The 282849-nt window shown below is 49.4% G+C and overlaps 24 protein-coding genes, 1 long non-coding RNA gene and 3 pseudogenes across 31 annotated transcripts in view; 14 read left to right on the plus strand and 14 right to left on the minus strand.

Moving 5' to 3' along the window:
• Window positions 1–1119: 1119 nt before the first annotated feature.
• Window positions 1120–2091, plus strand: LOC120389095 (olfactory receptor 51I1-like). Its single transcript, XM_039511328.1, has one exon. The coding sequence runs from the start codon at window positions 1120–1122 to the stop codon at window positions 2089–2091; it is 972 nt and encodes a 323-aa protein (XP_039367262.1).
• A 13155-nt stretch (window positions 2092–15246) lies between these two features.
• Window positions 15247–16190, plus strand: LOC120386140 (annotated as a pseudogene).
• Window positions 16191–18985: 2795 nt separating this feature from the next.
• On the plus strand, window positions 18986–19993 carry LOC120381170 (ubiquilin-1-like). Its single transcript, XM_039499333.1, has one exon. It carries the CDS (start codon window positions 18988–18990, stop codon window positions 19498–19500), a length of 513 nt encoding a protein of 170 aa, XP_039355267.1. The 5' UTR covers window positions 18986–18987; the 3' UTR covers window positions 19501–19993.
• Window positions 19994–23736: 3743 nt separating this feature from the next.
• Window positions 23737–24681, plus strand: LOC120386157 (olfactory receptor 51I1-like). The gene has a single exon (XM_039505107.1). It carries the CDS (start codon window positions 23737–23739, stop codon window positions 24679–24681), a length of 945 nt encoding a protein of 314 aa, XP_039361041.1.
• Window positions 24682–33394: 8713 nt separating this feature from the next.
• Window positions 33395–40212, plus strand: LOC120373328 (olfactory receptor 51I1-like). Its single transcript, XM_039491610.1, has 2 exons — window positions 33395–33411; window positions 39291–40212. The coding sequence occupies exons 1-2, from the start codon at window positions 33395–33397 to the stop codon at window positions 40210–40212; spliced, it is 939 nt and encodes a 312-aa protein (XP_039347544.1).
• Window positions 33677–35525, plus strand: LOC120373321 (ubiquilin-1-like). The gene has a single exon (XM_039491600.1). The coding sequence runs from the start codon at window positions 33805–33807 to the stop codon at window positions 35410–35412; it is 1608 nt and encodes a 535-aa protein (XP_039347534.1). The 5' UTR covers window positions 33677–33804; the 3' UTR covers window positions 35413–35525.
• Window positions 40213–43007: 2795 nt separating the features above from the next.
• On the plus strand, window positions 43008–44015 carry LOC120373332 (ubiquilin-1-like). The gene has a single exon (XM_039491623.1). The coding sequence runs from the start codon at window positions 43010–43012 to the stop codon at window positions 43520–43522; it is 513 nt and encodes a 170-aa protein (XP_039347557.1). The 5' UTR covers window positions 43008–43009; the 3' UTR covers window positions 43523–44015.
• Window positions 44016–47776: 3761 nt separating this feature from the next.
• LOC120387157 (olfactory receptor 51I1-like) lies at window positions 47777–48721 on the plus strand. Its single transcript, XM_039507440.1, has one exon. It carries the CDS (start codon window positions 47777–47779, stop codon window positions 48719–48721), a length of 945 nt encoding a protein of 314 aa, XP_039363374.1.
• Window positions 48722–57788: 9067 nt separating this feature from the next.
• Window positions 57789–59442, plus strand: LOC120389165 (ubiquilin-1-like). The gene has a single exon (XM_039511498.1). The coding sequence runs from the start codon at window positions 57835–57837 to the stop codon at window positions 59440–59442; it is 1608 nt and encodes a 535-aa protein (XP_039367432.1). The 5' UTR covers window positions 57789–57834.
• Window positions 59443–63296: 3854 nt separating this feature from the next.
• On the plus strand, window positions 63297–64241 carry LOC120374652 (olfactory receptor 51I1-like). The gene has a single exon (XM_039494665.1). The coding sequence runs from the start codon at window positions 63297–63299 to the stop codon at window positions 64239–64241; it is 945 nt and encodes a 314-aa protein (XP_039350599.1).
• Window positions 64242–73353: 9112 nt separating this feature from the next.
• Window positions 73354–74298, plus strand: LOC120384391 (olfactory receptor 51I1-like). The gene has a single exon (XM_039503057.1). It carries the CDS (start codon window positions 73354–73356, stop codon window positions 74296–74298), a length of 945 nt encoding a protein of 314 aa, XP_039358991.1.
• Window positions 74299–82592: 8294 nt separating this feature from the next.
• On the plus strand, window positions 82593–83537 carry LOC120387229 (olfactory receptor 51I1-like). Its single transcript, XM_039507626.1, has one exon. The coding sequence runs from the start codon at window positions 82593–82595 to the stop codon at window positions 83535–83537; it is 945 nt and encodes a 314-aa protein (XP_039363560.1).
• Window positions 83538–87518: 3981 nt separating this feature from the next.
• On the plus strand, window positions 87519–89607 carry LOC120375577 (ubiquilin-1-like). The gene has a single exon (XM_039496281.1). It carries the CDS (start codon window positions 87686–87688, stop codon window positions 89336–89338), a length of 1653 nt encoding a protein of 550 aa, XP_039352215.1. The 5' UTR covers window positions 87519–87685; the 3' UTR covers window positions 89339–89607.
• Window positions 89608–97069: 7462 nt separating this feature from the next.
• On the minus strand, window positions 97070–99216 carry LOC120373372 (ubiquilin-2-like). Its single transcript, XM_039491744.1, has one exon. It carries the CDS (start codon window positions 99196–99198, stop codon window positions 97135–97137), a length of 2064 nt encoding a protein of 687 aa, XP_039347678.1. The 5' UTR covers window positions 99199–99216; the 3' UTR covers window positions 97070–97134.
• Window positions 99217–102632: 3416 nt separating this feature from the next.
• Window positions 102633–104614, minus strand: LOC120395775 (annotated as a pseudogene).
• Window positions 104615–108911: 4297 nt separating this feature from the next.
• LOC120395776 (olfactory receptor 52B2-like) lies at window positions 108912–117860 on the minus strand. Of its 4 annotated transcripts, none has more exons than XM_039520467.1 (2): window positions 117795–117860; window positions 108912–109971 (listed from the first exon to the last, which is right to left on the minus strand). In XM_039520467.1, exon 2 carries the CDS (start codon window positions 109932–109934, stop codon window positions 108969–108971), a length of 966 nt encoding a protein of 321 aa, XP_039376401.1. In that variant the 5' UTR covers window positions 109935–109971; window positions 117795–117860; the 3' UTR covers window positions 108912–108968. The 4 variants fall into 4 exon arrangements, with proteins under 4 accessions (XP_039376401.1, XP_039376399.1, XP_039376398.1 ...); XM_039520465.1 differs by having other exon boundaries at window positions 117785–117836; XM_039520464.1 differs by lacking the exon at window positions 117795–117860 and adding an exon at window positions 114475–114557.
• Window positions 117861–124490: 6630 nt separating this feature from the next.
• On the minus strand, window positions 124491–158832 carry LOC120395874 (olfactory receptor 52B2-like). Of its 3 annotated transcripts, XM_039520621.1 has the most exons (3): window positions 158779–158832; window positions 158429–158494; window positions 124491–125463 (listed from the first exon to the last, which is right to left on the minus strand). In XM_039520621.1, the coding sequence occupies exon 3, from the start codon at window positions 125424–125426 to the stop codon at window positions 124491–124493; it is 936 nt and encodes a 311-aa protein (XP_039376555.1). In that variant the 5' UTR covers window positions 125427–125463; window positions 158429–158494; window positions 158779–158832. The 3 variants fall into 3 exon arrangements, with proteins under 3 accessions (XP_039376555.1, XP_039376556.1, XP_039376557.1); XM_039520622.1 differs by lacking the exon at window positions 158779–158832 and having other exon boundaries at window positions 158429–158548; XM_039520623.1 differs by lacking the exons at window positions 158429–158494; window positions 158779–158832 and adding an exon at window positions 127551–127580 and having other exon boundaries at window positions 124491–125411.
• Window positions 139001–140005, minus strand: LOC120389268 (annotated as a pseudogene).
• LOC120395876 lies at window positions 152348–156373 on the plus strand. Its single transcript, XR_005592869.1, has 3 exons — window positions 152348–152503; window positions 155348–155851; window positions 156081–156373. It is a non-coding gene; the product is annotated as an uncharacterized LOC120395876 (long non-coding RNA).
• LOC120395873 (olfactory receptor 52B2-like) lies at window positions 156287–158838 on the minus strand. Of its 2 annotated transcripts, none has more exons than XM_039520620.1 (3): window positions 158779–158838; window positions 158429–158494; window positions 156287–157322 (listed from the first exon to the last, which is right to left on the minus strand). In XM_039520620.1, exon 3 carries the CDS (start codon window positions 157289–157291, stop codon window positions 156326–156328), a length of 966 nt encoding a protein of 321 aa, XP_039376554.1. In that variant the 5' UTR covers window positions 157292–157322; window positions 158429–158494; window positions 158779–158838; the 3' UTR covers window positions 156287–156325. The 2 variants fall into 2 exon arrangements, with proteins under 2 accessions (XP_039376554.1, XP_039376553.1); XM_039520619.1 differs by having other exon boundaries at window positions 156287–157328; window positions 158779–158827.
• A 14666-nt stretch (window positions 158839–173504) lies between these two features.
• LOC120385253 (olfactory receptor 52B2-like) lies at window positions 173505–174440 on the minus strand. The gene has a single exon (XM_039504343.1). The coding sequence runs from the start codon at window positions 174438–174440 to the stop codon at window positions 173505–173507; it is 936 nt and encodes a 311-aa protein (XP_039360277.1).
• Window positions 174441–190295: 15855 nt separating this feature from the next.
• On the minus strand, window positions 190296–191322 carry LOC120389337 (olfactory receptor 52B2-like). The gene has a single exon (XM_039511845.1). The coding sequence runs from the start codon at window positions 191259–191261 to the stop codon at window positions 190296–190298; it is 966 nt and encodes a 321-aa protein (XP_039367779.1). The 5' UTR covers window positions 191262–191322.
• An 11615-nt stretch (window positions 191323–202937) lies between these two features.
• Window positions 202938–203903, minus strand: LOC120389412 (olfactory receptor 52B2-like). The gene has a single exon (XM_039511978.1). It carries the CDS (start codon window positions 203901–203903, stop codon window positions 202938–202940), a length of 966 nt encoding a protein of 321 aa, XP_039367912.1.
• An 8980-nt stretch (window positions 203904–212883) lies between these two features.
• On the minus strand, window positions 212884–221792 carry LOC120389893 (olfactory receptor 52B2-like). Its single transcript, XM_039512068.1, has 2 exons — window positions 220881–221792; window positions 212884–212922 (listed from the first exon to the last, which is right to left on the minus strand). Exons 1-2 carry the CDS (start codon window positions 221790–221792, stop codon window positions 212884–212886), a joined length of 951 nt encoding a protein of 316 aa, XP_039368002.1.
• Window positions 221793–233254: 11462 nt separating this feature from the next.
• Window positions 233255–234220, minus strand: LOC120390122 (olfactory receptor 52B2-like). The gene has a single exon (XM_039512439.1). It carries the CDS (start codon window positions 234218–234220, stop codon window positions 233255–233257), a length of 966 nt encoding a protein of 321 aa, XP_039368373.1.
• Window positions 234221–245130: 10910 nt separating this feature from the next.
• On the minus strand, window positions 245131–246093 carry LOC120390311 (olfactory receptor 52B2-like). Its single transcript, XM_039512891.1, has one exon. The coding sequence runs from the start codon at window positions 246091–246093 to the stop codon at window positions 245131–245133; it is 963 nt and encodes a 320-aa protein (XP_039368825.1).
• Window positions 246094–260409: 14316 nt separating this feature from the next.
• Window positions 260410–261375, minus strand: LOC120390406 (olfactory receptor 52B2-like). The gene has a single exon (XM_039513062.1). The coding sequence runs from the start codon at window positions 261373–261375 to the stop codon at window positions 260410–260412; it is 966 nt and encodes a 321-aa protein (XP_039368996.1).
• Window positions 261376–278708: 17333 nt separating this feature from the next.
• LOC120390613 (olfactory receptor 52B2-like) overlaps window positions 278709–282849 on the minus strand; it is a 5034-nt gene continuing 893 nt past the window's right edge. Inside the window, exons 1-2 of the mRNA XM_039513353.1 lie at window positions 282831–282849; window positions 278709–278789 (exon numbers count right to left, since the gene is read on the minus strand). The exon at window positions 282831–282849 is cut by the window's right edge and continues 893 nt beyond it. Coding sequence (XP_039369287.1) covers window positions 278709–278789; window positions 282831–282849 — 100 coding nt within the window. The remainder of the gene's footprint in view (window positions 278790–282830) is intronic.

Raw genomic sequence — 282849 nt, forward strand, 5'->3', positions numbered from 1 at the left:
AGGCTCCAGCGGGATGGAAGCTAGCACGGGCTGGGCTCCATGAGAAGGGGAATCGCCCCTCTGGCTTGCAGCACAGACGTAGCCTTAGGGACAAATCCTGCCCAGGTTTAGAGGCTGCCCCGCCCTAGTGAGCTCCACAGCATTGCACAGCCGCTGTGTAGAGGAGGACGGGGGCCAGCCTGCAACCTGTGAGTTCTCGTAGCTGGGGCCTGTCCCTTTAATCATTTGCCAAGCGCTGATGTGCACCTGCGGCTGCGGAATCATTAACATTCATGGGCAAGAATAAATCTGTCCTTTCCCCGCCTTCAAAGAGGCTAAGAGGGCTGGCGAGCATATGGCGTAATGCAGAGAACAGTTCAACGCGGGCCCCGATTCTGCTTTTAGCGACATCCCTGTCCGAGGCGGGAAGACCCACCGCCCAGCTGGGAGGCAGGGCGCAGACACACTGAGGGGACATGGGGCTTGCCACACTTCGCACTGTGCCAGAGTAAGAGCCGGCGGGCAGGTCTCCAGCCTTCCCACTGCTGTATGGGGGAGGGCGGCAGAGGAGTGACGGGTGGTGGAGAGGAGCCAGGTGCATCACTCCAGGCTGGCAGAGCTTCTGAGATTAAAGGCCAGAAGGGACCACTCTGATCAACTGCATCGCACAGGCCAGAGGCCTGCCCTGAATTCATTCCTGTGTGAACTAGAGCCGTCTCAGCTGCCAGTGCTGGGGAATTCACAGCTGCCCTTGCGAAGGGCTCATTTCCCTTGCTGTTAACAACGTGCACCTTACTTCTACGCTGAATGTGACTAGCGGGGGGGCAAATCCATCAACCTCCTCCCTGAGGAACGTTGCTGAGCTGTGGGAGCAGAATCTCTTGGATCCCTCTAACGAGCTCGGGCTGGAAATGAATTCTTGGAGCCTGGCTCTTCAGGCTTGATTCAGAACAACTCCTCACTGATTTCACTGGGGAGAGCAGCCCCAGGCTTGCAGGACAGAGCCCTTGTGCTTTGGGATTCTGCAAGTCAATGCTGAACTGCAGGTCCCTTCCCGGTCACCTGGTCTCGAGGTAACTCTCAGGTTCATTTTGCATTTACACAGGGGGTTGGAGCTGACCAGAACAGCGACTGCTCATCATGGTGGATTTCAATAGCACCAGCTTCCATCCTGCCACATTCCAACTGACCGGGTTCCCAGGCCAGGAAGCTGCTCGCCACTGGATCTCGATCCCTTTCTGTGTGGTCTACATCACCGCCATGGTAGGGAATTGCACTGTTCTCTGCGTTATCTGGGCAGACCGGCGTCTCCACCAGCCCATGTATTTGTTCCTTTGCATGTTGTCAGTCAACGACCTCGGTATGTGTCTGTCGACCCTGCCCACGGTGCTCAGCATCTTCTGCTTCGATGTCACAGACGTCGCGTTCGACGCCTGCCTGGCCCAGATGTTTTTCATTCACTCCTTTTCCTTCATGGAGTCGGGGATTTTACCGGCCATGTCATTCGATCGCTTTGTCGCCATCTGTGACCCGCTGCGCTACGCGGCCATCTTGCCCAACCCCAGGATTGTGAGGATCGGGCTGGCCCTTGTGATTAAAAGTACCAGCATGCTCCTCCCTTTCCCCTTTCTGATTAAACGGCTGCCGATCTGCAAAGGCAATGTCCTCTCCCACGCGTACTGCTTGCACTCAGACATGATGAGACTGGCGTGTGCGGACACAACCGTTAATAACATCTATGGATTGTTTGCCATTCTCTTCACTTATGGTTTAGACTCAGTGTTCATCATCCTATCTTATGTTAAGATTCTAAGGACAGTTTTTAATATTGCATCCCATGAACAGCGCCTCACGGCCCTAAACACCTGTGCCTCGCACATCTGTGCTGTCCTACTCTTTTATGTCCCAATAATTGCAGTCTCCGTTATGCACAGGTTTGGAGGAAATGCCCCTCGAGTTGTGCATATTCTTATGTCCTATGCCTACCTCTTTGTCCCCCCTGTGTTAAACCCAATTGTTTACAGCGTGAAGACAAAGGAGATTCGCAAGGGGATCTCCCGAATATTCGCCAGAGACCTACTGTCAGATATGGTTTTGTTGGACAAGTTTTGAATAGCTTGCTGACTGAACGTCGTATCTTCTCAGAGGACATTCAAACCTCTCCAATGATAAAATATTAGAACAATTCAAACTGTGCATAGGCAGTTGCCTGCAAAAGATTCTGTTATCTCCTCTTATGTCAGGGGTTCTCAAAGTAGGGGTTGGGACCCCTCAGATGGTCATGGGGCTATTACAGGGGGGTCGCAAGCTGTCAGCCTCCACCCCAAACCCCGCTTTGCTTCCAGCATTTATAATGGTGTTAAATTATAGATTAAAAACATGTTTTTAATCTATAAAGGGGGGCTGCACGCAGAGGCTTGCTGTGTGAAAGGGGTCACCAGTACAAAACATAAGAACATAAGAACGGCCGTTCGGGGTCAGACCAAAGGTCCATCTAGCCCAGTATCCTGTCTGCCAACAGTGGCCAATGCCAGGTGCCCCAGAGGGAGTGAACCTAACAGGTAATGACCAAGTGATCTCTCTCCTGCCATCCATCTCCATACTCTGACGAACAGAGGCTAGGGACACCATTCTTACCCATCCTGGCTAACAGCCATTAATGGACTTAACCTCCATGATAAGAAAACAAGCAAAACAAAAGTTTGAGAACAACAGTCTGATGTTTTTAAATTACAGTCTCAGATGTTAAAGGCAATCAAAGTCAATCAGTCTTTTGAGGCAGGGACTGTGGCTTCCAGCGGGGGTGAGCAGTGCCCGGCACCTGAATAGAAAATAAAAAACAGGTAGAAGGAAACACACCTCTCAAATCTATAACTGTCTGGTGTAAATCGAGCCAAGTTCTGGCACAGGGGCCGCCTGTCTGTCCTGTTTGCGATGGGGCCCAGCACTATCTCAAAGCAGTAGATTAACAATAGTTGTCACTGGGAGGAGGCCACACACTTTTTTGCATATGCAAATTGAACAACTTGCACGCACCAGGGGCTCCAGGTGTCCTTCTGTCGCACCCCACAAGCTCACTATGTGCCACCCTGTAGACGGGCAGGACTCACCCCTGCGGCGCCTCCTGCTGGTGACTCTGGGAACTAGCTCTGTCCAGCGCTGGAGCGCCCTCTGCAGGCCGGTGATCCGCCTGTCTTCAGGCCCCCGTGTCCCTCCCTGGACCCGGTGCCCTTTCACATGGGGTGCTGCCCCCTGGCAGTACCCCCTTTCTCTCAGGGTCTCCCCTTCTCAGGGACCCCCCCACTCTCTATCCCCACCTTGCCTCAGTATATGGCTACTGCCAGTCATTGTCTAGCCCCACACTCTGGGGCAGACTGCAGCATCAGCCTACTCATCACAGGCAAAGGGGTTTGGACCTGCTGCCTTGGCCTACCCCTGGGCTGCCCTCTGCAACCCACAGTACCTGTTGGCCCTTCACTAGGCCGCAGCCCGGGGCTTTCTAGGCTGGAGCTCCCCAGCTCCTCTGCCTTTCCCCAGCCCTGCTTCACTCAGGTATCCAGTCTCAAGCTCCCTGCAGCCAGGCCCTTCTCTCTCTGAAGGCAGAGAGAGACTGTCTGGGCTTCTGGCTTCCCTGGCCTTCTTATAAGGCCCTGTTCAGTTTGGGGCGTTGCCCCAGCTGCAGCCACTTCCCTAATCAGCCCAGCTTTTAGAGCCACCGCTCTCAAGCCCTGCCAGGCCACTTTTTAAACCCCACAGGGCAGGAGCAGAGGTTCACCCTGCTACACACCCCCTATTTAAGGGAACTCATGCAAATCCCCGACCCCCACATTCTCAGTTCTCTTCTCTCTGTCTCTCAGAGAAGTCTTCCAAAGGGGCGACATTTGAAAGTGCTTTGGACGGCCCGAGCTGAGACGGGGGGCAGTTGTTATGCTGGGAGCTGTGTTTTGCTACCATCAAACACTGCTTTAATCTAGAGTCAATTCCTGAGGTGGCTGAAGCTGCTGGTTCTACTAACCAGATGCCAAGGACTCCTCCTTGTGTTCCCCTTTTCTCCTTTCCTGCTTTGCTAATTGCCACCAACATCCACAGGGCTGCACCTGCTGATGGTGTGACGGTGCTGTTCTGGCAGTACCCAACTGAGAGTGCCAAATCAGGACCAATTGCTCAAACAGGGCAGTCACAGCCCTAGGCTGGGGGTTTTCCACCTCTAAGGCAAACCAAACCAGCCAGACAAAAAGGACTTTGGTCTCACCCCACTGGCTAACCACAAGTCACACAAGCAATTTCCTTAGACACTCCAGTCTCCCAGTATCACCACCAGTGCACTCGTCCTGGGGATGACTGGTTATGAAAACCAACACCCCAATAAAAGAAAAAGGTTCTCTCGATCCCAAAGGACCAAGCCCCAGACCCAGGTCAATATACACATCAGATCTTACCCACAAATCACGCTGTTGCCAATCCTTTAGAAACTAAAATCTAAAGGTTTATTTACAAAGGGAAAAAGGTAGAGAAGAGAGGTAGAATTGGTTAAATGGAATCAATTACATACAGTAATGGCAAAGTTCTTAGTTCAGGCTTGCAGCAGTGCTGGAGTAAACTGCAGGTTCAAATTGAGTCTCTGGAATACATCCCCCACTGGGATGGGTCGTTCAGTCCCTTGTGTAAAGCTTCAGTTTGTAGCAAAGTCCCTCCAGAGGTCAGAAGCAGGATTGAAGACAAAATGGAGATGATGCATCAGCCTTATATAGACTTTTCCAGGTGTAAGAATCTCTTTGTCCTCACTGTGGAAAATTACAGCAAAAATGGAGTCTGCAGTCACAAGGCGTGTCTGCCTTCTCTCCATGGGTCAATTGTGTAGCTGATGGTCTTTAATGGGCCATCAAGCCAGCTATGCAGGGCTGACATCAGCTTGTCTGGGACACTTCCCAGAGGCAGAGCATAATACAAAATACAGACAGTACAGAGCGAATACTTATAACTTCAACTACAAAATGATACACAGACATACAGACAGCATAATCATCACCAGCAACCCAGAACCTGGTCTTAGACACCTTATATGACCCCCTTTACTTAGGATTTGGTGCCACTACAGGACCTTGGTTGCAACCCATGTTCTATATGGTTCCCATTTATATCAATAACGTCACACCCCCAACGCAAAATTGATGCAGGAAGGGATGATAAAACATCGCTGACTGCATCCCAAGAGCCCCCTTTCCTTGGGTCTGTCTCACTACAGCTAGTGTTGGGCTAGAGGCCGTACCAGTGTATAACCGAAATGGTTTATCAAAGTCATGTTCAATAACATGAATGAATCTCTTTACAAACTTAAGGTATAACTTGGTTAGCTTTTGCAGCATGGTTCCTGTATGTTTCATGTGATCTTGCCAAGAGCTAAAGAAAACAGCTACTTTATTCATACCAGCTTTGGCCAATGTTTTGAACCCAATTAACATTAAACCAATGTAGATATTGATGTTGTTCATAGTACAGGACTCTTGGCATTTAGCCATGAAAGCAATATGGTAGTGTGCCTCAGTTTCCCCTTTCATACAGCACATCAGGTCTGGAATGTATTTTCCCCTGTGAAAAGTTCCAACACTGTTTACAGGCATTAACTGTGAAACATCAGTATAGCAAGGCCCTTTAACATAAAGTGTGTTTTCATGTATTCCTTTCAACATGTTCCAGGGATTTTCCAAAAGATTAGGCCCATTGTACATTGTTACAGTTCTTGGCAATAGCAACACATTAGTTACAAAATTTAGCATTAGCAATAACAACAAATTGATTGCAAGTGTCCATCTACAAACATGTTTGTCATGCCACACCCTTGGCTCAATACCATTGGAGTTTGGGCCTTTTAGGGTTAGCCTGTGGCTTCCCTTTGCAAAATTCAGTTCTCTCTTTCCTTCTTGTCCTTCAGGATTAAACCCTGAATTCTCTTGCTTAACAGAATTCACTGGCTGATGGGGTGGGCCCTCTGTGCTAACAGCTATTAGCAAGTCTTTCTTCTCCCTGCCAGCCAAGTAATTCGCATCAACACAGACACTAGCTTTTAACTCTTCAGCTGCTATGGATTTCAAGGCTGGACTTCGTCTTACAGAGACATCACACCAATTCAAAGGGTCTGAGGGTGAGAGCTGGCTTGCTCTCCCCTGCCTCCTCAAGCATTCAGCCATAAAACTGTTCTGCTTTGAAACACCAGTAACTGAATCTGTCCTCAGATCCTGAAGCACAGACTGCTCACTTACAGATTTAGTATGGAGACATTCCTGTCCCAACACCATTGTCTCCCCAACAAGCTGGCCACACACAGCCAGGTGGTTATAGGGCTGCTCAACTTCCTTAACAGCTTCTACTCCACCTGAGACCTTTTCAAAGCTGCCCACACTGGATCTCTCAAAAGGAAAGTCAGTGGATCCATTCACAACAGAAAATTTCTGGCTGTTAGGAACTGAAACTTTCTTGATTAAATCACTTTTACACCCTTCAGTTGCAGTAAACTGCTTGCACAGGCTACCATGAGGATTCCTTTCCCTAGGAGCTTCTCTAAGCAGCAATTCACCCCTCTCAGAAATTCTGCCCTTCCCCTCTTCACCTAGGGCTTGCTCTAAAGGAACACTTCCTTGAGCAACCACAGACGCTTTCTGGGTCTCACTTACATTTAGAATCACTTCAGGCCCAACAGGCGGATTTCTACACAATCCCCTTTTAGGCACACCTACAGACTTTCTAGATAACAGGTCAGAAGCAGTCTCCTTCCCTTGGCCATGAACAAGTTCAGGAATCTTTTCCTTCTTGCTACAAGTTGTCAAACTGTCAGTAGGTAACACAATTAAATCACCTTCCTGCTCTCCTTGTGCCCTGGCTAGGGTATCACCCTGATCAGACAGAGTTGCTACACCCTTTTCCAACCACACGTTAGCAACTGGCAAACTACAAACACCAGAATTGTCTGTTCTCTGGGATTTTGCTAAGACACTAACTGGATGCAACCGAGTTACAGTGCCATTCTCCCCAGCAGACACAAACTTAGGACCATTCCCTTCCTGGGATTTAGCTGTATTTGCAACCAACTCCGAGACAACTAAATCGCCCTCAACCATCACAGGCTGAAAGGCCCCTTCTGTTTGCTCCACAGACACAGAAGAGCCGGAGACACATTCTCCTTCACCAGACACCCAGCTTGGGATCTCATTTCCCTTGTCCCAGCACACGGGGCTGTTCACAGACAACTGCTTGGAGACTGAGATAGCTTCCTTCATAGGCAAGTCAATACCCCTGACAGAGACAGGCACATTCCCTTCACTGTCACATTTCTCCACACAGGAAACAGGTAAGGGATATGGACACTCCTCTTCCACTATCCCTGTCTTCCCAAACTGCTGATTAGACAAAGCCATTAGCTCACAAGGCTGCCTAGGCTCCTCCAAACTTTCCCTACCAGGCACATGGCCACTCCCAACGGATAAGCTGCTGCTCTTTTCACTACACTGAGCTACTTTTAGCAAATCACAGTTACCCATTTCAGGTTTACTTCTACAAGCTGCACTAGCCACCAATCCATTACCCATTACAAATTTACCCTCTCCTTCCTCAGTTAGGGATTTAACCTGAGAAACATTTTCCTCCCCAATGAGATCTTTCTGCTCTTGATCTAACTCCAGATTTCCTTCTGAGACATCAGACAGACATTCAGAAACTTCATTCCCAGACACACTGCTTATTTGCACAGACCAACAGCTATTTCCCACCAGGTTAGAATCCCCCTCTCCATAGCCATAGCAAAACGGGTTAAACACAGAGAACTGCCCAGAGTAATACCACATATCAACACAGTTATAAACTGGATTTTCCAGAGGATACAGTCTCTGCCGTTCTTCCATTGCTTTTTTGACTTGGAGCTGGAGTCTAGCAGTTTTTTGTTGCATCTTGTGAGTCTCCTGTTGTATTTTGTGAGTCTCCTCCTCAGCAGCCAGCAGCTCCAGACGTCCCTTACGAGCTTTTTCTTCTCTCTTAGCAGCCTCTTTTGCTCTCTCAGCTGCCTCTCTCTTTCTCTCAGCTGCCTCTCTCTTTCTCTCGGCCGCCTCTTTCTCCAGCTGGGCCAAGACTTGCTTCTCTTCCATTCGAATTTCTGCCAGTTTTTGCTCATATTCAAACCGCAGGCTGTCTCTCAAGGCTCGCCGTTTCCTTGCTTTTCCTGATGCTTTCTGTCTCATGGTCACTGACCTTTAACCAACCAAACTCTCAATCCCAAAGTTAAAATTTGGATAGCGTGGGGTTCTGACCCAAAGCTTAATTGACCTGGTTCTGTGGATCCAAGCACGACTACGCCACTGTGACGGTGCTGTTCTGGCGGGACCCAACTGAGAGTGCCAAATCAGGACCAATTGCTCAAACAGGGCAGTCACAGACCTAGGCTGGGGTTTTTCCACCTCTAAGGCAAACCAAACCAGCCAGACAAAAAGGACTTTGGTCTCACCCCACTGGCTAACCACAAGTCACACAAGCAATTTCCTTAGACACTCCAGTCTCCCAGTATCCCCACCAGTGCACTCATCCTGGGGATGAATGGTTATGAAAACCAACACCCCAATAAAAGAAAAAGGTTCTCTCGATCCCAAAGGACCAAGCCCCAGACCCAGGTCAACATACACATCAGATCTTACCCACAAATCACGCTGTTGCCAATCCTTTAGAATCTAAAATCTAAAGGTTTATTTACAAAGGGAAAAAGGTAGAGAAGAGAGGTAGAATTGGTTAAATGGAATCAATTACATACAGTGATGGCAAAGTTCTTAGTTCAGGCTTGCAGCAGTGATGGAGTAAACTGCAGGTTCAAATTGAGTCTCTGGAATACATCCCCCACTGGGATGGGTCGTTCAGTCCCTTGTGTAAAGCTTCAGTTTGTAGCAAAGTCCCTCCAGAGGTCAGAAGCAGGATTGAAGACAAAATGGAGATGGTGCATCAGCCTTATATAGACTTTTCCAGGTGTAAGAATCCCTTTGTCCTCACTGTGGAAAATTACAGCCAAAATGGAGTCTGCAGTCACAAGGACAAGTCTCTGCATACTTCGCTGAGTCACAAGGCATGTCTGCCTTCTCTCCATGGGTCAATTGTGTAGCTGATGGTCCTTAATGGGCCATCAAGCCAGCTATGCAGGGCTAACATCAGCTTGTCTGGGACACTTCCCAGAGGCAGAGCATAATACAAAATACAGACAGTACAGAGCCAATACTTATAACTTCAACTACAAAATGATACACAGACATACAGACAGCATAATCATCACCAGCAACTCAGAACCTGGTCTTAGACACCTTATATGACCCCCTTTACTTAGGATTTGGTGCCACTACAGGACCTTGGTTGCAACCCATGTTCTATATGGTTCCCATTTATATCAATAATGTCACAGATGGCTAGAACATTCCCTGAAATTTGGGAATTGATCGGCTGCAGCATTCAAATGTCATCGCGTTACAGACAGACAAATAAACAGAGACCTGGCATTGGTTTGCATTTGTGATCGCACTTCACTTGGCTATGTATATTCAAGAACAGATAAACAGCTTTGAGGAATGAGAAGATGGACAGAAATACTTTGCAATACAACGGGCCCATGACATAAATTGTATTTGTCATCCCTACTCTCCACGGAGTCCATTTCTGTTCCTTCAGTGTCCCGAGCCTCTGTTTGCCAGAAGCTGAGAATGGACGACAGGGGATGGATCACTTGGTGATTCCCTGTTCTGTTCATTGCCTGGGGGGCACCTGGCTCTGGCCACTGTCTGAAGACAGGAGACTGGGCTGGATGGAACTGGTCTGATTCAGTATGGCTGGTCCTATGCAGTCACTGTTAAAGTTGCCATTGCTGGGACTGAGGAACTGGCAAGAGCAGTGGGAAAGCGAGGACAGCGCTGCAGAGTGGTGATGCAGTTTGCATGGGAAAGGCTATTCACTAGAGCGGTTGGGACATTGCTCATGGGACCATTTCCCGTCTGAAAATGCCATTTCCAGAACCAAAACGGACCACAGGACGGTGTCCATTTTGATGACATTTCCAACGGAGACGTATCAAAATGAGTCATTTCGACTTTCTTGTTTCATTTAATGTCAAGCTTTTTTGTTTAAATGAGGTAAAAACATTCCAGGTTGACATTCCTGGGTTTATTAATGCAAAGGGGACGTTTCACCTGCTCTGGGCGAGAGCCTCCTCCCCTCCAGATGGCGCACAATTTGAGTGAGTTACATGCTTCATCTGGTTAGACCAGTGGACCGGGGCTCTCAGGCGGAACAGAGAATCCTCTTCCTAGTGGCCTGGCTGGTGAGTCTGGCTCACGTGCTCAGGGTCGAAAAGGTCACCGGATTTGGGAAAGGGAAGGGATTTCCCTCTGGTCAAACTGGACAGAACTTGCTAGTTTTTTACCTTCTTCTGCAGCCTGGGATGTGGGTCACCTGCTGGGATCACCGGGGCATGTCTCACCTGATCAATCCCCTACCACTGCAGGGGCCTCCGGCATTGGGGGCCCCTCGGTCCTTCCTGTTCTCTGTCTGCCGGCTGAAATGCTTTGCTCTAAATAATGTTTGGCGGCTCAGTAGAGAGGTACCTGGGTGAGGTTCTCTGGCCTGTGCCATGCAGAAGTTCAGGTCTACATCTATGAAACTATGAAAACTATCCTCAGGGACTTACATTTATTTACTCAAATTAATATATAGTGTCTCGGAGTTAAGAAAACCCAGCCCATCCCCAAAGAGCACCCCCCGTTCCGATTCGCATTGACCTGCTGTCAGTGGAAGCTACGCCTGAGCAAGGACTGCAGAATCCAGACCCAAGCGACTAGCTGATAAGGTCAGAACATTCATCGTGCACTTCATGCTGAGTAAACCCCGGTTCGCTGGAATCCTGCATCCCCACCAAGAAGTAGCGCGGGAGCTCCAAGCCCTCCTCCAGCTGCTGCACAGCCCAGACATGCCATTAGTGATGGCAAACCCGAGAGCCACCAAGGCTCTGTTTCAGATTCAGCAGGGTTTCCAGACCCTGGGGCTGGAAGTGCTCAGGTTCGCCCGAGGCAGCGCTCCTGGCTCAGGGGCAGCGGGAAGCCTGGCAGATGGCGGATCAGTAACCGGGACTGGTTCTGAGCCACGTGAGAATGCAAGCCCAGCCCCAGGATCGGCCGAGTCGGGGTGCCAGCCCTGTAACGTTGAGCAAATCACCCAGGGTCTTGCTCAAGCAAGCCCCCCGCTTCCCCAGACTCCAGAAACCCAATTCCAGCAGCAGCTGGAGCAGCTCTACGTAATGGGTTTCCTGAAGCATGAAGCCAACGCACAAACTCTGAGAGCAGCTGGAGGACATGTCAACACTGCGATTGACAAAGTTCTGGGGTAGTGGGGTCCCCCAGGGGTCTGTATTGGGAACACTAGTATTCAACAGATTCATAAATGATCTGGGAAGAAGGGGAAAACAGTGATATGGCAAAGTTTGAAGATGATACAAAATTACTCAAGATGGTTCAGTCCAAAGCTGACTATGAAGACTTACAAAGGGATTTCTCAAAACTGGGTGACTGGGCAACACAATGGCAGATGAAATTCATTGTTTATAAACATCCCCTCCATGTGCAGCGGCAGTCAAAAAAGCGAACAGAATGTTGGGAACCATCAGGAAAGAGATAAATATCAGACAGAAAATATCATATTGCCTCTCTATAGATCCTGGCACACTCACACCTTGAATGCTGCCTGCAGTTCTGGTCGCCTCATCTCAAAAAAGATATATAAGAATTGTAAAAGGCACAAAGAAGGGCAACAAAACTGATGAGGGGTATGGAACAGCTTCCGTATGAGGAGAGACTAACAAGACTGGGACTTTTCAGCCTAGAAAAGAGACGACTGGGGGGGGGGGGGATATGATCGAGGTCTATAAAATCATGACTGGTGTGGGGAAAGTAAATACAGAAGTGATATTTACTCCTTCTCCTAACACAGAGACCAGGGTCACCCAATTCAATTAATAGGCAGCAGGTTTAAAAAAAGCATAAGGAAGTCCTTCTTCCACAGTGTACAACCTGTGGAACTCATTGCCAGGGGATGTTGTGAAGGCCAAAGCTAGAAGAGGGCTCTAAAAACCATTAGATACATTCATGGAGGTTAGGTCCATCAATGGCTATTAGCCAGGATGGGCAGGGATGCAAAACCATGCCCTGAGTGTCCCAAGCCCCTGCTTGCCAGAAGCTGGGAGTGGACGACAGGAGATGGATCAATTGCTCATTGCCCTGTTCTGTTCATTCCCTCTGAAGCACCTGGCCCTGGCCACTGTCACAAGTCCGGATTCTGGGCTAGATGGAATCGGTCTGACTCAGTGTGGCTGTTCTTATTGTCTATCCGAGGGGGAGCCGTGATAGTCTGTAGCCACGAAAACAATGAGGAGTCCGGGGGCACCTTCAAGACTAACAGATTTGAATCTCCTAAATCTGTTAGTCTTTAAGGTGCCCCCGGACTCCTCGTTATTCTTATTTTCTGCTGTTCTCATGTGGGATAATGGATACAAGCAGCAAAAGTCACAGGGCTCTTGCTACTCTATACGGCTCCTTTCCCTGATTAGCCCATGTTCAGACATCAGCCTCCACTTGAGTTCCCAGGGGACTGTGTGACCCCCAAGGAGCTGCTGCAAGGATACAGTATAAATACTCTCCCGTGCCTGGCAGTCTGGGGCGTATACTCCAGGCAGGCTGGGTCCAGAGGCTTTTTTCCTCCATGGTGAAGATTTTCGTCATGTCCACCCTGGTGAGTCAGCTGCAGTTGAGAGAAGGGGGTTGATTACTTGACAACCTCTTTTTTGAGTTTTATGGGGAGAAATGAGTCCAATAAAGCTTAAAAAATGTTTATAATTAGGACACTTTTTTAAAATTGATTTCACCATTTAGCAGGAGATAATTTAGGTACCTAACTGTCATCTCTGCTTTTGAAATTTTGCCTCTTACTTGTTAGTCGGCTCTGGACGATTTTCCTCCTGGACAGATGAGATCAAACGCACCACAGTCAGCAAAGCCCCTCGTCGCGCTGAGACAGAACGTCAGGCAGCTGGGGAAGGGGCAGGGTGGATATTTTAGAGGATTTTAAAGCCTGAGATCTCCTCAGCTCTGCGTGAGAGTTCATTGTCCCTGGGCTCTATCATAAGAGGAGGGATTTGCCCCATTGCCTCTGGCCAATGTTCCTCTTCCTCTGGGGGTGGGGGACGTGCAGGAGCTGGGTGGCTCTGCGATGCACCGGGACATTGCAGGAATGTCAAATCTCATCAAGATCTTCTCACTAATCCCTCGCTAAACCCCAGCCTGGCACCTCTGCCATCTGGCCTGACTTGGTTTCCTCAGTCCTTAACGAGAACATTTCAGCATATTTCACGCACAGACACACATGCACACAGACAGACACTCACACACAGACACACTCACACGCAATATCTCTCTCTCACACGTACACACACACAGAAAGACACATATACACTCACCACAGAGACACACAGACACACAGACAGATACATTCACACAAACACACAGACAGACAGACACACACAGAGACACACACACTCACATGGAGACACACATACTCACACACACACACACTCACACAGACAGGCACACAAACAATCTCACACCCAGAAACACAAACACAAATGCGCACACACACACACACACATACACTCACAGAGACAGACACTCACACAGACACACGCACACACGATGTCTCTCTTTCTCACATACACACACATAGAAAGACACATACACTCACCACAAAGACAGACACATTGACACAAACAGACACACACAGAGAGACACACGCAGACACACACACACAGACACATACACTCAAACACAGACACACACATTTCTCTCTCTCTCACACACACACACACACACACAGACAAAGACACACATACACTCACCACAGAGGCAGACAGACACAGACACACAGAGATACATTCACACAAACACACAGACAGACAGTCACACACTCACACACAAACACACTCACACAGACATGCACACACACAATCTCACACCCAGACACACACACACGGTTGCAGGTCGGTTTTTCCTCGGCACAGCTCAGCCCCGCCTGTGCCGCCCGCCCCAGGCTCCAGCGGGATGGAAGCTAGCACGGGCTGGGCTCCATGAGAAGGGGAATCGCCCCCCTGGCTTGCAGCAGAGACGTAGCCTTAGGGACAAATCCTGCCCAGGTTTAGAGGCTGCCCCGCCCTACTGAGCTCCACAGCATTGCACAGCCGCTGTGTAGGGCAGGACGGGGGCCAGCCTGCAGCCTGTGAGTTCTCGTAGCTGGGGCCTGTCCCTTTAATCATTTGCCAAGCGCTGATGTGCACCTGCAGCTGCAGAATCATATTAACATTCATGGGCAAGAATAAATCTGTCCTTTCCCCGCCTTCAAAGAGGCTAAGAGGGCTGGCGAGCGTATGGCGTAATGCAGAGCACAGTTAAACGCAGGCCCCGATTCTGCTTTTAGCGACATCCCTGTCCGAGGCGGGAAGACCCACCGTCCAGCTGGGAGGCAGGGCGCAGACGCACTGAGGGGACATGGGGCTTGCCACACTTCGCACTGTGCCAGAGTCAGAGCCGGCGGGCAGGTCTCCAGCCTTCCCGCTGCTGTATGGGGGAGGGCGGCAGGGGAGTGACGGGTGGTGGAGAGGAGCCAGGTGCATCACTCCAGGCTGGCAGAGCTTCAGAGATTAAAGGCCAGAAGGGACCACTCTGATCAACTGCATCGCACAGGCCAGAGGCCTGCCCTGAATTCATTCCTGTGTGAACTAGAGCCGTCTCAGCTGCCAGTGCTGGGGCATTCACAGCTGCCCTTGCGAAGGGCTCATTTCCCTTGCTGTTAACAACGTGCACCTTACTTCTACTCGGAATGTGACTAGCGGGGGGGGGGCAAATCCATCAACCTCCTCCCTGAGGAACGTTGCTGAGCTGTGGGAGCAGAATCTCTAGGTTCCCTCTAACGAGCTCGGGCTGGAAATGAATTCTTGGAGCCTGGCTCTTCAGGCTTGATTCAGAATAACTCCACATTGATTTCACTGGGGAGAACAGCCCCAGGCTTGCAGGACTGGGCCCTTGTGCATTGGGATTCTGCAAGTCAATGCTGAACTGCATGTCCCTTCCCGGTCACCTGGTCTCGAGGTAACTCTCAGGTTCATTTTGCATTTACACAGGGGGTTGGAGCTGACCAGAACAGCGACTGCTCATCATGGTGGATTTCAATAGCACCAGCTTCCATCCTGCCACATTCCAACTGACCGGGTTCCCAGGCCAGGAAGCTGCTCGCCACTGGATCTCGATCCCTTTCTGGGTGGTCTACATCACCGCCATGGTAGGGAATTGCACTGTTCTCTGCATTATCTGGGCAGACCGGCGTCTCCACCAGCCCATGTATTTGTTCCTTTGCATGTTGTCGCTCAATGACCTCGGTATGTCTCTGTCGACCCTGCCCACGGTGCTCAGCATCTTCTGCTTCGATGTCACAGACGTCGCGTTCGACGCCTGCCTGGCCCAGATGTTTTTCATTCACTCCTTTTCCTTCATGGAGTCGGGATTTTACTGGCCATGTCATTCGATCGCTTTGTCGCCATCTGCGACCCGCTGCGCTACGCGGCCATCTTGACCAACCCCAGGACTGTGAGGATCGGGCTGGCCCTTGTGATTAAAAGTACCAGCATGCTCCTCCCTTTCCCCTTTCTGATTAAACGGCTGCCGATCTGCAAAGGCAATGTCCTCTCCCACGCATACTGCTTGCACCCAGACATGATGAGACTGGCGTGTGCGGACACAACCGTCAATAACATCTACGGATTGTTTGCCATTCTCTTCACTTATGGCTTAGACTCAGTGTTCATCATCCTATCTTATGTTAAGATTCTAAGGACTGTTTTTAATATTGCATCCCATGAACAGCGCCTCACGGCCCTAAACACCTGCGCCTCGCACATCTGCGCTGTCCTACTCTTTTATGTCCCAATAATTGCAGTCTCCGTTATGCACAGGTTTGGAGGAAATGCCCCTCGAGTTGTCCATATTCTTATGTCCTATGCCTACCTCTTTGTCCCCCCTGTGTTAAACCCAATTGTTTACAGCGTGAAGACAAAGGAGATTCGCAAGGGGATCTCCCGAATATTCGCCAGAGACCTACTCTGAATGGGAGTTGTGTTGGATATGGTTTTGTTGGACAAGTTTTGAATAGCTTGTTGACTGAACATCGTATCTTCTCAAAGGACATTCAAACCTCTCCAACGATAAAATACTAGAACAATTCAAACTGTATATAGGCAGATGCCTGCAAAGATTCTGTTATCTCCTCTTATGTGAGGATCCTCAAAGTAGGGGTTGGGACCCCTCAGATGGTCATGGGGCTATTACAGGGGGGTCGCAAGCTGTCAGCCTCCACCCCAAACCCCAGTTTGCCTCCAGCATTTATAATGGTTTTAAATATGTAAAAAACATGTTTTTAATATATAAAGGGGGGCTGCACGCAGAGGCTTGCTGTGTGAAAGGGGTCACCAGTACTAAACATAAGAACGGCCGTTCGGGGTCAGACCAAAGGTCCATCTAGCCCAGTGTCCTGTCTACCGACAGTGGCCAATGCCAAGTGCCCCAGAGGGAGTGAACCTAACAGGCAATGATCAAGTGATCTCTCTCCTGCCATCCATCTCCCCCCTCTGACAAACAAATCGAGTCTAGGGACACCATTCCTTACCCAGCCTGGCTAACAGCCATTAATGGACTTAACCACCATGATAAGAAAACAAACAAAACAAAAGTTTGAGAACAACAGTATGATGTTTTTAAATTACAGTCTCAGATGTTAAAGTCAATCAAAGTCAATCAGTCTTTTGAGGCAGGGACTGTGGCTTCCAGCGGGGTTGAGCATTTCCCGGAAGTTCCTGGGTGTGACCTGAATACAAAATGTAAAACAGGGAGAAGGAAACACACCTCTCAGATCTATAAATTTCTGGTGTAAATCGAGCCAAGTTCTGCAGCAGGTGCCGCCTGTCTGTCCTGTTTGCAATGGGGGCCAGCACTATCTCAAATCAGTAGATTAACAGTAGTTGTCACTGGGAGGAGGCCACACACTTTTTTGCATATGCAAATCGAACAACTTGCACATACCTGGGGCTCCAGGTGTCCTTCTGTTGCACCCCACAAGCTCAATATGTGCCACCCCCTATTTAAGGGAACTCATGCAAATCCCCGACCCCCACATTCTCAGTTCTCTTCTCTCAGTCTCTCAGAGAAGTCTTCCAAAGGGGCGACATTTGAAAGTGCTTTGGACGGCCCGAGCTGAGACAGGGGGCAGTTGTTATGCTGGGAGGTGTGTATTGCTCCCATCAAACACTGCTTTGGTCTAGAGTCAATTCCTGAGGTGGCTGAAGCAGCTGGTTCTACTAACCAGAAGCCAAGGACTCCTCCTTGTGTTCCCCTATTCCCCTTTCCCGCTTTGCTGATTGCCACCAACATCCACAGGGCTGCACCCGCTGATGGCTAGAACATTCCCTGAAATTTGGGAATTGATCGGTTGCAGCATTCAAATGTCATCGCGTTACAGACAGACAAATAAACAGAGACCTGGCATTGGTTTGCATCTGTGACCACACTTCGCTTGGCTATGTATATTCAAGGACAGATAAACAGCTTTGAGGAATGAGAAGATGGACAGAAATACTTTGCAATACAACGGGCCCATGACATAAATTGTATTTGTCGTCCCTACTCTCCACGGTGTCCATTTCTGTTCCTTCAGTGTCCCGAGCCTCTGTTTGCCAGAAGCTGGGAATGGGCCACAGGGGATGGATCACTTGGTGATTCCCTGTTCTGTTCATTCCCTGGGGGGCACCTGGCATTGTCCACTGTTGGAAGACAGGAGACTGGGCTGGATGGAACTGGTCTGATTCAGTATGGCTGGGCCTATGCAGTCACTGTTGAAGTTGCTATTGCTGGGACTGAGGAACTGGCAAGTGCAGTGGGAAGGTGAGGACAGCGCTGCCGAGTGGTGATGCAGTTTGCTGGGGAAAGGCTATTCACTAGAGCGGGTGGGACATTGCTCATGGGACCGTTTCCCGTCTGAAAATGCCATTTCCAGAAATAAAAACGGTCCACAGGACGGTGTCCATTTTGATGATATTTCCAACGGAGACGTGTCAAAATGAATCATTTCGACTTTCTTGTTTCATTTAATGTCAAGCTTTTTTGTTTAAATGAGGTAAAAACATTCCAGGTTGACATTCCTGGGTTTATTAATGCAAAGGGGACGTTTCACCTGCTCGAGGCGAGAGCCTCCTCCCCTCCTGTTGGCGCACAATTTGGGCGAGTTACGTGCTTCATCTGGTTAGACCAGTGCACCGGGGCTCTCAGGCGGAACAGAGAATCCTCTTCCTAGTGGCCTGGCTGGTGGGTCTGGTTCATGTGCTCAGGGTCGAAAAGGTCACCGGATTTGGGAAAGGGAAGGGATTTCCCCCTGGTGAAACTGGACAGAACTTGCTAGTTTTTTACCTTCTTCTGCAGCCTGGGATGTGGGTCACCTGCTGGGATCACCGGGGCATGTCTCACCTGATTTATCCCCTGCCGCTGCAGGGGCCTCCGGCATTGGGGGCCCCTCGGTCCTTCCTGTTCTCTGCCTGCCGCCTGAAATGCTTTGCTCTAAATAAAGTTTGGCGGCTCAGTAGAGAGGTACCTGGGTGAGGTTCTCTGGCCTGTGCCATGCAGAAGTTCAGGTCTACATCTATGAAACTATGAAACATCCTCAGGGACTTACATTTATTTACTCAAATTAATATATAGTGTCTCGGAGTTAAGAAAACCCAGCCCATCCCCAAAGAGCACCCCCCGTTCCGATTCGCATTGACCTGCTGTCAGTGGAAGCTATTGCAGAGCAAGGACTGCAGAATCCAGACCCAAGCAAATAGCTGATAAGGTCAGAACATTCATTGTGCACTTCATGCTGAGTAACCCCCGGTTCGTTGGCATCCTGCATCCCCACCAAGAAGTAGCGCGGGAGCTCCAAGCCCTCCTCCAGCTGCTGCACAGCCCAGACATGCCGTTAGTGATGGCAAACCCGAGAGCCACCAAGGCTCTGTTCCAGATTCAGCAGGGTTTCCAGACCCTGGGGCTGGAAGTGCTGAGGTTCGCCCGAGGCAGCGCTCCTGGCTCAGGGGCAGCGGGACGCCCGGCAGATGGCGGATCAGTAACCGGGACTGGTTCTGAGCCATGTGAGAATGCAAGCCCAGCCCCAGGATCAGCCGAGTCGGGGTGCCAGCCCTGTAACGTTGAGCAAATCACCCAGGGTCTTGCTCAAGCAAGGCCCCCGCGTCCCCAGACTCCAGAAACCCAATTCCAGCAGCAGCTGGAGCAGCTCTACGTAATGGGTTTCCTGAAGCATGAAGCCAACGCACAAGCTCTGAGAGCAGCTGGAGGACATGTCAACACTGCGATTGACAAAGTTCTGGGGTAGTGGGGTCCCCCAGGGGTCTGTATTGGGAGCACTAGTATTCAACAGATTCATAAATGATCTGGGAAGAAGGGTAAAATAGTGATATGGCAAAGTTTGAAGATGATACAAAATTACTCAAGATAGTTAAGTCCAAAGCTGACTATGAAGACTTACAAAGGGATTTCTCAAAACTGGGTGACTGGGCAACACAATGGCAGATGAAATTCATTGTTGATAAACATCCCCTCAATGTGCGGCGACAGTCAAAAAAGAGAACAGAATGTTGGGAACCATCAGGAAAGGGATAAATATCAGACAGAAAATATCATATTGCCTCTCTATAGATCCTGGCACACTCACACCTTGAATGCTGCCTGCAGTTCCGGTCGCCTCCTCTCAAAAAAGATATATAAGAATTGTAAAAGGTACAAAGAAGGGCAACAAAACTGATGAGGGGTATGAAACAGCTTCCGTATTAGGAGAGACTAAAAGGACTGGGACTTTTCAGCCTAGAAAAGAGAGGAGTAAGGGGGATATGACAGAGGTCTATAAAATCATGACTGGTGTGGGGAAAGTAAATACGGAAGTGTTATTTACTCCTTCTCATAACACACAGAACAGGGTGACCCAATTCAATTAATAGGCAGCAGGTTTAAAAAAAGCATAAGGAAGTACTTCTTCCACAATGTACAACCTGTGGAACTCATTGCCAGGGGATGTTGTGAAGGCCAAAGCTATAAGAGGGCTCTAAAAACCATTAGATACATTCATGGAGGATAAGTCCGTCAATGGCTATTAGCCAGGATGGGCAGGGACGCAAAACCATGCTCTGAGTGTCCCAAGCCCCTGCTTGCCAGAAGCTGGGAGTGGACGACAGGAGATGGATCAATTGCTCATTGCCCTGTTCTGTTCTTTCCCTCTGAAGCACCTGGGCTCTGGCCACTGTCACAAGTGAGGATTCTGGGCTAGATGTGTTAGCAGAGTCAGGATGAGATCTACCCTGACATCTGGTGGTACATTATGAGGAGTGGGCAAAGGAATTTTAGGAATGTGCATTTGCATTGGTAAACCCACTCCACTTAGCATAACACACAGCAGCATGGGATGGTTATTGTCACACTGTGGAATCCCCAATTTCTTTGTTATTGGGGCAGGAAGGAAAAAAAGGGGCTGTTACCTTAATTATGTGAATGAGGAACTATGAGACTGCTTTATGACAGAAATGACTCAACCTACATTAAATAGTACTTGCTAGACAAGGGACAGGGGTTCCAAAACCCAGTGAAGGGAGAGAGGCTGGGGACTGGTGTGTGGGCCCCTTTTGAGGGCCTGGAACACCAATTGCACTTCCTCCTCTCTCCACTGTTAAAGAGCAGATCTAATTTTGAATCCTTTAGGAGTCCATCTAGAGGTTGCTGACCTGAATTCACGTTGGGCCAAGGTGGCACTGGGGCTCCTCTACTACAAGTTGAAGCCACTAAGCGCTGAAATCACTAAAAGAGCTAAGCTTACTAAGCTGAGATCACTGAGTGCTGGGTTAAGTAGTGGGAGAGCCTGAAGATCTATCACCAAGCAGCTGGCAGAGCGGAGCAGTCTGCAGCACATTGGCGCAGCCCGTGGAACAGTGAGCAGTGTGGAGCGGTTCGTGTGGACGGCTGATGCGGTTCACGGGTTGGCTGGAGGAGCGGCACAGCTGGTGGAGTGGAGCCAGTCATGGTGAAGGCTACAGCAGAACTCCACGGAGAAGCGGGGCAGTCGGCCCTGGCCCACGTTAGGTGTCCCTAGCACCCTGTGTGTGCCCCCCCCCATTTCCACCCAGGCTGGGGGGGTAAAACTCTGCAGATAAACTTTTGAACTCTGGGGTGGCACTGACCGGAGACAGAGACTCTTGGGTTGTTGGACTTTGGGGTTATTGGACTTAAGACCCTAAGGAAAGGACAGTGCCCAATGTACTTGGAGGTGGGTTTTTGCTTATGGTTTGTGTATAGTCCTGTTTGTGGTGTCTCTCCAACGTGATGCTGCATTGTTTCCCTCCTTTATTAAAAGGATTTTGCTACACTCGGACTCTGTGCTTGCGAGTGGGGAAGTATTGCCTCCTAGAGGCGCCCGGGGGGGTGGTAGGTAATTGTCCCAGGTCACTGGGTGGGGGCTCGAGCCGGTTTTGCATTGTGTTATTGAAACAGAACCCCTGGATACTGAACCCGGCCTTTGTTGCTGCCAACTCAGAGGGGCAGAAGGGTTACAGATGGAATCGGTCTGACTCAGTGTGGCTGTTCTTATTGTCTATCCGAGGGGGAGTCGTGATAGTCTGTAGCCACAAAAACAACGAGGAGTATGGGGGCACCTTCAAGAGTAACAGATTTGAATCTGCTAAATCTGTTAGTCTTTAAGGTGCCCCCGGACTCCTCGTTATTCTTATTTTCTGCTGTTCTCATGTAGGATAATGGATACAAGCAGCAAAATTCACAGGGTCTTGCTATTCTATACAGCTCCTTTCCCTGATTAGCCCATGTTCAGACATCAGCCTCCGCTTGAGTTCCCACGGGACTGTGTGACCCCCAAGGAGCTGCTGCAAGGATACAGTATAAATATTCTTCCGTGCCTGGCAGTCTGGGGCGTATACTCCAGGCAGGCTGGGTCCAGAGGCTTTTTTCCTCCATAGTGAAGATTTTCGTCACATCCACCCTGGTGAGTCAGCTGCAGTTGAGAGAAGGGGGTTTATTACCTGACACCCTCTATTTTGAGTTTTATGGGGAGAAATGAGTCCAATAAAGCTTAAAAAAAGTTTATAATCAGGACACATTTAAAATTGATTTCACCATTAAGCAGGAGATAATTTAGGTACCTAACTATCATTGACACAAACAGACACACACATTTCTCTCTCTCTCTCTCACACACACACACACACAGACAGAGAAAGACACACATACACTCACCACAGAGGCGGACAGATACAGACACACAGAGATACATTCACACAAATACACAGACAGACAGTCACACACAGACACACTCACACAGACATGCACACACACAATCTCACACCCAGATACACACACACGGTTGCAGGTCGGTTTTTCCTCGGCACAGCTCAGACCCGCCTGTGCCGCCCACCCCAGGCTCCAGCGGGATGGAAGCTAGCACGGGCTGGGCTCCATGAGAAGGGGAATCGCCCCCCTGGCTTGCAGCAGAGACGTAGCCTTAGGGACAAATCCTGCCCAGGTTTAGAGGCTGCCCCGCCCTACTGAGCTCCACAGCATAGCACAGCCGCTGTGTAGGGCAGGACGGGGGCCAGCCTGCAGCCTGTGAGTTCTCGTAGCTGGGGTCTGTCCCTTTAATCCTTTGCCAAGCGCTGATGTGCACCTGCGGCTGCGGAATCATATTAACATTCATGAGCAAGAATAAATCTGTCCTTTCCCCGCCTTCAAAGAGGCTAAGAGGGCCGGCGAGCGTATGGCGTAATGCAGAGCACAGTTAAACGCAGGTCCCGATTCTGCTTTTAGCAGCATCCCTGTCCGAGGCGGGAAGACCCACCGCCCAGCTGGGAGGCTGGGCGCAGACGCACTGAGGGGACATGGGGCTTGCCACACTTCGCACTGTGCCAGAGTCAGAGCCGGCGGGCAGGTCTCCAGCCTTCCCGCTGCTGTATGGGGGAGGGCGGCAGGGGAGTGACGGGTGGTGGAGAGGAGCCAGGTGCATCACTCCAGGCTGGCAGAGCTTCAGAGATTAAAGGCCAGAAGGGACCACTCTGATCAACTGCATCGCACAGGCCAGAGGCCTGCCCTGAATTCATTCCTGTGTGAACTAGAGCCGTCTCAGCTGCCAGTGCTGGGGAATTCACAGCTGCCCTTGCGAAGGGCTCATTTCCCTTGCTGTTAACAATGTGCACCTTACTTCTACTCTGAATGTGACTAGCCGGGGGGGCAAATCCATCAACTTCCTCCCCGAGGAACATTCTTGAGCTGTGGACAGCAGGACTGTGGGAGCAGAATCTCTTGGTTCCCTCTAATGAGCTTGGTCTGGAAATGAATTCTTGGAGCCTGGCTCTTCAGGCTTGATTCAGAATAACTCCACATTGATTTCACTGGGGAGAACAGCCCCAGGCTTGCAGGACTGGGCCCTTGTGCATTGGGATTCTGCAAGTCAATGCTGAACTGCAGGTCCCTTCCCGGTCACCTGGTCTCGAGGTAACTCTCAGGTTCATTTTGCATTTACACAGGGGGTTGGAGCTGACCAGAACAGCGACTGCTCATCATGGTGGATTTCAATAGCACCAGCTTCCATCCTGCCACATTCCAACTGACCGGGTTCCCAGGCCAGGAAGCTGCTCGCCACTGGATCTCGATCCCTTTCTGGGTGGTCTACATCACCGCCATGGTAGGGAATTGCACTGTTCTCTGCATTATCTGGGCAGACCGGCGTCTCCACCAGCCCATGTATTTGTTCCTTTGCATGTTGTCAGTCAATGACCTCGGTATGTCTCTGTCAACCCTGCCCACGGTGCTCAGCATCTTCTGCTTCGATGTCACAGACGTCGCGTTCGACGCCTGCCTGGCCCAGATGTTTTTCATTCACTCCTTTTCCTTCATGGAGTCGGGGATTTTACTGGCCATGTCATTCGATCGCTTTGTCGCCATCTGTGACCCGCTGCGCTATGCGGCCATCTTGACCAACCCCAGGATTGTGAGGATCGGGCTGGCCCTTGTGATTAAAAGTACCAGCATGACCTTCCCTTTCCCCTTTCTGATTAAACGGCTGCCGATCTGCAAAGGCAATGTCCTCTCCCACGCGTACTGCTTGCACCCAGACATGATGAGACTGGCGTGTGCGGACACAACCGTCAATAACATCTATGGATTGTTTGCCATTCTCTTCACTTATGGCTTAGACTCAGTGTTCATCATCCTATCTTATGTCAAGATTCTAAGGACAGTTTTTAATATTGCATCCCATGAACAGCGCCTCACGGCCCTAAACACCTGTGCCTCGCACATCTGTGCTGTCCTACTCTTTTATATCCCAATAATTGCAATCTCTGTTATCCACAGGTTTGGGGGAAATGCCCCTCGTCTTGTGCATATTCTTACGTCCTATGCCTACCTCTTTGTCCCCCCTGTGTTAAACCCATTTGTTTACAGCATGAAGACAAAGGAGATTCGCAAGGGGATCTCCCGAATATTCGCCAGAGACCTACTCTGAATGGGAGTTGTGTCGGATATGGTTTAGTTGGACAAGTTTTGAATAGCTTGCTGACTGAACATCGTATCTTCTCAGAGGACATTCAAACCTCTCCAACGATAAAATACTAGAACAATTCAAACTGTGCATAGGCAGTTGCCTGCAAAAGATTCTGTTATCTCCTCTTGTGTCAGGGGTTCTCAAACTGGGGGTTGGGACCCCTCAGATGGTCATGGGGCTATTACAGGGGGGTCGCAAGCTGTCAGCCTCCACCCCAAACCCCAGTTTGCCTCCAGCATTTATAATGGTTTTAAATATGTAAAAAACACATTTTTAATATATAAAGGGGGGCTGCACGCAGAGGCTTGCTGTGTGAAAGGGGTCACCAGTACTAAACATAAGAACGGCCGTTCGGGGTCAGACCAAAGGTCCATCTAGCCCAGTGTCCTGTCTACTGACAGTGGCCAATGCCAAGTGCCCCAGAGGGAGTGAACCTAACAGGCAATGATCAAGTGATTTCTCTCCTGCCATCCATCTCCATCCTCTGACGAACAGAGTCTAGGGACACCATTCCTTACCCAGCCTGGCTAACAGCAATTAATGGACTTAACCACCATGATAAGAAAACAAACAAAACAAAAGTTTGAGAACAACAGTCTGATGTTTTTAAATTACAGTCTCAGATGTTAAAGTCAATCAAAGTCAATCAGTCTTTTGGGGCAGGGACTGTGGCTTCCACTGGGGTTGAGCATTGCCCGGAACTTCCTGGGTGTGACCTGAATACAAAATGTAAAACAGGGAGAAGGAAACACACCTCTCAGATCTATAAATTTCTGGTGTAAATCGAGCCAAGTTCTGCAGCAGGTGCCGCCTGTCTGTCCTGTTTGTGATGGGGGCCAGCACTATCTCAAAGCAGTAGATTAACAGTAGTTGTCACTGGGAGGAGGCCACACACTTTTTTGCATATGCAAATCGAGCAACTTGCACGCACCAGGAACTCCAGGTGTCCTTCTGTTGCACCCTAGAAGCTCACTATGTGCCACCCCCTATTTAAGGGAATTCATGCAAATCCCCTGACCCAACTCCCCCCATCACACCACTCCCCTCCCCCCTGCATTCTCAGATCTCTTCTCTCTGTCTCTCAGAGAAGTCTTCCAAAGGGGCGACATTTGAAAGTGCTTTGGACGGCCCGAGCTGAGACGGGGGGCAGTTGTTATGCTGGGAGGTGTGTATTGCTCCCATCAAACACTGCTTTGAGTCAATTCCTGAGGTGGCTGAAGCTGCTGGTTCTACTAACCAGATGCCAAGGACTCCTCCTTGTGTTCCCCTTTTCCCCTTTCCTGCTTTGCTGATTGTCACCAACATCCACAGGGCTGCACCCGCTGATGACTAGAACATTCCCTGAAATTTGGGAATTGATCGGCTGCAGCATTCAAACGTCATCGCGTTACAGACAGACAAATAAACAGAGACCTGGCATTGGTTTGCATTTGTGATCGCACTTCACTTGGCTATGTATATTCAATAACAGATAAACAGCTTTGAGGAATGAGAAGATGGACAGAAATACTTTGCAATACAACGGGCCCATGACATAAATTGTATTTGTCGTCCCTCTTCTCCACGGTGTCCATTTCTGTTCCTTCAGTGTCCCGAGCCTCTGTTTGCCAGAAGCTGGGAATGGGCCACAGGGGATGGATCACTTGGTGATTCCCTGTTCTGTTCATTGCCTGGGGGGCACCTGGCTCTGGCCACTGTCTGAAGACAGGAGACTGGGCTGGATGGAACTGGTCTGATTCAGTATGGCTGGTCCTATGCAGGCACTGTTAAAGTTGCCATTGCTGGGACTGAGGAACTGGCAAGAGCAGTGGGAAGGCGAGGACAGCGCTGCCGAGTGGTGATGCAGTTTGCAGGAAAGGCTATCCACTAGAGCGGGTGGGACATTGCTTATGGGACCGTTTCCCGTCTGAAAATGCCATTTCCAGAACCAAAACGGTCCACAGGACGGTGTCCATTTTGATGACATTTCCAATAGAGATGTGTCAAAATGAATCATTTCGACTTTCTTGTTTCTTTTAATGTCAAGCTTTTTTGTTTAAATGAGGTAAAAACACTCCAGGTTGAGTTTCATTTTTTTTCCATTTCATTTGGACTGTTCTGTTCTATGAATATATCATATGATTTAGTCATTCTAATACTTTACAGCAGGGGTCGGCAGCCTTTCAGCAGCGGTGTGCCGAGTCTTCATGTACACACTCTAATTAAAGGCTTTGCATGCCGGTAATACATGTTAACATTTTTTAGAAGGTCTCTCTATAAGTCTATAATATATAACCGAACTACTGTTATATGTAAAGTGAACAAGGTTTTCAGAATGTTTCAGAAGCTTCATTTAAAATTAAATTAAAATGCAGATCTTATTAGTTTAGTGTGATCCTTGCCCTTGCCTTTCCTTGCTGAGTTTTCCAGTGTCTGGCGGCGTGTATTTAGATACTTTAAGCTGCACACAGGCTTCTGAGTGATCAGCTGATATCCGGCTGGCAGGAGGTCAGCGGCTGGAACCCCAGATCGGCAGCTGAGGTGAATGGAGCTGGCGGCTGGTAGGGCTGAGCAGCGCCGGAGGCCTGGTCCCTGTCTGGCAGGGGGCCTGCGCTGGAACTCCATCCGGAAGCAAGGGGAGTGGGTCCGGCAGCAGGACCCCGGCTGGCAAGGGGCCAGCAGCCAGAACCCGAGAGCAGCGGTGGGCTGGGTGGCTCAGCCTGCCACTGCTCTGGGGTTTCCACCACCGGCTCCTTGCCAGCTGGGGTCTCAGCCCGCCGCCAGCCTGGGGTTCCTTCACCCAGGCCAGCAGAGGGTGCTGAGTGGGACCGGTGGTGGGACCGCAGCTGGCAGGAGCCGGTGATGGAAACCCCAGAGCGGCGGCGGGCTGAGCGGCTCAGCCCACCCCGCGTACCATCAAAAAATCGGCTTGCGTGCCAAAGGGGGCACACGTGCCCTAGGTTGCTGACCTCTGCTTTACATTATAGGAATGAGACAATGGGGTATTTCTGAATCACAGATTTACGGCATGTCCACGGTGTGAAAAATGCCTGTGCCCGTCTCACAGAAGCAGCGCTCAGTAGTGACTGGTTACTGTTGGGGGACAGCGATGGAGCTTTTACGCTTCCTAAACATACCGGTGCAGCTCATTCTCTTTATCAAGTCCTGAGAGTTCAGTTGTTGCTCCCATAAATTCTCATGAGCGGTTTTTTGTAAATATGTTGTTAATAATTTAAAGAGGGAAGGAAGCTAATTATGTCCCGTAGGAACATCCAGCTGACATCACAGAGGGACGTGGCAGAAACATCCTGCTCTGACATCACAGAGGGACCAGGAAGGGCCAATGAGGTTTTTGGGAAGCCGGGAAGCAGCGGCTGGCGGGATGGAGGCAGCCAAATCCTGGGCCATCAGCAGAGGCTGCAGACCATATACCCCTGCCCATGGGCAGAACCCTGACTCCACGTCTCCCAGGCACAGGGAGATGATGCCAGGGCAGACTTGTGATGGGCTGTGGGCAGAGTCTTCCACTGGGGCTGAACTGCATGGAAACATTCATCCCAAAAGTGACAAACAGCTGGGCCTGGAGTGGCCAGAAAAACTCCCCATCCCCGGGGATGTGTGTGGGGGGGTGGAATGAAGGGACGTAGCCACCCCATCCACGCCCTCTCAGCCATCCCCACAGCACAGAACTACTCTGGGTTCTTGAGGGGGGCATTTTTTCAGACCCTCCCTTCCCCCCATGTCTGCCCCACTGGGGTGTCTGCAGTCCCGAGACCTCAGCATTCTCCACTGGCCTGCAAAGAGAAAGCGGAGAGACTGGTGTCCAGGGAGCCTGGCTTCTGGGGGAGAAGCGCTCACCTGCAGCATCGCCACAGGGCCCCACAGGAAGGCGTACGCCGGTGGGACAGCCTGCAGGGCCTGGGGGTGTGTTCACAGACCAGGTTCCAGCCCTGGGGTCAGCGCCCGCCTCGGCAGGCTGGGTCACGTCTGCCATCTTAACCTTTCCAATCTCCAACGAGGAACCAGACACGGGCCTCTGTGCAGCCCCTTAGCGACCAGGCCTTGGCCCAGGGCAGTGCGGGATTAGACACGAGGTGTAACCACAGCGGGCGGAGAGAGCATCATGATTGTCTGAGTCAGGGCACAACCCCAGAGGCTGCAGCGTGGCCTAGAGGACAGTGCACTGGACTGGGCTTCAGGAGACCTGGATACTAGTCCCAACTCTGCCACCCTCCCGTGCCTCAGTTTCCCCATCTATAAAATGGGTCTATGAGTCTGACCTCCTTAGTAGCACACTTTGAGCTCTCTTGATGAAAGGTGCTATGGAAGAATGAGGGTTTGTCGGTGTTCAGGGCTTGCAGCCTTTGACATACAGAAATCCTGCTTATTATCTGGTTATGAAATAAATCAAACCCAAAGCTAGGCAAGGATGGCCAGAGGACAGAGACTGAAATCTGGCCTCTACAGCTGCCCTCTCTTAGGGAGGCCTCTGCGTCTCTCACAGGCCCCACCCTGGAACAGACTGAGAAGGGGGTGCTGGGGGTGCTCCCGGTCTTGCCACCAACCCCCACCCTCTTCTCCAGCCCTCTGAGGAGCATCACCGCATCTAACTCTTCACCCCTCTCTGCCTCCATGTCACCATCCTCTGCCGTCCGCCCAGGCCTTCCCCATCGGCCTCCTTCCTGCTCCCGTTCCCAGCTCGCTCCCGCCCTCTCCTCGCATCCGTGGCTCCACGCTCCCATTCGTCACGATGGCCGCTCACCCCACCCCACTCTGTCTGATCTGGAGGCGGAGGGAATGGGTTTGAGGCCAGGAAAGGGGCTGCAGAGGGGTGGGAGGTGGTGGCAGGGATGCATGTGGGCGATGGAGGCTGGGGATGGAGGGAGGCCAGGCCTCATTCCAACACTCCCCTGTGAGCTGTGTGCCATCCGTACAATCGCTGGCCTGGCTAAATCCAGCGCCTTCCCCCGACTCCCGGCTCCACACCTAACAAGCCCCGAAGGGAGCGAGAGAGATAATCCCTGCTGAATCCTCCGTGCTAGCAGCAGGGTTGGGGACTCTGCCTCCCAGTGCACTGGCAGGCTGCAAATACTGAATGAAGAAATGGATTGTGACCCGCTGTGGGGCTGGGGCTAGTGAGAGATAAATATTCCCCTACCCGGGTTTATTAATGCAAAGGGGACGTTTCACCTGCTCTGGGCGAGAGCCTCCTCCCCTCCTGATGGCGCACAATTTGAGTGAGTTACATGCTTCATCTGGTTAGACCAGTGGACCGGGGCTCTCAGGCGGAACAGAGAATCCTCTTCCTAGTGGCCTGGCTGGTGGGTCTGGCTCATGTGCTCAGGGTCCAAAAGGTCACCGGATTTGGGAAAGGGAAGGAATTTCCCCCTGGTCAAACTGGAACGGACCTTGCTAGTTTTTTACCTTCTTCTTCAGCCTGGGATGTGGGTCACCTGCTGGGATCACCGGGGCGTCTCACCTGATCTATCCCCTGCCACTGCAGGGGCCTCAGGCATTGGGGGCTCCTCGGTCCTTCCTGTTCTCTGCCTGCCGGCTGAAATGCTTTGCTCTAACTAAAGTTTTGGGGCTCAGTAGAGAAGTACCTCGGTGAGGTTCTCTGGCTACCGGTGTGGTGCTCTGCCCTTTTCAGTGTTGATATCACTCGGCTGCGTGCGTGTGTTCCCTCTGTGTGCTGCCTCAGCTCTGCGCAGATAGCTGACACAGCAGACCCAAAGAGAACCCCCAATGACCACAGAGTAGTGTAAGGTACGAAGGCACATCGGCCAGGTTTATTGCCGTATGGACACAATTATAGTTCCTCCTAGATCGTTACTCTACAGGGCATACTACGAGAAAGTGCCTCTTGGCAATGGACTCGGCTCAGTCAGTGGAGGGACTTTCCACTGCCCCCTCGGCCGGACAAAGACACCGCCCCAGGGGTACATTCTTATACACAGGTACAAACAACTTACACATCACTCCTGACGTATTGACGTGCAACCCTTCTACGTACCAAGGTTCAGCCCCTCTATGTAGTAAGGTGCCGCCTCTCACCTTGTACATGTTAGTTTGAACAAAACAACTCTATCCATCATATTCCCCTTTTGCCCTGTCATTGGGATGGGTCAGACTGTTCCTTGTTATCTGTGGGGAGTGTACGAGTGTGCGAATGTTCTGATCTCTGGTGTCCAGCACCTTTTAGGTATGTCTCTGTTTGCAGCATCAGCCCTTTTCTTGCCAGCTTCTGTGAGCAGGGCCTGCCTCTGGCTCACAGCTTAACTTTGCTTTATGTTAGCAAAGTCCTGACCATTACTTTAGTTCAGGCCTTAGGCCTTATACCAGGCCTCTGATACCAAGGTTTATATCTCAGTGTTGCCAGCACAGAGTGCCCGAGGCAGCAACAGTGGTTCGTTGCCCGGTGTGCTTCGCTCCAATAAACACACCAAGGTGGAGAAGCAGACAAAGTTTATTTGAGATCTCAAAGCGGTGCTCGGAGACACAGACACGTCTCAAATCAAGCACAGAGCTACAAGCCCCTTTTCTCTTTTTTATACATAACTTTAACTAAGCCTCTTCTATCCCCCCCCCACTCCCCCTCTCGCCCCACCTTTCATTCCCATGCAGCAGATACACTTTGCAATAGCAATTACATTAAGCAGTTAAGTCATACTTGGCAAAAACCAATTTAGCTTGTTAGTAACTCTTCTGTGAACTGTTATCTTTGACCTGTTATTTTGCCCCTTAGCCAGGAGCAAGCAGGCCTCATTATAGCAGGCCTCATTATTACCTTCTGGTGCGGGTGTTGCAACTGATAACCATTCTCTGTTGCTGGCCTGTTAGGTCGATTAAAGTTCAAACATGGGAGCGCTTTTGTCAGACATGGAGTGACTTTAGTTCATTCAGGCCTACTACAGAAAGGCTTCATTGACACTGTGGTTTTCCACCCTCCTGAGTTACCTAGAGTCATGCCTAATGACACCAACATCAGGGCTTCCTTTTACTACACCATGCAGGACGTCTACACTCTATGAAACTGTGAAACATCCTCAGGAACTTATGTTTATTTACTTGACTTAATATAAGCTGTCTCGGGGTTGGGAAAACCCAGCCCATCCCCAAAGAGCAACCCCCATTCTGATTTGCATTGACCTGCTGTCAGTAGAAGCTATGCCTGAGCAAGGACTGCAGAATCCAGACCCAAGCGACTAGCTGATAAGGTCAGAACATGCTGGGAATGGCTTCTTGCCATTTGTAGCAGAGAGAGAACTCATGGGTGGCTGGAGCCAGCTCGCTGAGATTTACTGCGCTGCCGAGACTCTGGTTTGAAAAGTTATTAACATTTTAAATAGCAGCATCAGCATGGTCATCGGGAGCGGCCTGGCTAATTTCAGCTGGGCTGTGTGGGGAAGCAGGAGGATCCAGCCTGCAGGGAGACGTGTCTAGGTGGATGGGAGACCCCATGGAAATGCTGATCTATTAGAGCAATTAGCCAGACAGCCGCCTTCAGCTGCGGGTCAGTGGGTGAAACCGAGAGCAGCAGTCGGTCCCCGGCCCATAGAGAAGCTGCCGGGTTTGACTGTGAACAGAGCTCATGACACAGCAGCTGCTCACTGATGGCTAAAGGCCTGCGAGAGGGCGACTCCTCAGGCTGTGCCATTGGCCCCAGTTCTGCAGCCAGTCACGCACACGGCTCCCTTCACACACCCGCGTTACCAGCCTTTAGGCTCGACTGACTCTTCCCTCTGGCACTTTGGTGCTGGTCCAATACCAGGGATTGACGGATTCCAGCAATGGTGGGGAGGGGAACACATGGGACAACAGATTTTTTTAACAGTCCCCTTGGTGACAGAAATGCAGCCAGAGGGACAATAGGAACCTGCAGGGCTGCATTGCCTCCAGGGCGCGTCACATCAGGGGCACCAATCTCCTCAGCCTTCCAGGGGGGCTTCGCTGTGAGGACAGGCCCCTCTGGGAGGCGGAGGGAAGGATAAAGGGCTGGAGCTCCTCTGATGGTTAGAAACCTTCCTCTAATTTCAAGCCTAAACTTGCTGATGGCCGGTTTCTATCCGTTTGTTCTTGTGTCCACATTGGCACTGACCTTAAAGAACTCCTCTCCCTCCCTCTGATGTATTTCCAGAGAGCAATCGTACAACCTTTTGTATTTTGCATGGCAGCAATCTGGTGCCGTTCCAGTGTAAGTGGAGCTCATCCCTCCTGTATAGACCACTCCTTCTCCAAAAGGTTCCCCAGTTCCTAATAACCCTAAATCCCACCTCCCTGCACCACCGTCTCATCCACGCATTGAGACCCTGCAGCTCTGCCTGTCTGACTGGCCCTGCCCGTGGCACTGGAAGCATTTCAGCGACTGCTGCCATGGAGGTCCTGGACTTCAATCTCTTACCTAGTCGCCTACATCTGGCCTCCAGGACCTGTCTCCTTCCTTCCCTATGTCACTGGTACCTACATATACCACGACCCCTGGCTCATCCCCAGCACTACCTGTGAGGTTATCTAGATATCTCGTGAGATCATCCACCTTTGAACCCAGCAGAAAGTTCACCATGTGGTTCTCCCAGCCATCACAAGCCCAACTATCTATATTTCTAATAATGAAATCCCCGATTACTATTGCCTGTCTCGTCCTAATAACTGGGGTCCCTGCCCTGGAGGGGTGTCGTCAGTCTGAGAGGAGACCATGACATCATCAGGAAGGTGGGTCTCCACTATGGGATCATCCCCCTTTGTTGCAGCTCAATGCTTCCTGCCCCAAGATTTGCCTTCTCCTTAACTGCACAGGGGCATTTGCTTCCCAGCTCGCATTACCTGTGTATGATAGCGACTTTGGGGATGGTCCTTGGGCACCAGCTGGGGACTACTTGCCCCATGGGGAACAAGCCAGGTGTCCATGTGGTTTCTTGCTTACAGTGACATCAGCAGGGAGGTCACAGTGCACCCGGGCAGCCCCAGGAGGTCAGGAAGCTGCGAGCAGAGGAGCAGCATGGGGCGGTGCACAGCTGGCATGAGCGCTCTGGATTTGGACATTCCCAGCCCCTCTAAGTCTCTGGTCTCGCTGCTTTCCCAGAAGGGACCAGCGTCGTGTTAGCCATGGCTGGGAAGGGACAGGGTCCTGGCGGCAACCCTGCAGAGCCCCAGATCATCAAAGTGACAGTCAAGAGCCTCGAGGAAAGGGAAGAGTTTGCAGTGTGGGAGAACAGCACCATCGCCGACTTTCGAGGCGAAATCGCCAAGCGCTTCCACGCTCCCACCAACCTGCTCCTCTTGATCTTTGCTGGGAAAGTTTTGAACGACCGAAATACTCTCAGCCAGGCCCGGATCCATGACGGATTCACCATCCACCTTGTCATCAGGCTGAAAACGAGAGCAGAGGACCAGGAAGATCAGCAAACTAACGCCAGCACACATGCTGCCACCCTTCCAGCTGGCTCAGCTGGTCTGGCAGATCTCAGCATGCTACCTGGGAATGCACCCAGCATTTTAGCTTTCCTAAATGAGCTCCAGCAGCTGCTGGTGGTCAACCCTGAAATGATCCTACAGAGTCTGGAAAATCCCTTTGTCCAGAGCATGCTGTCAAATGCCAACCTGATAAAAGGGCTCTTAAGGGAACACCCCCTGCTCCAGCTGCTTGAGCAGCAGAATCCAGAGGTCAGCCACATCTGGAACAACCCAGCCCTCCTGCGAGAAATGATCGAGTTTGTTAGGAACCCAGGGATGATGCAGGAAATACTGAGAAACCGGAGCCAGACTCTGCTGCTGGGTGGAGACAAAGTCTTGTGGCAAATGCTCCCTGATACTCCAAAGCCAACTCTGAATGGACCACAGGCGCAGTGTGGGAGTGACCCACCCCAGAACAAGCTGCCCCCAGCAGGGGTCAGCCAACCGTCCCACCCTTTGCCGAATCCTTGGGCCTCTCAGTTTGGTCCACAGAGTTGCATCCCCCATCACAACCATGGCACTGACATTGGGGGTATTCATGTCAGCAACAGCCCAAACTGCAGCACGGGGCAGAGCCCCTGGGTGCCGCCTGGAGTCGCAGCTGGGATGTGTAACATGACGGAAGTGCAGAACGCCTCGCAAGAGATAGCCAGGAATGCCCTGCCTTTCCGGAGCATCCTGTCTGCCCCCTACATGAGGAATATAATGCAGGCCCTGAGCCAGAACCCCAGTCTCATCGTGCACTTCATGCTGAGTAACCCCCGGTTCATTGGCATCCTGCATCCCCACCAAGAAGTAGCGCGGGAGCTCCAAGCCCTCCTCCAGCTGCTGCACAGCCCAGACATGCCGTTAGTGATGGCAAACCCGAGAGCCACCAAGGCTCTGTTCCAGATTCAGCAGGGTTTCCAGACCCTGGGGCTGGAAGTGCTCAGGTTCGCCCGAGGCAGCGCTCCTGGCTCAGGGGCAGCGGGAAGCCTGGCAGATGGCGGATCAGTAACCGGGACTGGTTCTGAGCCACGTGAGAATGCAAGCCCAGCCCCAGGATCGGCCGAGTCGGGGTGCCAGCCCTGTAACGTTGAGCAAATCACCCAGGGTCTTGCTCAAGCAAGCCCCCCGCTTCCCCAGACTCCAGAAACCCAATTCCAGCAGCAGCTGGAGCAGCTCTACGTAATGGGTTTCCTGAAGCATGAAGCCAACGCACAAACTCTGAGAGCAGCTGGAGGACATGTCAACACTGCGATTGACAAAGTTCTGGGGTAGTGGGGTCCCCCAGGGGTCTGTATTGGGAACACTAGTATTCAACAGATTCATAAATGATCTGGGAAGAAGGGGAAAACAGTGATATGGCAAAGTTTGAAGATGATACAAAATTACTCAAGATGGTTCAGTCCAAAGCTGACTATGAAGACTTACAAAGGGATTTCTCAAAACTGGGTGACTGGGCAACACAATGGCAGATGAAATTCATTGTTTATAAACATCCCCTCCATGTGCAGCGGCAGTCAAAAAAGCGAACAGAATGTTGGGAACCATCAGGAAAGAGATAAATATCAGACAGAAAATATCATATTGCCTCTCTATAGATCCTGGCACACTCACACCTTGAATGCTGCCTGCAGTTCTGGTCGCCTCATCTCAAAAAAGATATATAAGAATTGTAAAAGGCACAAAGAAGGGCAACAAAACTGATGAGGGGTATGGAACAGCTTCCGTATGAGGAGAGACTAACAAGACTGGGACTTTTCAGCCTAGAAAAGAGACGACTGGGGGGGCGGGGATATGATCGAGGTCTATAAAATCATGACTGGTGTGGGGAAAGTAAATACAGAAGTGATATTTACTCCTTCTCCTAACACAGAGACCAGGGTCACCCAATTCAATTAATAGGCAGCAGGTTTAAAAAAAGCATAAGGAAGTCCTTCTTCCACAGTGTACAACCTGTGGAACTCATTGCCAGGGGATGTTGTGAAGGCCAAAGCTAGAAGAGGGCTCTAAAAACCATTAGATACATTCATGGAGGTTAGGTCCATCAATGGCTATTAGCCAGGATGGGCAGGGATGCAAAACCATGCCCTGAGTGTCCCAAGCCCCTGCTTGCCAGAAGCTGGGAGTGGACGACAGGAGATGGATCAATTGCTCATTGCCCTGTTCTGTTCATTCCCTCTGAAGCACCTGGCCCTGGCCACTGTCACAAGTCCGGATTCTGGGCTAGATGGAATCGGTCTGACTCAGTGTGGCTGTTCTTATTGTCTATCCGAGGGGGAGCCGTGATAGTCTGTAGCCACGAAAACAATGAGGAGTCCGGGGGCACCTTCAAGACTAACAGATTTGAATCTCCTAAATCTGTTAGTCTTTAAGGTGCCCCCGGACTCCTCGTTATTCTTATTTTCTGCTGTTCTCATGTGGGATAATGGATACAAGCAGCATAAGTCACAGGGCTCTTGCTACTCTATACGGCTCCTTTCCCTGATTAGCCCATGTTCAGACATCAGCCTCCGCTTGAGTTCCCACGGGACTGTGTGACCCCCCAAGGAGCTGCTGCAAGGATACAGTATAAATACTCTCCCGTGCCTGGCAGTCTGGGGCGTATACTCCAGGCAGGCTGGGTCCAGAGGCTTTTTTCCTCCATGGTGAAGATTTTCGTCATGTCCACCCTGGTGAGTCAGCTGCAGTTGAGAGAAGGGGGTTGATTACTTGACAACCTCTTTTTTGAGTTTTATGGGGAGAAATGAGTCCAATAAAGCTTAAAAAAAGTTTATAATTAGGACACTTTTTAAAAATTGATTTCACCATTTAGCAGGAGATAATTTAGGTACCTAACTCTCATCTCTGCTTTTGAAATTTTGCCTCTTACTTGTTAGTCGGCTCTGCACGATTTTCCTCCTGGACAGATGAGATCAAACGCAGCACAGTCAGCAAAGCCCCTCGTCGCGCTGAGACAGAACAGCAGGCAGCTGGGGAAGGGGCAGGGTGGATTTTTTAGAGGAGTTTAAAGCCTGAGATCTCCTCAGCTCTGCGTGAGAGTTCATTGTCCCTGGGCTCTATCATAAGAGGAGGGATTTGCCCCATTGCCTCTGGCCAATGTTCCTCTTCCTCTGGGGGTGGGGGACGTGCAGGAGCTGGGTGGCTCTGCGATGCACCGGGACATTGCAGGAATGTCAAATCTCATCAAGATCTTCTCACTAATCCCTCGCTAAACCCCAGCCTGGCACCTCTGCCATCTGGCCTGACTTGGTTTCCTCAGTCCTTAACGAGAACATTTCAGCATATTTCACGCACAGACACACATGCAAACAGACAGACACTCACACACAGACACACTCACACGCAATATCTCTCTCACACGTACACACACACAGAAAGACACATATACACTCACCACAGAGACACACAGACACACAGACAGATACATTCACACAAACACACAGACAGACAGACACACACAGAGACACACACACTCACATGGAGACACACATACTCACACACACACACACTCACACAGACAGGCACACAAACAATCTCACACCCAGAAACACAAACACAAATGCGCACACACACACACACACATACACTCACAGAGACAGACACTCACACAGACACACGCACACACGATGTCTCTCTTTCTCACATACACACACATAGAAAGACACATACACTCACCACAAAGACAGACACATTGACACAAACAGACACACACAGAGAGACACACGCAGACACACACACACAGACACATACACTCAAACACAGACACACACATTTCTCTCTCTCTCACACACACACACACACACACAGACAAAGACACACATACACTCACCACAGAGGCAGACAGACACAGACACACAGAGATACATTCACACAAACACACAGACAGACAGTCACACACTCACACACAAACACACTCACACAGACATGCACACACACAATCTCACACCCAGACACACACACACGGTTGCAGGTCGGTTTTTCCTCGGCACAGCTCAGCCCCGCCTGTGCCGCCCGCCCCAGGCTCCAGCGGGATGGAAGCTAGCACGGGCTGGGCTCCATGAGAAGGAATCGCCCCTGGCTTGCAGCAGAGACGTAGCCTTAGGGACAAATCCTGCCCAGGTTTAGAGGCTGCCCCGCCCTACTGAGCTCCACAGCATTGCACAGCCGCTGTGTAGGGCAGGACGGGGGCCAGCCTGCAGCCTGTGAGTTCTCGTAGCTGGGGCCTGTCCCTTTAATCATTTGCCAAGCGCTGATGTGCACCTGCAGCTGCAGAATCATATTAACATTCATGGGCAAGAATAAATCTGTCCTTTCCCCGCCTTCAAAGAGGCTAAGAGGGCTGGCGAGCGTATGGCGTAATGCAGAGCACAGTTAAACGCAGGCCCCGATTCTGCTTTTAGCGACATCCCTGTCCGAGGCGGGAAGACCCACCGTCCAGCTGGGAGGCAGGGCGCAGACGCACTGAGGGGACATGGGGCTTGCCACACTTCGCACTGTGCCAGAGTCAGAGCCGGCGGGCAGGTCTCCAGCCTTCCCGCTGCTGTATGGGGGAGGGCGGCAGGGGAGTGACGGGTGGTGGAGAGGAGCCAGGTGCATCACTCCAGGCTGGCAGAGCTTCAGAGATTAAAGGCCAGAAGGGACCACTCTGATCAACTGCATCGCACAGGCCAGAGGCCTGCCCTGAATTCATTCCTGTGTGAACTAGAGCCGTCTCAGCTGCCAGTGCTGGGGCAGTCACAGCTGCCCTTGCGAAGGGCTCATTTCCTGCTGTTAACAACGTGCACCTTACTTCTACTCGGAATGTGACTAGCGGGGGCAAATCCATCAACCTCCTCCTGAGGAACGTTGCTGAGCTGTGGGAGCAGAATCTCTAGGTTCCCTCTAACGAGCTCGGGCTGGAAATGAATTCTTGGAGCCTGGCTCTTCAGGCTTGATTCAGAATAACTCCACATTGATTTCACTGGGGAGAACAGCCCCAGGCTTGCAGGACTGGGCCCTTGTGCATTGGGATTCTGCAAGTCAATGCTGAACTGCATGTCCCTTCCCGGTCACCTGGTCTCGAGGTAACTCTCAGGTTCATTTTGCATTTACACAGGGGGTTGGAGCTGACCAGAACAGCGACTGCTCATCATGGTGGATTTCAATAGCACCAGCTTCCATCCTGCCACATTCCAACTGACCGGGTTCCCAGGCCAGGAAGCTGCTCGCCACTGGATCTCGATCCCTTTCTGGGTGGTCTACATCACCGCCATGGTAGGGAATTGCACTGTTCTCTGCATTATCTGGGCAGACCGGCGTCTCCACCAGCCCATGTATTTGTTCCTTTGCATGTTGTCGCTCAATGACCTCGGTATGTCTCTGTCGACCCTGCCCACGGTGCTCAGCATCTTCTGCTTCGATGTCACAGACGTCGCGTTCGACGCCTGCCTGGCCCAGATGTTTTTCATTCACTCCTTTTCCTTCATGGAGTCGGGGATTTTACTGGCCATGTCATTCGATCGCTTTGTCGCCATCTGCGACCCGCTGCGCTACGCGGCCATCTTGACCAACCCCAGGACTGTGAGGATCGGGCTGGCCCTTGTGATTAAAAGTACCAGCATGCTCCTCCCTTTCCCCTTTCTGATTAAACGGCTGCCGATCTGCAAAGGCAATGTCCTCTCCCACGCATACTGCTTGCACCCAGACATGATGAGACTGGCGTGTGCGGACACAACCGTCAATAACATCTACGGATTGTTTGCCATTCTCTTCACTTATGGCTTAGACTCAGTGTTCATCATCCTATCTTATGTTAAGATTCTAAGGACTGTTTTTAATATTGCATCCCATGAACAGCGCCTCACGGCCCTAAACACCTGCGCCTCGCACATCTGCGCTGTCCTACTCTTTTATGTCCCAATAATTGCAGTCTCCGTTATGCACAGGTTTGGAGGAAATGCCCCTCGAGTTGTCCATATTCTTATGTCCTATGCCTACCTCTTTGTCCCCCCTGTGTTAAACCCAATTGTTTACAGCGTGAAGACAAAGGAGATTCGCAAGGGGATCTCCCGAATATTCGCCAGAGACCTACTCTGAATGGGAGTTGTGTTGGATATGGTTTTGTTGGACAAGTTTTGAATAGCTTGTTGACTGAACATCGTATCTTCTCAAAGGACATTCAAACCTCTCCAACGATAAAATACTAGAACAATTCAAACTGTATATAGGCAGATGCCTGCAAAAGATTCTGTTATCTCCTCTTATGTGAGGGATCCTCAAAGTAGGGGTTGGGACCCCTCAGATGGTCATGGGGCTATTACAGGGGGGTCGCAAGCTGTCAGCCTCCACCCCAAACCCCAGTTTGCCTCCAGCATTTATAATGGTTTTAAATATGTAAAAAACATGTTTTTAATATATAAAGGGGGGCTGCACGCAGAGGCTTGCTGTGTGAAAGGGGTCACCAGTACTAAACATAAGAACGGCCGTTCGGGGTCAGACCAAAGGTCCATCTAGCCCAGTGTCCTGTCTACCGACAGTGGCCAATGCCAAGTGCCCCAGAGGGAGTGAACCTAACAGGCAATGATCAAGTGATCTCTCTCCTGCCATCCATCTCCCCCCTCTGACAAACAAATCGAGTCTAGGGACACCATTCCTTACCCAGCCTGGCTAACAGCCATTAATGGACTTAACCACCATGATAAGAAAACAAACAAAACAAAAGTTTGAGAACAACAGTATGATGTTTTTAAATTACAGTCTCAGATGTTAAAGTCAATCAAAGTCAATCAGTCTTTTGAGGCAGGGACTGTGGCTTCCAGCGGGGTTGAGCATTTCCCGGAAGTTCCTGGGTGTGACCTGAATACAAAATGTAAAACAGGGAGAAGGAAACACACCTCTCAGATCTATAAATTTCTGGTGTAAATCGAGCCAAGTTCTGCAGCAGGTGCCGCCTGTCTGTCCTGTTTGCAATGGGGGCCAGCACTATCTCAAATCAGTAGATTAACAGTAGTTGTCACTGGGAGGAGGCCACACACTTTTTTGCATATGCAAATCGAACAACTTGCACATACCTGGGGCTCCAGGTGTCCTTCTGTTGCACCCCACAAGCTCAATATGTGCCACCCCCTATTTAAGGGAACTCATGCAAATCCCCGACCCCCACATTCTCAGTTCTCTTCTCTCAGTCTCTCAGAGAAGTCTTCCAAAGGGGCGACATTTGAAAGTGCTTTGGACGGCCCGAGCTGAGACAGGGGGCAGTTGTTATGCTGGGAGGTGTGTATTGCTCCCATCAAACACTGCTTTGGTCTAGAGTCAATTCCTGAGGTGGCTGAAGCAGCTGGTTCTACTAACCAGAAGCCAAGGACTCCTCCTTGTGTTCCCCTATTCCCCTTTCCCGCTTTGCTGATTGCCACCAACATCCACAGGGCTGCACCCGCTGATGGCTAGAACATTCCCTGAAATTTGGGAATTGATCGGTTGCAGCATTCAAATGTCATCGCGTTACAGACAGACAAATAAACAGAGACCTGGCATTGGTTTGCATCTGTGACCACACTTCGCTTGGCTATGTATATTCAAGGACAGATAAACAGCTTTGAGGAATGAGAAGATGGACAGAAATACTTTGCAATACAACGGGCCCATGACATAAATTGTATTTGTCGTCCCTACTCTCCACGGTGTCCATTTCTGTTCCTTCAGTGTCCCGAGCCTCTGTTTGCCAGAAGCTGGGAATGGGCCACAGGGGATGGATCACTTGGTGATTCCTGTTCTGTTCATTCCCTGGGGGGCACCTGGCATTGTCCACTGTTGGAAGACAGGAGACTGGGCTGGATGGAACTGGTCTGATTCAGTATGGCTGGGCCTATGCAGTCACTGTTGAAGTTGCTATTGCTGGGACTGAGGAACTGGCAAGTGCAGTGGGAAGGTGAGGACAGCGCTGCCGAGTGGTGATGCAGTTTGCTGGGGAAAGGCTATTCACTAGAGCGGGTGGGACATTGCTCATGGGACCGTTTCCCGTCTGAAAATGCCATTTCCAGAAATAAAAACGGTCCACAGGACGGTGTCCATTTTGATGATATTTCCAACGGAGACGTGTCAAAATGAATCATTTCGACTTTCTTGTTTCATTTAATGTCAAGCTTTTTTGTTTAAATGAGGTAAAAACATTCCAGGTTGACATTCCTGGGTTTATTAATGCAAAGGGGACGTTTCACCTGCTCGAGGCGAGAGCCTCCTCCCCTCCTGTTGGCGCACAATTTGGGCGAGTTACGTGCTTCATCTGGTTAGACCAGTGCACCGGGGCTCTCAGGCGGAACAGAGAATCCTCTTCCTAGTGGCCTGGCTGGTGGGTCTGGTTCATGTGCTCAGGGTCGAAAAGGTCACCGGATTTGGGAAAGGGAAGGGATTTCCCCCTGGTGAAACTGGACAGAACTTGCTAGTTTTTTACCTTCTTCTGCAGCCTGGGATGTGGGTCACCTGCTGGGATCACCGGGGCATGTCTCACCTGATTTATCCCCTGCCGCTGCAGGGGCCTCCGGCATTGGGGGCCCTCGGTCCTTCCTGTTCTCTGCCTGCCGCCTGAAATGCTTTGCTCTAAATAAAGTTTGGCGGCTCAGTAGAGAGGTACCTGGGTGAGGTTCTCTGGCCTGTGCCATGCAGAAGTTCAGGTCTACATCTATGAAACTATGAAACATCCTCAGGGACTTACATTTATTTACTCAAATTAATATATAGTGTCTCGGAGTTAAGAAAACCCAGCCCATCCCCAAAGAGCACCCCCCGTTCCGATTCGCATTGACCTGCTGTCAGTGGAAGCTATTGCAGAGCAAGGACTGCAGAATCCAGACCCAAGCAAATAGCTGATAAGGTCAGAACATTCATTGTGCACTTCATGCTGAGTAACCCCCGGTTCGTTGGCATCCTGCATCCCCACCAAGAAGTAGCGCGGGAGCTCCAAGCCCTCCTCCAGCTGCTGCACAGCCCAGACATGCCGTTAGTGATGGCAAACCCGAGAGCCACCAAGGCTCTGTTCCAGATTCAGCAGGGTTTCCAGACCCTGGGGCTGGAAGTGCTGAGGTTCGCCCGAGGCAGCGCTCCTGGCTCAGGGGCAGCGGGACGCCCGGCAGATGGCGGATCAGTAACCGGGACTGGTTCTGAGCCATGTGAGAATGCAAGCCCAGCCCCAGGATCAGCCGAGTCGGGGTGCCAGCCCTGTAACGTTGAGCAAATCACCCAGGGTCTTGCTCAAGCAAGGCCCCCGCGTCCCCAGACTCCAGAAACCCAATTCCAGCAGCAGCTGGAGCAGCTCTACGTAATGGGTTTCCTGAAGCATGAAGCCAACGCACAAGCTCTGAGAGCAGCTGGAGGACATGTCAACACTGCGATTGACAAAGTTCTGGGGTAGTGGGGTCCCCCAGGGGTCTGTATTGGGAGCACTAGTATTCAACAGATTCATAAATGATCTGGGAAGAAGGGTAAAATAGTGATATGGCAAAGTTTGAAGATGATACAAAATTACTCAAGATAGTTAAGTCCAAAGCTGACTATGAAGACTTACAAAGGGATTTCTCAAAACTGGGTGACTGGGCAACACAATGGCAGATGAAATTCATTGTTGATAAACATCCCCTCAATGTGCGGCGACAGTCAAAAAAGAGAACAGAATGTTGGGAACCATCAGGAAAGGGATAAATATCAGACAGAAAATATCATATTGCCTCTCTATAGATCCTGGCACACTCACACCTTGAATGCTGCCTGCAGTTCCGGTCGCCTCCTCTCAAAAAAGATATATAAGAATTGTAAAAGGTACAAAGAAGGGCAACAAAACTGATGAGGGGTATGAAACAGCTTCCGTATTAGGAGAGACTAAAAGGACTGGGACTTTTCAGCCTAGAAAAGAGAGGAGTAAGGGGGATATGACAGAGGTCTATAAAATCATGACTGGTGTGGGGAAAGTAAATACGGAAGTGTTATTTACTCCTTCTCATAACACACAGAACAGGGTGACCCAATTCAATTAATAGGCAGCAGGTTTAAAAAAAGCATAAGGAAGTACTTCTTCCACAATGTACAACCTGTGGAACTCATTGCCAGGGGATGTTGTGAAGGCCAAAGCTATAAGAGGGCTCTAAAAACCATTAGATACATTCATGGAGGATAAGTCCGTCAATGGCTATTAGCCAGGATGGGCAGGGACGCAAAACCATGCTCTGAGTGTCCCAAGCCCCTGCTTGCCAGAAGCTGGGAGTGGACGACAGGAGATGGATCAATTGCTCATTGCCCTGTTCTGTTCATTCCCTCTGAAGCACCTGGGCTCTGGCCACTGTGACAAGTGAGGATTCTGGGCTAGATGTGTTAGCAGAGTCAGGATGAGATCTACCCTGACATCTGGTGGTACATTATGAGGAGTGGGCAAAGGAATTTTAGGAATGTGCATTTGCATTGGTAAACCCACTCCACTTAGCATAACACACAGCAGCATGGGATGGTTATTGTCACACTGTGGAATCCCCAATTTCTTTGTTATTGGGGCAGGAAGGAAAAAAAGGGGCTGTTACCTTAATTATGTGAATGAGGAACTATGAGACTGCTTTATGACAGAAATGACTCAACCTACATTAAATAGTACTTGCTAGACAAGGGACAGGGGTTCCAAAACCCAGTGAAGGGAGAGAGGCTGGGGACTGGTGTGTGTGGGCCCCTTTTGAGGGCCTGGAACACCAATTGCACTTCCTCCTCTCTCCACTGTTAAAGAGCAGATCTAATTTTGAATCCTTTAGGAGTCCATCTAGAGGTTGCTGACCTGAATTCACGTTGGGCCAAGGTGGCACTGGGGCTCCTCTACTACAAGTTGAAGCCACTAAGCGCTGAAATCACTAAAAGAGCTAAGCTTACTAAGCTGAGATCACTGAGTGCTGGGTTAAGTAGTGGGAGAGCCTGAAGATCTATCACCAAGCAGCTGGCAGAGCGGAGCAGTCTGCAGCACATTGGCGCAGCCCGTGGAACAGTGAGCAGTGTGGAGCGGTTCGCGTGGACGGCTGATGCGGTTCACGGGTTGGCTGGAGGAGCGGCACAGCTGGTGGAGTGGAGCCAGTCGTGGTGAAGGCTGCAGCAGAACTCCACGGAGAAGCGGGGCAGTCGGCCCTGGCCCACGTAAGGTGTCCCTAGCACCCTGTGTGTGCGACCCCCCCCCATTTCCACCCAGGCTGGGGGGGTAAAACTCTGCAGATAAACTTTTGAACTCTGGGGTGGCACTGACCGGAGACTGAGACTCTTGGGTTGTTGGACTTTGGGGTGATTGGACTTAAGACCCTAAGGGGGAAAGGACAGTGCCCAATGTACTTGGAGGTGGGTTTTTTGCTTATGGTTTGTGTATAGTCCTGTTTGTGGTGTCTCTCCAACGTGATGCTGCATTGTTTCCCTCCTTTATTAAAAGGATTTTGCTACACTCGGACTCTGTGCTTGCGAGTGGGGAAGTATTGCCTCCTAGAGGCGCCCGGGGGGGTGGTAGGTAATTGTCCCAGGTCACTGGGTGGGGGCTCGAGCCGGTTTTGCATTGTGTTATTGAAACAGAACCCCTGGATACTGAACCCGGCCTTTGTTGCTGCCAACTCAGAGGGGCAGAAGGGTTACAGATGGAATCGGTCTGACTCAGTGTGGCTGTTCTTATTGTCTATCCGAGGGGGAGTCGTGATAGTCTGTAGCCACAAAAACAACGAGGAGTATGGGGGCACCTTCAAGAGTAACAGATTTGAATCTGCTAAATCTGTTAGTCTTTAAGGTGCCCCCGGACTCCTCGTTATTCTTATTTTCTGCTGTTCTCATGTAGGATAATGGATACAAGCAGCAAAAGTCACAGGGTCTTGCTATTCTATACAGCTCCTTTCCCTGATTAGCCCATGTTCAGACATCAGTCTCCGCTTGAGTTCCCAGGGGACTGTGGGACCCCCAAGGAGCTGCTGCAAGGATACAGTATAAATACTCTCCCGTGCCTGGCAGTCTGGGGTGTATACTCCAGGCAGGCTGGGTCCAGAGGCTTTTTTCCTCCATAGTGAAGATTTTCGTCACATCCACCCTGGTGAGTCAGCTGCAGTTGAGAGAAGGGGGTTGATTACCTACACCCTCTATTTTGAGTTTTATGGGGAGAAATGAGTCCAATAAAGCTTAAAAAAAGTTTATAATCAGGACACATTTAAAATTGATTTCACCATTAAGCAGGAGATAATTTAGGTACCTAACTATCATTGACACAAACACACACACACAGACACACACATTTCTCTCTCTCTCTCACACACACACACACACACACAGACAGAGAAAGACACACATACACTCACCACAGAGGCGGACAGATACAGACACACAGAGATACATTCACACAAACACACAGACAGACAGTCACACACAGACACACTCACACAGACATGCACACACACAATCTCACACCCAGATACACACACACGGTTGCAGGTCGGTTTTTCCTCGGCACAGCTCAGACCCGCCTGTGCCGCCCGCCCCAGGCTCCAGCGGGATGGAAGCTAGCACGGGCTGGGCTCCATGAGAAGGGGAATCGCCCCCCTGGCTTGCAGCACAGACGTAGCCTTAGGGACAAATCCTGCCCAGGTTTAGAGGCTGCCCCGCCCTACTGAGCTCCACAGCATTGCACAGCCGCTGTGTAGGGCAGGACGGGGGCCAGCCTGCAACCTGTGAGTTCTCGTGGCTGGGGTCTGTCCCTTTAATCCTTTGCCAAGCGCTGATGTGCACCTGCGGCTGCGGAATCATTAACATTCATGAGCAAGAATAAATCTGTCCTTTCCCCGCCTTCAAAGAGCCTAAGAGGGCCGGCGAGCGTATGGCGTAATGCAGAGCACAGTTAAACGCAGGTCCCGATTCTGCTTTTAGCAGCATCCCTGTCCGAGGCGGGAAGACCCACCGCCCAGCTGGGAGGCAGGGCGCAGACGCACTGAGGGGACATGGGGCTTGCCACACTTCGCACTGTGCCAGAGTCAGAGCCGGCGGGCAGGTCTCCAGCCTTCCCGCTGCTGTATGGGGGAGGGCGGCAGGGGAGTGACGGGTGGTGGAGAGGAGCCAGGTGCATCACTCCAGGCTGGCAGAGCTTCAGAGATTAAAGGCCAGAAGGGACCACTCTGATCAACTGCATCGCACAGGCCAGAGGCCTGCCCTGAATTCATTCCTGTGTGAACTAGAGCCGTCTCAGCTGCCAGTGCTGGGGAATTCACAGCTGCCCTTGCGAAGGGCTCATTTCCCTTGCTGTTAACAATGTGCACCTTACTTCTACTCTGAATGTGACTAGCCGGGGGGGCAAATCCATCAACTTCCTCCCCGAGGAACATTCTTGAGCTGTGGACAGCAGGACTGTGGGAGCAGAATCTCTTGGTTCCCTCTAATGAGCTTGGTCTGGAAATGAATTCTTGGAGCCTGGCTCTTCAGGCTTGATTCAGAATAACTCCACATTGATTTCACTGGGGAGAACAGCCCCAGGCTTGCAGGACTGGGCCCTTGTGCATTGGGATTCTGCAAGTCAATGCTGAACTGCAGGTCCCTTCCCGGTCACCTGGTCTCGAGGTAACTCTCAGGTTCATTTTGCATTTACACAGGGGGTTGGAGCTGACCAGAACAGCGACTGCTCATCATGGTGGATTTCAATAGCACCAGCTTCCATCCTGCCACATTCCAACTGACCGGGTTCCCAGGCCAGGAAGCTGCTCGCCACTGGATCTCGATCCCTTTCTGGGTGGTCTACATCACCGCCATGGTAGGGAATTGCACTGTTCTCTGCATTATCTGGGCAGACCGGCGTCTCCACCAGCCCATGTATTTGTTCCTTTGCATGTTGTCAGTCAATGACCTCGGTATGTCTCTGTCAACCCTGCCCACGGTGCTCAGCATCTTCTGCTTCGATGTCACAGACGTCGCGTTCGACGCCTGCCTGGCCCAGATGTTTTTCATTCACTCCTTTTCCTTCATGGAGTCGGGGATTTTACTGGCCATGTCATTCGATCGCTTTGTCGCCATCTGTGACCCGCTGCGCTATGCGGCCATCTTGACCAACCCCAGGATTGTGAGGATCGGGCTGGCCCTTGTGATTAAAAGTACCAGCATGACCTTCCCTTTCCCCTTTCTGATTAAACGGCTGCCGATCTGCAAAGGCAATGTCCTCTCCCACGCGTACTGCTTGCACCCAGACATGATGAGACTGGCGTGTGCGGACACAACCGTCAATAACATCTATGGATTGTTTGCCATTCTCTTCACTTATGGCTTAGACTCAGTGTTCATCATCCTATCTTATGTCAAGATTCTAAGGACAGTTTTTAATATTGCATCCCATGAACAGCGCCTCACGGCCCTAAACACCTGTGCCTCGCACATCTGTGCTGTCCTACTCTTTTATATCCCAATAATTGCAATCTCTGTTATCCACAGGTTTGGGGGAAATGCCCCTCGTCTTGTGCATATTCTTACGTCCTATGCCTACCTCTTTGTCCCCCCTGTGTTAAACCCATTTGTTTACAGCATGAAGACAAAGGAGATTCGCAAGGGGATCTCCCGAATATTCGCCAGAGACCTACTCTGAATGGGAGTTGTGTCGGATATGGTTTAGTTGGACAAGTTTTGAATAGCTTGCTGACTGAACATCGTATCTTCTCAGAGGACATTCAAACCTCTCCAACGATAAAATACTAGAACAATTCAAACTGTGCATAGGCAGTTGCCTGCAAAAGATTCTGTTATCTCCTCTTGTGTCAGGGGTTCTCAAACTGGGGGTTGGGACCCCTCAGATGGTCATGGGGCTATTACAGGGGGGTCGCAAGCTGTCAGCCTCCACCCCAAACCCCAGTTTGCCTCCAGCATTTATAATGGTTTTAAATATGTAAAAAACACATTTTTAATATATAAAGGGGGGCTGCACGCAGAGGCTTGCTGTGTGAAAGGGGTCACCAGTACTAAACATAAGAACGGCCGTTCGGGGTCAGACCAAAGGTCCATCTAGCCCAGTGTCCTGTCTACTGACAGTGGCCAATGCCAAGTGCCCCAGAGGGAGTGAACCTAACAGGCAATGATCAAGTGATTTCTCTCCTGCCATCCATCTCCATCCTCTGACGAACAGAGTCTAGGGACACCATTCCTTACCCAGCCTGGCTAACAGCCATTAATGGACTTAACCACCATGATAAGAAAACAAACAAAACAAAAGTTTGAGAACAACAGTCTGATGTTTTTAAATTACAGTCTCAGATGTTAAAGTCAATCAAAGTCAATCAGTCTTTTGGGGCAGGGACTGTGGCTTCCACTGGGGTTGAGCATTGCCCGAACTTCCTGGGTGACCTGAATACAAAATGTAAAACAGGGAGAAGGAAACACACCTCTCAGATCTATAAATTTCTGGTGTAAATCGAGCCAAGTTCTGCAGCAGGTGCCGCCTGTCTGTCCTGTTTGTGATGGGGGCCAGCACTATCTCAAAGCAGTAGATTAACAGTAGTTGTCACTGGGAGGAGGCTGCACACTTTTTTGCATATGCAAATCGAGCAACTTGCACGCACCAGGAACTCCAGGTGTCCTTCTGTTGCACCCTAGAAGCTCACTATGTGCCACCCCCTATTTAAGGGAATTCATGCAAATCCCCTGACCCAACTCCCCCCATCACACCACTCCCCTCCCCCCTGCATTCTCAGATCTCTTCTCTCTGTCTCTCAGAGAAGTCTTCCAAAGGGGCGACATTTGAAAGTGCTTTGGACGGCCCGAGCTGAGACGGGGGGCAGTTGTTATGCTGGGAGGTGTGTATTGCTCCCATCAAACACTGCTTTGAGTCAATTCCTGAGGTGGCTGAAGCTGCTGGTTCTACTAACCAGATGCCAAGGACTCCTCCTTGTGTTCCCCTTTTCCCCTTTCCTGCTTTGCTGATTGTCACCAACATCCACAGGGCTGCACCCGCTGATGACTAGAACATTCCCTGAAATTTGGGAATTGATCGGCTGCAGCATTCAAACGTCATCGCGTTACAGACAGACAAATAAACAGAGACCTGGCATTGGTTTGCATTTGTGATCGCACTTCACTTGGCTATGTATATTCAATAACAGATAAACAGCTTTGAGGAATGAGAAGATGGACAGAAATACTTTGCAATACAACGGGCCCATGACATAAATTGTATTTGTCGTCCCTCTTCTCCACGGTGTCCATTTCTGTTCCTTCAGTGTCCCGAGCCTCTGTTTGCCAGAAGCTGGGAATGGGCCACAGGGGATGGATCACTTGGTGATTCCCTGTTCTGTTCATTGCCTGGGGGGCACCTGGCTCTGGCCACTGTCTGAAGACAGGAGACTGGGCTGGATGGAACTGGTCTGATTCAGTATGGCTGGTCCTATGCAGGCACTGTTAAAGTTGCCATTGCTGGGACTGAGGAACTGGCAAGAGCAGTGGGAAGGCGAGGACAGCGCTGCCGAGTGGTGATGCAGTTTGCAGGGGAAAGGCTATCCACTAGAGCGGGTGGGACATTGCTTATGGGACCGTTTCCCGTCTGAAAATGCCATTTCCAGAACCAAAACGGTCCACAGGACGGTGTCCATTTTGATGACATTTCCAATAGAGATGTGTCAAAATGAATCATTTCGACTTTCTTGTTTCTTTTAATGTCAAGCTTTTTTGTTTAAATGAGGTAAAAACACTCCAGGTTGAGTTTCATTTTTTTTCCATTTCATTTGGACTGTTCTGTTCTATGAATATATCATATGATTTAGTCATTCTAATACTTTACAGCAGGGGTCGGCAGCCTTTCAGCAGCGGTGTGCCGAGTCTTCATGTACACACTCTAATTAAAGGCTTTGCATGCCGGTAATACATGTTAACATTTTTTAGGTCTCTCTATAAGTCTATAATATATAACCGAACTACTGTTATATGTAAAGTGAACAAGGTTTTCAGAATGTTTCAGAAGCTTCATTTAAAATTAAATTAAAATGCAGATCTTATTAGTTTAGTGTGATCCTTGCCCTTGCCTTTCCTTGCTGAGTTTTCCAGTGTCTGGCGGCGTGTATTTAGATACTTTAAGCTGCACACAGGCTTCTGAGTTATCAGCTGATAACCGGCTGGCAGGAGGTCAGCGGCTGGAACCCCAGATCGGCAGCTGAGGTGAATGGAGCTGGCGGCTGGTAGGGCTGAGCAGCGCCGGAGGCCTGGACCTGTCTGGCAGGGGGCCTGCGCTGGAACTCCATCCGGAAGCAAGGGGAGTGGGTCCGGCAGCAGGACCCCGGCTGGCAAGGGGCCAGCAGCCAGAACCCCAGAGCAGCGGTGGGCTGGGTGGCTCAGCCTGCCACTGCTCTGGGGTTTCCACCACCGGCTCCTTGCCAGCTGGGGTCTCAGCCCGCCGCCAGCCTGGTGTTCCTTCACCCAGGCCAGCAGAGGGTGCTGAGTGGGACCGGTGGTGGGACCGCAGCTGGCAGGAGCCGGTGATGGAAACCCCAGAGCGGCGGCGGGCTGAGCGGCTCAGCCCACCCCGCGTACCATCAAAAAATCGGCTTGCGTGCCAAAGGGGGCACACGTGCCCTAGGTTGCTGACCTCTGCTTTACATTATAGGAATGAGACAATGGGGTATTTCTGAATCACAGATTTACGGCATGTCCACGCTGTGAAAAATGCCCGTGCCCGTCTCACAGAAGCAGCGCTCAGTAGTGACTGGTTACTGTTGGGGGACAGCGATGGAGCTTTTACGCTTCCTAAACATACCGGTGCAGCTCATTCTCTTTATCAAGTCCTGAGAGTTCAGTTGTTGCTCCCATAAATTCTCATGAGCGGTTTTTTGTAAATATGTTGTTAATAATTTAAAGAGGGAAGGAAGCTAATTATGTCCCGTAGGAACATCCAGCTGACATCACAGAGGGACGTGGCAGAAACATCCTGCTCTGACATCACAGAGGGACCAGGAAGGGCCAATGAGGTTTTTGGGAAGCCGGGAAGCAGCGGCTGGCGGGATGGAGGCAGCCAAATCCTGGGCCATCAGCAGAGGCTGCAGACCATATACCCCTGCCCATGGGCAGAACCCTGACTCCACGTCTCCCAGGCACAGGGAGATGATGCCAGGGCAGACTTGTGATGGGCTGTGGGCAGAGTCTTCCACTGGGGCTGAACTGCATGGAAACATTCATCCCAAAAGTGACAAACAGCTGGGCCTGGAGTGGCCAGAAAAACTCCCCATCCCCGGGGATGTGTGTGGGGGGGTGGAATGAAGGGACGTAGCCACCCCATCCACGCCCTCTCAGCCATCCCCACAGCACAGAACTACTCTGGGTTCTTGTGGGGGGCATTTTTTCAGACCCTCCCTTCCCCCCATGTCTGCCCCACTGGGGTGTCTGCAGTCCCGAGACCTCAGCATTCTCCACTGGCCTGCAAAGAGAAAGCAGAGAGACTGGTGTCCAGGGAGCCTGGCTTCTGGGGGAGAAGCGCTCACCTGCAGCATCGCCGCAGGGCCCCACAGGAAGGCGTACGCCGGTGGGACAGCCTGCAGGGCCTGGGGGTGTGTTCACAGACCAGGTTCCAGCCCTGGGGTCAGCGCCCGCCTCGGCTGGGTCACGTCTGCCATCTTAACCTTTCCAATCTCCAACGAGGAACCAGACACGGGCCTCTGTGCAGCCCCTTAGCGACCAGGCCTTGGCCCAGGGCAGTGCGGGATTAGACACGAGGTGTAACCACAGCGGGCGGAGAAAGCATCATGATTGTCTGAGTCAGGGCACAACCCCAGAGACTGCAGCGTGGCTTAGAGGACAGTGCACTGGACTGGGCTTCAGGAGACCTGGATACTAGTCCCAACTCTGCCACCCTCCCGTGCCTCAGTTTCCCCGTCTATAAAATGGGTCTATGAGTCTGACCTCCTTAGTAGCACACTTTGAGCTCTCTTGATGAAAGGTGCTATGGAAGAACGAGGGTTTGTCGGTGTTCAGGGTTTGACGCCTTTGACATACAGAAATCCTGCTTATTATCTGGTTATGAAATAAATCAAACCCAAAGCTAGGCAAGGATGGCCAGAGGACAGAGACTGAAATCTGGCCTCTACAGCTGCCCTCTCTTAGGGAGGCCTCTGCGTCTCTCACAGGCCCCACCCTGGAACAGACTGAGAAGGGGGTGCTGGGGGTGCTCCCGGTCTTGCCACCAACCCCCACCCTCTTCTCCAGCCCTCTGAGGAGCATCACCGCATCTAACTCTTCACCCCTCTCTGCCTCCATGTCACCATCCTCTGCCGTCCGCCCAGGCCTTCCCCATCGGCCTCCTTCCTGCTCCCGTTCCCAGCTCGCTCCCGCCCTCTCCTCGCATCCGTGGCTCCACGCTCCCATTCGTCACGATGGCCGCTCACCCCACCCCACTCTGTCTGATCTGGAGGGCGGAGGGAATGGGTTTGAGGCCAGGAAAGGGGGCTGCAGAGGGGTGGGAGGTGGTGGCAGGGATGCATGTGGGCGATGGAGAGGCTGGGGATGGAGGGAGGCCAGGCCTCATTCCAACACTCCCCTGTGAGCTGTGTGCCATCCGTACAATCGCTGGCCTGGCTAAATCCAGCGCCTTCCCCCGACTCCCGGCTCCACACCTAACAAGCCCCGAAGGGAGCGAGAGAGATAATCCCTGCTGAATCCTCCGTGCTAGCAGCAGGGTTGGGGACTCTGCCTCCCAGTGCACTGGCAGGCTGCAAATACTGAATGAAGAAATGGATTGTGACCCGCTGTGGGGCTGGGGCTAGTGAGAGATAAATATTCCCCTGCCCGGGTTTATTAATGCAAAGGGGACGTTTCACCTGCTCTGGGCGAGAGACTCCTCCCCTCCTGATGGCCCACAATTTGAGTGAGTTACATGCTTCATCTGGTTAGACCAGTGCACCGGGGCTCTCAGGCGGAACAGAGAATCCTCTTCCTAGTGGCCTGGCTGGTGGGTCCGGCTCATGTGCTCAGGGTCCAAAAGGTCACCGGATTTGGGAAAGGGAAGGAATTTCCCCCTGGTCAAACTGGAATGGACCTTGCTAGTTTTTTACCTTCTTCTTCAGCCTGGGATGTGGGTCACCTGCTGGGATCACCGGGGCGTCTCACCTGATCTATCCCCTGCCACTGCAGGGGCCTCAGGCATTGGGGGCTCCTCGGTCCTTCCTGTTCTCTGCCTGCCGGCTGAAATGCTTTGCTCTAACTAAAGTTTTGGGGCTCAGTAGAGAAGTACCTCGGTGAGGTTCTCTGGCTACCGGTGTGGTGCTCTGCCCTTTTCAGTGTTGATATCACTCGGCTGCGTGCGTGTGTTCCCTCTGTGTGCTGCCTCAGCTCTGCGCAGATAGCTGACACAGCAGACCCGAAGAGAACCCCCAATGACCACAGAGTAGTGTAAGGTACGAAGGCACATCGGCCAGGTTTATTGCCGTATGGACACAATTATAGTTCCTCCTAGATCGTTACTCTACAGGCCATACTACGAGAAAGTGCCTCTTGGCAATGGACTCGGCTCAGTCAGTGGAGGGACTTTCCACTGCCCCCTCGGCCGGACAAAGACACCGCCCCAGGGGTACATTCTTATACACAGGTACAAACAACTTACACATCACTCCTGACGTATTGACGTGCAACCCTTCTACGTACCAAGGTTCAGCCCCTCTATGTAGTAAGGTGCCGCCTCTCACCTTGTACATGTTAGTTTGAACAAAACAACTCTATCCATCATATTCCCCTTTTGCCCTGTCATTGGGATGGGTCAGACTGTTCCTTGTTATCTGTGGGGAGTGTACGAGTGTGCGAATGTTCTGATCTCTGGTGTCCAGCACCTTTTAGGTATGTCTCTGTTTGCAGCATCAGCCCTTTTCTTGCCAGCTTCTGTGAGCAGGGCCTGCCTCTGGCTCACAGCTTAACTTTGCTTTATGTTAGCAAAGTCCTGACCATTACTTTAGTTCAGGCCTTAGGCCTTATACCAGGCCTCTGATACCAAGGTTTATATCTCAGTGTTGCCAGCACAGAGTGCCCGAGGCAGCAACAGTGGTTCGTTGCCCGGTGTGCTTCGCTCCAATAAACACACCAAGGTGGAGAAGCAGACAGAGTTTATTTGAGATCTCAAAGCGGTGCTCGAAGACACAGACACGTCTCAAATCAAGCACCCAGCTACAAGCCCCTTTTCTCTTTTTTATACATAACTTTAACTAAGCCTCTTCTATCCCCCCCCTCCCCCTCTCTCCCCACCTTTCATTCCCATGCAGCAGATATACTTTGCAATAGCAATTACATTAAGCAGTTAAGTCATACTTGGCAAAAACCAATTTAGCTTGTTAGTAACTCTTCTGTGAACTGTTATCTTTGACCTGTTATTTTGCCCCTTAGCCAGGAGCAAGCAGGCCTCATTATAGCAGGCCTCATTATTACCTTCTGGTGCAGGTGTTGCAACCGATAACCATTCTCTGTTGCTGGCCTGTTAGGTCGATTAAAGTTCAAACATGGGAGCGCTTTTGTCAGACATGGAGTGACTTCAGTTCATTCAGGCCTACTACAGAAAGGCTTCATTGACACTGTGGTTTTCCACCCTCCTGAGTTACCTAGAGTCATGCCTAATGACACCAACATCAGGGCTTCCTTTTACTACACCATGCAGGACGTCTACACTCTATGAAACTGTGAAACATCCTCAGGAACTTATGTTTATTTACTTGACTTAATATAAGCTGTCTCGGGGTTGGGAAAACCCAGCCCATCCCCAAAGAGCAACCCCCATTCTGATTTGCATTGACCTGCTGTCAGTAGAAGCTATGCCTGAGCAAGGACTGCAGAATCCAGACCCAAGCGACTAGCTGATAAGGTCAGAACATGCTGGGAATGGCTTCTTGCCATTTGTAGCAGAGAGAGAACTCATGGGTGGCTGGAGCCAGCTCGCTGAGATTTACTGCGCTGCCGAGACTCTGGTTTGAAAAGTTATTAACATTTTAAATAGCAGCATCAGCATGGTCATCGGGAGCGGCCTGGCTAATTTCAGCTGGGCTGTGTGGGGAAGCAGGAGGATCCAGCCTGCAGGGAGACGTGTCTAGGTGGATGGGAGACCCCATGGAAATGCTGATCTATTAGAGCAATTAGCCAGACAGCCGCCTTCAGCTGCGGGTCAGTGGGTGAAACCGAGAGCAGCAGTCGGTCCCCGGCCCATAGAGAAGCTGCCGGGTTTGACTGTGAACAGAGCTCATGACACAGCAGCTGCTCACTGATGGCTAAAGGCCTGCGAGAGGGCGACTCCTCAGGCTGTGCCATTGGCCCCAGTTCTGCAGCCAGTCACGCACACGGCTCCCTTCACACACCCGCGTTACCAGCCTTTAGGCTCGACTGACTCTTCCCTCTGGCACTTTGGTGCTGGTCCAATACCAGGGATTGACGGATTCCAGCAATGGTGGGGAGGGGAACACATGGGACAACAGATTTTTTTAACAGTCCCCTTGGTGACAGAAATGCAGCCAGAGGGACACTAGGAACCTGCAGGGCTGCATTGCCTCCAGGGCGCGTCACATCAGGGGCACCAATCTCCTCAGCCTTCCAGGGGGGCTTCGCTGTGAGGACAGGCCCCTCTGGGAGGCGGAGGGAAGGATAAAGGGCTGGAGCTCCTCTGATGGTTAGAAACCTTCCTCTAATTTCAAGCCTAAACTTGCTGATGGCCGGTTTCTATCCGTTTGTTCTTGTGTCCACATTGGCACTGACCTTAAAGAACTCCTCTCCCTCCCTCTGATGTATTTCCAGAGAGCAATCGTACAACCTTTTGGATTTTGCATGGCAGCAATCTGGTGCCGTTCCAGTGTAAGTGGAGCTCATCCCTCCTGTATAGACCACTCCTTCTCCAAAAGGTTCCCCAGTTCCTAATAACCCTAAATCCCACCTCCCTGCACCACCGTCTCATCCACGCATTGAGACCCTGCAGCTCTGCCTGTCTGACTGGCCCTGCCCGTGGCACTGGAAGCATTTCAGCGACTGCTGCCATGGAGGTCCTGGACTTCAATCTCTTACCTAGTCGCCTACATCTGGCCTCCAGGACCTGTCTCCTTCCTTCCCTATGTCACTGGTACCTACATATACCACGACCCCTGGCTCATCCCCAGCACTACCTGTGAGGTTATCTAGATATCTCGTGAGATCATCCACCTTTGAACCCAGCAGAAAGTTCACCATGTGGTTCTCCCAGCCATCACAAGCCCAACTATCTATATTTCTAATAATGAAATCCCCGATTACTATTGCCTGTCTCGTCCTAATAACTGGGGTCCCTGCCCTGGAGGGGTGTCGTCAGTCTGAGAGGAGACCATGACATCATCAGGAAGGTGGGTCTCCACTATGGGATCATCCCCCTTTGTTGCAGCTCAATGCTTCCTGCCCCAAGATTTGCCTTCTCCTTAACTGCACAGGGCATTTGCTTCCCAGCTCGCATTACCTGTGTATGATAGCGACTTTGGGGATGGTCCTTGGGCACCAGCTGGGGACTACTTGCCCCATGGGGAACAAGCCAGGTGTCCATGTGGTTTCTTGCTTACAGTGACATCAGCAGGGAGGTCACAGTGCACCCGGGCAGCCCCAGGAGGTCAGGAAGCTGCGAGCAGAGGAGCAGCATGGGGCGGTGCACAGCTGGCATGAGCGCTCTGGATTTGGACATTCCCAGCCCTCTAAGTCTCTGGTCTCGCTGCTTTCCCAGAAGGGACCAGCGTCGTGTTAGCCATGGCTGGGAAGGGACAGGGTCCTGGCGGCAACCCTGCAGAGCCCCAGATCATCAAAGTGACAGTCAAGAGCCTCGAGGAAAGGGAAGAGTTTGCAGTGTGGGAGAACAGCACCATCGCCGACTTTCGAGGCGAAATCGCCAAGCGCTTCCACGCTCCCACCAACCTGCTCCTCTTGATCTTTGCTGGGAAAGTTTTGAACGACCGAAATACTCTCAGCCAGGCCCGGATCCATGACGGATTCACCATCCACCTTGTCATCAGGCTGAAAACGAGAGCAGAGGACCAGGAAGATCAGCAAACTAACGCCAGCACACATGCTGCCACCCTTCCAGCTGGCTCAGCTGGTCTGGCAGATCTCAGCATGCTACCTGGGAATGCACCCAGCATTTTAGCTTTCCTAAATGAGCTCCAGCAGCTGCTGGTGGTCAACCCTGAAATGATCCTACAGAGTCTGGAAAATCCCTTTGTCCAGAGCATGCTGTCAAATGCCAACCTGATAAAAGGGCTCTTAAGGGAACACCCCCTGCTCCAGCTGCTTGAGCAGCAGAATCCAGAGGTCAGCCACATCTGGAACAACCCAGCCCTCCTGCGAGAAATGATCGAGTTTGTTAGGAACCCAGGGATGATGCAGGAAATACTGAGAAACCGGAGCCAGACTCTGCTGCTGGGTGGAGACAAAGTCTTGTGGCAAATGCTCCCTGATACTCCAAAGCCAACTCTGAATGGACCACAGGCGCAGTGTGGGAGTGACCCACCCCAGAACAAGCTGCCCCCAGCAGGGGTCAGCCAACCGTCCCACCCTTTGCCGAATCCTTGGGCCTCTCAGTTTGGTCCACAGAGTTGCATCCCCCATCACAACCATGGCACTGACATTGGGGGTATTCATGTCAGCAACAGCCCAAACTGCAGCACGGGGCAGAGCCCCTGGGTGCCGCCTGGAGTCGCAGCTGGGATGTGTAACATGACGGAAGTGCAGAACGCCTCGCAAGAGATAGCCAGGAATGCCCTGCCTTTCCGGAGCATCCTGTCTGCCCCCTACATGAGGAATATAATGCAGGCCCTGAGCCAGAACCCCAGTCTCATCGTGCACTTCATGCTGAGTAACCCCCGGTTCATTGGCATCCTGCATCCCCACCAAGAAGTAGCGCGGGAGCTCCAAGCCCTCCTCCAGCTGCTGCACAGCCCAGACATGCCGTTAGTGATGGCAAACCCGAGAGCCACCAAGGCTCTGTTCCAGATTCAGCAGGGTTTCCAGACCCTGGGGCTGGAAGTGCTCAGGTTCGCCCGAGGCAGCGCTCCTGGCTCAGGGGCAGCGGGAAGCCTGGCAGATGGCGGATCAGTAACCGGGACTGGTTCTGAGCCACGTGAGAATGCAAGCCCAGCCCCAGGATCGGCCGAGTCGGGGTGCCAGCCCTGTAACGTTGAGCAAATCACCCAGGGTCTTGCTCAAGCAAGCCCCCCGCTTCCCCAGACTCCAGAAACCCAATTCCAGCAGCAGCTGGAGCAGCTCTACGTAATGGGTTTCCTGAAGCATGAAGCCAACACACAAACTCTGAGAGCAGCTGGAGGACATGTCAACACTGCGATTGACAAAGTTCTGGGGTAGTGGGTCCCCAGGGTCTGTATTGGGAACACTAGTATTCAACAGATTCATAAATGATCTGGGAAGAAGGGGAAAACAGTGATATGGCAAAGTTTGAAGATGATACAAAATTACTCAAGATGGTTCAGTCCAAAGCTGACTATGAAGACTTACAAAGGGATTTCTCAAAACTGGGTGACTGGGCAACACAATGGCAGATGAAATTCATTGTTTATAAACATCCTCCATGTGCAGCGGCAGTCAAAAAGCGAACAGAATGTTGGGAACAATCAGGAAAGAGATACATATCAGACAGAAAATATCATCTTGCCTCTCTATAGATCCTGGCACACTCACACCTTGAATGCTGCCTGCCGTTCTGGTCGCCTCATCTCCAAAAAGATATATAAGAATTGTAAAAGGCACAAAGAAGGGCAACAAAACTGATGAGGGGTATGGAACAGCTTCCGTAGGAGAGACTAACAAGACTGGGACTTTTCAGCCTAGAAAAGAGACGACTGGGGGGGGGGGGGATATGATGGGGGTCTAGAAAATCATCACTGTTGGGGGGAAGGTAACTAAAGAAGTGTTATTAACTCCTTCTCCTAACACAGAGACCAGGGTCACCCAATTCAATTAATAGGCAGCAGGTTTAAAAAAAGCATAAGGAAGTCCTTCTTCCACAGTGTACAACCTGTGGAACTCATTGCCAGGGGATGTTGTGAAGGCCAAAGCTAGAAGAGGGCTCTAAAAACCATTAGATACATTCATGGAGGTTAGGTCCATCAATGGCTATTAGCCAGGATGGGCAGGGATGCAAAACCATGCCCTGAGTGTCCCAAGCCCTGCTTGCCAGAAGCTGGGAGTGGACGACAGGAGATGGATCAATTGCTCATTGCCCTGTTCTGTTCATTCCCTCTGAAGCACCTGGCCCTGGCCACTGTCACAAGTCCGGATTCTGGGCTAGATGGAATCGGTCTGACTCAGTGTGGCTGTTCTTATTGTCTATCCGAGGGGGAGCCGTGATAGTCTGTAGCCACGAAAACAATGAGGAGTCCGGGGGCACCTTCAAGACTAACAGATTTGAATCTCCTAAATCTGTTAGTCTTTAAGGTGCCCCCGGACTCCTCGTTATTCTTATTTTCTGCTGTTCTCATGTGGGATAATGGATACAAGCAGCAAAAGTCACAGGGCTCTTGCTACTCTATACGGCTCCTTTCCCTGATTAGCCCATGTTCAGACATCAGCCTCCACTTGAGTTCCCAGGGGACTGTGTGACCCCCAAGGAGCTGCTGCAAGGATACAGTATAAATACTCTCCCGTGCCTGGCAGTCTGGGGCGTATACTCCAGGCAGGCTGGGTCCAGAGGCTTTTTTCCTCCATGGTGAAGATTTTCGTCATGTCCACCCTGGTGAGTCAGCTGCAGTTGAGAGAAGGGGGTTGATTACTTGACAACCTCTTTTTTGAGTTTTATGGGGAGAAATGAGTCCAATAAAGCTTAAAAAATGTTTATAATTAGGACACTTTTTTAAAATTGATTTCACCATTTAGCAGGAGATAATTTAGGTACCTAACTGTCATCTCTGCTTTTGAAATTTTGCCTCTTACTTGTTAGTCGGCTCTGGACGATTTTCCTCCTGGACAGATGAGATCAAACGCACCACAGTCAGCAAAGCCCCTCGTCGCGCTGAGACAGAACGTCAGGCAGCTGGGGAAGGGGCAGGGTGGATATTTTAGAGGATTTTAAAGCCTGAGATCTCCTCAGCTCTGCGTGAGAGTTCATTGTCCCTGGGCTCTATCATAAGAGGAGGGATTTGCCCCATTGCCTCTGGCCAATGTTCCTCTTCCTCTGGGGGTGGGGGACGTGCAGGAGCTGGGTGGCTCTGCGATGCACCGGGACATTGCAGGAATGTCAAATCTCATCAAGATCTTCTCACTAATCCCTCGCTAAACCCCAGCCTGGCACCTCTCCCTTCTGGCCTGACTTGGTTTCCTCAGTCCTTAACGAGAACATTTCAGCATATTTCACGCACAGACACACATGCACACAGACAGACACTCACACACAGACACACTCACACGCACATCTCTCTCACACGTACACACACACAGAAAGACACACATACACTCACCACAGAGACACACAGACACACAGACAGATACATTCACACAAACACACAGACAGACAGACACACACAGAGACACACACACTCACACGCAGACACACACACACAGACACACACACTCACACAGACAGGCACACAAACAATCTCACACCCAGAAACACAAACACAAATGCGCACACACACACACACACATACACTCACAGAGACAGACACTCACACAGACACACGCACACACGATGTCTCTCTTTCTCACATACACACACATAGAAAGACACATACACTCACCACAAAGACAGACACATTGACACAAACAGACACACACAGAGAGACACACGCAGACACACACACACAGACACATACACTCAAACACAGACACACACATTTCTCTCTCTCTCACACACACACACACACACACAGACAAAGACACACATACACTCACCACAGAGGCAGACAGACACAGACACACAGAGATACATTCACACAAACACACAGACAGACAGTCACACACTCACACACAAACACACTCACACAGACATGCACACACACAATCTCACACCCAGACACACACACACGGTTGCAGGTCGGTTTTTCCTCGGCACAGCTCAGCCCCGCCTGTGCCGCCCGCCCCAGGCTCCAGCGGGATGGAAGCTAGCACGGGCTGGGCTCCATGAGAAGGGGAATCGCCCCCCTGGCTTGCAGCAGAGACGTAGCCTTAGGGACAAATCCTGCCCAGGTTTAGAGGCTGCCCCGCCCTACTGAGCTCCACAGCATTGCACAGCCGCTGTGTAGGGCAGGACGGGGGCCAGCCTGCAGCCTGTGAGTTCTCGTAGCTGGGGCCTGTCCCTTTAATCATTTGCCAAGCGCTGATGTGCACCTGCAGCTGCAGAATCATATTAACATTCATGGGCAAGAATAAATCTGTCCTTTCCCCGCCTTCAAAGAGGCTAAGAGGGCTGGCGAGCGTATGGCGTAATGCAGAGCACAGTTAAACGCAGGCCCCGATTCTGCTTTTAGCGACATCCCTGTCCGAGGCGGGAAGACCCACCGTCCAGCTGGGAGGCAGGGCGCAGACGCACTGAGGGTACATGGGGCTTGCCACACTTCGCACTGTGCCAGAGTCAGAGCCGGCGGGCAGGTCTCCAGCCTTCCCGCTGCTGTATGGGGGAGGGCGGCAGGGGAGTGACGGGTGGTGGAGAGGAGCCAGGTGCATCACTCCAGGCTGGCAGAGCTTCAGAGATTAAAGGCCAGAAGGGACCACTCTGATCAACTGCATCGCACAGGCCAGAGGCCTGCCCTGAATTCATTCCTGTGTGAACTAGAGCCGTCTCAGCTGCCAGTGCTGGGGCATTCACAGCTGCCCTTGCGAAGGGCTCATTTCCCTTGCTGTTAACAACGTGCACCTTACTTCTACTCTGAATGTGACTAGCGGGGGGGGGGGCAAATCCATCAACCTCCTCCCTGAGGAACGTTGCTGAGCTGTGGGAGCAGAATCTCTTGGTTTCCTCTAATGAGCTCGGGCTGGAAATGAATTCTTGGAGCCTGGCTCTTCAGGCTTGATTCAGAACAACTCCTCATTGATTTCACGGGGGAGAGCAGCCCCAGGCTTGCAGGACAGGGCCCTTGTGCTTTGGGATTCTGCAAGTCAATGCTGAACTGCAGGTCCCTTCCCAGTCACATGGTCTCGGAGTAACTCTCAGGTTCATTTTGCATTTACACAGGGGGTGGAGCTGACCAGAACAGCGACTGCTCATCATGGTGGATTTCAATAGCACCAGCTTCCATCCTGCCACATTCCAACTGACCGGGTTCCCAGGCCAGGAAGCTGCTCGCCACTGGATCTCGATCCCTTTCTGGGTGGTCTACATCACCGCCATGGTAGGGAATTGCACTGTTCTCTGCGTTATCTGGGCAGACCGGCGTCTCCACCAGCCCATGTATTTGTTCCTTTGCATGTTGTCGCTCAATGACCTCGGTATGTCTCTGTCGACCCTGCCCACGGTGCTCAGCATCTTCTGCTTCGATGTCACAGACGTCGCGTTCGACGTCTGCCTGGCCCAGATGTTTTTCATTCACTCCTTTTCCTTCATGGAGTCGGGGATTTTACTGGCCATGTCATTCGATCGCTTTGTCGCCATCTGTGACCCGCTGCGCTATGCGGCCATCTTGACCAACCCCAGGATTGTGAGGATCGGGCTGGCCCTTGTGATTAAAAGTACCAGCATGCTCCTCCCTTTCCCCTTTCTGATTAAACGGCTGCCGATCTGCAAAGGCAATGTCCTCTCCCACGCGTACTGCTTGCACCCAGACATGATGAGACTGGCGTGTGCGGACACAACCGTCAATAACATCTACGGTTTGTTTGCCGTTCTCTTCACTTATGGCTTAGACTCGGCGTTCATCATCCTATCTTATGTTAAGATTCTAAGGACAGTTTTTAATATTGCATCCCATGAACAGCGCCTCACGGCCCTAAACACCTGCGCCTCGCACATCTGTGCTGTCCTACTCTTTTATGTCCCAATAGTTGCAGTCTCCGTTATGCACAGGTTTGGAGGAAATGCCCCTCGAGTTGTTCATATTCTTATGTCCTATGCCTACCTCTTTGTCCCCCCTGTGTTAAACCCAATTGTTTACAGCGTGAAGACAAAGGAGATTCGCAAGGGGATCTCCCGAATATTCGCCAGAGACCTACTCTGAATGGGAGTTGTGTCGTATATGGTTTCGTTGGACAAGTTTTGAATAGCTTGCTGACTGAACGTTGTATCTTCTCAGAGGACATTCAAACATCTCCAACGATAAAATACTAGAACAATTCAAACTGTGCATAGGCAGTTGCCTGCAAAAGATTCTGTTATCTCCTCTTATGTCAGGGGTTCTCAAAGTAGGGGTTGGGACCCCTCAGGGGGTCATGGGGCTATTACAGGGGGTCGTGAACTGTCAGCCTCCACCCCAAACCCCGCTTTGCCTCCAGCATTTATAATGGTGTTAAATATGTGTAAGCAGAGTCAGGATGAGATCTACCCTGACATCTGGTGGTACATTATGAGGAGTGGGCAAAGGAATTTTAGGAATGTGCATTTGCATTGGTAAACCCACTCCACTTAGCATAACACACAGCAGCATGGGAAGGTTATTTTCACACTGTGGAATCCCCAATTTCTTTGTTATTGGGGCAGGAAGGAAAAAAAGGGGCTGTTACCTTTATTATGTGAATGAGGAACTATGAGACTGCTTTATGACAGAAATGACTCAACCTACATTAAAGAGTACTTGCTAGACAAGGGACATGGGTTCCAAAACCCAGTGAAGGGAGAGAGGCAGGGGACTGGTGTGTGTACCTGATGGTATGGGCCCCTTTTGAGGGCCTGGAACACCAATTGCACTTCTTCCTCTCTCCACTGTTAAAGAGCAGAGCTAATTTTGAATCCTTTAGGAGTCCATCTGGAGGCTGCTGACCTGAATTCACATTGGGCCAAGGTGGCACTGGGGCTCCTTTACTACAAGAGCTGAAATCACTAAAAGAGCTAAGCTTACTGAGCTGAGATCACTGAGTGGGGGAGCCTGAAGATCGATCGCTAAGCAGCTGGCAGAGCGGAGCAGTCTGCAGCACGTTGGCGCAGCCCATGGAACAGTGAGCAGTGTGGAGCGGTTTGCGTGGACGGCTGATGCGGTTCACGGGTTGGCTGGAGGAGCGGCACAGCAGGTGGAGTGGAGCCAGTCGTGGTGAAGGCTACAGCAGAACTCCACGGAGAAGCGGGGCAGTCGGCCCTGGCCCACGTAAGGTGTCCCTTAGCACCCTGCGTGTGCCCCCCCCCCATTTCCACCCAGGCTGGGGGGGTAAAACTCTGCAGATAAACTTTTGAACTCTGGGGTGGCACTGACCAGAGACAGAGACTCTTGGGTTGTTGGACTTTGGGGTGATTGGACTTAAGACCCTAAGGGGGAAAGGACAGTGCCAAATGTACTTGGGGTGGGTTTTTTGCTTATGGTTTGTGTATAGTCCTGTTTGTGGTGTCTCTCCAATGTGATGCCACATTGTTTCCCTCCTTTATTAAAAGGATTGTGCTACACTTGGACTCTGTGCTTGCGAGTGGGGAAGTATTGCCTCCTAGAGGCACCCGGGGGGGTGGTAGGTAATTGTCCCAGGTCACTGGGTGGGGGATCGAGCCGGTTTTGCATTGTGTTATTGAAACGGAACCCCTGGATACTGAACCCGGCCCTTGTTGCTGCCAACTCAGAGGGGCAGAAGGGTTACATATGTAAAAAACATGTTTTTAATGTATAAAGGGGGGCTGCACGCAGAGGCTTGCTGTGTGAAAGGGGTCACCAGTACTAAACATAAGAACATAAGAACGGCCGTTCGGGGGCAGACCAAAGGTCCATCTAGCCCAGTATCCTGTCTGCCGACAGTGGCCAATGCCAGGTGCCCCTGAGGGAGTGAACCTAACAGGCAATGATCAAGTGATCTCTCTCCTGCCATCCATCTCCATCCTCTGACGAACAGAGTCTAGGGACACCATTCCTTACCCAGCCTGGCTAACAGCCATTAATGGACTTAACCTCCATGATAAGAAAACAAACAAAACAAAAGTTTGAGAACAACAGTCCGATGTTTTTAAATTACAGTCTCAGATGTTAGTCAATCAAAGTCAATCAGTCTTTTGAGGCAGGGACTGTGGCTTCCAGCGGGGGTGAGCAGTGCCCGTAACTTCCTCGGTGTGACCTGAATACAAAATGTAAAACAGGTAGAAGGAAACACACCTCTCAAATCTATAGCTTTCTGGTGTAAATCGAGCCAAGTTCTGCAACAGGGGCCGCCTGTCTGTCCTGTTTGCGATGGGGCCCAGCACTATCTCAAAGCAGTAGATTAACAATAGTTGTCACTGGGAGGAGGCCACACACTTTTTTGCATATGCAAATCGAACAACTTGCACACATCAGGGGCTCCAGGTGTCCTTCTGTCGCACCCCACAAGCTCACTATGTGCCACCCTGTAGACGGGCCGGACTCACCCCTACGGCGCCTCCTGCTGGTGACTCTGGGAATTAGCTCTGTCCAGTGCTGGAGCGCCCTCTGCAGGCCGGTGATCCGCCTGTCTTCAGGCCCCCATGTCCCTCCCTGGACCCGGTGCCCTTTCACATGGGGTGCTGCCCCCTGGCAGTACCCCCTTTCTCTCAGGATCTCCCCTTCTCAGGGAACCCCCCCACCCTCAATCCCCACCTTGCCTCAGTGTATGGCTACTGCCAGTCATTGTCTAGCCCCACACCCTGGGGCAGACTGCAGCATCAGCCTACTCATCACTGGCAAGGAGGGTTTGGACCTGCTGCCTTGGCCTACCCCTGGGCTGCCCTCTGCAACCCCCAGTACCTGTTGGCCCTTCACTAGGCCGCAGCCTGGGGCTTTCTAGGCTGGAGCTCCCCAGCTCCTCAGCCTTTTCCCAGCCCTGCTTCACTCAGGTATCCAGTCTCAAGCTCCCTGCAGCCAGGCCCTTCTCTCTCTGAAGGCAGAGAGAGACTGTCTGGGCTTCTGGCTTCCCTGGCCTTCTTATAAGGCCCTGTTAAGTTTGGAGCGTGGCCCCAGCTGCAGCCACTTCCCTAATCAGCCCAGCTTTTAGAGCCACCGCTCTCAAGCCCTGCCAGGCCACTTTTTAAACTCCGCAGGGCAGGAGCAGAGGTTCACCCTGCTACACACCCCCTATTTAAGGGAACTCATGCAAATCCCCAACCCCCACATTCTCAGTTCTCTTCTCTCAGTCTCTCAGAGAAGTCTTCCAAAGGGGCGACATTTGAAAGTGCTTTGGATGGCCCGAGCTGAGACGGGGGGCAGTTGTTATGCTGGGAGGTGTGTATTGCTCCCATCAAACACTGCTTTGGTCTAGAGTCAATTCCTGAGGTGGCTGAAGCTGCTGGTTCTACTAACCAGATGCCAAGTACTCCTCCTTGTGTTCCCCTTTTCTCCTTTCCTGCTTTGCTTATTGTCACCAACATCCACAGGGCTGCACCCGCTGATGGCTAGAACATTCCCTGAAATTTGGGAATTGATCGGCTGCAGCATTCAAACGTCATCGTGTTACAGACAGACAAATAAACAGAGACCTGGCATTGGTTTGCATGTGTGACCGCACTTCGCTTGGCTATGTATATTCAATAACAGATAAACAGCTTTGAGGAATGAGAAGATGGACAGAAATACTTTGCAATACAATGGGCCCATGACATAAATTGTATTTGTCGTCCCTACTCTCCACGGTGTCCATTTCTGTTCCTTCAGTGTCCCGAGCCTCTGTTTGCCAGAAGCTGAGAATGGACGACAGGGATGGATCACTTGGTGATTCCTGTTCTGTTCATTCCTGGGGGCACCTGGTTCTGGCCACTGTCTGAAGACAGGAGACTGGGCTGGATGGAACAGGTCTGATTCAGTATGGCTGGTCCTATGCAGTCACTGTTAAAGTTGCCGTTGCTGGGACTGAGGAACTGGCAAGAGCAGTGGGAAGGCGAGGACAGCGCTGCCGAGTGGTGATGCAGTTTGCTGGGGAAAGGCAATTCACTAGAGCGGGTGGGACATTGCTCATGGAACTTTTTCCTGTCTGAAAATGCCATTTCCAGAACCAAAACGGTCCACAGGACGGTGTCCATTTTGATGACATTTCCAATGGAGACGTATCAAAATGAATCATTTCGACTTTCTTGTTTCATTTAATGTTAAATGAGGTAAAAACATTCCAGGTTGACATTCCTGGGTTTATTAATGCAAAGGGATGTTTCACCTGCTCTGAGAGCCTCCTCCCCTCCTGATGGCGCACAATTTGAGCAAGTTATGTGCTTCATCTGGTTAGACCAGTGGACCGGGGCTCTCAGGCGGAACAGAGAATCCTCTTCCTAGTGGCCTGGCTGGTGGGTCTGGCTCACGTGCTCAGGGTCGAAAAGGTCACCGTATTTGGGAAAGGGAAGGAATTTCCCCCTGGTCAAACTGGAATGGACCTTGCTAGTTTTTTACCTTCTTCTGCAGCCTGGGATGTGGGTCACCTGCTGGGATCACCGGGGCATGTCTCACCTGATCAATCCCCTGCCACTGCAGGGGCCTCAGGCATTGGGGGCCCCTTAGTCCTTCCTGTTCTCTGCCTGCCGCCTGAAATGCTTTGCTCTAAATAAAGTTTGGCGGCTCAGTAGAGAGGTACCTGGGTGAGGTTCTCTGGCCTGTGCCATGCAGAAGTTCAGGTCTACATCTATGAAACTATGAAACATCCTCAGGGACTTACATTTATTTACTCAAATTAATATATAGTGTCTCGAAGTTAAGAAAACCCAGCCCATCCCCAAAGAGCACCCCCCGTTCCGATTCGCATTGACCTGCTGTCAGTGGAAGCTATGCCTGAGCAAGGACTGCAGAATCCAGACCCAAGCAAATAGCTGATAAGGTCAGAACATTCATCGTGCACTTCATGCTGAGTAACCCCCGGTTCGTTGGTATCCTGCATCCCCACCAAGAAGTAGCGCGGGAGCTCCAAGCCCTCCTCCAGCTGCTGCACAGCCCAGACATGCCGTTAGTGATGGCAAAGCCGAGAGCCACCAAGGCTGTGTTCCAGATTCGGCAGGGTTTCCAGACCCTGGGGCTGGAAGTGCTCAGGTTCGCCCGAGGCAGCGCTCCTGGCTCAGGGGCAGCGGGACGCCCGGCCGATGGCGGATCAGTAACCGGGACTGGTTCTGAGCCACGTGAGAATGCAAGCCCAGCCCCAGGATCGGCCGAGTCGGGGTGCCAGCCCTGTAACGTTGAGCAAATCACCCAGGGTTTTGCTCAAGCAAGCCCCCCGCTTCCCCAGACTCCAGAAACCCAATTCCAGCAGCAGCTGGAGCAGCTCAACGTAATGGGTTTCCTGAAGCATGAAGCCAACGCACAAGCTCTGAGAGCAGCTGGAGGAGATGTCAACACTGCGACTGACAAAGTTCTGGGGTAGTGGGGTCCCCCAGGGGTCTGTATTGGGAGCACTAATATTCAACAGATTCATAAATGATCTGGGAAGAAGGGGAAAACAGTGATATGGCAAAGTTTGAAGATGATACAAAATTACTCAAGATAGTTAAGTCCAAAGCTGACTATGAAGACTTACAAAGGGATTTCTCAAAACCGGGTGACTGGGCAACACAATGGCAGATGAAATTCTTTGTTGATAAACATCCCCAAAATGTGCGGTGGCAGTCAAAAAAGAGAACAGAATGTTGGGAACCATCAGGAAAGGGATAAATATCAGACAGAAAATATCATATTGCCTCTCTATAGATCCTGGCACACTCACACCTTGAATGCTGCGTGCAGTTCTGGTCGCCTCATCTCAAAAAAGATATATAAGAATTGTAAAAGGCACAAAGAAGGGCAACAAAACTGATGAGGGGTATGGAACAGCTTCCGTATGAGGAGAGACTAACAAGACTGGGACTTTTCAGCCTAGAAAAGTGACGACTGGGGGGGGGATATGATCGAGGTCTATAAAATCATGACTGGTGTGGGGAAAGTAAATACAGAAGTGATATTTACTCCTTCTCCTAACACAGAGACCAGGGTCACCCAATTCAATTAATAGGCAGCAGGTTTAAAAAAAGCATAAGGAAGTTCTTCTTCCACAATGTACAACCTGTGGAACTCATTGTCAGGGGATGTTGTGAAGGCCAAAGCTAGAAGAGGGCTCTAAAAACCATTAGATACATTCATGGAGGATAGGTCCATCAATGGCTATTATCCAGGATGGGCAGGGATGCAAAACCATGCTCTGAGTGTCCCAAGCCCCTGCTTGCCAGAAGCTGGGAGTGGACGACAGGAGATGGATCAATTGCTCATTGCCCTGTTCTGTTCATTCCCTCTGAAGCACCTGGCCCTGGCCACTGTCACAAGTCCGGATTCTGGGCTAGATGGAATCGGTCTGACTCAGTGTGGCTGTTCTTATTGTCTATCCGAGGGGGAGCTGTGTTAGTCTGTAGCCACGAAAACAACGAGGAGTCTGGGGGCACCTTAAAGACTAACAGATTTGAATCTGCTAAATCTGTTAGCCTTTAAGGTGCCCCCGGACTCCTCGTTATTCTTATTTTCTGCTGTTCTCATGTGGGATAATGGATACATGCAGCAAAAGTCACAGGGCTCTTGCTATTCTATACGGCTCCTTTCCCTGATTAGCCCATGTTCAGACATCAGCCTCCACTTGAGTTCCCAGGGGACTGTGTGACCCCCAAGGAGCTGCCGCAAGGATACAGTATAAATACTCTCCCGTGCCTGGCAGTCTGGGGCGTATACTCCAGGCAGGCTGGGTCCAGAGGCTTCTTTCCTCCATGGTGAAGATTTTCGTCATGTCCACCCTGGTGAGTCAGCTGCAGTTGAGAGAAGGGGGTTGATTACTTGACAACCTCTTTTTTGAGTTTTATGGGGAGAAATGAGTCTAATAAAGCTTAAAAAAGTCTATAATTAGGACACTTTTTTAAAATTGATTTCACCATTTAGCAGGAGATAATTTAGGTACCTAACTCTCATCTCTGCATTTGAAATTTTGCCTCTTACTTGTTAGTCGGCTCTGCATGATTTTCCTCCTGGACAGATGAGATCAAACGCAGCACAGTCAGCAAAGCCCCTCGTCGCGCTGAGACAGAACAGCAGGCAGCTCGGGAAGGGGCAGGGTGGATTTTTTAGAGTAGTTTAAAGCCTGAGATCTCCTCAGCTCTGCGTGAGAGTTCATTGTCCCAGGGCTCTATCATAAGAGGAGGGATTTGCCCCATTGCCTCTGGCCAATGTTCCTCTTCCTCCGGGGGGGACGTGCAGGAGCTGGGTGGCTCTGCGATGCACCGGGACACTGCAGCAATGTCAAATCTCATCAAGATCTTCTCACTAATCCCTCGCTAAACCCCAGCCTGGCACCTCTGCCTTCTGGCCCGACTTGGTTTCCTCAATCCTTATCGAGAACATTTCAGCATATTTCACGCACAGACACACATGCACACAGACAGACACTCACACACAGACACACTCACACGCAATATCTCTCTCTCACACGTACACACACACAGAAAGACACATATACACTCACCACAGAGACACACAGACACACAGACAGATACATTCACACAAACACACAGACAGACAGACACACACAGAGACACACACACTCACATGGACACACACACACTCACACACACACACACTCACACAGACAGGCACACAAACAATCTCACACCCAGAAACACAAACACAAATGCGCGCACACACACACACAAACACTCACAGAGACTGAGAGACACTCACACAGACACACGCACACACGATGTCTCTCTTTCTCACATACACACACATAGAAAGACATACACTCACCACAAAGACAGACACATTGACACAAACAGACACACACAGAGAGACACACGCAGACACACACACACAGACACATACACTCTTACACTGACAGACACATTTCTCTCTCTATCTAACAAACAAACAGAGACACATACAAAGACACACATACACTCTCGACAGAGGCAGACAGACACAGACACACAGAGATACATTCACACAAACACACAGACAGACAGTCACACACTCACACACAAACACACTCACACAGACATGCACACACACAATCTCACACCCAGACATACACACACGGTTCCAGGTAGTTTTTTCCTCAGCACAGCTCAGCCCCGCCTGTGCCGCCCGCCCCAGGCTCCAGCGGGATGGAAGCTAGCACGGGCTGGGCTCCATGAGAAGGGGAATCGCCCCTCTGGCTTGCAGCACAGACGTAGCCTTAGGGACAAATCCTGCCCAGGTTTAGAGGCTGCCCCGCCCTACTGAGCTCCACAGCATTGCACAGCCGCTGTGTAGAGGAGGACGGGGGCCAGCCTGCAACCTGTGAGTTCTCGTAGCTGGGGCCTGTCCCTTTAATCATTTGCCAAGCGCTGATGTGCACCTGCAGCTGCGGAATCATTAACATTCATGGGCAAGAATAAATCTGTCCTTTCCCCGCCTTCAAAGAGGCTAAGAGGGCTGGCGAGCATATGGCGTAATGCAGAGCACAGTTAAACGCGGGCCCCGATTCTGCTTTTAGCAGCATCCCTGTCCGAGGCGGGAAGACCCACCGCCCAGCTGGGAGGCTGGGCGCAGACGCACTGAGGGGTCATGGGGCTTGCCACACTTCGCACTGTGCCAGAGTCAGAGCCGGCGGGCAGGTCTCCAGCCTTCCCGCTGCTGTATGGGGGAGGGCGGTAGGGGAGTGACGGGTGGTGGAGAGGAGCCAGGTGCATCACTCCAGGCTGGCAGAGCTTCAGAGATTTAAGGACAGAAGGGACCACTCTGATCAACTGCATCGCACAGGCCAGAGGCCTGCCCTGAATTCATTCCTGTGTGAACTAGAGCCGTCTCAGCTGCCAGTGCTGGGGCATTCACAGCTGCCCTTGCGAAGGGCTCATTTCCCTTGCTGTTAACAACGTGCACCTTACTTCTACTCTGAATGTGACTAGTGGGGGGGGGTAAATCCATCAACCTCCTCCCTGAGGAACGTTGCTGAGCTGTGGGAGCAGAATCTCTTGGTTCCCTCTAATGAGCTCGGGCTGGAAATGAATTCTTGGAGCCTGGCTCTTCAGGCTTGATTCAGAACAACTCCTCATTGATTTCACTGGGGAGAGCAGCCCCAGGCTTGCAGGACTGGGCCCTTGTGCATTGGGATTCTGCAAGTCAATGCTGAACTGCAGGTCCCTTCCCGGTCACCTGGTCTCAGAGTAACTCAGGTTCATTTTGCATTTATACAGGGGGTTGGAGCTGACCAGAACAGCGACTGCTCATCATGGTGGATTTCAATAGCACCAGCTTCCATCCTGCCACATTCCAACTGACCGGGTTCCCAGGCCAGGAAGCTGCTCGCCACTGGATCTCGATCCCTTTCTGGGTGGTCTACATCACCGCCATGGTAGGGAATTGCACTGTTCTCTGCGTTATCTGGGCAGACCGGCGTCTCCACCAGCCCATGTATTTGTTCCTTTGCATGTTGTCGGTCAACGACCTCGGTATGTCTCTGTCAACCCTGCCCACGGTGCTCAGCATCTTCTGCTTCGATGTCACAGACGTCGCGTTCGACGCCTGCCTGGCCCAGATGTTTTTCATTCACTCCTTTTCCTTCATGGAGTCGGGGATTTTACTGGCCATGTCATTCGATCGCTTTGTCGCCATCTGTGACCCGCTGCGCTACGCGGCCATCTTGACCAACCCCAGGATTGTGAGGATCGGGCTGGCCCTTGTGATTAAAAGTACCAGCATGCTCCTCCCTTTCCCCTTTCTGATTAAACGGCTGCCGATCTGCAAAGGCAATGTCCTCTCCCACGCGTACTGCTTGCACCCAGACATGATGAGACTGGCGTGTGCGGACACAACCGTCAATAACATCTACGGATTGTTTGCCATTCTCTTCACTTATGGTTTAGACTCAGTGTTCATCATCCTATCTTATGTTAAGATTCTAAGGACTGTTTTTAATATTGCATCCCATGAACAGCGCCTCACGGCCCTAAACACCTGTGCCTCGCACATCTGTGCTGTCCTACTCTTTTATGTCCCAATAATTGCAGTCTCCGTTATGCACAGGTTTGGAGGAAATGCCCCTCGAGTTGTTCATATTCTTATGTCCTATGCCTACCTCTTTGTCCCCCCTGTGTTAAACCCAATTGTTTACAGCGTGAAGACAAAGGAGATTCGCAAGGGGATCTCCCGAATATTCGCCAGAGACCTACTCTGAATGGGAGTTGTGTCGGATATGGTTTTGTTGGACAAGTTTTGAATAGCTTGCTGACTGAACGTCGTATCTTCTCAGAGGACATTCAAACCTCTCCAACGATAAAATACTAGAACAATTCAAACTGTGCATAGGCAGTTGCCTGCAAAAGATTCTGTTATCTCCTCTTATGTCAGGGGTTCTCAAAGTAGGGGTTGGGACCCCTCAGGGGGTCATGGGACTATTACAGGGGGTCGTGAACTGTCAGCCTCCACCCCAAACCCCGCTTTGCCTCCAGCATTTATAATGGTGTTAAATATGTGTAAGCAGAGTCAGGATGAGATCTACCCTGACATCTGGTGGTACATTATGAGGAGTGGGCAAAGGAATTTTAGGAATGTGCATTTGCATTGGTAAACCCACTCCACTTAGCATAACACACAGCAGCATGGGATGGTTATTTTCACACTGTGGAATCCCCAATTTCTTTGTTATTGGGGCAGGAAGGAAAAAAAGGGGCTGCTACCTTAATTATGTGAATGAGGAACTATGAGACTGCTTTATGACAGAAATGACTCAACCTACATTAAAGAGTACTTGCTAGCCAAGGGACATGGGTTCCAAAACCCAGTGAAGGGAGAGAGGCAGGGGACTGGTGTGTGTACCTGATGGTATGGGCCCCTTTTGAGGGCCTGGAACACCAATTGCACTTCCTCCTCTCTCCACTGTTAAAGAGCAGAGCTAATTTTGAATCCTTTAGGAGTCCATCTGGAGGCTGCTGACCTGAATTCACATTGGGCCAAGGTGGTACTGGGGCTCCTTTACTACAAGAGCTGAAATCACTAAAAGAGCTAAGCTTACTGAGCTGAGATCACTGAGTGGGGGAGCCTGAAGATCGATCGCTAAGCAGCTGGCAGAGCGGAGCAGTCTGCAGCACGTTGGCGCAGCCCATGGAACAGTGAGCAGTGTGGAGCGGTTTGCGTGGACGGCTGATGCGGTTCACGGGTTGGCTGGAGGAGCGGCACAGCAGGTGGAGTGGAGCCAGTCGTAGTGAAGGCTACAGCAGAACTACACGGAGAAGCGGGGCAGTCGGCCCTGGCCCACGTAAGGTGTCCCTTAGCACCCTGCGTGTGCCCCCCCCCATTTCCACCCAGGCTGGGGGGGGTAAAACTCTGCAGATAAACTTTTGAACTCTGGGGTGGCACTGACCAGAGACAGAGACTCTTGGGTTGTTGGACTTTGGGGTGATTGGACTTAAGACCCTAAGGGGGAAAGGACAGTGCCAAATGTACTTGGGGTGGGTTTTTTGCTTATGGTTTGTGTATAGTCCTGTTTGTGGTGTCTCTCCAATGTGATGCCACATTGTTTCCCTCCTTTATTAAAAGGATTGTGCTACACTCGGACTCTGTGCTTGCGAGTGGGGAAGTATTGCCTCCTAGAGGCACCCGGGGGGGTGGTAGGTAATTGTCCCAGGTCACTGGGTGGGGGATCGAGCCGGTTTTGCATTGTGTTATTGAAACGGAACCCCTGGATACTGAACCCGGCCCTTGTTGCTGCCAACTCAGAGGGGCAGAAGGGTTACATATGTAAAAAACATGTTTTTAATGTATAAAGGGGGGCTGCACGCAGAGGCTTGCTGTGTGAAAGGGGTCACCAGTACTAAACATAAGAACATAAGAACGGCCGTTCGGGGGCAGACCAAAGGTCCATCTAGCCCAGTATCCTGTCTGCCGACAGTGGCCAGTGCCAGGTGCCCCAGAGGGAGTGAACCTAACAGGCAATGATCAAGCGATCTCTCTCCTGCCATCCATCTCCATCCTCTGACGAACAGAGTCTAGGGACACCATTCCTTACCCAGCCTGGCTAACAGCCATTAATGGACTTAACCTCCATGATAAGAAAACAAACAAAACAAAAGTTTGAGAACAACAGTCTGATGTTTTTAAATTACAGTCTCAGATGTTAAAGTCAATCAAAGTCAATCAGTCTTTTGAGGCAGGGACTGTGGCTTCCAGCGGGGGTGAGCAGTGCCCGTAACTTCCTCGGTGTGACCTGAATACAAAATGTAAAACAGGTAGAAGGAAACACACCTCTCAAATCTATAACTTTCTGGTGTAAATCGAGCCAAGTTCTGCAACAGGGGCCACCTGTCTGTCCTGTTTGCGATGGGGCCCAACACTATCTCAAAGCAGTAGATTAACAATAGTTGTCACTGGGAGGAGGCCACACACTTTTTTGCATATGCAAATCGAACAACTTGCACGCATCAGGGGCTCCAGGTGTCCTTCTGTCGCACCCCACAAGCTCACTATGTGCCACCCTGTAGACGGGCCGGACTCACCCCTACGGCGCCTCCTGCTGGTGACTCTGGGAATTAGCTCTGTCCAGTGCTGGAGAGCCCTCTGCAGGCCGGTGATCCGCCTGTCCTCAGGCCCCCATGTCCCTCCCTGGACCCGGTGCCCTTTTACATGGGGTGCTGCCCCCTGGCAGTACCCCCTTTCTCTCAGGATCTCCCCTTCTCAGGGAACCCCCCACCCTCAATCCCCACCTTGCCTCAGTATTTGGCTACTGCCAGTCATTGTCTAGCCCCACACTCTGGGGCAGACTGCAGCATCAGCCTACTCATCACAGGCAAAGGGGTTTGGACCTGCTGCCTTGGCCTACCCCTGGGCTGCCCTCTGCAACCCCCAGTACCTGTTGGCCCTTCACTAGGCCGCAGCCCGGGGCTTTCTAGGCTGGAGCTCCCCAGCTCCTCAGCCTTTTCCCAGCCCTGCTTCACTCAGGTATCCAGTTTCAAGCTCCCTGCAGCCAGGCCCTTCTCTCTCTGAAGGCAGAGAGAGACTGTCTGGGCTTCTGGCTTCCCTGGCCTTCTTATAAGGCCCTGTTCAGTTTGGGGCGTGGCCCCAGCTGCAGCCACTTCCCTAATCAGCCCAGCTTTTAGAGCCACTGCTCTCAAGCCCTGCCAGGCCACTTTCTAATCCCCACAGGGCAGGAGCAGAGGTTCACCCTGCTACACACCCCCTTTTTAAGGGAACTCATGCAAATCCCCAACCCCCACATTCTCAGTTCTCTTCTCTCTGTCTCTAAGAGAAGTCTTCCAAAGGGGCGACATTTGAAAGTGCTTTAGACGGCCCGAGCTGAGACAGGGGGCAGTTGTTATCCTGGGAGGTGTGTATTGCTCCCATCAAACACTGCTTTGGTCTAGAGTCAATTCCTGAGGTGGCTGAAGCTGCTGGTTCTACTAACCAGATGCCAAGGACTCCTCCTTGTGTTCCCCTTTTCTCCTTTCCTGCTTTGCTGATTGCCACCAACATCCACAGGGCTGCACCCGCTGATGGCTAGAACATTCCCTGAAATTTGGGAATTGATCGGCTGCAGCATTCAAACATCATCGCGTTATGGACAGACAAATAAACAGAGACCTGGCATTGGTTTGCATGTGTGACCGCACTTCGCTTGGCTATGTATATTCAATAACAGATAAACATCTTTGAGGAATGAGAAGATGGACAGAAATACTTTGCAATACAACGGGCCCATGACATAAATTGTATTTGTCGTCCCTACTCTCCACGGTGTCCATTTCTGTTCCTTCAGTGTCCCGAGCCTCTGTTTGCCAGAAGCTGGGAATGGACGACAGGGGATGGATCACTTGGTGATTCCCTGTTCTGTTCATTCCCTGGGGGGCACCTGGCATTGGCCACTGTCTGAAGACAGGAGACTGGGCTGGATGGAACTGGTCTGATTCAGTATGGCTGGTCCTATGCAGTCACTGTTAAAGTTGCCATTGCTGGGACTGAGGAACTGGCAAGTGCAGTGGGAAGGTGAGGACAGCGCTGCCGAGTGGTGATGCAGTTTGCATGGGAAAGGCTATCCACTAGAGCAGGTGGGACATTGCTCATGGGACCGTTTCCCGTCTGAAAATGCCATTTCCAGAACCAAAACAGTCCACAGGACGGTGTCCATTTTGATGACATTTCCAACGGAGATGTGTCAAAATGAATCATTTCGACTTTCTTGTTTCATTTAATGTCAAGCTTTTTTGTTTAAATGAGGTAAAAACATTCCAGGTTGACATTCCTGGGTTTATTAATGCAAAGGGGATGTTTCACCTGCTCTGGGCGAGAGCCTCCTCCCCTCCTGATGGCGCACAATTTGAGCAAGTTACGTGCTTCATCTGGTTAGACCAGTGGACCGGGGCTCTCAGGCGGAACAGAGAATCCTCTTCCTAGTGGCCTGGCTGGTGAGTCTGGTTCACATGCTCAGGGTCGAAAAGGTCACCGGATTTGGGAAAGGGAAGGAATTTCCCTCTGGTCAAACTGGACAGAACTTGCTAGTTTTTTACTTTCTTCTGCAGCCTGGGATGTGGGTCACCTGCTGGGATCACCGGGGCATGTCTCACCTGATCTATCCCCTGCCGCTGCAGGGGCCTCCGGCATTGGGGGCCCCTCGGTCCTTCCTGTTCTCTGCCTGCCGCCTGAAATGCTTTGCTCTAAATAATGTTTGGCGGCTCAGTAGAGAGGTACCTGGGTGAGGTTCTCTGGCCTGTGCCATGCAGAAGTTCAGGTCTACATCTATGAAACTATGAAACATCCTCAGGGACTTACATTTATTTACTCAAATTAATATATAGTGTCTCGGAGTTAAGAAAACCCAGCCCATCCCCAAAGAGCACCCCCCGTACTGATTCGCATTGACCTGCTGTCAGTGGAAGCTATGCCTGAGCAAGGACTGCAGAATCCAGACCCAAGCGAATAGCTGATAAGGTCAGAACATTCATCGTGCACTTCATGCTGAGTAACCCCCGGTTCGTTGGTATCCTGCATCCCCACCAAGAAGTAGCGCGGGAGCTCCAAGCCCTCCTCCAGCTGCTGCACAGCCCAGGCATGCCGTTAGTGATGGCAAAGCCGAGAGCCACCAAGGCTCTGTTCCAGATTCGGCAGGGTTTCCAGAACCTGGGGCTGGAAGTGCTCAGGTTCGCCCGAGGCAGCGCTCCTGGCTCAGGGGCAGCGGGAAGCCCTGCTGATGGCAGATCATTAACTGGGTCTGGTTCTGAGCCACGTGAGAATGCAAGCCCAGCCCCAGGATCGGCCAAGTCGGGGTGCCAGCCCTGTAACGTTGAGCAAATCACCCAGGGTCTTGCTCAAGCAAGCCCCCGCTTCCCCAGACTCCAGAAACCCAATTCCAGCAGCAGCTGGAGCAGCTCACCGTAATGGGTTCCCTGAAGCATGAAGCCAACGCACAAGCTCTGAGAGCAGCTGGAGGAGATGTCAACACTGTGACTGACAAAGTTCTGGGGTAGTGGGGTCCCCCAGGGGTCTGTATTGGGAGCACTAGTATTCAACAGATTCATAAATGATCTGGGAAGAAGGGGAAAACAGTGATATGGCAAAGTTTGAAGATGATACAAAATTACTCAAGATAGTTAAGTCCAAAGCTGACTATGAAGACTTACAAAGGGATTTCTCAAAACCGGGTGACTGGGCAACACAATAGCAGATGAAATTCATTGTTGATAAACATCCCCAAAATGTCAGGCGGCAGTCAAAAAAGAGAACAGAATGTTGGGAACCATCAGGAAAGGGATAAATATCAGACAGAAAATATCATATTGCCTCTCTATAGATCCTGGCACACTCACACCTTGAATGCTGCGTGCAGTTCTGGTCGCCTCATCTCAAAAAAGATATATAAGAATTGTAAAAGGTACAAAGAAGGGCAACAAAACTGATGAGGGGTATGAAACAGCTTCCGTATTAGGAGAGACTAAAAGGACTGGGACTTTTCAGCCTAGAAAAGAGAAGAGTAAGGGGGATATGATCAAGGTCTATAAAATCATGACTGGTGTGGGGAAAGTAAATATGGAAGTGTTATTTACTCCTTCTCATAACACACAGACCAGGGTCACCCAATTCAATTATTAGGCAGCAGGTTTAAAGAAAGCATAAGGAAGTTCTTCTTCCACAATGTACAACCTGTGGAACTCATTGCCAGGGGATGTTGTGAAGGCCAAAGCTAGAAGAGGGCTCTAAAAACCATTAGATACATTCATGGAGGATAAGTCCATCAATGGCTATTATCCAGGATGGGCAGGGACGCAAAACCATGCCCTGAGTGTCCCAAGCCCCTGCTTGCCAGAAGCTGGGAGTGGACGACAGGAGATGGATCAATTGCTCATTGCCCTGTTCTGTTCATTCCCTCTGAAGCACCTGGCCCTGGCTACTGTCACAAGTCCGGATTCTGGGCTAGATGGAATCGGTCTGACTCAGTGTGGCTGTTCTTATTGTCTATCCGAGGGGGGAGCTGTGTTAGTCTGTAGCCACGAAAACAATGAGGAGTCCGGGGGCACCTTCAAGACTAACAGATTTGAATCTGCTAAATCTGTTAGTCTTTAAGGTGCCCCCGGACTCCTTGTTATTCTTATTTTCTGCTGTTCTTATGTGGGATAATGGATACAAGCAGCAAAAGACACAGGGCTCTTGCTATTCTATACGGCTCCTTTCCCTGATTAGCCCATGTTCAGACATCAGCCTCCGCTTGAGTTCCCATGGGACTGTGTGACCCCCAAGGAGCTGCCGCAAGGATACAGTATAAATACTCTCCTGTGCCTGGCAGTCTGGGGTGTATACTCCAGGCAGGCTGGGTCCAGAGGCTTTTTTCCTCCATGGTGAAGATTTTCGTCACATCCACCCTGGTGAGTCAGCTGCAGTTGAGAGAAGGGGGTTGATTACTTGACAACCTCTTTTTTGAGTTTTATGGGGAGAAATAATTCCAATAAAGCTTAAAAAAAGTTTATAATCAGGACACATTTAAAATTGATTTCACCATTTAGCAGGAGATAATTTAGGTACCTAACTCTCATTGACACAAACACACACACACAGACACATGCAGACAGACAGACACATACACTCAAACACAGACACACACATTTCTCTCTCTCTCTCTCTCTCTCACACAGACACAAACAGACAGAGAAAGACACACATACACTCACCACAGAGGCAGACAGACACAGACACACAGAGATACATTCACACAAACACACAGACAAACAGTCACACACTCACACACAAACACACTCACACAGACATGCACACAAACAATCTCACACCCAGACACACACACGGTTGCAGGTCAGTTTTTCCTCGGCACAGCTCAGCCCCGCCTGTGCCGCCGGCCCTAGGCTCCAGTGCGATGGAAGCTAGTATGGGCGGGGGACCATGAGAAGGGGAATCGCCCCCCTGGCTAGCAGCACAGACGTAGCCTTAGGGACAAATCCTGCCCAGGTTTAGGGGCTGTTCCGCCCTAGTGAGCTCCACAGCATTGCACAGCCGCTGTGTAGGGCAGGACGGGGACCAGCCTGCAACCTGTGAGTTCTCGTAGCTGGGGCCTGTCCCTTTAATCATTTGCCAAGCGCTGATGTGCACCTGCGCCTGCGGAATCATTAACATTCATGAGCAAGAATAAATCTGTCCTTTCCCCGCCTTCAAAGAGGCTAAGAGGGCCGGCGAGCGTATGGCGTAATGCAGAGCACAGTTAAACGCAGGTCCCGATTCTGCTTTTAGCGGCATCCCTGTCCGAGGCGGGAAGACCCACCGCCCAGCTGGGAGGCTGGGCGCAGACGCACTGAGGGGACATGGGGCTTGCCACACTTCGCACTGTGCCAGAGTCAGAGCCGGCGGGCAGGTCTCCAGCCTTCCCGCTGCTGTATGGGGGAGGGCGGCAGGGGAGTGACGGGTGGTGGAGAGGAGCCAGGTGCATCACTCCAGGCTGGCAGAGCTTCAGAGATTTAAGGCCAGAAGGGACCACTCTGATCAACTGCATCGCACAGGCCAGAGGCCTGCCCTGAATTCATTCCTGTGTGAACTAGAGCCGTCTCAGCTGCCAGTGCTGGGGAATTCACAGCTGCCCTTGCGAAGGGCTCATTTCCCTTGCTGTTAACAATGTGCACCTTACTTCTACTCTGAATGTGACTAGCGGGGGGGCAAATCCATCAACCTCCTCCCTGAGGAACGTTGCTGAGCTGTGGACAGTGGGACAGTGGGAGCAGAATCTCTTGGTTCCCTCTAATGAGCTCGGGCAGGAAATGAATTCTTGGAACCTGGCTCTTCAGGCTTGATTCAGAACAACTCCTCATTGATTTCACTGGGGAGAGCAGCCCCAGGCTTGCAGGACAGGGCCCTTGTGCATTGGGATTCTGCAAGTCAATGCTGAACTGCAGGTCCCTTCCCAGTCACATGGTCTCGGAGTAACTCTCAGGTTCATTTTGCATTTACACAGGGGGTTGGAGCTGACCAGAACAGCGACTGCTCATCATGGTGGATTTCAATAGCACCAGCTTCCATCCTGCCACATTCCAACTGACCGGGTTCCCAGGCCAGGAAGCTGCTCGCCACTGGATCTCGATCCCTTTCTGTGTGGTCTACATCACCGCCATGGTAGGGAATTGCACTGTTCTCTGCGTTATCTGGGCAGACCGGCGTCTCCACCAGCCCATGTATTTGTTCCTTTGCATGTTGTCAGTCAACGACCTCGGTATGTCTCTGTCAACCCTTCCCACGGTGCTCAGCATCTTCTGCTTCGATGTCACAGACGTCGCGTTCGACGCCTGCCTGGCCCAGATGTTTTTCATTCACTCCTTTTCCTTCATGGAGTCGGGGATTTTACTGGCCATGTCATTCGATCGCTTTGTCGCCATCTGTGACCCGCTGCGCTACGCGGCCATCTTGCCCAACCCCAGGATTGTGAGGATCGGGCTGGCCCTTGTGATTAAAAGTACCAGCATGCTCCTTCCTTTCCCCTTTCTGATTAAACGGCTGCCGATCTGCAAAGGCAATGTCCTCTCCCACGCGTACTGCTTGCACTCAGACATGATGAGACTGGCGTGTGCGGACACAACCGTCAATAACATCTACGGATTGTTTGCCACCCTTGTCACTTATGGCTTAGACTCGGCGTTCATCATCCTATCTTATGTCAAGATTCTAAGGACAGTTTTTAATATTGCATCCCATGAACAGCGCCTCACGGCCCTAAACACCTGTGCCTCGCACATCTGTGCTGTCCTACTCTTTTATGTCCCAATAGTTGCTGTTGCTGTTATGCACAGGTTTGGGGGAAACGTCCCTCGTCTTGTGCAAATTCTTATGTCTTATGCCTGTCTCTTTATCCCCCCTGTGTTAAACCCAATTGTTTACAGTGTGAAGACAAAGGAGATTCGTAAGGGGATCTCCCGAATATTCTTCAGAGATTTAATGTGACCTGGGAGTTGTGTCGGATATGGTTTTGTTGGACAAGTTTTGAATAGCTTGTTGACTGAACGTCGTATCTTCTCAGAGGACATTCAAGCCTCTCCAATGATAAAATACTAGAACAATTGAAACTGTGTATAGGCAGTTGCCTGCAAAAGATTCCATTATCTCCTCTTATGTCTTTAAATTACAGTCTCATTTGTTAAAGGCAATAAAAGTCAATCAGTCTTTTGAGGCAGGGACTGTGGCTTCCAGTGGGGGTGAGCAGTGCCCGGCACCTGAATAGAAAATAAAAAACAGGGAGAAGGAAACACACCTCTCAAATCTATAACTTTCTGGGGTGAATCGAGCCACGTTCTGCAGCAGGTGCCGCCTGTCTGTCCTGTTTGCGATGGGGGCCAGCACTATCTCAAAGCAGTAGAAAACAGTAGTTGTAAGTGGGGGGAGGCTGCGCACTTTTTTGCATCTGCCAATTGAGCAACTTGCACACACCAGGGGCTCCAGGTGTCCTTCTGTTGCACCCCACAAGCTCACTATGTGCCACCCCCTGTTTAAGAGAATTCATGCAAATCCCCCCCACCACATTCTCAGTCTCTCAGAGAAGTCTTCCAAAGGGGCGACATTTGAAAGTGCTTTAGACGGCCCGAGCTGAGACGGGGGGCAGTTGTTATGCTGGGAGGTGTGTATTGCTCCCATGAACCACTGCTTTAATCTAGAATCAATTCCTGAGGTGGCTGAAGCTGCTGGTTCTACTAACCAGATGCCAAGGACTCCTCCTTGTGTTCCATTTTCCCCTTTCCCGCTTTGCTGATTGCCACCAACATCCACAGGGCTGCACCCGCTGATGGCTAGAACATTCCCTGAAATTTGGGAATTGATCGGCTGCAGCATTCAAACGTCATCGCGTTACAGACAGACAAATAAACAGAGACATGGCATTGGTTTGCATGTGTGACCGCACTTCGCTTGGCTATGTATATTCAAGGACAGATAAACAGCTTTGAGGAATGAGAAGATGGACAGAAATACTTTGCAATACAATGGGCCCATGATATAAATTGTATTTGTCGTCCCTACTCTCCACGGTGTCCATTTCTGTTCCTTCAGTGTCCCGAGCCTCTGTTTGCCAGAAGCTGGGAATGGACGACAGGGGATGGATCACTTGGTGATTCCCTGTTCTGTTCATTCCCTGGGGGGCACCTGGCTCTGGCCACTGTCTGAAGACAGGAGACTGGGCTGGATGGAACTGGTCTGATTCAGTATTGCTGGTCCTATGCAGTCACTGTTAAAGTTGCCATTGCTGGGACTGAGGAACTGGCAAGAGCAGTGGGAAGGTGAGGACAGCGCTGCCGAGTGGTGATGCAGTTTGCTGGGGAAAGGCTATTCACTAGAGCGGGTGGGACATTGCTCATGGGACTTTTTCCTGTCTGAAAATGCCATTTCCAGAAATAAAAACGGTCCACAGGACGGTGTCCATTTTGATGACATTTCCAACGGAGACGTGTCAAAATGAATCATTTCGACTTTCTTGTTTCATTTAATGTCAAGCTTTTTTGTTTAAATGAGGTAAAAACATTCCAGGTTGACATTCCTGGGTTTATTAATGCAAAGGGGACGTTTCACCTGCTCTGGGTGAGAGCCTGCTCCCCTCCTGATGGTGCACAATTTGAGCAAGTTACGTGCTTCATCTGGTTAGACCAGTGCACCGGGGCTCTCAGGCGGAACAGAGAATCCTCTTCCTAGTGGCCTGGCTGGTGGGTCTGGCTCATGTGCTCAGGGTCGAAAAGGTCACCGGATTTGGAATAGTGAAGGGATTTCCCACTGGTCGGACTAGCAGGGACCGTGGGGTTTTTTGTCTTCTTCTGCAGCCTGGGATGTGGGTCACCTGCTGGGATCACCGGGGCATGTCTCACCTGATCTATCCCCTGCCACTGCAGGGGCCTCAGGCATTGGGGGCCCCTCGGTCCTTCCTGTTCTCTGTCTGCCGGCTGAAATGCTTTGTTCTAACTAAAGTTTGGCTGCTCAGTAGAGCGGTACCCGAGTGAGGTTCTCTGGCCTGTGCCATGCAGAAGTTCAGGTCTACATCTATGAAACTATGAAACATCCTCAGGAACTTACGTTTATTTACTCGAATTAATATACGCTGCCTCTGGGTTAGGAAAACCCATCCCATCCCCAAAGAGCACCCCCCGTTCCGATTCGCATTGACCTGCTGTCAGTGGAAGCTATGCCTGAGCAAGGACTGCAGAATCCAGACCCAAGCGACTAGCTGATAAGGTCAGAACATGCTGGGATTAGCTTCTTGCCATTTGTAGCAGAGAGAGAACTCATGGGTGGCTGGAGCCAGCTCGCTGAGATTTACTGCCCAGCCTAGACTCTGGTTTGAAAAGTTATTAACATTTTAAATAGCAGCGTTACCATGGTCATCGGGAGCGGCCTGGCTAATTTCAGCTGGGCTGTGTGGGGAAGCAGGAGGATCCAGCCTGCAGGGAGACGTGTCTAGGTGGATGGGAGACCCCATGGAAATGCTGATCTATTAGAGCAATTAGCCAGACAGCCGCCTTCAGCTGCGGGTCAGTGGGTGTAACCGAGAGCAGCAGTCGGTCCCCGGCCCATGGAGAAGCTGCCGGGTTTGACTGTGAACAGAGCTCATGACACAGCAGCTGCTCACTGATGGCTAAAGGCCTGCGAGAGGGCGACTCCTCAGGCTGTGCCATTGGCCCCAGTTCTGCAGCCAGTCACGCACACGGCTCCCTTCACACACCCGTGTTACCAGCCTTTAGGCTCGACTGACTCTTCCCTCTGGCACTTTGGCGCTGGTCCAATACCAGGGATTGACGGATTCCAGCAGTGGGTGGGAGGGGAACACATGGGACAACAGATTTTTTTTAACAGTCCCCTTGGTGACAGAAATGCAGCCAGAGGGACACTAGGAACCTTCAGGGCTGCATTGCCTCCAGGGCGCGTCACATCAGGGGCACCAATCTCCTCAGCCTTCCAGGGGGGCTTCGCTGTGAGGACAGGCCCCTCTGGGAGGCGGAGGGAAGGGTAAAGGGCTGGAGCTCCTCTGATGGTTAGAAACCTTCCTCTAATTTCAAGCCTAAACTTGCTGATGGCCGGTTTCTATCCGTTTGTTCTTGTGTCCACATTGGCACTGAGCTTAAAGAACTCCTCTCCCTCCCTCTGATGTATTTCCAGAGAGCAATCGTACAACCTTTTGGATTTTGCATGCCAGCAATCTGGTGCCGTTCCAGTGTAAGTGGAGCTCATCCCTCCTGTGCAGACCACTCCTTCTCCAAAAGGTTCCCCAGTTCCTAATAACCCTAAATCCCACCTCCCTGCACCACCGTCTCATCCACGCATTGAGACCCTGCAGCTCTGCCTGTCTGACTGGCCCTGCCCGTGGCACTGGAAGCATTTCAGCGACTGCTGCCATGGAGGTCCTGGACTTCAATCTCTTACCTAGTCGCCTACATCTGGCCTCCAGGACCTGTCTCCTTCCTTCCCTATGTCACTGGTACCTACATATACCACGACCCCCGGCTCATCCCCAGCACTACCTGTGAGGTTATCTAGATATCTCGTGAGATCATCCACCTTTGAACCCAGCAGGCAGTTCACCATGTGGTTCTCCCAGCCATCACAAGCCCAACTATCTATATGTCTAATAATGAAATCCCCCATTACTATTGCCTGTCTCGTCCTAATAACTGGAGTCCCTGCTGCGGAGGGGTTTCATCGGTCTGAGAGGAGACCATGACATCATCAGGAAGGTGCGTCTCCACTATGGGATCATCCCCCTTTGTTGCAGCTCGATGCTTCCTGCCCCAAGATTTGCCTTCTCCTTAACTGCACAGGGGCATTTGCTTCCCAGCTCGCATTACCTGTGTATGATAGCGACTTTGGGGATGGTCCTTGCGCACCAGCTGGGGACTACTTGCCCCATGGGGAACAAGCCAGGTGTCCTTGTGGTTTCTTGCTTACAGTGACATCAGCAGGGATGTCACAGTGCACCCGGGCAGCCCCAGGAGGTTAGGAAGCTGCGAGCAGAGGAGCAGCATGGGGCGGTGCACAGCTGGCATGAGCGCTCTGGATTTGGACATTCCCAGCCCCTCTAAGTCTCTGGTCTCGCTGCTTTCCCAGAAGGGACCAGCATCATGTTAGCCATGGCTGGGAAGGGACAGGGCCCTGGCGGCAACCCTGCAGAGCCCCAGATCATCAAAGTGACAGTCAAGAGCCTCGAGGAAAGGGAGGAGTTTGCAGTGTGGGAGAACAGCACCATCGCCGACTTTCGATGCGAAATCGCCAAGCGCTTCCGCACTCCCACCAACCTGCTCCTCTTGATCTTTGCTGGGAAAGTTTTGAACGACCGAAATACTCTCAGCCAGGCTGGGATCCATGATGGATTCACCATCCACCTTGTCATCAGACCGCAAATGAGAGCAGAGGACCAGGAAGCTCAGCAAACTAACGCCAGCACACATGCTGCCACCATTCCAGCTGGCTCAGCTGGTCTGGCAGATCTCAGCATGCTACCTGGGAATGCACCCAGCATTTTAGCTTTCCTAAATGACTTCCAGCAGCTGCTGGTGGTCAACCCTGAAATGATCCTACAGAGTCTGGAAAATCCCTTTGTCCAGAGCGTGCTGACAAACGCCGACCTGATAACAGGGTTCTTAAGGGAACACCCCCTGCTCCAGCAGTTTGCGCAGCAGAATCCAGAGGTCAGCCACATCTGGAACAACCCAGCCCTCCTGCGAGAAATGATCGAGTTTGTTAGGAACCCAGGGATGATGCAGGAAATACTGAGAAACCGGAGCCAGACTCTGCTGCTGGGTGGAGACAAAGTCTTGTGGCAAATGCTCCCTGATACTCCAAAGCCGACTCTGAATGGACCACAGGCGCAGTGTGGGAGTGACCCACCCCAGAACAAGCCGCCCCCAGCAGGGGTCAGCCAACCGTCCCGCACAGAAAACAGAGACCCTTTGCCAAACCCTTGGGCATCTCAGTTTGGTCCACAGAGTTGCATCCCCCATCACAACCATGGCACTGACATTGGGGGTATTCATGTCAGCAACAGCCCAAACTGCAGCACAGGACAGAGCCCCTGGGTGCCGCCTGGAGTCGCAGCTGGGATGTGTAACACGCCAGAAGTGCAGAACGCCTGGCAAGAGATAGCCAGGAATGCCCAGCCTTTCCGGAGCATCCTGCCTGCCCCCTACATGAGGAATATAATGAAGGCCCTGAGCCAGAACCCCAGTCTCATCGTGCACTTCATGCTGAGTAACCCCCGGTTCGTTGGCATCCTGCATCCCCACCAAGAAGTAGCGCGGGAGCTCCAAGCCCTCCTCCAGCTGCTGCACAGCCCAGACATGCCGTTAGTGATGGCAAACCCGAGAGCCACCAAGGCTCTGTTCCAGATTCAGCAGGGTTTCCAGACCCTGGGGCTGGAAGTGCTCAGGTTCGCCCGAGGCAGCGCTCCTGGCTCAGGGGCAGCGGGAAGCCCGGCAGATGGCGGATCAGTAACCGGGACTGGTTCTGAGCCACATGAGAATGCAAGCCCAGCCCCAGGATCAGCCGAGTCGGGGTGCCAGCCCTGTAACGTTGAGCAAATCACCCAGGGTCTTGCTCAAGCAATCCCCCCGCTTCTCCAGACTCCAGAAACCCAATTCCAGCAGCAGCTGGAGCAGCTCAATGTAATGGGTTTCCTGAACCACGAAGCCAACATACAAGCTCTGAGAGAGGCTGGTGGAGACATCAGCGCTGCCATAGACAAACTACTGGGCTCCCAGCCATCCTGGCCACGTTAGCCGGTCTGTTTTTGCTGTTGGCTCTGAAGACTAAGCTGCTTGGGGCTCTGTCCTTTGGACTCTTGTTACTCTCTCTTGCGATAAACTAAAGCTGATCACGATTCGTCCTGAGCGGTAGTTTTCTTCAAGCAGTGGGGAATCAATGCCTCTGATTTCAAAGCAAGCTTAGGGTGCACTGTGACTATCAGTGATCATTACTCCATGAGCATGGGTCTGTCTGGCCTACAGCTCTCAAAAATTAATTTCCTATTAAAATATTAGCCTCCAGCAGTAATTGACATGCTGTCATTTGTAGCACCCATCTGTTTACTGATGGCCTAAGCTCCAGCCACACAAGGGAGGGACGGTGGTGGGCAGAGGAACACATGGAGGAGCTGATCTCTCCCTCCACTGCTTGTCTTCATGGTTGATTATCAGAGGGTCTTTTTAGGTCCCTAACTACTGGATCTCCAGGGGACGGCCCGACCCAAAAGCATCTGTTCTCTTCAGGTGGACACGAGCTCCCAACCCTTCCGTGCAATTAACCCAGCGTTGGTCGTCTCTTGCCATAACTTCAGCTTAGGGATCTGGCTGAAGATTCAGCTAAAGCAGAACTGCCAGGAAGCTCTTGCGTGACCTAAGCCGAGCACAGGATGTGAAGGATCCGGGCTGTGCCATGCCCTCCCCCGCTTTGATTCTGGGGGCTGCCCCAGACACAAAGGGAAACTCCCCCCTCAACATCCACAAACCCACTTCCTGGCTCTCCTTCAAATCCCACCTCAAAGCTCCCCTTTGCTGGGAGGCTACAAAAAAAGCCTGGCCAGTGCTTAGACTGCTGCTGTGCTGAGACCTTCGTGCTGACCAGTATTGCCTCAATGTTGTGTTTCCTCATCGGGCTGTATTCATCTCTTCTCTCTTGTCTCATACCTACCTGGTGAGCTCCTCGGGGCAGGGACTGTCTTTTTGGTGTGTGTTTGTGCAGCACCCAGCGCAGCGGGGTCCTGGTCCATGGGCTCTCAGGCACTACAATAATAAAAATAGTGAAGAATCACCATCATGGAAGGTGTTGATAGTCACGTAAGGAGGCTGTGCAGTCTAGCCGATGGGGCACTACACTTGCGTTAGGAGACCTGGTCTCCTTTCCCAGTGTGACTGGTGACTTTCTCTTGGGTCAGTCACGAATTCTCCATACTCCTTTCCGATCGGCATCCTGGGGATGGCGAGTTTGGATTGGCTCTTGCAGGACGGTTTGAGCTGTCTAGATCAGTGTTTCTCCACATTGTTGATATCAGGGTGGATGTGGTCCTGTTATCTATCCTACCTACCTAGCTGTCCTAAATCCCAATCCTCGCTAACTAGGCTCTCTAGTTAGTTCCCCATTACTGTGGCATCTGAATGCCAGATTTTTAAAGGTACTTGGTGCGTAAACATGCAGGCAGGTGCCCAAATACCTGGATGCCTCCCACGTGTCTGTGACTATGTCCTCATGCCCCCACCTTGTGAGGCAGGAGAGGTTCGCGTCTCCATGTAACAGACGGAGATCTGAGGGACAGAGAAATTAAGGCCACATTGTCCAAAAGTGACCTACAGGAGGGACCTTAAGTCCGGGCACCCAAAATTAGTGCCCAAGGTAGAAAATTTCTGCTTCAGTGACTTGCCCAAGGCCTCGGAGTAAACCTGTGGCAGAGAGGGGAACTGAGCACAGGCTTCCTGGGGCCTGAATCTGTTCCCTCTCCACAAAGAGGATGGGATGATTTAGTTGGGTTTGGTCCTGCTTTGAGCAGGGGGTTGGACTAGATGACCTCCTGAGGTCCCTTCCAACCCTGAGATTCTATGATTCTATGAAAGCCCCCGCTCCTGGGCACAGCAGCTGACACGCAGGGCTCGTCTACATGGCTCTGTGCCTGTGTGTCCACGTGTGCGTGTGTTTTGCATTGAGGTTTTTTGCATGAAAATTACTTGTGCCAGCACGCAGCGATTCTTTCAGATGAACTGGCCCCTTCGTTGTGAACTGCGACGGGGATGGAGTCAGTGCGGTGAAAGGTTCGCGCTGATTCAGGGGCAAGTAGGTTGAGCCGGCCGCATGGATGCAATTATTTCAGATGAGTGATTCCGCAAAAGGTTCTGTGCAAAAATATATCCCACAAAAAAAACCCAACCCTGTGCAGACAAGCCCCCAGTTCTGGGCCCTTGGATTTCCTCGGCCGTCTCTGCTGGTGAGACAGTTCCCCTGGCACCGGACACCCAGAGAGCTAAAGACCCAGGCTCTCAGGGTGGGTCTGGAGCAGACTCCTGCCCTTTGTGACTGGACACAGCTTGGGACTCCTAACCCACCCTCCCCAGCAGGTCACACGCTAGGCCAGCGCCTGCCGTTAGAGGCCCCTGTGGCTCCAGGGTAAGGCAGCTGGTCAATCAGTTATTCTCTGGGCCAGTCGCTGGCAGGGTCGTGTTGGATGAGAGGGTGGGTGAAATGTGCAGCTCAGAGCATGGCCCAAATGGTGAAATAAAAGTCTATAAAATAATGAATGGTTTGGAGACGGGCGCTCGGGAGCTCCTGTGCTCCCTGTCTCCTAACACAGGAACAACACGCCACTGAGTGAAACTGAAAAGGGTCCGGAGGGATCATAGCTTGTCACGGAGTCACCGGGCCGATGTGCTGGAGCTGCTCCAAATGAAGCCTGGCAGGACGCTGGGGTAACATGCCCACTGTTGCCAGGGTAAGAAGCCTACGTGGCTTTGGCCTTCCAGGGTCTGACCTCAGAGCATTCAGCAACCCCCATTGACCAGGCACTTCCCGCAGCGTGTCCGCCTGGGCAGGGCTCCTGGGGAAGCCAGAGGGCCCTGCACCCCGACGCTGCACTCAGCCGTGACTCTCAGCCAGCGTGTAAAACGGAAGGTTTATTAGTCGACAGGAACACAGCGTAGAACTGAGCTTGTTAGCACAGAAATCAGTGACTTTCAGCCAAGTCCATCTTGGGGGAATCCTGGGCCAGACACCCTGGACTCCCCCCTCTCCATGTCCCCCACAGCAGACTGCCCCGGCCCCCGCTGCCTGGCCTCCAATATGGCCGTGGCTCTTCCCCTGGACTTTGTCCTGCTTCCTGGGCAAAGTGTCACCTGGTCGCAGCCCCCTCTTGGGTTACAAAGGGCATCAGGCATCGCTTACGTGCAGGCAGCTGGGCCGACTGCCCTGCCCCCAAGGGCCTCGGCAAAAGCCACACACCCAATTCCCACCACCTAGGCATTGGTTGCAGTACACAGGGAAACTGAGGCACACACAGTATTAGTACAGGACAGTAAGACTCATAGGCAACATAACAAAGGGAAACACCCCCACTTCGTCACATAGCTAACGACAACTCAAAAGTTGGCAGGGAAATTCAACCCTGTGCTTCAGATTGTAAGTCGACTAGAGGCCAGGATTAGATCTACGGGAGGGGCAGTGCTCTGATCCCTCCCTCTGCAGCCTCTGGTGCCAGCATTTTTGTTGGGTTGAGGGGATGTGGGTTTGGGGGTGATTTTGCTAGCAAAATGCTGTGGTGTGGACTTGCCTTTGCTGCAGGCCCTTTGGCTTACCCCGCTGAGATTCTGATAGACGTGGTGGGGTTTTGTGTTTGTTTTCAATTTGTGCATGCCCCAGAGCAGGGCACAGCCAGTTACTTTGAATCTAAACGTAATCTGGATTGGCCTGATTCACACGACAGAAAACGGAGCGCGTGGGACACAGCTGCTCAGCGTGGTGCAGCCCTTCCACTGCTGGGGATCCCGGTAGCTCCTCTGACTTCACCATCTCCTCCCTGTCTGGAAGCTTTTCCAGCACTGCAGCCTGCAAAGCCCTCGGTGCCTGTATCATTTATCCTAGCGTTAAATATTAACAGGAGCAGGAGTTCACCTGACTTGTGCATGTGTCTAGTATCGCTGCACGCCGCGGGGCAAGGCTGCGTGGCATCAGGCCAGGATTGTCACACATAAAGTCCGGCTCCTGCCGAGCGCCCAGCTGTTCTCACTCACACCCCTGGGAGCGGCCGGGGGACTCAGAGGGTTTGAAAATCAGGCTTCTTATGTAGGGTCCTGACTGCAGGCACCTAGTTTTGCAACTTTTGGCCATGCTCTGCTGCGTTCCGCCCCACGCTCCCTCTGTGCAGTAACCACCACACCTGTCGGGATGAAGGCACCAGGCTGAAGTGGGTGTTATAAAGAGCTAACAGGATGTGCTGGGGAAGTCCCCACCTCACCCTAGACATGTGCAAAGAGAGAGCAGTTCAACGCCAGGAAAGCAATGAGAAGGTGCAAGGGTTTGCTATGAAAATCAAGGAAGATTAGCCAAATGCGAGGGATGTTCACATCTGCAGGGCAGGAGAAGACCTAAACTCCATTCCTCATCATGGGGCCAATAAGAACCACGTGAGCTCTTTCTTCTGCACATCTCCCAGGGAAGAAGAGTTTTTGTAAACTATGTAGCGCCTCATACAGAAGAAGCTTGGAGTGGTACTTCAGAAACGTCCAGGAAGGGAGAGTGGTGTCACCGTGCCCATTTTACAGATGGGGAAGGTGCAGCTCAGTGACTGAGTAGCAGACAACCTGAATCCTAGCCCTTCGGCGAAACTTTGATTCCAAACCCACTGAAATTGACTTCAGCTGACTTTGGATTAGAGGCAAGTGACCATCCTTCTTCCCAGAATCCCTCCCAATCTCTTCTCTGTTTCTTACCCTCACATCTGGCAATTCGGTTTAACCATGTGCAGATGAGCAAGTCTCCATTACACGTCAAATCCATCTGCCGCCGCAAGGTGCGGCAGGAGTCCAAGGAACATTTCATCCTGAGCTTTGGATGAGCACTGAGGGGCTGAAAAGGGGCCACCCAGGGCTAAGGGGTATATGAACCCCTCGTTCCATGCTGCAGCATTGAACAGTTCAGTGCAGCCAGGATTTTGTGCTGAGTTAGGGTAACCGCCACCATTACGAATCTGTCTACTTTTATTAAAGACACCGAAAAAGAGGGGGAAAGCATGGAAACCTTTGCAATGTGAAGTCTGAGGTGAGGCTTTCGTTTTAACACTCCCCCTTATTTCCTTTTCCCCAGAGAGGTTTTATAAGGAGACAAGCCCCGGTTTGACAGTCTCTTCAGGGTTTTTCAGGACAACATTTTTGGTGGCCACAGAGTGTGTGGCCACTAACTCTTGCTGGTGGCCGCTCTCACACATTTCCCTAAAATACTTGATTCGCTTTAGGACAAATAAATATGTGCATAGACACGGCCAGCTCACTGTCACTGATTTATTGCCAGCTAAGTCTGTTGTGAGAGGTGATATTACCAAACATACAAGCATCGCTTTTCACAGCAGAGTGACGCAGCCCTGGCAAGCCTGGGGACCCCCTGGATGGGGGGTCGGGGGAGACAGCGAGAGCCAGGGGCAATGGGGGTGGGTGGGGGAGGTAGTGTGGGGGGGGGCTGGAGCCCAAAGCCCTGTGCTCAGAGCCTGCTGCCCCTCTGCTCCGCCACCCCCAGGCTGAAGCCTGAACCCCATCATCCTGGGAAGGGGGAAGTCACCGGCTCAGCTGCCTGGTCCCCCAGCACTGTGCCCCACGGGGAGCAGGGCCCAACCACTGCTGGTGGCCCCAACAACCAGGCAGTGCATCCAGGAGCAACAGGGAGGGGCCGCTACTCCCCCCCCCCCAGTAACAGCCCAGGAGGCTGGGCCGCGTTTCAGAACTGCTGTGGGATGGCATTACAGGTGGTAGGAACTGTCCTTGGGGGGCCGGGTCAGAAAAGAGGCGAGTTCACAGGGGCTGGAACTGTCCTGCTGCTGCTGTTAAAGTCTGATCCCGTTTCCAAGACAAACCCGGACGAGAGGGGAGAGGAAAGATCAGCAAAGAGAGACAATGCAGCTTCTGTCTCTGCCGCTGACTCTACTGCTGGAGAAACACAGCCCCAGCCCGCGGTCTGACCGGCCGCTCTGAGACCCGGCAGCCTGGGGCCAGCGCTGGGTGCTTTGGGGCACCGCTCCTAGCCGCCTCTCTGCTCACGGGCTTCCCTCTGTTCCTCACAAGGGAGACCCCACAGCCAGAGTCCCCAGCCCTTAGCCGCACTGGTCATGTGTTGCCAGCCCAAGCAGGGACCCATGCAGGCAGCCTGGGCCCCGAGCGAACCCTCCGGTGCAGCTGTTGATGACAATGGGAATTTTAATGAGCTACAGACCAGACCCTCCAGGACAGAGATCGCTTCGCCCACCCAAGGCCGGAAGGAAACAGCAGGGAGAGGCTGGTTGGCTGCAGGGCCCGGGGGAGCGGTGGGGGGGTGGCTGGGTACCAGGGCAGAGGGAGATGGGGGAAGACGATGCCCTATGGACTCCAGGGGGGCTGCTGTGGGCCAAAGGTGGGGTCACGAGGTCCTGGGGCAGGAAGGAAAGGGGTGAGTTCATGGGTGAAGGAGGAGATTCATTGGGGAGTCGGAGGGGAGACAAGGCAGAAAGGCCAGGGAGAGAGGAAAGGGGGCTGGATAGCCTGAGCTCCTGTTCACACTATTGAGCCCACCCTGGGCGGCAGGGACCAGAGCGCAGTATGACAGGTCCCCGTCAGGCCAATCGACCGCAGTGCACCAGGCAGCCCCGAGCTGGGTCCCCACCTGGCTGCCAAGCCCGAGCCACACAGGCCAGGGCCTGGATTGGGCCTTGGACCCTGACGGGGCCACACCACAGGAGGGTCTGTGAATGATTCTCTGGGGAGGGGTCCCCACACCCAGCAGGGAAGGTCACAAGCCCCGGGCCGAGCGCAGCTCCCCTGGCCATTGCTGCTGCCATCCAGCAGAGGAGGGACCCTCAGGCAAACCCTCAACCGCCCGCCCACCCGGCCAAGGGAGCTGCCATAACCCCGGAGGTTTCTCCATTCACTGCGCTTCCCTTCTGAACTGAGTCTCAGCCAGCTCGGCCTCCCAGCTGCCTCTCAATCCAAGCCTCCCGGGGACTGGACTGAGAAATGGAGAGCCACTGTCTCCTACTGGGACTAAGGAGACCTGAGGCATTGAGGTGCGGCCGGAGCCCTGGGAGGCAGAAGTGGTGGAGCGGAAGTGGTGGTTACAAGCAGCGTATAGGGCTGGGGGGCAAAGAGACGACTAACACTGGAAGCTTGTTTGCAAACTTAACTTGACCCTGGCTTCCTAATCCTGGCTCCAAACAATTTCCATTAGTCAGGCTGCTCCTTGGGCTGTCTGAATGGCCAGCGAGGACTCGGTCTTCCAAAGCAGAACAAATGGAATGACTGCACCGTGTGTCACACGAAACCCCCAAGTCACACAGCAGTGACAGCGAATCCAGGGTTCGAAATCACACTTCTTGCCGAGCCAGGTGAAGGAAAGGTGCAATTCATGAGCTGGATTAGGTGACTTGGGAGAGTTGGGTCAAATTCCTGGCCCTGCCACAGATTTTCTGGATGTCCCAGGTCAAGTCACTTAGCATATGTCTATACGGGGATAAAAGCCCCGTGGCACAGACATAGCTGGCCCGAGTCAGCTGACTCAGGCTTGCGGGGCTTGGACTGCAGGGCTAAAAACTGCTGTGTAGACATTCAGGCTTGGGCTGGGGCCTGCACTCTGGGACCCTCCACCCTCAATTTCCCTCTGTAACATGGCAATAAAAACATCCCCCCTCCCCCCCCTCCGTGCCTGTCCTGTCTCTTTAGATCAGAAGCTCTTTGGAACAGGGGCTAACACGTGGCAGGAGGGAGCACTTTGAAAGCAAGCCGCTGCACGCTACCTTAATATGCACCAAGCTGTTTTTAGTATGTAACAAGACAGAATTACAACAGGCAAAATGAACACGTTACAATATCTTGCTTGGCTGGGACTTTGTTAGCATCTCAATGGCTGCATTGATTTCCCCTTCTGTGTCGATCAGAGCCTGTAAATTCGCTTCCCGGTCCTGGAAGCCCATTGTTCTGAGCTGCTCCATTTGTCGCTCAAATCTGATGTCTGGCCTCTGCTGATCCACGCTCCCTTGGCCTTCAGGTTCATCCTTGTCTGATGCTAGACTGACGTCCTCCTCGGAATCGCTACTGGGAACGGACCCTTCCATGCTTTCCAGCTCCAGTTCCACGTCCCGGTCCCCCAGCCCTAGGATAAAATCTGGGACCTCAGCCGAGAGCGTCTGCAAGCCCAGCTGAATCTGTAACAAAGCCTGCATGGCTCTAGGGCTGGTCAATAAGGGGGCGATTTCAGCGCTCTCCAACTCTGGAGGAACCTGGTGTGTCCTTTCGTCTTGAGGCCGAGAACGTCCATCATTGGAGAGGTGGGTATTATTCAGCAGCATCTGGGCTGGGCCGTTGGGATTGGACAACACGCTCTCCATGTTCTGCATGAACTCTGGGTTTCCTGTTAGCTGCTGAACCATACTCTGAATTCCTCCTGTGTTGGCAAACCCAGGGCCTGCTCCAGGCCCAAAATTTAGAACAATAAAGTTCTGCCCTGTGCTATGGCTGGTACGATGGCTATGGTTATTCCCAATATCACTGGCCCTGTTCGTCCGAGCGGCCCAAGGGTTTGGTAAAGGGTCTCTGTTTTCCATCCGGGCTGGCGGACTGGCCCCATCCAAGGGTGGGTTATTCTCCAATGATGCAGATGGGTTGCTCCCAAACTGAGCTTGCACGGCATTCATCATTGGTTCCTCTATCTCGCTGTACAGCTGCTGCAGGGCACTATATCCACCCGGGATGCTCTCCAGGTTGCTTAAGGCTCGGTCATGGTTCCTGATAATTTCTTGCAGCATTGCCGGGCTGCTGGAGACCTCAATCATTTCCCGGATGAAATCTGGGTTGCGGAGAATGTGATTAATCTCGGGGTTTTGCTCGGCCAGCTGCTGCATCTGCGGATTGGAGAGAAGGATCTCCTGGACCAGGTCCGTGTTGGTGAGGATGTTCTGCACCAAGGGATTCTGTGCCACCTCACTCATCAAGTCCTGTATGGAACCGTCAGCCTCTGAGGCCTCGCTCATTAAATCCGACACCTCGGTTGGGTCCAGACCCAGCACGCTCATGCCTGTCACCCCGATGAGGAAGCCCAAGAGGAACGGGTTGCTGTTGATGGTGTTCAGATCCAGGTCCGAAGTGATGATCTCAAACAAGAGGTTTTCCATGATCTGCGCCACTAACTCCCGGCTGGATGCCACCAGCTCTTCCAAGCGCCCCTGCAGCTCGGACACGTTGGAGTATCTCAGGCCCAGGTGCTGCAGAGAGGGGCCCTGCCCCCAGGCAAGCAGGTTAGAAGCACTGCTATTTGCGGACGGCATCGGTGGGGTGGCAGCATTCATCGGCTCAGCCGGGTGGTCCTGGGGCCTCTTTTGGGACCGGATGACAAGGTGGATGCTGAATCCACTGCGGACCCCATGCTGGCTCAGTGTGTCCTGATCCTTTAGGATCTTCCCAGCAAATATTAGCACCAGCAGGTCAGAGGGAGCCTTGAAGCGCTTGGCAACCTCCTCCTTAAACGCCCAGATGGTGCTGCTCTCTGCTACCTCAAACTGCTCCTTCTGCTTGAGGGTCTTCACCGTCACCTTGAGGACGCCGCCGGACTCGGCGGTGATGGCTGCCTGGTTAGCGCCGGGGGCCCGTCGGCTTTCGGACATGGTGACTGGGATCCAGGGGAAGGAGATGGGACGTGACAGAGGACAATTCCTTTTGGCTGATGTACGGCGGCGGTCGTTCTTGCCGCTATCGTTACGGGCTTCCGGGGCGGAGCGGTGGGAAGGGGGAATTGGCCTGCTCTCCCCGTGGTACTGCTGGAAGCCAAAGCCAGAGCGCACATACCAGCCAGATGTTGGCCTGCTCCTCTGTTCACTCACCACCTGGCGGGTTCCCTCATGGTCTTTCTGCTGCTGATGCCACCTGCTCATGCAGAATTTCCACCTGCCTGTCCCGGGGCACTATGACATCACTGCTGACATCACAGTAAGCAGACAAGGCATTGGTGGCTGGCACTTCCCTTGAAAACAGGCCCGGGATCACCATATCCTGGCCCATCCTTCCCTCCGTCAGCCTGTCCAGCACCCATGTACACAGTGCCCCATACCCATGGCACCTGGGGGGTACCTGAGCACAGAGGTTCTCACAACAAATGTTTTGCTGGCCTCAGAGTGCGGCCACCGACTCCTGCTGGTGGCCGCACTGACGCTTTTCCCTAAAATACTTCATGAGCTTTAGGAAAAACAAAGAAATAGCACATAGACACATCCAGATCATTGCAATTTATGTAGGGTCTTTTTTTCTTTTTCTTTTGCAGACCCAATAATACAAATATTACCGTGAAAAGTGACATCTGTATGTTTGTTAATATCACTTTTCACAGCAAGTCCTGGCAAGTTAAGACCTGGATGGAGGGGTGGGGGAGAGGCAGCGGGGGCCAGGGAGGATGGATGGGGGACCCGCCACCACCACATGGTTGGAGGGGTGGGTTGGCGCCCTGGGCCAGCACCCACTGGAGCCCAGAGTTGGCGCCCGCACTTGCGTGGTCACGGCCGGGATCGGCGCCCAGGGCCAGGATCGGCGCCCACTGCCACACAGCCGGGGGCCAGCACCCAGAGCCCGGCACTTGCTCCTGTGCGACCGGGGCCGAGGGTCGGCACCCAGGGTCAGTGCCTGGGGTCCACAACCGCTGCTGCACAGCCAGGGCTAGGAGTCAGTGTCCTGTGCCAGCACCCGCCTGAGCCTGGGGTTGGTGCCTGAGGCCGTGTGACTGGGGCTGAGATCAGCGCCCGTGGCCAGCACCTGCCGGAACCCAGAGTCGACATCCAGGAGCGGTGCCTGGGGTCAGCAGCCAGGGCTGGGGTCAGAGCGTGCAGCCGGGGGTTGACTGCCACCGGGGTTTGGGGCTGGCACTCAGGGTCTGCGCCTGCTGCTGCATGGCCAGGGCTAGGGGTCAGCATCCAGATCCAGCACCCGCTGGAGCCCGAGGCCAGTGCCGGGGAGCTGCACCCAAGGCCGGCAGCCGCTGGAGCTCAGGGTTGGCGCCTGGGGCCAGCACCCAGGGTCAGTGACTAGGGCTGGGGGTTGGCGTGCATGGATGGGGGCCAGCGGCTGCTGGTGTGATCGGGGGTCAGTGCCACGTGGCCAGAGCCACAGATCAGAGCCAGCCGCTATGCGGCCAGGGGCTGGAGCCTGACGCCCCATGGCTGGAGCCCTAGTCTGCAGCCAGGCTCTCTAAGTCCCCGCCGCCCAACCACCCCAGGGCTGATGTCCGAGCCCCATTAAGCCCCCCGCCCCCCCTCCGGTAGAGAACTCACCATGCTCCTGCAGCCACCTGGCTCCAAGGGCAGGGCAGGGCATCCAGGAGCAACAGGGAGGTCAGGGGGTGGGGGTGTCTGATGCTTTGCCGCCTGCCCTCCCCGCCCCCACCACCACGGAGGAAGCTGTCCTGGCTTCAGGGAAACCCCCGGGTGGCCGCATTTGAGAAACGGGGGGCTAACACGGAGTGTGAGCCGTGCCCATGCCGGGCTTCCCCGCGTTATCCTCCTCCTACCCGCCTTTTCGCCAGAGGCAGCCTTCTGGCCCGTTCCCAACCGAGCTGCTCCCTCTGGGGAAAGCGCATCCCCTGGAAAACATCCTCTGCCCCACTCCCGCCATCGGGCAGCAGTGGGGCTGCAATGGCTCTTGTTCTTAATTGCAGGGCACCGTCCACTCCCTGCCCCACCCCCACACCGTCTCCCTGTGTCCCACTTCTCGCCAAGGGGCAGGTCATCTTCCCCTGGGACATGCAGCTCTCCTCCTCACAGGGTCAGTAGTTAGAGGGGGTGGCCCAAGCCAGTCCGTCTTCTCAGACACCCAGCTGGCCCTCCCCTCTCTCAGCTCTCCGATGGGGAGGCCTGCTACCTCCCATGCCCCTCTGCTCCCCATGAGACAGGCCTGCTCCTCCAGTGACGAGCAGCAGGACCCCAAAACACCTTCTGTTGGTCCCACTGCTCTAGCCCCTTAGCGTTTAGAGGCACCTCCACCCCACAGTGCATGGTAGGTGATACAATCCAATAGTGATGGGACACAACGGAGGAATCCCTGGCTGGGCTCTCTGGCCTGGCCATGCAGACCATCCGACTGGTCCCTTCTGGTCTGGTGTTTCTGGGTCCCGCGGTCCCAGAACAAGAGGGAGGTCAGCTCACCTGCTCCTCCAGGAGGTAGAAGAGGTGATCTCCTCTGAGCCTACCTGCTGACGAAAGAGGACAGAGCAGACCAGCTGCTCTCCATCTGAATACCACCACCGCCCTAGGTGTGGATACAAGGGGATGTGGCTACTGGTGCAGTGGGCTGCATTAATCCAGGGTGTAACTCCACTGATCTCAGGATGAATTGGTCACCGAGAACCACTCGTTCCGCAGATTTAACCCTTCTCCGTCTGCAATTTGGCCACACACCAATCGTAACCTCCCTGGTTTTTTTCATCATTCGTGATTGTTAGACAAGGAGCATTTCTGAACATGTTTTGGCCTTTGACTTGGTTGCCAAGTGTTTAGGTGAGATAGGCAAGGTTTGCCATTTGAGCACCTAAGCCGCACGCCATGGGGTCTGTTTCCTAATTGCATGACATCAGGTTAGCGCTTCCAACACTTCACCACTGACGAATACTGATATTTACACCAGTAAAAAGCTCCTCCAAAAACATCCGTGTGAACAAATCACAAGTTCCCTAACGTGCGCTGAACAGTGAATGTAAAATCACACAAACACAGCCAGCCACTGTGGTTAGAGCTTCCCAACTACAGTCACAACTATTGGGCTGGAACCCAGGAGATCTGGTTCTATTCCAGGTCTCACACAGATGCCATGTGTAATTTTGGAGGAATCAATCTCTTTGTGCCTCAGTTTCCCCATCTACACCATGGGGATAATAACCTCAACACACACACACACACAAACTCCTGGCAGTGAGTCTCAGAGCCCAGGTCAACTGACTCCGCCCGAATGTTTCCACTGCTATTGTTAGCCACACAGCATGAGTCCTGCAAGCCTGAGTCAGTTGATTTGAGCTCAGGGACTTTTTTGCAGCCATACCCTTAGCTAACAGGGGTGGTGTGAGGAGAAATTCTTAACTGCGTGTCAGTCAATCCAATACTACACTCATCCGGGCCCACGTGGAGAGACAGAATATTTGCCCAGCTCTAAATAATATCTGCTTCACAGCGATGTAGTGACGCTCATAATTAATTAACTCATTATCTCAAACTCCCTAAAGGACAACTGCTAGGTAATAGCACGTTATCATAGGGCTGAAGCATGGAACATCTTTAGACAAAAGCTACTGACTTCCGGCCTCTGACAAGAAAATGACAGCTCCCCACAAAAAGGTGCACCGTTACTGGCTTTTCTTTATAAGACCGAAATCCAAGTGAACACGTTACAGAGATGGTGCTACGACGGGTGGGCTGGATGTTTCTGTCTTCCCACTGTTGCGCTGATATCTTCTCCAGTTGCTATGTATGTTCCCGTCGCGGTTCAAGGAGCCCACTGATCCCAGCTACTCCAGTTCTTCATGAAATTTGATTTCTGGAGCTTGTAAGTGCTGAGGATTCGTCCCAGGAAGAACTTTCAGCATCCGCAGCATGTTCAGATGTTGGTGTCCCTGCTCAGACGCTGCCGGTGCTGTGTGTGACATTTCACTGGGTGCAGGGCTCGGGCCAGCCGCACTTACAGAGCTCCCAGGATTTCCCAGTCCCCACAAACGGAGCGTAAACCACGGCAGAAGGACAGGGGCCTCTGCTGCCAACGTCTGCAGCCCCTGCTCAATCTGCAGCCAAGCCTGCATGGCTTTTGGGTTGGACATGGCCACTAACATCTCAGGGTTCTGGATCTGCTGAAAGAAATTCGGCAGCCCATGCGTCACTGGTTCTTGGTGCTGGGGGCTCTCCGCCGAGAAGGTGGCCTGTGCTGCCAGCTGAGCGTTCTGTATCAGCGACAGCATCATGCACTTGGTGTAGGATGCGCACAAGTTCACGATCAGCTGGGGGTTCTCGGTGATCTGCTGCACCAAGTTCTGAATCCCTCCTGTAGTGAACATCCCCGGTCCCAGATTTGGCACCGAAGAGCTCTGCCCAAAAGGGTTGGTGCTGCTGCTGGTAACACCGCTGTCCAGGTCCCCGCAGGTGCTGTTGGTGCAGATGCTTGTGGCACTCTGGGAGACGGAGGGAGGAGCCGACAGGTCTCTGTGATCTACGCAGGACGGCTGGCCACCCCCACCCACACCCTCCAAGGAGGGATTCCTCACCAGCATAGCAAAGGGAAGGTTTCCAAATTGCTCTTGGGCGGCGCTTAGCACTGGTTCCTGGGGCTCGGCATAGGCGCATCTCAAGGCATTGTCCCCGCCCGGGATGTTTTCCAAGTTGCTCAAGGCTCGGTCTTGACTCCTCATCTCCTGCATCATTTCTGGGTTGCGAACGATGTCCAGCATCTCCCTCATGATGTCCGCATTGTTGAGGATGCGGCTGATCTCTGGGATTTGTTGGGCCAGCTGCTGCATCTGCGGGTGGGCCATGATCAGCTGCCTCATCAGGTCAGGGTTGGAGAGCATGCTCTGGATAAACGGGTTCTCCACCTTCCGGGCCATCATCTCCGAGCTGGCCAGGAGCTGCAGTGGGCTCTGAAGTTCGGTGCTGGACACATTCACGCCCAGGCCTCGCCTGCTCAGATCAAAGGTGCTGCCATGGGCGGGGGCGATGCCGGATGGCGCTGGGGTGGGGGCAATGTTCCTGGCCACGTACACGTGTGGAAGTGGATTGTCCTGGGGTCTCTTCTGCGTCCTGATGACGAGATGGACAGTGATCCCGTCCTGGATCCCCCGCTGCCTGAGGGTGTCCTGGTCTTTCAAAATCCTCCCAACAAACACCAGCACCAGCTGGCTGGTCTGGCAGTTGAAGTGCTTGGAGATCTCCTCCTTGAACTGCTTGATGGTGCTGTTCTCTGGCACCACAAACTCCTCCTTCAGCTTGGGGGTTTTCACCGTGACTCGGATGATGCGGGGGTTGGCGGCGATGACTGGGCAGGCGATGGTGTTCTCTCCGCTGTCAGCCATGCTTAGCGAGGCTCCGGGAGGGCCGAGGAGAGCCGGAGTGCGGGGGGCTGGGTTTCCTTAACTATGGTGATATTCTTAGTATTGTTCTTGCTGCTGTGATCCCAGATCTACAGGTGAGGGAGCAGGAGAAGGGAACCGACCTCCCCCTGCCCTGCGTAATGCCAGAATCCAGGCCCAAATCATGCATACCAGCCCCCACCTCTTCACTCCCAGGGCACCGGCTCCCTCCTGCCCCTCCAGCAGTTCACCGCACTGCCTGACAGCTGGGCCGACTGTGACATCACCGATGACATCTTTGTGAGCAGCAACGGCATTGGCAGCCCCTACCTCCCTGCTCCCCGAAATGGACAGACACAAGAAAGATGCTGATCCATTGGAGCGGGCCCAGAGAAGAGCCACGGGAATGATGAAAGGATTAGAAACCCTGCCTGATAGCGATAGGCTCAAAGAGTCCAATCGGTTTGGTTTAACAAAGGGAAAATTAAGGGGTCACTTGATCACAGGGTGTAAGTACCTACGCAGGGAACAAACATTTAACAATGGGCTCTGCAGTCTAGCCGAGAAAGGTCTGACGTGACGCAATGCCTGAAAGTTGAAGCTAAACAAATTGAGACTTTTTAACAGGGAGGGTAATTAACCCTTGGAACAGTTTACAAGGGTTGTGGTGGATTCTCCATCACTGACCACTGTTCAGTCAAGACGGGATGTTTTTTCTAGCAGATCTGCTCTAGGAATTATTCTGGGGCAGTTCCCTGGCCTGTGAGATGCAGGGGCTCAGACTGGATGAGCACAATCTTCCCTTCTGGCCTTGGAATTAATGAATCTGTGAATCATGGGGATGTGAAGCCAGGGAGGGTTGGATTTTCCTCTGCCTTGGTGCGGATCAGGAATAACTCCGCTGAAAGCAAAGACAGCGGTGCATGGTCAGAATCAAAGCCCATGGCCCTGCTTCTCCTCTGCTCCACACCTGCTGTCCTTCACGGTGCAGAACGAGGGCACGGCTGTGGCATGCGTGGCCTTGTTTCTCTCTGCTTCTCTGATGTTGAGAAAGTGGATAAGGAACATTTATTTACTTATTTCCATAATACAAGAACTGGGGGTCACCAAATGAAAATAATAGGCAGCAGGTTTAAAACAAATAAAAGGAAGTTCTTCTTCATGCAGTGCACAGTCAACTTGTGGAACTCCTTACCTGAGGAGGTTGTGAAGGCTAGGACTATAACAATGTTTAAAAGGGAACTGGATAAATTCATGGTGGCTAAGTCCATAAATGGCTATTAGCCAGGATGGGTAAGAATGGTGTCCCTAGCCTCTGTTCGTCAGAGGATGGAGATGGATGGCAGGAGAGAGATCACTTGATCATTGCCTGTTAGGTTCACTCCCTCTGGGGCATCTGGCATTGGCCACTGTCGGTAGACAGATACTGGGCTAGATGGACCTTTGGTCTGACCCAGTACGGCCGTTCTTATGTTCTTATGTTCTGTCTAGCCTAGTTTGTAAGCTCCTTGGGGCAGGGATCACATCTCAATTTGCTAGTTTGGGAGATCCCTGGTACAGGCCATTGGGCCCTAATGGAAACAAGATTAAGTAATAATACTGAGCTGTTTCATCAGTGGATCTCAAAGCACCAGGACGTCAGTATCATTATTCCCATTTTACAGATGGGGAAACTGAGGCACGGGAAGGTGACCTGACTTGCTCAAGGTTCTCCAGCAGGCCGGTGGCAGAGCTTGGGGATAGAACCCAGATCTATCCCCACCCCATATTCATAGCCTGTGTGGATGTCATCTAGGGACTACATGCCATGCAGACACTTTGCCTTGGGGTTACAAGACTGGCCTAGGGTGAAAGGAAGGAACTGTTTTCTCTTGTTCTTCTGTGGTGTACAGCAGGAGTACGGGGTGGCTAACCTAGAGTCAGTATGTAATGGGGTCTGTAACTAACTCTCTGCCTCCCTCCTTCCTCCCAGAGCCAGAGGGTCCTCCCCCACACCCCAGCAGAAGCTATTGCAAAAATGGGGAAAAATAAACAGGTTTATGAACTTCCAGTTCATTGAGGTACAGACCTGGCCCTGCTCTGCCTCTGCTCCGCAGCCTGGCTCCGCACTCGCAGAGTGGGCAGCCCCTGGCTGGGACACACACACCCCTGCCGAGCCCCCCTTGACTCCACTGTGCCCCCAGAGGGGAGTCTATCTCCCCATCTCAGTGCAGTCTGCTCCCCAGTTTCCTCATTGGCAAAGTGACCTGGGTAAATTGATGGAGGGGATGGTATAATGAGATTGCCTACGGTGGCGAATGGCTCATCTGCAAGTGCTAGCAGCAAATATCTCCAATGGCCTTAAAAGGTAAACACAATGCGTTGCGAAGGGTTAACACGGCTTTTCAAAGGGAAATCTGCCTCACCAAGCTATTCAATACTTTGAGGGGGTCAACAAGCATGTGGACAAGGGAGATCCAGTAGCTACAATGCACTTGGACAATCAGCCTTTGACAAGGTCCCTCACCAAAGGCTGTTCAGCAAAGTAACCCGTCACGGGATAAGAGGGCAGGTCCTCTCCTGGGTCCGTAACTGGTTAAAAGACAGAAAACGAAGGGTGTAGTAAGAAGAGGGTCTGCAACATAAGCCCTTGTATCAGAGGCCTGGTAGGAGGCCTGAAGCCTGAACTAAAGTAGCGGTCAAAACTTTGCCAATATGAAGCAAAGTCAGGTTGTGTGCAAGAGGCAGGCCCTGCTCCCCGAATCTGGCAGGTACAGGGCGGATATTGTTCTCTCTACGTGCTGCACTGGCTCTGTCCAGAGAGTCCGTACAAGCTCTGGCTAATGTTTGGTACCCAATTAACATCAAGTCAATGTAGATATTAATGTTCTCTGTAGTGTAGGTACCTTGGCTTTTAGCCATGAAAGCAATATGATGGTGTGCCTCGGTTTCCCTTCTCAAACAGCACATTAGGTCTGGAATGTCTTGTCTGCTGTGAAATGTTCCAAGACTGGTTACATGCCCTAGCTTTAAGACAGCAGTATTACATGGCCTTTGGACATAACGTGTGTTATCATATAAGAAACAGTTTAACCATAGAGGCTTTTAGCACATACTGAGTTCTTATGTATCACTCCCAACGTGTTCAAGGGTTTTTCCAAAAGACCATGTACATTGTACATCTTTACAGTTCTGGGCATTAGCAACAAACCAGTTGCAACATTTAACATTAGCATTAACATCAAATTTACCACAACCATACATTTACCAGCATTTTTCTCATGCCACGCCTTTGCCTCAATACCGTTGGGGTTTTGGCATTTTAGGGTTAATCTGTGGCTTCCATCAGAACAGGGAGGAAGAAAAAACCTTTTCCCTGCTAGAGGGTCAAATTCTGAACTCTCTTGCTTAACAGAATCCATTGGCTGGCTAGCTGTGTCCCATTACCAATTCCAAGGCTGGACTCTGTCTCAAAGAGACCATCCATTTTGACTAGCATGTTAGACTCAAGATCCCTTTGTCCTTCCATTACCAACCTCTGCTTCCACATAGAATCAGATCTCAAGTTCACTGAGAGACTACAAGACATACCCAAAATGTCTAGAGATGAGAGTTTCTGACGTTAGCAGAAGGCTAATCCCCGGGAGGAATCAGCACCTTATCCTCAGTGGCAAAACATGCCTTTAACAGGAGGTAAAACACAGCTAATCACACACACACCCCTTCCGTTCTCTCTCTCGCTCTCCCACAGTCAGGGGGACCAGAGACCACTTGCAAATGAGACCCTCGCCCAGGCACTAGGCCACAGCACCCCTGATCTCTCTCCCACCCAGCCACTCCCCACAAAGCCATGAGTGTAGGGAAGAGAGCGAGATCAGCCTGGGGAAGCCGGGCCCATCCACATGAAATGTGCCGTAAGGCAGCCAAACACAAGGTCCGTGGGACGCAGGCCTTGGCTGCAGAATGGAGGACCAGGGCTGCCCAGAGGATTCAGGGGCCTGGGGCAATGCAATTTTGGGGGCCCCTTCCATCAAAAAGTTGCAGTATTATAGAATACTGTATTCTCATGGGGACCCCTGCGGGGCCCGGGGCCTGGGGCAAATTGCCCCACTCCTCTCCCCGGGCGGCCCTGTGGAGGACTGAGGCCGGCAGAGCTGGGACCCTGAGAATGGTTTAGGAGTTTGAGGAGGAAAGAAACAAACCCAAGGTGGCACAGCAGGTTGGTGGCAGAAACAAAACTAGAGCCCCTGTCTCCCAATGTGCAGCTTTCTGTTACCATTAAGAGTCCAGCTCAGATGTAGCTTGTCACAGAGGAGATGCACACACCGTGCTCTCTCGCAGAGTGATTTTACCTTTGTGCTTTCTTGTTTTGTTGTTTCCCTTCATCTTAGAACAAGACTCACTTGGTCTGGCTGCCTTCTGTGGCAGTGTGCAGTGTTGCTGTAGCCATGTCTGTCCCAGGATATTAGAGAGACAAAGTTGGGAGGAGATATGTTTTATTGGACCAACTTCTGGTGATGAGAGAGACCAGCTTTCCAGCTCATACATTGGAAGTACATAATTACAGAATCCCTATAGTTCAGATGAAAACCTGCCTTTAATTTCCAAGTCTCAAAGCATTTACTGTTGCCTCCTTTAGCTCAGCAGGAAGCTTCTGCTGCAGCATCGATAAAACACATTGATCACCCGTTTCAGGATCTCTTTTGTTCTCACCCCATACACGATGGGGTTTAACATGGGGGGAATGAGCACATAGAGGTTGGCCAGTAGGATGTGAATATAACCTGGGATGTTGTGCCCAAATCGATGTGCAAAAAAGGAGAAAAAGGCCGGTGTGTAGAACATCAGTATGACACAGAGGTGGGAGCCGCAGGTGCGGAGAGCCTTGAGCCGGGCGTCCTTCGATGGGAGCTGGAAAACGGCCCTGAGAATCAGTCCATAAGATACAGCAATGAGCACAGCATCCAAGCCGATTGCTAAAATAGCCACAGCTAAGCCATACCAGACATTGACTGTGATGTCGTCGCAGGCCAGCCGGGCTATGCCCATGTGCTCACAATAGGTGTGAGGCAGGAGGTTGGTTCTGCAGAACTTCAGACGCTTCACGAGAAAGATGACAGGGAAAATTATACAGAAACTTCTTGTGACAGCTGCCAGCCCCATCTTTCCGATCACAGACTTGGTTAGCATGATGGTGTATCTCAGGGGGTCGCAGATGGCAACGTATCGATCAAACGCCATGGCCAGTAGGATGGCCGACTCGGCAATAAAAATGACATGGATGAAGAACATCTGGGTCAGGCAAGCAGCAAAAGAAATTTCCCCCGCTCTAAACCAGAATACAGCCAGCATCTTGGGCACCGTAGTGGTAGATAACAGCAGATCAGCAGTGGCCAGCATGGACAGGAAAAGATACATGGGCTCATGGAGGCTTCGTTCTGTTAGTATAATGAATATTATGAGAGAGTTCCCCAAAAGCGCCACAATGTACATCAGACAGAAGGGGATGGAGATCCAGACCTGAGACTCTTCCATGCCTGGGATGCCGGTCAGCATGTAGGTTACAGGGTCAAAAAAGGTGTGATTGTCAGTTGGCATCATGTACCATCACTTGGATCTTCTCTTCAGTTTCCAGTAACTAACAGCAAAAGAGAAAATCAGTGAGAACTCACGCATCAGCTAGGACTGGTGTGCATTTGTTGACAGAATCACAGATACCATCAAAAACTTTGTTGTGTGACAACTGCCTGTCAGGGAAGGACCATAAATTCAGAAACAGGGAACATCTCCATTCCAGAAGAGGGAAGATGGCTTGGATGGTTCTGGCCCCAGGTGAAGCAGGGTGCTCCCTCCTGGTGTTGCAGTCCACAGCAGAATCTCTCCTCCTCACATTTGCTACAATTGCTCTCAGGGTTCAAGCGGTGACTGTGAAAGTGAAAGTGAGTTAAAGCAGCCACACAACTGGTTCTTCTGGCACTTACCCCGGTTTTACACTCACCAGTGGGGAGTCACTCCCAGTTTATAATGGGGTGAGAGCAAAACCTGTTTCATTCAAAATCCTGCTGCTGGATGCTTTAGGCTCTGAGGCCTTGAACTGACCAACTCTCAAACCCACAAGTAAACTCATTCACGAGCAATTCCCATTGACATTTATGAAAATACCCACCTGAGTAAAATTGCAATTTTCTCAGGATTTGGTCCTAAATATGTGAAGCCAACCTCAATTAAGGTCTGGTCTGCGCTACAGACCTATGCTGGGATAACTACATCGACCAGGTGTGTGAAAAATCCACCCCCCTGAGCTCTGTAGTTACACTGACCCAACCCCGCATATAGACCACACTATGTCGGCATAGAGCAGAGGTTCTTGCAACAATTTTTTGGGTGGCCTCAGTGTGCGGCCACCAAATCTTGCTGGTGGCTGCACTGACACTTTTTCCTAAAATACTTGATTAACTTTAGGAAAAACAAACGAACAGCACATAGACACGTCCGCATCATTGTAAGTTATGTTGGATTTTTTTTTAGCACACTCAATAATAAAAATTTAAAAAGTGATATTTGTGTGTTTGTTATTATCAATCGCTTTTCACAGGACACTTAGTAGGTATCTAGAAGCCTGTGAAAAGTGACACTTGCACGTTTGTTCATAGCACTTTTCTCAGCAAGCCCCAGGACAAATTAAGCCCTGGATGCAGGGAGGGAGGCAGTGGGGGAGATGGTGGCATGGATATGGGTCAGGGGAGACAGGTGGGCCCTAGGGTGATGGACAGGTGGATGTGAAGCCAGGAAGGCTGTGGGGCCCGGGGGCAATCGAGAGGGGGGCGTGAATGCGGGGCCAAGGGAGAGGGGGTGGGGGTGAGCCCCGCAGCTGCACGGCTGGAGCCGGGGGTTGGGGCCCACTGCCATGCGGCTAGAGGTCAGTGCCCTCGGCCAGAGCCCGGAGTTGGGGGCAGGAGCTGCACGGCTGGGCCAGGGAGTGTTAGGGGGCTTCTTCCTTCACCCTCTCACTTCCCTGGTCCTTCTCGCGTGAACAGAGAGCAGCAACACCCAAAGTCCGAAGGTGCAAACCATTCAATATTTATTGAGGTGAACTTCCAGCAGCTTAAATCCAAGTTCCTTTTCCTTATTTTCGAATCCCAACTTACTTCCTGTTTGCCCCTAATTTATATAGTAATATTCTCAGCTAGACCTTAACCAATCATTTTACTGAAATTTACCTAACCAATCCTAATAGAGTGTAACATGATTACCTAACCAATTATATCCCACCACCTTAATTCATTTACACCCAGCAAAATTAATTATACAGCAGACAGAAACAGTCACAGAACCAGACAGAGACCATGCAAATAAACAATAGCAAAGTGGGAGCTGTAATGACCAAACAATGCAGAAGTGAGGATTTCACAACTCCATCTGTACAGACATAAGGGATCCCAGCTGTGTCTATCGATAAGTGAGTTCTTACCAGACAGAAAACTATCAAACTAAATTTCCTTTTACATATTCCAGGCTCTTCCCTTTCTCTGGAGGTGATGGAATATCAGGGCAGGATTGTATTCCTAACAGCCCAATAGCACCTTATTTCAGTGTGACGGGTTTGGGATGTGAGGATGTGACCGTACACTTCCCAGCTTATGGCTGCCTCTGCTGCTTAGCCAAAGGCCTCAGCCTAAGAACAGGGCCTCCGACTATCCTAGTGAGAGAAGGCCCAGACACAGGCGGACTGTGATTTTGATTCTTTGGTTTTAGATCCCTGTAACTAGCTAAGTGATAAACATACACCTAAGCTCTTAACGTATAAGCCTTTGCAGACAGGCCTGAATATCTATATCCTAACAGGGAGTTGGAGCCCAGGGCCGGTGCCTGCCGCCATGTGGGCAGAGCCTGGAGCTGGGTGCTGGGGTCCGGGACTGCGTGGCCAGAACCAGGGGTCAGTGCCCACTGCCATGGGCCGAATCCAGCACCCGCTGCTGCACGCCCGGGGATCGGTGCACACCTGGGTCCAGGGATCAGTGGCTGCTGCACGCCCGGGGATCGGTGCCTGGGGCCAGTGCCCACTGCCATGAGCCGAACCCAGCACCCGCTGCTGCGCGCCCGGGGATCGGTGCCTGGGACCAGTGCCCGCTGCTGCGCGCCCGGGGATCAGTGCACACCTGGGTCCAGGGATCAGCGCACACCAGGGATCAGCGGCTGCTGCCACATGCTGGGGATCGGAGCCTGGGGCCAGTGCCTGCTGCTGCACCCCCAAGGCTGGGGATCAGTGCCTGGGGGCAGCAGTCAGGACTGGGGGTCGGAGCATGCAGCTGGGGTTGGTGTCCGGGGACAGGGGCGGCCATGGGGCTCAGTGCCTGGGGCCAGAAATGAGAATTGGAGCCTGCACCGTGTGGCCAGGGGTTGGAGCCTGAACCGAAGCCCCATGGCCGAATGCCAGGGCCCCATGTCCAGAGCTGGGGGGCAGCGTCCAAAACCCTGCAGGCAGAGCTGGGTGTTGGCACCTGGAGCCCTGGTCCACGCAGCCACTGAGTCCTGCCACTGGAGCCCACCTCCCGACCACCCCCGGGCAGCAGCCCCAGGCTCATTGTCCCCGGCCCCCCAGGTGGAGCACTCACCTGCTCCTGCAGCGCTGTGCCCACCTGTCTCCAGGGGCCGCGCAGGGAGGGAGGGGAGAGGGCCGATGCTTTGCCTCCCCCCCATCACCACTGAGGAAGCTGTCGTGGCCGCAGGGAAACCCCCCGGTGGCCACGTTTGCGGAACATCGGCCCAGAGCATCTTTGAGAGCTCACCCCAGCGGCGCAGCTGGGCCCCTGCAGCATTTCAAGCCGAGCCCTGCCCGTAGCTCTGCCGCAGAGAACTACAGCTGCAGTAAGTGGGACATCGGCATCAAAACAGCCCTTACAATCGGCTGCTCCTGGGTCCTACAGTCCGGACATTCACAGCTGTGCTCCTTGAAACCAGTTAATTTCTGCCAACCAGAACAGACCCAGTCCTGGGGTCCTTATGGCGTTAATGGAAGTGTTGCCTGAGTGAAGGTCTCGGGATTTGGGGTGTAGAATATCACAGGGCCTGAGTAGTTTTACTCTGAACAGTCACATTAACCTAGAATGGCCCAGTCCAGAGCCCACTGAGTTCAACAGCAAGACCCCAGTGACTCCCCTGGGAGTGGATCAGGGTAACCCGGTGACCTCTTCCCAACACCCAACCTCAGCGCAGTCACAGGAGCGTATCTCAGTGCCCCGGCTCCCGTCCTGCCCCTGCAGTCGGAGTTACGCACCCCCATTCTAGCCAACCCAGCTCAAACATTTCCTAGGTTTCATGTGTTTCCATTTCCCCCTTCACAGATTCAATCCATGCAAACGACTCACCAGGCTCCGGCCCCAGCTGGGGAGGAGGAATCTCTGCCTGTGACCGGGTCGGGGAGCTGCAGGCGGCAGGGAATCTGCACTGACCGGGGCTGAGGTACAGGGATATTTATATTGCTGCCCTGTGAATCTCAGCAGGGACTCAGAGCCAGCACGGAGCCCCAAGGACCTGGCCTCTGTGACTGGCTCAGGTGGTGAAGAGCAGCAGAGAATTAACCATTTCTTCCTCTCACTTGTTTGCGCTGATCATTTCTCCTTTTGTACGTTATTTAGAAAGGTCTTTCTGACACTGAGGCCCCCGGCAAAGAGTTCCCTGTTCTTTGCAAACAGCTCATATCTCAGGCCTGACAAACTCACTACACCACACACAAGTCTATGGAATATTTACCCATAAAGAGTAGCATGTAAGGTGTGTGCAGAAAGCTTGTAACTTCTCAAGCTTCATAACCATTGCAAAAGGCATGTCTGGGTAATAGTTAAGGAATAACATATTGCTATTGACAGTGAGCTTTATGGACTTGGAGGAGAAGTTAGTCACAAAGGTACAGTGTGTCTTTGTGATAGCCCTTCCAGTGTCGTCACCCCATCCTGGTTAGCTGGGGATATAATGCCAGGCTCAGTTCTCCAGCCTTGCTCCACCCCAAGATTATCAATGGAAAACCATCAGAGACAACGGCAAACAATCAACACCACTTGGAGGTAAATGAAGGAACATTACAACAGACAGTATTGCTCTACCTACGGGGTGAAAATAATAATAAATAATAAATTCTTACCGGTACATGGACAGACCCCGGGCCCCAGAAGAGGCCTCCCCCAGTCAGCCCATCTGCGCTCCCTGGCCTCCACTGCCCAGGCTCCGGTGCCGGGAGAGAAGAGTTACCAGAGTTAATGACCACACATATTTTGGAAGGGTGAGTGACCCCCATGGCTCGGGGTTTAAGCCAATCTCTGTTAGAGATAAGGATGGGATGCAGGGTGTGAGGGGAAGATTATCCCATATCCCCTCATGAGAGATTCTCACAGCATCTTCTGAAGCATCTGGTGCGGGCCACTGCTGGAGACTGGCTACTGGGCTCGATGGACCTGGCTCTGATCCAGTCTGTTGGTTCCCATGTACCTCTACCAAGGTGCAAAGGTGACCTACTGCACAGCCCCTATGTACAGTGAGCATTGACGTTAAACCAAAAATGGAGCTGGAACTTTCCAAAAGTGAGCTGCTGATTTGGGAGCCCCCATCCTGGGACACACCTCAGCCTAGATTTCAAGAGGTGCTGAGCTCTCACAGCTCCCACTCTCTGCCACTGGAGTGGCGAGTGCTCAGCAGCTGTGAAAAAACAGACCCTGGATGACACAAGCTCAGCATCCAAACAGGAGCGGCGGATAGGGATGCCAACTTTCCGACTGCAGAGAACTGAACACCCTTGCCCTTCCCCTCCCCTTCTCCGAGGCCCTGCCCCCTGCTCCCTCCATCCCTGCTCCCTCCCTCGCTCGCTCTCCGCCACCCTTGTTCACTCGCTCAGGGGGTTGGAGGTGCAGGAGGAGGTGAGGCTCTGGCTGAGGGTGCAGGATCCGGGGAGGGGCCAGGAATGAGGGGTTTGGAGTATGGGAGGGGTCTCTGGGCTGAGGTAGGGGGCTGGGGTGCAGGACAAGTTTTGGGGTACAGGTGGTGCTTACCTCAGATGGCTCCTGGAAGCGGCCTGCATGTCTCTCTGGCTCCTAGGCAGAGGCACAGCCAGGAGGCGCTGCATGGTGCGTACTGTCCCGGTCCAGAGGCGCCACCCCTGCAGATCCCATTGGCCATAGTTCCCTGCCAATGGAAGCTGTGGGGCTGGCATTTGAGGTGGGGAGAATGCGGGGAGCCCCCTGGCCACCCCCAGCCTGTGGCCAGACATGCTGGCTGCTTCTGGAAGCCCCTCAGAGCCAGGGTGGGCAGGGAGCCTGCCTTAACCCCGCTGCACCACCATCCAGATTTTTAACGGCCCGGTCAGAGTTGCTGATTGCTTCTGTCAGCGAGGGGCTGAGTCAGAGAATTTCTCTTCTCAGCGCAGACTGGATTGGCAGCAATAGTAAAGGGCGCCAGGAGCGAAGGCAGCCATGGGTCTGTTTGACTCCGCCTCCATTACTGTCTGGGCATCAGGGACCACAGGTTTTGAATATCAGTCTACATGGCCCTTAGGCACTAGTACACTCCTGTGACAAAGTGGGTTTTTCCTCCTTATTATGTTGTACGCGAGCCTATTTGAGTCACAATTTTGCATGACTACTGTGTGTGCCTCAGTTTCTCTGTGTGCGGCACCAATGCCTAGGTGATGGGAATAAGGGTGTGAGACTTTTTTGCTGAGGCCCTCGGGGCCAGGTGAGGCGGCTCCAGCTGCCTGCACATAAGCAATGGCTGGTGCCCTTCATCACCTGAGACCCAGGAGCGGGATGCAACCAGGTGACACTTTGTCTGGGAAGGGAGACAAAGACCAGGAGGAGGAGCAACATGCACATTGGAGGTTGGGCCGGTGGAATCTGGGCAGTCCGTTGTGGGGGACTTGGAGAGAGGGGAGTGTGGGGTCTCCGGCCCAGGGTCCTCTCAAGATGGACTTTGCTGAAAGTCACTGATTTCTGTGCTAACAAGCTCTGTTCTACATTCTGTTCCTTCGACAAATAAACCTTCTGTTTTAAACGCTGGCTGAGAGTCATGGCTGACTGCAGAGTCAGAGTGCAGGGCCCTCTGGCTTCCCAACAAACTCCTCCTTCATCATGGGGGTTTTCACCATGACTCGGATGATGCACGGGTTGGCAGCGATGACTGGGCAGATGTAACGATGCTGGTTCTGGTGGGACCCAGCTGAGAGTGCCAATTTAGGACAAATTGCTTAAAGCAGGGCAGTTACAGCCCAAGGTTGGGGATTTTCCACCTCTAACGCAAACCAAACCAGCCAGACAGAGAGGACTTTGGTTTCACCCCACTGGCTCACCACAAGTCACACAAGCAATTCCCTTCGACACTCCAGTTTCCCAGTCTCACCACCAGTGCCACTCGTTATGGGGACAAATGGCTATGAAAACCAACACCCCAGTAAAAGAAAAAAAGGTTCTCCCGATCCCAAAGGACCAAGCCCCAGACCCAGGTCAATATACAAATCAGACCCCACCCACAAATCACGCTGTTGCCAATCCTTTAGAATCTAAAATCTAAAGGTTTATTCATAAAAGGAAAAAGATACAGATGAGAGCTAGAATTGGTTAAATGGAATCAATTACATACAGTAATGGCAAAGTTCTTAGTTCAGGTTTGTACAGTGATAGAATAAACTGCAGGTTCAAATCAAGTCTCTGATGGGTCATCAGTCGTTTGTGTAGAGCTTCCATTTGTAGCAAAGTCCCTCCAGAGGTATGAAGCAGGATTGAAGACAAGATGGAGATGAGGCATCAGCCTTTTATAGGCTTTTCCCAGGGGTAAGAACCTCTTTGTTCTTACTGTGGAAAATTACAGCAAAATGGAGTCTGGAGTCACATGGGCAAGTCCCTGCATACTTTACTGAGTTACAAGGCGTATCTGCCTCCTCTCAAGGGGTCAGTTGTGTAACTGATGGTCCTTAATGGGCCATCAAGCAGGCTAGGAAGAGCTAACACCAACTTTTCTGGGGTGTCACTCAGAAGCACAGCATAAGTTTGAACTACAGTCAGTATAGAGCCAGTATTCATAACTTCAACTATACAAATGATACACACCTATAGACAGCATAATCATAACCGGCAAACCCCAACCTCTCCATAGACCCCTTACACGACAACCTTTATACAATATTTGCTACAAATATATAACAGTGGGCGCAACAGTGACCTATACATTATGTCAATAATGTCACAGCAGGCAATGGTGATCTCTCCGCTGTCAGCCATGCTTAGCGAGGCTCAGGGAGGGCCGAGGAGAGCCGGAGTGCGGGGGGCTGGGTTTGCTTCACTGTGCGGAAATTCTTAGTATTGTTTTTGCTGCTGTGATCATAGATCCACGGGTGGGGAAGCAGGAGAAGGGAACCGACCTCCCTCTGCCCTGCGTAATGCCAGAATCCAGGCCCAAATCATGCATACCAGCCCCCACCTCTTCACTCCCAGGGCACCAGCTCCTCCTGCCCATCCTGCTCCTCCAGCAGTTCACCGCACTGCCTGACGGCTGGGCTGACTGTGACATCACCGATGACATCTTTGTGAGCAGTAATGGCATTGGCAGCCCCTACCTCCCTGCTCCCCGAAATGGACAGACCCAAGAAAGATGCTGATCCATTGGAGCGGGCCCAGAGAAGAGCCACGGGAATGATTAAAGGATTAGAAACCCTGCCTGATAGCGATAGGCTCAAAGAGCCCAATTGGTTTAGTTTAACAAAGAGAAAGTTAAGTCTGATCACAGTGTGTAAGTACCTACACAGGGCACACACATATAACAATGGGCTCTTCTCCCTAGCAGAGAAAGGTCTCACACAATCCAATGCTGGAAGTGGAAGCTAGACACATTCAGACTGGGAATAAAGTGGAGATTTCTAACAGCGAGAGGAAATAACCATTGGAACAATTTATAAGGGTTGTGGTGGATTCTCTATCACTGACCATTGTTCAATCAAGGCGGGATGTTTTTCTAAAATTTCAGCTCTGGGAATTATTTGGGGGCAGGTCTCCAGCCTGTGAGATGCAGGGGATCAGACTGGATGAGCACAATGGTGCCTTCCGGCCTTGGAATTAGTGAATCGGTGAGTAATGGGGATGTGAAGCCACCAATGGGCCAGTTCCCTTGGTCAGATTCTCCTCGGCCTTGGTGTGATGTCTAGTTTGTAAGCTCATCAGTAGAGGGATCACGTCTCAGTTTGGGAGGTGCCTGGCCTTTGGGCCCCACTGGAAACAAGATTAAATAATAATATTCAGCTGTTTCATCAGTGGATCTCAAAGCTCTCTGTAAAGGATGTCGTGTCATTATTCCCATTTTACAGAAGGGGAAACTGAGTTACAGGGAGGCAAAGTGATTTGCCCAAGGTTCTCCAGCAGGGTGGTGGCAGAGTGTGGGGATAGAATGCAGATCTCCTGAGTCTCACCCCATATTCGCAGCCTGAGTGGATGTCATCCAGGCTCTACATCTCCCTGCCATGCAGACACTTTGCCCTGGGGTTACAGGACTGGCCAGGGGAGAAAGGAAGGATCCTTTTCCTTGCCCTTCAGTGATGTACAGCGGGAGCAAGAGGCAACGAACCGAGAGTTGGTGTGTAACAGGGTCTGTAACTGGCTCTTCACCTGCCTCCTTCCCCCAATCCAGAGGGGCCACTGAGTCCCAACAAGAAGCTACTGGAAAAATGGGGAAAAATAAACAGATTGTGAACTTCCAGTTCACCGAGGTACAAACCTCAATCAGGGGAGGTCCCGGACGACTGGAAAAAAGCAAACATAGTGCCCATATTTAAAAAAAGGGAAGAAGGAGAATCTGAGTAACTAGAGATGGGTCAGCCTCCCTCAGTCCCTGGAAAAATCATGGAGCAGCTCCTCAAGAAATCCATTTTGAAGCACTTGGAGGAGAGGAAGGTGATCAGGAACAGTCAGCATGGATTCACCAAGGGCAAGTCCCCACTTGCAGACTGGGCAGCCCCCAGCAAGGATCTCCCCATCCCGACCTATCACCCCCCTCGAGCCCACTCTGCCCCCAGAAATTTCCTCATCTGCAAAGTGAGCTGGATAAGTTGATGGAGGGGATGGTATAATGAGATTGCCTACAATGGCATATGGCCCATCTGCGACTGCAAGCAGCAAATATTTCCAATGGCTTAAAAAGATAAACACAATATGTTGTGGACGAGTTAACACAGGTATTGTAAAGGGAAATCATGCCTCACCAAGCTACTAGAATTCTTTAGGGCATCAACAAGAATGTGGAGAACGTTGATCCAGTAGCTATAGTGCACTTGAACTTTCAGAAAGCCTTTGACAAGGTCCCTCCCCGAAGGCTCTGAGGCAAAGTAAGCTGTCATGGGATAAGATGGAAGGCCTCCTCGTGGATCAGTAACTGGTTAAAATATAGGAAATAAAGGGGAATAAATGGTCCATTTTCACAATGGAGTGAGGTAATCAATGGGGTCCCCCAAGGATCTGTACTATGAGCAGTGCTGTTCAACACATTCTTTAATGATCCAGAAAAGGGAGTGAACAGTGAAGTGGCAAAGTTCGGAGAGGATACAAAATTATTCAAGATAGTTAAATCCAAAGCCGACTGTGAACAGTTACAGAGAGATCTCACAAAACTGGATGACTAAGCAATGAAATGGCCAATGAAATTCAGCATCGATAAGTGTAAAATAATGCACACTGGAATAAATCATCCTAACTACACATATATAAGGATGGGGTCTAAATTAGCTATTACCACTCAATAAAGAGATCGTAGAGTCACCGTGGACACTTCTCTGAAAACTTCTGCTCTAGGCACAGCTGTGGTCAAAAAGTTGAATAGATTGTTAAGAACCATTAGGAAATGGAGAGAAAATGTCATATTGCCAGTGTATAAATCCATGATACGGCCACACCTTCAATAGTATGTCCAGTTCTGGTAGCCCCATCTCCAAAAAGATATTGTGTAACTTGAAAAGTTTCAGAGAATGGCAACAAAGATGATGAAGGGTATAGAATGGCTTCCATATGAGGAGAGACTAAAAAGACTTGGATTGTTCAGCATAGAAAAGAGACAACTAAGGGAGGATATGACAGAGGTCTGTAAAATCATGACTGTGGTGGAGAAAGTGAATAGAGAAATGTTATTTACTTATATACACAATGCAAAAACCAAGGATTACCTGACGAAATAATAGGCAGCAGATTTAATTCAAACAAGAGGACATATTTTTTCATGGAACACAGCTAACCTGTGGAACTCATTGCCAGGGGATGTTGTGATGGCCAGAAGATTAAAAAAGAATTAGATAAGTTAATGGAGGATAGGTCCATCAATGGTTATAAGCCAAGATGGTCAGGGTTGCAAGCCCATGGTGCTGCTGTCCCAAAACCGCTGACCAACAGAAGCCAGGATGGGCTGAGAGGGGATGGATCACTTGATGATTGTCCTGTTCTGTTCACCCCCCTGAAACACCTGGCATTGGCCGCTGCGGAGCTTTGGCCTGACCCAGTATATACCGTTCTCATGTTCTTAACAGACATTTCTTCTCAACAGCTTCAGAAATGGAAGATGGGAATAAAATGAAAATAGATTCCCACAGCGTTTCTGCTGGATGTTGTGTGACGTTAGCAGAAGGTCAAACAAGCCTTCAAGCCCCAGGAGGAGTCAGCACATTCTCCTCAGCAGCAAAATGTTCCTTTAGCACAAGGTAAGAAACAGCTAATCACACACACCCGTTCTATTCTCCCTCTCTCTCTCCCACAGTCGGGGGGACCAGAGGGCATGTGTAAATGAGCCCCTCGCCCAATGCACCAGGCCACAGCACAACCGTGACCTCTCTCAAACCCAGCCACCCCCACAAAGCCACAAGTGTAGGGAAGAGAGCGAGATCAGCCTGGGGAGGACCGGCCAATCCATGCAAAATGTGCTGTAAGGCAGCCAAACACAAAGTCCTTGGGACAAAGGCCTTGGCTGTGGAATGGAGGACTGAGGCCAGCAGAGCTGTGACCCTGAGAATGGTTTAGGAGTTTGAGGAGAAAAGAAACTAACCCAAGGTGACACAGCAGGTCAGTGACAGAAACAACACCAGAGCTCCTTTATCCCAGTGTGCAGCCCAGTGCACTTCCCACTTGCCCATGGTATGGCCCCCTTGGCTGCTACATTCCTTAATGATCTGGAAAAGAGTCCAGTTCAGGTGCAGCAAGTCACAGAGGAGATGCACACACCGTGCTCTCTCTCTCTCATGATGATTTTTACATTTGTTCTTCCATGTTTTGCTGTTTCCTTTCAAATTAGAACAAGACTCTACACATTAAGCTTTATTTTGTGTTGTACATTTCATGAAAACTCTATCCTAGAATTCTTGAGAGTTAAAATAGTGGATTGGAGAAGTTAGTTAAGAGGTAGAGGCAAGGGAAAAATGTATGCAGATGAGATTTTAAATGAGATAGAAATAATTATGTTGATAAAGGAACGCTGTTCCATGTGACAGGAGGTATAAGGAAGAAGGTACTTGAACAAATTTTTCTGGAGACATACTCTAGCCTTCATGACAGATAAGGGACTGGGGTAAGTCCAAAGAAGATTTTAGTAAGGGGAGTTGTGTCCTGAATCTTGAAATTGGGAGCTAGTGGATTCACACAGGAATGGGACTGACTTGTATGTGTTGAAGAGCCTGTAGGCATTCTTTGTAAGAGATAATGCGGAAAGTGTCATTCTGACAAGGCTGGAGCCTAAAGAATTGGGACTTGAGAAGGCCATGGAGAGGTTATGATCATCACTGGAAAAAGGAAATAAAGGGAGGTAGAGATGCAGCTGTACAATACATGGGAGAGAATGATACTCTAAACCTTAAAATCTCACTATCTGTGTGAGAAGAGAAGAATTCAAAGTCAAGAATGCCTCCACTTTTCATTGTTTCAGTAAGTGGAAGATCGGAGCTGAGGGTAATTTGTCTCTCAAGGTGTTCTTTCTGACAAAGATTTATTAATCCACCTATCTGATGGAAGTTGTGACACAAAGCTACAAGTTTATTTGGTAGAAACTGGCAGAGAAGACAGAGAGGAGTCATTTTAAAGGTGATGAGAGGGGTGGTTTAGTATTAGAATAAAGGTGAAAGTAAGATCATCGGGGAGAGATCTGAATTGAAAACTATCAAACATTTATTAGTGTAAGCAGAGTCAGGATGAGATCTACCCTGACATCTGGTGGTACATTATGAGGAGTGGGCAAAGGAATTTTAGGAATGTGCATTTGCATTGGTAAACCCACTCCACTTAGCATAACACACAGCAGCATGGGATGGTTATTTTCACACTGTGGAATCCCCAATTTCTTTGTTATTGGGGCAGGAAGGAAAAAAAGGGGCTGTTACCTTAATTATGTGAATGAGGAACTATGAGACTGCTTTATGACAGAAATGACTCAACCTACATTAAATAGTACTTGCTAGATAAGGGACATGGGTTCCAAAACCCAGTGAAGGGAGAGAGGCTGGGGACTGGTGTGTGTACCTGATGGTATGGGCCCCTTTTGAGGGCCTGGAACACCAATTGCACTTCCTCCTCTCTCCACTGTTAAAGAGCAGAGCTAATTTTGAATCCTTTAGGAGTCCATCTAGAGGCTGCTGACCTGAATTCACGTTGGGCCATGTGGTAGTGGGGCTCTCCTACTACAAGTTGAAATCACTAGGAGCTGAAATCACTAAAAGAGCTAAGCTTACTAAGCTGAGATCACTGAGTGCTGTGTTAAGTAGTGGGAGAGCCTGAAGATCTATCACCAAGCAGCTGGCAGAGCGGAGCAGTCTGCAGCACGTTGGCGCAGCCCGTGGAACAGTGAGCAGTGTGGAGCGGTTCGCGTGGACGGCTGATGCGGTTCACGGGTTGGCTGGAGGAGCGGCACAGCTGGTGGAGTGGAGCCAGTCGTGGTGAAGGCTGCAGCAGAACTCCACGGAGAAGCGGGGCAGTCGGCCCTGGCCCACGTAAGGTGTCCCTAGCACCCTGTGTGTGCGACCCCCCCCCCCCATTTCCACCCAGTCTGGGGGGGGTAAAACTCTGCAGATAAACTTTTGAACTCTGGGGTGGCACTGACCGGAGACTGAGACTTTTGGGTTATTGGACTTTGGGGTGATTGGACTTAAGACCCTAAGGACAGTGCCAAATGTACTTGGAGGTGGGTTTTTTGCTTATGGTTTGTGTATAGTCCTGTTTGTGGTGTCTCTCCAACGTGATGCCACATTGTTTCCCTCCTTTATTAAAAGGATTTTGCTACACTCAGACTTCGTGCTTGCGAGTGGGGAAGTATTGCCTCCTAGAGGCGCCTGGGGGGGTGGTAGGTAATTGTCCCAGGTCACTGGGTGGGGGCTCGAGCCGGTTTTGCATTGTGTTATTGAAACGGAACCCCTGGATACTGAACCCGGCCCTTGTTGCTGCCAACTCAGAGGGGCAGAAGGGTTACATTAGAGACAGATTCAAAAGCTGGCATGGGGGAGGGGCATAAGGGTAAGAGCTGTTCAGATATTTTGATGAGGTGTGGTGTAAAATCCTAGATGGATATGGTGAACTACTGGGTTCCAAGGACTATGTTATAGTTTATAGTTCAGTATGTAGCACCCCTTCCCCGATCTTGCTGAAAGCTCCAGACTTGCTGAGATAGGAGAGCATACCTGTTAAAGTTGAAAGTTAGAAATCTAGATCTTGGAGAAATAACTCTAGCTTTTGGGGAGGAGGGATAGCTCAGTGGTTTGAGCATTGCCCTGTTAAACCCAATGTTGTGAGTTCAATTCTTGAGGAGGTCATCTGGGGATTGGTCCTGCTTTGAGCAGGGGGTTGGACTAGATGACCTCCTGAGGTCCCTTCCAACCCTGATATTCTATGATTCTAAGACTCACTCGGTCTGGCTGCCTTTTCTGGCAGTGCGCAGTGCTGTTGTAGCCATGTAAGTTGCAGGATATTAGAGCGACAAAGTGGGGGAGGAGATGTCTTTCATTGGACCAACTTCTGTTGGCGAGAGAGACCAGCTTTCGAGCTTACACAGTGTAAGTACATAGTAAAAACACGCATATAGTTCCAATGAAAACCTGGCTTTAATTTCCAATTCCAAAAGCATTTTCTGTTGACTCCTTTAGCTCAGCAGGAAGCTTCTGCTGCCACATCAATAAAAGATATTGATTACCCGTTTCAGAATCTCTTTTGTTGTCACCCCATACAGGATGGGGTTTAACATGGGGGGAATGAGCACATAGCGGTTGGCCAGGAGGTTGAGAATATAACCTGGGATGTTGTGCGCAAATCGGTGTGCAAAAGAGGAGAAAAAGGCCGGTGTGTAAAACATCAGTATGACACAGAGGTGGGAGCTGCAGGTGCGGAGAGCCTTGAGCCGGGCGTCCTTGGAGGGGAGCTGGAAAACGGCCCTGAGGATCAGTCCATAAGACAAAGCAATGAGCACAGCATCCAAACCAATTACTAAAATAGCCATGGCTATACCATACCAGACATGGACTGTGATGTCATCGCAGGCCAGCCGGGCTATGGCCAGGTGTTCGCAATAGGTGTGAGGCAGGAGGTTGGTTCTGCAGAACTTCAGCTGCTTCACGAGAAAGGTGATAGGGAAAATGATACAGAAACTTCTTGTGACAACTGCCAGCCCCATCTTCCCGACCACAGACTTGGTTAGTATGATGGTGTATCTCAGGGGGTCGCAGATGGCAACGTACCGATCAAACGCCATGGCCAGCAGGACAGCCGACTCGGCAATAAAACTGCCATGGATGAAGAACATCTGGGTCAGGCAGGCAGCAAAAGAAATTTCCCCTGCTCTAAACCAGAATATAGCCAGCATCTTTGGCACCGTAGTGGTAGATAACAGCAGATCAGCAGCAGCCAGCATGGATACGAATAGATACATGGGCTCATGGAGGCTTCGTTCTGTTAGTATGATGAATAGTATTAGAGAGTTCCCAAAAAGCGTCACAATGTACATCAGACAGAAGGGGATGGAGATCCAGACCTGAGACTCCTCCGTACCCGGGATGCCGGTCAGGATGTAGGTTACAGGGTAAAAAACGGTGTGATTGTCAGCTGGCATCATGTACCATCACTTGGATCTTCTATTGAGTTTCCTGTAACAAACAGCAAAAGAGAAAATCAGTGAGAACTGTAGTGTCAGCTAGGACTGGACGGCATTTGTTGACAGAATCATAGATACCATCAAAAACTGCATTGTGTGACAGCTGCCTGTTGTGTGGGACAGTAAATCCAGAAACACATTTGTACTGCGGAACTGTAGTAGGAAGAGAGCCTGAGACATAAGCCCTTGTGTTAGAGGCAGGGGCGACCCCAGACCCCAGCACACCAAGCACGTGCTTGAGGCAGCATGCCACGGGGGACGTTCTGCCGGTTGCCGGGAGGGCAGCAGGCGGCTCCGGTGGAGCCACGGGACCAGCGGACCCTCCGCAGGCACGCCTGCGGGAGGTCCACCGAAACTGCGGGACCGGCGACCGGCAGAGCATCCCCGTGGCCTAGTATGAGGCCTGAGGCCTGGGCTAAAGTAACGGTCAAAGCCTTGTTGATATAAAGCAAAATTAGGCTGTGAGCTAGAGGCAGGCCCTGCTCACAGAATCTGTCAAGCACAGGGCTGATATTTCAAATCCACATATTTCTAAGAGGTGCACTCACGTAAACTCATTCCAGAAGGGTGGTACCAGAACACCTCCATACCAACTCTTTCCCTACAGATAACAGGAACATGGTGACCCATCCTAAAGATAAGGTCAGGATGACAGTGTGATGGATAGAGATGTACAGAGGCTGTCAATTAACTACGGTAGAGTGTCAGTATGTAACTTTTTTCAGAGTAGCAGCCGTGTTAGTCTGTATCCGCAAAAAGAACAGGAGTCCTTGTGGCACCTTAGAGACTAACAAATTTATTTCAGCAAAAGCTTTCGTGAGCTACAGCTCACTTCTTCGGATGTAACTTGTTTGTATTGGCTGGTATGTCTGACTTCAGAACCAGGCAAACTGGTTGAAATTATAGTAAAGAACAAAATTGTCGGACACATAAAAGGACATAATTTGTTCAGGAGAGTCAACATGTTTTTTCTAAAGGGAATTATGCCTCACCAATCTGCTAGAAGTATTTGAGGGGCTCAACAAGCATGTGGACAAAGGGGATCCAGTGGATATAGTGTACTTAGATTTTCAGAAAGCCTTTGACAAGGTCCCTCACCAAAGGCTCCTAAGCAAAGTAAGCTGTCATGGGATAAGAGGGAAGGTCCTCTCATGGATTGGTAACTGGTTAAAAGATAGGAAACAAAGGGTAGGAATAAATGGTCAATTTTCAGAATGATGAGAGGTAAATAGTGGTGTCCCCCCAGGGATCTGTACGGGGACCAGTGCTGTTCAACATATTCATAAATGATCTCGAAAAAGGGGTAAACAGTGAGGTGGCAAAATTTGAAGATGATACAAAACTACTCAAGATAGTTAAGACCAAAGCAGACTGTGAAGAACAACAAAAGGATCTTTCAAAACTGTGTGATTGGACAAAAAAATGGAAGATGGAATTCAATGCTGATAAATGCAAAGTTTTGCACTTTGGAAAACATAATCCCAACTATACCTATAAAATGATGGGGTCTAAATGAGCTGTTTCCACTCAAGAGAGGGATCTTGGAGTCATCGTGGATAGTTCTCTGAAAATGTCCATTCAATGTGCAACGGCAGCCAAAAAAGTGAACAGAATGTTTGGAACCATTAAGAAAGGGATAGATAATAAGACAGAAAATACCATATTGCCTCTATATAAATCCATGGTACGTCCACACCTTGAATACTGTATGCGGATGTGCTTGTCCCATATCAAAAAATGATATATTGGAATTGGAAAAGGTACAGAAAATGGCAACAAAAATGAGTAGTGGTAAGGGATGGCTTCCGTATGAGGAGAGATTGATAAGAGTGGGACTTTTCAGCTTGGAAAAGAGATGACTAAGGCGGGGGATATGACATAGATCTACAAAATCATGACTGGTGCGGAGAAGGTAAGTAAGGAAATATTATTTACTTATTCTCATAACTCAAGAACTAGAGGTCACCAAATGAAATTAATAGGCAGCAGGTTTAAAACAAATGCAAGGAAGTATTTCTTCCCACAATGCACAGTCAGCCTGTGGAACTCCTTGCCAGAGGATGTTGCGAAGGCCAAGACTATAATAGTATTTAAAAGAGAACTAGCTAAGTTCATGGAGGACAGATCCATCAGTGGCTATCAGCCAGGATGGGCAGGGATGGTGTCCCTAATCTCTGCTTGCCAGAAGCTGGGAATGAGTGACAGGTGATGGATCACTTGATGATTCCTTGTTCTGTTTATTCCCTCTGGGGCATCTGGCATCAGCCACTGTCGGCAGACAGGATACTGACCTAGATGGACCTTTCGTCTGACCCAGTCTGACCTTTCTTATGTTCTTATCCCTTCTCTCCCTTCTCCTCCCCTGTGGCTGGAAGCTGCTCCCGTCCCTTCCCTCCCGCTCTGTGCTGAAAGGCTGCCGCTGACCAGATTCTGGTGTGAACCCTGGCAGAAATCTGGGAGAGGGGGTATGTGATCTTCCATGCTCCCCACACGTTGCCTCAGGAAGACACTCACAAGGTACCAGGAGAGGTGTGTCCATCCCAGGGGACCACCCAGGCATGGAGGGTGGAGCTTTCTGGACAGGGAGGGTCAGGTCGGTGGGTCGGTCACCCCACCACCCCGTGAGAGAAGTGTACAGGCATGTGTGTGTGTCACCCCTCCCTGTGTGAACCCTAAAGCTTAAAGAGAACAAGCTAAATAAAAAGAATCCAACTACATTGTACTTTTTTAAACGGGAATTCAGTTTATTTGATGTTAATTTGAAAGTTTGCACTGCATAGTTCTGATTCATTGCTGTTGAACTTGCTTGAATACGAGTAATTTTACCAGGTGTCCCGTATTCAGCATAGGGAGATACGATCACCCTAAGTAGGCGGAATATTGGTTATCAAAGCAGCCCTTATAATTCATTGCTTGTGTGTTCTCCAGTTCAGACATTCACCACTGTGCTCCCTGAAATCAGCTAATTCTGCCAACCGGAACGGACCCAGTCCTTGGGTTCTTATGGCGTTAATGGAAGTGTTGCCTGAGTGAAGGCCTCATGATTTGGGGTGTAGAATATTACAGGGCCTGAGTAGATTTCCAATGAGGTTTACACTGAACAGTCACGTAACCAAGAATGGCCCAGTCCAGAGCCCACTGAGTTCAACAGCAAGACCCCAGTGACTCCCCTGGGAGTGGATCAGGGTAACCCGGCGACCTCTTCCCAACACCCAACCTCAGCGCAGTCACAGGAGCGTATCTCAGTGCCCCGGCTCCCGTCCTGCCCCTGCAGTCGGAGTTACGCACCCCCATTCTAGCCAACCCCAGCTCAAACATTTCCTAGGTTTCACGTGTTTCCATTCGCCCCTTCACAGGTTCAATCCATGCAAACGACTCACCAGGCTCCGGCCCCAGCTGGGGAGGAGGAATCTCTGCCTGTGACCGGGTCGGGGAGCTGCAGGCGGCAGGGAATCTGCACTGACCGGGGCTGAGGCACAGGGATATTTATACTGCTGCCCTGGGAATCTCAGGAGGGGCTCAGAGCCAGCACGGAGCCCCAGGGACCTGCCTCTGTGATTGGCTCAGGTGGGGAGGATCAGCAGAGAATTAACCCTTTGCTCCTCTCACTTGTTTGATCTGATCATTTCTCCTTTTCTACGTTATTTAGAAAGGTCGTTCTGACACTGAGGCCCTGGCAAAGAGTTCCCTGTTCTTTGAAAACAGCTCTCATCTCAGCCCTGACAAACTCACTACACCACACACAAGTCTATGGAATATTTACCCATAAAGAGTAGCATGTAAGTGTGTGCAGAAAGCTTGTAACTTCTCAAGCTTCATAACCATTGCAAAAGGCGTGTCTGGGTAATAGTTAAAGAATAACATATTGCTATTGACAGTGAGCTTTATGGACTTGGATTAGAAATTAATCACCAAGGCATAGTGTGTCTAGGGGATGGCCCTTCCAGGAGGGTGTTGTCACCCCACCTTGGTTAGCCGGGGATGTAATGCCAAGCTCAGTTCTCCAGCCTTGCTCCATCCCAGGATGATCAATGGAAAACCATCAGAGTCAACTGCAAACAATAAACACCAGATAGAGTTAAATGAAGGAACATGACAACAGACAAGATTGCCCTGCCTATGAACAGAAACAAAAGTCTATTTCAGGATAACACAGAGTAGGGAGAGGCCCTCTGGATCCTTTCACTGAGGAGCCATCTTGTGGTGCAGGGAAGTTCTCATGAAAAATTGGTTCCTGGCTTTGTGAATCCAGCCAGCTCTGCGACAGAGTAAACTGGTAGGGGGTGGAACCTAATTTATTACCTAGGAAAGGGTTTTATTGACCCAAGTTCTCATTTTGTGATGTTCTATTGAACCATTTGTTTCCCTGACTCTCTCGTTTCTAGTTAACTCTCCTTTCTTCTTAAATAAACCAACTTCTGCTTTATTAAACGTGCTCACAAGCACCATGTGTTATACAGGAGTGGTGATTTATGTTGCAATTGGTAAACTGGGATATGCTGCTCCTTTCGGGGCAGAGAATCTGAATGTCTGTGAGTAGCCAGTGTCAGGCGCAGGATATCACAGGGTACCAATTCACAGGGGTTCAGAGATGGGGGTGCACCCATAGTTGCCATGCAAGGCAAAGACAGGGCTGTTGAAGACAGTATCCCGTTGCTGAGTCAGGGGGTAAGAGGGTGACTCAGCGTCCTGGGAGCCATGAGAACCATCACAGTCGTTTTTACCCAGTCTGCCTTTAGTCTCACTTAGTCCAACCATCCCAAAAACCTGTATGTGTGTGTGTGTGTCGTTGTAGCACCGTCAATCCCAGGATATTAGAGAGACAAGGTGGGGAGGGAATATCTTTTACTGGACCAACTTCTGTTTGTTCACCTTGAATGGTCTCTTAGAATAGGTGCAAACTACTCACACTAAACTATCTGTTCCACCTTGTTATAGCTGGGACACTCTCGGTGCCTTTCCCACACCTGACGAACTGCTCCATGTAGCTCGAAAGTTTGTCGCTTTATCCACCCGTAGTTGGTCCAATAAAAGATATCTTGCCCCCAACTTGTCTCTTTCTCTGTGTATATGTAAGTCAGGAGGTGGTAGAGAGAGGGGAAATCAGGAGCTCCTCTTCCTCTCACTACACTAGAACAACGGTCATGCAAGGAAGTGAAAGGTGGCAAATAAAAACAAGGAAATACTATCCCACAAAACAAGTAATTAGACTGTGGAACTCACTGCTGCAGGATTTTGTTGAGGTCAAGACCTTAGCAAGATTCAAAATGGGATAGGGCATTTTTCTGGGTATCAAAAGCACCCATAGTTACCAGAGTTAATGACCACAAATGTTTTGGAAGGGAGATGACCCCCATGGCTCGGGGTTTAAGATAATTTCTGTTAGAGATAAGGTCTTGTGAGCAAGACACGAGAAGTTATTTTTCCGCTCTACTCTGCGCTGGTAAGGCCTCAACTGGAGTATTGTGTCCAGTTCTGGGCACTGCATTTCAAGAAAGATGTGGAAAAAATTGGAGAGGATCCAGAGAAGAGCAACAAGAATGATTAAATGTTTAGAGAACATGACCTATGAAGGAAGGCTGAAAGAATTGGGTTTGTTTAGTTTGGAAAAGAGAAGACTGAGAGGGGACATGAGAGCAGTTTTCAGGTATCTAAAAGGGTAGGAGGAGAAAAACTTGTCACCTTAGCCTCTAAGGATAGAACAAGAAGCAGTGGGCTTAAAATGCAACAGGGGAGGTTTAGGTTGGACATTAGGAAAAAGTTCCTAACTGTCAGGGTGGTTAATCACTGGAATAAATTGCCTAGGGAGGTTGTGGAATCTCCATCTCTGGAGATATTTAAGAGTAGGTTAGATAAATGTCTATCCGGGATGGTCTAGACAGTATTTGGTCCTGCCATGAGGTCACGGGACTGGACTCGATGACCTCTCGAGGTCCCTTCCAGTCCTAGAATCTATGAATCTATGGGATGCAGGGTGTGAGGGGAAGATTATCCCATATCTCCTCATGAGAGATTCTCACAGCTTCTTCTGAAGCATCTAGTGCTGGCCACTGCTGGAGACAGGCTACTGGGCTCGATGGACCCGGCTCTGATCCAGTCTGTTGGTTCCCATGTACCTCTACCAAGGTGCAAAGGTGACCTACTGTACAGCCCCTATGTACAGTGAGCATTGACATTAAACCAAAAATGGAGCTGGAACTTTCCAAAAGTGAGCTGCGGATTTGGGAGCCCCCAACCTGGGACACACCTCAGCCAAGATTTCAAGAGATGCTGAGCTCTCGCAGCTCCCACTCTCTGCCACTGGAGTGGTGGGTGCTCAGCAGCTGTGAAAACCCAGACCCTGGATGACACAAGCTCAGCATCCAAACAGGAGCGGCAGATAGGGATGCCAACTTTCCGATTGCAGAGAACTGAACACCCTTGCCCTGCCAATCCCCTTCTCCGAGGTGCTGCCCCCTGCTCCCTCCATCCCTGCTCCCTTCCTCATTCTCTAAGGGGGTTGGAGGTGCAGGAGGAGGTGAGGGCTCTGGCTTGGGGTTGCAGGATCCAGGGAGGGGCCAGGAATGAGGGGTTTGGAGTATGGGAGGGGTCTCTGGGCTGAGGTAGGGGGCTGGGGTGCAGGATAAGTTTTGGGGTGCAGGCGGCACTTCCCTCAGACAGCTCCTGGAAGCGGCCTGCATGTCTCTCTGGCTCCTAGGCGGAGGCGCAGCCAGGAGGCGCTGCATGGTGCGTGCTGTTCCAGTCCAGAGGAGCCAAATCCACCGCTCCCATTGGCCATGATTCCCGGCCAATGGTAGCTGTCGGGCTGGCGCTTGGGGCGGGGAGAATGAAGGGAGCCCCCTGGCCACCCCCCGCCTGTGGCTGGACATGCTGGCTGCTTCTGGAAGCCCCTCAGAGCCAGGTTAGGCAGGGAGCCTGCCTTAACCCTGCTGCACCGCCATCCAGATTTTTAACAGCCAGGTCACAGGTGCTGACCAGAGCCACCAGGTGGACTGTCCTGATTGCATCTGTCAGCGAGGGGCTGACCCAGAGAATTTCTCTTCTCAGCGCAGACTTGATTGGCAGCAATAGTAAAGGGCGCCAGGAGAGAAGGCGGCCGTCAGCCTGTTTGACTCTGCCTCCATTACTGTCTGGGCGTCAGGGACCACAGGTCTTTTGGGTTGGTTTACAGGGCCCTTAGGTGCTAGAACTCAGCTCTGACAATGTTGATTTTTCCTTCTTATTAAGTTGTACACGAGCCCATTTGAGTTTCACAGTTTTGCATGACTACTGTGCGTGCCTCAGTTTCCCTGTGTGCTGCGCTAATGCCTACGTGGTGGGAATAAGGGTGTGAGACTTTTGCTGAGGCCCTCGGGGCCTGGTGAGGTGACTCCAGCTGCCTGCACATAAGCGATGGCCGGTGTCCTTTGTCACCTGAGACGCAGGAGCGGGGATGCCACCAGGTGACACTTTGCCTGGGAAGTGAGACAAAGACCAGGAGAAGGAGCAACGGGTGTGTTGGAAGTCAGGCCACTGGAAGCTGGGCAGTCTGTTGGGGGGGACTTGGAGGGAGAGGAGTCTGGGGTGTCCGGCCTGGAGTCCTCCCACGATAGACTTTGTGAAAGTCACTGATTTCTCTGCTAACAAGTTCTGTTCTACATTCTGTTCCTTCGACAAATAAACCTTCTGTTTTACATGCTGGCTGAGAGTGACGGCTGACTGCGGAGTTGGGGTGCAGGGACCTCTAACTTCCCCACAAGAGTCTTCTTCACCATGGGAGTTTTCACCATGACTCGGATGATGCAGGGGTTTGCGGCGATGACTGGGAGGTGAGGTTGACCTCTCCGCTGTCAGCCATGCTTCGTGAGGCTCAGGGAGGGCCGAGGAGAGCCGGAGTGCAGGGGGCGGGCTCGGTTTGTTTCACTGTGGTGATATTTTTAGTATTGTTCTTGCTGCTGTGATCACAGATCTATGGGTGGTGGAGCAAGGTTCTCCAGCAGACCCTTGGCAGAGGTTGGGGATAAAACCCAGATGTCCTGAGTCATAGTCCTGATTCAAAGCCTGTGTGGATTTTGTGGCATTTTATACCTTCAGGGAGCATCCTGTAACCCCATATTCCTCAGTTATAATTAATTGTGATCTTCCGTAAAAATCATGCAATGTGAGCTGTCAAGGGAAAGGTTATGAACTGCTGAAAGCCACTGTTCTAGCTAAATATGTAGATCTTTTGTACATATGAAGGTATGAGAATTGTGTTGTCTGGTCGTCTCTAAAACATGCTGTAAGTTGGGGGATCAGCCAGATGTTACCTCCCAGAGACAACAACAAGGAAAGTAACCAGTGCCCTGGTAGGGTGTCAAACAACCTGTCAACAGCCCTTGTCCAGCAAGGGAGCTACAATGCAATGACTCATCTGCATGAGGCCACATCAGGGGAACTGCTCAACCTTTCCTAGTGACTCAGCAGTGCCCCCAGACATGCCTGGACTTGTGCTCGCCAAGCCCATGGGACTGAGCGTATAAAACAGGACACAGGGGCCCACGCTTGGCCTTTCTCCTGCCACAACCTATGCTGCAAGAAACAAGGAGACTGAGAAGAATGAAGGGACTGGCCCAGGTTTCAAGGGTGAAATCCTTTTCAAGGGTGGGCTTCATAAGTAGGGGCATTTCCAGCAGATCGAGGGACTTGATCATTCCCCTCTATTCGACATTGGTGAGGCCTCATCTGGAGTCCTGTGTCCAGTTTTGGGCCCCACACTACAAGAAGGATGTGGATAAATTGGAGAGAGTCCAGCGGAGGGCAACAAAAATGATTAGGGGGCTGGAGCACATGACTTATGAGGAGAGGCTGAGGGAACTGGGATTGTTTAGTCTGCAGAAGAGAAGAATGAGGGGGGATTTGATAGCTGCTTTCAACTACCTGAAAGGGGGTTCCAAAGAGGATGGATCTAGACTGTTCTCAGTGGTAGAAGATGACAGAACAAGGAGTAATGGTCTCAAGTTGCAGAGGGGGAGGTTTAGGTTGGACATTAGGAAAAACTTTTTCACTAGTAGGGTGGTGAAGAACTGGAATGGGTTACCTAGGGAGGTAGTGGAATCTCCTTCCTTAGACATTTTTTAAAAGGCTTGACAAAGCCCTGTCTGGGATGATTTAGTTGGGGTTGGTCCTGCTTTGAGCAGGGGGTTGGACTAGAACCTCCTGAGGTCCCTTCCAACCCTGATATTCTATGATTTTGTGATTCTATGATCTGTGTACTATGAACTGCAATATCCAGTGGGGTGAAAAAAACTGCTTAATCTAGTTGTTGCTCATTCTAAAAGGGTTGAGAGTTTAGACAGTGTGCTTATATTTTATTTTATTTTGGTAACTAATCTGACTGTTTGCCTATCACTTAATATTACTTAAAAACTATCATTTATGGTCAATACATTTGTTTTACCATTTATCTTTACCAGTGAGTTTGTATGAAGTGTGTGGCAAAACGTTCCACTTTCCATTGATGATGTGGTGAAACAATACATTTGCATTAGCAGTGCAAGACGGTATATACCAAGGGAGGAAATTCACTTTTGAAGTGATAATGAGGGTGGCCCATTTCAAACAGTTGACAAGAAAGTGTGAGTAACTGTAGGGGAAAATTAGTAAGGCAAAATTAAGTTGTGCAATGACCCATCTGTGATGCGTTGGATCACAGAAACCCCCTGGGGCTGCCAACTGATGTGCCAAGACTACTTCTGCCCCTGCCTTCCCTGTCTTCCCAGATTGGGACCTCAGAGCCCTGCCTGGTTTGAGCCAGACCTGCTAGCCAGCAGCAAACCCCATCGCAGGTCTGAACCACGTCCCCTGACAGCTGTAGGCTTAATTGAAAGCAGCTCACAGGAGTGTTCCTGTCCTTAACACTCAGATGCCCAACTCCCAAGGGGGTCTAAACCCAAATAAATCCGTTTTACCCTGTATAAAGCTTATACCGGGTAAACTCATCAATTGTTCGCCCTCTAGAACACTGATAGAGAGAGATGCACGGCTGTTTGCGGGCCCCCCCCAGGTATTAACACATACTCTGAGTTAATTAATAAGTAAAAAGTGATTTTATTAAATACAGAAAGTAGGATTTAAGGGGTTCCAAGTAGTAGCAGACAGAACAAAGTGAATTACCAAGTGAAATAAAATAAAACACACAAGTCTAAACCTAATACAGTAAGAAAACTGAATACAGATAATCTCACCCTCAGAGATGTTTCAGGAAGCTTCTGTCACAGACTAGACACCTTCCTAGTCTGGGCACAATCCTTTCCCCTGCTACAGCCCTTGTTCCAGCTCAGGTGGTAGCTAGGGGATTCCTCATGATTGACGCCTCTTTTGTTCTGTTCCACCCACTTATACATCTTTTGCATAAGGCGGGAATCCTTTTGTCCCTCTCTGGGTTCCACCCCCCCTTCTCAATGGAAAAGCACCAGGTTGAAGATGGATTCCAGTTCAGGTGACATTACCCACTTCCCAGCACACAGTATATAGGAAGACTTACAAGTAAAACAGAGCCATCTACAGTCAATTGTCCTGGTTAATGGGAGACATTAAGATTCCAAACCACCATTAATGGCCCACACTTTGCATAACTACAATAAGACCTCAGAGTTATATTTCGTATTTCTAGTTTCAGATACAAGAGTGATACATTTATTCAAATAGGATGACCACACTCAGTAGATTATAAGCTTTGTAATGATACCTTACAGGAGACCGTTTGCATGAAGCATATTTTAGTTACATTATATTCACACTCATCAGCATACTTTCATAACATCACATAGATTGAAACGTCACACAATCCACTCCCAGTCTTTATTCAGGCCTAATTTGATGGTGTCCAGTTTGCAAATTAATTCCAGTTCTGCTGTTTCAAGTTAGAGTCTGTTTTTGAAGATTTTTTATCGAAGAATTGCCACTTTTAAGTCCGTTATTGAATGACCAGGGAGGTTGAAGTGTTCTATGTTTTTGAATGTTGTAATTCCTGATGTCAGATTTGTGTCCATTTATTCTTTTGTGTAGAGACTGTCCGGTTTGTCCAATGTACATGGCAGAGGGGCATTGCTGGCACATGATGGCATCTATGACATTGGTAGATGTGCAGGTGAATGAGCCCCTGATGGTGTGGCTGATGTGGTTAGGTCCTATGATGGTGTCTCTTGAATAGATATGCAGACAGAGTTGGCACCGGGGTTTGTTGCAGGGTTTGGTTCCCGGATTAGTGTTTTTGTTCTGTGGGGTGTAGTTGCTGGCGAGTATTTGCTTCATGCTGGGGGGCTGTCTGTAAGTGAAGACTGGCCTGTCTCCCAAGGTCTGTGAGAATAAGGGATCATCCTTCAGGAGAGGTTGTAGATCCTTGATGATGCGCTGGGGAGGTTTTAGTTGGGGGCTGTAGGTGACGGCTAGTGGCTTTAGATATCTTGACTTTAGAAAAGCTTATGATATGGTCTCCCACAGTGTTCTTCCCACCAAGTTAAAGAAATATGGGCTGGATGAATGGACTATAAGGTGGATATAAAGCTGGCTAGATCGTTGGGCTCAATGGGTAGAGATCAATGGCTCAATGTCTAGTTGGCAGCCGGTATCAAGCGGAGTGCCCCAGGGGTTGGTCCTGGGGCCGGTTTTGTTCAACATTTTCATTAATGATCTGGATGATGGAATGGATTGCACCCTCAGCAAGTTTTCAGATAGCACTAAGCTGGGGGGAAAGGTAGATATGGTGGAGGGTAGGGGTAGGGTCCAGAGTGACCTCGACAAATTAGAGGATTGGGCCAAAAGAAATCTGATGAGGTTCAACAAGGACAATTTCAGAGTCCTTCACTTAGGACGGAAGAATCCCATGTACTGCTACAGGCTGGGGACCGACTGGCTAAGCAGCAGTTCTGCAGAAAATGACGTGGGGATTACAGTGGATGAGAAGCTGGATATGAGTCAGCAGTGTGCCCGCATTGCCAAGAAGGCTAACAGCATATTGGGCTGCATTCGTAGGAGCATTGCCAGCAGATCAAGGGAAGTGATTATTCCCCTCCATTCGGCACTGGAAAGGGCACATCTGGAGTAATGGTCCTTGTTGATATCACTCGGCTGCGTGCGTGTGTTCCCTCTGTGTGCTGCCCCAGCTCTGCAGATAGCTGACACAGCAAACCCGACGAGAACCCCCAATAACCACAGAGTCCAGTAAGATGCAAAGTCACGTCGACTAGGTTTATTGCGACCTCGGACACAATGGCAGTTCCCTGTAGGTTTCTTAGCCTAATTCAGGGCATACTACGAGAAAGTGCCTCCTAGCAATGGACCCGGCTCAGTCAGTGGCGGGACTTTCCACTGCCCCCTCGGCCAGACAAAGACACCGCCCCAGGGATACATTCTTATACACAGGTACAAACAAGTTACACATCACACATGACGTTTTGAGGGGCCACCCCTCTACGCAGCAAGGTTCAACCTTTCTACGTATTTAGGTGCCGCCTTCTACCTTGTACATGTTGGTTTGATCAAAACAACTCTATCCATCATTTTACCCTTTTGCCCCTGTCATTGGGATGGGTTGGCCTGTCCTTTTATTATCTATGGAATGTTTCAGTATAGTGTATTCTAGTGCTGTGTTTATACTTCGGTATGCTAGGTGAATATATGTTTATGCAGCATCAGCCCTTTTCTTGCCAACTTCTGTGAACTGAGCCGGCCTACAGCTCACAGCCTCACTTTGCTTTTTAGCTAAGTCTTGTTCATTACTTTAGTTCAGGCCTCAGGCCTCATACTGGGCCTTTATCAGGGCCTGCACTTACTACACATGGTACACACATCTTCAGTAGTGTGTCCAGTTGTAGTAGTCGCATCTCAAAAAATATATTGTGTAACTTTCAAAGGTTCAGAGAAGGGCAACAAAAATGATTAAGGGTATAGAATGGTTTCCGTGTGAGGAGAGACTAAAAAGACTTGGATTGTTTAGCTTAGAAAAGAGACGACTAAGGGGGGATATGACAGAGGTCTATAAAATCATGTTATTTACTTATGCACACAATGCAAAAGCCAAGGGTTACCTGACAAAGTAAACAAGCAGTATATTTAATAAAAACAAGATAAAGTATTTTTTTTCATGGAGCACAGAGCTAACCTGTGGAACTCATTGCCAGGGGATGTTGTGATGGCCAAAGGATTAAAAAAAGAATTAGATAAGTTAATGGAGGATAGGTCCATCAATGGCTATAAGCCAAGATGGTTGGGGATGCAAGCCCATGGTGCTGGTGTCACAAAACCTCTGACCGCCAGAAACCAGGATGGGCTGAGAGGGGATGGATCACTTGATGATTGTCCTGTTCTGTTCACCCCACCTAAGCACCTGGCACTGGCCACTGTCAGAAAATGGGACACTGGGCTAGCTGGAGCTTTGTCCTGACCCAGTATATATCGTTCTTATGTTCTTATGAGACATTTCTTCTCAACAGCTGCAGCAATAGAAGGTGAGAATAAAGGAAAAAAGATTGCCACAGCATTTCTGCTGGATGTTGTGTGATGTTAGCAGAAGGTCAAACAAGCCTCCAAGCCCCAGAAGGAGTCGGCATGTTATCCTCAGCGGCAAAACATTCCTTTAGCACAAGGTAAGAAACAGCTAATCGCACACACACGATTCTATTCTCCCTCTCTCTCTCCCACAGTCGGGGGGACCAGAGAGCAATGCACCAGGCCACAGGACTCCCTGTCCTCTCTCCCACCCAGCCACCTCTACGAAGCCCAAACTGGTGTGCTAAAGAGGAGAAAACGGCCGGCACGTAGAACATCAGTATGACACAGACATGGGAGCTGCAGGTGCGGAGAGCCTTGAGTCAGGCTTCCTTGGAGGGGAGCAGGAAGACGGCCCGGAGGATCAACCCATATGATACAGCAATGAGCACAATATCTAAACCAATTACTAAAATAGCCACAGCTACGCCATACCAGACGTGGACTGTGATGTCGTCGCAGGCCAGCCGGGCTATGATCATATGCTCACAATAGGCATGAGGCAGGCGGTTGGTTCTGCAGAACTTCAGCTGCTTCATGAGAACAATGAGAGGAAAAATGATACAGAAACTTCTTGTGACAACTGCCAGCCCCATCTTCCCGACCACAGACTTGGTTAGCACGGCAGTGTATCTCAGGGGGTCACAGATGGCAACGTACCGATCAAACGCCATGGCCAGCAGAATGGCCGACTCGGCAATAAAACTGACATGGATGAAGAACATCTGGGTCAGGCAGGCAGCAAAAGAAATTTCCCCCGCTCTAAACCAGAATACAGCCAGCATCTTGGGCACCGTAGTGGTAGATAACAGCAGATCAGCAGCGGCCAGCATGGACACAAATAGATACATGGGCTCATGGAGGCTTCGTTCTGTTACTATGACGAATAGTAGGAGAGAGTTCCCAAAAAGTGACACAACGTAAATAAGACAGAACGGGAAGGCGATCCAGAACTGAGACTCCTCTGTACCTGGGATGCCAGTGAAGATGTAATTAACAGGGTCAAAAATGGTGTGATTGCCAGCTAGCATCATGTACCACCACTTGGATCTTCTATTCAGTTCCCTGTAACTCACAGCAAAAGACAAAATCAGTGAGAACTCGAGTATCAGCTAGGACTGGACTGCATTTGTGGAGAGAATCACAGATACCATCAAAAACTTCATTGTGAGACAATTGCCTGTCATGTGTAACAGTAAATCCAGTAACTCTCTCATACTGCGGAAGTGTAGTAGCAAGAAAGCCTGAGACATAAGCCCTTGTATTAGAGGCCTAGTATGAGGCCTGAGGCCTGGGCTAAAGTAACAGTCAAAGCCTTGTTGATATAAAGCAAAATTAGGCTGTGAGCTACAGGCAGGCCCTGCTCACAGAATGTGGCAAGCACAGGGCTGATATTTCAAATCCACACATTTCTAAGAGGTGCTGGGCACAGAGCACTCACGCAAACACATTCCAGAAGGGTGGTACCAGAACACTTCAATATCAGCACGTCCCCTAAAGATAACAGGAACATGGTGACCCATCCTAAAGATATGATCTGGTTGACAGTGTGATCAATAGAGGTGTATGAGGTGATGGGTGGTAACCAGCTACATCAGAGAGTGTCAATTAACTACATTAGAGGGTCAGTTTGTGACTTGTTTGTATTGATGTATGAAATGGAGCCTCAAAAGGAGTGTCTCTGTCTAGCCTAGGGAGGAATGGAAAGTCCCACTGTTCACTGAGCTGGTTCATTCTAACGGGCACACATGCATTAGTGTTCATGTATAGTCTGCGGGATATTAGTGCCATGCTTCATCGACAATAAACCTGGCTGGGTGTCTTCATACCTTAACGGATCTTGTGGTCATTCAGTGGTTCACTCGAGGTCTGCTGTGCTAACTGTCTGCGCAGAGCTGGGACAGGACACAGAGAGAACACACACACACACAGCCGAACATTTTACCACATCGGTAACCCACAATATGTTACGTACTGCCCCTCTGACATAACATCTCCATTCCAGAAGAGGGAAGATGGTTTGGATGGTTCTTTCCCCAGGTGAAGCAGGGAGTGCCCTCCTGGTGTTGCTGTCCACAGCAGAATCTCTCTTCTGCACATTAGCTAGAGTTGCTCTCAGGGATCAAGCAGTGACTATGAAAGTAAATTAAAGCAGCCACATTCTGGCACTTACACCAATTTACACTCACTACTGCGGAGTCACTCCCAGTTAGTAATAGGATGAGAGCAGAACCTCTTTCCTTCACAATCCTCCTGATGGATCATACTGGCTCTGAGGCCTTGACCTGACCAACACTCAAGCACACAAGTAAATTCATTCACAAGAAATTCCCATTGACTTTTATGAAAATACTCACCTGAGTAAAGTTGCAAGTTTTTTTCAGGATTTGGTCCTAAATATGTGGGACAATCTCAGTTAAGCTCTGGTCTACACTACAGACGTATATCGCAATAACTACATTGTTCATGGTTGTGAACAATCCTCACCTGTGTGCGACATAGAAACACCAACCTGACCCCCTGTGTAGACATAGCTACAGCCTCTCGGGGAGGAGGATTAACTATGCTGCCGGGGGAGCTCTCCCCCATCAGCGCAGAGCGTCTCCACTAACGCACCACAGCGGTGCAGCTGCGCGGATGCAGCATTTTAAGCCTGGCCGAGCTGGTAGCTCTGCTCCAGAGAACTACAGCTGCAGTAGGTGTAGGGGGACCAGATGTCTCATTTTTAAAGGGACAGTCCCGTATTTAAGCCCTCCTGCAGGTGTCCCAACTTTTTCTTCAAGCAGGCAAATTGTCTTGTATTTTCTATCTCCCACCATCCATACTAGCAGGTCCTGCTGCTGGCCAGATCCCTGCTTCCCAGATGCCCCCCTACCAAGGGTGAGTGGGGGAGTCTAGGCCCAACGATGGGGGTGGGGGTGCAAGGCTGGTGGCAGGGCAAAGATGCAGCATACAGACCCCCCCCCGCTGCTCCCTCAGCTGAGCCCACCCTATGTGCTGGCTCTCGGCAAGTAGGGCCCCACCCCCCATCCCATTTCCCACCGTCACTGGCTGTGCACTGCGAGCTGCAGTGGCTGGTGAATGTGGGCAGGCACCAGGCAGTGGTTACATGTCACCTCTGCTGCCACCCATCAGCCCTTTACGTGCTCCCCGGCTTGCTGTCCTCTCCCTACTTTGTCCCTTCGCCTTCCCCCCACCCAGCCCCAGTGCTCGCCACGTCCCCCCCAGCAGGGCACGTCCCGCTCCCAGCGCTGTGCAAACAACCAGCCCCTCGTCAGAGCACTCAGCTCACCAACAGACTAGCCGGCCGGCTCCTTCTTTCCCCCGCTGCCTCTGGCTGGGCCGCTTCCCTGGGAAAGCACCAGACCTTCCGCCCCGGAGCACTGGCCAGGAGGTGCTGAGACCTGCATGTGCCAAAGCCCCGCACAGCGCTGGTACGGGGCAGCCTCTCCGCCCCTCAGCTAAGCTCTGGAGTGGCGGGAGGCGGGCAGGAGGGGGAAGCCTGTTCATGCCCTGAATCTCCAGGGGAGGTGCTTAGCACCCTCTTCCCTCTCCAGCCCCCCACCCTGGGTCCTGCCCCTGGGGGTGCTGGTCGGCTCCATCCCCTAGGCACCCTCCCTGCTGAGCCACCTCTCTGGCCCGGATCGCTGAAGCCCTGCAGTCAGCTTCCCAGGGCCCTGGTGCACAATGCTGCCTCAGGGCTTAACCCCTTCCTGTCCTCGCTGTAGCCGGGGGACAGGAGGCAGCTGGGATACGGCGGGTGGCCAGTAGCAGCCTAGAGTTTTAGATGCCTTTTGATACCGTGCAGGCAGGAAGGAACAAGCTGCTTCCAGCCAAGGGAACGCGTGGGGGTGGAGGGGCGGCAGGGAAGAGAAAAGATGTGCTCTGCAAATACACGAGCCAGGTCATCTTCACAGCTGAGAATATGAGGGAGATTCCCAAACCTGAGCCATTAATTTTAGATGACAAATCTGAGAAACTGTCCCAGATTGAGGTGTCATTACAGGAGGTTTCGGAACAAATTGATCAACTAAAGAGTAATAAGTCACTAGGCCCAGATGAGATTCACCCAAGAGTTCTGAAGGAACTCAAATGTGAAACTGCAGAACTACTAACTGTAGTCTGTAACCTAGCATTTAAATCAGCTTCTGTACCAAATGACTGGAGGACAGCTAATGTGATGCCAGTTTTTAAAAAAGGGCTGTAGAGGTGATCCCGTCAATTACAGGCCAGTAAGTCTGACTTCAGTACCAGGCAAACTGGTTGAAATTATAGTAAAGAACAAAATTGTCAGACACAGAGATGAACATAATTTGTTGGGAAGAGTCAACATGTTTTTTCTAAAGAAAATCATGCCTCACTAATCTGCTAGAATTATTTGAGGGGGTCAACAAGCATGTGGACAAAGGGGATCCAGTGGATAGAGTGTACTTAGATGTTCAGAAAGCCTTTGACAAGGTCCCTCACCAAAGGCTCCTAAGCAAAGTAAGCTGCCATGGGATAAGAGGGAAGGCCCTCTCATAGATTCATAACTGGTTAAAAGACAGGAAACGAAGGGTAGGAATAAATGGACAGTTTTCAGAATGGAGAGAGGTAAATAGTGGTGTTCCCCAGGGACCTGTACGGGGACCAGTCCTATTCAACATATCCATACATGATTTGGAAAAAGGGATAAACAGTGAGGTAGTAAAATTTGCAGATGATACAAAACTTCTCAACATCCACTCAGTATGTAACGGCAGTCAAAAACGTGAACAGAATGTTGGGAATCATGAACAAAGGGATAGATAGCAAGACAGAAAATGTCATATTGCCTCTTTATATATTCATGGTACGCCAACATCTTGAATACTGTGTGCAGATGTGGTCACCCCATGTCAAAAATTGATATATTAGTATTGAAAAAGGTTCAGAAAAGGGCGACAAAATGATTAGGGTTATGGAACGGCTGCCATATAAGAAGAGATTAATAAGACTGGGACTTTTCAGCTTGGAAGAGAGATGACTAAGGGGGGATATACTAGAGGTTTATAAAATCATGACTGGTGTGGAGAAAGTAAATAAGGAAATGTTATTTACTCCTCCTTATAACAGAAGAACTAGGGGTCACCAAATGAAATTAATAGGCAGCAGGTTAAAAACAAAAAAGAGGAACTATTTCTTCCCACAATGCACAGTCAAACTGTGGAACTCTTTGCCAGGGGATGTTGTGAAGGCCAAGACTACAACAGGGATCAAAAAAGAACTAGATAAATTCATGGGATAGGATAGGACCATGCTGTTAGCCAGGAACGGCAGGAATGGTGTCCTTAGCCTCTGTTTGCTGGATGCTGCGATTAGGTGACAGGGGATGGATCACTTGCTGATTCCCTGTTCTGCTCATTCTTTCTGTGGCACCTGGCATTGGCCACTGTTGGTAGCCAGGGTACAGGGCTGGGTGGACCTTTGTTCTGACCCAGAACGGCCATTCTTATGTTCTTATCCCTTCCCCGCCCCTCCTACTCCCCTGCAACTGGAAGCAGCTCCCGTCCCTTCCCTCCCGCTCTGTGCTGAAAGGCTGCTGCTGGACACATTCTGGTGTGAACCCTGGCAGAGATCGGGGGGGAGGGGGTGGTATGTGACCTTGCATCCCCCCTTGCCCCCACATGTTGCCTTGGAAAGACTCGGTGCAAGGTAGCAGAAGAGGCAGGTGCTTGCCAGGGTCCAGGCAGGCATGGAAGGTACAGCGTGCCAGAGAAAGAGGGTCAAGTCGGTTGGTCAGTCACCCCGCTTCTGTGAGAGAGGTGTACAGGAATGTGTGTGTGTCACCTCTCCCCGTGTGTGTGTGTGGGGGGGTAGGGCTGTGTGTGTCACCCCGCCCTGTGTGAACCCTAAAGCCTTAAAGAGAGGAAGGTAGTTACAAAGAATCCGGCAATGCCATAGTTGTTTTTAACAGGGGCTCAGTCAACTTGTTAATTTGAACATTTGCACTGCATAGTTCTGATGGATTGCCATGGAGCTCCTTTGAATATGAGCAATTTTACCAGGTGTCCTGCATTCAGCAGAGGGAGATGAGGTCACCCTAAGTCGTTGGGACATCGGTATCAAAGCAGCCCTTATAATCGGCTGCTCCTGGGTTCTACAGTTCGGACATTCACAGCTAAGCTCCTTGAAACCAGCTGATTCCTACCAACCGGAACTGACCCAGTCCTGGTGTACTTATGGAGTTAGTGGAAGTGTTGCCTGAGTGAAGGCCTCGGGATTTGGGGTGTAGAATATCACAGGGCCTGAGGAGATTTCCAATGAGATTTATTCTACAGTCACGTAACTAACAATGGCCCAGTCCAAAGCCCACTGAGTTCAACCGCAAGGCCCCCATTGACACCCGTGGGAGTGGATCAGGGTAACTTGGCAACCGCTTCCTAACACCCAACCTCAGCGCAGTCACAGGAGCGAATCTCAGTGCCCCGGCTCCCGTCCTGCCCCTGCAGTCAGAGTTACGCACCCCCATTCTAGCCAACCCCAGCTCAAACATTTCCTAGGTTTTGTGGAAGCCAGTAAATAATTAACAAGGTTTTGAAGAGATCTTAATGAATGTTAGTTAGCATGAGTTAGGCTAACTGTGACCCTGGTGATGTGAGGAAGCAAGATAATGTAAGACAGAGTGAATTGTGTGAAAGTTATTACGACCTTGCAATATGCAGTCTTGCAGTCTTGTTTTTCTAGTGAGATAGCGGAAAAGCTTATGTATAAACAAAATGTATTTGTTACTTTTTACTGTCTCCATGATTGCTAGAAATTGTCTGTAACAAAGGTATAAAGGCTTGATGTAATTGTTTACCAGTTGAGAGACCTGTCCAGGACCCTGTGTCCTATGGCACTCTCTCCCTCCATGGTAATTACTGGAGAAATAATAAAGTATTTAATCTTGCTGCACCCAAACAAAAAGCGAGAACTAAGTTTTTCTTCGACAGTTTCATGTGTTTCCATTCGCCCCTTCACAGATTCAATCCATGCAAACGACTCACCAGGCTCCGGCCCCAGCTGGGGAGGAGGAATCTCTGCCTGTGTCTGGTCGGGGAGCTGCGGGCGGCCGGGAATCTGCACTGACCGGGGCTGAGGTACAGGGATATTTATACTGCTGCCCTGGGAATCCCAGGGGGGCTCAGAGCCAGCACGGAGCCCCAGGGACCTGCCTCTGTGCCTGGCTCAGGTGGTGAAGTGCACCAGAGAATTAACCCTTTCCTCCTCTCACCTGTTTGCTCTGATTATTTCTCCTTTTGTACGTTATTTAGAAAGTTCCTTCTAACACTGAGGCCCCTGTGACGGAGCGATTCTGGCGGGACCCAACTGAGAGTGCCAAATCAGGACCAATTGCTCAAATAGGGCAGTTACAGCCCTAGGCTGGGGTTTTTCCACCTCTAAGGCAAACCAAACCAGCCAGACAAAAAGGACTTTGGTCTCACCCCACTGGCTAACCGCAAGTCACACAAGCAATTTCCTTAGACACTCCAGTCTCTCAGTATCACCACCAGTGCACTCGTCTTGGGGATGAATGGTTATGAAAACCAACACCCCAATAAAAGAAAAAGGTTCCCTCGATCCCAAAAGACCAAGCCCCAGACCCAGGTCAATATACACATCAGATCTTACCCACAAATCACGCTGTTGCCAATCCTTTAGAATCTAAAATCTAAAGGTTTATTTACAAAGGGAAAAAGGTAGAGATGAGAGGTAGAATTGGTTAAATGGAATCAATTACATACAGTAATGGCAAAGTTCTTATTTCAGGCTTGCAGCAGTGATGGAGTAAACTGCAGGTTCAATTTAAGTCTCTGGAATACATCCCCCGCTGGGATGGGTCCTCAGTCCCCTGTGTAAAGCTTCAGTTTGTAGCAAAGTCCCTCCAGAGGTCAGAAGCAGGATTGAAGACAAAATGGAGATGATGCATCAGCCTTATATAGACTTTTCCAGGTGTAAGAATCCCTTTGTCCTCACTGTGGAAAATTACAGCAAAAATGGAGTCTGCAGTCACAAGGCGTGTCTGCCTTCTCTCCATGGGTCAATTGTGTAGCTGATGGTCCTTAATGGGCCATCAAGCCAGCTATGCAGGGCTGACATCAGCTTGTCTGGGACACTTCCCAGAGGCAGAGCATAATACAAAATACAGACAGTACAGAGTGAATACTTATAACTTCAACTACAAAATGATACACAGACATACAGACAGCATAATCATAACCAGCAACCCAGAACTTGGTCTTAGACACCTTATATGACCCCCTTTACTTAGGATTTGGTGCCACTACAAGACCTTGGTTGCAACACATGTTCTATATGGTCCCAATTTATACCAATAACGTCACAGCCCCCAGCAAAGAGTTCCTTGAAAACAGGTCTTGTTTCAGGCTTGACAAACTCACTACAAAACACACAAGTATTACGGAATATTGACCCATAAAGATTAGCATGTAAGGTGTGTGCAAAAAGCTAGTAACTTGTCAAGCTTCATAACCATTGCAAAATGCATGTCCGGGTAATAGCATAATATATTGCTATTGACAGTGAGCTTTATGGACTTGGAAGAGAAGTTAGTCACCAGGGCATAGTGTGTCTAGGTGATGGCCATTCCAGGAGGGTGTTGTCACCCCACCCTGGTTAGCCGGGGACGTAATGCCAGACTCAATTGTCCACCCTTGCTGCAGCCCAAGATTATCAATGGAAAACCATGAGAGACAACTGCAGTCAACACCACTTGGAGGTAAATAAAAGAACCGTACAACAGACAGGATTGCCCGGCCTATGAACAGAGACAAACGACTGTTTCATGATAACACCAAGTGGGGAGCGACCGTCTGGATCCTTTCACGGAGGAGACATCTCCTGGTGCGGGGACGTTCTCATGAAAAATTGGATCCTGGAGTCAGGGGGTAACAGGGTGACTCACAGTCCTGGGAGCCGAAAGAACCATCACAGTCGTTTTTACACAGTCTGCCTTTAGTCTCACTTAGTCCAACCATCCCGAAAACCTGTATGTGTGTGTGTGTCGCTGTAGCTCCATCAGTCCCAGGATATTCGAGACACAAGGTGGGGAGGGAATATCTTTCACTGGACCAACTTCTGTCGGCCTTGTCACTTTGAATGGTCCCTTGGGAATAGGTGCAAACTACTCACACTTAACTATCTGTACCTTTCCCAGACCTGAAGAACTGCTCCATGTAGCTCAAAAGCTTGTCGCTCTCCCCACCAGAAGTTGGTCCAATAAAAAATATCCCTTCCCCCACCTTGTCTGACTCTGTGTTTATGTAAGGTGGTAGGTGGTAGAGAGAGGGGAAATCTGGCGCTGCTCTTCCTCTCATAGCACTAGTACAAGGGACATGGAAAAAAAGTAAAAGGTGGCAAATAAAAACCAATACAAGGAAATACTTTCCCACAAAACAAATAATCAAACTGTGGAACTCACTGCTGCAGGATTTTGTTGAGTCCAAAACTTTGAAAAGATTCAAAAAGCGATTGGACATTTATCTATCAAAAATACCCAGAGTTACCAGACCTAATGACAACACACATTTCTGAAGGGAGAGTGACTCCCATGGCTCGGGGTATAAGCCAATCTCTGTTACAGATAAGGATGGGATGCAGGGTGTGAGGGGAAGATTATCCCATATCCTCCTCATGAGAGATTCTAACAGCTTCTTCTGAAGCATCTGGTGCAGCCCACTGCTGGAGATTGGCTACTGGGCTCAACGGACACGGCTCTCATCCAGTCTGGTAGTTCCCATGTTCCTCTACCAAGGTGCAGAGTTGACCTGCTGCAGCACCCACCCTGGGACACACCTCAGCCTAGATTTCAAGAGGTGCTGAGCACTCGCAGCTCCCACTCTCTGCCACTGGAGTGGTGGGTGCTCAGCAGCTGTGAAACGTCAGACCCTGAATGACTCAAGCTCAGCATACAAACAGGAGCGTTGGATGCTCCCAAAAAGTGTGTGTCGGGGGGGGAGCCCAATGGTGCCTGAAATCTGGCCTGCCCCTGACCCCGCATCACTCCTTTCCCCAAGGCCCCGACTTGCCCTGCCTCTACTCCTGAAAACCCACCTCACCCCTTCTCCCCAAGCCGCTGCTTGCACCGCCCCTCCCCCTGAGGCCCCACCCTCACACAGCCCCTTCCCCTGAGGCCCCATCCCACCCCTTCTCCCCGAGCCCCCATTCACTCCTCTCCACCCCCTCCGCCGTCACTCATCATTCTGACTATAAGCATTGGGAGGTTTTAGCCCTCCAACGTTTATCAGTGATGGGGCCAAGGCCCTTGCCCCCCTCATTCCGGTGCCCCAGCATCCAAACCTGAAACCCTTTAAATCAGCAGCCACTTAGGAAAATGTTTGCCTGGAGTGTAGGGGACTGGACTAGATGACCCGTGAGGTCCCTTCCAGCCCTACACGTCTAGGATTATCACTGGATCTTGTCCCCTTGGTGTTTCAGGTCAGGTCAACTGTCCTGCTTCTGTCAGTGAGGGGCCGAGGCAGATAATTTGTCTTCGCAGCGCAACTTGATTGGCATCAATAGTTATGGGTGTCAGGAGAGAAGGCTGCCATGGGCCTGTTTGACTCTGCCTCCATTACTGTCTGGGCGTCAGGGACCACAGGTCTTGAACATCGGTCTACAGGGCCCTTAGGCACTAGTAAACCCATGTGACAAAGTGGGTTTTTCCTCCTTATTATGTTGTACACAAGCGTATTTGAGTCTTCTCAAATTTTTGCATGAATACTGTGTGTGCCTCAGTTTCCCTGTTGCACTCCATATGCTTTTTGAATATATGCTTATAAATGTAAATATGATGTAACTGGAAAATGCTTTATGCAAAAAGGTCTCTTGTAAGGTATCATTACAAAGCTTATCATCTACTGAGTGTGTTCATCCTATTTGTTTGCAGGTATTATTTCTATGTCTAGAGTTAGGAGAATAAGGGCTTGTCTACAGCACACAGCTTTTAGTGACAAGGCTTGGGGAGCAAACAGCTGTGCATCTCTCTCTCTCAGTGTTATAGAGGGTGGAAAATGTATGAGTTTATCCTGTGAAAGTTTTAAACAGAGTAAAACACATTTATTTGGGTGGAACCCTTCTGCCGGGCTGAAACAATAGCAGCAAGGGCTGGGTTCAATACATAGGGGTCCCTTCCCCACAACATAATGCAAAACTAGCTTGAGCCCCCACCCAGTGACCTGGGAAAATCTTACACACACCCCTGGGCGCCTCAAGGAGGCAATACTTCCCCTCTCGCAAGCACAGAGTCTTGGTGTAGCAGAAAAGGTTTAATAACATGAGGTAAACAACAAGCATTAAATTGGGAAAATACCTCAGCTAGAGTTCATAGGTCAAACCGTGAGCAAAGACCCACCCCAGCAAATTGGGCCGTGTCCTTTCTCTCTGGGCCCTTGAGTCCAGCAACCCCCAAATCACCCACAGTCCCAAAAGTCCCACAATCCAAAAGTCTCTGTCCCGGGTCAGTGCAGCCCCAGAGTTCAAGAGTCTCTCTGCAGATGTCCCCCTCCCCAGCCTGGGTAGAAAGGGGCACCTTATGTGGTTTCGGGGCGAACTGCCCTGCCTCTTCGTGGGGTTCTGCTTCCGCTAGTCATCTCCGCAAACAGCTCAGCTCCGCTTGCTCTGTGGGCTGCTCCGCTCTGCCAGCTGCTCTGGTCCACCAGCTGTCCTGTGAGCCACTCCAGCCATCCTCGCAAGCTGCTTGGCTCCACTCACCCAGTGGCTGCACAAACTGCTCCACTCCGCTCTGCCCGCTGCTCTGCTCCACGGTACTGCTTCAGGCTCCCCCACTCATTAGCACAGTACTCAGTGCTCTCAGCTCAGCAAGTCCAGCTCTTCAGTGATTTCAGCTCATAGTGGGGGAGCCCCAGTGCTAGTGAATTCAGCTCAGTAACCCGTATCTAGATTCTTAATAGAATCAAAAATTAACTCTGACATTCCACAGTGGAGAGAGGCACAGGTGGAACTGGTGCTTCTGGCTCACACAAGAAGCCTGCACCACCCAGTACAGATATCTGTCCCTGGCCTCTCTCCTTTCAATGGGTTTTGGAACCCATGTGCCCCATCTAGCAAGCGCTATCCAGCTGACAAGGAAACCCCCCATCACAAGACAATTTTGTAGTTCCCCATTTACGCAATCAGGGTGACAACATTTCATTCCTCCTGCCCCAATAACAACGAAATTGGGGCTCCCACAGCTGTGAAAATAACCATCCCATGCTGCTTTGCGGTATGCTAAGTGGGGTGGGAGTGCCCATGCAAATAACTGAAATGCTAATGCGAATACTGGAAACTGCCACTCTGCACTCCCCATAATCTACCACCAGATGTCAGGGTGGGGCTCATCCTGACTCTGCTTGCATGGGGTTTGGATCCCATTGGGAGCTGGGTGTCAGGATACTAGCAAGGTAATCTGCTGAACTGTATTTGGTTAAAGTCTGCACCTTTGGCGGGGTGGCCCAGGCCTGTGTTGCAGCAGGCTGGCGTATCTGGCACAACAAGGCAGGGTTCTGGAGTCCCAAGCTGGCAGGGATAATGGGCTCAGAGGTAATTTCAGCTCATCAGGTGACCGTCCCAAGGAGGTCTCCGTGATCCAAACTGTCACAGCGGGATGCAACCAGGTGACACTTTGCCCAGGAAGTGAGACAAACAGGAGGAGAAGCAACAGGCATGTCAGAGGTCAGGCCTCTGGAAGCTGGGCAGTCTGCTGTGGGGGACTTGGAGAGAGGGGAGTCCTGGGTGTCCAGCCCAGGGTCCCCCAAGATGGACTTTGCTGAAAGTCACTGATTTCTGTGCTAATAAGCTCTGCTCTACATTCTGTTCCTTTGATAAATAAACCTTCTGTTTTACATGCTGGCTGAGAGTCATGGCTGACTGAAGAGTTGATGTGCAGGGCCCTCTGGCTTCCCCACAACTTCCTCTTTCATCGTGGGGGTTTTCACCGTGACTCGGATGATGCAGGAGTTGGTGGCCATGACTGGGCAGGCGATAGTGATCTCTCCACTGTCAGCCATGCTTAGGGAGGCTCATGGAGGGCCGAGGAGAGCTGGAGGGAGGGCCTGGGTTTGCTTCACTATGGTGAAATTCTTAGTATTGTTCTTGCCGCTGTGATCACAGATCTATGGGTGGAGGAAGCAGGAGAAGGGAACCGACCTCCCTCAGCCCTTCCTAATGCCAGAATCCAGGCCCAAATCATGCATACCAGCCCCCACCTCTTCACTCCCAGGGCACCAGCTCCTCCTGCTCCTCCAGCAGTTCACCGCACTGCCTGACAGCTGGGCCGACTGTGACATCATCAATGACATCTTTGTGAGCAGTAATGTCATTGGCAGCCCCTACCTCCCTGCTCCCCAAAATGGACAGACCCAAGAAAGATGCTGATCCATTGGAGCAGGCCCAGTGAAGAGCCACGGGAATGATGAAAGGATTAGAAACCCTGCCTGATAGCGATAGGCTCAAAGAGCCCAATCGGTTTAGTTTAACAAAGGGAAAGTTTAGGCTGATCACAGTGTGTAAGTACCTACACAGGGCACACACATTAACAATGGGCTCTTCTCCCTAGCAGAGAAAGGTCTCACACACTCCAATGCTGGAAGTGGAAGCTAGGGTCTACATCTCCCTGCCATACAGACACTTTACCCTGGGGTTACAGGCCTGGCCAGGGGAGAAAGGAAGGATCCTTTTCTCTTGTCCTTCAGCGATGTACAGCGGGAGCAAGAGGCAACGAACCGAGAGTTGGTGTGTAACAGGGTCTGTAACTGGCTCTTCACCTGCCTCCTTCCCCCGATCCAGAGGGGCCCCTGAGCCCCAACAAGAAGCTACTGGAAAAATGGGGAAAATTAAACAGATTGTGAACTTCCAGTTCATTGAGGTGCAAACCTCAATCAGGGAAGGTCCCGGACGACTGGAAAAAAGCAAGGAGAAGAATCTGAGTAACTACAGATGGGTCGGCCTCCCTCAGTCCCTGGAAAAATCATGGAGCAGCTCCTCAAGGAATCCATTTTGAAGCACTTGGAGGAGAGGAAGGTGATCAGGAACAGTCAGCATGGATTCACCAAGGGCAAGTCCCCACTTGCAGACTGGGCAGCCCCCAGCAGGGATCCCCCCATCCCGACCTATCACCCCCCTCGAGCCCACTCTGCCCCCAGAAATTTCCTCATCTGCAAAGTGAGATGGATAAGTTGATGGAGGGGATGGTATAATGAGATTGCCTACAAAGGCATATGGCCCATCTGCGACTGCAAGCAGCAAATATTTCCATTGGCTTAAAAAGATAAACACAATATGTTGGGGAAGAGTTAACACAGGTATTGTAAAGGGAAATCATACCTCACCAAGCTACTATAATTCTTTAGGGCATCAACAAGAATGTGGAGAACGGTGATCCAGTGGCTATAGTGCACTTGGACTTTCAGAAAGCCTTTGACAAGGTCCCTCCCTGAAGGCTCTGAAGCAAAGTAAGCTGTAATGGGATAAGATGGAAGGCCTCCTGGTGGATCAGTAACTGGTTAAAATATAGATAATAAAGGGGAATTGTAGCAGGGTGGACACTGGTCCTGCTGTGAGGGGTTTAAAAGTGGCCTGGCAGGGCTTGAGAGCGGCTGCTCTCAAGGCTGGGTTGATTGAGGAAGTGGCTGCAGCTGGGGCCACGCCCCAAACTGAGCCACAGGCCTTATAAAAAGTCCAGGGAAGCCAGAAACAGAGAGTCTTCCTCTGCCTGAAGAGGAAGAAGGGCCTGGCTGCAGGGGCTATAGGCAAGGTACCTAGGGTGAAGCAGGGCTGGGGAAAGGCTGAGGAGCTGGGGAGCTCCAGCCTAGAAAGCCCCAGGCTGCGGCCTAGCATTGGGCTAACAGGTACTGGGGTTTGCAGAGGGCAGCCCAGGGGTAGGCCAAGGCAGCAGGTCCAAACCCCTTTGCCTGTGATGAGTAGGCTGATACTGCAGTCTGCCCCAGAGTGTGGGGCTAGACAATGACTGGCAGTAGCCAATACTGAGGCAAGGTAGGGATAGAGGGTGAGGGTTCCCCAAGGAGGGGAGACCCAGAGAGAAAGGGGTTACTGCCAGGGGCAGCACCCCATGTGAGAGGGCACCAGGTCCAAGGAGGGACACGGGAGGCCAGAGGACAGGCGGATCTCCGGCCTGCAGATGGCGCTCCAGCGCTGGATGAGCTAATTCCCAGAGTCACCAGCAGGAGGCGCCGCGGGGGAGAGTCTGACCCGTCTACAGGAATAAATGGTCCATTTTCACAATGGAGTGAGGTAATCAATGGGCTCCCCCAAGGATCTGTACTGGGACAAGTGCTGTTCAACACATTCCTTAATGATCCAGAAAAGGGAGTGAACAGTGAAGTGGCAAAGTTTGGAGAGGATACAAAATTATTCAAGATAGTTAAATCCAAAGCCGACTGTGAACAGTTACAGAGGGATCTCACAAAACTGGATGACTAAGCAATGAAATGGCCGATGAAATTCAGCATCGATAAGTGTAAAATAATGCACACTGGAATAAATCATCCTAACTACACATATATAAGGATGGGGTCTAAATTAGCTATTGCCACTCAATAAAGAGATCGTAGAGTCACCCTGGACAGTTCTCTGAAAACTTCTGCTCTAGGCACAGCTGTGGTCAAAAAGTTGAATAGATTGTTAACAACCATTAGGAAATGGAGAGAAAATGTCATATTGCCGGTGTATAAATCCATGATACACCCACATCTTCAGTAGTGTGTCCAGTTATAGTAGTCGCATCTCAAAAAAGATATTGTGTAACTTGCAAAGGTTCAGAGAAGGGCAACAAAAATGATTACGGGTATAGAATGGCTTCCGTGTGAGGAGAGAGTAAAAAGACTTGGATTGTTCAGCATAGAAAAGAGACAACTAAGGGAGGATATGACAGAGGTCTGTAAAATCATGACTGTGGTGGAGAAAGTGAATAGAGAAATGTTATTTACTTGTATACACAATGCAAAAACCAAGGGTTACCTGACGAAATAATAGGCAGCAGATTTAATTCAAACAAGAGGACTTATTTTTTCATGGAACACAGCTAACCTGTGGAACTCATTGCCAGGGGATGTTGTGATGGCCAGAAGATTAAAAAAGAATTACATAAGTTAATGGAGGATAGGTCCATCAATGGTTATAAGCCAATATGGTCAGGGATGCAAGCCCATGGTGCTGCTATCCCAAAACCGCTGACCACCAGAAGCCAGGATGGGCTGAGAGGGGATGGATCACTTGATGATTGTCCTGTTCTGTTCACCCCCCTGAAACACCTGGCATTGGCCGCTGCGGAGCTTTGGCCTGACCCAGTATATACCGTTCTCATGTCCTTATCAGACATTTCTTCTCAACAGCTGCAGAAATGGAAGGTGGGAATAAAATGAAAATAGATTCCCACAGCGTTTCTGCTGGATGTTGTGTGACGTTAGCAGAAGGTCAAAAAAGCCTCCAAGCCCCAGGAGGAGTCAGCACGTTCTCCTCAGCAGCAAAATGTTCCTTTAGCACAAGGTAAGAAACAGCTAATCACACACACCCGTTCTATTCTCCCTCTCTCTCTCCCACAGTCGGGGGGACCAGAGGGCATGTGTAAATGAGCCCCTCTCCCAATGCACCAGGCCACAGCACAACCGTGACCTCTCTCCCACCCAGCCACCCCCACAAAGCCACGAGTGTAGGGAAGGGAGCGAGATCAGCCTGGGGAGGACGGGCCCATCCATGTGAAATGTGCTATAAGGCAGCCAAACACAAAGTCCTTGGGACAAAGGCCTTGGCTGCGGAATGGAGGACTGAGGCCGGCAGAGCTGAGAATGGTTTAGGAGTTTGAGGAGCAAAGAAACTAACCCAAGGTGACACAGCAGGTCAGTGGCAGAAACAACACCAGAGCCCCTTTATCCCAGTGTGCAGCCCAGTGCACTTCCCACTTGCCCATGGTATGGCCCCCTTGGCTGCTACATTCCTTAATGATCTGGAAAAGAGTCCAGTTCAGGTGCAGCAAGTCACAGAGGAGATACACACACCGTGCTCTCTCTCTCTCATGGTGATTTTTACATTTGTTCTTCCATGTTTTGCTGTTTCCTTTCAACTTAGAACAAGACTCACTCGGTCTGGCTGCCTTTTCTGGCAGTGCACAGTGCTGTTGTAGCCATGTAAGTTGCAGGATATTAGAGCGACAAAGTGGGGGAGGAGATGTCTTTCATTGGACCAACTTCTGTTGGCGAGAGAGACCAGCTTTCGAGCTTACACAGTGGAAGTACATAGTAAAAACACGCGTATAGTTCCAATGAAAACCTGGCTTTAATTTCCAATTCCAAAAGCATTTTCTGTTGACTCCTTTAGCTCAGCAGGAAGCTTCTGCTGCCACATCGATAAAAGACGTTGATCACTCGTTTCAGAATCTCTTTTGTTGTCACCCCATAAACGATGGGGTTTAACATGGGGGGAATGAGCACATAGAGGTTGGCCAGGAGGTTGAGAATATAACCTGGGATGATGTGCCCAAACTGGTGTGCAAAAGAGGAGAAAAAGGCTGGTGTGTAAAACATCAGTATGACACAGAGGTGGGAGCCGCAGGTGCGGAGAGCCTTGAGCCGGGCGTCCTTGGAGGGGAGCAGGAAGATGGCCCTGAGGATCAGTCCATAAGACAAAGCAATGAGCACAGCATCCAAACCAATTACTAAAATAGCCATGGCTATACCATACCAGATGTTGACTGTGATGTCGTCGCAGGCCAGCCGGGCTATGCCCATGTGCTCACAATAGGTGTGAGGAAGGAGGTTGGTTCTGCAGAACTTCAGCTGCTTCACGAGAAAGGTGATAGGGAAAATGATACAGAAACTTCTTGTGACAACTGCCAGCCCCATCTTCCCAACCACAGACTTGGTTAGTATGATGGTGTATCTCAGGGGGTCGCAGATGGCAACGTACCGATCAAACGCCATGGCCAGCAGGATGGCCGACTCGGCCATAAAACTGGCACGGATGAAGAACATCTGGGTCAGGCAGGCAGCAAAAGAAATTTCCCCTGCTCTGAACCAGAATATAGCCAGCATCTTGGGCACCGTAGTGGTAGATAACAGCAGATCAGCAGCAGCCAGCATGGACACGAATAGATACATGGGCTCATGGAGGCTTCGTTCTGTTAGTATGATGAATAGTAAGACAGAGTTCCCAAAAAGCGTCACAATGTACATCAGACAGAAGGGGATGGAGATCCAGACATGAGACTCCTCCGTACCCGGGATGCCGGTCAGGATGTAGGTTACAGGGTAAAAAACGGTGTGATTGTCAGCTGGCATCATGTACCATCACTTGGATCTTCTATTGAGTTTCCTGTAACTAACAGCAAAAGAGAAAATCAGTGAGAATTGTAGTGTCAGCTAGGACTGGACTGCATTTGTTGACAGAATCATAGATACCATCAAAAACTGCATTGTGTGACAGCTGCCTGTTGTGTGTGACTGTAAATCCAGAAACACGTTTGTACTGCAGAACTGTAGTAGGAAGAGAGCCTGAGACATAAGCCCTTGTGTTAGACACAGGGGCGGCTCCAGACCCCAGCACGCCAAGCACGTGCTTGGGGCGGCATGCCTTGGGGGGTGCTCTGCCGGTCGCCGAGAGGGCAGCAGGCGGCTCCGGTGGAGCCGCGGGACCAGCGGACCCTCCGCAGGCACACCTGCAGGAGGTCCACCGGAGCCGCGGGACCAGCGACCAGCAGAGTGCCCCCCGCGGCATGCCGCCATGCTTGGGGCGGCGAAATGTCTAGAGCCGCCCCTGGTTAGAGGCCTAGTATGAGGCCTGAGGCCTGGGCTAAAGTAATGGTCAAAGCCTTGTTGATATAAAGCAAAATTAGGCTGTGAGCTAGAGGCAGGCCCTGCTCACAGAATCTGGCAAGTACAGGGCTGATAATTCAAATCCACACATTTCTAAGAGGTGCTGGGCACAGAGCACTCACGCAAACTCATTCCAGAAGGGTGGTACCACAACACCTCCCTACCAACTCTTTCCCTGCAGATAACAGGAACATGGTGACCCATCCTAAAGATAAGGCCAGGATGACAGTGTGATGGATAGAGATGTACAACGTGATGGGTGGTAACCAGCTACGTCAGAGGTTGTCAATTAACTACGTTAGAGTGTCAGTATGTAACTTGTTTGTACTGATGTATTAAATGGAGCCTCAAAGGGAGTGTCTCTGTCTAGCCTAGTATCAGAGGGGGAGCCGTGTTAGTCTGGATCTGTAAAAGCAGCAAAGAGTCCTGTGGCACCGGTGCCACAGGACTCTTTGCTGCTTGTCTAGCCTAGGGAGGAATGGAAAGTCCCACTGTTCACTGAGCTGGTTCGTTCTAACGGGCACACATGTATTAGTGGTCCAGTACAGTCTACAGGATACTAGTACCGTGCTTCATCGACAATAAACTTGGCTGGTGCCTTTGTACCTTAACGGATCCTGTGGTCACTGGGTGGTTCGCTCGAGGTCTGCTGTGCCAGCTGTCTGTGCAGACCTGGGACAGGACACAGCGAGAACACACATGTTTACAACCAAACATCTAACCACATTGGTGACCCACGACAAGTTACGTCCTGCCCCTCTGACGTAACATCTCCATTCCAAGAGGGAAGATGACTTGGATGTTTCTGGCCCCAGGTGAAGCAGGGCGCGCCCTCCTGGTGTTACTGTCCACAGCAGAATCTCTTCTCCTCACATTTGCTAGTTGTTCTCAGGTCTCAAGCAGTGACTGTGAACGTGAGTTAAAGCAGCCACACGACTGGTTCTTCTGGCACTTACCCCAGTTACACACTCACTACTGCGGAGTCACTCCCAGTTTATAATGGGGTGAGAGCAGAACCTCTTTCATTCACAATCCTCCTGATGGATCCTACTGGCTTTGTGGCCTTGACCCAACCAACACTCAAGCACACAAGTAAACTCATTTACAACGAACTCCCACTGACTTTTATGAAAATACTCGCATGAGTAAAGTTGCAAGTTTTTTCAGGCATCGGTCCTAAATATGTGACGCCAATCTCAGTTAAGGTCTGGTCTGGGGGTGGCTGGGGCTGGCTGGGGCTGGCTGGGGGCAGAGGGCGGCTGCGGGCAGGGGGGTGGCTGTGGCAGGGAAGGCGGGGAGGGGCTGGCAGGGAAGGCGGGGAGGGGCTGGGGCAGGGAAGGCGGGGGAGGGGCGCAGACACTCACACGGGGGGCGGGGCTGGGAGCAGCCGGAGACTCACCAGGCAGCAGCAGCAGGAGCCCCAGGGCCAGAGGTCCAAAGAGCAGGAGCAGCAGCAGGGCCAGGAGGCAGCTCACGTGGCTCTCGCAGCGCAGCGCAGCGCCCCCCGGCGGCCGGGAGGAGGAATTACAGGCTTCCCAGGCAGAGCCCATCAAAGCTTCCCTGGCAGGGAAGCTAGTTAACAAGCGGTTCTAAAACCGCTTCTAAATTTAACAAGGGGTTCGCGCGAACCGGCTCCAGCTCACCCCTGGCTGAAGCCCCTGCAGTCAAAATGCATCCTCAGGGCTTAACCCCTTCCTGCCCTCACTGTAGCCGGGGGACAGGAGGCAGCTGGGTTACATTATGGCCAGCAGGAGCCTGGAGGTTTTATCTTCCTTTGGCATGGGAAGGCGGGGTGGGGATGGGGGAGAGAAGAGATGAGCTCTGCAAAGACACAGGCCAGGTCATCTTCACGACTGAGGATGTGAGGGAGATTCCCAAACCTGAGCCATTCCTTTTATGTGACAAATCTGACGAACTGTCCCAGATTGATGTGTCATTAGAGGAGGTTTAAGAACAAATTGATAAACTAAACAGTAATTAGTCACCAGGCCCAGATGGGATTCACCCAAGAGTTCTGAAGGAACTCAAATGTGAAATTGCAGAACTACTAACTGTAGTCTGTGAACTATCATTTAACTCAGCTTCTGTACCAAATGACTGGAGGACAGCTAATGCGATGCCAATTTTTAAAAAGGGATCCAGAGGTGACCCCGGTAATTACAGGCCGGTAAGTCTGACTTCAGAACCAGGCAAACTGGTTGAAATTATAGTAAAGAACAAAATTGTCGGACACATAAAAGGACATAATTTGTTCGGGAGAGTCAACATGTTTTTTCTAAAGGGAATCATGCCTCACCAATCTGCTAGAATTATTCGAGGGGCTCAACAAGCATGTGGACAAAGGGGATCCAGTGGATATAGTGTACTTAGATTTTCAGAAAGCCTTTGACAAGGTCCCTCACCAAAGGCTCCTAAGCAAAGTAAGCTGTCATGGGATAAGAGGGAAGGTCCTCTCATGGATTGGTAACTGGTTAAAAGATAGGAAACAAAGGGTAGGAATAAATGGTCAGTTTTCAGAATGATGAGAGGTAAATAGTGGTGTCCCCCCAGGGGTCTGTACGGGGACCAGTGCTGTTCAACATATTCATAAATGATCTCGAAAAAGGGGTAAACAGTGAGGTGGCAAAATTTGAAGATGATACAAAACTACTCAAGATAGTTAAGACCAAAGCAGACTGTGAAGAACAACAAAAGGATCTTTCAAAACTGTGTGATTGGACAAAAAAATGGAAGATGGAATTCAGTGTTGATAAATGCAAAGTTATGCACTTTGGAAAACATAATCCCAACTATACCTATAAAATGATGGGGTCTAAAAGAGCTGTTTCCACTCAAGAGAGGGATCTTGGAGTCATCGTGAATAGTTCTCTGAAAATGTCCATTCAATGTGCAACGGCAGCCAAAAAAGTGAACAGAATGTTTGGAACTATTACGAAAGGGATAGATAATAAGACAGAAAATACCATATTGCCTCTATATAAATCCATGGTACGCCCACACCTTGAATACTGTGTGCGGATGTGCTCGTCCCATATCAAAAAATGATATATTGGAATTGGAAAAGGTACAGAAAATGGCAACAAAAATGAGTAGTGGTAAGGGACGGCTTCCGTATGAGGAGAGATTGATAAGAGTGGGACTTTTCAGCTTGGAAAAGAGATGACTAAGGGCGGGGGGGATATGACATAGATCTACAAAATCATGACTGGTGCGGAGAAGGTAAGTAAGGAAATATTATTTACTTATTCTCGTAACTCAAGAACTAGAGGTCACCAAATGAAATTAATAGGCAGCAGGTTTAAAACAAATGTTAGGAAGTATTTCTTCCCACAGTGCACAGTCAGCCTGTGGAACTCCTTGCCAGAGGATGTTGCGAAGGCCAAGATTATAACAGTATTTAAAAGAGAACTAGTTAAGTTCATGGAGGACAGATCCATCAGTGGCTATCAGCCAGGATGGGCAGTGATGGTGTCCCTAATCTCTGCTTGCCAGAAGCTGGGAATGAGTGACAGGTGATGGATCACTTGATGATTCCTTGTTCTGTTTATTCCCTCTGGGGCATCTGGCATCAGCCACTGTCGGCAGACAGGATACTGAGCTAGATGGACCTTTCGTCTGACCCAGTGTGGCCTCTCTTATGTTCTTATCCCTTCCCTCCCTTGCCCTCCCCTGTGGCTGGAAGCAGCTCCTGTCCCTTCCCTCCCGCTCTGTGCCGAAAGGCTGCCGCTGACCAGATTCTGGTGTGAACCCTGGCAGAAATCTGGGGGAGGGGGTATGTGATCTTCCATGCCCCCTACACGTTGCCTCAGGAAGACACTCGCAAGGTACCAGGAGAGGTGTGTCCATCCCAGGGGACCACCCAGGCATGGAGGGTGGAGCTTTCTGGACAGGGAGGGTCAGGTGGGTGGGTCGGTCACACCCCCCCTCCCCCGTGACAGAAGCGTACAGGCATGTGTGTGTGTCACCTCTCCCTGTGTCTGGAGGGGGTAGGAGAGTGTGTGTCACCCCTCCCTGTGTGAACCCTAAAGCTTAAAGAGAAAAAGCTAAATAAAAAGAATCCAACTACGTTGTACTTTTTTTAACGGGAATTCAGTTTCTTTGATGTTAATTTGAAAGTTTGCACTGCATAGTTCTGATTCATTGCTGTTGAACTTGCTTGAATACGAGTAATTTTACCAGGTGTCCCGTATTCAGCATAGGGAGATACGATCACCATAAGTAGGCGGAACATTGGTTATCAAAGCAGCCCTTATAATTCATTGCTTGTGTGTTCTCCAGTTCAGACATTCACCACTGTGCTCCCTGAAACCAGCTAATTTCTGCCAACCGGAACGGACCCAGTCCTGGGGTCCTTATGGCATTAATGGAAGTGTTGCCTGAGTGAAGGCCTCATGATTTGGGGTGTAGAATATTACAGGGCCTGAGTAGATTTCCAATGAGGTTTACTCTGAACAGTCACGTAACCAAGAATGGCCCAGTCCAGAGCCCACTGAGTTCAAAAGCAAGACCCCCAGTCACTCCCCGTGGGAGTGGATCAGGGTAACCCGGTGACCTCTTCCCAACACCCAACCTCAGCGCAGTCACAGGAGCGTATCTCAGTGCCCCGGCTCCCGTCCTGCCCCTGCAGTCAGAGTTACGCACCCCCATTCTAGCCAACCCAGCTCAAACATTTCCTAGGTTTCATGTGTTTCCATTCGCCCCTTCACAGATTCAATCCATGCAAACGACTCACCAGGTTCCGGCCCCAGCTGGGGAGGAGGTATCTCTGCCTGTGACCGCGTCGGGGAGCTGCAGGCGGCAGGGAATCTGCAATGACCGGGGCTGAGGTACAGGGATATTTATACTGCTGCCCTGGGAATCCCAGGGGGGGCTCAGAGCCAGCACGGAGCCCCAGAGACCTGCCTCTGTGATTGGCTCAGGTGGGGAAGATCAGCAGAGAATTAACCCTTTGCTCCTCTCACTTGTTTGATCTGATCATTTCTCCCTTTATACGTTATTTAGAAAGGTCCTTGTGACATTGAGGCCCCCAGCAAAGAGTTCCCTCTTCCTTGCAAACAGCTCTCATCTCAGGCCTGACAAACTCACTACACCACATGCAAGTCTACGGAATATTGACCGATATAGAGTAGCATGTAAGGTGTGTGCAGAAAGCTTGTAACTTGTCAAATTTCATAACCATTGCAAAAGGCATGTCCGAGTAATAGTTAAAGAATAACATATTGCTATTGACAGTGAGCTTTATGGACTTGGAGGAGAAGCTAGTGACCAAGGCAGTGTGTGTCTAGGGGATGGCCATTCCAGGAGGGCGTCGTCACCCCACGCTGGTTAGCTGGGGATGTAATGCCAGGCTCAGTTTTCCAGCCACACTCTGTCCCGAGATGATCAATAGAAAACCATCAGAGACAACTTCAAATAATCAACACCACTTAGAGAGTAAATGAAGGAACATGACAACAGACAAGATTGCCCTGCCTATGAACAGAAACAAGAGTCTGTTTCAGGATAACACAGAGTAGGGAGAGGCCCTCTGGATCCTTTCACTGAGGAGCCATCTTGTGGGGCAGGGAAGTTCTCATGAAAAATGGTTCCTGGTTTTTGTGCATCCAGCCAGCTCTGTGACAGAGTAAACTGGTAGGGGGTGGAACCTAATGTATTACCTAGGAAAGGGTTTTATTGACCCAAGTTCTCATTTTGTGATGTTCTATTGGAACCATTTGTTTCCCTGACTCTCTCGTTTCTAGTTAACTCTCCTTTCTTCTTAAATAAACCAACTTCTGCTTTATTAAACGTGCTCACAAGCACCATGTGTTATACAGGAGTGGTGATTTATGTTGCAATTGGTAAACTGGGATATGCTGCTCCTTTCGGGGCAGAGAATATGAATGTCTGTGAGTAGCCAGTGTCAGGGGCAGGATATCACAGGGTACCAATTCACAGGGGTTCAGAGATGGGGGTGCACCCATAGTTGCCATGCAAGGCAAAGACAGGGCTGTTGAGGAGAGTATCCCATTGATGAGTCAGGGGGTAACAGGGTGACTCAGCGTCCTGGGAGCCATGAGAACCATCACAGTCATTTTTACCCAGTCTGCCTTTAGTCTCACTTAGTCCAACCATCCCGAAAACCTGTATGTGTGTGTGTGTGTCGTTGTAGCTCCGTCAGTCCCAGGATATTAGAAAGACAAGGTGGGAAGGGAATATCTTTTACTGGACCAACTTCTGCCTGTTCACCTTGAATGGTCTCTTAGAATAGATGCAAACTACTCACACTAAACTGTCTGTTCCACCTTGTTATAGCTGGGACACTCTCAGTGCCTTTCCCACACCTGACGAACTGCTCCATGTAGCTCGAAAGTTTGTCGCTTTATCCACCCGTAGTTGGTCCAATAAAAGATATCTTGCCCCCAACTTGTCTCTTTCTCTGTGTATATGTAAGTCAGGAGGTGGTAGAGAGAGGGGAAATCAGGAGCTCCTCTTCCTCTCACTACACTAGAACAACGGTCATGCAAGGAAGTGAAAGGTGGCAAATAAAAACAAGGAAATACTTTCCCACAAAACAAGTAATTAGACCGTGGAACTCACTGCTGCAGGATTTTGTTGAGGTCAAGACCTTAGCAAGATTCAAAAAGGGATTGGGCATTTTTCTGGGTATCAAAAGCACCCATGGTTACCAGAGTTAATGACCACAAATGTTTTGGAAGGGAGATGACCCCCATGGCTCGGGGTTTAAGATAATTTCTGTTAGAGATAAGGTCTTGTGAGCAAGACACGAGAAGTTATTTTTCCGCTCTACTCTGTGCTGGTAAGGCCTCAACTGGAGTATTGTGTCCAGTTCTGGGCACTGCATTTCAAGAAAGATGTTGAAAAAATTGGAGAGGATCCAGAGAAGAGCAACAAGAATGATTAAATGTTAAGAGAACATGAACTATGAAGGGAGGCTGGGATAGAACAAGAAGCAATGGGCTTAAAATGCAACAGGGGAGGTTTAGGTTGGGCATTAGGAAAAAGTTCCTAACTGTCAGGGTGGTTAAACACTGGAATAAATTGCCTAGGCAGGTTGTGGAATCTCCATCTCTGGAGATATTTAAGAGCAGGTTAGATAAATGTCTATCCGGGATGGTCTAGACAGTATTTGGTCCTGCCATGAGGTCAGGGGACTGGACTCGATGACCTCTCGAGGTCCCTTCCAGTCCTAGAATCTATGAATCTATGAATCTATGGGAAGCAGGGTGTGAGGGGAAGATTATCCCATATCCCCCTCATGAGAGATTCTCACACCTTCTTCTGAAGCATCTAGTGCTGGCCACTGCTGGAGACAGGCTACTGGGCTCGATGGACCCGGCTCTGATCCAGTCTGTTGGTTCCCATGTACCTCTACCAAGGTGCAAAGGTGACCTACTGCACAGCCCCCATGTACAGTGAGCATTGACATTAAACCAAAAATGGAGCTGGAACTTTCCAAAAGTGAGCTGCTGATTTGGAAGCCCCCAACCTGGGACACTCCTCAGCCAAGATTTCAAGAGGTGCTGAGCTCTCGCAGCTCCCACTCTCTGCCACTGGAGTGGTGGGTGCTCAGCAGCTGTGAAAAACCAGACCCTGGATGACACAAGCTCAGCATCCAAACAGGAGCGGCGGATAGGGATGCCAACTTTCCGATTGCAGAGAACTGAACACCCTTGCCCTGCCCCTCCCCTTCTCCGGGGCGCTGTCCCCTGCTCCCTCCATCCCTGCTCCCTCCCTCCCTCTCTAAGGGGGTTGGAGGTCCTGGAGGAGGTGAGGGCTCTGGCTTGGGGTTGCAGGATCCGGGGAGGGGCCAGGAATGAGGGGTTTGGAGTATGGGAGGGGTCTCTGGGCTGAGGTAGGGGGCTGGGGTGCAGGAGAAGTTTTGGGGTGCAGGCAGCACTTCCCTCAGACAGCTCCTGGAAGAGGCCTGCATGTCCCTCTGGCTCCTAGGCGGAGGCGCAGTCAGGAGGCGCTGCATGGTGTGTGCTGTTCCAGTCCAGAGGAGCCAAATCCACCGCTCCCATTGGCCATGATTCCCGGCCAATGGTAGCTGTCGGGCTGGCGCTTGGGGCGGGGAGAATGCAGGGAGCCCCCTGGCCACCCCCCGCCTGTGGCTGGACATGCTGGCTGCTTCTGGAAGCCCCTCAGAGCCAGGTTAGGCAGGGAGCCTGCCTTAACCCCGCTGCGCCACCATCCAGATTTTTAACAGCCAGGTCACAGGTGCTGACCAGAGCTACCAGGTGGACTGTCCTGATTGCATCTGTGAGCGAGGGGCTGACCCAGAGAATTTCTCTTCTCAGCGCAGACTTGATTGGCAGCAATAGTAAAGGGTGCCCGGAGAGAAGGCGGCCGTCAGCCTGTTTGACTCTGCCTCCATTACTGTCTGGGCGTCAGGGACCACAGGTCTTTTGGGTTGGTTTACAGGGCCCTTAGGTGCTAGAACTCAGCTCTGACAATGTTGATTTTTCCTCCTTATTAAGTTGTACACGAGCCTATTTGAGTTTCACAGTTTTGCATGACTACTGTGCGTGCCTCAGTTTCCCTGTGTGCTGCACTAATGCCTACGTGGTGGGAATAAGGGTGTGAGACTTTTGCTGAGGCCCTCGGGGCCTGGTGAGGTGACTCCAGCTGCCTGCACATAAGCGATGGCCGGTGTCCTTTGTCACCTGAGACGCAGGAGCGGGGATACCACCAGGTGACACTTTGCCTGGGAAGTGAGACAAAGGCCAGGAGAAGGAGCAACGGGTGTGTTGGAAGTCAGGCCACTGGAAGCTGGGCAGTCTGTTGGGGGGGACTTGGAGGGAGAGGAGTCCGGGGTGTCCGGCCTGGAGTCCTCCCACGATAGACTTTGTGAAAGTCACTGATTTCTCTGCTAACAAGTTCTGTTCTACATTCTGTTCCTTCGACAAATAAACCTTCTGTTTTACATGCTGGCTGAGAGTGACGGCTGACTGCGGATTTGGGGTGCAGGGACCTCTAACTTCCCCACAAGAGTCTTCTTCACCATGGGAGTTTTCACCATGACTCAGATGATGCAGGGGTTTGCGGCGATGACTGGGAGGTGAGGGTGACCTCTCCGCTGTCAGCCATGCTTCGTGAGGCTCAGGGAGGGCCGAGGAGAGCCGGAGTGCAGGGGGGGCTCGGTTTGTTTCACTGTGGTGATATTTTTAGTATTGTTCTTGCTGCTGTGATCACAGATCTATGGGTGGTGGAGCAAGGTTCTCCAGCAGACCCTTGGCAGAGGTTGGGGATAAAACCCAGATGTCCTGAGTCATAGTCCTGATTCAAAGCCTGTGTGGATTTTGTGGCATTTTATACCTTCAGGGAGCATCCTGTAACCCCATATTCCTCAGTTATAACTAATTGTGATCTTCCGTAAAAATCATGCAATGTGAGCTGTCAAGGGAAAGGTTATGAACTGCTGAAAGCCACTGTTCTAGCTAAATATGTAGATCTTTTGTACATATGAAGGTATGAGAATTGTGTTGTCTGGTCGTCTCTAACACATGCTGTAAGTTGGGGGATCAGCCAGATGTTACCTCCCAGAGACAACAACAAGGAAAGTAACCAGTGCCCTGGTAGGGTGTCAAACCACCTGTCAACAGCCCTTGTCCAGCAAGGGAGCTACAATGCAATGACTCATCTGCATGAGGCCACATCAGGGGAACTGCTCAACCTTTCCTAGTGACTCAGCAATGCCCCCAGACATGCCTGGACTTGTGCTCGCCAAGCCCATGGGACTGAGCGTATAAAACAGGACACAGGGGCCCACGCTTGGCCTTTCTCCTGCCACCACCTATGCTGCAAGAAACAAGGAGACTGAGAAGAATGAAGGGACTGGCCCAGGTTTCAAGGGTGAAATCCTTTTCAAGGGTGGGCTTCATAAGTAGGAGAATTGCCAACAGATTGAGGGACTTGATCATTCCCCTCTATTCGACATTGGTGAGGCCTCATCTGGAGTCCTGTGTCCAGTTTTGGGCCCCACACTACAAGAAGGATGTGGAAAAATTGGAAAGAGTCCAGCGGAGGGCAACAAAAATGATTAGGGGGCTGGAGCACATGACTTATGAGGAGAGGCTGAGGGAACTGGGATTGTTTAGTCTGCAGAAGAGAAGAATGAGGGGGGATTTGATAGCTGCTTTCAACTACCTGAAAGGGGGTTCCAAGGAGGATGGATCTAGACTGTTCTCAGTGGTAGAAGATGACAGAACAAGGAGTAATGGTCTCAAGTTGCAGAGGGGGAGATTTAGGTTGGACATTAGGAAAAACTTTTTCACTAGTAGGGTGGTGAAGCACTGGAATGGGTTACCTAGGGAGGTGGTGGAATCTCCTTCCTTAGAGGTTTTTAAGGTCAGGCTTGACAAAGCCCTGGCTGGGATGATTTAGTTGGGTTTGGTCCTGCTTTGAGCAGGGGGTTGGACTAGAACCTCCTGAGGTCCCTTTCAACCCTAATATTCTATGATTTTGTGATTCTATGATCTGAGTACTATGAACTGCAGTATCCAGTGGGGTGAAAAAAACTGCTTAATCTAGTTGTTGCTCATTCTAAAAGGGTTGAGAGTTTAGACAGCGTGCTTATATTTTATTTTATTTTGGTAACTAATCTGACTGTTTGCCTATCACTTAATATTACTTAAAAACTATCATTTATGGTCAATACATTTGTTTTACCATTTATCTTTACCAGTGAGTTTGTATGAAGTGTGTGGCAAAACGTTCCACTTTCCATTGATGATGTGGTGAAACAATACATTTGCATTAGCAGTGCAAGACGGTATATACCAAGGGAGGAAATTCACTTTTGAAGTGATAATGAGGGTGGCCCATTTCAAACAGTTGACAAGAAAGTGTGAGTAACTGTAGGGGAAAATTAGTAAGGCAAAATTAAGTTGTGCAATGACCCATCTGTGATGCGTTGGATCACAGAAACCCCCTGGGGCTGCCAACTGATGTTCCAAGACTACTTCTGCCCCTGCCTTCCCTGTCTTCCCAGATTGGGACTTCAGAGCCCTGCCTGGTGTGAGCCAGACCCGCTAGCCAGCAGCAAACCCCATCGCAGGTCTGAACCACGTCCCCTGACAGCTGTAGGCTTAATTGAAAGCAGCTCACAGGAGTGTTCCTGTCCTTAACACTCAGATGCCCAACTCCCAAGGGGGTCTAAACCCAAATAAATCCGTTTTACCCTGTATAAAGCTTATACAGGGTAAACTCATCAATTGTTCGTCCTCTAGAACACTGATAGAGAGAGATGCACAGCTGTTTGCGGGCCCCCCCCCAGGTATTAACACATACTCTGAGTTAATTAACAAGTAAAAAGTGATTTTATTAAATACAGAAAGTAGGATTTAAGTAGTTCCAAGTAGTAGCAGACAGAACAAAGTGAATCACCAAGTGAAATAAAATAAAACACACAAGTCTAAACCTAATACAGTAAGAAAACTGAATACAGATAATCTCACCCTCAGAGATGTTTCAGGAAGCTTCTGTCACAGACTAGACACCTTCCTAGTCTGGGCACAATCCTTTCCCCTGCTACAGCCCTTGTTCCAGCTCAGGTGGTAGCTAGGGGATTCCTCATGATTGACGCCTCTTTTGTTCTGTTCCACCCACTTATACATCTTTTGCATAAGGCGGGAATCCTTTTGTCCCTCTCTGGGTTCCACCCCCCCCTTCTCAATGGAAAAGCACCAGGTTGAAGATGGATTCCAGTTCAGGTGACATTACCCACTTGCCAGCACACAGTATATAGGAAGACTTACAAGTAAAACAGAGCCATCTACAGTCAATTGTCCTGGTTAATGGGAGACATTAAGATTCCAAACCACCATTAATGGCCCACACTTTGCATAACTACAATAAGACCTCAGAGTTATATTTCGTATTTCTAGTTTCAGATACAAGAGTGCTACATTTATTCAAATAGGATGACCACACTCAGTAGATTTTAAGCTTTGTAATGATACCTTACAGGAGACCGTTTGCATGAAGCATATTTTAGTTACATTATATTCACACTCATCAGCATACTTTCATAACATCACATAGATTGAAACGTCACACAATCCACTCCCAGTCTTTATTCAGGCCTAATTTGATGGTGTCCAGTTTGCAAATTAATTCCAGTTCTGCTGTTTCAAGTTAGAGTCTGTTTTTGAAGATTTTTTTATTGAAGAATTGCCACTTTTAAGTCCGTTATTGAATGACCAGGGAGGTTGAAGTGTTCTTCTATGTTTTTGAATGTTGTAATTCCTGATGTCAGATTTGTGTCCATTTATTCTTTTGTGTAGAGACTGTCCGGTTTGTCCAATGTACATGGCAGAGGGGCATTGCTGGCACATGATGACATATATCACATTGGTAGATGTGCAGGTGAACAAGCCCCTCATGGTGTGGCTGATGTGGTTAGGTCCTATGATGGTGTCTCTTGAATAGATATGCAGACAGAGTTGGCACCAGGGTTTGTTGCAGGGTTTGGTTCCCGGATTAGTGTTTTTGTTCTGTGGGGTGTAGTTGCTGGCGAGTATTTGCTTCATGCTGGGGGGCTGTCTGTAAGTGAAGACTGGCCTGTCTCCCAAGGTCTGTGAGAATAAGGGATCGTCCTTCAGGAGAGGTTGTAGATCCTTGATGATGCGCTGGAGAGGTTTTAGTTGGGGGCTGTAGGTGACGGCTAGTGGCTTTAGATATCTTGACTTTAGAAAAGCTTATGATATGGTCTCCCACAGTGTTCTTCCCACCAAGTTAAAGAAATATGGGCTGGATGAATGGACTATAAGGTGGATATAAAGCTGGCTAGATCATTGGGCTCAATGGGTAGAGATCAACGGCTCAATGTCTAGTTGGCAGCTGGTATCAAGCGGAGTGCCCCAGGGGTTGGTCCTGGGGCCGGTTTTGTTCAACATTTTCATTAATGATCTGGATGATGGAATGGATTGCACCCTCAGCAAGTTTTCAGATAGCACTAAGCTGGGGGGAAAGGTAGATATGGTGGAGGGTAGGGGTAGGGTCCAGAGTGACCTCGACAAATTAGAGGATTGGGCCAAAAGAAATCTGATGAGGTTCAACAAGGACAAGTTCAGAGTCCTTCCCTTAGGATGGAAGAATCCCATGCACTGCTACAGGCTGGGGACCGACTGGCTAAGCAGCAGTTCTGCAGAAAATGACGTGGGGATTACAGTGGATGAGAAGCTGGATATGAGTCAGCAGTGTGCCCGCATTGCCAAGAAGGCTAACAGCATATTGGGCTGCATTCGTAGGAGCATTGCCAGCAGATCAAGGGAAGTGATTATTCCCCTCCATTCGGCACTGGAAAGGGCACATCTGGAGTAATGGTCCTTGTTGATATCACTCGGCTGCGTGTGTGTGTTCCCTCTGTGTGCTGCCCCAGCTCTGCGCAGATAGCTGACACAGCAGACCCGATGAGAACCCCCAATAACCACAGAGTCCAGTAAGATGCAAAGTCACGTCGACTAGGTTTATTGCGACCTCGGACACAATGGCAGTTCCCTGTAGGTTTCTTGGCCTAATTCAGGGCATACTACGAGAAAGTGCCTCCTGGCAATGGACCCGGCTCAGTCAGTGGCGGGACTTTCCACTGCCCCCTTGGCCAGACAAAGACACCGCCCCAGGGATACATTCTTATACACAGGTACAAACAAGTTACACATCACACGTGACGTTTTGAGGGGCCACCCCTCTACGGAGCAAGGTTCAACCTTTCTACGTATTTAGGTGCCGCCTTCTACCTTGTACATGTTGGTTTGATCAAAACAACTCTATCCATCATTTTACCCTTTTGCCCCTGTCATTGGGATGGGCCAGCCTGTCCTTTTATTATCTATGGAATGTTTCAGGATAGTGTATTCTAGTGCTGTGTTTATACTTTGGTATGCTAGGTGAATATATGTTTATGCAGCATCAGCCCTTTTCTTGCCAACTTCTGTGAACTGAGCCGGCCTACAGCTCACAGCCTCACTTTGCTTTTTAGCTAAGTCTTGTTCATTACTTTAGTTCAGGCCTCAGGCCTCATACTGGGCCTTTATCAGGGCCTGCACTTACTAAACATGGTACACACATCTTCAGTAGTGTGTCCAGTTGTAGTAGTCGCATCTCAAAAAATATATTGTGTAACTTTCAAAGGTTCAGAGAAGGGCAACAAAAATGATTAAGGGTATAGAATGGTTTCCGTGTGAGGAGAGACTAAAAAGACTTGGATTGTTTAGCTTAGAAAAGAGACGACTAAGGGGGGATATGACAGAGGTCTATAAAATCATGTTATTTACTTATGCACACAATGCAAAAGCCAAGGGTTACCTGACAAAGTAAACAAGCAGTATATTTAATAAAAACAAGATAAAGTATTTTTTTTCATGGAGCACAGAGCTAACCTGTGGAACTCATTGCCAGGGGATGTTGTGATGGCCAAAGGATTAAAAAAAGAATTAGATAAGTTAATGGAGGATAGGTCCATCAATGGCTATAAGCCAAGATGGTTGGGGATGCAAGCCCTTGCTGCTGGTGTCACAAAACCTCTGAACGCCAGAAACCAGGATGGCCTGAGAGGGGATGGATCACTTGATGATTGTCCTGTTCTGTTCACCCCACCTAAGCACCTGGCACTGGCCACTGTCAGAAAATGGGACACTGGGCTAGCTGGAGCTTTGGCCTGACCCAGTATATACCGTTCTTATGTTCTTATGAGACATTTCTTCTCAACAGCTGCAGCAATAGAAGGTGAGAATAAAGGAAAAAAGATTGCCACAGCATTTCTGCTGGATGTTGTGTGATGTTAGCAGAAGGTCAAACAAGCCTCCAAGCCCCAGAAGGAGTCGGCATGTTATCCTCAGCGGCAAAACATTCCTTTAGCACAAGGTAAGAAACAGCTAATCGCACACACACGATTCTATTCTCCCTCTCTCTCTCCCACAGTCGGGGGGACCAGAGAGCAATGCACCAGGCCACAGGACTCCCTGGCCTCTCTCCCACCCAGCCACCTCTACGAAGCCACGAGTGTAGGGAAGAGAGCGAGATCACCCTGGGGAAGCCAGGCCCATCCACGCAAAATGTGTCATGAGGCAGCAAAACACAAGTTCCGTGGGACACAGGCCTTGGCTACGGAATGGGGGACCTGAGGCCGGCAAAGCTGTGACCCTGAGAAGGATTTAGGAGTTTGAGAAGGAAAGAAACTAACCCAAGGTGACACAGCAGGTTGGTGGCAGAACCAACACTAGAGCCCTTGTCTTTCAACGTGCAGCCCAGTGCACTTCCCACTGGCCTATGGCATAGCTCCCTTAGCTGCTGCTTTCTGTATCCATTAAGAGTCCAGCTCAGCTGCAGCTTGTCAGACAGGAGATGCACACACTGTGCTCTCTCTTATGCTGATATTTACCTTTGTTCTTTCATGTTTTGCTATTTCCCTTCAGCTTGGTCTGGCTGCCTTCTGTGGCAGCGTGCAGTGTTGTTGTACCATGTCAGTCGCATGATATTAGAGAGACAAAGTCGGGGAGTAAATAGCTTTCATTGGACCCAAATTCTGTTGACGAGAGAGACCAGCTTTCGAGCTCACACAGTGGAAGTACATAGTAAAAACACGTGTATAGTTCCAATGAAAACCTGGCTTTAATTTCCAAGTCTCAAAGCATTTTGTGTTGCTCCTTTAGCTCGGCACTGAGCTTCTGCTCCAGCATCAATAAAAGACGTTGATCACCCGTTTCAGGATCTCTTTTCTTATCACCCCATAAACGATGGGGTTTAACATGGGGGGAATGAGCACATAGAGGTTGGCCAATAGGTTGACAATATAACCTGGGATGATGTTCCCAAACAGGTGTGCTAAAGAGGAGAAAACGGATGACACATAGAACATCAGTATGATGCAGACGTGGGAGCCGCAGGTGCGGAGAGCCTTGAGTCGGGCTTCCTTGGAGGGGAGCAGGAAGACGGCCCTGAGGATCAACCCATATGATACAGCAATGAGCACAATATCTAAACCAATTACTAAAACAGCCACGGCTACGCCATACCAGACGTGGACTGTGATGTTGTCGCAGGCCAGCCGGGCTATGATCATATGCTCACAATAGGCGTGAGGCAGGCGGTTGGTTCTGCAGAACTTCAGCTGCTTCATGAGAACGATGAGAGGAAAAATGATACAGATACTTCTTGTGACAACTGCCAGACCCATCTTCCCGATCACAGATTTGGTTAGCACGGCAGTGTATCTCAGGGGGTCGCAGATGGCAACGTACCGATCAAAAGCCATGGCCAGTAGAATGGCCGACTCGGCCATAAAACTGACATGGATGAAGAACATCTGGGTCAGGCAGGCAGCAAAAGAAATTTCCCCGGCTCTAAACCAGAATAGAGCCAGCATCTTGGGCACCGTAGTGGTAGATAACAGCAGATCAGCAGCGGCCAGCATGGACACAAATAGATACATGGGCTCCTGGAGGCTTCGTTCTGTTACTATGACGAATAGTAGGAGAGAGTTCCCAAAAAGTGACACAACGTAAATAAGACAGAACGGGAAGGCGATCCAGAACTGAGACTCCTCTGTACCTGGGATGCCAGTGAAGATGTAATTAACAGGGTCAAAAATGGTGTGATTGCCAGCTAGCATCATGTACCACCACTTGGATCTTCTATTCAGTTTCCTGTAACTCACAGCAAAAAACAAAATCAGTGAGAACTCAAGTGTCAGCTAAGACTGGACTGCATTTGTTGAGAGAATCACAGATACCATCAAAAACTTCATTGTGAGACAACTGCCTGTCATGTGTAACAGTAAATCCAGTAACTCTCTCATACTGTGGAAGTGTAGTAGGAAGAAAGCCTGAGACATAAGCCCTTGTATTAGAGGCCTAGTATGAGGCCTGAGGCCTGGGCTAAAGTAACAGTCAAAGCCTTGTTGATATAAAGCAAAATTAGGCTGTGAGCTAGAGGCAGGCCCTGCTCACAGAATCTGGCAAGCACAGGGCTGATATTTCAAATCCACACATTTCTAAGAGGTGCTGGGCACAGAGCACTCACGCAAACACATTTCAGAAGGGTGGTACCAGAACACTTCAATATCAGCACGTCCCCTAAAGATAACAGGGACATGATGACCCGTCCTAAAGATATGATCTGGTTGACAGTGTGATCAATAGAGGTGTACGAGGTGATGGGTGGTAACCAGCTATGTCAGAGAGTGTCAATTAACTACATTAGAGGGTCAGTATGTAACTTGTTTGTATTGATGTATGAAATGGAGCCTCAAAAGGAGTGTCTCTGTCTAGCCTAGGGAGGAATGGAAAGTCCCACTGTTCACTGAGCTGGTTCATTCTAACGGGCACACATGTATTAGTGTTCATGTATAGTCTGCGGGATATTAGTGCCGTGATTCATCGACAATAAATCTGGCTGGGTGCCTTCGTACCTTAACGGATCTTGTGGTCATTCGGTGGTTCACTCGAAGTCTGCTGTGCTAACTGTCTGCGCAGAGCTGGGACAGGACACAGAGAGAACACACACACACACAGCCGAACATTTTACCACATCGGTAACCCACAATAAGTTATGTAGTGCCCCTCTGACATAACATCTCCATTCCAGAAGAGGGAAGATGGTTTGGATGGTTCTTGCCCCAGGTGAAGCAGGGAGTGCCCTCCTGGTGTTGCTGTCCACAGCAGAATCTCTCCTCTGCACATTAGCTAGAGTTGCTCTCAGGGATCAAGCAGTGACTATGAAAGTAAATTAAAGCAGCCACATTCTGGCACTTACACCAATTTACACTCACTACTGCGGAGTCACTCCCAGTTAGTAATAGGATGAGAGCAGAACCTCTTTCCTTCACAATCCTCCTGCTGGATCTTACTGGCTCTGAGGCCTTGACCTGACCAACACTAAGCACACAAGTAAATTCATTCACAAGAAACTCCCATTGACTTTTATGAAAATACTCACCTGAGTAAAGTTGCAAGTTTTTTTCAGGATTTGGTCCTAAATATGTGGGACAATCTCAATTAAGCTCTGGTCTACACTACAGACGTATATCGCAATAACTACATTGCTCATGGTTGTGAACAATCCTCACCTGTGTGCGACATAGAAACACCAACCTGACGCCCTGTGTAGACATAGCTACAGCCTCTCGGGGAGGAGGATTAACTGTGCTGCCGGAGGAGCTCTCCCCCATCAGCGCAGAGCGTCTCCACTAACGCACCACAGCGGTGCAGCTGCGCGGACACAGCATTTTAAGCCTGGCCGAGCTGGTAGCTCTGCTCCAGAGAACTACAGCTGCAGTAGGTGTAGGGGGACCAGATGTCTCATTTTTAAAGGGACAGTCCCGTATTTAAGCCCTCCTGCAGGTGTCCCAACTTTTTCTTCAAGCAGGCAAATTGTCTTGTATTTTCTATCTCCCACCATCCATACTAGCAGGTCCTGCTGCTGGCCAGATCCCTGCTTCCCAGATGCCCCCCTACCAAGGGTGAGTGGGGGAGTCTAGGCCCAACGATGGGGGTGGGGGTGCAAGGCTGGTGGCAGGGCAAAGATGCAGCATACAGACCCCCCCACCGCTGCTCCCTCAGCTGAGCCCACCCTATGTGCTGGCTCTTGGCAAGTAGGGCCCCACCCCCCATCCCATTTCCCACCGTCACTGGCTGTGCACTGCGAGCTGCAGTGGCTGGTGAGTGTGGGCAGGCACCAGGCAGTGGTTACATGTCATCTCTGCTGCCAACCATCAGCCCTTTACGTGCTCCCTGGCTTGCTGTCCTCTCCCTGCTTTGTCCCTTCGCCTTCCCCCCACCCAGCCCCAGTGCTCGCCATGTCCCCCCCAGCAGGGCACGTCCCGCTCCCAGCGCTGTGCAAACAACCAGCCCCTCGTCAGAGCACTCAGCTCACCAACAGACTAGCCGGCCGGCTCCTTCTTTCCCCCGCTGCCTCTGGCTGGGCCGCTTCCCTGGGAAAGCACCAGACCTTCCGCCCCGGAGCACTGGCCAGGAGGTGCTGAGACCTGCATGTGCCAAAGCCCCGCACAGCGCTGGTACGGGGCAGCCTCTCCGCCCCTCAGCTAAGCTCTGGAGTGGCGGGAGGCGGGCAGGAGGGGGAAGCCTGTTCATGCCCTGAATCTCCAGGGCAGGTGCTTAGCACCCTCTTCCCCCTCCAGCCCCCCACCCTGGGTCCTGCCCCTGGGGGTGCTGGTCGGCTCCATCCCCTAGGCACCCTCCCTGCTGAGCCACCTCTCTGGCCCGGATCGCTGAAGCCCTGCAGTCAGCTTCCCAGGGCCCTGGTGCACAATGCTGCCTCAGGGCGTAACCCCTTCCTGTCCTCGCTGTAGCCGGGGGACAGGAGGCAGCTGGGATACGTCGGGTGGCCAGTAGCAGCCTAGAGTTTTAGATGCCTTTTGATACTGTGCAGGCAGGAAGGAACAAGCTGCTTCCAGCCAAGGGAACGCGTGGGGGTGGAGGGGCGGCAGGGAAGAGAAAAGACGTGCTCTGCAAATACACGAGCCAGGTCATCTTCACAGCTGAGAATATGAGGGAGATTCCCAAACCTGAGCCATTAATTTTAGATGACAAATCTGAGAAACTGTCCCAGATTGAGGTGTCATTACAGGAGGTTTCGGAACAAATTGATAAACTAAACAGTAATAAGTCACCAGGCCCAGATGGTATCACCCAAGAGTTCTGAAGGAACTCAAATGTGAAACTGCAGAACTACTAACTGTAGTCTGTAACCTATCATTTAAATCAGCATCTGTACCAAATGACTGGAGGACAGCTAATGTGATGCCAATTTTTAAAAAAGGGCTGTAGATGTGATCCCGTCAATTACAGGCCAGTAAGTCTGACTTCAGTACCAGGCAAACTGGTTGAAATTATAGTAAAGAACAAAATTGTCAGACACAGAGATGAACATAATTTGTTGGGAAGAGACAACCTGTTTTTTCTAAAGAAAATCATGCCTCACTAATCTGCTAGAATTATTCGAGGGGGTCAACAAGCATGTGGACAAAGGGGATCCAGTGGATAGAGTGTACTTAGATGTTCAGAAAGCCTTTGACAAGGTCCCTCACCAAAGGCTCCTAAGCAAAGTAAGCTGCCATGGGATAAGAGGGAAGGCCCTCTCATGGATTGGTAACTGGTTAAAAGACAGGAAACAAAGGGTAGGAATAAATGGACAGTTTTCAGAATGGAGAGAGGTAAATAGTGGTGTCCCCCAGGGACCTGTACGGGGACCAGTCCTATTCAAGATATCCATACATGATTTGGAAAAAGGGATAAACAGTGAAGTAGCAAAATTTGCAGATGATACAAAACTTCTCAACATCCACTCAGTATGTAACGGCAGTCAAAAACGTGAACAGAATGTTGGGTATCATGAACAAAGGGATAGATAGCAAGACAGAAAATGTCATATTGCCTCTTTATATATCCATGGTACGCCAACATCTTGAATACTGTGTGCAGATGTGGTCACCCCATGTCAAAAATTGATATATTGGAAATGGAAAAGGTTCAGAAAAGGGTGACAAAATGATTAGGGGTATGGAACGGCTGCCATATAAGAAGAGATTAATAAGACTGGGACTTTTCAGCTTGGAAGAGAGATGACTAAGGGGGGATATAATAGAGGTTTATAAAATCATGACTGGTGTGGAGAAAGTAAATAAGGAAATGTTATTTATTCCTTCTTATAACACAAGAAGTAGGGGTCACCAAATGAAATTAATAGGTAGCAGGTTAAAAACAAAAAAGAGGAAGTATTTCTTCCCACAATGCACAGTCAACCTGTGGAACTCCTTGCCAGGGGATGTTGTGAAGGCCAAGACTATAACAGGGATCAAAAAAGAACTAGATAAATTCATGGAGGATAGGACCATGCTTTTAGCCAGGAACGGCAGGAATGGTGTCCTTAGCCTCTGTTTGCCGGATGCTGCGATTAGGTGACAGGGGATGGATCACTTGCTGATTCCCTGTTCTGCTCATTCTTTCTGGGGCACCTGGCATTGGCCACTGTCGGTAGACAGGGTACAGGGCTGGATGGACCTTTGTTCTGACCCAGAACGGCCATTCTTATGTTCTTATCTGTTCCCCGCCCCTCCTACTCCCCTGCAACTGGAAGCAGCTGCCGTCCCTTCCCTCCCGCTCTGTGCTGAAAGGCTGCTGCTGGACACATTCTGGTGTGAACCCTGGCAGAGATCGGGGGGGAGGGGGTGGTATGTGACCTTGCATCCGCCCTTGCCCCCACATGTTGCCTTGCAAAGACTCAGTGCAAGGTAGCAGAAGAGGCAGGTGCTTGCCAGGGTCCAGGCAGGCATGGAAGGTATAGCGTGCCAGAGAAAGAAGGTCAGGTCGGTTGGTCAGTCACCCCGCTTCTGTGAGAGAGGTGTACAGGAATGTGTGTGTGTCACCTCTCCCCGTGTGTGTGTGGGGGGGGGGTAGGGCCTGTGTGTGTCACCCCGCCCTGTGTGAACCCTAAAGCCTTAAAGAGAAGAAGGTAGTTATAAAGAATCCGGCTATGCCATAGTTGTTTTTAACAGGGGCTCAGTCAACTTGTTGTTAATTTGAACATTTGCACTGCATAGTTCTGATGGATTGCCATGGAGCTCCCTCGAATACGAGCAATTGTACCAGGTGTGCCAGTGATTTCCCTACACCCCCCCAGGGGGGGTGTACACCCCCCCTGAATTTTCCCAACACCCTCCCAGTTTTGTGAGCTAGTTACATACCAATTTAGTGACTGTTTGGAAATCTGAATTTAAACTGAAACATTAATACACACTTTAAAAGCTTATACAGTGTATGATAAAATATGTGTATCTGAAAAAGTATAATAGATTTGGAAAGTATGAACAGACTAGCTTCCTTGCTTCCTTATACAGCTGTTTTTTATGATGTCAGTGCATTCATTTCGGTGATGTTGGCCAACCTAATAATTTCAAATGATGATTTGTAAGCAAAGTCTAAATGAGTTCTCCCTGACAGCTAAGGCTTCAGGGCCAGATTATATTTACATTCACACCTAATCTACCTAGGTATCCAGCAAACAGAGCTGTGTTGTCCAAGTGATAGATTTTGGCTGGGGTTGGATTACAAACCACTTGAATGTGGGGGGAAGAGGGGATGAAATGTTGTTCTTATTGTATGAGTAAAGGGCAGTAGAACTGAACTTAGCCCGTGATGATTTGAAGGCATCGAGAGAGGTTGGGGACCTGTCCCTCTCCACTGTTTAAAGACAGAGCTGATTAGGCTCCATAGATAGTCTTTTGTTCTGTTAAGTGACCGCTGCAGCTGAAATCACTGACAATCAGGTCTAAATGCTTAGTCCTGTTGTGGGGACAGTGTTCCTGTGGGTACAGTGTTTCTGTGGAAGAGACGACCCAGCCTGCACTAGCAGTGAGGTTCTCACACTGAAATCACTGAGAGCTGGTGGAACCTCAAGAGACCAACTCACAGAGGTCACAGTGGTAGGTGACAGCAGAAGGTGACTGTGCAGGGCCATTGGCAACAGAGTGGTGGAGTGAACGGTGGCACAACGAACAGCCGTGGCCAGAGCAAACTGTGCCTTTTTGTCCCCCACCTGGAAGGTGTACTCACGTGAAGGTACCTATGAACTCTGAGTCTCCACTGACCAAGGACAACACTGGTGAGTGGAGTGCGGTGGAGGGAAAAGTCAGGGGCATGTTAAATAAACATTTGTTTGTTGGACTATATTTTAGTCACTTTGCTCCAGAATGCTACATTTGTGACTGGGAATGGAAACTTATATAAATGTTTCCCAGTAGGCCAAGATTTTTAAAATGCAGTATTTGCCAGGGTTGTTATCTCACATTGTTGCTATCTTGGGAGGTCATTATGTTGGGGAGTTTCTTTACTAAACATTTTTATTATAATTAATTTTTACATAAGAATGGTCATACTGGGTCAGACCCATGGTCCATATAGCCCAGTGCCCTGTCTTACAACAGTGGTCAAGGCCAGGTGCTTCCGAGGGAATGAACAGAACAGGGAATCATCAAGTGATCCATCCCCTGTTGCCCATTCCCAGCTTCTGGCAAACAGGCTAGGAACACTCAGAGCATGGTCTTCCTTCCCTCCTCATCCTGGCTAATAGCCACAGATGGACCTGTTCTCCAGGAATTTTTCTAGTTCTTTTTAAAATCCTGTTATAGTTTTAGTCTTCACAGCATCCCCTGGAAAAGAGTTCCCTGCGCTGACTTTATATTTCGTGAAGAAATACTTCCTTTTGTTTTTTTAAAATCTGCTGCCTATTAATTTCATTGGGTGACTGCTAGTTCTTGTGTTATTTGAAGGATTAAATAAAATTTCCTTATTCACTTTCTTCGCATCAGTCAAGATTTTGTAGACTTCTATCATATCCCCATTAGTCATCTCTTTTCTAAGCTGAAAATTCCCAGTCACTTTAATCGCTCCTCCTGTTTCATACCCCTCATCATTTTAGGTGCCCATCTCTGTACTTTTTGCATTTCCAGTATGTCTTTTTTGGGATGGGGTAACCAGATCTGCACACAGTATTCAAGGTGTACATGTGCCATGGATTTATATAGAGGCAATATGATATTTTCTGTCTTATTATCTATCCCTTTCTTTAAAAAGCAAAGGTTTCACAGTAGCAGCCGTGTTAGTCTGTATCTGCAAAAAGAACAGAAGCTTTCGTGGGCTACATCTGATGAAGTGGACTGTAGCCCACGAAAGCTTATGCTCAAATAAATTTGTTAGTCTCTAAGGTGCCACAAGTCCTCCTGTTCTTTTTAAAAAAGCAAACAGAATGTTGGGAATCACTGACTGCTGCTGCACATCGAGTGGATGTTTTCAGAGAACTATCCACAATGACTCCAAGATCTCTTCCTTGAGTGTTAACAGCTAATTCAGATGCCATCATTTTGTATGTATAGTTGAGATTGTTTTCCAATGTGCGTTACTTTGCATTTATCAACATTAAATTTCATCTGCCATTTTTGTTGCCCAGTCACCCAGTTTTATGAGATCCCTTTGTAATTCTTCGCAGTCTGCCTGGGACTTAACTATCTTGAATAGTTTTGTATCATCTGCAAATTTTGCCACCTCACTGTTTACCCATTTTTCCAGATCATTTATGAATATGTTGAACAGCGCTGGTCCCAGTACCGACCCCTCAGGGATACCACTATTTATCTCTCTCCATTCTGAAAACTGATAATTTATTCCTACCCTTTATTTCCCATCTTTTAAGCAGTTACTGATCCATGAGAGGACTTTCCTCTTACCCCATGATGGCTTACTTTTCAAAAGTCAATTTAAATTAAATACTTTTTTTTAAAATGTATATTTTTTTAGAAATCTAGATCTGTTATGTGTTATGGTGTAACTTGCATTATTCTTATGTTAAATTTGCATAATCCTAACAAAACATTTACTTTATTCATATCTTTTTTATATATCTCATTGGTCCTGACACCCCCCCTGTAAATTCGAACACTCCCCCTAATTTCAATTCCTGGGGAAACCACTGCAGGTGTCCTGCATTCAGCATAGGGAGATGAGGTCACCCTAAGCAGGTGGGACATCAGTATCAAAGCAGCCCTTATAATCAGCTGCTCCTGGGTTCTACAGTTCGGACATTCACAGCTAAGCTCCTTGAAACCAGCTGATTCCTACCAACCGAAACTGACCCAGTCCTGGTGTTCTGATGGAGTTAATGGAAGTGTTGCCTGAGTGAAGGCCTCGGGATTTGGGGTGTAGAATATTACAGGGCCTGAGGAGGTTTCCAATGAGGTTTACTCTGAACAGTCACGTAACCAAGAATGGCCCAGTCCAGAGCCCACTGAGTTCAACAGCAAGACCCCCAGTGACGCCCGTGGGAGTGGATCAGGGTAACCCGGCGACCTCTTCCCAACACCCAACCTCAGCGCAGTCACAGGAGCGTATCTCAGTGCCCCGGCTCCCGACCTGCCCCTGCAGTCAGAGTTACACACCCCCATTGTAGCCAACCCAGCTCAAACATTTCCTAGGTTTCATGTGTTTCCATTTCCCCCTTCACAGATTCAATCCATGCAAACGACTCACCAGGCTCCGGCCCCAGCTGGGGAGGAGGAATCTCTGCCTGTGACCGGGTCGGGGAGCTGCAGGCGGCAGGGAATCTGCACTGACCGGGGCTGAGGTACAGGGATATTTATACTGCTGCCCTGGGAATCCCAGGGGGGGCTCAGAGCCAGCACGGAGCCCCAGGGACCTGCCTCTGTGCCTGGCTCAGGTGGTGAAGATCAGCAGAGAATTAACCCTTTCCTCCTCTCACTTGTTTGCTCTGATCATTTCTCCTTTTGTATGTTATTTAGAAAGGTCCTTGTAACACTGAGGCCCCCGGCAAAGAGTTCCTTGAAAACAGGTCTTGTTTCAGGCTTGACAAACTCACTACAAAACACACAAGTATTACAGAATATTGACCCATAAAGAGTAGCATGTAAGGTGTGTGCAGAAAGCCTGTAACTTGTCAAGCTTCATAACCATTGCAAAATGCATGTCCGGGTAATAGCATAACATATTGCTATTGACAGTGAGCTTTATGGACTTGGAGGAGAAGTTAGTCACCAGGGCAGTGTGTCTAGGTGATGGCCATTCTAGGAGGGTGTTGTCACCCCACCCTGGTTAGCCGGGGATGTAATGCCAGACACAATTGTCCACCCTTGCTCCAGTCCAAGATTATCATTGGAAAACCATGAGAGACAACTGCAGTCAACACCACTTGGAGGTAAATAAAGGAACCGTACAACAGACAGGATTGCCCGGCCTATGAACAGAGACAAACGACTGTTTCATGATAACACCAAGTGGGGAGCGACCGTCTGGATCCTTTCACAGAGGAGACATCTCCTTGTGCGGGGACGTTCTCATGAAAAATTGGATCCTGGAGTCAGGGGGTAACAGGGTGACTCACAGTCCTGGGAGCCGAGAGAACCAGCACAGTCGTTTTTACACAGTCTGCCTTTAGTCTCACTTAGTCCAACCATCCCGAAAACCTATATGTGTGTGTGTGTGTCTCGTGTCGCTGTAGCTCCATCAGTCCCAGGATATTCGAGACACAAGGTGGGAAGGGAATATCTTTCACTGGACCAACTTCTGTCGGCCTTGTCACTTTGAATGGTCCCTTGGGAATAGGTGCAAACTACTCACACTAAACTATCTGTACCTTTCCCAGACCTGAAGAACTGCTCCATGTAGCTCAAAAGCTTGTCACTCTCCCCACCAGAAGTTGCTCCAATAATAAATATCCCTTCCCCCACCTTGTCTCACTCTGTGTTTATGTAAGGTGGTAGGTGGTAGAGAGAGGGGAAATCTGGAGCTGCTCTTCCTCTCATAGCACTAGTACAAGGGACATGGAAAAAAAGTAAAAGGTGGCAAATAAAAACCAATACAAGGAAATACTTTCCCACAAAACAAGTAATCAAACTGTGGAACTCACTGCTGCAGGATTTAGTTGAGGCCAAAACTTTGGAAAGATTCAAAAAGCGATTGGATATTTATCTATCAAAAATACCCAGAATTACCAGACCTAATGACAACACACATTTCTGAAGGGAGAGTGACTCCCATGGCTCAGGGTTTAAGCCAATCTCTGTTACGAATAAGGATGGGACGCAAGGTGTGAGGGGAAGATTATCCCATATCCCCCTCACGAGAGATTCTCACAGCTTCTTCTGAAGTATCTGGTGCTGGCCACCACTGGCAACTGGCTACTGGGCTAGATGGACCCGGCTCTGATCCAATCTTGTAGTTCCCATGTTCCTCTACCAAGGTGCAGAGTTGACCTGCTGCAGCACCCACCCTGGGACACACCTCAGCCTAGATTTCAAGAGGTGCTGAGCACTCGCCTCTCCCACTCTCTGCCACTGGAGTGGCGGGTGCTCAGCAGCTGTGAAAAGTCAGACCCTGAATGACTCAAGCTCAGCATCCAAACAGGAGTGTTGGATGCTCCCAAAAAGTGTGTGTGTGGGGGAGCCCACCGGTGCCTGAAATGTGGCCTGCCCCCCACCGCACCACTCCTTTCCCCAAGGCCCCCACTTGCCCTGCCTCTACTCCTGAAAACCCACCTCACCCCTTCTCCCCAAGCCGCTGCTTGCACCGCCCCTCCCCCTGAGGCCCCACCCTCACACAGCCCCTTCCCCTGAGGCCCCATCCCACCCCTTCTCCCCGAGCCCCCATTCACTCCTCTCCACCCCCTCCCCCATCACTCGCCATTCTGGCTGTAAGCATTGGGAGGTTTTAGGCCTCCAACTTTTATCAGTGATGGGGCCCTGGCTCTTGGTCCCCCTCATTCTGGTGCCCCAGCATCCAAACCTGAAACCCTTTAAATCAGCAGCCACTAAGGAAAATGTTTGCCTGGAGTGTAGGGGACTGGACTAGATGACCCGTGAGGTCTCTTGCAGACCTACACGTCTAGGATTATCACTGGGTCATGTCCCCTTGGTGTTTCAGGTCAGGTCAACTGTCCTGCTTCTGTCAGTGAGGGGCCGAGGCAGATAATTTGTCTTCGCAGCGCAACTTGATTGGCATCAGTAGTTAAGGGCGTCAGGAGAGAAGGCTGCCATGGGCCTGTTTGACTCTGCCTCCATTACTGTCTGGGCGTCAGGGACCACAGATCTTGAACATCAGGCTACAGGGCCCTTAGGCACTAGTAAACCCATGTGACAAAGTGGGTTTTTCCTCCTTATTATGTTGTACACAAGCGTATTTGAGTCTTACGTTTTTGCATGAATACTGTGTGTGCCTCAGTTTCCCTGTTGTGCTGCACCAATGTCTAAGTGGTGGGAATAAGGCTGTGTGACTTTTACTGAGGCCCTCAGGACCAGGTGAGCTGGCTCCAGCTGCCTGCACGTAAGCGATGGCTGGTGCCCTTCCTCACCTGGGACCAAAGAGGGAGTGTGATGTTGCACTCCATATGCTTTTTGAATATATGCTTATAAATGTAAATATGATGTAACTGGAATATGCTTTATGCAAAAAGGTCTCTTGTAAGGTATCATTACAAAGCTTATCATCTACTGAGTGTGTTCATCCTATTTGTCTTCAGGTATTATTTCTATATCTAGAGTTAGGAGAACAAGGGCTTGTCTACAGCACACAGCTTTTAGTGACAAGGCTTGGGGAGCAAACAGCTGTGCATCTCTCCCTATCAGTGTTATAGAGGGTGGAAAATGTATGAGTTTATCCTGTATAAGTTTTATACGGAGTAAAACAGATTTATTTGGGGTTTGGAGCTCATTGGGAAATGGGTGTCAGGATGCTAGCAAGGTAATCTGCTGAACTGTATTTGGTTAAAGTCTGCACCTTTGGGGGGGTGGCCCAGGCCTGTGTTGCAGCAGGCTGGCGTATCTGGCACAACAAGGCAGGGTTCTGGAGTCCCAAGCTGGCAGGGATAACGGGCTCAGAGGTAATTTCAGCTCATCAGGTGACCGTCCCAAGGAAGTCTCCGTGATCCAAACTGTCACAGCGGGATGCAACCAGGTGACACTTTGCCCAGGAAGTGAGACAAACAGGAGGAGAAGCAACAGGCATGTCAGAGGTCAGGCCTCTGGAATCTGGGCAGTCTGCTGTGGGGGACTTGGAGGGAGGGGAGTCCTGGGTATCCAGCCCAGGGTCTCCCAAGATGGACTTTGCCAAAAGTCACTGATTTCTGTGCTAACAAACTCTGTTCTACATTCTGTTCCTTTGATAAATAAACCTTCTGTTTTACATGCTGGCTGAGAGTCATGGCTGACTGCAGAGTCGATGTGCAGGCCCCTCTGGCTTCCCCACAACCTCCTCTTTCATCGTGGGGGTTTTCACCGTGACTCGGATGATGCGGGAGTTGGTGGCCATGACTGGGCAGGCGATGGTGATCTCTCCGCTGTCAGCCATGCTTAGCGAGGCTCAGGGAGGGCTGAGGAGAGCCGGAGTGCGGGGCTGGGTTTGCTTCACTATGGTGAAATTCTTAGTATTGTTCTTCCTGCTGTGATCACAGATCCATGGGTGGGGGAAGCAGGAGAAGGGAACCGACCTCCCCCTGCCCTTCCTAATGCCAGAATCCAGGCCCAAATCATGCATACCAGCCCCCACCTCTTCACTCCCAGGGCACCAGCTCTCTCCTGCTTCTCCAGCAGTTCCCCGCACTGCCTGACGGCTGGGCTGACTGTGACATCACCGATGACATCTTTGTGAGCAGCAACGGCATTGGCAGCCCCTACCTCCCTGCTCCCCGAAATGGACAGACCCAAGAAAGATGCTGATCCATTGGAGCGGGCCCAGAGAAGAGCCACGGGAATGATGAAAGGATTAGAAACCCTGCCTGATAGCGATAGGCTCAAAGAGCCCAATTGGTTTAGTTTAACAAAGAGGAAGTTAAGTCTGATCACAGTGTGTAAGTACCTACACAGGGCACACACATTAACAATGGGCTCTTCTCCCTAGCAGAGAAAGGTCTCACACACTCCAATGCTGGAAGTGGGAGCTAGACACATTCAGACTGGGAATAAAGTGGAGATTTCTAACAGCGAGAGGAAATAACCATTGGAACAATTTATAAGGGTTGTGGTGGATTTTCTATCACTGACCATTGTTCAATCAAGGCGGGATGTTTTTTTTAAATTTCGGCTCTGGGAATTATTTGGGGGCAGGTGAGAAGCAGGGGATCAGACTGGATGAGCACAATGGTGCCTTCTGGCCTTGGAATTAGTGAATCGGTGAGTAATGGGGATGTGAAGCCACCAATGGGCCAGTTCCCTTGGTCAGATTCTCCTCGGCCTTGGTGTGATGTCTAGTTTGTAAGCTCCTCAGTACAGGGATCACGTCTCAGTTTGGGAGGTGCCTGGCCTTTGGGCCCCACTGGAAACAAGATTAAATAATAATATTCAGCTGTTTCATCAGTGGATCTCAAAGCAGTCTGTAAAGGATGTCGTGTCATTGTTCCCATTTTACAGAAGGGGAAACTGAGTTACAGGGAGGCAAAGTGATTTTCCCAAGGTTCTCCAGCAGAGTGGTGGCAGAGTGTGGGAATAGAATGCAGATCTCTTGAGTCCCACCCCATATTCACAGCCTGTATGGATGTCATCCAGGGTCTACATCTCCCTGCCCCTTCGTGCATCAGTAACTGGTTAAAATATAGGAAATAAAGGGGAATAAATGGTCCGTTTCACAATGGAGAGAAGTAAACAGTGGGGTCCCCCAAGGATCCTGTACTGGGACCAGCGCTGTTCAACACATTCCTTAATGATCCGGGAAAGGGAGTGAACAGTGAAGTGGCAAAGTCTGGAGAGGATACAAAATTATTCAAGATAGTTTAATCCAAAGTTGACTGAGAAAAGTTACAGAGGGATCTCACTGGGCAATGAAATGGCCAATTAAATTCAGCACTGATAAGTGAAAAATGATGCACACTGGAAAAAAAATCATCCTAAATACACATATATAAGGATGGGGTCTAAATTAGCTGATACCACCCAACAAAGAGATTGTGGAGCCGTTATGGGTAGTTCTTTGAAAACTTCTGCTCTATGCACAGCAGTGGTCAAAAAGGTGAATAGATTGTTAAGAACTATTAGGAAATGGATAGAAAATATTATACTGCCACTATATAAATCCATGGTACGGCCACACCTACAATAGTGTGTGCAGTTCTGGTACCCCATCTCAGTAAGGATATAGTGTAACTTGAAAAGGGTCAGAGAAGGGCAACAAAGACAATTAAGGGTATGGAATGGCTTTCATATGAGGAGATACAAAAAAGACTTGGACTGTTCAGCTTAGAAAAGAGACAACTAAGGGGGGATATGATAGAGGTCTATAAAATCATGACGGGTGCGGAGAAAGTGACTAGAGAAATGTTATTTACTTTTTCACACAATGCAAAAAGCAGGGCAGCAGATTTAATACAAAAAAGAGAATGTATGTTTTTTTAATGGAACATAGAGCTAACGTATGGAACTCACTGCCAGGGGATGTTGTGATGGGAAAGGATTGAAAAAGCCTTAGATAAGTTGATGGGGGATAGGCCCATCAATGACTATTAGCCAGGCTGGTCAGGGATGCAAGTCCATGCTGCTGGTGTCCCAAAACCCTCTGCCCACCAGAAGCCGGGATGGGAAGACAAGGGATGGATCACACAATGATTGCCCTGTTCTGCTCATTCCCCTGGAGCACCTGGCATTTCTCACTGCCGGAAGACAGGACACTGGGCTAGATGGACCATTTGTCTGACCCAGTTTATGCCGTTTTTATGTTCCTGTGCGACATTTCTACGCCAACGCTCCAGGAAGGGAAGGTGGGAATAAAAGCAGAAACAGTTTCCCGCAGCATTTTTGTGGCACTAGCAGATGGTTACACAAGACTCATCACATTACCCTCAGTGGCAAAACAGTCCACTATCAGGGGGTAAGATACAGCTAATCACACACACAAGATTTTCCTCTCTCTGTCTCCCATGGTCGGTGCATCACAGAGCATGTGCAAATAAGTCCCTCACCCAGTGCACCAGGCCACAGCACCCCCTGCCCTCTCTCCCACTCGGTCAGCCCCACAAAGCCACCTGTGTAGGGAAGAGCATGAGATCAGCCTGAGTAAGCCGGGCCCGTCCCCGCGAAATGATCCATAATGCAGCCAAATACAAGGTCCGTGGGATGCAGGCCTTGGCTACGGAATGGGGGACTGAGGCCGGCAAAGCTGTGACCCTGAGAAGGATTCAGGAGTTCTCATATCTTTGTGGGGGGTGCCTTAGCCAAACACGAGTTATTGGGCTGAATACAGGGGTGACTAGCTGAAATTTTAGGGCCTGCTTAAACACTGAACCACCATGTTTGCCATGCGGTGGTTTCTGGGGATGTTTGCTGCCTGAGCCATGTCCTCTTAGGGTGGATCTCCAGGTAAAGGAATCCCATGATGACACAGTCAAAGCCAGCCCTGAGGAGACTTGCTCCTGACTTCCATGCTGGCCGCAAAGTGTGCTCATTTGCCAATGAGGAAATTGAGGAGGAAAGAAACTCTCCCAAGGTGACACAGCAGGTCAGTGCCAGAAGGAACACTAGAGCTCCCGTCTCCCAATGTGCAGCACAGTGCACTTCCCATGGCTGTATGGTACGTCCCCCTGGGGCTGCTGCTTTCCTTGGCCATTAAGAGTGCAGCTCAGATGCAGCTTGTCACAGAGGAGCACACACCGTGCTCTCGCTCTCACAAAGTGATTTTACCTTTGTGCTTTCTTGTTTTCTTGTTTCCCTTCAACTTAGAACAAGACTCACTCAGTCTGGCTGTTTTCTGTGGCAGGGTGCTGTGCTGTTGCAGCCATGTGTGCCCCAGGATATTAGAGAGACAAACAGGGGGAGGAAATAGCTTTCATTGGACCCAAATTCTGTTAACGAGAGAGAGCAGCTTTCGACCTTATGCAGTGGAAGTACATAATAAAAACATCCCTATAGTTCCAATGAAAACTTGGGTTTAATTTCCAAGTCCCAGAGCATTTTCTGTGTTCTGCTTTAGCTTAGCAGGGAGCTTCTGCTGCAGGATCGATAAAACACATTGATCACCCGTTTCAGGATCTCTTTTGTTGTCACCCCATAAACGATGGGGTTTAGCATGGGGGGAATGAACACATAGAGGTTGGCCAGGAGGTTGAGAATATAACCTGGGATAATGTGCCTAAATCGGTGTGCAAAAGAGGAGAAAAAAGATGGGATGTAGAACATCAGTATTACACAGAGGTGGGAGCTGCAGGTGCGGAGAGCCTTGAGCCGGGCGTCCTTTGAGGGGAGCAGGAAGACGGCCCTGAGGATCAGCCCATAAGACAAAGCAATGAGCACAGCATCCAACCCAATTACTAAAATAGCCATGGCTATACCATACCAGAGGTTGACTGTGATGTCGTCGCAGGCCAGCCGGGCTATGGCCATGTAGTCACAATAGGTGTGAGGCAGGAGGTTAGTTCTGCAAAACTTCAGCTGCTTCACAAGAAAGGTGACAGGGAAAATGAAACAGAAACTTCTTGTGACAACTGCCAGCCCCATCTTCCCGATCACAGACTTGGTTAGTATGATGGTGTATCTCAGGGGGTCACAGATGGCAATGTACCGATCAAACGCCATGGCCAGCAGAATGGCCGACTCGGCCATAAAACTGACATGGATGAAGAACATCTGGGTCAGGCAGGCAGCAAAAGAAATTTCTCCCGCTCTAAACCAGAATACAGCCAGCATCTTGGGCACTGCCGTGGTAGATAACAGCAGATCAGCAGCAGCCAGCATGGACACGAATAGATACATGGGCTCATGGAGGCTTCGTTCTGTTAGTATGATGAATAGTAGGAGAGAGTTCCCAAAAAGTGACACAACGTTCATCAGACAGAAGGGGATGGAGATCCAGACCTGAGACTCCTCCGTACCCGGGATGCCGGTCAGGATGAAGGTCACGGGGACAAAAAAGGTGTGATTGTCAGCTGGCATCATGCACCATCACTTGGATCTTCCAGGAACTAACAGCAAAAGAGACAATCAGTGAGAAGGCGAGTGTCGGCTAGGACTGGACTGCATTTGTTACAGTGTGACGGGTTCCCCCAGGGGGGGCCACGTGGAACTGGGGTTTCTTTGAGCCCTCTGACCCACCAGTCTACGCTCCCTCTCACACTGTTGCAGACCTGCTCCCGATCTTACACTTACACCAGCATCCACACACGTAGGGACACACCCAGCTGCAGTTCCATGCAGGCTCACTGACCAGCCGCTGCTTGGGAACCAACAATAGAGAGGCTGCAGCCAAATTAACCACCAGCTTCCCAGATTCGTACCCCACCACTGGAGTGTAAACCCAAAACGTTACAGTCTTACCCTGCACAGAGAACTGTACAGCGTAAGCTCATAGAATTCGCCCCCTCCCTGAATGTGGAAAGGAATATACACCAGCCTCTGCCAATGGAGCTATGATTTTCCCATGCACTTCATTCCAACTCACTAGTGTAGATAAAGCCAAAACAAGTCTATTATTTACCAAAAATAGATTGTAAGTGATTATAAGTGATACCAAGCAGATCAAAGCAGATTACCCAGCAAATAAAGAAAAATGCAACCTAAGCTTCATCTAAAATCTTAAAATCTATTTTTGTTATTAATAAACTTGTTCTGTTATAATCTAAACTGTGAGCTGTGACTGGAGTGCTTGGGAGAAATCTCGGCTTGGTTACCCCAAGTGTGCATGGTTCTCTTCACATGGAGGGAGAGACCTAGTGGGTATTAAACACACACACTGCCCAGATTTGACCAGGACAGGATGGTACTGCTCTGGGGCCTAGCCTGGAAAGCTGGTGGTTAAAGAGCCTGTGTACAATTGCAGCTGGGTGTGTCTCTCCCTGTGTGAATGCTGGTGAAAGTGCAGGCGGGAGGGCTTTGCAGCTTGTCAGAGCAGTACACTGTGAGAGGCAGCCCAGGCTGGGGGGTCAGTGGGCTCAGTGGTACCCCAGTTCCAGATGGTACTCTGGGGGGATCCCGTCACAATCAGTATCAAAGCAGCCCTTATAATTGGTTGCTCCTGGATTATACAGTTTGGACATTTACGGCTATGCTGCCTGAAACCAGCTAATTTCTGCCAAATGGAACGGACCCAGTCCTGGGGTCCTGATTGATTTTCATGGAAGTGTCGCCTGAGTGAAGGCCTCGGGATTTGGGGTGCAGAATATTACAGGGCCTGAGGCGGTTTCCAATGAGGTTTACTCTGAACAGTAACCAAGAATGGCCCAGTCCAGCGCCCACTGAGTTCAACAGCAAGACCCCAGTGACTCCCCTGGGAGTGGATCAGGGTAACCCGGCGACCTCTTCCCAACACCCAACCTCAGCGCAGTCACAGGAGCGTATCTCAGTGCCCCGGCTCCCATCCTGCCCCTGCAGTCAGAGTTACGCACCCCCATCCTAGCCAACCCAGCTCAAACATTTCCTAGGTTTCATGTGTTTCCATTTCCCGCTTCACAGATTCAATCCATGCAAACGACTCACCAGGCTCCAGCCCCAGCTGGGGAGGAGGAATCTCTGCCTGTGACCGGGTCGGGGAGCTGCAGGCGGCAGGGAATCTGCACTGACCGCGGCTGAGGTACAGGGATATTTATACTGCTGCCCTGGGAATCCCAGGGGGGGCTCAGAGCCAGCACGGAGCCCCAGGGACCTGCCTCTGTGCCTGGCTCAGGTGGGGAAGAGCAGCAGGGAATTAACCCTTTCCTCCTCTCACTTGTTTGATCTGATCATTTCTCCTTTTCTACATTATTTAAAAAGGTCCTTGTGACACTGAGGCCACCAACAAAGAGTTCCTTCTTCCTTGCAAACAGCTCTCATCTCAGCCCTGACAAACTCACTACACCACATACAAGTCTTATGGAATATCAACCCTTGAGGAGTAGCATGTAAGGTGTGTGCAGAAAGCTTGTAACTTCTCAAGCTTCATAACCATTGCAAAAGGCATGTCTGGGTAATAGTTAGGGAAGAACATATTGCTATTGACAGTGAGCTTTATGGACCTGGAGTAGAAGTTAGTCACCAGGGCAGTATATTTAGGTGATGGCCATTCCAGGAGGGCGTCGTCACCCCATGCTGGTTAGCTGGGGATGTAATGCCAGGCTCAGTTTTCCAGCCACGCTCTGTCCCGAGAGGATCAATAGAAAACCATCAGAGACAACTTCAAATAATCAACACCACTTAGAGAGTAAATGAAGGAACATTACAGCATACAGCATTGACCTGCCTATGAACAGAGACAAAAGAATTTCAGGATTACACAGAGTGGGGAGAGGCCCTCTGGATCCTTTCGTTGGCGAGCCATCTTGTGGGGCTGGGAAGTTCTCATGAAAAATTGGTTCCTGGTTCTTGTGAATTCAGCCAGTTCTGCTACAGACTAAACTTGGGGGTGGGGGAGGGGAACCTTCTTTATTAGCAGAGGGTAAAGTCCTTCCCTTAGGACGGAAGAATCCCATGCACCACTACAGGATGGTGACCAACTGACTAAGCAGCAGTTCTGCAGAAAAGGATCTGGGGATCACAGTGAGGAGATGCTGGATATGAGTCAGCAGTGTGCCCTTGTTGCCAAGAAAACTAACAGCTTCTTGGGCTGTATTAGTAGGAGCATTGCCAGCAGATCAAGGGAAGTGATTATTCCCCTCTATTCAGCACTGGTGAGGCCACAGCTGGAGTATTGTGTCCAGTTTTCGTCCCCCCAGTACAGAAGGGATGTGGACAAATTTGAGAGAGTCCAGCGGAGGGCAACGCAAATGATCAGGGGGCTGGGACACATGACTTATGAGGAGAGGCTGAGGGAACTGGGGTTATTTAGTCTGCAGAAGAGAAGAGTGAGGAGGGATTTGATAGCAGCCTTCAACTACCTGAAGGGGGGGTCCCAAAGAGGAGGTCTAGGTTGGATATTAGGAAACACTATTTCACTAGTGGGATGCTGAAGCACTGGAATGGGTTCCCTAGGGAGGTGGTGGAATCTCCATCCTTAGAGGTATTTAAGGTCCGGCTTGACAAAGCCCTGGCTGGTATGATTTAGCTGGTGTTGGTCCTGCTTTGAGCAGGGGGTTGGACTAGATGCCTCCTGAGGTCCCTGCCAACCCTAATATTTCACAATTCTATGATTCTATGAAAGAGAACTATTGACCCAAGTCAGTGGCAGATTATTGATTTTGCCGCCCTTAGGCCCTGAAATAATTGCCGCTCCCGACAGCTGGCCCTATATGAACTTGTTTTAGTTTTTTTTAGTTTTAGTCTGTACAGTGTGATTTCGCTTATAGCGCGGGACCGCACATGGATCCAGAATGCCACGTTCAAGCGGGAGTCCGGTTTTATATCAAATATTTAGTTTTTATTTTATGTAAATACAATAAAAGAAATAGAACTATTTGAGTAGTAAGTAATTACATTTGTTTTTGCCTATACCTTTGAGTGGCAAACTTATTAATTAAAACTGTATAATCCAGAGAAGTTGTTAGATCCTTTTCAATTGTCAGGAGAGAAAGGGAGTTTAATTTTTCTTCACTGAGATTAGCCATCAAATAGTTTTTCACCCTTTTTAATGCCGAAAACGATCATTCCGCTGAACAGTGTGTAGCAGGTGTGCAAACGAATGTTCAGAAGGCAATATCAAGATTTGGATATACTGAATGACTGATTCGATTTCAAAGAAGGCTGCAATATCTTAGAACTGACTTCTTTTCATTTTCAGGAATCTCAACACTTTCCAAATATGATCGAAAATGTAAACACTCATTCACGAATGATTCTTCTAAATCGCCTAGGTAGCATAGCTGTAATTTTTTAGCATGAACTGTTATATCTGCTGTTGAAGTATTGGTAATGTTAGAGAGAAACTGAAATCTCCCATAAATTTCTTGATACGCATTACTTCTGTGTTTCACTTCAGATCATACAAGGTCTAGTATTGTCTACTTTCAATTTATCTCTACCACACATTTCCACTTCAACTTGCATGTCTCCTCAACTTGCAGTTTACGCTTTCTTTTTCACTTTGTGTCAAATTCGTAGTCTTCAATTTCAGGTGGGTTTTTTTTTAGTCTTTCTCTTCGTACATATCAAACACGTCCCCTATAGAGTTAATGTATCCTATTAGTGAGTTGTAGAGTTCTACAACTGTCTGTATATCAATATAAACACTGTCCAGTGTTTGGCTAGTTATATGAAATCTTTCCAAGAGTGAGCTCCAAAATCCAGCCATAAAAGCTGCCTCAAGTCGATCGAGTTTTCGCTGCAGGCCTGCAGCTTTATTACATGTAACAGGTTTCTCAGTATCATCTTCCTTTATTGTATCTAAAGCTTTAATTATAGCATTCCAGTTTTCACTCAAATTATGACAAGCTTCCACTCAAGATGACCAGCGAGTCTCAGAAAGTCTTTTTATTACTTTACTGCCTGGCTTCAAATTAGAGAGTAAAATCTCCCACCAGTGAGTAGAAGCAGAAAAAAAATGAATAAAGATGTTGGACAGTTGAGAAAAATGAACATGCTTCTTGACAACTTTCTGCTGCACATACTCCAACCAGATTTAAAGAATGCGCAGAGCAAGGCACGTACACAGCATAAGGATTTAATGGTCTTAATTCTTGCTTGCAAGCCACTATAGACACCGGACATGTTAGTGGCATTGTCGTACGACTGGCCACGGCAGTTTGCAATATCTAATCCATAACAATTCAAAGTTGAAAGTACAGCATCAGCTAACTGTTCTGATATGTGGCCAGTATTTGGTAAAAAACAAAGAAACCTCTCTACTGGTATGCCATCATCGTTTACCTATCTCAGTATAAAAGCGAATTGATCAACATGAGATATGTCGGGAATTGAGTCAACGCTTATTGAGAAATATTTGGTTTCTTTTACTTCTTTAATAATATTTGAGATCACATTTGAAGCCATCAGTATTATAAATTCATTACATGTATAGGATGAAAGATAAGATAAGTTATCTCGACCTTCATTTCCATAACATGCAACGTGACTTGCTAAAAATGGGTCGAATTCTGCGACAAGCTCAAGGGCCATCATGTAATTGCCATTATAAGGTGATCCAAATTTTTCTATCTTACCTCTAAATGCAAGTACTCTGCTTGAAAGTTTCTTTACCACTGCTACAATCCTCTTCAACACATTTCTCCAATGCATAATGTCTTCTTCCATTTGAAACTTTAAATTCATATCAATTCTTCCAGATATCTCGCTTCTCCTCACCATTGTCAGTACACACGTTTTATGTTCAGTCGAATTTTCTTGTTCATGTAGTCTAGCTGATATGTTTTTGCAGTCATGGTATCCACTTGTCGCCAGACTACAGATCCCTCCGAATAATTGACATGGGGCACAAAACACGGCTCCTTTGCTCTCCAAATATACAAGATATTGCCATGGCTTTACTTCACCGTTTAAAAGATGTCATTCAAACACATTTTTGGTTAGAACACCAGTTTTATTAGTATATTGTCTTTTTGAGTTAATAAAATCACTATCGATATTTTGTTTAATACCTTGTGTTGATAAATACTCAATTGTAGCACTATTCAATATCCATTGGGCCAAGTCGTCACTTATGGTAGATATTCCAATGTCAGATTGAATTTCTGACCGCAGTCAGAATTTCTTCATTAGTTTTAATATGTATTTTATACACATCAATATTTTCAATATTTTCACTTTTTACTTCACTACTTCTTTCAACTTTTTTTCTGTCTCACTGTTGGCACTAACTGATACAACAAAAGAATCAATTTTGTGCATTTTTGCTATCATTTCATTTTCCCTTTCTTTCTTCTGTATAGCATTTTTTTTAACTGAGCACCACTTAATTTCCTCCTTCCGGTCATATTGTTAATTAACGCTTAGGATAGTCGCGACTCCAGACCCGAGTATGTTGTTTTCTAAATGGCGTCTCCGTCGCACCGTTTCAACACGCGCTGTCATGATTGGTAGTATCGTGGCATGCGATGCCGTGATTAAAAAAATTCTGGGCTGCTATTTTAAATTTGCCGCCCGTGCAAATTTGCCGCCTTAGGCCTAGGCCTTGTTGGCCCAGGCAATAATACGCCACTGACCCAAGTTCTCATTTCGTGATTTTATATTGTATCCATTTGTTTCCACCTCTCTCTCTTTTCTAGTTAACTCTCCTTTTTGCTTAACTTAACTGACTTTTGTTTCATTATTAATGCTCACAAGCACCACATGTAATAAATGAGTGGTGATTTACGGCAAAACTGAGTGTGACATACTATAAGCGTCTTGTAACTCCCATATTCCTCATCTGTATATAATTGTGATATTGCATATAAAGCACGCCAGGCGAGGTGTCAGGGGAAAGATTATGATCAGCTAAAAGTCACTATTCTCTCTAAATACGGATGTTATTCGTGTATATGAAATTATGAGCCTTGTGTTTTATGGTTGGCACTAAAACTTGCTGTAAGGTGGGGAATCAGCCAGATAATATCAGCCAGATATTAGCTCCCCAGAGTCAACAGCAAGGAAAGTAACCGCATGTAATACTGTAAGCGTCTTGAAACTCCCATATTCCTCATCTGTATATAATTGTGATATTGCATATAAAGCACGCCAGGCGAGGTGTCAGGGGAAAGATTATGATCAGCTAAAAGTCACTATTCTCTCTAAATATGGATGTTATTCGTGTATATGAAATTATGAGACGTGTTTTATGGTTGGCACTAAAATGTGCTGTAGGTTGGGGAATCAGCCAGATATTAGCTCCCCAGGGACAACAGCAAGGAAAGTAACCAGCGTCCGGGCGGTGTGTGAAATAGCCCATCAGCAGCCAATGTCCAGCAAGGGAGCTACAGTTCAATGACTCACCTGCGTGAGGCCACACCAGGGGAACTGCTCAACCTTGCCTGGAGACTCAGCAGTGCCCCCAGACATGCCTGGACTTGTGTTCTCCCAGCACATGGGACTGAGGGTACGAAACAGAACAAAGGGACCCACACTTGGCCTTTCTCCTGCCCCCAACTATGCTGAAAGCAACAAAGACACTCAGAAGACTGAAGCCTCCAACAGAGGGGACTGGCCCAAGTTTCAAGGGTGAAATCTGTGTGCTAGGAACTGCAATATCCAGTGGGGTGATAGAAACTGCTTAATCTAGGGGTTGCCCAGTCTGACAGGGTTTATATCACATAACCTCCAACTTCTATAAGTGATGGGGCCTTGGCCCTTGGCCCCCCTCACTCCGGTGCCCCGGCGTCCAAACCTGAAACCCTTTGAATCAGCAGCAACTTAGGAAAATGTTTGCCTGGAGTGCAGGGGACTGGACTAGATGACCTATGAGGTCCCTTCTAGCCCTACACATCTAGGATTATCACTGGGTCATGCCCCCTTGGTGTCTCAGGTCAGGTCGACTGTCCTGATCGCTTGTGTCGTGGAGGGACGGAGGCAGAGAATTTGTCTTCTCAGCGCGACTTGATTGGCAGCAATAGTAAAGGGCGCCAGGAGAGAAGGTTGCCATGGGCCTGTTTAACTCTGTCTCCATTACTGTCTGTGTGTCAGGGACCTCAGGTCTTGAAAATCAGTCTACAGGGCCCTTAGGGACCAGCACATGCCTGTTAGAAAGTTATGATGTTATATGCGAGCCTATTTGAGTCTTACGGTTTGAATACTCTGTGTGCCTCAGTTTCCCTGTTTGTGCTGCACAATACCTAAGTGGTGGGAATCCGGGTGTGTGACTATGGCTGAGGCCCTTGAGGTCAGGTAAGGTGGCTCCAGTTGTCTGTATGTAAGCGATGGCCAGTGCCCTTCGTCACCTGAGACCCAGGAGCGGGATGCAACCAGGTGACACTTTGCCTGGAAAGGGAGACACAGACCAGGAGAAGGAGTAATGGGCATGTCATAGGTCGGGCCACTGGAAGCTGGGCAGTCTGCTGAGGGGGACTCGGAGAGATGGAAGTCCGGGATGTCCTTCCCGGTCCCCCCAAAGATGAATTTACTGAAAGTCACAGATTTTTTGCTAGCAAGTTCTGTTCTACAGTCTGTTCCTTCAAGAAATAAACCTTCTGTTTTACACGCTGTCTGAGAGTCACGGCTGACTGTGGAGTCGGGGTGCAGGGCCCTCTGACTTCCCCACAAAATCCTCCTTCACCTTGGGGGTTTTCACCATGACTAAAAAACTTGGGCTGTTCAGCTTAGAAAAAAGACCTCTAAGGGGGGATATGACAGAGGTCTATAAAATCATGTCTGGTGTGGAGAAAGTGAATAGAGAAATGTTATTTACTTTCTCACAATATGCAAAAACCTGAGGTTACCCAATGAAATTAATAGGCAGCAGATTCAATACAAACAAAAGGACATATTTTTTCCAGCAACACAAATGTAACCTGTGGAACTCATTGCAAGGGGAATGTAGGGATGGCTAAAAGTACAACTGCATTCAGAAAGGAACTAGACACATGCATAACTGGGGAAAAAAAACAAATAGATCAGTCCATGGAGGAGTGATCCAGCAATGGCTATTAGCCAATACAGTCAGGTATCTCTTACTGAATTGGAGAGGCAAAATAGTGACTGAGGATGTGGAAAAATCTGAAGTACTCAAAAGCTCCCTGACTGTTGCACTAGGCAACACAGTATGGGGAGGAGGTGAGCAGCCCTCAGTGGAGAAAGAACAGGCTAAGGACTATTTAGAAAAGCTGGACATGCACAACTCCATGGATCCAGACGTAATGCATCCAAGGGTGCTGAGGGAGTTGGCTGATGCGATCGCAGAGCCATTGGCTATTATCTATGAAAATGTGTTGTGATTGGGAGAGGTCCCAGAAGATTGGAAAAAGGCAAATATAGTGCCCATATTTAAAAAAGAGAAGGAAGAAAACCTGGGGAACTACAGACCAGTCAGCCTCACTTCAGTCCACAGCAAAATCCTGAAACAGGTCCTCAAGGAATCCATTTTGAAGCACTTGGAGGAGAGGAAGGTGGTCAGGAACAGTCAGCATGGATTCACCAAGGGCAAGTCATGCCTGAGTAACCTGATGGCTTTCTAAGATGAGATAACTGGCTCTGTGGATATAGAGAAAGTGCTAGATGTGATATATCTTGACTTTAGCAAAGCTTTTGATAGGGTCTCCCACAGTATTCTTGCCACCAAGTTAAAGAAGTATGGATTGGATGAATGGACTATAAGGTGGATAGAAAGCAGTGACCCTGAGAGGGATTTAGGAGTTTGCATCTCTATGTGGAAGGTGCTGTAACAAAAATCAAGTTATTGGGTTCAATACTTGGGCGACTGGGTATAATTCTAGGGCCTGTGTTATACAGGAAGTCAGACTGTGGTTCCTTCTGGCCTTAAACATGTTTGCTGTGGGGTGGTGTGTTGGGGTCTGTGCTGCCCGAACCATGTACTGATGGGGTGGATCTCCAGGTCTAGGAGACCCATGATGGCACAGTGAAAGCCACCCCTGCTCGGGTTCTGGGATGTGCGGACGAGGGCCATGCAATCCCTGCGCTGTCTCCCTGAGGAGACTTGCTCCTGACTTCCATGCTGGCCCCAAAGTGTGCTCACTTTGCCACAGAGAAAATTAAGGAGCAAAGAAATAGGAGGAAATAGTTTTCATTAGACCCAAATTATGTTGGCGAGAGAGACCAGCTTTCAAGCTTCCGTAGTGGAAGTACATAGTTAAAACACCCCTAGAGTTCAAATGAAATCCTGGCTTTAATTTCCAAGTCCCAAAGAATTTTCTGTAGCCTACTTTAGCTCATCAGGAAGCTTCTGCTGCAGGATCAATAAAATACAGAAATAAAAGGGTCAGAGAAGGGCAACAAAGACAATTAAAGGTAGAGAACGGCTTCCATATGAGGAGAGACTAAAAAGACTTGGACCGTTCAGCTTAGAAAAGAGACCTCTAAGGGGGGATATGACAGAGGTGTATAAAATCATGATGGGTGCGGAGAAAGTGACTAGAGAAATGTTATTTACTTTTTCACACAATGCAAAAACCAGGGCAGCAGGTTTAATACAAAAAAGAGAACGTATTTTTTTATGGCACACAGAGCTAACCTATGGAACTCACTGCCAGGGGATGTTGTGATGGGAAAGGATTGAAAAAGCCTTAGATAAGTTGATGGGGGATAGGCCCATCAATGGCTATTAGCCAGGCCGGTCAGGGATGCAAATCCATGCTGCTGGTGTCCCAAAACCTCTGCCCACCAGAAGCCGGGATGGGAAGACAGGGGATGGATCACATGATGATTGCCCTGTTCTGCTCACTCCCCTGAAGCACCTGGCACTTGTCACTGCTGGAAGACAGGACACTGGGCTAGATGGACCATTTTTGTCTGACCCAGTTTATGCCATTTTTATGTTCCTGTGCGACATTTCTACTCCAACGCTCCAGGAATGGAAGGTGGGAATAAAAGCAGAAACAGTTTCCCGCAGCATTTTTGTGGCACTAGCAGATGGTTACACACGACTCATCAAATTACCCTCAGTGGCAAAACAATCCACTAGCAGGGGGTAAGATACAGCTAATCACACACACAAGATTTTCCTCTCTCTGTCTCCCATGGTCGGTGCATCACAGAGCACGTGCAAATAAGTCCCTCACCCAGTGCACCAGGCCACAGCACCCCCTGACCTCTCTCCCACTCGGTCAGCCCCACAAAGCCACCTGTGTAGGGAAGAGCGTGAGATCAGCCTGAGTAAGCCGGGCCCATCCACGCAAAATGATCCATAATGCAGCCAAATACAAGGTCCATTAGACGCAGGCCTTGGCTACGGAATGGGGGACTGAGGCCGGCAAAGCTGTGACCCTGAGAAGGATTCAGGAGTTCTCATATCTTTGTGGGGGGTGCCTTAGCCAAACACAAGTTATTGGGCTGAATACAGGGGTGACTAGTTGAAATTCTAGGGCCTGCTTAAACACTGAACCACCATGTTTGCCATGGGGTGGTTTGGGGGGGTGTTTGCTGCCCGAGCCATGGCCTCTTAGGGTGGATCTCCAGGTAAAGGAGTCCCATGATGACACAGTCAAAGCCACCCCTGCTCAGGTTCTGGGCTGTGCGGAGGACGGCCATGAAATCTCTGTGCTGTCTCCCTGAGGAGACTTGCTCCTGACTTCCATGCTGGCCCCAAAATGTGCTCATTGGAAATTGAGGAGGAAAGAAACTCTCCCAAGGTGACACAGCAGGTCAGTGCCAGAACGAACACTAGAGCTCCCCTCTCCCAGTGTGCAGCACAGTGCACTTCCCATGGCTGTATGGCACGTCCCCCTTGGCTGCTGCTTTCCTTGGCCATTAAGAATGCAGCTCGGATGCAGCTTGTCACAGAGGAGCACACACCGTGCTCTCGCTCTCACAAAGTGATTTTACCTTTGTGCTTTCTTGTTTTGTTGTTTCCCTTCAACTTAGAACAAGTCTCACTCAGTCGGGCTGTTTTCTGTGGCAGGGCGCTGTGGTGTTGCAGCCATGTATGCCCCAGGATATTAGAGAGACAAACTGGGGGAGGAAATAGCTTTCATTGGACCCAAATTCTGTTGACGAGAGAGACCAGCTTTCGACCTTACGCAGTGGAAGTACATAATAAAAATATCTCTATATTTCCAATGAAAACTTGGGTTTAATTTCCAAGTCCCAGAGCATTTTCTGTGTCCTGCTTTAGCTCAGCAGGAAGCTTCTCCTGCACCACCGATGAAACCCATTGATCACCCATTTCAGGATCTTTTTTGTTGTCACCCCATAAACGATGGGGTTTAGCATGGGGGGAATGAACACATAGAGGTTGGCCAGGAGGTTGAGAATATAACCTGGGATGATGTGCCCAAACTGGTGTGCAAAATAGGAGAAAAAGGCCGGTGTGTAGAACATCAGTATGACACAGACGTGGGAGCCGCAGGTGCGGAGAGCCTTGAGCCGGGCGTCCTTGGAGGGGAGCAGGAAGACAGCCCTGAGGATCAGCCCATAAGACAAAGCAATGAGCACAGCATCCAAACCAATTACTAAAATAGCCATGGCTATACCATACCAGATGTTGACTGTGATGTCGTCGCAGGCCAGCCGGGCTATGGCCATGTAGTCACAATAGGTGTGAGGCAGGAGGTTAGTTCTGCAAAACTTCAGCTGCTTCAAGAGAAAGGTGACAGGGAAAATGAAACAGAAACTTCTTGTGACAACTGCCAGCCCCATCTTCCCGATCACAGACTTGGTTAGTATGATGGTGTATCTCAGGGGGTCGCAGATGGCAACGTACCGATCAAACGCCATGGCCAGCAGAATGGCCGACTCGGCAATAAAACTGACATGGATGAAGAACATCTGGGTCAGGCAGGCAGCAAAAGAAATTTCCCCGGCTCTAAACCAGAATACAGCCAGCATCTTGGGCACTGCCGTGATAGATAACAGCAGATCAGCAGCAGCCAGCATGGACACGAATAGATACATGGGCTCATGGAGGCTTCGTTCTGTTAGTATGATGAATAGTAGGAGAGAGTTCCCAAAAAGAGACACAACGTTCATCAGACAGAAGGGGATGGAGATCCAGACCTGAGACTCCTCCGTACCCGGGATGCCGGTCAGGATGAAGGTCACGGGGACAAAAAAGGTGTGATTGTCAGCTGGCATCATGCACCATCACTTGGATCTTCCAGGAACTAACAGCAAAAGAGACAATCAGTGAGAAGGCGAGTGTCGGCTAGGACTGGACTGCATTTGTTACAGTGTGACGGGTTCCCCCAGGGGCCACATGGAACTGGGGTTTCTTTGACCCCTCTGACCCACCAGTCTACGCTCCCTCTCACACTGTTGCAGACCTGCTCCCGATCTTACACTTACACCAGCATCCACACACGTAGGGACACACCCAGCTGCAGTTCCATGCAGGCTCACTGACCAGCCGCTGCTTGGGAACCAACAATAGAGAGGCTGCAGCCAAATTAACCACCAGCTTCCCAGATTCGGACCCCGCACTGGAGTGTAAACCCAAAACGTTACAGTCTGACCCTGCACAGAGAACTGTACAGCGTAAGCTCATAGAATTCGCCCCCTCCCTGAATGTGGAAAGGAAAATACACCCGCCTCTGCCAATGGAGCTATGATTTTCCCATGCACTTCATTCCAACTCACTAGTGTAGATAAAGCCAAAACAAGTCTATTATTTACCAAAAATAGATTGTGTGATTATAAGTGATACCAAGCAGATCAAAGCAGATTACCCAGCAAATAAAGAAAAATGCAACCTAAGCTTCATCTAAAATCTTAAAATCTATTTTTTGTAGTTAATAAACTTGTTCTGTTATAATCTAAACCAGTGAGCTGTGACTGGAGTGCTTGGGGGAAATCTCGGCTTGGTTACCCCAAGTGTGCATGGTTCTCTTCACATGGAGGGAGAGGCCGACGGGGTATTAAACACACACGCTGCCCAGATTTGACCAGGACAGGACGGTACTGCTCTGGGGACCTAGCCTGGAAAGCTGGTGGTTAAAGAGCCTGTGTCCAACTGCAGCTGGGTGTGTCTCTACCTGTGTGAATGCTGGTCAAAGTGCAGGCGGGAGGACTTTGCAGCTTGTCCGAGCAGTACAGTGTGAGAGGCAGCCCAGGCTGGGGGGTCAGTGGGCTCAGTGGTACCCCAGTTCCAGATGGTACTCTGGGGGGAACCCGTCACAATCAGTATCAAAGCAGCCCTTATAATCGGTTGCTCCTGGATTATACAGTTTGGACATTTACGGCTATGCTGCCTGAAACCAGCTAATTTCTGCCAAATGGAACGGACCCAGTCCTGGGGTCCTGATTGATTTTCATGGAAGTGTTGCCTGAGTGAAGGCCTCGGGATTAGGGGTGCAGAATATTACAGGGCCTGAGGCGGTTTCCAATGAGGTTTACTCTGAACAGTAACCAAGAATGGCCCAGTCCAGAGCCCACTGAGTTCAACAGCAAGACCCCAGTGACTCCCCTGGGAGTGGATCAGGGTAACCCGGTGACCTCTTCCCAACACCCAACCTCAGTGCAGTCACAGGAGCGTATCTCAGTACCCCGGCTCCCGTCCTGCCCCTGCAGTCAGAATTACGCACCCCCATTCTAGCCAACCCCAGCTCAAACATTTCCTAGGTTTCATGTGTTTCCATTTCCCCCTTCACAGATTCAATCCATGCAAACGACTCACCAGGCTCCGGCCCCAGTTGGGGAGGAGGAATCTCTGCCTGTGTCCAGGTCGGGGAGCTGCAGGCAGCAGGGAATCTGCACTGACCCGGGGCTGAGGTACAGGGATATTTATACTGCTGCCCTGGGAATCCCAGGGGGGGCTCAGAGCCAGCACGGAGCCCCAGGGACCTGAGGTAGTGAAGAGCAGCAGAGAATTAACCCTTTGCTCCTCTCACTTGTTTAATCTGATCATTTCTCCTTTTGTACGTTATTTAGAAAGGTCCTTGTGACACTGAGGCCCCTAACAAAGAGTTCCCTCTTCCTTGCAAACAGCTCTCATCTCAGCCCTGACAAACTCACCACACCACATACAAGTCTTATGGAATATCAACCCTTGAGGAGTAGCATGTAAGGTGTGTGCAGAAAACTTGTAACTTCTCAAGCTTCATAACCATTGCAAAAGGTATATCTGGGTAATAGTTAGGGAGTAACATATTGCTATTGACAGTGAGCTTTATGGACCAGGAGGGCGTCGTCACCCCAAGCTGGTTAGCTGGGGATGTAATGCCAGGCTCAGTTTTCCAGCCACGCTCTGTCCAGAGAGGATCAATAGAAAACCATCAGAGACAACTTCAAACAATCAACACCACTTAGAGAGTAAATGAAGGAACATTACAGCAGACAGGACTGACCTGCCTATGAACAGAGACAAAAGACTTTCAGGATAACACAGAGTGGGGAGGGGCCCTCTGGATCTTTTCGTTGGTGAGCCATCTCGTGGGGCTGGGAAGTTCTCATGAAAAATTGGTTCCTGGTTCTTGTGAATTCAGCCAGTTCTGCAACAGACTAAACTTGGGGTGGGAGGGGAACCTTCTTTATTAGCAGAGGGTAGAGTCTGTCCCTTAGGATGGAAGAATCCCATGCACCACTACAGGCTGGTGTCTGACTGTCTAAGCAGCAGTTCTGCAGAAAAGGATCTGGGGATTACAGTGGAGGAGAAGCTGGATTTGAGTCAGCAGTGTGCCCTCGTTGCCAAGAAAACTAACAGCTTATTGGGCTGTATTAGTAGGAGCATTGCCAGCAGATCGAGGGAAGTGATTATTCCCCTCTATTCGGCACTGGTGAGGCCACACCTGGAGTACTGTGTCCAGTTTTGGTCCCCCCACTACAGAAGGGTGGTGGACAAATTGGAGAGAGTCCAGCGGAGGGCAACGAAAATGATCGGGGGGCTGGAGCACATGACTTATGAGGAGAGGCTGAGGGAACTGGGGTTATTTAGTGTGCAGAAGAGAAGAGTGAGGAGGGAGTTGATAGCAGCCTTCAACTACCTGAAGGGGGGGTCCCAAAGAGGAGGTCTAGGTTGGATATTAGGAAACACTATTTCACTAGTGGGATGGAAAAGCACTGGAATGGGTTACCTAGAAAGGTGGTGGAATCTCCTTCCTTAGAGGTTTTTAAGGTCAGGCTTGACAAAGCCCTGGCTGGGATGATTTAGTTGGGTTTGGTCCTGCTTTGAGCAGGGGGTTGGACTAGATGCCTCCTGAGGTATCTTCCAACCCTAATATTTCACAATTCTATGATTCTATGAAAGAGAACTATTGACCCAAGTCAGTGGCAGATTATTGATTTTGCCGCCCTTAGGCCCTGAAATAATTGCCGCTCCTGACAGCTGGCCCTATATGAACTTGTTTTAGTTTTTTTTAGTTTTAGTCTGTACAGTGTGATTTCGCTTATAGCGCAGGACCGCACTTGGATCCAGAATGCCATGTTCAAGCGGGAGTCCGGTTTTATATCAAATATTTAGTTTTTATTTTATGTAGATACAATGAAAGAAATAGAAGTATTTGAGTAGTAAGTAATTACATTTGTTTATGCCTACACCTTTGAGTGGCAAACTTATTAATTAAATCTGTATAATCCAGAGAAGTTGTTAGATCCTTTTCAATTGTCAGGAGAGAAAGGGAGTTTAATTTTTCTTCACTGAGATTAGCCATCAAATAGTTTTTCACCCTTTTTAATGCCGAAAACGATCGTTCCGCTGAACAGTTTGTAGCAGGTGTGCAAACGAACGTTCGGAAGGCAATATCAAGATTTGGATATACTGAATGACTGATTCGATTTCAAAGAAGGCTGCAATATCTTAGAACTGACTTCTTTTCATTTTCAGGAATCTCAACACTTTCCAAATATGATCGAAAATGTAAACACTCATTCAAGAATGATTCTTCTAAATCGCCTAGGTAGCATAGCTGTAATTTTTTAGCATGAACTGTTATATCTGCTGTTGAAGTATTGGTAATGTTAGAGAGAAACTGAAATCTGCCATAAATTTCTTGATACGCATTACTTCTGTGTTTCACTTCAGATCATACAAGGTCTAGTATTGTTAAAAAGGTATCTACTTTCAATTTATCTCTACCACACATTTCCACTTCAACTTGCATGTCTCCTCAACTTGCAGTTTACGCTTTCTTTTTCACTTTGTGTCAAATTCGTAGTCTTCAATTTCAGGTGGGGTTTTTTTTAGGCTTTCTCTTCGTACATATCAAACACGTCCCCTATAGAGTTAATGTATCCTATTAGTGAGTTGTAGAGTTCTACAACTGTCTGTATATCAATATAAACATTGTCCAGTGTTTGGCTAGTTATATGAAATCTTTCCAAGAGCGAGCTCCAAAATCCAGCCATAAAAGCTGCCTCAAGTCGATCGAGTTTTCGCTGCAGGCCTGCAGCTTCATTACACCTAACAGGTTTCTCAGTAGCATCTTCCTTTATTGTATCTAAAGCTTTAATTATAGCATTCCAGTTTTCACTCAAATTATGACAAGCTTCCACTCAAGATGACCAGAAAGTCTTTTTATTACTTTACTGTCTGGCTTCAAATTAGAGAGTAAAATCTCCCACCGGTGAGTAGAAGCAGAAAAAAATGAATAAAGATGTTGGAGAGTTGAGAAAAATGAACATGCTTCTTGACAACTTTCTGCTGCACATACTCCAACCAGATTTAAAGAATGCGCAGAGCAAGGCACGTACACAGCATAAGGATTTATAGTCTTAATTCTTGCTTGCAAGCCACTATAGACACCAGACATGTTAGTGGCATTGTCGTTTGCAACATCGACAATGCCCTTTTATTTCTTTATTTTATCGATCCTGCAGCAGAAGCTTCCTGCTGAGCTAAAGTAGGCTACAGAAAATTCTTTGGGATTTGGAAATTAAAGCCAGGTTTTCATTGGAACTCTAGGGGTGTTTTAACTATGTACTTCCACTACGTAAGCTTGAAAGCTGGTCTCTCTCGCCAACATAATTTGGGTCCAATGAAAACTATTTCCTCCTATTTCTTTGCTCCTTAATTTCCTCTGGGGCAAAGTCTAGGGGTCTTTTTATTACTTTACTGTCTGGCTTCAAATTAGAGAGTAAAATCTCCCACCGGTGAGTAGAAGCAGAAAAAAATGAATAAAGATGTTGGAGAGTTGAGAAAAATGAACATGCTTCTTGACAACTTTCTGCTGCACATACTCCAACCAGATTTAAAGAATGCGCAGAGCAAGGCACGTACACAGCATAAGGATTGATAGTCTTAATTCTTGCTTGCAAGCCACTATAGACACCAGACATGTTAGTGGCATTGTCGTTTGCAATATCGACAATGCCCTTTTATTTCTTTATTTTATCGGTCCTGCAGCAGAAGCTTCCTGCTGAGCTAAAGTAGGCTACAGAAAATTCTTTGGGATTTGGAAATTAAAGCCAGGTTTTCATTGGAACTCTAGGGGTGTCCTTAATTTCCTCTGGGTCCAGGAACTAACAGCAAAAGAGACAATCAGTGAGAAGGCGAGTGTCGGCTAGGACTGTAATGCATTTGTTACAGTGTGACGGGTTCCCCCGAGGGGGCACGTGGAACTGGGGTTTCTTTGAGTCCTCTGACCCACCAGTCTACGCTCCCTCTCACACTGTTGCAGACCTGCTTCCAATCTTACACTTAAACCAGCATCCACACACGTAGGGACACACCCAGCTGCAGTTCCATGCAGGCTCACTGACCAGCCGCTGCTTGGGAACCAACAATAGAGAGGCTGCAGCCAAATTAACCACCAGCTTCCCAGATTTGTACCCCCCACTAGAGTGTAAACCCAAAACGTTACAGTCTGCAGAGAACTGTACAGCGTAAGCTCATAGAATTCGCCCCCTCCCTGAATGTGGAAAGGAATATACACCAGCCTCTGCCAATGGAGCTATGATTTTCCCATGCACTTCATTCCAACTCACTAGTGTAGATAAAGCCAAAACAAGTTTATTATTTACCAAAAATAGATTGTAAGTGATTATAAGTGATACCAAGCAGATCAAAGCAGATTACCCAGCAAATAAAGAAAAATGCAACCTAAGCTTCATCTAAAATCTTAAAATCTATTTTTTGTAGTTAATAAACTTGTTCTGTTATAATCTAAACCAGTGAGCTTTGACTGAAGTGCTTGGGGAAAATCTCGGCTTGGCTAACCCAAGTGTGCATGGTCGTCTTCACACTGAGTGATAGGTGAAGGGGTATTAAACACACACGCTGCCCAGATTTGACCAGGGCAGGATGGTACTGCTCTGGGGTCCTAGCCTGGAAAGCTGGTGGTTAAAGAGCCTGTGTCCAACTGCAGCTGGGTGTGTCTCTCCCTGTGTGAATGCTGGTGAAAGTGCAGGCGGGAGGGCTTTGCAGCTTGTCAGAGCAGTACACTGTGAGAGGCAGCCCAGGCTGGGGGGTCAGTGGGCTCAGTGGTACCCCAGTTCCAGATGGTACTCTGGGGGGAACCCATCACAATCAGTATCAAAGGAGCCCTTATAATCGGTTGCTCCTGGATTATACAGTTTGGACATTTATGGCTATGCTGCCTGAAACCAGCTAATTTCTGCCAAATGGAACGGACCCAGACCTGGGGTCCTGATTGATTTTCATGGAAGTGTTGCCTGAGTGAAGGCCTCAGGAATGTTACAGGGCCTGTGGAGGTTTCCAATGAGATTTACTCTGAACAGTCACGTAACATAGAATGGCCCAGTCCAGAGCCCACTGAGTTCAACAGCAAGACCCCCAGTGACTCCCCTGGGAGTGGATCAGGGTAATCCAGCGACCTCTTCCCAACACCCAACCTCAGCGCAGTCACAGGAGCGTATCTCAGTGCCCCGGCTCCCATCCTGCCCCTGCAGTCGGAGTTACACACCCCCATTCTAGCCAACCCAGCTCAAACATTTCCTAGGTTTCATGTGTTTCCATTTCCACCTTCACAGATTCAATCCATGCAAACGACTCACCAGGCTCCGGCCCCAGCTGGGGAGGAGGAATCTCTGCCTGTGACCGGGTCAGGGAGCTGCAGGGAGCAGGGAATCTGCACTGACCGGGGCTGAGGTACAGGGATATTTATACTGCTGCCCTGGGAATCCCAGGGTGGGCTCAGAGCCAGCACGGAGCCCCAGGGACTTGCCTCTGTGCCTGGCTCAGGTGGTGAAGAGCAGCAGAGAATTAACCCTTTCCTCCTCTCACTTGTTTAATCTGATCATTTCTCCTTTTCTACATTTTTTAAAAAAGGTCCTTGTGACACTGAGGTCCCCAACAAAGAGTTCCCTCTTCCTTGCAAACAACTCATATCTCAGCCCTGACAAACTCACTACACCACATACAAGTCTTATGGAATATCAACCCTTGAGGAGTAGCAGGTAAGGTGTGTGCAGAAAGCTTGTACCTTCTCAAGCTTCATAACCATTGCAAAAGGCATGAATGGCTAATAGTTAGGGAATAACATATTGCTATTGACAGTGAGCTTTATGGACCTGGAGTAGAAGTTAGTCACCAGGGCAGTATATCTAGGTGGTGGCCCTTCCAGGAGGGCGCCATCACCCCACGCTGGCTAGCTGGGGATGTAATGCCAGGCTCAGTTTTCCAGCCACGCTCTGTCCCGAGATGATCAATAGAAAACCATCAAAGACAACTTCAAATAATCAACACCACATAGAGAGTAAATGAAAGAACATTACAGCAGACAGGATTGAACAGAGACAAAAGACTTTCAGGATAACACAAAGTGGGGAGAGGCCCTCTGGATCCTTTCGTTGGTGAGCCATCTCGTGGGGCTGGGAAGTTCTCATGAAAAATTGGTTCCTGGTTCTTGTGAATTCAGCCAGTTCTGCTACAGACTAAACTTGCGGGGGGGAAGGGAACCTACTTTATTAGCAGAGTGTAGAGTCCTTCCCTTAGGACGGAAGAATCCCATGCACCACTACAGGCTGGTGTCTGACTGTCTAAGCAGCAGTTCTGCAGAAAAGGATCTGGGGATCACAGTGGAGGAGATGCTGGATTTGAGTCAGCAGTGTGCCCTCGTTGCCAAGAAAACTAACAGCTTATTGGGCTGTATTAGTAGAAGCATTGCCAGCAGATCAAGGGAAGTGATTATTCCACTCTATTTGCACTGGTGAGGCCACACCTTGAGTATTGCATCCAGTTTTGGTCCCCCCACTACAGAAGGGATGCGGACAAATTGGAGAGAGTCCAGCAGAGGGCAACGCAAATGATCAGGGGGCTGGAGCACATGACTTATGAGGAGAGGCTGAGGGAACTGGGGTTATTTAGTGTGCAGAAGAGAAGAGTGAGGAGGGAGTTGATAGCAGCCTTCAACTACCTGAAGGGGGGGTCCCAAAGAGGAGGTCTAGGTTGGATATTAGGAAACACTATTTCACTAGTGGGATGCTGAAGCACTGGAATGGGTTCCCTAGGGAGGTGGTGGAATCTCCTTCCTTAGAGGTTTTTAAGGTCAGGCTTGACAAAGCCCTGGCTGGGATGATTTAGTTGGGTTTGGTCCTGCTTTGAGCAGGGGGTTGGACTAGATGCCTCCTGAGGTCCCTGCCAACTCCAATATTTTACAATTCTATGATTCTATGAAAGAGAACTATTGACCCAAGTCAGTGGCAGATTAATGATTTTGCTGCCCTTAGGCCCTGATATAATTGCCGCTCCCGACAGCTGGCCCTATATGAACTTGTTTTAGTTTTTTTTAGTTTTAGTCTGTACAGTGTGATTTCGCTTATAGCGCGGGACCGCACATGGATCCAGAATGCCACGTTCAAGCAGGAGTCCGGTTTTATATCAAATATTTAGTTTTTATTTTATGTAGATACAATGAAAGAAATAGAAGTATTTGAGTAGTAAGTAATTACATTTGTTTACGCCTACACCTTTGAGTGGCAAACTTATTAATTAAATCTGTATAATCCAGAGAAGTTGTTAGATCCTTTTCAATTGTCAGGAGAGAAAGGGAGTTTAATTTTTCTTCACTGAGATTAGCCATCAAATAGTTTTTCACCCTTTTTAATGCCGAAAACGATCGTTCCGCTGAACAGTTTGTAGCAGGTGTGCAAACGAACGTTCGGAAGGCAATATCAAGATTTGGATATACTGAATGACTGATTAGATTTCGAAGAAGGCTGCAATATCTTAGAACTGACTTCTTTTCATTTTCAGGAATCTCAACACCTTCCAAATATGATCGAAAATGTAAACACTCATTCACGAATGATTCTTCTAAATCACCTTGGTAGCATAGCTGTAATTTTTTAGCATGAACTGTTATATCTGCTGTTGAAGTATTGGTAATGTTAGAGAGAAACTGAAATCTGCCATAAATTTCTTGATACGCATTACTTCTGTGTTTCACTTCAGAACATACAAGGTCTAGTATTGTTAAAAAGGTATCTACTTTCAATTTATCTCTACCACACATTTCCACTTCAACTTTGCGTGTCTCCTCAGCTTGCAGTTTACGCTTTCTTTTTCACTTTGTGTCAAATTCGTAGTCTTCAATTTCAGGTGGGTTTTTTTTAGGCTTTCCCTTCGTACATATCAAACACGTCCCCTATAGAGTTAATGTATCCTATTAGTGAGTTGTAGAGTTCTACAACTGTCTGTATATCAATATAAACATTGTCCAGTTTTTGGCTAGTTATATGAAATCTTTCCAAGAGTGAGCTCCAAAATCGAACCATAAAAGCTGCCTCAAGTCGATCGAGTTTTCGCTGCAGGCCTGCAGCTTCATTACACCTAACAGGTTTCTCAGTAGCATCTTCCTTTATTGTATCTAAAGCTTTAATTATAGCATTCCAGTTTTCACTCAAATTATGACAAGCTTCCACTCAAGATGACCAGCGAGTCTCAGAAAGTCTTTTTATTACTTTACTGCCTGGCTTCAAATTAGAGAGTAAAATCTCCCACCGGTGAGTAGAAGCAGAAAAAAATGAATAAAGATGTTGGAGAGTTGAGAAAAATCAAACATGCTTCTTGACAACTTTCTGCTGCACATACTCCAACCAGATTTAAAGAATGCGCAGAGCAAGGCACGTACACAGCATAAGGATTTATAGTCTTAATTCTTGCTTGCAAGCCACTATAGACACCGGACATGTTAGTGGCATTGTCGTACGACTGGCCACGGCAGTTTGCAATATCTAATCCATAACAATTCAAAGTTGAAAGTACAACATCAGCTAACTGTTCTGATTTGTGGCCAGTATTTGGTAAAAAACAAAGAAACCTCTCTACTGGTATGCCATCATCGTTTACCTATCTCAGTATAAAAGCCAACTGATCAACATGAGATATGTTGGGAATTGAGTCAACGCTTATTGAGAACTATTTGGTTTCTTTTACTTCTTTAATAATATTTGAGATCACATTTGAAGCCATCAATTTTATAAATTCATTACATGTATAGGATGAAAGATAAGATAAGTTATCTCGACCTTCATTTCCATAACATGCAACGTGACTTGCTAAAAATGGGTCGAATTCTGCGACAAGCTCAAGGGCCATTATGTAATTGCCATTATAAGGTGATCCAAATTTTTCCACCTTACCTCTAAATGCAAGTACTCTGCTTGAAAGTTTCTTTACCACTGCTACAATCCTCTTCAACACATTTCTCCAATGCATAATGTCTTCTTTCATTTGAAACTTTAAATTCATATCAATTCTTCCAGATATCTCGCTTCTCCTCACCATTGTAGGTACACACGTTTTATGTTCAGTCGAATTTTCTTGTTCATGTAGTCGAGCTGATATGTTTTTCCAGTCATGGTATCCACTCGTCGCCAGACTAGAGATCCCTCCGAATAATCGACATGGGGCACAAAACACGGCTCCTTTGCTCTCTGAATATACAAGATATTGCCATGGCTTTACTTCACCGTTTAAAAGATGTCATTCAAACACATTTTTGGTTAGAACACCAGTTTTATTAGTATATTGTCTTTTTGAGTTAATAAAATCACTATCGATATTTTGTTTAATACCTTGTGTTGATAAATACTCAATTGTAGCACTATTCAATATCCATTGGGCCAAGTCGTCACTTATGGTAGATATTCCAATGTCAGATTGAATTTCTGACCGCAGTCAGAATTTCTTCATTAGTTTTAATATGTATTTTATACACATCAATATTTTCAATATTTTCACTTTTTACTTCACTACTTCTTTCAACTTTTTTTCTGTCTCACTGTTGGCACTAACTGATACAACAAAAGAATCAATTTTGTGCATTTTTGCTATCATTTCATTTTCCCTTTCTTTCTTCTGTATAGCATTTTTTTTAACTGAGCACCACTTAATTTCCTCCTTCCGGTCATATTGTTAATTAACGCTTAGGATAGTCGCGACTCCAGACCCGAGTATGTTGTTTTCTAAATGGCGTCTCCGTCGCACTGTTTCAACACGCGCTGTCATGATTGGTAGTATCGTGGCATGCGATGCCGTGATTAAAAAAATTCTGGGCTGCTATTTTAAATTTGCCACCCGTGCAAATTTGCATTTAGGCCTAGGCCTTGTTGGCCCAGGCAATAATACGCCACTGACCCAAGTTCTCATTTCGTGATTTTATATTGTATCCATTTGTTTCCACCTCTCTCTCTTTTCTAGTTAACTCTCCTTTTTGCTTAACTTAACTGACTTTTGTTTCATTATTAATGCTCACAAGCACCACATGTAATAAATGAGTGGTGATTTAAGGCAAAACTGAGTGTGACATACTATAAGCGTCTTGTAACTCCCATATTCCTCATCTGTATATAATTGTGATATTGCATATAAAGCACGCCAGGCGAGGTGTCAGGGGAAAGATTATGATCAGCTAAAAGTCACTATTCTCTCTAAATACGGATGTTATTCGTGTATATGAAATTATGAGCCTTGTGTTTTATGGTTGGCACTAAAACTTGCTGTAAGGTGGGGAATCAGCCAGATAATATCAGCCAGATATTAGCTCCCCAGAGTCAACAGCAAGGAAAGTAACCGCATGTAATACTGTAAGCGTCTTGAAACTCCCATATTCCTCATCTGTATATAATTGTGATATTGCATATAAAGCACGCCAGGCGAGGTGTCAGGGGAAAGATTATGATCAGCTAAAAGTCACTATTCTCTCTAAATATGGATGTTATTAGTGTATATGAAATTATGAGACGTGTTTTATGGTTGGCACTAAAATGCGCTGTAGGTTGGGGAATCAGCCAGATATTAGCTCCCCAGGGACAACAGCAAGGAAAGTAACCAGCGTCCGGGCGGTGTGTGAAATAGCCCATCAGCAGCCAATGTCCAGCAAGGGAGCTACAGTTCAATGACTCACCTGCGTGAGGCCACACCAGGGGAACTGCTCAACCTTGCCTGGAGACTCAGCAGTGCCCCCAGACATGCCTGGACTTGTGTTCTCCCAGCACCTGGGACTGAGGGTACGAAACAGAACAAAGGGACCCCACACTTGGCCTTTCTCCTGCCCCCCCCCCTATGCTGAAAGCAACAAAGACACTCAGAAGACTGAAGCCTCCAACAGAGGGGACTGGCCCAAGTTTCAAGGGTGAAATCTGTGTGCTAGGAACTGCAATATCCAGTGGGGTGATAGAAACTGCTTAATCTAGGGGTTGCCCAGTCTAACAGGGTTTATATCACGTAACCTCCAACTTCTATAAGTGATGGGGCCATGGCCCTTGCCCCCCCTCATTCCGGTGCCCCGGCGTCCAAACCTGAAACCCTTTGAATCAGCAGCAACTTAGGAAAATGTTTGCCTGGAGTGCAGGGGACTGGACTAGATGACCTGTGAGGTCCCTTCTAGCCCTACACATCTAGGATTATCACTGGGTCATGCCCCCTTGGTGTCTCAGGTCAGGTCGACTGTCCTGATCGCTTGTGTCGTGGAGGGACGGAGGCAGAGAATTTGTCTTCTCAGCGCGACTTGATTGGCAGCAATAGTAAAGGGCGCCAGGAGAGAAGGTTGCCATGGGCCTGTTTAACTCTGTCTCCATTACTGTCTGGGTGTCAGGGACCTCAGGTCTTGAAAATCAGTCTACAGGGCCCTTAGGGACCAGCACATGCCTGTTAGAAAGTTATGATGTTATATGCGAGCCTATTTGAGTCTTACGGTTTGAATACTCTGTGTGCCTCAGTTTCCCTGTTTGTGCTGCACAATACCTAAGTGGTGGGAATCCGGGTGTGTGACTATGGCTGAGGCCCTCGAGGTCAGGTAAGGTGGCTCCAGTTGTCTGTATGTAAGCGATGGCCAGTGCCCTTCGTCACCTGAGACCCAGGAGGAGGATGCAACCAGGTGACACTTTGCCTGGAAAGGGAGACACAGACCAGGAGAAGGAGTAATGGGGATGTCATAGGTCAGGCCACTGGAAGCTGGGCAGTCTGCTGAGGGGGACTCGGAGAGATGGAAGTCCGGGATGTCCTTCCCGGTCCCCCCAAAGATGAATTTACTGAAAGTCACAGATTTTTTGCTAGCAAGTTCTGTTCTACAGTCTGTTCCTTCAAGAAATAAACCTTCTGTTTTACACGCTGTCTGAGAGTCACGGCTGACTGTGGAGTCGGGGTGCAGGGCCCTCTGACTTCCCCACAAAATCCTCCTTCACCTTGGGGGTTTTCACCATGACTAAAAAACTTGGGCTGTTCAGCTTAGAAAAAAGACCTCTAAGGGGGGATATGACAGAGGTCTATAAAATCATGTCTGGTGTGGAGAAAGTGAATAGAGAAATGTTATTTACTTTCTCACAATATGCAAAAACCTGAGGTTACCCAATGAAATTAATAGGCAGCAGATTCAATACAAACAAAAGGACATATTTTTTCCAGCAACACAAATGTAACCTGTGGAACTCATTGCAAGGGGAATGTAGGGATGGCTAAAAGTACAACTGCATTCAGAAAGGAACTAGACACATGCATAACTGGGGAAAAAAAACAAATAGATCAGTCCATGGAGGAGTGATCCAGCAATGGCTATTAGCCAATACAGTCAGGTATCTCTTACTGAATTGGAGAGGCAAAATAGTGACTGAGGATGTGGAAAAATCTGAAGTACTCAAAAGCTCCCTGACTGTTGCACTAGGCAACACAGTATGGGGAGGAGGTGAGCAGCCCTCAGTGGAGAAAGAACAGGCTAAGGACTATTTAGAAAAGCTGGACATGCACAACTCCATGGATCCAGACGTAATGCATCCAAGGGTGCTGAGGGAGTTGGCTGATGCGATCGCAGAGCCATTGGCTATTATCTATGAAAATGTGTTGTGATTGGGAGAGGTCCCAGAAGATTGGAAAAAGGCAAATATAGTGCCCATATTTAAAAAAGAGAAGGAAGAAAACCTGGGGAACTACAGACCAGTCAGCCTCACTTCAGTCCACAGCAAAATCCTGAAACAGGTCCTCAAGGAATCCATTTTGAAGCACTTGGAGGAGAGGAAGGTGGTCAGGAACAGTCAGCATGGATTCACCAAGGGCAAGTCATGCCTGAGTAACCTGATGGCCTTCTAAGATGAGATAACTGGCTCTGTGGATATAGGGAAAGTGCTAGATGTGATATATCTTGCCTTTAGCAAAGCTTTTGATAGGGTCTCCCACAGTATTCTTGCCACCAAGTTAAAGAAGTATGGATTGGATGAATGGACTATAAGGTGGATAGAAAGCAGTGACCCTGAGAGGGATTTAGGAGTTTGCATCTCTATGTGGAAGGTGCTGTAACAAAAATCAAGTGATTGGGTTCAATACTTGGGCGACTGGGTATAATTCTAGGGCCTGTGTTATACAGGAAGTCAGACTGTGCTTCCTTCTGGCCTTAAACATGTTTGCTGTGGGGTGGTGTGTTGGGGTCTGTGCTGCCCGAACCATGTACTGATGGGGTGGATCTCCAGGTCTAGGAGACCCATGATGGCACAGTGAAAGCCACCCCTGCTCGGGTTCTGGGATGTGCGGACGAGGGCCATGCAATCCCTGCGCTGTCTCCCTGAGGAGACTTGCTCCTGACTTCCATGCTGGCCCCAAAGTGTGCTCACTTTGCCACAGAGAAAATTAAGGAGCAAAGAAATAGGAGGAAATAGTTTTCATTAGACCCAAATTATGTTGGCGAGAGAGACCAGCTTTCAAGCTTACGTAGTGGAAGTACATAGTTAAAACACCCCTAGAGTTCAAATGAAATCCTGGCTTTAATTTCCAAGTCCCAAAGAATTTTCTGTAGCCTACTTTAGCTCAGCAGGAAGCTTCTGCTGCAGGATCAATAAAATACAGAAATAAAAGGGTCAGAGAAGGGCAACAAAGACAATTAAAGGTAGAGAACGGCTTCCATATGAGGAGAGACTAAAAAGACTTGGACCGTTCAGCTTAGAAAAGAGACCTCTAAGGGGGGATATGACAGAGGTCTATAAAATCATGATGGGTGCGGAGAAAGTGACTAGAGAAATGTTATTTACTTTTTCACACAATGCAAAAACCAGGGCAGCAGGTTTAATACAAAAAAGAGAACGTATTTTTTTATGGCACACAGAGCTAACCTATGGAACTCACTGCCAGGGGATGTTGTGATGGGAAAGGATTGAAAAAGCCTTAGATAAGTTGATGGGGGATAGGCCCATCAATGGCTATTAGCCACGCTGGTCAGGGATGCAAGTCCATGCTGCTGGTGTCCCAAAACCTCTGACCACCAGAAGCCGGGATAGGAAGACAGGGGATGGATAATATGATGATTGCATTGTTCTGCTCACTGTCGGAAGACAGAACACTGGGCTAGACGGACCATTTGTCTGACCCAGTTTATGCTATTTTTATGTTCCTCTGTGACATTTCTACTCCAACGCTCCAGGAAGGGAAGGTGGGAATAAAAGCAGAAACAGTTTCCCGCAGCATTTTTGTGGCACTAGCAGATGGTTACTCAAGACTCATCAAATTACTCTCAGTGGCAAAACAATCCGCTAGCAGGGTGTAAGATACAGCTAATCAAACACACAAGATTTTCCTCTCTCTATCTCCCATGGTCGGTGCATCACAGAGCACGTGCAAATAAGTCCCTCACCCAGTGCACCAGGCCACAGCACCCCCTGACCTCTCTCCCACTCTGTCAGCCCCACAAAGCCACCTGTGTAGGGAAGAGCGTGAGATCAGCCTGAGTAAGCCGGGCCCATCCACGCAAAATGATCCATAATGCAGCCAAATACAAGGTCCATTAGATGCAGGCCTTGGCTACGGAATGGGGGACTGAGGCCGGCAAAGCTGTGACCCTGAGAAGGATTCAGGAGTTCTCATATCTTTGTGGGGGGTGCCTTAGCCAAACACAAGTTATTGGGCTGAATACAGGGGTGACTAGCTGAAATTCTAGGGCCTGCTTAAACACTGAATCACCATGTTTGCCATGGGGTGGTTTGGGGGGGTGTTTGCTGCCCGAGCCATGGCCTCTTAGGGTGGATCTCCAGGTAAAGGAGTCCCATGATGACACAGTCAAAGCCACCCCTGCTCAGGTTCTGGGCTGTGCGGAGAAGGGCCATGAAATCTCTGTGCTTTCTCCCTGAGGAGACTTGCTCCTGACTTCCATGCTGGCCCCAAAATGTGCTCATTTGCCAATGAGGAAATTGAGGAGGAAAGAAACTCTCCCAAGGTGACACAGCAGGTCAGTGCCAGAAGGAACACTAGAGCTCCCGTCTCCCAATGTGCAGCACAGTGCACTTCCCATGGCTGTATAGCACGTCTCCCTTGGCTGCTGCTTTCCTTGGCCATTAAGAGTGCAGCTCGGATGCAGCTTGTCACAGAGGAGCACACACCGTGCTCTCGCTCTCACAAAGTGATTTTACCTTTGTGCTTTCTTGTTTTGTTGTTTCCCTTCAACTTAGAACAAGTCTCACTCAGTCTGGCTGTTTTCTGTGGCAGGGCGCTGTGGTGTTGCAGCCATGTATGCCCCAGGATATTAGAGAGACAAACTGGGGGAGGAAATAGCTTTCATTGGACCCAAATTCTGTTAACGAGAGAGACCAGCTTTCGACCTTACGCAGTGGAAGTACATAATAAAAATATCTCTATAGTTCCAATGAAAACTTGGGTTTAATTTCCAAGTCCCAGAGCATTTTCTGTGTCCTGCTTTAGCTCAGCAGGAAGCTTCTCCTGCACCACCGATGAAACCCATTGATCACCCATTTCAGGATCTTTTTTGTTGTCACCCCATAAACGATGGGGTTTAGCATGGGGGGAATGAACACATAGAGGTTGGCCAGGAGGTTGAGAATATAACCTGGGATGATGTGCCCAAACTGGTGTGCAAAATAGGAGAAAAAGGCCGGTGTGTAGAACATCAGTATGACACAGACGTGGGAGCCGCAGGTGCGGAGAGCCTTGAGCCGGGCGTCCTTGGAGGGGAGCAGGAAGACAGCCCTGAGGATCAGCCCATAAGACAAAGCAATGAGCACAGCATCCAACCCAATTACTAAAATAGCCATGGCTATACCATACCAGATGTTGACTGTGATGTCGTCGCAGGCCAGCCGGGCTATGGCCATGTAGTCACAATAGGTGTGAGGCAGGAGGTTAGTTCTGCAAAACTTCAGCTGCTTCACGAGAAAGGTGACAGGGAAAATGAAACAGAAACTTCTTGTGACAACTGCCAGCCCCATCTTCCCGATCACAGACTTGGTTAGTATGATGGTGTATCTCAGGGGGTCGCAGATGGCAACGTACCGATCAAACGCCATGGCCAGCAGAATGGCCGACTCGGCCATAAAACTGACATGGATGAAGAACATCTGGGTCAGGCAGGCAGCAAAAGAAATTTCCCCGGCTCTAAACCAGAATACAGCCAGCATCTTGGGCACTGCCGTGGTAGATAACAGCAGATCAGCAGCAGCCAGCATGGACACGAATAGATACATGGGCTCATGGAGGCTTTGTTCTGTTAGTATGATGACTAGTAGGAGAGTGTTCCCAAAAAGTGTCACAACGTTCATCAGACAGAAGGGGATGGAGATCCAGACCTGAGACTCCTCCGTACCCGGGATGCCGGTCAGGATGAAGGTCACGGGGACAAAAAAGGTGTCATTGTCACCTGGCATCATGCACCATCACTTGGATCTTCCAGGAACTAACAGCAAAAGAGACAATCAGTGAGAAGGCGAGTGTCGGCTAGGACTGGACTGCATTTGTTACAGTGTGACGGGTTCCCCCAGGGGGGGCCACATGGAACTGGGGTTTCTTTGAGCCCTCTGACCCACCAGTCTACGCTCCCTCTCACACTGTTGCAGACCTGCTCCCGATCTTACACTTACACCAGCATCCACACACGTAGGGACACACCCAGCTGCAGTTCCATGCAGGCTCACTGACCAGCCGCTGCTTGGGAACCAACAATAGAGAGGCTGCAGCCAAATTAACCACCAGCTTCCCAGATTCGTACCCCCCACTGGAGTGTAAACCCAAAATGTTACAGTCTTACCCTGAACAGAGAACTGTAGAGCGTAAGCTCATAGAATTCGCCCCCTCCCTGAATGTGGAAAGGAATATACACCAGCCTCTGCCAATGGAGCTATGATTTTCCCATGCACTTCATTCCAACTCACTAGTGTAGATAAAGCCAAAACAAGTCTATTATTTACCAAAAATAGATTGTAAGTGATTATAAGTGATACCAAGCAGATCAAAGCAGATTACCTAGCAAATAAAGAAAAATGCAACATAAGCTTCATCTAAAATCTTAAAATCTATTTTTTGTAGTTAATAAACTTGTTCTGTTATAATCTAAACCAGTGAGCTTTGACTGAAGTGCTTGGGGAAAGTCTCGGCTTGGTTACCCCAAGCGTGCATGGTTCTCTTCACATGGAGGGAGAGGCCGACGGGGTATTAAACACACACGCTGCCCAGATTTGACCAGGACAGGATGGTACTGCTCTGGGGACCTAGCCTGGAAAGCTGGTGGTTAAAGAGCCTGTGTCCAACTGCAGCTGGGTGTGTCTCTCCCTGTGTGAATGCTGGTCAAAGTGCAGGCGGGAGGACTTTGCAGCTTGTCCGAGCAGTACAGTGTGAGAGGCAGCCCAGGCTGGGGGGTCAGTGGGCTCAGTGGTACCCCAGTTCCAGATGGTACTCTGGGGGGAACTCGTCACAATCAGTATCAAAGCAGCCCTTATAATCGGTTGCTCCTGGATTATACAGTTTGGACATTTACGGCTATGCTGCCTGAAACCAGCTAATTTCTGCCAAATGGAACGGACCCAGTCCTGGGGTCCTGATTGATTTTCATGGAAGTGTTGCCTGAGTGAAGGCCTCGGGATTTGGGGTGCAGAATATTACAGGGCCTGAGGCGGTTTCCAATGAGGTTTACTCTGAACAGTAACCAAGAATGGCCCAGTCCAGCGCCCACTGAGTTCAACAGCAAGACCCCAGTGACTCCCCTGGGAGTGGATCAGGGTAACCCGGTGACCTCTTCCCAACACCCAACCTCAGCGCAGTCACAGGAGCGTATCTCAGTGCCCCGGCTCCCGTCCTGCCCCTGCAGTCAGAGTTACACACCCCCATTCTAGCCAACCCAGCGCAAACATTTCCTAGGTTTCATGTGTTTCCATTTGCCCCTTCACAGGTTCAATCCATGCAAACGACTCACCAGGCTCCGGCCCCAGTTGGGGAGGAATGTCTGCCTGTGTCCAGGTCGGGGAGCTGCAGGCGGCAGGGAATCTGCACTGACCGGGGCTGAGGTACAGGGATATTTATACTGCTGCCCTGGGAATCCCAGGGGGGCTCAGAGCCAGCACGGAGCCCCAGGGACCTGCCTCTGTGCCTGGCTCAGGTGGTGAAGATCAGCAGAGAATTAACCCTTTCCTCCTCTCACTTGTTTAATCTGATCATTTCTCCTTTTCTACATTATTTAGAAAGGTCCTTGTGACACTGAGGCCCCCAACAAAGAGTTCCCTCTTCCTTGCAAACAGCTCTCATCTCAGCCCTGACAAACTCACTACACCACATACAAGTCTTATGGAATATCAGCCCTTGAGGAGTAGCATGTAAGGTGTGTGCAGAAAGCTTGTAACTTCTCAAGCTTCATAACCATTGCAAAAGGCATGTCTGGGTAATAGTTAGGGAGTAACATATTGCTATTGACAGTGAGCTTTATGGACCAGGAGGGCGTCGTCACCCCACGCTGGTTAGCTGGGGATGTAATGCCAGGCTCAGTTTTCCAGCCACTCTCTGTCCGGAGAGGATCAATAGAAAACCATCAGAGACAACTTCAAATAATCAACACCACTTAGAGAGTAAATGAAGGAACATTACAGCAGACAGGATTGACCTGCCTATGAACAGAGACAAAAGACTTTCAGGATAACACAGAGTGGGGAGAGACCCTCTGGATCCTTTCGTTGGCGAGCCATCTTGTGGGGCTGGGAAGTTCTCATGAAAAATTGGTTCCTGGTTCTTGTGAATTCAGCCAGTTCTGCTAAACTTTGGGGGCGGGGGAACCTACTTTATTAGCAGAGGATAGAATCCTTCCCTTAGGACAGAAGAATCCCATGCACCACTACAGGCTGGTGACCAACTGACTAAGCAGCAGTTCTGCAGAAAAGGATCTGGGGATTACAGTGAAGGAGAAGCTGGATATGAGTCAGCAGTGTGCCCTTGTTGGCAATAAAACTAACAGCTTATTGGGCTGTATTAGTAGGAGCATTGCCAGCAGATCGAGGGAAGTGATTATTCCCCTCTATTCGGCACTGGTGAGGCCACACCTGGAGTACTGTGTCCAGTTTTGGTCCCCCCACTACAGAAGGGATGTGGACAAATTGGAGAGAGTCCAGCGGAGGACAACGAAAATGATCAGGGGTCTGGGACACATGACTTATGAGGAGAGGCTGAGGGAACTGGGGTTATTTAGTCTGCAGAAGAGAAGAGTGAGGAAGGAGTTGATAGCAGCCTTCAAGTACCTGAAGGGGGGTCCCAAAGAGGAGGTCTAGGTTGGATATTAGGAAACACTATTTCACTAGTGGGATGGTGAAGCACTGGAATGGGTTCCCTAGGGAGGTGGTGGAATCTCCATCCTTAGAGGTTTTTAAGGCCCAGCTTGACAAAGCCTTGGCTGCGATGATTTAGCTGGTGTTGGTCCTGCTTTGAGCAGGGGGTTGGACTAGATGCCTCCTGAGGTCTCTTCCAACCCTAATATTTCACAATTCTATGATTCTATGAAAGAGAACTATTGACCCAAGTCAGTGGCAGATTATTGATTTGGCCGCCCTTAGGCCCTGAAATAATTGCCGCTCCCGACAGCTGGCCCCATATGAACTTGTTTTAGGTTTTTTTAGTTTTAGTCTCTACAGTGTGATTTCGCTTATAGCGCGGGACCGCACATGGATCCAGAATGCCACGTTCAAGCGGGAGTCCGGTTTTATATCAAATATTTAGTTTTTATTTTATGTAGATACAATGAAAGAAATAGAAGTATTTGAGTAGTAAGTAATTACATTTGTTTACGCCTACACCTTTGAGTGGCAAACATTAATTAAAACTGTATAATCCAGAGAAGTTGTTAGATCCTTTTCAATTGTCAGGAGAGAAAGTGAGTTTAATTTTTCTTCACTGAGATTAGCCATCAAATAGTTTGTCCCCCTTTTTAATGCCGAAAACGATCGTTCCGCTGAACAGTTTGTAGCAGGTGTGCAAACGAACGTTCGGAAGGCAATATCAAGATTTGGATATACTGAATGACTGATTAGATTTCAAAGAAGGCTGCAATATCTTAGAACTGACTTCTTTTCATTTTCAGGAATCTCAACACCTTCCAAATATGATCGAAAATGTAAACACTCATTCACGAATGATTCTTCTAAATCACCTTGGTAGCATAGCTGTAATTTTTTAGCATGAACTGTTATATCTGCTGTTGAAGTATTGGTAATGTTAGAGAGAAACTGAAATCTGCCATAAATTTCTTGATACGCATTACTTCTGTGTTTCACTTCAGAACATACAAGGTCTAGTATTGTTAAAAAGGTATCTACTTTCAATTTATCTCTACCACACATTTCCACTTCAACTTTGCGTGTCTCCTCAGCTTGCAGTTTACGCTTTCTTTTTCACTTTGTGTCAAATTCGTAGTCTTCAATTTCAGGTGGGTTTTTTTTAGGCTTTCCCTTCGTACATATCAATCACGTCCCCTATAGAGTTAATGTATCCTATTAGTGAGTTGTAGAGTTCTACAACTGTCTGTATATCAATATAAACATTGTCCAGTTTTTGGCTAGTTATATGAAATCTTTCCAAGAGTGAGCTCCAAAATCCAGCCATAAAAGCTGCCTCAAGTCGATCGAGTTTTCGCTGCAGGCCTGCAGCTTCATTACAGGTAACAGGTTTCTCAGTAGCATCTTCCTTTATTGTATCTAAAGCTTTAATTATAGCATTCCAGTTTTCACTCAAATTATGACAAGCTTCCACTCGAGATGACCAGCGAGTCTCAGAAAGTCTTTTTATTACTTTACTGCCTGGCTTCAAATTAGAGAGTAAAATCTCCCACCGATGAGCAGAAGCAGAAAAAAATGAATAAAGATGTTGGAGAGTTGAGAAAAATGAACATGCTTCTTGACAACTTTCTGCTGCACATACTCCAACCAGATTTAAAGAATGCGCAGAGCAAGGCACGTACACAGCATAAGGATTTATAGTCTTAATTCTTGCTTGCAAGCCACTATAGACACCGGACATGTTAGTGGCATTGTCGTACGATCACACGGCAGTTTGCAATATCTAATCCATAACAATTCAAAGTTGAAAGTACAACATCAGCTAACTGTTCTGATTTGTGGCCAGTATTTGGTAAAAAACAAAGAAACCTCTCTACTGGTATGCCATCATCATTTACCTATCTCAGTATAAAAGCCAACTGATCAACATGAGATATGTTGGGAATTGAGTCAACGCTTATTGAGAACTATTAGGTTTCTTTTACTTCTTTAATAATATTTGAGATCACATTTGAAGCCATCAATTTTATAAATTCATTACATGTATAGGATGAAAGATAAGATAAGTTATCTCGACCTTCATTTCCATAACATGCAACATGACTTGCTAAAAATGGGTCGAATTCTGCGACAAGCTCAAGGGCCATCATGTAATTGCCATTATAAGGTGATCCAAATTTTTCCACCTTACCTCTAAATGCAAGTACTCTGCTTGAAAGTTTCTTTACCACTGCTACAATCCTCTTCAACACATTTCTCCAATGCATAATGTCTTCTTTCATTTGAAACTTTAAATTCATATCAATTCTTCCAGATATCTCGCTTCTCCTCACCATTGTAGGTACACACGTTTTATGTTCAGTCGAATTTTCTTGTGTATGTAGTCGAGCTGATATGTTTTTCCAGTCATGGTATCCACTCGTCGCCAGACTAGAGATCCCTCCGAATAATCGACATGGGGCACAAAACACGGCTCCTTTGCTCTCTGAATATACAAGATATTGCCATGGCTTTACTTCACCGTTTAAAAGATGTCATTCAAACACATTTTTGGTTAGAACACCAGTTTTAATAGTATATTGTCTTTTTGAGTTAATAAAATCACTATCGATATTTTGTTTAATACCTTGTGTTGATAAATACTCAATTGTAGCACTATTCAATATCCATTGGGCCGAGTCGTCACTTATGGTAGATATTCCAATGTCAGATTGAATTTCTGACCGCAGTCAGAATTTCTTCATTAGTTTTAATATGTATTTTATACACATCAATATTTTCAATATTTTCACTTTTTACTTCACTACTTCTTTCAACTTTTTTTCTGTCTCACCGTTGGCACTAACTGATACAACAAAAGAATCAATTTTGTGCATTTTTGCTATCATTTCATTTTCCCTTTCTTTCTTCTGTATAGCATTTTTTTTTAACTGAGCACCACTTAATTTCTTCCTTCCGGTCATATTGTTAATTAACGCTTAGGATAGTCACGACTCCAGTTCCGAGTATGGTGTTTTCTAAATGGCGTCTCCGTCACACCGTTTCAATACGCGCTATCATGATTGGTAGAATCGTGTCGTGCGATGCCGTGATTAAGTAAATTCTGGGCTGCTATTTTACATTTTTCCGCCCTTGCAAATTTGCCGCCTTAGGCGTAGGCCTTGTTGGCCCCGGCAATAATATGCCACTGACCCAAGTTCTCATTTTGTGATTTTATATTGTATCCATTTGTTTCCACCTCTCTCTCGTTTCTACTTAACTCTCCTTTTTGCTTAACTAAACTGACTTTTGTTTTATTATTAATGCTCATAAGCACCGCATGTAATACTGTAAGCGTCTTGAAACTCCCATATTCCTCATCTGTATATAATTGTGATATTGCATATAAAGCACGCCAGGCGAGGTGTCAGGGGAAAGATTATGATCAGCTAAAAGTCACTATTCTCTCTAAATATGGATGTTATTCGTGTATATGAAATTATGAGCCTTGTGTTTTATGGTTGGCACTAAAACTTGCTGTAAGGTGGGGAATCAGCCAGATAATATCAGCCAGATATTAGCTCCCCAGAGTCAACAGCAAGGAAAGTAACCGCATGTAATACTGTAAGCGTCTTGAAACTCCCATATTCCTCATCTGTATATAATTGTGATATTGCATATAAAGCACGCCAGGCGAGGTGTCAGGGGAAAGATTATGATCAGCTAAAAGTCACTATTCTCTCTAAATATGGATGTTATTCGTGTATATGAAATTATGAGCCTTGTGTTTTATGGTTGGCACTAAAACTTGCTGTAAGGTGGGGAATCAGCCAGATAATATCAGCGAGATATTAGCTCCCCAGAGTCAACAGCAAGGAAAGTAACCGCATGTAATACTGTAAGCGTCTTGAAACTCCCATATTCCTCATCTGTATATAATTGTGATATTGCATATAAAGCACGCCAGGCGAGGTGTCAGGGGAAAGATTATGATCAGCTAAAAGTCACTATTCTCTCTAAATATGGATGTTATTAGTGTATATGAAATTATGAAACGTGTTTTATGGTTGGCACTAAAATGTGCTGTAGGTTGGGGAATCAGCCAGATATTAGCTCCCCAGGGAAAACAGCAAGGAAAGTAACCAGCGTCCGGGCGGGGTGTGAAATAGCCCATCAGCAGCCAATGTCCAGCAAGGGAGCTACAATTCAATGACTCACCTGCGTGAGGCCACACCAGGGGAACTGCTCAACCTTACCTGGAGACTCAGCAGTGCCCCCAGACATGCCTTGACCTGTGTTCTCCCAGCACCTGGGACTGAGGGTACGAAACAGAACAAAGGGACCCACACTTGGCCTTTCTCCTGCCCCCCCCCTATGCTGCAAGCAACAAGGACACTCAGAAGACTGAAGCCTCCAACAGAGGGGACTGGCCCAAGTTTCACGGGTGAAATCTGTGTGCTGTGAACTGCAATATCCAGTGGGGTGATAGAAACTGCTTAATCTAGGGGTTGCCCAGTCTAACAGGGTTTATATCACGTAACCCTCCAACTTCTATAAGTGATGGGGCCTTGGCCCTTGCCCCCCCCTCACTCCGGTGCCCCGGCGTCCAAACCTGAAACCCTTTAAATCAGCAGCCACTTAGGAAAATGTTTGCCTGGAGTGCAGGGGACTGGACTAGATGACCTGTGAGGTCCCTTCTAGCCCTACACGTCTAGGATTATCACTGGGTCATGCCCCTTGGTGTCTCAGGTCAGGTCGACTGTCCTGATCGCTTGTGTCATTGAGGGACGGAGGCAGAGAATTTGTCTTCTCAGCGCGACTTGATTGGCAGCAATAGTAAAGGGCGCCAGGGGAGATGGTTGCCATGGGCCTGTTTAACTCTGTCTCCATTACTGTCTGTGTGTCAGGGACCCCAGGTCTTGAAAATCAGTCTACAAGGCCTTTAGGCACCAGCACATGCCTGTTAGAAAGTTATGATGTTATATGCAAGCCTATTTGAGTCTTACGGTTTGAATACTCTGTGTGCCTCAGTTTCCCTGTTTGTGCTGCACAATGCCTAAGTGGTGGGAATCCGGGTGTGTGACTATGGCTGAGGCCCTCGAGGTCAGGTAAGGTGGCTCCAGTTGTCTGTATGTAAGCGATGGCCAGTGCCCTTCGTCACCTGAGACCCAGGAGTGGGATGCAACCAGGTGACACTTTGCCTGGAAAGGGAGACACAGACCAGGAGAAGGAATAATGGGCGTGTCATAGGTCGGGCCACCGGAAGCTGGGCAGTCTGCTGTGGGGGACTCGGAGAGATGGAAGTCCGGGATGTCCTTCCTGCTCCCCCCAAAGATGAATTTACTGAAAGTCACAGATTTTTTGCTAACAAGTTCTGTTCTACAGTCTGTTCCTTCAAGAAATAAACCATCTGTTTTACACGCTGTCTGAGAGTCACGGCTGACTGTGGAGTCAGGGTGCAGGGCCCTCTGACTTCCCCACAAAATCCTCCTTCACCTTGGGGGTTTTCACCATGACTAAAAAACTTGGGCTGTTCAGCTTAGAAAAAAGGGGGGGGATATGACAGAGGTCTATAAAATCATGTCAGGTGGAGAAAGTGAATAGAGAAATGCTATTTACTTTCTCACAATATGCAAAAACCTGAGGTTACCCAATTAAATTAATAGGCATCAGATTCAATACAAACAAAAGGACATATTTTTTCAAGCAACACAAATGTAACCTGTGGAACTCATTGCAAGGGGAATGTAGTGATGGCCAAAAGTACAACTGCATTCAAAAAGGGACTAGACACATGTATAAGTGGGGAAAAAAACAAATAGATCAGTCCATGGAGGAGTGATCCATCAATGGCTATTAGCCAAGACAGTCGGGTATCTCTTACTGAATTGGAGAGGGAAAATAGTGACAGAGGATGTGGAAAAATCTGCAGTACTCAAAAGCTCCCTGACTGTTGCACTGGGCAACACAGTATGGGGAGGAGGTGAGCAGCCCTCCCTGGTGAAAGAACAGGTTAAGGACTACTTAGAAAAGCTGGACATGCACAAGTCCATGGATCCAGACGTAATGCATTCAAGGGTGCTGAGGGAGTTGGCTGATGCAATCGCAGAGCCATTGGCTATTATCTATGAAAATGTGTGGTGATCGGGAGAGGTCCCAGAAGATTGGAAAAAGGCAAATATAGTGCCCATATTTTAAAAAGAGAAGGAAGAAAACCTGGGTAACTACAGACCAGTCAGCCTCACTTCAGTCCACAGCAAAATCCTGAAACAGGTCCTCAAGGAATCCATTTTGAAGCACTTGGAGGAGAGGAAGGTGATCAGGAACAGTCAGCATGGATTCACCAAGGGGAAGTCATGCCTGACCAACCTGATGGCTTTCTAAGATGAGATAACTGGCTCTGTGGATATAGGGAAAGTGATAGATGTGATATATCTTGACTTTAGCAAAGCTTTTGATAGGGTCTCCCACAGTATTCTTGCCGTCAAGTTAAAGAAGTATGGGCTGGATGAATGGACTATAAGATGGATAGAAAGCAGTGACCCTGAGAGGGATTCAGGCGTTTGCATCTCTATGTGGAAGGTGCTGTAACAAAAATCAAGTTATTGGGTTCAATACTTGGGCGACTGGGTATAATTCTAGGGCCTGTGTTATACAGGAAGTCAGACTGTGCTTCCTTCTGGCCTTAAACAGGTTTGCTGTGGGGTGGTGTGTTGGGGTCTGTGCTGCCCGAACCATGTACTGATGGGGTGGATCTCCAGGTCTAGGAGACCCATGATGGCACAGTGAAAGCCACCCCTGCTCAGGTTCTGGGATGTGCGGACGAGGGCCATGCAATCCCTGCGCTGTCTCCCTGAGGAGACTTGATCCTGACTTCCATGCTGGCCCCAAAGTGTGCTCACTTTGCCCCAGAGGAAATTAAGGAGCAAAGAAATAGGAGGAAATAGTTTTCATTGGACCCAAATTATGTTGGTGAGAGAGACCAGCTTTCAAGCTTACGTAGTGGAAGTACATAGTTAAAACACCCCTAGAGTTCAAATGAAAACCTGGCTTTAATTTCCAAGTCCCAAAGAATTTTCTGTAGCCTACTTTAGCTCAGCAGGAAGCTTCTGCTGCAGGATCGATAAAATACAGAAAGAAAAGGGTCAGAGAAGGGCAACAAAGGCAATTAAAGGTGGAGAACGGCTTTCATATGAGGAGAGACTAAAAAGACTTGGACCGTTCAGCTTAGAAAAGAGACCTCTAAGGGGGGATATGACAGAGGTCTATAAAATCATGACGGGTGCGGAGAAAGTGACTAGAGAAATGTTATTTACTTTTTCACACAATGCAAAAACCAGGGCAGCAGGTTTAATACAAAAAAGAGAACGTATTTTTTTATGGTACACAGAGCTAACCTATGGAACTCACTGCCAGGGGATGTTGTGATGGGAAAGGATTGAAAAAGCCTTAGATAAGTTGATGGGGGATAGGCCCATCAATGGCTATTAGCCACGCTGGTCAGGGATGCAAGTCCATGCTGCTGGTGTTCGAAAACCTCTGCCCACCAGAAGCCGGGATGGGAAGACAGGGGATGGATCACATGATGATTGCCCTGTTCTGCTCACTCCCCTGAAGCACCTGGCATTTGTCACTGTCGGAAGACAGGACACTGGGCTAGATGGACCATTTGTCTGACCCAGTTTATGCCATTTTTATGTTCCTGTGTGACATTTCTACTCCAACGCTCCAGGAATGGAAGGTGGGAATAAAAGCAAAAACAGTTTCCTGCAGCATTTTTGTGGCACTAGCAGATGGTTACACAAGACTCATCAAATAACCCTCAGTGGCAAAACAATCCACTAGCAGGGGGTAAGATACAGCTAATCACACACACAAGATTTTCCTCTCTCTGTCTCCCATGGTCGGTGCATCACAGAGCACATGCAAATAAGTCCCTCACCCAGCGCACCAGGCCACAGCACCCCCTGACCTCTCTCCCACTCGGTCAGCCCCACAAAGCCACCTGTGTAGGGAAGAGCGTGAGATCAGCCTGAGTAAGCCGGGCCCGTCCCCGCAAAATGATCCATAATGCAGCCAAATACAAGGTCCGTGGGACGCAGGCCTTGGCTACGGAATGGGGGACTGAAGCCGGCGAAGCTGTGACCCTGAGAAGGATTCAGGAGTTCTCATATCTTTGTGGGGGTGCCTTAGCCAAACACAAGTTATTGGGCTGAATACAGGGGTGACTAGCTGAAATTCTAGGGCCTGCTTAAACACTGAATCACCATGTTTGCCATGGGGTGGTTTGGGGGGGTGTTTGCTGCCTGAGCCATGGCCTCTTACGGTGGATCTCCAGGTAAAGGAATCCCCTGATGACACAGTCTCACTCAGTCTGACTGTTTTCTGTGGCAGGGCGCTGTGCTGTTGCAGCCATGTGTGCCCCAGGATATTAGAGAGACAAACTGGGGGAGGAAATAGCTTTCATTGGACCCAAATTCTGTTGACGAGAGAGACCAGCTTTCGACCTTACGCAGTGGAAGTACTTAATAAAAACATCCCTATAGTTCCAATGAAAACCTGGGTTTAATTTCCAAGTCCCAGAGCATTTTCTGTGTCCTGCTTTAGCTCAGCAGAGAGCTTCTGCTGCAGGATCGATAAAACACATTGATCACCCGTTTCAGGTTCTCTTTTGTTGTTACCCCATAAACGATGGGGTTTAACATGGGGGGAATGAGCACATAGAGGTTGGCCAGGAGGTTGAGAATATAACCTGGGATGATGTGCCCAAATCGGTGTGCAAAATAGGAGAAAAAAGATGGGATGTAGAACATCAGTATGACGCAGAGGTGGGAGCTGCAGGTGCGGAGAGCCTTGAGCTGGGCGTCCTTGGAGGGGAGCAGGAAGACGGCCCTGAGGATCAGCCCATAAGACAAAGCAATGAGCACAGCCTCCAAACCAATTACTAAAATAGCCATGGCTATACCATACCAGATGTTGACTGTTATGTCGTCGCAGGCCAGCCGGGCTATGGCCATGTAGTCACAATAGGTGTGAGGCAGGAGGTTAGTTCTGCAAAACTTCAGCTGCTTCACAAGAAAGGTGAGAGGGAAAATGAAACAGAAACTTCTTGTGACAACTGCCAGCCCCATCTTCCCGATCACAGACTTGGTTAGCATGATAGTATATCTCAGAGGGTCGCAGATGGCAACGTAGCGATCAAACGCCATGGCCAGCAGAATGGCCGATTCGGCCATAAAACTGACATGGATGAAGAACATCTGGGTCAGGCAGGCAGCAAAAGAAATTTCCCCTGCTCTAAACCAGAATACAGCCAGCATCTTTGGCACCGTAGTGGTAGATAACAGCAGATCAGCAGCGGCCAGCATGGATACGAATAGATACATGGGCTCATGGAGGCTTCGTTCTGTTAGTATGATGAATAGTAGGAGAGAGTTCCCAAAATGTGTCACAACGTACATCAGACAGAAGGGGATGGAGATCCAGACCTGAGACTCCTCTGTACCCGGGATGCCGGTCAGGATGTAGGAAATGGGGGCAAAAAAGGTGTGATTGTCAGCTGGCATCATGCACCATCACTTGGATCTTCTATTCAGTTTCCAGGAACTAACAGCAAAAGAGACAATCAGTGAGAAGGCGAGTGTCGGCTAGGACTGGACTGCATTTGTTACAGTGTGACGGGTTCCCCCAGGGGGCACGTGGAACTGGGGTTTCTTTGAGCCCTCTGACCCACCAGTCTACGCTCCCTCTCGGGACACACCCAGCTGCAGTTCCATGCAGGCTCACTGACCAGCCGCTGCTTGAGAACCAACAATAGACAGGCTGCAGCCAAATTAACCACCAGCTTCCCAGATTCGTACCCCCCACTAGAGTATAAACCCAAAACGTTACAGTCTTACCCTGCACAGAGAACTGTACAGCGTTAGCTCATAGAATTCGCCCCCTCCCTGAATGTGGAAAGGAAAATACACCCGCCTCTGCCAATGGAGCTATGATTTTCCCATGCACTTCATTCCAACTCACTAGTGTAGATAAAGCTGAAACAAGTTTATTATTTACCAAAAATAGATTGTAAGTGATTATAAGTGATACCAAGCAGATCAAAGCAGATTACCCAGCAAATAAAGAAAAATGCAACCTAAGCTTCATCTAAAATCTTAAAATCTATTTTTGTAGTTAAAAAACTTGTTCTGTTATAATCTAAACCAGTGAGCTTTGACTGGAGTGCTTGGGAGAAATCTCGGCTTGGTTACCCCAAGTGTGCATGGTTCTCTTCACATGGAGAGAGAGGCCGACGGGGTATTAAACACACACACTGCCCAGATTTGACCAGGGCAGGATGGTACTGCTCTGGGGTCCTAGCCTGGAAAGCTGGTGGTTAAAGAGCCTGCGTACAATTGCAGCTGGGTGTGTCTCTACCTGTGTGAATGCTGGTGAAAGTGCAGGCGGGAGGGCTTTGCAGCTTGTCAGAGCAGTACACGTGTGAGAGGCAGCCCAGGCTGGGGGGTCAGTGGGCTCAGTGGTACCCCAGTTCCAGATGGTACTCTGGGGGGAACCCGTCACAATCAGTATCAAAGCAGCCCTTATAATTGGTTGCTCCTGGATTATACAGTTTGGACATTTACGGCTATGCTGCTTGAAGCCAGCTAATTTCTGCCAAATGGAACGGACTCAGTCCTGGTGTCCTGAATGATTTTAATGGGAGTGTCGCCTGAGTGAAGGCCTCGGGATTTGGGGTGCAGAATATTACAGGACCTGAGGAGGTTTCCAATGAGGTTTACTCTGAACAGTCACGTAACCAAGAATGGCCCAGTCCAGAGCCCACTGAGTTCAACAGCAAGACCCCAGTGACTCCCCTGGGAGTGGATCAGGGTAACCCGGTGACCTCTTCCCAACACCCAACCTCAGCGCAGTCACAGGAGCGTATCTCAGTGCCCCGGCTCCCGTCCAGCCCCTGCAGTCAGAGTTACGCACCCCCATTCTAGCCAACCCCAGCTCAAACATTTCCTAGGTTTCATGTGTTTCCATTTCCCCCTTCACAGATTCAATCCATGCAAACGACTCACCAGGCTCCGGCCCCAGCTGGGGAGGAGGAATCTCTGCCTGTGACCGGGTCGGGGAGCTGCAGGCGGCAGGGAATCTGCACTGACCGGGGCTGAGGTACAGGGATATTTATACTGCTGCCCTGGGAATCCCAGGGGGGGCTCAGAGCCAGCACGGAGCCCCAGGGACCTGAGGTAGTGAAGAGCAGCAGAGAATTAACCCTTTGCTCCTCTCACTTGTTTAATCTGATCATTTCTCCTTTTCTACATTATTTAGAAAGGTCCTTGTGACACTGAGGCCCCCAACAAAGAGTTCCCTCTTCCTTGCAAACAGCTCTCATCTCATTCCTGACAAACTCACTACACCACATACAAGTCTTATGGACTATCAACCCTTGAGGAGTAGCATGTAAGGTGTCTGCAGAAAGCTTGTAACTTCTCAAGCTTCATAACCATTGCAAAAGGCATGAATGTGTAATAGTTAGGGAATAACATATTGCTATTGACAGTGAGCTTTATGGACCTGGAGTAGAAGTTAGTCACCAGGGCAGTATATCTAGGTGATGGCCATTCCAGGAGGGCGCCATCACCCCAAGCTGGTTAGCTGGGGATGTAATGCCAGGCTCAGTTTTCCAGCCACGCTCTGTCCCGAGATGATCAATAGAAAACCATCAAAGACAACTTCAAATAATCAACACCACATAGAGAGTAAATGAAAGAACATTACAGCAGACAGGATTGACATCCCTATGAACAGAGACAAAAGACTTTCAGGATAACACGGAGTGGGGAGAGGCTCTCTGGATCCTTTCGTTGGTGAGCCATCTCGTGGGGCTGGGAAGTTCTCATGAAAAATTGGTTCCTGGTTCTTGTGAATTCAGCCAGTTCTGCTACAGACTAAACTTGGGGGGGGGGGGAGGGAACCTACTTTATTAGCAGAATGTAGAGTCCTTCCCTTAGGACGGAAGAGTCCCATGCACCACTACAGGCTGGTGTCTGACTGTCTAAGCAGCAGTTCTGCAGAAAAGGATCTGGGGATCACAGTGGAGGAGATGCTGGATTTGAGTCAGCAGTGTGCCCTCGTTGCCAAGAAAACTAACAGCTTATTGGGCTGTATTAGTAGAAGCATTGCCAGCAGATCAAGGGAAGTGATTATTCCACTCTATTCGGCACTGGTGAGGCCACACCTTGAGTATTGCATCCAGTTTTGGTCCCCCCACTACAGAAGGGATGCGGACAAATTGGAGAGAGTCCAGCAGAGGGCAACGCAAATGATCAGGGGGCTGGAGCACATGACTTATGAGGAGAGGCTGAGGGATCTGGGGCTATTTAGTCTGCAGAAGAGAAGAGTGAGGAGGGATTTGATAGCAGCCTTCAAGTACCTGAAGGGGGGGTCCCAAAGAGGAGGTCTAGGTTGGATATTAGGAAACAATATTTCACTAGGAGGGTGGTGAAGCACTGGAAAGGGTTACCTAGGGAGGTGGTGGAATCTCCTTCCTTAGAGGTTTTTAAGGTCAGGCTTGACAAAGCCCTGGCAGGGATGATTTAGTTGGGTTTGGTCCTGCTTTGAGCAGGGGGTTGGACTAGATGCCTCCTGAGGTCCCTGCCAACCCTAATATTTTACAATTCTATGATTCTATGAAAGAGAACTATTGACCCAAGTCAGTGGCAGATTAATGATTTTGCCGCCCTTAGGCCCTGAAATAATTGCTGCTCCCGACAGCTGGCCCCATATGAACTTGTTTTAGTTTTAATTAGTTTTAGTCTGTACAGCGTGATTTCAGTTAAAAAGGTATCTATTTTCAATTTATCTCTACCACACATTTCCACTTCAGCTTTGAGTGTCTCCTCAGCTTGCAGTTTACTCTTTCTTTTTCCAGGGCTGCCCAGAGGGGGGGGCAAAGGGGTCAATTTGCCCCTGGCCCTGGGCTCCGCAGGTCCCCCCAAGAGAACAGCTGAGGCTCCTGCCTCCGCCCCTCTCCTGGAGCCCTGGCACATCAAGCGCTGTCCTCAGACAGCGCCGCAGCGTGTCTCCACCGGGGCCCCTAAGCCCCGCCCCGCTCAGAGCCGCGTGGGGAGGGGGTGGGGCTGAGCTCAGCTGCCTCCGCTCGGCGTGGAGCTCCCAACCCCGCCCCCTCACCCCGCGGCTCTGAGCGGGGAGGGGCTCATGCCCCGCCGGAGACACGCTGCAGCTGTCGGGCGAGGCGCTGAGACTCCGGGTGAGGAGGGAGCCGGGGGTAAGAGGCTGGGGCCGGAGGGGTTGGCTAAGGGGCAGGGAGTCCTGGGGACAGTCAGGGCACAGGGCGGGGGCAGAGGTTGGGGGAGCAGTCAGGGGGCAGGGAATGGGGGGGTTGGATTGTGGGTGTTCTGGGGAGGGTGGATAGGGTCAGGGCCGCCCAGAGGGGGCGGGGCAAGAGGGCGCAGGAGCTTCTTTGCTCCCGGTCTTCGCCGGCGGGGGGTCCTTCCGCCCCGGAGCGGAAGGACCCCCCAGTGGCAAATTACCGCCGAAGCGGGACCCACCGCCGATGTGCAGCCCGGTCTTCGGCGGTAATTCGGCGGCGGGGGGCCCTTCCGTTCCGGGACCCACCGCGGGTCTTCTGGGCACTTCGGCGGTGGGTCCCGGAACGGAAGGGCCCCGCGCCGCCGAACTACCGCCGAAGACCAGGCTGCACGAAGGCAGCGGGTCCCGCTTCGGCGGTAATTCGGCAGCGGGGGGCTCCCGCCGCGGGTCTTTGGGGCACTTCGGCGGTGGGTCCCAGAACGGAAGGGCCCCCCGCCGCCGAAGACCCCGGACCCCCGTATCCTATTAGTGAGTTGTAGAGTTCTACAACTGTCAGTATATCAATATAAACATTGTCCAGTGTTTGGCTAGTTATATGAAATCTTTCCAAGAGTGAGCTCCAAAATCTAACCATAAAAGCTGCCTCAAGTCGATCGAGTTTTCGCTGCAGGCCTGCAGCTTCATTACACGTAACAGGTTTCTCAGTAGCATCTTCCTTTATTGTATCTAAAGCTTTAATTATAGCATTCCAGTTTTCACTCAAATTATGACAAGCTTCCACTCGAGATGACCAGCGAGTCTCAGAAAGTCTTTTTATTACTTTACTGCCCGGCTTCAAATTAGAGAGTAAAATCTCCCACCGATGAGCAGAAGCAGAAAAAAATGAATAAAGATGTTGGAGAGTTGAGAAAAATGAACATGCTTCTTGACAACTTTCTGCTGCACATACTCCAACCAGATTTAAAGAATGCGCAGAGCAAGGCACATACACAGCATAAGGATTTATAGTCTTAATTCTTGCTTGCAAGCCACTATAGACACCGGACATGTTAGTGGCATTGTCGTACGACTGGCCACGGCAGTTTGCAATATCTAATCCATAAAAATTCAAAGTTGAAAGTACAGCATCAGCTAACTGTTTTTCCAGTCATGGTATCCACTCGTCGCCAGACTAGAGATCCCTCCGAATAATCGACATGGGGCACAAAACACGGCTCCTTTGCTCTCCGAATAGACAAGATATTGCCATGGCTTTACTTCACCGATTAAAAGATGTCATTCAAACACATTTTTGGTTAGAACACGCATTTTACCAGTATATTGTCTTTTTGAGTTAATAAAATCACTATTGATATTTTGTTTAATACCATGTGTTGATAAATACTCAATTGTAGCATTATTCAATATCCATTGGGCCGAGTCGTCACTTATGGTAGATATTCCAATGTCAGATTGAATTTCTGACCGCAGCCAGAATTTCTTCATTAGTTTTAATATGTACTTTATACACATCAATATTTTCAATATTTTCACTTTTTACTTCACTACTTCTTTCAACTTTTTTTCTGTCTCTGGCACTAACTGATACAACAAAGGTATCAATTTTGTGCATTTTTGCTATCATTTCATTTTCCCTTTCTTTCTTCTCTATAGCATTTTTTTTTAACTGAGCACCACTTAATTTCTTCCTTCCGGTCATATTGTTAATTAACGCTTAGGATAGTCTCGACTCCAGTCCCGAGTATGTTGTTTTCTAAATGGCGTCTCCGTCGCACTGTTTCAATACGCGCTTTCATGATTGGTAGAATTGTGGCGCGCGATGCCATGATTAAAAAAATTCTGGGCTGCTGTTTTAAATTTGCCGCCCATGCAAATTTCCGCTTTAGGCCTACGCCTTGTTGGCCCAGGCAATAATATGCCACTGACCCAAGTTCTCATTTCGTGATTTTATATTGTATACATTTGTTTCCACCTCTCTCTTGTTTCTAGTTAACTCTCCTTTTTGATTAACTAAACTGACTTTTGTTTTATTATTAATGCTCACAAGCACCGCATGTAGTACTATAAGCGTCTTGTAACTCCCATATTCCTCATCTGTATATAATTGTGATATTGCATATAAAGCACGCCAGGCGAGGTGTCAGGGGAAAGATTCTGATGAGCTAAAAGTCACTATTCTCTCTAAATATGGATGTTATTAGTGTATATGAAATTATGAGACTTGTGTTTTATGGCTGGCACTAAAACTTGCTGTAAGGTGGGGAATCAGCCAGATATTAGCTCCCCAGGGACAACAGCAAGGAAAGTAACCAGCGTCCGGGCGGGGTGTGAAATAGCCCATCAGCAGCCAATGTCCAGCAAAGGAGCTACAGTTCAATGACTCACCTGCGTGAGGCCACACCAGGGGAACAGCTCAACCTTGCCTGGAGACTCAGCAGTGCCCCCAGACATGCCTGGACTTGTGTTCTCCCAGCACATGGGACTGAGGGTACGAAACAGAACAAAGGGACCCCACACTTGGCCTTTCTCCTGCCCCCAACTATGCTGCAAGCAACAAGGACACTCAGAAGACTGAAGCCTCCAACAGAGGGGAAAGGCCCAAGTTTCAAGGGTGAAATCTGTGTGCTGTGAACTGCAATATCCAGTGGGGTGATAGAAAGTGCATAATCTAGGGGTTGCCCAGTCCAACAGGGTTTATATCACGTAACCTCCAACTTCTATAAGTGATGGGGCCATGGCCCTTGCCCCCCCTCACTCCGGTGCCCCGGCGTCCAAACCTGAAACCCTTTGAATCAGCAGCAACTTAGGAAAATGTTTGCCTGGAGTGCAGGGGACTGGACTGGATGACCCGTTGAGGTCCCTTCTAGCCCTACACGTCTAGGATTATCACTGGGTCATGCCCCCTTGGTGTCTCAGGTCAGGTCAACTGTCCTGATCGCTTGTGTCGTTGAGGAACGGAAGCAGAGAATTTGTCTTCTCAGCGCGACTTGATTGGCAGCAATAGTAAAGGGCGCCAGGGGAGAAGGTTGCCATGAGCCTGTTTAACTCTGTCTCCATTACTCTCTGTGTGTCAGGGACCCCAGGTCTTGAAAATCAGTCTACAGGGCCCTTAGGGACCAGCACATGCCTGTTAGAAAGTTATGATGTTATATGCAAGCCTATTTGAGTCTTATGGTTTGAATACTCTGTGTGCCTCAGTTTCCCTGTTTGTGCTGCACAATGCCTAAGTGGTGGGAATCCGGGTGTGTGACTATGGCTGAGGCCCTCGAGGTCAGGTAAGGTGGCTCCAGTTGTCTGTATGTAAGCGATGGCCAGTGCCCTTCATCACCTGAGACCCAGGAGTGGGATGCAACCAGGTGACACTTTGCCTGGAAAGGGAGACACAGACCAGGAGAAGGAATAATGGGCGTGTCATAGGTCGGGCCACTGGAAGCTGGGCAGTCTGCTGTGGGGGACTCGGAGAGATGGAAGTCCGGGATGTCCTTCCCGGTCCCCCCAAAGATGAATTTACTGAAAGTCACAGATTTTTTGCTAACAAGTTCTGTTCTACAGTCTGTTCCTTCAAGAAATAAACCATCTGTTTTACACGCTGTCTGAGAGTCACGGCTGACTGTGGAGTCAGGGTGCAGGGACCTTTTCCCACAAAATCCTCCTTCACCTTGGGGGTTTTCACCATGACTAAAAAACTTGGGCTGTTCAGCTTAGAAAAAAGGGGGGGGATATGACAGAGGTCTATAAAATCATGTCAGGTGGAGAAAGTGAATAGAGAAATGCTATTTACTTTCTCACAATATGCAAAAACCTGAGGTTACCCAATTAAATTAATAGGCATCAGATTCAATACAAACAAAAGGACATATTTTTTCAAGCAACACGAATGTAACCTGTGAAACTCATTGCAAGGGGAATGTAGTGATGGCCAAAAGTAGCACTGCATTCAAAAAGGAACTAGACACATGTATAACTGGGGAAAAAAAACAAATAGATCAGTCCATGGAGGAGTGATCCATCAATGGCTATTAGCCAAGACAGTCGGGTATCTCTTACTGAATTGAAGAGGCAAAATAGTGACTGAGGATGTGGAAAAATCTGAAGTACTCAAAAGCTCCCTGACTGTAGCACTGGGCAGCACAGTATGGGGAGGAGGTGAGCAGCCCTCCCTGGTGAAAGAACAGGTTAAGGACTATTTAGAAAAGCTGGACGTGCACAAGTCCATGGATCCAGACGTAATGCATCCAAGGGTGCTGAGGGAGTTGGCTGATGCGATCGCAGAGCCATTGGCTATTATCTATGAAAATGTGTGGTGATCGGGAGAGGTCCCAGAAGATTGGAAAAAGGCAAATATAATGCCCATATTTAAAAAAGAGAAGGAAGAAAACCTGGGGAACTACAGACCAGTCAGCCTCACTTCAGTCCACAGCAAAATCCTGAAACAGGTCCTCAAGGAATCCATTTTGAAGCACTTGGAGGAGAGGAAGGTGATCAGGAACAGTCAACATGGATTCACCAAGGGGAAGTCATGCCTGACCAACCTGATGGCCTTCTAAGATGAGATAACTGGCTCTGTGGATATAGGGAAAGTGCTCGATGTGATATATCTTGACTTTAGCAAAGCTTTTGATAGGGTCTCCCACAGGATTCTTGCCAGCAAGTTAAAGAAGTATAGGCTGGATGAATGGACTATAAGGTGGATAGAAAGCAGTGACCCTGAGAGGGATTTAGGAGTTTGCATCTCTATGTGGAAGGTGCTGTAACAAAAATCAAGTTATTGGGTTCAATACTTGGGCGACTGGGTATAATTCTAGGGCCTGTGTTATACAGGAAGTCAGACTGTGCTTCCTTTTGGCCTTAAACAGGTTTGCTGTGGGGTGGTGTGTTGGGGTCTGTGCTGCCCGAACCATGTACTGATGGGGTGGATCTCCAGGTCTAGGAGGCCCATGATGGCACAGTGAAAGCCACCCCTGCTCGGGTTCTGGGATGTGCGGACGAGGGCCATGCAATCCCTGCGCTGTCTCCCTGAGGACACTTGATCCTGACTTCCATGCTGGCCCCAAAGTGTGCTCACTTTGCCACAGAGGAAATTAAGGAGCAAAGAAATAGGAGGAAATAGTTTTCATTGGACCGAAATTATGTTGGTGAGAGAGACCAGCTTTCAAGCTTACATAGTGGAAGTACATAGTTAAAACACCCCTAGAGTTCAAATGAAAACCTGGCTTTAATTTCCAAGTCCCAAAGAATTTTCTGTAGCCTACTTTAGCTCAGCAGGAAGCTTCTGCTGCAGGATCGATAAAATACAGAAATAAAAGGGTCAGAGAAGGGCAACAAAGACAATTAAAGGTAGAGAACGGCTTTCATATGAGGAGAGACTAAAAAGACTTGGACCGTTCAGCTTAGAAAAGAGACCTCTAAGGGGGGATATGACAGAGGTCTATAAAATCATGACGGGTGCGGAGAAAGTGACTAGAGAAATGTTATTTACTTTTTCACACAATGCAAAAATCAGGGCAGCAGGTTTAATACAAAAAAGAGAATGTATGTTTTTTTAATTGAACATAGAGCTAACCTTTGGAACTCACTGCCAGGGGATGTTGTGATGGGAAAGGATTGAAAAAGCCTTAGATAAGTTGATGGGGGATAGGCCCATCAATGGCTATTAGCCACGCTGGTCAGGGATGCGAGTCCATGCTGCTGGTGTCCGAAACCCTCTGCCCACCAGAAGCCGGGATGGGAAGACAGGGGATGGATCACATGATGATTGCCCTGTTCTGCTCACTCCCCTGAAGCACCTGGCATTTGTCACTGTCGGAGGACAGGACACTGGGCTAGATGGACCATTTGTCTGACCCAGTAGATGACATTTTTATGTTCCTGTGCGACATTCCTACTCCAACGCTCCAGGAATGGAAGGTGGAAATAAAAGCAGAAACAGTTTCTCGCAGCATTTTTGTGGCACTAGCAGATGGTTACTCAAGACTCATCAAATTACTATCAGTGGCAAAACAATCCGCTAGCAGGGTGTAAGATACAGCTAATCACACACAGAAGATTTTCCTCTCTCTGTCTCCCATGGTCGGTGCATCACAGAGCATGTGCAAATAAGTCCCTCACCCAGTGCACCAGGCCACAGCACCCCCTGACCTCTCTCCCACTCGGTCAGCCCCACAAAGCCACCTGTGTAGGGAAGAGCGTGAGATCAGCCTGAGTAAGCCGGGCCCATCCACGCGAAATGATCCATAATGCAGCCAAATACAAGGTCCGTGGGACGCAGGTCTTGGCTACGGAATGGGGGACTGAGGCCGGCAAAGCTGTGACCCTGAGAAGGATTCAGGAGTTCTCATATCTTTGTGGGGGGTGCCTTAGCCAAACACAAGTTATTGGGCTGAATACAGGGGTGACTAGTTGAAATTCTAGGGCCTGCTTAAACACTGAACCACCATGTTTGCCAAGGGGTGGTTTGGGGGGGTGTTTGCTGCCCGAGCCATGGCCTCTTACGGTGGATCTCCAGGTAAAGGAATCCCATGATGACACAGTCAAAGCCACCCCTGCTCAGGTTCTGGGCTGTGCGGAGAAGGGCCATGAAATCTCTGTGCTGTCTCCCTGAGGAGACTTGCTCCTGACTTCTATGCTAGCCCCAAAATGTGCTCATTGGAAATTGAGGAGGAAAGAAACTCTCCAAAGGTGACACAGCAGGTCAGTGCCAGAACGAACACTAGAGCTGCCCTCTCCCAATGTGCAGCACAGTGCACTTCCCATGGCTTTATGGCACGTCTCCCTTGGCTGCTGCTTTCCTTGGCCATTAAGAGTGCAGCTCGGATGCAGCTTGTCACAGAGGAGCACACACCGTGCTCTCGCTCTCACAAAGTGATTTTACCTTTGTGCTTTCTTGTTTTGTTGTTTCCCTTCAACTTAGAACAAGTCTCACTCAGTCTGGCTGTTTTCTGTGGCAGGGCGCTGTGCTGTTGCAGCCATGTGTGCCCCAGGATATTAGAGAGACAAACAGGGGGAGGAAATAGCTTTCATTGGACCCAAATTCTGTTGACGAGAGAGACCAGCTTTCGACCTTACGCAGTGGAAGTACTTAATAAAAACATCCCTATAGTTCCAATGAAAACCTGGGTTTAATTTCCAAGTCCCAGAGCATTTTCTGTGTCCTGCTTTAGCTCAGCAGAGAGCTTCTGCTGCAGGATCGATAAAACACATTGATCACCCGTTTCAGGTTCTCTTTTGTTGTTACCCCATAAACGATGGGGTTTAACATGGGGGGAATGAGCACATAGAGGTTGGCCAGGAGGTTGAGAATATAACCTGGGATGATGTGCCCAAATCGGTGTGCAAAATAGGAGAAAAAAGATGGGATGTAGAACATCAGTATGACGCAGAGGTGGGAGCTGCAGGTGCGGAGAGCCTTGAGCCGGGCGTCCTTGGAGGGGAGCAGGAAGACGGCCCTGAGGATCAGCCCATAAGACAAAGCAATGAGCACAGCATCCAAACCAATTACTAAAATAGCCATGGCTATACCATACCAGATGTTGACTGTGATGTCGTCGCAGGCCAGCCGGGCTATGGCCATGTAGTCACAATAGGTGTGAGGCAGGAGGTTAGTTCTGCAAAACTTCAGCTGCTTCACAAGAAAGGTGAGAGGGAAAATGAAACAGAAACTTCTTGTGACAACTGCCAGCCCCATCTTCCCGATCACAGACTTGGTTAGCATGATGGTGTATCTCAGGGGGTCACAGATGGCAACGTAGCGATCAAACGCCATGGCCAGCAGAATGGCCGACTCGGCAATAAAACTGACATGGATGAAGAACATCTGGGTCAGGCAGGCAGCAAAAGAAATTTCCCCTGCTCTAAACCAGAATACAGCCAGCATCTTTGGCACCGTAGTGGTAGATAACAGCAGATCAGCAGCAGCCAGCATGGACACGAATAGATACATGGGCTCATGGAGGCTTTGTTCTGTTAGTATGATGACTAGTAGGAGAGAGTTCCCAAAAAGTGTCACAACGTACATCAGACAGAAGGGGATGGAGATCCAGACCTGAGACTCCTCCGTACCTGGGATGCCGGTCAGGATGTAGGTCACGGGGGCAAAAAAGGTGTGATTGTCACCTGGCATCATGCACCATCACTTGGATCTTCCAGTAACTAACAGCAAAAGAGACAATCAGTGAGAAGGCGAGTGTCGGCTAGGACTGGACTGCATTTGTTACAGTGTGACGGGCTCTCCCGAGGGGGCACGTGGAACTGGGGTTTCTTTGAGCCCTCTGACCCACCAGTCTACGCTCCCTCTCACACTGTTGCAGACCTGCTCCCGATCTTACACTTACACCAGCATCCACACACGTAGGGACACACCCAGCTGCAGTTCCATGCAGGCTCACTGACCAGCCGCTGCTTGGGAACCAACAATAGAGAGGCTGCAGCCAAATTAACCACCAGCTTCCCAGATTCGTACCCCCCACTGGAGTGTAAACCCAAAATGTTACAGTCTGACCCTGCACAGAGAACTGTACAGCGTAAGCTCATAGAATTCGCCCCCTCCCTGAATGTGGAAAGGAAAATACACCAGCCTCTGCCAATGGAGCTATGATTTTCCCATGCACTTCATTCCAACTCACTAGTGTAGATAAAGCCAAAACAAGTTTATTATTTACCAAAAATAGATTTTAAGTGATTATAAGTGATACCAAGCAGATCAAAGCAGATTACCTAGCAAATAAAGAAAAATGCAACCTAAGCTTCATATAAAATCTTAAAATCTATTTTTGTTATTAATAAACTTGTTCTGTTATAATCTAAACCGTGAGCTTTGACTGGAGTGCTTGGGAGAAATCTCGGCTTGGTTACCCCAAGTGTGCATGGTTCTCTTCACATGGAGGGAAAGGCCGACGGGGTATTAAACACACACACTGCCCAGATTTGACCAGGACAGGATGGTACTGCTCTGGGGTCCTAACCTGGAAAGCTGGTGGTTAAAGAGCCTGTGTCCAATTGCAGCTGGGTGTGTCTCTCCCTGTGTGAATGCTGGTGAAAGTGCAGGCGGGAGGGCTTTGCAGCTTGTCAGAGCAGTACAGTGTGAGAGGCAGCCCAGGCTGGGGGGTCAGTGGGCTCAGTGGTACCCCAGTTCCAGATGGTACTCTGGGGGGAACCCGTCACAATCAGTATCAAAGCAGCCCTTATAATCGGTTGCTCCTGGATTATACAGTTTGGACACTTACGACTATGCTGCTTGAAGCCAGCTAATTTCTGCCAAATGGAACGGACCCAGTCCTGGGGTCCTGACTGATGTTCATGGAAGTGTTGCCTGAGTGAAGGCCTCGGGATTTGGGGTGCAGAATATTACAGGGCCTGAGGAGGTTTCCAATGAGGTTTACTCTGAACAGTCACGTAACCTAGAATGGCCCAGTCCAGAGCCCACTGAGTTCAACAGCAAGACCCCAGTGACTCCCCTGGGAGTGGATCAGGGTAACCCGGTGACCTCTTTCCAACACCCAACCTCAGCGCAGTCACAGGAGCGTATCTCAGTGCCCCGGCTCCCGTCCTGCCCCTGCAGTCAGAGTTACACACCCCCATTCTAGCCAACCCAGCTCAAACATTTCCTAGGTTTCATGTGTTTCCATTCGCCCCTTCACAGATTCAATCCATGCAAACGACTCACCAGGCTCTGACCCCAGCTGGGGAGGAGGAATCTCTGCCTGTGACCGGGTCGGGGAGCTGCAGGCGGCAGGGAATCTGCACTGACCGGGGCTGAGGTACAGGGATATTTATACTGCTGCCCTGGGAATCTCAGCAGGGACTCAGAGCCAGCACGGAGCCCCAGGGACCTGCCTCTGTGCCTGGCTCAGGTGGTGAAGATCAGCAGAGAATTAACCCTTTCCTCCTCTCACTTGTTTGATCTGATCATTTCTCCCTTTGTATGTTATTTAGAAAGGTCCTTGTGACACTGAGGCCCCCAACAAAGAGCTCCCTCTTCCTTGCAAAGAGCTCATATCTCAGCCCTGACAAACTCACTACACCACACATAAGCCTTATGGAATGTTTACCCATAAAGAGTAGTGTTAGGGGGCTTATTCCTTCACCCTCTCACTTCCCTGGTCCTTCTTGCATGAACAGAGAGCAGCAACACCCGAAGTCCAAAGGCACAAACAATTCACTGTCTATTGGGGTGAACTTCCAGCAAGCATGATCCCAGTTTCCTTCCTTAGTGTCCCCTTCCCAGCTCTGACACCACAGAGCCTTGCCTGTGTCCCTGTTCCTGTTCCCATCCCCTGTTCCCATCTTCCCCTTTAGCAAGACATGATTTTAATTCCCCCATCCCTGGTCCCTGTTCCCATCCCTCCCACCCCCACTTCCTGATTGACTGCAGACTATATAGTAAAACTTGAGTTCTGCTTAGCTATTCCTTAACCAATCATTTTATTGAAATTTAACTAACCAATCCTAACACATTATAACATGGTTATTTAACCAATTATATCCCACCATCTTCATTGGTTTACACCCAACAAAATTAATTATACAGCAGACAGAAACAATCACAGAACCAGACAGAGACCATGCAAATAAACATACAAAACAATACAGAAGTGAGGATTTCACAACTACATCTATACAGACATAAGGGTTTTCCAGCTGTGTCTATTGATCAGTGAGTTCTTGCCAGACAGGCTACATCTTCTAGGCTCTTCCCTTTCTCTGGAGGTGATGGAATATCAGGGCAGGATTGTATTCCTAATAGCCCAATAGCACCTTATTTCAATGTGACTAGTTTGGAATGTGAGGATGTGACCAGACACTTCCCAGCTTATGGCTGCCTAACTACATCTTAGCTGACGGCCTTAGCCTGTCACAGTCAGAGAAGGCCATTCCACAGACAGTGATCTTTGATTCTTTCTTGTATACCTCTATAACTAGCCAAGTGATAAGAATACAGCTAAATTCTTAAAGTATAGGCCTTTGCAGACAGGCCTGAATATCTATATCCTAACAAGTAGCATATAAAGGGGGTGCAGAAAGCTTGTAACTTGTAAAGTATCATAACCATTGCAAAATGCATGTCTGGGTAATAGCTAACAAATAACATATTGCTATTGACAGTGAGCTTTATGGACTTGGAGTATAAGTTAGTCACCAGGGCATAGTGTGTCTAGGTGATGGCCATTCCAGGAGGGCGTCGTCACCCCATCCTGATTAGCCAGGATGTAATGCCAAGCTCAGTTCTCCAGCCTTGCTCCACCCCAAGATTATCATGAAAAATTGGATACAGTGGAGTCGCATCATAGGCGCATTTAACTTCCACGATGTTAACTATACACGCTCGGCAAAACAAAACAAAAAAGTGAAAAATAACAATTTAAATACTGTACTTGTATTGCAGGCGATTCCGCCCGCCATTCCACTCAATGAGCATTTGATTCTATGCGATTTTGACTTACGCGCTGACTTCAGAACCTAACCCCCACGTAAGATGCGACTTCCCTGTACTGGTTCTTATGAATCCAGCCAGCTCTGCAACACACTAAACTTGGAGAGTGGGGCACCTACTTTATTAGCTAGGAAAAGGAACTATTGACCCAAGTTCTCATTTTGTGATGTTATCCTGTAACCATTTGTTTCAACGTCTCTCCCATTTCTAGTTAACTCTCCTTTCTTCTTAATTAAACAGACTTGTTTTATTATAAGTGCTCCCAAGCACCGTGAGCAATACAGGAGTGGTGATTTATGGCAAAATTGGTTGTGACATACTATTGTGATGTTCCCCTGGTGTTATTTGGACCAGTGATAGGTTAGTGCTCTCCAATCCTCAAAGCTGGGAGCCAGCCTTGCCTTGCTTTGCTGTGAGAACCCCCCCTCCTGGGCTGTTCACGCACAGCCTCTAGCATCTAAGCTGCTCCCAGCTACGTGAGTCAGCACTTTTGTCCAGGTGCTGCTTGGATTGTGCAACCGAATGACACTAGCCAATATCTCCGGTCCCAGAAACAACCCTAGGAACCTCCATCCTGCATTATCCAGTTATTCCCGCTGCACAGTGCCACTTATATGAGTTTGTCAATTTAACAAAATAATTGATATATACCAGGATTGTTATCCCAAGGGGAGTCCCTGACACGCTTCAAACTAAATGCACTGCTTCAGGTAGAATAAACAAACACATTTATTAACTACAAAAGATAGATTTTGAGTGATTATAAGTCAAAGCACAAGAAGTTAGATTTGGTCAAATGAAATAAAAGTAAAATGCATTCTAAGCTGATCTTAACACTTTAAATGTCCTTACAAATTTAGATGCGTCTCACCACTGGCTGGCTGGCTGCCCTTCAGCCAGGGTCTCTCCTTTGATCAGCACTTCAGTCACGTGGTGGTGGTGTCTGTAGATGGAGGTGGAAGAGAGAGGAAGAGCCTGGCAAATGTCTCTTCCTTTTATCATGTTCTTTATTCCCTCTTGGCTTTACCCCCGCCCCACTTCAGAGTCAGGTGAGCACTACCTCATCGCAGTCCCAAAGTGACCAAGGGAAAGGGGGTAATTCACTCGATAATCCAACAGATCTTTTGCTGCTGCCTAGGCCAGTGTCCTTTGTTCCTGTGAGGCTGGGCTGGGTTTGTCCCATACATGCCCTGATGAGGTGTGAACTGCCCCTCTGCTCCTGGAGAGTTTTGCCTGGGTTTGTTGTAAGCCACGAGGACACATTTTCAGCCTCATAACTATACACATGAAATTACAACCTATAAGATAAAATTACTATAACAACAATGCTCAGTGCATCATAAGCCTTCCAAAAACACCTGACATTACAAACTTTGCATTGGAAAGCACACAATTGTATTATAAGGATGAACATGAGGGTGCTGGGTATTCCCCGAGATACAGAGTGTCACACTTGTACCCTTATTTTACTGCAAAAGGGTTAGTCACTGACTATCTTGAAGGCAGTTTGTGTTATAGTTCTCTTGGCATCAAGCCATTAAGGCCATGAGGCAGTGTGCCTCAGTTTCTCACTCACCCAGCAAAACAGGTTTCTTCACCGTGGTCAGCTTTAAGTCTGTTTACAGGTATTAATTGAAGTGTAGCATTAACATCCGTGTCAAAATTCTTATCCCCCAAACCAACATTAATACCAATAAAAGCAGCAAAGAGTCTTGTGGCACCTTATAGACTAACAGACGTTTTGGAGCATGAGCTTTCGTGGGTGAATACCATTTTTTTTTTATCACAGATGTGCGCTTACAAGTATCTGTATGATACCACACCCTCTGTTCAGATAGTGCAGTCTGAGGTTAGTTTGTTCATTACCCACGGTGTCCTTTGGCTCTCTCCCATGTAATCAGTCACTGGCTTTTCTTTCCCTCCAGTGTTCCCCTCTGGGTGGGCTCTTTATTTAATCATGTTTCTGGATTTTTGGTGCCTCAGGTCTGTCCAGATAGGTGTTCAGGGGGATACTGCACATTGGCTGGCCCTTTGGGGAGCAGTCTCCCAGTCCCAGGACTGTACATATACAGAAAATCCAGCTCCACCTTTGGGGTTACCCTGTGTTTCCCCCTCCCAGCACTGAGTCCTTCCCTGCCCCTAGAGGGCTGTGATCTGTGCTCTCGGGGCCACGTGTGTTTAACCTTCCATCAGATGCACCTTTCCCATAACTGCTCCCTGTCTCTCACCAGCCTGGGGAAAACACCCCCATTTCTGTCAGTTGGGTCATTTGTGTTCTTACAAACTACCACCCGGCAATGTCCTGGTCCCAACTCCTCTGCTGTCACAGGCGTTGGAGCTGCATCTTGAAGTAAGGAGACACAGTTACTTTCCAGAAGCTTATCAGAAATAGCATCCTGAAAAAACAGGACCTGGATTGGGGTACCCTCCATCACCCCTTTCTCTGTCCCTGAGAAGTCAGCTGTGTGACTGTTCCCCTCCAGGAGGTCAGTAACACAGTTTCATCTCAAAACCTGGGTCACAGGCTGAGTGCCTGGGTGCACAGATCCTGACTCGGCCATTCTCTTAATGTCCTGGGCATCCTGCCCCAAGTGACTAGTGAGGAGACATTCCTGTGCCCCCACTATTCCTTCCCCGCTTTCCTTCTCTCAGCCCCCTCCTAAGACACATTTCTTGGTGCTCCCTAGGAAGGGCTCTATCCCTTGCTCAGCTGCAGAGCTCTGCCAGCTAACAACAGGAACAGTTTCCTCAATCACTGACAGCACCTCTCCTGCCCCTGCGCCTGAGGGCACGTTGCCTTCTGCTGGAAAGGAGCTAGTCTCAGCAACTCCCATACTTGGAAGCACCCTGCTTCCCTGTGTTACAGAGTCGCTGTAATCCTCACCCAGTTCAATGGTTTTGGAGATTTTATCCCCCTGCTCTCAGCCATCCTCTGGGACACATTTCTCTCTGCTCCCACGAGCCTGGTTTGTCTCTGGTTCAGCTGCAACCTGCCGGCAGCTAACAACCTGGACAATGCTCTCCGTGGCAGGCCTTACCCCCTTGTCCCTTCCTGATGTGGTGTTGCCTCCAGCTGCGGTGCAGGAGTTGGTCTCAACCACCCTCCCACCTGGAAGCATGTGGCTTCCTCATTCTGCAGAATGAAGGAGACTCTCTCCCATTCTCTCAGCAGTTCCTGAGTCCTGACCCTTTCCTTTGGGGGTCCCAGCATAACACTCCCTCCTGCTGCAGGCATTTACTTTAACCTGAGCTACACAGAAAAAATCATTGCCAAGGAGCAGGTTGACTAGGAGGTGATCCATTACCCCCACAGTCAAAACACTTTCCAAAGCTTCCCACACCACATGGATCTTAGCTCGTGGTACGAGGAATCTTCTTTCACCCACCCCAACAATCTCTGCCTTTTGGTCAGGTAACATACTGGCCTTTGGGATCACACTCTGCTTAACCAGAGAGATCTGGGCCCCTGCATCCCTCTCCCCCAAGCATTCCCTGCCATTAATTTTGACAACCTTAAAATGCTCCATCGTGAGTTCTGCAGAGGCTAACCTCACAAAACCAGTATGATAGTGTAGTGAGGGGGCTGGGGGCCGGGAGCTGGAGCAGTCTCTCTCTAGCAGTGGAAAGAGAAGGACCTAGCTTCTTGGGAGTAAGGGTACCTGGAGTGGAGCAGGGCTGGGGTAAGGCAGGAGGAGCTGGGGAGCTCCAGCCTGGCACCTCCAGCCGGGGTTAGGCAGAGGCAGCTGGTCCAACCCCCTTGCCAATGATGGGTGCCCATGACAGACTGCAGTCTGCCCCAGGGAGTGGGGGCTAGATGGCGACAGGCAGTAGCCACTGAGGCAAGGTGGGTTTAGAGGGTTGGAGGTTCCCCTGGGAGGGGAGAGCTAGTGTGTGGGGGTATTGCCGTGAGCAGAACCCTGAGGTAAAGGGCACCAGTGTCCAGGGGTGACATGGGGGCCCTGAGGCAGGGGAGCCATGGGCCAGCAGAGGGCTAGGGAGCTAATTCCCAAGATGACCAGCTGGAGGCGCCGTGTAAGTGAGTCATTGCTTCACTACAGATAGGTTTCAATTGCTTGGGGGGGGGGCTGTGTTGAGGGGAGCAGAACTAACATGAGCTACTGGTTGCCTGCTTCCTCTTAGCACAGGGCATTTATTCCTCAGGTGATCAGTGGAATTACATTGATAGCAGTGATGTTGCACCCCATAATGTTTTATGGAAATATTCATATGAATGTAAATATGACATAACTGGAATATGTTTTATGCTACATATGCCATGTAACATATCTCTGTGAAGGTTATGAATCTGCTAAATATATTCATCCTAGTTGTATGCATGTGTCATTGTTGTATTTGAAGTTCTGAATATTGGCTGTGTGCTTGTTTGAGTTTAAGAAGCCTTAGTAAGGCATTTGGTCAGCTTCTTGAGAAAGGAATGTGCAAATTCAGTGTTTCTTGACAGGGCACTTAACTGACAATGGATCTTGGAAGACTCCAATCCACAGAAGAAGTCTTCCTGGAGACATTCAAGATAGCATGTGGGCAATGGCTTCTGCCTGTAAAAACTGAGTCGTGCATGGACATGTGACTTGCCCATGTGACTCCAAGACTCCATCTTGGAGCTGGACTTTGCATAGGAGAGAGGAGGGGGTCTGCACCCACAAGGGAAAGTCTATTTAAGCCCCTGGGAGACCCCTCCATTTTGTCTTCAGCTGGCTCAAGAGAGCCTCTCTACCCCCAAAGGATACCTGAAAGAAACTGGAACAAAGGACAGTAACCATGTGGGTGTGAGTGATTGCTGGACCCAGACTATAAGGAGGTTAGTCTTTATAAGAAGCTTATTGGAACATCTCTGAGGGTGAGATTTCATCAGTAATCACTTTCTTTCTGTATTAGGCATGGACTTGCGTGTTTTATTTTATTTTGCTTGGTAATTCACTTTGTTCTGTCTGTCACTGCTTGGAACCCCTTAAGCCCTACTTTTTTATTTAATAAAATCACTTTTTACTTATTAGTTAACCCAATGTATGTATTAATACCGGGGGGGGGGCAAACAGCTGTGCATCTCTCTGTCAGTGTTATAGGGGGCGAACAATTTATCCTGTATAAAGCATACGCTTTATACAGGATAAAACAGATTTATCTGGGGTTTGGGCCCCACTGGGATCTAGGCATCTGGGTGTTAGAGACAGGAGCACTTCTCAAGCTGTTTTCAGTTAAGCCTGCAGCTGTTGGGAGATGTTGTTCAGACCGGGGTCTATGTTTGTAGCAGGCTAGCGTGTCTGGCTCAAACTAGGCAGGGCACTGGAGTCCCAAGCTGCCATGGAAAACGGGCTCAGAGGTAGTCTCAGCACATCAGTTGGCAGTTCCCAAGTGGGTTTCTGTGATCCAACCCGGCACAATAGCATTTTGGGGCTCTTCTGCTTTTATAGGAGATTTGGGATAGGAGTTACCGATAGAGGGATGATTTTGGGTAGGAGAATGTTTAGGTGCCAAACCCCCTCCTCTCTTCCCGGGGCAAAATGGGACCCTCCCTTCCCACTTGTTATATATCCCTCTTTCTGAGGCCAGTCCTCAATAGATGCCTGAGTCTATTCAAAGGCATCAGCTAAAATAGCCATCTCATCCACAGTCCTTGCCACCTCTTTATCCCTCACCCACTCTCCCAACAAATCTTTCATTTTGTTTCCCTAGTCCCAATTACTCATCCCAATATCCCTTTTAAGATTTTAAATTGAATTTTATATGTTTCAGAGGTAATCTAAAGATACCGTTTTGCAAAGTTTTCAAATTTACAATAGTCTAAAGCATCTTTAATAGACTTTCCATTGAATACATTTTGAGCTTTACCAGTTAATTCCGCAATCAGGGCAGGAACTCTCTTATCAGGGATTTGATCTGAAACCAACAAGGGCACTGAGAAGACTGAAGATTCCCCCAGAGGGGACTGGCCCAGGTTTCAAGGGTAAAATCTCTGTACTGTTAACTGTAATATGCAGTGGGGATAATGTTGCCCAGTCTAATAAGGTTGACAGTTTAGAATGGGTGCTTATATTTTATTTTATTTTATTTTGGTAACTAATCTGACTTTTTGCCTATCACTTAAAATCTATCTTTTGTAGTCCATACATTTGTTGTACTGTTTATCTTTACCATTGAGTTTGTATGAAGTGTGTGTCAAAACATTCCACTTTCCATTGACGAAGTGGTGAACCAATTAATAAATTTGCTCTGCTAATCTTGAGTAGTGCAAGATGGTATATGCCTGAGCTACAAGGCTTGGAGCTGGGAAGATTTGTCTCGTCCCTTTCCCAGTGTGATTCATAAGTGGCTCTTTGAGCAAATATGCAATTTAGCTGGGTGTGGCGCTCCACATGCAGTTGGGCTGATTGATACCACCCTGAGGGGTTTCCCGCTGGCCACTAGCAAGGCACTCAGAGAGAGAGCCCAGGCAGGAGAGAGTTCAGGAGGAACAGGGGTCCCGTGGTCCGAGGCTGGACCCCAGGTATCCTGTCACAGTTGTCATCCAAGGTCTACATCTCCCTGCCATGCAGATACTTTGCCCTGGGGTTACAGGACTGGCCAGGGGAGAAAGGAAGGATCCTTTTCACTTGCCCTTAGTGATGTACAGCGGGAGCAAGAGGCAACGAACCTAGAGCCCTGTAGTGAGGCGGATGGGCCTCCCTCTCCCGAGGTGAGGGAGGGAGCCTTACCCGCCCCTGGGAGGGCAGAGCCTAAACCTCCCCGCCTCCCTTGCTGGAAGGAGAAGGGCAGGGCTGGGAGTATAAAAGACCAGACCCACAGCCCCTTGGGGGGAAACCTGCGGAGGGGAAGGATGTCCCACTGGTTCTGCAGCAGCTCGAGGCCGATCCCCTGCCTAGCCCGGTCCACGCCCCAGACGCAGATGACGACTGGCCTGGAGTGCCTGCCGCTGTTTACCCGGGGGAGCCGGACAATGCCTGGATGCCAGAAGTACCCACCCCAGGGGAGGCAGGAAGTGGCCTGGGGCAGCTGCCGTAGGGCGGGCTGCAAAGCTCAGAACCCCAGCGTTGGCGTGTTGCGGCTGGATCCCCGCCGACCCCGGGGCAGCTGACTCTGCCCCTGCCAGGGCCCTGGGCTGGGACACAGTGGAGTAGGGAGGGCCCTCGGGGCTGCTGGCCCCCGGTTCCTCTGCAAGAGGCTCTCTGAAGAAAAGTGGCCCAGGCTATAGCCAGCCTTTAACCAACCCTTTAAGACTGTTTGTTTGCTGGCTGCCTGAGCCCCACCCAGGCTATCGCCAGCCCCCTTTAAGACTGTTTGTTTGCTGGCTGCCTGAGCCCCACCCAGGCTATCGCCAGCCCCCTTTAAGACTGTTCGTTTGCTGGGTGCCGGAGCCCCAGCCAGCCCGACACTCAGGGAACCAGAGACAGGCTATCGCAGCCCTCCAGAGACCTACCTCCCCCCCAAGGTGAGTGAGGGAGCCTTACAAGCCAGTGTATAACAGGGTCTGTAACTAACTCTCTGCCTGCCTCCTTCCTCCCCGAGCCAGAAGCTACTGGAAAAATGGGGAAAATTAAACAAATTGTGAACCTCCAGTTATTGGGGGAGGTCCCAGACAATTGGAAAAAGGCAAATACATTGCCTATCTTTTAAAAAGGGAAGAAGCAGAATCCGGGAAACTACAGCCTCAACTCAGTCCCTGGAAAAATCATGGAGCATGTTCTCAAAAAATCCATTTTGAAACACTTTGAGGAGAGGACGGTGATCAGGAACAGTCAACATGGATTCACCAAGGGCAAGTCATGCCTGATCATCCTGATCGCCTTCTATGATGAGATAACTGGCTTTGTGGATATGGGGAAAGTGGTGACGTGATGTATCTTGACTTTTGATACGATCTCCAACAGTGTTCTTGCCACCAAGTTAAAAAAGTATGTATTGGATTAATGGACTATAAGGTGGATAGAAAGCTGGCCAGATCTTCGGGCTCAAAGGGTGGTGATCAACGGCTCTATGTCTAGTTGGCAGCCGGTATCAAGTGGAGTGCCCCAGGGGTCGTTCCTGGGGCCGGTTTTGTTCAATGTCTTCATTGATGATCTGGATGATGGGATGGATTGCATCCTCAACAAGTTCGCAAATGACACTAAGCTGAGAGGAGAGGTAGATATGCTGGAGGGTAGAGATATGGTCTAGAGTGACCTAGACAAATTGCACTTGTCCTTGTTGAACCTCATCAGATTTCTTTTGGCCCAGTCCTCCAGAGTCCTGCCCTTAGGACGCAAGAATCCCATGCACTCTTACAGGCTGGGGAGCAACTGGCTAAGTGGCAGTTCTGCAGAAAAGGACCTGGGGATTACAGCTTGATTGGCAGCAACAGTAAAGGACGCCAGGAGAGAAGGCTGCCATGGGCCTGTTTGACTCTGTCTCCATTATTGTCTTTGTGTCAGGGACCACAGGTCTTGAACATCAGGCTACAGGGCCCTTAGGGACCAGTACACACCTGTTACAAAGTGGGTTTTTCCTCTTTATTATGTTGTACGCGAGTCTACTTGAGTCTTACTGTTTTGAATGAATACTGTGTGTGCCTCAATTTCCCTGTTGTGCTGCACCAATGACTAGGTGGTGGGAATTAAGGTGTGTGACTATTGCTGAAGCCCTCGGGGCCAGGTGAGGTGGCTCCACTGCCTGAATATAAGCAATGGCTGGTGCCCTTCCTCACCTGATACCCAGGAGCGGGATGCAACCAGGTGACACTTTGCCTGGGAAGGGAGACAAAGACCAGGAGGAGGAGCAATAGGCATGTCAGAGGTCGGGCTGCTGGAAGCTGGGCAGTCTGCTGTGGGGGACTCGGAGAGAGGAGAGTCTGGGGTGTCCACCCTGGGGTCCCCCCAAGATGGATTTACTGAAAGTCATTGATTTTTGTGCTAACAAGTTCTGTTCTACATTCTGTTCCTTCGAGAAATAAACCTTCTGTTTTACACGCTGTCTGAGAGTCACGGCTGACTGCGGAGTTGGTGTGCAGGGCCCTCTGGCTTCCCCAGAAAATCCTCCATCACCTTGGGGGTTTTCACCATGACTAAAAAGACTTGGGCTGTTCAGCTTAAAAAAAGATCTCTAAGGGGGGATATGACAGAGGTCTATAAAATCATGTCTGGTGTGGAAAAAGTTAATAGGGAAATGTTATTTACTTTCTCACAATATACAAAAACCAGAGGTTACCTGATGTAATTAATAGGCAGTGGATTTAATACAAACAAGAGGATGTATTTTTTCATGCAACGTAAATGTAAGCTGTGGAATTCATTGCCAGGGAATGTAGTAATGGTCAAGAGTACAACTACTTTCCAAAAAGATCTAGACACATGTATAGCTGGGGAAAAAAAGAAATAGATGAGTCCATGGAGGATTGATCCATCAATGGCTATTATTCAATATGGTCAGGGTAACTCTTACTGAATGGGGGAGGCAACATAGTGACAGAGGATGTGGAAATAGCTGAAGTACTCAATGCTTTTTTTGCCTTGATCTTCACAGACTAGGTCAGCTCAGCTCCCAGACTGCTGCACTGGGCAGCACAGTATGGGGAGGAGGTGAGCAGCCCTCACTGGTGAAAGAACAAGTTAAGGACTGTTTAGAAAAGCTGGACGTGCACAAGTCCATGGGTCCAGACCTAATGCATCCAAGGGTGCTGGGAGAATTGGCTGATGTGATTGCAGAGCCATTGGCCATTATCTTTGAAAACTTGTGGCGATTGCGGGAGGTCCCGGAAGACTGGAAAAAGGCAAATCTAGTGCCCGTATTTTAAAGAGGGAAGAAAGAGAACCTGGGAAACTACACACTGGTCAGCCTCACCTCAGTCCCCGGCAAAATCATGGAGCAGGTCTTCAAGGAATCCATTTTGAAGCACTTGGAGGAGAGGAAGGTGATTAGGAACAGTCAACACGGATTCACCAAGGGCAAGTCATGCCTGACCAACCTGATGGCCTTCTATGAGGAGATAACTGCCTCTGTGGATATGGGGAAAGTGCTAGATGTGACACATGTTGATTTTAGCAAAGCTTTTGATAGGGTCTCCCACAGTATTCTTGCCAGCAAGTTAAAGAAGCATGGGCTGGATGAATGGACTATAACGTGGATAGAAAGCAGTGACCCTGAGAAGAATTTAGGAGTTCACATATCTTTGTAATGAAAAACAAGTTATTGGGTTTAATACAGGGATGACTGGGTATAATTCTAGGGCCTGTGTTATACAGGAGGTCAGACTGTGGTTCTTTCTGGCCTTAAACATTATGAATCACCATGTTTGCTGTGGGGTGGGGTGTGGGGGTCTGTGCTGACTGAGCCATGTCCTCATGGGGTGGATCTCCAGGTCGAGGAGGCCCATGATGGCACAGTAAAAGCCACCCCTGCTTGGGTTCTGGGCTGTGCGGAGAAGGGCCATGCAATCCCTGCGCTGTCTCCCTGAGGGGACTTGATCCTGACTTCCATGCTGGCCCCAAAGTGTGCTCACTTTGCCACAGAGGAAATTGAGGAGGAAAGAAATGAACCCAAGGTGACACAGCAGGTTGGTGGCAGGACCAAGACTAGAGCCCTTGTCTTTCAACCTACAGCCCAGGGCACTTCCCACTGGCCTATGGCATAGCCCCCTTGGCTGCTGCTTTCTCTTGCCATTAAGACTCCAGCTCAGTTGCAGCTTGTCACAGAGGAGATGCACACACCGTGCTCTCTTATAAGGTGATTTTCCATTTGTGCTTTCTTGTTCTGCTTTCTTGCTTCATCTTAGAACAGAGACTCATTCAGTCGCTCTGCTTTTTGTAGAAATGAGTGGTGTTGTTGTAGCCATGTGCATCCCAGGATATTAGAGAGACAAAGTGGGGAAGGAGATACCTTTCATTGGACCAAATTCTGGGGACGAGAGAGATCAGTTTTCGAGCTCACGCATTGGAAGTACATAGTTACAAAATCCTTATAGTTCAAATGAAAACCTGCCTTTAATTTCCAAGTTCCAAACATTTTTTGTTGCCTACTTTAGCTCAGCAGGGAGCTTCTGCTGCAGCATCGATAAAACACATTGATCACCCGTTTCAGGATCACTTTTGTTGTCACCCCATAAACAATGGGGTTTAACATGGGGGGAATGAGCACATAGAGGTTGGCCAGGAGGTTGAGAATATAACCTGGGATGATGTGCCCAAATCGGTGTGCAAAAGAGGAGAAAAAAGATGGGATGTAGAACATCAGTATGACACAGAGGTGGGAGCTGCAGGTGCGGAGAGCCTTGAGCCGGGCGTCCTTGGAGGGGAGCTGGAAAACGGCCCTGAGGATCAGCCCATAAGACAAAGCAATGAGCACAGCATCCAACCCAATTACTAAAATAGCCACAGCTACGCCATACCAGACATTGACTGTGATGTCGTCGCAGGCCAGCCGGGCTATGGCCAGGTGCTCACAATAGGTGTGAGGCAGGAGTCTGGTTCTGCAGAACTTCAACTGCTTCACAAGAAAGGTGAGAGGGAAATTTGTACAGAAACTTCTTGTGACAACTGCCAGCCCTATCTTCCCGATCACAGACTTGGTTAGCACGGCAGTGTATCTCAGGGGGTCGCAGATGGCAACGTACCGATCAAACGCCATGGCCAGCAGGATGGCTGACTCGGCCATAAAACTGACATTGATAAAGAACATCTGGGTCAGGCAGGCAGCAAAAGAAATTTCCCCTGCTCTAAACCAGAATACAGCCAGCATCTTTGGCACCGTAGTGGTAGATAACAGCAGATCAGCAGCAGCCAGCATGGACACGAATAGATACATGGGCTCATGGAGGCTTCGTTCTGTTAGTATGATGAATAGTAGGAGAGAGTTCCCAAAAAGTGTCACAATGTACATCAGACAGAAGGGGATGGAGATCCAGACCTGAGACTCCTCCGTACCCGGGATGCCGGTCAGGATGTAAGTTACAGGGTCAAAAATGGTGTGATTATCAGCTGGCATCATGTACCATCACTTGTATCTTCTGTTGAGTTTCCAGGAACTAACAGCAAAAGAGAAAATCAGTGAGAACTGTAGTGTCAGCTAGGACTGTACTGCATTTGTTGACAGAATCATAGATACCATCAAAAACTTCGTTGTGTGACAGCTGCCTCTCGTGTGTGACTGTAAATCCAGAAACACGTTTGTACTGCGGAACTGTAGGAGGAAGAGAGCCTGAGACATAAACCCTTGTGTTAGAGGCCTGGTATGAGGCCTGAGGCCTAGGCTAAAGTAACGGTCAAAGCCTTGTTGATATAAAGCAAAATTAGGCTGTGAGCTAGAGGCAGGCCCTGCTCACAGAATCTGGCAAGCACAGTGCTGATATTTCAAATCTACACATTTCTAAGAGGTGCTGGGCACAGAGCACTCACGCAAATGCATTTCAGAAGTGTTGTACCAGAACACTTCGATATCATCACGTTCCCTAAAGATAACAGGAACATGGTGACCCATCCTAAAGATATGATCAAATTGACAGTGTGATGGATAGAGGTGTACGAGGTGATGGGTGGTAACCAGCTGCATCAGAGAGTGTCAATTAACTACACTAGAGGGTCAGTTTGTAACTTGTTTGTATTGATGTATGTAATGGAGCCTCAAAGGATGTGTCTCTGTCTAGCCGAAAGAGGAGCGATATCTGGCGTGATAGCTCAGTGGCTTGAGCATTGGCTTGCTAAACCCAGGGTTGTGAGTTCAATCCTTGAAGGGGCCATTTAGGGATTTGGGGCAAAAATCAGTACTTGGTCCTGCTAGTGAAGGCAGGGGGCTGGACTTGATGACCTTTCAAGGTCCCTTCTAGTTCTAGGAGATTGGTATATCTCCAATTATTACCTTTAGGAGTGGAAAGTCCCACTGTTCACTGAGGTGGTCCATTCTTACTGGCATACGTGTGTTAGTGGTCCGGTAGAGTCTGCAGGATACTAGTACCGAGCTTCGTCAACAAAACCTGGCTGGGTGCCTTCGTACCTTAACAGTCCCACCCATTGACATTATAGTTACCAGTCCAGAGCAACCTAGGAGCCAGCTAGGTTGATCATGGGTAGGAAGGACCCGGGTTCTGCCATTCGTGACACAATGCTCTGGGAAAGTCTTGGCAGGATGAACCAAAAATCTCATGGCAAAGCACCCTGTTTATATAGCGATGTTCCTTCATTGGGACTGTCACGCTGTAATCAGTCGTCGTTTGACGAGTGCTTGTTTTCTTAAATTGTTTTTCTTATTCTTTATCTAACTCCTTCATCAGTCTCTAGGGGAGTTACCCCAGGCTGGTTTTATCACAGCTATTTGGTCCCGATTGATAGGTGCCTGCCTCATCTTTAGAGTTACTAATCTGCCCTCCTTTGACATCTCAATAGGGGCACGTTGCTATCTACTGGCGCCTTTACGTCTGTCCTTGGTTCCGCCCTAGAAAGTACGGTGATGGCCTTCACACTTATCTTCTAACACACACAAACATCATTGCATTCCGTTACTTATTACAAAATGTTAATTTTAAACCTACAACCTAAAGGTCTATTACTGCCTTGAAATCAGCCTTAAACACAAGATTCTGGCTGATGAATCTTTACCACTGGCACACGAGGCCTTTCCTTTCTGCTTTCAGAAAGGATGGCCGGCAGAATATGGTCAAAACATATCATACATCAATACCTTTTTTACATGCTACATTATTATTCTTTATTCATCATTCTAAACTATACAAAATACAACCATAAAATCCTAGTAGTACAGTGGTCATTGGGTGGTTCGCTCGAGGTCTGTTGTGCCAACTGTCTGAACAGAGCTGGGACAGGACACAGCGAGAACACACACACATTCACAGCCAAACATTTTGCCACATTGGTGACGCACGACAAGTTACGTACTGCCCCTCTGATGTAACATCTCCATTCCACAAGAGGAAAGATGGTTTGGATGGTTCTGGCCCCAGGTGAAGCAGGGCGGGCCCTCCTGGTGTTGCTGTCACAGCACAATCTCTCCTTCCATTTGCTACAGTCACTCTTAGGGCTCCAAAAGTGACTGTGAACGTGAGTTAAAGCAGCAACATGATTGGTTCTTCTAGCACCTACCCCAGCTTCACACTCACCACTGCGGAGTCATGCCCAGTTTATAATGGGGTGAGAGCAGAACCTCTTTCATTCACAATCCTCCTGCTGGATCCTACTGGCTCTGAGGCCTTGACCTGACCAACACTCAAGCCCAGGGGCGGCTCCAGGCCCCAGCACGCCAAGCGCGTGCTTGGGGCGGCGTGCCGCGGGGAGTGCTCTGCCGGTCGCCGGGAGGTGGCAGGTGGCTCCGGTGGACCTCCCGCAGGCATCCCTGTGGAGACTCCGCTGGTCCCAATGCTCCGGTGGAGCATCCGCAGGCACACCTGCGGGAGGTCCACCGGAGCCGCGGGACCGGCGACCGTGCTTGGGGTGGCGAAATGGCTAGAGCCGCCCCTGCTCAAGCCCACAAGTAAACTCATTTACAAGTAACTCCCATTGACTTTTCTGAATGTACTCACATGAGCAAAGTTCAGGATTTGGTCCTAAATATGTGGGATAATCTCAGTTAAGGACTGGTCTGCACTACAGACCTATGTCAGGATAACTACGTTGCTCAGGGGTATGAAAAATCCTCACATGTGAGTGACATAGATACACCAACCTGACCCCCTGTGTAGACATAGCTACAGCCTCTCGGGGAGGAGGATTAACTATGCTGCCGGGGGAGCTCTCCCCCATCAGCGCAGAGCGTCTCCACTAACGCACCACAGCGGTGCAGCTGCGCAGACGCAGCATTTTAAGCCTGGCCGAGCTGGTAGCTCTGCTCCAGAGAACTACAGCTGCAGTAGGTGTAGGGGGACCAGACGTCCCATTTTTAAAGGGACAGTCCCATATTTAAGCCCTCCTGCAGGTGCCCTAACTTGTTCTTAAAACAGGTAAATTGTCCCATATTTTCTATCCTCCCCCCACCCCCTTCAGTACTAGCAGATCCTGCTGCTGGCCAGATCCCTGCTTCCCAGATGCCCGCCTACCAGTGGTGAGTGTGGGGGTCCAGTGGCCGACGATGGGGTTGGGTGTGCAGGGCTGATGGCAGGGCAAAGATGCAGCACATGGGGCCGGCCGCTCCCCAGCAGCCTGGCCGACAGGCTTCTTCCTTCCCCCAGGAAAGCCCAAGACCCTCTGTCCCAGGGTGCTGGCCAGGAGGTGCTGAGACCTGCATGTGCCAAAGCCCCGCACAGCGCTGGTATGGGGCAGCCTCTCCGCCCCTCAGCTAAGCTCTGGAGTGGCGGGAGGCGGGGGGAAGCACTCTCCAGCCTGTTCGTGCCCTGAAACTGCAGGGGCTTAACACCCTCTTTACCCCCAGCCCCCAACCCTAGGTCCTGCCCATGGGGGTGAGGGTCTGCTCCATCCCCTAGGCACCCTCCCTGCTGAGCCACCTCTCTGGCCCGGATCGCTGAAGCCCCTGCAGTCAGGTTCTCTTAGCCCTGGTGCACAATGCCTCCCTAGGGCTTAACCCCTTCCTGCCTGTGCTGTAGCCTGGGGACAAGAGGGAGGTGGGTTACATCATGGCCAGCAGCAGCCTGGAGGTTTCAGTTTCCTTTTGATACTGTGCAGGAAGGAAGGAACAAGATGCTTCCAGCCAAGGGACGGTGGAGGGGGGGGGAAGGGAGGGGGAAGAGAAGAGATGAGCTCTGCAAAGACACAAGACAGGTCATCTTCACGGCTGAGGATGTGAGGGAGATTCCCAAACCTGAGCCATTCCTTTTAGGTAACAAATCTGAGGAATTGTCCCAGATTGACATGTCATTAGAGAAGATTTTGGAACAAATTGATCAACTAAACAGTAATAAGTCCCCAGGACCAGATGGTATCACCCAAGAGTTCTGAAGGAACTCAAATGTGAAATTGCAGAACTACTAACTGTAGTCTGTAACCTATCATTTAAATCAGCGTCTGTACCAAATGACTGGAGGACAGATAATGTGACACCAATTTTTAAAAAAGGGCTCCAGAGGTGATCCCAGCAATTACAGGCCAGTAAGCCCGACTTCAATACCGGGAAAACTGGTTGAAACAATAGTAAAGAACCATATTGTCAGACGTATAGATGAACATAATTTGTTGGGAAGAGTCAACAGTTTTTTTTCGAAAGGAAAATTATGCCTCACCAATCTGCTAGAATTATATGAGGGGGTCAACAAGCATGTGGACAAAGGGGATCCAGTGGATAGAGTGTACTTAGATTTTCAGAAAGCCTTTGACAAGGTCCCTCACCAAAGGCTCTTAAGCAAAGTAAGCTGTCATGGGATAAGAGGGAAGGTCCTCTCATGGATTGATAACTGGTTAAAAAATAGGAAACAAAGGGTAGGTATAAATGGTCAGTTTTCAGAATGGTGAGAGGTAAATAGTGGTGTCTCCCATGGGTCTGTACGGGGACCAGTCCTATTCAACGTATTCATACGTGGTCTATAAAAAGGGATAAACAGTGAGGTGGCAAAATTTGCAGATGATACAAAAGTACTCAAGATAGTTAAGTTCCAGGCAGACTGCGAAGAGCTACAAAAAGATCTCTCAAAATTGGGTGACTGGACAAGAAAATGGCAATTGAATTTCAGTGTTGATAAATGCAAAGTAATGCACATTGGAAAACAAAATCTCAACTATACCTGTAAAATGATGGGGTATAAATTAGATGTTGCCACTCAAGAAAGAGACCTTTGAGTCATTGTGGATAGTTCTCTGAAAACATCCACTCAATGTGCGGCAGCACCAAAAAAAAAGCTAACAGAATCTTGAGACTCATTAAGAAAAGGATAGAAAATAAGACAGAAAATATTATCTTGCCTGTATATAAATCTATGGTATGCCCACATCTTGAATACTGTGTGCAGATGTGGTCGCTTCATCTGAAAAAAGATATGTCGGAATTGGAAAAGGTTCAGAAAAGGGCAACAAAATGATTAGGGGTATGGAACGGCTGCTGTATGAGGAGAGATTAATAAGGCTGGGACTTTTCAGCTTGGAAAAGAGACATCTAAGGAAAGATATTATTGAGATGTATAAAATCATGACTGCTGTGGAGAAAGTAAATAAGGAAGTGTTATTTACTCATTCTCATAACTCAAGAACCAGGGATCACCATATGAAATTAATAGTCAGCAATTTTAAAACAAACAAAAATATTTTTTTCACACAACGCACAGTCAGCCTTGGGAACTCCTTGCCAGAGGATGCTGTGAAGGCCAAGACTATAGCAGGGTTCAAAAAAGAACTAGATAAGTTGATGGAGGATAGGTCCATCAATGGCTATTAGCCTAGAGTCTGTTGGCCAGAAGCTGGTTGAATGGGCGACAGGGGATTGATCACCCGATGATTCTCTGTTCTGTTCATTCCCTCTTGGGCAGGATACTGGGCTAGATGAACCTTTGGTCTCATCCAATATGGCTGTTCTTATGTTCTTATCCCTTCATCCCCCCACACTCCCCTGTTGCTGGAAGCAGCTCCTGTCCCTTCCTGCCCGTACGGTGTGGAAAGGCTGCTGCTGGAGAGATTCTGGTGTGAACCTGGCCGAAATCTGGGGCAGGGGGTATGTGACCTTGATTCCCCCCTCAACATGTAGCCTTGGGAAGACACGGCATGAGATTCCAGGGGAGGCAGGAGCGTTCCACACAGGGAGGGTCAGGTCGGTTGGTCGGTGTCAAGATTCCTCCCCCACTCTGAACTTTAGGGTACAGATGTGGAGACCTGCATGGACCCTTCTAAGCTTAATTCCTAGCTTAGATCTGGTAATGCTGCCACCAGCCAAAATTCCAGTGTCTGGCACACTCCCTGTCCCCCCAAAACTTTCCCCTCCCTGGGCTTCCTTGAGTCTTTTCCACCAAGTCCCTGGTGAAACCGATCCAACCCCTTGGATCTTAACACAAGGAGAAATTAACCATTCCCCTCTCCTTTCCCCCCACCAACTGCTGGTGAGTCCAGACCCAATTCCCTGGGATCTTAAAACAAGAAAGAAAAAAATCAATCAGGTTCTTAAAAAGAAAGCTTTTAATTAAAGAAAGAAAGGTAAAAATTATCTCTGTAAAATCAGGATGGAAAATACTTTACAGGGTAATCAGATTCTTATGACCCAGAGGAACCCCTCCTCTAGCCTTAGGTTCAAAGTTACAGCAAACAGAGGTAAAATCCTCTCAGCAAAAAGGAACATTTACAGGTTGAGAAAACAAACATAAGACTAACACGCCTTGCCTGTGCTACTTACAAGTTTGAAACATGAAAGACTGATTCAGAGAGATTTGGAGAGCCTGGACTGATGTCCTGTCCCTCTTAGTCCCAAGAGCAAACAACCCCCAAAACAAAGAGCACAAACAAAAGACTTCCCTCCACCAAGATTTGAAAGTATCTTGTCCCCTTATTGGTCCTCTGGTCAGGTGTCAGCCAGGTTTACTGAGCTTCTTAACCCTTTACAGGTAAAAGAGACATTAACCCTTAACTCTCTGTTTATGACACGCCCCCCAAATCTCAGACAGTGTGGAACCACACTGGCGGTGATTTTTTCCTAGAACTTTAGAATAAACAGATTAATAAAACACATGCACCGTTACATATACTACTAATTATGTAAAACTACAAGATTTTTCACATTTCAGGGACAATTTTTAACCAGTTGATTCTGGGAAACTTTCACGGGATAGTGCATCAGCTACTTTGTTAGAAGCTCCTGAAATGTGTTGAATTTCAAAATCAAAATCTTGGAAAGCTAAACTCCATCGAAGAAGTTTTTTGTTGTTTCCCTTGGCAGTATGAAACCACTTTAGCGCAGCATGGTCGGTTTGTAGCTGGAAACGCCATCCCCAAACGTATGGGCGTAGTTTTTCCAGGGCATACACAATGGCGTAACATTCTTTTTCACTGATGGACCAGTGGCTTTCCCTCTCAGACAGTTTCTTGCTGAGAAACACGACAGGATGGAATTCTTGATCCGGTCCTTCCTACATTAAAACTGCTCCTACCCCACATTCAGATGCATCTGTGGTTACTAGGAATGGTTTGTCAAAGTCTGGGGCCCTTAGCACAGGGTCAGACATGAGTGTTGCCTTAAGCTGGTTAAAGGCCTTCTGACACTCATCAGTCCACTTAACTGCATTTGGCTGTGTCTTTCCGGTCAGGTCTGTTAGTGGGGCAGCCATTTGGCTGTAGTGTGGTACAAATCACCTGTAATATCCGACCAAGCCTAAGAAGGATTGGACCTGTTTCTTTGACTTTGGGACAGGCCACTTTTGGATAGCATCCACTTTGGCCTGTAGGGGGTTTATAGTTCCTTGACCCACCTAGTGTCCAAGGTAAGTCACTCTGTTTTGGCCTGTTTGACACTTTTTAGCCTTAACAGTTAGTCCTGCCTGCCTGATGCGCTTGAAGACTTTTTCCAGGTGCTCCAGGTGTTCTGCCCATGAATCAGAAAAAATAGCCACATAATCGAGGTAGGCAACTGCAGATTCTCCCAATCCTGCTAGGAGACCATCTACAAGTCTTTGGAAGGTGGCGGGTGCATTTCGCAGCCCGAAGGGAAGCACATTAAATTCATACACCCCTGCAGGGGTGATGAAGGCTGACTTTTCTTTGGTGGGTTCATCTAGCGGTACTTGCCAGTACCCCTTGGTTAAGTCTAATGTAGAGATGAACTGGGCACGTCCCAATCTCTCCAATAGCTCATCGGTGCGTGGTATTGGATAGTTGTCGGGACGAGTTACAGCATTTAGCTTATGGTAGTCCACGCAAAAGCGTATTTCCCCATCTGGTTTGGGAACTACAACCACGGGAGATGTCCATGCACTGGTAGAGGGGCAGATTATACCCATCTGTAGCATGCTTTGGATCTCCCGTTCTATAGCAGCTTGGGCATGAGGAGACACCCGGTAGGGTGGGGTTCTAATGGGGTGAGCAGTACCTGTGTCAATGGAGTGGTATGCCCGTTCAGTCCATCCTGGAGTGGCTGAGAACATTGGTGCGAAGCTAGTGCACAGCTCCTTGATCTGTTGCCGCTGCAGACGTTCCAGTGTTGTGGAGAGGTTCACCTCTTCCATGCCACCGTCACTTTTTCCTTCATAGTAGACACCTTCAGGCCACTCAGCGTCATCTCCTCCCTGGGCTGTAAACTGACAAACCTTTACTTCTCTGGAATAAAAGGGCTTTAGAGAATTAACATGGTACACTTTAGGCTTTAGGGTTGAGGTGGGGAATGCTATGAGATAGTTAACAGCTCCCAGGCGCTCTTGGACTGTGAATGGCCCTTCCCATGACGCTTCCATCTTATAGGCCTGTTGCGCCTTCAAGACCATAACCTGGTCCCCTACTTTGAAGGAACGCTCTCTGGTATGTTTATCATACCAGGCCTTTTGCTCTTCCTGAGCATCCTTTAGGTTTTCTTTAGCAAGGGCTAAGGAGTGTCGGAGGGTGCTTTGTAGGTTGCTTACAAAGTCCAGAATGTTAGTTCCTGGAGAAGGTGTAAACCCCTCCCATTGCTGCTTCACCAATTGTAACGGCCCCTTAACCTCGTGGCCATACACAAGTTCGAATGGTGAAACCCTAAACTGGGATGTGGTACAGCCCTGTAGGCAAAAAGTAACTGCTGCAACACTAGCTCCCAATCATTGGAGTGTTCATTTACGAATTTACGTATCATGGCCCCCAAAGTTCCATTAAACCTCTCCATCATGCCATTGGTTTGATGGTGGTAATGGGTGGCAACCAAGTGATTCACCCCATGAGTTTCCCACAGGTTTTTCATTGTCCCTGCCAGGAAATTAGTTCCCGAATCTGTAAGGATGTCGGAGGGCCAACCTACCCTGGCAAAAATGTCTGCTAAGGCCTGGCACACACTTTTAGCCCTGGTGTTGCTTAGAGCTACTGCTTCTGGCCATTAGGTAGCAAAATCCATGAAAGTCACTATGCACTGCTTTCCTCTGGGGGTCTTTTTTGGGAAAGGACCCAGAATATCCACAGCTACTCGCTGAGATGGGACCTCAGTTATGGGGAGTGGCTGGAGAGGGGCTTTGACCTGGTCTTGGGGCTTTCCCACCCGTTGGCACACCTCACAAGACCGGACATAATTAGCAACGTCCTTGCCCATTCCCTCCCAGTGGAAGGACTTCCCCAAACAGTCTTTGGTTCTGTTCACCCCAGAATGGCCACTGGGATGATCATGGGTTAAGCTTAAGAGCTTTACCCGGTACTTAGTTGGAACTACCAACTGTTTTTGAAGACGCCAGTCTTCCTGGTGTCCACCAGAAAGAGTCTCCTTGTATAAAAGTCCTTGTTCTACAACAAACCGGGATCGGTTAGAAGAGCTGAGAGGCGGTGGGGTGCTCCATGCCGCTGCCCAAGCTTTCTGAAGGCTGTCATCGGCTTCCTGCTCAGCCTGAAACTGTTCCCTTGAGGCTGGAGACACCAGTTCCTCCTTAGACTGTGGACTTGGGCTTGGTCCCTCTGGAAGCGATGTAGGTGATGGGGTTGTTTTCGTTGATTGTGAACCGCTCTCCGCTGGTGCACTATGTGATATTTCAGGCTCTGGCTGAGCCTCTTAGGTAGGGTTGTCTGCTGCTTCTGCCAGTTCAGGCCCGCTGGTGCCCTCTGGCGTTGGAGTTGTAGACGGGTTTGCAAGCGCTGGAGTCAGTGCTGACAACGGTTCTGGTGCTGGTTGCTTTTCCAGTTCCGGTTCTGGGACTGGATGCACTAAGGGCTTGGCTACACTTACGGTTTGCAGCGCTGGTAGTTTGCAGCGCTGGTCATCCAGCTGTGTAGGAGCAGCGCTGGTGTGTGGCCACACTCACAGCTACCAGCGCTGGTGTGTGGCCACATTTGCAGCATTAGCAGCGCTGCTGGGAGTGATGCATTATGGGCAGCTATCCCAGCATTCAAGTGGCCGCAACGTGCTTTTCAAAAGAGGGGGGTGGAGTGGGGTCTAGTGTGACAGGGAGCTGGGGGAGAGAGAGAGGGGATTTTTGGAGCCAACACTGTGTGTTTAGCTTCCTGACTTGAAAAATCAGAACATGTTTCCAACCCCTTAGTCTTAACTCTTAATTGCAAACAGCCTGCAGCCAACACGGCTCCCCGCTGTTTCATTCCCTCCCTGCCTGCAATCTCATTTGATTGTTTACAGCCAGGTACAGATGATCACAGCAAACAGGAGCTCTGTTTGTTTTTTAGATAAGCGGCAACGGAGCTCCGCAGGGAGCTCGTTCACAACAAAACAAAGAGAGGCTGCATAACAAAACAGAGAGAGTAATTTATAAAAGCATTCTGGGATACACCTTATTCCCTGGAGGCCAATCACAGCGCTGGTGTGTGGCCACACTTGATGACCAGCGCTGCAGCACCAGCGCTGGAATCCTTATTCCCCATGCCGAGTGAGGTGTACGGCCAGCGCTGCAGCCAGGGAGTTGCAGCGCTGGAAGTGCCCTGCAGGTGTGGCCACTTACTAATTGCAGCGCTGGTGGAGGCTTTCCAGCGCTGCAAATCGCCAGTGTAGCCATACCCTAAGGCTGTTTCAGTTGTTGGCAGGGGATCCGGTTCCACCACCTCTGTCTGGGTCTCTGGTAACACAGACAGGGCCCTGGTGGATGGCTGAGGAACAGGGAGGGTGTGGAAGCTTGCTTGGCCTGGCTGCGGGTGAGCATTACCACTCTCTTGGCCAGCTTCACCTGGTTGGCCATGTGGAAGCAGGGAAAGAATTAACAAGGATTTGAAGGGGATTTTAATGCATGTCAGTCAGTTAGCAAGAGTTAGGCCAGCTGTAACCCTAACGACGTGAGACTTCTAGAAGCAAGGATAGTGTGAGGCAGAGGGAAAGAACTGTGTAAAAAGTTATTACGACCTTGTAACTGATAACCAAATATGCAGCCTGGTGTCTTCTAGGAGTGAGAAAACAAGATAGCAGAATGGCTTAGGTATAAACAAAATGTAGTTGTTGCTCTTTATTGTCTGTATTATTGCTAGTTATTGTCTGTAACAAAAGTATAAAGGCTTGCTGTGATTGTTTACCAGTGGAGAGACCTGTCCGGGACTGGGGCGACCCTGTGTCCTATGGCACTCTCTCCCTCCATTGTAATTACTGGAGAAATAATAAAGTATTTGATTTTGCTGCACCCAAAGAAAAAGCGAGAACTGAGTTTTTCTCCGACAGCCAAGTCGTCCCCCAGTAGCATGGGGATGGGATAATTGTCATAGATGGCAAAAGTCCACAGTCCAGACCAGCCCTTGTACTGGACAGGCAATTCAGCTGTAGGCAAGTTCAAAGATTTTGACATGAATGGGTGAATTGTCACTTGAGCCTCTGGGTTGATGAATTTGGGGTTCACTAAGGATTGGTGAATAGCTGACACTTGTGCCCCGGTGTCTCTCCACGCGATAACCTTCTTCCCGCCCACTCTCAAGGTTTCCCTTCGCTCCGAGGGTATTTGAGAGACATCTGGGCCTGGGGATCTTTGGTGCGATGGTGGTGTAATGAACTCTACTCGGTTGGGGTTCTTGGGGCAGTGGGCCTTTATATGTCCCAGTTCATTACATTTAAAACATCGCCCAGCTGACTGGTCACTGGGCCGAGGTGGGTTGCTGGAGGCTGGTGAGGTGGGACAATAGGGTGTCTGGGGCTTTCCTTGGGTTGTAGGTGGGGTCTTGGGTTGCCCCCAGTGATAGGGTTTATTTTCGGTTTGCCCCCTCTGATATTCGCTCCCCTTGCAAGTAGTTTTTTTCTTTTCTGCCACTTCCACCCATCTGGCTCCAATCTCCCCTGCCTCGGTTACAGTTTTGGGCTTCCCATCTAGGATGTACCTTTCTGTTTCCTCAGGAACACCCTCTAAGAACTGCTCCATTTGCATTAGGAAGGACAGCTCTCCCAGAGAGTTAGCACTTGCTCCTGATATCCAGGCCTCCCAATTCTTTTCAATGTGGTAGGCGTGTTGGGTAAATGACACATCGGGCTTCCACCTTAGGGCTCTGAACCGACGACGGGCATGCTCAGGGGTTAGCCCCATTCTGATTCTGGCCTTGGTTTGAAAAAGTTTATAATCGTTCATTTGTGCCTTAGGCATTTCAGCCGCCACCTCTGCTAAGGGTCCACTGAGCTGTGGCCTCAGCTCTATCATGTACTGGTCTGTAGAGATGCTGTACCCAAGGCAGGCCCTTTCAAAATTTTCTACGAAAGCCTCAGTATCATCACCTGCCTTGTAGGTGGGGAATTTTCTGGGATGGGAAACAGTACCTGGAGAAGGGTTGTTAGGGCTGGCTGGTGCATCCTGCCTAGCCCTTGCTAAGTCCAGTTGATGCTTTCTCTCTTTTTCCCTCTCTTTTTCTTTCATCTCCTTTTCTTTTTGTTTCATCTCCATCTCTTTTTGTTTCATCTCCATCTCTTGTTGTTTCATCTCCAGAGCTCTCCTGGGCTCAGCCTCTTTGGCTTTCTCTTCTGCGTCCAGCCTAGCCAGTTCGAGTTTGTTAACTGTTTCACTGGTACTCATTTTCCTGCTTTCTTCTGCTGGCCACACCCCTCTGCAGCTCACTGACTGGGATGCACTCAGCTCAGGGCTGCTTGGTTAACAGAGGCTTTCTAAGTAGCTATACCCGAGAGGTAGAAAGAAAGAAAATAATCCAGCTTGTAAATTCCTTTTGCTGTCTGTTTCCTCACAGCTTGAAGCCTTCTCTTAACAAAGACCCTTGTTAAAAAACTTAACACCTCTGCCCTCAGGCTGCTTTCTAAGCAGCTAGAAAGGAGAGGAAAAAAAATCCTACTGGCTTTTGGTTCTTAAAAAATCCCTCACCTCTGCTCACCATGTCAAGGTTCCTCCCCCACTCTGAACTTTACGGTACAGATGTGGGGACCTGCATGGACCCTTCTAAGCTTAATTCCTAGCTTAGATCTGGTAACACTGCCACCAGCCAGAATTCCAGTGTCTGGCACACTCCCTGTCCCCCCAAAACTTTCCCCTCCCTGGGCTGCCTTGTCGCTTTTCCACCAAGTCCCTGGTGATACCGATCCAACCCCTTGGATCTTAACACAAGGAGAAATTAACCATTCCCCCCTCCTTTCCCCCCACCAACTGCTGGTGAGTCCAGGCCCAATTCCCTGGGATCTTAAAACAAGAAAGAAAAAAATCAATCAGGTTCTTAAAAAGAAAGCTTTTAATTAAAGAAAGAAAGGTAAAAATTATCTCTGTAAAATCAGGATGGAAAATACTTTACAGGGTAATCAGATTCTTATGACCCAGAGGAACCCCCTCTAGCCTTAGGTTCAAAGTTACAGAGGTAAAAACAGAGGTAAAATCCTCTCAGCAAAAAGGAACATTTACAGGTTGAGAAAACAAACATAAGACTAACACGCCTTGCCTGTGCTACTTACAAGTTTGAAACATGAGAGACTGATTCAGAAAGATTTGGAGAGCCTGGATTGATGTCTGGTCCCTCTCAGTCCCAAGAACGAACAACCCCCAAAACAAAGAGCACAAACCAAAAGACTTCCCTCCACCAAGATTTGAAAGTATCTTGTCCCCTTATTGGTCCTCTGGTCAGGTGTCAGCCAGGTTTACTGAGCTTCTTAACCCTTTACAGGTAAAAGAGACATTAACCCTTAACTATCTGCTTATGACAGTCGGTCACGCCCCTTCTGTGAGAGAGGTGTACAGGAGTGTATGTGTGTGTCACCCCTCCCTGTGTGAACCCTAAAGCCTTAAAGAGAAGAAGGTAGTTACAAAGATTCCAACTATGCCGTAGTTGTTTTTAAGAGGGGCTCAGTCAACTTGATGTTAATTTGAACATTTGCACTGCATAGTTCTGATGGATTGCCATGGAACTCGCTTGAATACGAGCAATTTTACCACGTGTCCCGCATTCAGCATAGGGAGATGAAGTCACGCTGAGTAGGTGGGACATCGTATCAAAGCAGCCCTTACAATCAGCCCTTACAATCCTGGGTTCTACAGTTTGGACATTCACAGCTAAGCTCCTTGAAACCAGTTAATTTCTGCCAACTGGAACAGACCCAGTCCTGGTGTTCTTATGGAGTTAATGGAATTGTTGCCTGAGTGAAGGCCTTGGGATTTAGGGTGTAGAATATTATAGGGCCTGATTAGTTTCACTCTGAACCGTCACATTAACCTAGAATGGCCCAGTCCAGAGCCCACTGAGTTCAACAGCAAGACCCCAGTGACTCCCCTGGGAGTGGATCAGGGTAACCCGGTGACCTCTTCCCAACACCCAACCTCAGTGCAGTCACAGGAGCGTATCTCAGTGCCCCGGCTCCCGTCCTGCCCCTGCAGTCAGAGTTACACCCCCCCATTCTAGCCAACCCAGCTCAAACATTTCCTAGGTTTCATGTGTTTCCATTTGCCCCTTCACAGGTTCAATCCATGCAAACGACTCACCAGGCTCCAGGCCCAGCTGGGGAGGAGGAATCTCTGCCCGTGACCGGGTCGGGGAGCTGCAGGCAGCAGGGAATCTGCACTGACCGGGGCTGAGGTACAGGGATATTTATACTGCTGCCCTGGGAATCCCAGGGGGGGCTCAGAGCCAGCACGGAGCCCCAGGGACCTGCCTCTGTGCCTGGCTCAGGTGGTGAAGAGCAGCAGAGGATTAACCCTTTCCTCCTCTCACTTGTTTGATCTGATCATTTCTCCTTTTGTACGTTATTTAGAAAGGTTCTTGTGACACTGAGGCCCTGGCAAAGAGTCCCTTGTTCTTTGCAAACAGGTCTTGTTTCAGCCCTGACAAACTCACTACACCACACATAAGCCTTATGGAATATTTACCCATGAAGAGTAGCATGTAAGGTATGTGCAGAAAGCTTGTAATTTGTCAAGCTTCATAACCATTGCAAAAGGCATGTCTGGGTAACAGTTAAGGAATAACATATTGCTGTTGACAGTGAGCTTTAGGGACTTGGATTAGAAATTAATCACCAGGGCAGTGTGTCTAGGTGATGGCCATTCCAGGAGGGTGTTGTCACCCCACACTGGTTAGCCGGGAATGTAATGCCAGGCTCAGTTCTCCAGCCTTGCTCCATCCCAAGATTATCAGTTGAAAACCATGAGAGACGACCACAAACACTCAACATGACTTGGAGGTAAAGGAAGGAACATTTCAACACATGGGCTTGCCCTGCTTATGAACAGAGAGAAAAGTCTGTTTCAGGATAACACAGAGTGGGGAGAGACCCTCTGGATCCTTTCACTGAGGAGACATCTCCTGGTGCGGGGACGTTCTCATGAAAAAATTGGATCCTGAACTCAGAGGGCAATGGGGTGACTCACAGTCCTGGGACCCCCAAGAAACATCATAGTAGTTCTTATACAGTCTGCCTTTAGTCTCACTTGGTCCAACCAGCCTGAAAACATATATGTGTGTGTGTCGTGTCGTTGTAGCCCTGTCAGTTCTGGGATATTACAGAGACAAGGTAGGGGAGGGAATATCTTTTATGGGACCAACTTCTGTTCACTTTGGTTGGTATTTAGCCGGGACACTCTCAGTACCTTTCCTAGACCTGAAGAACTGCTCCATGTAGCTGGAAAGCTTGTCGCTCTCCCCACCAGCAGTTGGTCCAATAAAAGATATCCCCTCCCCTGCCTTGTCTCACTCGATGTGTATATGTAAGATGGTAAGTGGTAGGGAGAGGGGAAATCAGGAGCTGCTCTTCCTCTCATAGCACTAGAACAAGGGACATACAAGGAAAGTAAAAGGTGGCAAATCAAAACCAATACAAGGAAATACTTTCCCACAAAAGATGTAATCAAACTGTGGAACTCACTGCTGCAGGATTTTGTTGAGGCCAAGACCTTAGCAAGATTCAAAAAGGGATTGGACATTTATCTGGGTATCAGAAATACCCTGAGTTACCAGACCTAATGACCACACACAGTTTGGAAGGGAGAGTGACCCCCATGGCTCGGGGTTTAAGCCAATCTCTGTTAGAGATAAGGCTGGGATGCAGGGTGTGAGGGGAAGATTATCCCATATCCCCTCAGGAGAGATTCTCACAGCTTCTTCTGAAGCATCTGTTGCGGGCCACTGCTGGAGACTGGCGACTGGGCTAGATGGACTCGGCTCTCATCCATTCTTTGGTTCCCATGTTCCTCTACCAAGGTGCAGAGTTGACCTGTTGCAGCACCCACCCTGGGACACACCTCAGCCTAGATTTCAAGAGGTGCTGAGCACTCGCAGCTCCCAATCTCTGCCACTGGAGTGGCGGGTGCTCAGCAGCTGTAAAACATCAGACCCTGAATGACTCAAGCTCAGCATCCAAACAGGAGCAGCAGAAGCTCCCAAAACTTGGGGGGGGGGAGCACCGGTGCCTGAAATGTGGTCTGCCCCCCCGCACTGCCCTTTTCCCCAAGGCCCCGACTTCCTCGGCCTCTCCCCATGACACCCCACCCCAGCCCTCCTCCTCGAGCCCCCTCCCTGATCCACCCCTTCCCCTAAGGCCTCCAGCCCACCCCTTCTCCCCAAACCCCACCCTCACACCACCCCTTCACCTGAGCTCCAGGCCTGCACCGCCCCTGCTCCTGAAGCCCCAGCCCACCCCTTCTCCCCAAACCCCACCCTCACACCCCACATTCCCCTGAGGCTCCATCCCACTGTGACACTCTGTACCTTGGGGGAACACCCACCACCCCCATGTTCATACTTGTCAAATGATTTTGTGGTATCCAATGCAAAGTTTGTCATGTCAGGGATCTTCGGAAGGCTCATGATGCACTGAGCACGGTTCTTATAGTGATGTTATATTAATTGTTACAGTGATGTTATAGTAAGATTATAGGTTATGATTTCATGTATATAGTTATGAGGCTGAAAATGTGTCCTCATGGCTTAAAGGAAGCCCAGGAAAAAACTCTCCAAGAGCAGAAGGGCAGTTCACACCTCATCAGGGCATGGATGGGACAAACCCAGCCCAGCCTCACAGGAACAAAGGACACTGGCCTAGGCAGCAACAAAAGGATCTGTTGAACTCTTGAGTGAGTCACCCCCCTTCAATTGGTCAGTTTGGGACTACGATGAGGTAATGCTCACCTGACTCTGAAGGGGGGGACAACAAAATGGCCGATGAAATTCAGCACTGATAAGTGCAAAATGATGCACGCTAGAAAATATAACCCCAACTACACATGTAGAAGGATGGGGTCTTAATTAGCTGATAACACCCAAAAAAGAGATTTTGGAGTCACCGTGGACAGTTCTCTGAAAACTTCTGCTCTGTGCACAGCAGTGGTCAAAAAGGCTAATAGATCGTTAAGAACCATTAGGAAATGGATAGAAAATGTTATACTGCCACTATATAAATCCATGGTACGCCCACACCTTCAATAGTGTGTGCAGGTCTGGTTGCCCCATCTCAAAAAGGACATGTATCATCTGGAAAAGGTCAGAGAAGGGCAACAAAGGTGATTAAGGGTCTAGAATGGTTTCCATGTGAGGAGAGACTAAAAAGATTTGGACTGTTCATCTTAGCAAAGAGACGACTAAGGAGGAATATGACAGAGGTCTATAAAATCATGACCGGTGTGGAGAAAGTGAATAGAGAAATGTTATTTACTTTTTCACACAATTCAAAAACCAGGGGTTACCTGGTGAATTTAATAGGCAGCAGATTTAATACAAACAAGAGGACATATCTTTTCATGCAACACAGAGGTATCCTGTGGAACTCATTGCTGGAGCTGTATGTATGTATGTTCGTCCATCGTTTTCGAAGAAGACCTTGACATCTAGCAGGTTGTGAGCTGTCCACAGTGTGTCCGCAGGTGGCTGATAAGGCCCATACGGGCACGAAATGTTCTGCCACATGTCGGGCAGACATGTGTGGACACCACTATTACAACATTTACAGCTCTGGCTTTACGGAGTGCTCGCTTCTCTTGTGCTATAGTTATCCTTCTGGCTTCAGATGTCTGACAGCCTTGGTGGATCAGCGTACGCCATGTCGATCGGTCTTGTGCCAGAGTTTCCCAGGAGGTGATGTCAATATCCAGGGACTTAAGAGAGGCTTTCAGCGTGTCTTTGTATCGCTTCATTTGTCCCCCGTGCGATCGCTTTCCTTGAGACAGCTCACCATAAAAGAGCTGTTTGGGGATGCGGTGGTCTGGCATCCTTACAACGTGGCCTGCCCAGCGTGTCTGGGCTTTCATAAGCAGAGTGTAAATTGACGTCAGGCCTGCTCTGGAAAGGACTTCTGTATCTGGCACCTTATCCTGCCACCGGATCCTCAGAAGTCTGCAGAGGCAAGTCATGTGGAAGTGGTTCAGTTGCCTAGCGTGCCTCCTGTATACAGTCCAAGTCTCACTGGCATACATCAGGGTAGTTAGCACTACTGCTCGGTAGACTTTAAGCTTTGTAGCAAGGCTTATTCCACGGCGGTCCCACACGTTGGTCAACAGTCTGCCAAATGCAGAACTTGCCTTGGTGATTCTGCAGTTGACCTCGATGTCAATTGTCACTGCGCGAGAAAGGGTGCTGCCAAGGTATGTAAATTGGTCCACTGCTTGCAGCTTTTGTCCCTTCACTATGATGGTGGGCTCTTGGGGTCGGGCTTTCGGAGCTGGCTGGTGCAACACTTCGGTTTTCTTTATGTTGATGAGGAGGCTGAAGTTATCGCATGCTGCTGCGAATTTATCCATGCTAGCTTGCATTTCCGGCTCTGATCCAGCATTCAGGGCACAATCGTCAGCAAAAAGAAAGTCTCTTAGCACAGTCTCCTTTATTTTGGTGACAGCCTGGAGTCTTTGCAGGTTGAACAGTTTCCCATCAGTCCTGTATCTCAGGCTGATTCCCAAGGAACTGTTCTGAAAGGCGTCTGACAGCATAGCTGAAAACATTACGCTGAACAGGGTCGGTGCCAAAACACACCCCTGCTTGACACCGTTTGTGACGGGAAAGGTCTCTGAAGCTTCTCCGTCGTCCAGAACACGAGCCGTCATGCCGTCGTGGAACTGACGTACCATCAGGATGAATCTGTCAGGGCACCCAAACTTCGACATGATGCGCCACAGACCTTTGCGACTGACAGTGTCAAAAGCCTTGGTAAGATCGACGAAGATGGTATACAGTTCACGATTCTGCTCTTGACACTTCTCTTGGAGCTGCCGAACTGCGAAGATCATGTCCACAGTGCCACGCTCTTTGCGGAAGCCGCACTGTGTCTCAGGTAGTAAACCCTGTTCCAGGTGGTCAGTCAGGCGATTCAGCAACACTCGTGCAAGGATCTTACCTGCACTAGAGAGCAGTGATATTCCTCTATGATTATCACAGACTTTTCGATTTCCTTTCCTCTTGTAGAGGTGTACGATGGACACATCTTTCAATTCCTGAGGAATGTACAGGAGTTGGAGCTGTAGTGATGGCCAAAAGTACAGCTGGGTTCAAAACAGAACTAGCCACATGTATAACTGGGATCAAAAAAGAATTAGATCAGTCCATGCAGGATCGATCCATCAATGGCTATTAGCCAAGACGGTCAGGCTGACTCTAAACCTCTGAATGACAGAAGCTGGGGCGGGAGGACAGGGGATGAATCACTCTATAACTGCCCTATCCTGTTCACCCCCCTGAATCTGTGGTATAAGCCACTGCTGGAGACAGGATGCTGGACTAGATGAACAGATGGTCTGACCTCATACAGGCTGTTCTTTGCTTTTCGGAGACATTTCTTCTCAACAGCTGCCGTATGAGGAGAGAGCAATAAGACAGGGACCTTTCAGCTTGGAAAAGAGAAGACTCAGGGGGGACATGATAGAGGTCTATGAAATCATGACAGGTGTTGAAAAAGTAAATAAGGAAGTGGATAGAAAGGGAACTAGATAAACTCATGGAGGACTGGTCCATCAATGGCTTTTAGCCATGATGGGCAGGGATGGTGTCCTTAGCCTCTGTTTGCCAGAAACTGGGAATGTGCAACATGGGATGGATCACGTGATGATCACCTGTTCTGTTCATTCCCTCTGGGGCATCTGGCATTGGCCACTGTCAGCAGACAGGATACTGGGTAGATGGACCTTGGGTCTGACCCAGTACGGCCATTCTTATGTGTTTATGTTCTTAATGGAAGGTGGGTAAAAAGGAAAAAAAAAGATTCCTGCAGCATTTTTGTGATGTTAGCAGGTTAAACAAGCCTCCAAGCCCCAGGAGGAATTGGCAGGTTATCCTCAGCGGCAAAACATTCTTTTAGCATGGGGTGAAACAAACCCATCGCAGAGACAGGATTATACTCTCCTTTTCCCATGGTTGAGGGGAACTAGAGAGCACGTGCAAATGAACCCTTTGCCCACTTAACCAGGCCACAGCACCCCCTGATCTCTCTCCTGCCAGCCACACCCACAAACCCAGCTATGTAGGGAACAGAGCAAGATCAGCCTGGGGAAGCCGGGCCCATCCATGCAAAATGTACCGTAAGGTAGCCAAACGCAAGGCCCATGGGATGCAGGCCTTGGCTACAGAATGGGGGACTGAGTCTGACAAAGTTGAGACCCTGAGAAGGATTTAGGAGTTCGAGCAGGAAGCTGCTGTAACTAAAAACAAGTTATTGGGTTCAATACTGGGGTGACTGGGTATAATTCTAGGGCCTGTGTTATACAGGAGGTCAGACTGTGGTTCTTTCTGGCCTTAAACATTGAGAATCACCATGTTTGCTGTGGGGTGGTATGTGGGGATCTGTGCTGCCTGCGCCATGTCCTCTTGGGGTGGATCTCCAGGTCGAGGAGGCCCATGATGGCACAGACAAAGCCACCCCTGCTCTGGTTCTGGGCTGTGCGGACGAGGGCCATGCAATCCCTGCGCTGTCTCCCTGAGGAGACTTGATCCTGACTTCCATGCTGGCCCCAAAGTGTGCTCATTTGCCAATGAGGAAACTGAGGAGGAAAGAAACTCTCCCAAGGTGACACAGCAGGTTGGAGGGAGAACCAAGACTAGAGCCCCTGTCTCCCAATGTGCAGCACAGTGCACTTCCCATGGTGTATGACATGTCTTCCTTGGCTGCTGCTTTCCATTGCCATGAAAAGTGCAGCTCAGATGCAGCTTGTCACAGAGGAGATGCACATGCCGTGCTCTCTCGCAGGGTGATTTTACATTTGTGCTTTCTTGTTTTGTTGTTTCCCTTCATCTTAGAACAGAGACTCATTCAGTCTGGCTGCCTTTTGTGGAAGTGAGCGGTGCTGTTGTAGCCCTGTCGGTCCCAGGATATTAGAGAGACAAAGTGGGGGAGTAAATAGCTTTCATTGGACCCAAATTCTGTTGATGAGAGAGACCAGCTTTCGAGCTCACACAGTGGAAATACATAGTTAAAACACCCCTAGAGTTCCAATGAAAACCTGGCTTTAATTTCCAAGTCCCAAAGCATTTTCTGTTGCTCCTTTAGCTCGGCATGGAGCTTCTGCTGCAGCATCGATAAAAGATGTTGATCACCCGTTTCAGGATCTCTTTT

This window comes from Mauremys reevesii, linkage group 1 (genome assembly GCF_016161935.1).
Source record: "Mauremys reevesii isolate NIE-2019 linkage group 1, ASM1616193v1, whole genome shotgun sequence".
Taxonomy (NCBI): domain Eukaryota; kingdom Metazoa; phylum Chordata; order Testudines; family Geoemydidae; genus Mauremys; species Mauremys reevesii.

Excerpts from the sequence above, each read along its gene's own strand:
- LOC120389893 (XM_039512068.1), bottom strand. The coding sequence starts at position 221,792 with ATGCCAGGTGACAATGACACCTTTTTTGTCCCCGTGACCTTCATCCTG. Across the intron at positions 212,923-220,880 it reads CAAAAAAGATCCTGAAATGG|GTGTTGAGATTCCTGAAAAT; the intron begins GTGATCAATGGG and ends CATATTTGGAAG.
- LOC120389412 (XM_039511978.1), bottom strand. The coding sequence starts at position 203,903 with ATGATGCCAGCTGACAATCACACCTTTTTTGTCCCCGTGACCTTCATC.
- LOC120373372 (XM_039491744.1), bottom strand. The coding sequence starts at position 99,198 with ATGAGCAGGTGGCATCAGCAGCAGAAAGACCATGAGGGAACCCGCCAG.
- LOC120395873 (XM_039520620.1), bottom strand. The coding sequence starts at position 157,291 with ATGATGCCAGCTGACAATCACACCGTTTTTTACCCTGTAACCTACATC.
- LOC120375577 (XM_039496281.1), top strand. The coding sequence starts at position 87,686 with ATGTTAGCCATGGCTGGGAAGGGACAGGGCCCTGGCGGCAACCCTGCA.
- LOC120395874 (XM_039520623.1), bottom strand. The coding sequence starts at position 127,580 with ATGAACTTAGCTAGTTCTCTTTTAAATACT. Across the intron at positions 125,412-127,550 it reads CTAGTTCTCTTTTAAATACT|AATCACACCGTTTTTTACCC; the intron begins ATTATAGTCTTG and ends ATGCCAGCTGAC.
- LOC120374652 (XM_039494665.1), top strand. The coding sequence starts at position 63,297 with ATGGTGGATTTCAATAGCACCAGCTTCCATCCTGCCACATTCCAACTG.
- LOC120387229 (XM_039507626.1), top strand. The coding sequence starts at position 82,593 with ATGGTGGATTTCAATAGCACCAGCTTCCATCCTGCCACATTCCAACTG.
- LOC120387157 (XM_039507440.1), top strand. The coding sequence starts at position 47,777 with ATGGTGGATTTCAATAGCACCAGCTTCCATCCTGCCACATTCCAACTG.
- LOC120395776 (XM_039520467.1), bottom strand. The coding sequence starts at position 109,934 with ATGATGCCAACTGACAATCACACCTTTTTTGACCCTGTAACCTACATG.
- LOC120386157 (XM_039505107.1), top strand. The coding sequence starts at position 23,737 with ATGGTGGATTTCAATAGCACCAGCTTCCATCCTGCCACATTCCAACTG.
- LOC120390406 (XM_039513062.1), bottom strand. The coding sequence starts at position 261,375 with ATGATGCCAGCTGATAATCACACCATTTTTGACCCTGTAACTTACATC.
- LOC120390311 (XM_039512891.1), bottom strand. The coding sequence starts at position 246,093 with ATGCCAGGTGACAATCACACCTTTTTTGCCCCCGTGACCTACATCCTG.
- LOC120373321 (XM_039491600.1), top strand. The coding sequence starts at position 33,805 with ATGGCTGGGAAGGGACAGGGTCCTGGCGGCAACCCTGCAGAGCCCCAG.
- LOC120385253 (XM_039504343.1), bottom strand. The coding sequence starts at position 174,440 with ATGATGCTAGCTGGCAATCACACCATTTTTGACCCTGTTAATTACATC.
- LOC120373332 (XM_039491623.1), top strand. The coding sequence starts at position 43,010 with ATGCTGAGTAACCCCCGGTTCGTTGGCATCCTGCATCCCCACCAAGAA.
- LOC120389095 (XM_039511328.1), top strand. The coding sequence starts at position 1,120 with ATGGTGGATTTCAATAGCACCAGCTTCCATCCTGCCACATTCCAACTG.
- LOC120389337 (XM_039511845.1), bottom strand. The coding sequence starts at position 191,261 with ATGATGCCAGCTGACAATCACACCTTTTTTGTCCCCGTGACCTTCATC.
- LOC120381170 (XM_039499333.1), top strand. The coding sequence starts at position 18,988 with ATGCTGAGTAACCCCCGGTTCGTTGGCATCCTGCATCCCCACCAAGAA.
- LOC120384391 (XM_039503057.1), top strand. The coding sequence starts at position 73,354 with ATGGTGGATTTCAATAGCACCAGCTTCCATCCTGCCACATTCCAACTG.
- LOC120390122 (XM_039512439.1), bottom strand. The coding sequence starts at position 234,220 with ATGATGCCAGCTGACAATCACACCTTTTTTGCCCCCATTTCCTACATC.
- LOC120389165 (XM_039511498.1), top strand. The coding sequence starts at position 57,835 with ATGGCTGGGAAGGGACAGGGTCCTGGCGGCAACCCTGCAGAGCCCCAG.